This window comes from Motacilla alba, chromosome 3 (genome assembly GCF_015832195.1).
Source record: "Motacilla alba alba isolate MOTALB_02 chromosome 3, Motacilla_alba_V1.0_pri, whole genome shotgun sequence".
Lineage (NCBI taxonomy): Eukaryota > Metazoa > Chordata > Aves > Passeriformes > Motacillidae > Motacilla > Motacilla alba.
In genome coordinates this window covers 78,736,474-79,024,831 of record NC_052018.1, presented here as the reverse complement: position 1 = coordinate 79,024,831, position 288,358 = coordinate 78,736,474, and the positions used below count along the sequence as shown (strand labels likewise).

At 37.9% G+C, this 288,358-nt stretch overlaps 2 protein-coding genes across 5 annotated transcripts; both read left to right on the top strand.

Moving 5' to 3' along the window:
- Window positions 1-78,306: 78,306 nt before the first annotated feature.
- Window positions 78,307-255,187, top strand: CRIM1 (cysteine rich transmembrane BMP regulator 1). 2 transcript variants are annotated; one of them, XM_038132997.1, is made up of 18 exons: window positions 123,999-129,740; window positions 132,050-132,206; window positions 133,417-133,517; window positions 162,348-162,590; window positions 169,164-169,284; window positions 185,296-185,417; window positions 198,079-198,261; window positions 202,441-202,638; window positions 219,041-219,169; window positions 230,910-231,066; window positions 233,695-233,816; window positions 237,810-238,019; window positions 242,381-242,596; window positions 244,303-244,524; window positions 248,898-249,092; window positions 250,099-250,221; window positions 251,635-251,822; window positions 252,237-255,187. In XM_038132997.1, exons 1-18 carry the CDS (start codon window positions 129,731-129,733, stop codon window positions 252,411-252,413), a joined length of 2,874 nt encoding a protein of 957 aa, XP_037988925.1. In that variant the 5' UTR covers window positions 123,999-129,730; the 3' UTR covers window positions 252,414-255,187. The 2 variants fall into 2 exon arrangements, with proteins under 2 accessions (XP_037988924.1, XP_037988925.1); XM_038132996.1 differs by lacking the exons at window positions 123,999-129,740; window positions 132,050-132,206; window positions 133,417-133,517 and adding exons at window positions 78,307-79,011; window positions 92,893-93,066.
- A 1,994-nt stretch (window positions 255,188-257,181) lies between these two features.
- FEZ2 (fasciculation and elongation protein zeta 2) lies at window positions 257,182-283,987 on the top strand. Of its 3 annotated transcripts, XM_038130566.1 has the most exons (10): window positions 257,182-257,474; window positions 259,016-259,124; window positions 262,197-262,313; window positions 263,727-263,871; window positions 266,543-266,811; window positions 269,542-269,622; window positions 273,360-273,435; window positions 275,618-275,683; window positions 281,398-281,426; window positions 281,875-283,987. In XM_038130566.1, the coding sequence occupies exons 1-9, from the start codon at window positions 257,239-257,241 to the stop codon at window positions 281,406-281,408; spliced, it is 1,110 nt and encodes a 369-aa protein (XP_037986494.1). In that variant the 5' UTR covers window positions 257,182-257,238; the 3' UTR covers window positions 281,409-281,426; window positions 281,875-283,987. The 3 variants fall into 3 exon arrangements, with proteins under 3 accessions (XP_037986494.1, XP_037986492.1, XP_037986495.1); XM_038130564.1 differs by lacking the exon at window positions 281,398-281,426 and having other exon boundaries at window positions 257,183-257,474; XM_038130567.1 differs by lacking the exons at window positions 269,542-269,622; window positions 281,398-281,426 and having other exon boundaries at window positions 257,183-257,474.
- The last annotated feature ends 4,371 nt before the right edge of the window (window positions 283,988-288,358 follow it).

Sequence of the window (288,358 nt, the reverse complement as noted above, 5' to 3'; positions counted from 1 at the left end):
AGGTCTCTCACTGTTGCTAGAGGCAAGGGAATTGGGGGAGAGGGGGGAAGAATACAAAAAGGAAAAGTAAATCACATTTTTTTAAAATCCCTCCATATTTCAACCTGGGGAGTTTGATTTAACGTGGTAGGTGTTCTTGGAAGTGAGCATTCCAGATTTCATGTGCTTTTTGAGCTTTAATTAAATAATTTGAAAAAGAATACCATATGTGCACAGACTTCTCAAGGGATAAGCATGTAAATTTCTACGTTGATATTTGCAGACTGTTGAACTCATACCAGCATGGAAGGAGGCTTAGGGATTTTTCGTTTCTTCCAAACAACTGCCTGAGCAGCTAGGAAACTAAGTGGGCATCTAGTAATCTTTGTCACATTCTCCAAGGTTCAAGCTCCCCAACAAAGAAGCTACTGCATTACTGAGAAATTTTGCCAGAAAGAAAATACACCTTTATGAGTGTTTTTGTTCTCCCATAGTAATAATAAAATAAAAAAAAAAACAACCTTAAAGCACACATAATGCAGCAGTCAGTACCTATTCTAGCTGTGCAGTAAAAAGCAAAAGGAGCCCGGAAGAACAAAGGGAAGGCGTGAATAAGTGCTAACACAGGCACCAGGTGGAGCGGCAGGTCCCTACCCTCACTGACTGACTCACTCACCCGGCTTGTTTTCATGTACATCAACCACAGGACAAACTCCACTGTTATGTGCAGCTTTGATAAAACGTAATTAGTTGGTGATTTAGCAACCGTCAAAAAAAATAGGACAGTAATCATGGCAGGGTGAAAGCGTGAAACACCACAAAAAGGAGCTGAATTAGCCCCTGCAGCCAGCAATTTTTTGAGCTCTTTGGGTAGTTTGTCAGACTGTAACAATAGAAGTGATTTTGGAAATAGGAGCAGTTGATAAAGCGGCAATGCTGCTGATTGACATCCCTCTCCCAAACTAAAGAAATGCTTGTGAATCTGCAGTATAGAACTCTCTTAAGAAAATATTTTAAAACTTGAATAACTACTGCAAGTGTTGTTTCTCTGATCAGAAGGATAAGGTGAGCAACACCTACACAAAGGGAGGAAAAAAGGCAGGAGACAACCAGACCTGAGGTTTAATTCTGAGAGAAATTCACAGCTCTCTCGTCAAAAAGAAAGCTCATCTCTATGCCTTCTGCTGAATAAAAATATGAGTATTGAAAGTAACAAAAATCAGCCCCAGACCTCACTGCAACCAGTGTGGAACAAGCCACCAGCATCAACTGATGTAAATATCTGCTGAATCCTGCTATTAAAAAGACAGGAAATATTTTCTGTTAGGAAGAAAGCACTGGAATTAGCCTTTGCATTCATTAGAGACACATATTACAGGGATTCTGCATTTATTAAAATATTAACATAATTGCAGTTTTAGGAAAAGGCTCTGAGGGCTTACAATATGATTCCATTTTTTTAGTTTGTGGTCTCTGGGATCACAGATTGAGAAGAGAGCTTTCAACCACTCACTTTATCATTCATCTCAGCTGCCTCTCTGCCATAGTGGAAATTAATTCCAAAAAAACTAACCTGAAAGCTGCAATTTAACTTGCTGCTCTGTATTTATGCTTAGTATGTTCCCTTATAGAAAACCATTTTTGAACAAGCATTTTATACACTTTATACACAGCATTTAATGCAATTTCCTTTGCAAAATTTTGTGCAGGAGAAATAACAGCATCATGTTTGTAACCTAAAGACTCAATATGGGCACTGTTTTGTATATTGTTTTGGTTTTTTTTTTTTTTTTTTCAGCTAAGCTCTACAAAGCAAGAGACCAATTCAAGTTTTATTAAAATATAAAAATGGTGTTCTGGAGTTGGAGGCAATCCTAAACTTCCAGTTATCTCAGATGTTATTCAGAATCTTGCCCTTTTCCCCTCAAAATAATTCCAGATTGTGGGATCTCTAAGTTGGAGATGGTTTTATATTTAAAATTTCGTAACATTCCAGTGCATTCTAACTTAAATTCAATAGTAAACCCAGGTTAAGAGCTTCAGTGTGGAAGTTAAATTTTGATTAAATTGATCATAATCAAAAGATCTGTCAAGGCAGGTTTCTCTTTTCCTGGCTCACTTTATCTTGAATTTTCACTTAAAGAAATAAAGAAAACCTCACACTTTCCTAACTCTGAAGGAACTTTATTAAAATGAAAATTACTGACCCAAAGTTTATTCTCCTTCAGCTACTCTTGCTTGGGGATAAATTCTCCTTACACTTCTTCAGTCACCCTCCTCTGTGGTGTTTTGCACAGTCTTGAAAAAAAAAATACACACACACACTCACACACACACACATATATACATGGATATATATATATATATATATCCACTGGGAAAAAAAAAAAGAGAAGTTAAAATCTAAACATTTATTTTACTCTTAGTAAAATGGGAAATACATAATGCCTTATATCTCAAATATTAAATCAGTTGTTCTTATGAGATGAATTGTTGTTGTCACCCCAGCTGCACAGACAAGAGCCATGGTTCAGTGGTGTAACAACTTGATCAAAGAGAGAAGCAAGTGTGTGTGGACTCACACTGGCTAGAAGGGGGAGAACTTGGGCTGCACAAATTCTTCCACAATGTTGACAGATTGTTGTCTACTGTACCAAATAAAAATGGAAAAAAAAATCTAAACTTTACATTTGAAAATTGGGCACATGTGATGTCAAATCAGTAGGTTTCAGGAGGAACCTGAAACTGCCCTTTTGGTCATGTGTTGATCCTTTGGCATTTTAACATCTAGCAGTGACTCTGGCAATAAAAATCAAGAGGATCAAGAATGATAACAAATTCAGAAAAGGTACTGTGAAAATATGAGATTAAAATACAGTTTTTTAAAAAAAGCTTACATGCAGATTGCATATAAAATGTAAGATTTTATGGCAAATTTCATGTTGATAAATATTGTTGTATAAAGCATATGAAGACAAAGATTCCTGCTGAGAAGCTGTTTGGTTCATTTCTAAGACATAAAGCAAGAACTTCTAAAATGTAGCTGAGGTGATGAGACACCCATTACATTTTCATTTCTTAATTTTGTTGACAGGCAGTATCAACACCACTTATTGCAAAGTTGTTCTGGAGTTTATTTATCCCAAACAGCTACTTTAAAAAAAACTCTTTTGAATGTTGAGAGCACTCCATAGAATAATGGCATGGTGCAATCTTGAAACCTCTGCCTCACCAAAGATAATGGCAGCTCCCTCAAAAGCAGTCACCTGTGCTCCTGCTATTTAGTGGTATGTGTCCATATGATGCATTTGAGTCTATTAAGGTATCCATTTCTGTGGCTTTCAAAGCACAATATTCTTGTGATTTAAAAAGGTTTTTTTTCAAATGATACTTGATGTGTAAGAGTGCATTTGAGCCCTGTTATACTGAATTGCAAAGCTCGTCCTTGGAAGAACGTACTACAAATGTGATTGAGGGACATCTGAAAATTCAAATATGCTTTGACTTCAGGACAGAAATTTGTATTGCTGGAAAAGGACTGAAATTTAGGATCTTCTAAAAACTCTGGCTCTTTGGCATTATGGCACCAGCCAGCAGCATCAGCATTTCGCAAGTCTTTTCCTAAAGCAAAAGTCTTTTCCCTGATTTCAAATAGGGTTGTGACCTCTTCCATTTCCCTCTTCAACTGTAGTTCTCACCACTGTTCTGAAAGTGTGAAGGAGTAAGAGAGTTCAAGAGGCAGTTACGCTCATTTGTCTTAGTCATCTACTTTTTCTTTATTTATTAGGTAGAAGACACACAGGTCTTTTTATATTCTTCAGTTTCCTAGTGCTAAAATGTTGCTTTATATTTCCAGATGTGCACAAATTTCTCTGAAAAAGAGAAGAGGTGGGAAGGAAAGTTCCTGAAGCTTAAAAGTTATATATAACATTGCATAAAATTGCTCTTTAATGTATTTTCTGGGGCCTCTGTTTGATCCTGAAAGACCTGAAATTGTCATCTGCAATTTCTGGTAAATAACTTTTGACAAACTTCTGCTTGTCAAGAATGTCCTTTTCTGACACTGTGCTACATATGATGGCACTTGGGAGGCAGGGGTAGGATTTACTCATTACTGAGGAGTAGGATCTGAAGAAGGAAGCTAGATAATTGGCTCTGAAATGGTGGTTTCACCATAAAATAACCCAGCTCAGTGCTACATTTGTCTGGCTCTGGGAAAATGGGCTTTTTGAAATTCCTGGCTAAATAGGCACTACTTTCATACGTCATCAGAGTTCATAAACATTGTGCATTTTCATCAAGTTGGCAATTTGGTTTCATTCTGATCCAGTGCCGCAGTCAATTTGTTGACTTGATTTTGATTTGATGTCTGTAATGCTCCACTTTTACTTTCGTAGAATATTAATGCTAGATTGGCTTTGATTTCATGGTTCTATTTTACTTCAAGTTTTTTAACAAAATATATTGAACTGATCCTTCAAATGGGATTTTCAAAAGTGCCTAATCTGCACAATTTTTTCAGTATGCAGCATCACTGCAGAGTCTTTGAAGACACGGGTTAAGTATGAGCTAGCCAACCCAAAGTACCAACTAGCTCTCAGTGCAGCAAGGAGTTTGCTCAGTACAGCTGTAAGCATAACAAAAGCATCATCCAATGCAGAAGGTATTGGGTTGGGGAGTGAGGGGAAAAGCTCTGTTTGTGTAAGACAGAACAGAACTCCCATGCTTGTATACCATGAGCCACCCAAGGATGCTTCCGGACAGAGAAAAAGGGTGTTTGCACACGCAGACGTGGCTGTCTGAAGTGTCCAGCTAGAGCCCACGTGCCACCACACTGCAAGAGGAGACAGAAGGCTGCACTCACATTCACCACTTGCAAGAACTTATTTCTTCCACCTGTCATAGACCAGTCTGCTAAGTTATATGCATAACACTGGGTAGAGCAAGTGGCCCACAGAGCATGCAGAAATGCAAATGCAATTTCTGCATTCAGCTGAGGGGTTTCTGCTAAGAGGCAGGGATGGCTGAATTGTGAGGAAAACCCCTCATGGAATGTTTTGTGCCATTTCTTTGCTCCACAGTCAAGGACATGGAAAGTGATTCAAGTCTGCCTACGTGCAAGTCTGCCTAGAGCACTGGTGAGTGTCCTCACTGTGCCAGCAGTGACTGAGCTGACAGCAGGACTGCAATTCCTGAAATCTTCACCTTTTGCTTGAACTTCAAGGCAGCCTTGTCTACACTTCTGCACTGCATTTGCAAGCACCCCACAGCTAAGGCTAATTCACAGCTCTCAACACCCTTATTCACTCCTGTCTTGGTTTTTTAAAAGATTGTTCATGACCTTAAAACTCTATCCTCTCTTCTGTCCAGTTGCTCTTTGTCTTTCTTCAAGCTCTATAGAGATTGGTTTTTACTGTATTATTATGCTGAAAGACTAAGTTAGGGCTGCCACAGGCACCTTCTTATCAGTTAGTTTTAATCTGGACTTGTCACTCATCATCCTCAGCTCAGACCAAGCACCCACTTCTCTGAGTAACAATTACAGAGCCACAGAAACATGGAATGGGCAAGGATGGAAGGGACCACAGTGGGTCATCTGGACAAACCTCCTTCCTGAAGCAGGGTCGTCCTAGAGCATATGGCATGGGATCGTGTCAAGATGGTTCTTGAATATCTTTAATGTGGGAGATTCCACAACTTCTCTGAGTAGTCTGTCCCTGTGCTCGGTCGCCTGCCCAGTAAAGAAGTTCTTCTCATGTTGAGGTGGAACTTCCTGTGCATCAGTTTCTGCCCGTTGCCTCCTGTGCTATTGCTTGGCACCACCGAGCAGAGCCTGGCTCCATCCTCCTGGCACCTCCCTTCAGATGCTCACAGACATTGATGAGGTCTCCTCTCAGTGCCTCTTCTCCAGCTGAACAGGCCCAGCTCCCTCAGCCTTTCCTCATTAGAGAGATGCTCCAGGGGCTCAATCATCTTTGTTACCCTCCACTGGAGCCACTCCAGGGTCTCCATGTCTCTCCTGTCCAGAGGAACCCAGAACTTCACACAGCACTCCACATGTGCCTCACCAGGGCTGGTCAGAGGGGCAGGATCACCTCCCTTGAGCTGGTGACATTCTTATGCTGGCATATTGTCTCTATAAATCAACCAAATAGTCTCTGTGGGAAAACAAATTCACCTGGTAAACAGAAATCACAGGGGTTGACTGATGGGGTTCATTGTAAGAAACACTTTCCCATCTCCTTTGCAAATTTGAATTTGGTATGTTCAGCTTCACTTTCCTCACGAGCCCATGTCCCCCTGCCTTTCTCTCAACATTTATCCCCATTGAATTCTCAGGCCTTTTTGCTGCGCTCCCTTCCCAGGATGCCTCCCCTCCCTCTCCAAGAGAATACTCCTTCCCAAGTATTTGCCGTATGCATGGCCCCATCAGTCAGTGCTGCACCTCTCATAAGTTTGTATTTTTCAGCTTCCACAGCCAAATGATTAGGTGAGAATCTTGGCTTATGGTTTTAAGTAAGTTTCCTAGACCTCATAGTAGCAAAGAGAAATTTAAAAACATGACTCAAGCGCACCCTTAAGGCTAAGAAACCTGAAGGTAATAAACCACACCCTAAACTTATTTTAAAACCCAAGTTTTAATCTCAGGCCTTTCTCAGCCTCTTCTTGTGATTTGTGAACATCTGGGATTGGCAATGCTGTAATCTGAGCAAGCAGGTTGGAAAACATATTCCAACAATCCAGCTGCTCCGTAGGGTCCACTTCCCACTGGTCCCACCAGGCTGCATCTCCTGAAATGACCTTCCTCTGAGATGGACCAGGGACTCCCCAGGGCCACATAAGGAACCACTGCATTGTTTGAGCTTCTGCTTCCCCATTGCCATCTTTGGAAAAGTTAATGACCACGTTGCTTTTTTGAACTATCCCAGGGATAGTAGCGTTCTTCAGGCAAGCACAGATATCTGGAAGCAGGAAAAAGAGTTGTGATCAAATCCATGTGTTTTCTGTTCCCAGTGGAGTATGTATTCAGCCTTTACCAGCAAAATCCTCCTCCCTTGCTTTTCTTCTGCAAAAGAATGATTCCAGGCACTCCTTCAGCTTGGTAAACATGCATAACCAGAGGCTGGATTTTTCCAAGTAATAAGCTTTTGTTTCTTTTGGTGCAATTTCCAAACATAGCAGGCCTAGAATAAAGGCTTCTATAAGATTTGCCCATCAAAGATTATTGATTTCCTGCCTAACCAACATGGCATTTCACTCCAGCTGCTTACTCTGTTTTTCCTCTGTATCTTATTCTGCTTCCAGATCCCCCTGTCATGCTAGGCAGAAGAGCCTGCCTCCATTATTTAATCTCTAGCCTCAGTAAGTGCTTACATTTTAAAGTTAAATTGATTTTTCCCTCTGTTCTGTGAACACTGTCACTTGGTCTTCTGGCCACACCAGTCCACCCACAACAGCCAACAGAATTTGCAAAGTACAAAGTATACATTTTGTAAGAAGCCTGAAGAATGCTGAATTCTAATGAAACAAGGGCAATGTAATAAAAAGCACTGAAATTCAGTGCCGCTGCTACCAACGTCAGACTTAGCCCTGCTGTGATGAGAACTGCAGGGATTACTAAGTGTGTCTTCCTTTTTCATAGCTCAATTGATGGTTTCAGTGGTGATGCACAAGTTGCTGCCATGTGCTAGATAAAAATAACTAAATACAGTATGTTCACAACACTGCTGATCAATGTGGGTTACGACAAAGAGTCTTTTAAAGAGAAAACTCATTTCCCATCTTTGGTCTACTACAGGTTAGCTGAAAAATGAAAATAACTTTTTTTTTTTTTTCTATTTGTGAGCAGTCTTACTGGTCATGATCCTTTACTGGAGGGCAATAGTAAATAATTGATTTATTATTAATTATTAGTATAAATATACTTGAAAAACCAAATCCCTGATATTTCAAGATAAGGGCTGGAGCCTAAAGTTCCTGAAGTCTGTGGCTTATGTTGTTGTTTGGTGAATAAACAAATTACTGGAACACCTGAGGAGGCTCCATTGACAGAAACCCAGATTGGATGGAGTCACAGAAGATAGAAGATTACTTGGGGCATCTCATCTTAAAATCTAATTTCTTGATGCCCAGGCAGAAAGGCAGTGTTGAACAAAATCAGACACAAAAGCATATCAGAAAACTTGCAGGTCCTCTGCCTACTGAGGAAATATCTAAAGTGTGCCATACACAAAGCACATTAAGTAATTAATGAAAGCCTTGATTATGCTACTGACCTAGAGAAAAATATGCTTTCTGTCACTGAAAAGAAACAAACCCGTGATAGAATGAGCTGTCCCTTCCTTCTTCATATGAGCTACAGTGACCTCCTCCTTAACTCTGTGCTTTGCTAGACATAAGTGGGGATATCAGGAAATTATGGTGGGTGGCTGGCCACTGAGAAGGGCTTTAGAAGTAACTACATGAAGGCATTAAAAGCTCCTTGAAATGGAAGCAGACAGCTGAGGGAGGGATGGGCCGGGAAGAAAAGTAAAGAGAGTAATGAGACTGCAGCCTGCTCTAGTTGCTGCTTGATCTGTGAAAATTGCAGAGCCTTTTCTTAATATATGCTTCTAGGCTAGGATTGAAACACTCAATAAAAATATACCTGGAGCTAACAGACAATTAGCTTTTATTGCTACTGCTTTTTGTATGTCAGAACTTCTTAGATTAACTGCTTTGCTTTTATTTCAGTATTTGAACAAATGGTGCTATTACAAGCTTCTCCTCAGAACCAGTGAGGTGGTTTGTTTTGGTAGGTAAGAGTACATTATACCCCATAGACTATCCTCTAAGCCCTAAAAAGAATAAAATCCTTTGTACTGTACTAGATATAATATTAAGCAGAAACTGAAAATTTTAGAAGCAAAATACCTCTTGCAAAACATGACTTCTGCAAGTGGCATTGTTCAACTTCATGAGAAATTTGGTTTCCTCCACAGTGAGCTTCCAACTAATTGAAATCAGCTCCAAAAAATGCACACTGGGAGTTCTTACAAACTTTACAGGAATGCAAACCAGTGGATGCCACTATGCTGGTGAACTTGCAGCCTGAAGTGCATGTTAAGATAAACAAGCTCCTCTTCTGCTGATCTTCACCCCTTCCCACAGAGCACTGCTCTCACCTGGTGAAGAAGCGGAGCAGCATCATTTTCCTGACTGGCACCAGACGCTGCTGTCCTGTAGGGATGAAAGGGACCAAAGGGAACTGGTTCTCTAGAGGGCACTGCCAGCTTTCCCAAAGTCTGAGAGTGGCAACATATGTTCACATTTTCTCTTTTTAAACTTGTAACTCTTATTCTTGCAACGCCAAGACAAAGAGGAAGATGTGAGCTCTCTCTTGCTTAAGCTGAAATGCAATAGATATTTTTGCACTCTCAAACTCCCTGGTAGCTATGCTCCTTTTTTTTTTTTGTTCAGAAGGCTGCCTTAGAGGAAAGCCAGGTAGTGCCTGCATTTATGTGCCAAGGCTGTGATATTGGCAAGATCAAGGCCAAAACTGTGCCCACATCTTCCCCTGGTAGAAGCTGATTCACTGAGAGCTCTGTTATGTGCTGTCTGCTGTGCCACATATTATGAAGTAAAGCCAACAGCCTGGCAAGGGATCAGTATTGAACAGAGAGATGATACAAATCACTGGGGAACTGAAATGACTCACTGACTTTGCACTCAGCTCCACACCTACAGCTTTGTGGTTATTACATTAAAAATAAATTAAAGCACTTTGTATTATCTGCTTTATAAGGTAATATTAGTGACAGTTACCAGGGTGCTCTGCTTCTGTAAAACTCACACTTTACAAATATTAAATTACACAATTATTTATAAACACAGCACTTTATAAAACAATAGAGATATGGTAAATGCAATTAAACCCATGCATTTAAGTCCAAAAATAGATAAATAGTAAACGAAGATGTCATCCCATAATGAAAAATGAGTGGCAGATTAATACATTTTTCCACACATTTCAATATATTTATCATAAACCTTCCCTACGCATCTCTAATTATGACATGTTTGCATAGGATCCCTTTTTTTTTCCTACTGCCAGAAGAATAATAATGCTGGACCAGACCAGTGGTCCACTGGGTGAAATTCATAACAACCACAGTTCTTATAGAGGTGTGTGATGAACTCGGTCTTCAACTTTAATATCCTTGTGATTAAAAGATAACTATAAATGAAAACAAATTAATTCCTAACATTAAAGTTGTCAGCAGCATATTTTCTTCCACTTGCTTCTCTAGCAGTAAAATATCACTCATAACTGTGACTGGGAGTTGGTTTTAATTTGTTGAATTGGTTTATCCTAGGGTTTTGGGTTTTGGTTTTGTTTGGGTTTTTTCTTTTAAGATTTCTAACATATTTGTTTTTACTTTGACCTCCACTTAAAATAGAAATAACACTTTTTTCTTCCTTTCTCCAGAGTAGCTGAAGCTATTTTCTTTCCAATTATTCTTTTCATGTTCTTTACCTAGCATTACTCAGGGATATTTTTCAGCTCTCACTTTACCATGCTTTAGGTTGCTTTTGTTCCTCCAAGTCCTTCAGTCATCTCTCATCCAAGCTAACCTTGATCATTTTTCCTACTGCATATTTGTCATCTCAGTGTTCACCTACTTTTCAAGAAAAATATACATGTAAACACATGTACCCAGGGAGGGAGCCAGAGGCACTTTAGTATTAACCTTTGCCCTTACCAAGATTTAACCATTTAATCCCACTTATAGTGAGGTTTTCTTGTTTTTCAGTCGGGATGGTGCAGCACTTCAGCTCTTCTTCCATGAAAACCTATTATCCCATCATATCTCTAATGAGGGATGGAGAATTTTCTGAAAGGAAAATCCAACTTAAATGCCATCCTGTTCTTTACTAGATTCCTGTTAACTTATTCAAGGTGTTATTTTTTTAATACAGAAGTTATGATTTATCTCATGAAACACAATATGGATTAAAAATATCTGAATATTATTTCAGTATCTCCATGTGTCAGCACCCCGATCTTATAACATCCTTTACTTTTGTTCCGTATAAAGAATAGGTTTCAGAAAAATATATCTGCTATTAACGCACATGGAAAAGATTGATACAAATCTTCCATCATACTGCAGTACTCATTCTCCTTAGTTACAGCTCAGCAAACTTACAGGTTTTCATGCAGGTTTTCTGATTTCACTTTATTGAAGACTTAACCTTTATTTGGTCTTCTTTATCTCTGGTAATTTGTGTTTCCTAGGTTTCCCACATTTCTGAATTCTCATGCTTTCATCCTTTATTTCATTCTGTTGAGCAAAACTATAATTTTTGAAGAAATCCTGATTGCTTCGGAAAAACCACTTGAGCCTTGCCACTGCCTCTGGGGTTCACTCTTACCATCTTGCTTTTTTTTGTACTTATGTCTGTCAAGAAATGATTTCAGGTGGTCTTCACATTGGTTTCTAATAATTTTCATATTTTAAAGTACTTTTATTTGTTGGAAATTTTTTACCAGATTTCTCAAAATACTTTTCCTTAAAGCTAAATGTTAGGGTGATAATTAATTTCTATTAACTTATTTCTGTGGAACACTCGTCAGAGCTTTTTAATGCGAGTGTTTAAATTTAGGTTGAAAAATACTTTTATTTTTTCAAACTACTGAGCTCTCTGAAACTGAATGAAACTGCTCAGCATTTTTAAATCTTTATATTTGGAATTAAAACTTTACATACCACTTATTTTTAAAGTGCTGAACCACATCATTTTGGAGAAAGAAAACAAATTTTACATGGCTCTCCAGATGTCCAAAACGAGCAAATAGCATCCACAAAACTAGCTCTGCAGCAGCATTTTAGAAATTTTAGAGAAAGCTTGCCTGGTCTGTACATGCTTTAGGGCCAGCTCATAAGCAAAAACTTTATGAGCAGAACTCTGGGGACACTATGTGCTAAAGATAACAGAACAATTTAAATCTCTTCCTCTGGAAATATTACTAATTATCAACATTTTTACAGCACTGCCACCAACAGAACATACCCAAAGCCCACAGAAATGATTTAGTGACCTCAGCCTTTCTTTCCTACATGTCTGTACAGATTGACATACTTTCCACAGAAGCACTTGACTTCAGTTAATGAAGATATCACTCAACAAAAGGGAAATACTTGAACAAAGTTTCTGGTTTTGTCATTTTGCTATTTTTCCAGAATCTCCCATAACCAAGACTGTTGCAAAAAAAGCATTTGCAAAGCAATTGTAAAAGGCATCCTTCTGCCACACCAAGTTAGTCTGGAGCCCTCCCTGGCTTTCTTCTTCAGCTTTATTGCCAGTAGCTATGCCAAAAAATCATAAGGCATATGAAAAAAAAAGGTCAAAGTGGAACACTGTTTTGGGATTTCTTTTTAAAATAACCACAGTCAAAGCAATTTTTAAAAAAAAATAAATTACTCAGTTTAATAGGAATCTCAGAACTGATGTCTGAGTCACTTCAACCTAGCTGTCATTTTTCTACAAGTTTCACAAGCCAGTAGACTTCTTGACACTCAAAAAAACTTGTAGTTGTTCAAGAAATTCTTGGGCATGCCAAAGAAAAGTATCTTAAGAAGCTGCTTCAGTGTTTCACATGACTTATTCCAAGTAATTCTTCTAAAGTCCATTCCCTTAATAAATCACTTGGTTAATTACAGCTCCACCATCAAAGATAAGTGCTGTCATGCATAGGTACTAAAGCTGTAGTTTCCCTCTGTTATTCCCAGTAACAGATTAGATAGCAATCTAATGTGAGCTATTTCAAACATAGGAAAAAGAGTATTCATTTTAATTCAGCAGTAGCACGTTCATGTTCATCATTATTATTACCAGTTTGATGGCCTTCGTCCCCAAGAGGCTCTTATCTTCTTGAGACGACTATCTTCTGCTGCTAAAGAAATTAAATATGTGGTGAGATGTCACGTTTGAAAACTATATCAAAAGCAGTTTATTTGGTTTTTTAATACTTGTTCAAATGCCAGAAAGTGTTTCCTTACAAAACCATAAAAATGTTTCAGGTAGACTTAGGTATTGAATACACAAATGGGAGCAAGTTCTCAGGGAGGGTAAATATTATGTCTTCACCTAGTCATAAGTGATTTATTCCCTCTGATGTAGCCCTGGTAAATAACCATTTCTTGGTTCCTTAGTTACTACCTGAAGTAGCAAATAATGGCTACTGCAGAAGCAGACCTCCCTCACAACAGTGAATAATGTGACAAGTGGAATTACGTGGATTGACTAACTCTGAAGATAATACGAAATGGAAATTCCTACCAGAGAATTGCTTGAAGACGTTGTCAATAATTTCCTCAGTCATTAAAAGAGCAGTGCATTCAGTGCTGGCAAAACTTTTGAGAAGATATATAAAGCTTTTCTCAAAAGATGTCACCCAGGCTCTTCTCTGAAGACCCCCTCTGGGTTCGACAGGCATGTGACTCACTTTCTTGAGCTTCTTGAGCCTATTTATAATCCCATTTCCTGCGAGTCAAACCACAACAGGATCTTCACCTACAGCCCAAGTCTATCTCCACAATAGTCTGAACAGGAAGTAGAATCTTCTTCAAAAGGAAAACCCAAACCCACAGTGAGTGACTTGCTAAGAGCAGATGTGGCATGTTCCACAGGCGGCATGTCACATGGGTTTTTTGCCCTGCAGTCCTTAATAGACTTGCTAGTTTGTCAATAATTTTCCAGCAGCAGACTTAATGCAAAGTAGATAATTTCATCTTAATTCTAATAAGAATTTAGGAGACCTGGATATTGAAAATATGAGATTTGGCATCAAAAGTCACCTGGAAATAACCAGTATTATAAAGCTGCCTCATATTTGTCATTTCAAAAATAAAATTCCCACCAGCTGGGAAGTTAAAATACGAGACAAAAGAGGTGAGGATAGACAAGAACTAAAAATATTTTCCTTCTTTGTTTTTAATCTGATTGCATCACATATAGCAAATCATTTTTCCTTAGGTCAAACAGTCCTGGGTACACAAATTGCTGAGCAGCACAGCATCACCCTTAGAAGGAGCAAGCTTCCCTGTTCACATTTAGTGAATATGCTCTTCAGATTCTAGTGAGTTTAAATAAAACTGTATCCATAAATTAAAACGCTTTGGGTTTATTCATCACCAATATTGCAAGTGTGGGTTGCCCATCACTTTGGGTCTTCCGTATTGAACTGCTTTATAGAAAATTAAGGTAAAATAAGAATGTCCTGTGGCAAAAGTAGGAGTACTTATGGCCAGTCCAGGCTCCTCTCGTACAGGGGTGGGTACCTGACGAACCATTTGGCAAGGCAGACGTGAAGCCGCAGGTGCTGTCCTTCTCCCGTGCCCTTTCCAGCGGGCTCAGGCCATGCCAAGGGGGGGGTGCCATGTTGGGGGGCCGCTCCCGGCGGGGCGGGAGCCGCTCCGTGCTGTCAGCACTAGAGGGCACCCCGGGATCAGGGAGCGCGGCGCCGCTCCGCAATCCCCGGGGTGACGGACAGCCCGGGCGCCCATCACCTGTCTCCCAGCAGGACACCCTTGGCGTGCTGAAAGCAATCTCCCTCTGTTCAGAATAAAGGGGACGGGGGGCGTGTTATGCTGCCAGTGAGGAGCTGAGCAGGTGATACTGCAGCATTGCCAGCAGAGAGAAACAATAGTCACCTCAGGGGTGAAGCATGGAGCTTAGGAAGAAGCAGTGTGGCTCTTCCCAAAGGAATGGTCAGTGTAGCACTTCTCTCTCACTGTGCTGGGTTTCTTTCCTCGTGGGGTAGTAAGTATTGCTTTGGCTTTGTCTTCAAAACTCTGGTCTTAAAGAAGCTCAGACTGTGACTAGTCACCAGTCTTGCAGAAAATGCCATGCCTTTGTGAATGAACATCTCCACCTCCTCCCCAGCAGGGCAGGCACATTTCCAGAGGTCTGCTTTTCCTCAGATGCTGATGAGAAAGCCGTTTAAGAAGTACACAGCTACTGGGCTAAAATATGAAGGAGGAGAGAGGGCTACTCGACCAGACAGTCACTTTCCAGAAGGAAGAAAACCCTCACTGAGGTTCAAAAGACAGCCCATGGCCAGAACATGAGGGGAGCCCATTCCTAGTAAGCTGCACTGTTCCTAGTAAGCTCCCCTTTTTGTGATGGGAGACTTAAACTGACCTTAAACCATCTCCAGCTGTGCTTTAGGAAGTTTAGCCTTAGTCTCAATGATGTTAAATCTAAAAATTCCCTTCATGACTAATTTATATTTTTCCTTTCTATTTAATCTAATTTACTGCAGGCTAATCCCTTGAGTTTTTGGCCTGTTGAAAAATGAAAATTACTAGTCCCTGTACGCCTTCTCTCTGTGAATCTATGGACACTTATTATCTCTTTCAGGTATTTTTTGTTTCTTCAACAGCTCTTAGAACATTAAAACATCTGCTACTCTTCTCTTTCCTAGTTAAGAGAGAAGATTCCAGGTGTTCAGAGATGACTGAAGGAGACACTATCAGCAAGTTTTTGGTAAATGCTACATTCCTCATACATCTATCTGGATGAAATTCTTTTGTGTCTAAGTGCCTTTAATTACCACCTATAGGCTCTTACTGAAAAACTTCTCCCTGGAGTGTTTTCCTCCTTGCTCTTCTGGGTAATATATCAGGGTTACTTCTTCACTGCTTCTGTTGGCTTTAGTTTAACAGCTATTACATACTTCATTAATATTTTAGGTAACACATAATATAAACCTAATGCTTAATATGACCCTTTCAAATGGCAGTAGGTTTGGTGTTGATCCTGGACTATAATATTCCACAGATCCGCTACAGAGAGTTTCTCAGTGATTGATATACAGAAATTTGCTCAACAAAAACTTGCATGCTATAGCCACCAAGTTTCTGTTGCCTAAAAAGACAATATCTCTTTGGCATCCTAAAGCAAGGTTTGTATTCTTTTCTTTTGTTTAGAAAATACTCTGAAAATTCAGATTGCAAAAAAGATGGCTCAGTAGTTTAGATGGCTCAGCAAGTGGGATGACAGTCCAAATTCCAGCCCAAGTTTTCACAGGTAGCCTTGGGGAGCTATTTTACCCAACCTGCATCTCTCAATTTCACTTCTATAAACTGAAGATAATGTTCCTTTCCCACCTGGGAAATGCACTGATACTAGTGAGATATTTGGATGCTATTAAAAAAGACCTAGGCAAAGCCTGTGCACAGTCAAATTATGAAATTCCTAAAAGATAAACAAAATAAATCAGACTTAATATTCTTTGGCTTTTGTTTACCTACCTTCAACACTAGAATTTCCCTGGACTCACTGCTATTCCCTTGTGTTGTCTTCATAACTGAAGCTTTGAGCTGGCCAGATCACTTAAACTCGGGCAAAGCTTTCTCCATGAGCTGCCTCATTGTGGTAGCTGGTTTAGGCATCCCAGCCACAGCAGTGGTTGGAACAAACTAAAGAGTTCCCTGGGACGTGGATTTCTTTTTGGTTCAGAGTAGCACACACTAAGCAACATATAATCAAATGCAACAAAACTTTTAACCTTTTTTGGCTAAATTTTAAAGAAGAAATCATTTGGAGACTAAAATGGAGAATGAGAAGCTTCATCTCAACAGGTTGATTTCTGTAATAAAAACATTCTGCCTCACAGAAGGAGAAAAGGAGAGGATTCCCACCTGCTGCACATGGTGGCTGCCTGTGTCCTCTAAGGCAATGATCCATCCCACAGGCCAAATTCTTTCAACCTTGGTCTTGCAGGCACCCCCTGCATGAAAGTACCCAGTGCTGTATCATATCTTTTTTTAATGAAAAATTGTTAATTGAAGCACGCTACTGGGAAATGCGCGAAGCCGTCAGAGAAAAAGGAAATCATACAACCTGAGCTTAATCTCTAAGACCTTTTTGCACAGAATTACTTAAACACATGACTCCAAGGTTTTTCAGATAACTGTGAAGCATTCAAGTAATATAAGGCAAGTTCAGAAAGTATTGGACACACTGCTCATGCCCTGCACAGTCCCAGTGAGTGCGCACAGTGAATGTGAGGGCCTTCCTGCAAATATCTGTACACTGTGAATGTACAGGTCTGACAACTGGAATATCTGGCACTTGCAACATTTTGTTCATGTATGCCAAAGGGCGGTATCACAGGGCTGAAAACCCCAGGTAAAATAAGCAGTTCCTCAGAGTCTTCCCAAATTTTTCATGGGAGAAGAAATAATTTCCAGAAGAAAAGGTGTATATATCAACCCCAGTTATCAAATATTTTATTTTGATTTCTTCAACCCCCTGGGAAGCAACCATCTCTAAGTTACTACACTGAACTGGATGGAATTACTCACATATTGGCATGTAAATAGGTCTCTGCAGAATTCTGAGCCTGCTTTATGATTAAACTTTACTGCCAATGGCAATAAAGATGTAATTAGCATTATTGTAATAATGGCATCATCTTTTGTCTTGTTCTTTCCCAGTCAGGAATTAGAAAAAGGAAATAAAATGGTGTCAGTCTGCATGAGAAGAGTGCTGGACCTGCAGAGTTATACAGAGCACTGCGAGCATCTTGCTAGTGCAAACAAGAGGAACTCACCATAAAATTAAGGGAACAAACACTATCCACTCAACAGCATAGAACACAATGTTGTTCTTTATTATATTATTTAAAAGGGGCAGATTTACTCGGTCATAAATTAATAATTCAGAAGGTGTAAGAAGGCACAGCCAATTAGCTGCAGTAATTTGCATTTTTATGCTCCTTCATTAGTTTCCTAAGGTTCTTCTCTCCTATTATAGCAATGCAAATGCCATCTTCCAAAAGGTGAATAGCCAACCTGTTTTTTGTTTGCATGGTAATGAAGCCTTTTCAATTATTGAAAGACCAAACAATTTAATAATTTTTAAGACAATTTTTTGTTGCTATAATATCTCTTCCTTGTAGTTTTTTCAAGAAACACGCTTTTTAAATGTAATTTATTTTAACCTGAAGCAGGGATTTTATCAAGTGGCTGATCTTCTGAGGTCCTAAAATCACGCCTAACTTTAATCACTTAAGTAAATCTCTCAAAGCAAGGTATTAAAATCCTTTCTTAATTTAGAGGCTGACAAATAACTCAGTGTATGATGTCTTTATTTGCAGCAGAGCGTCTCTTTATCCTCTATGCAGGAATGAATTGAGAAGGGTTTAATACATGAATTTGACTGTTAGGCGAACTTCCCCTTCCTATACGCATGCCTCAAATATCTGCTGGCACAAGTACCTTCAAAAGCTTCCTGCAGCTTGCCCCAGGGATTTCCCTTTTGGTCATTACTATCTATGGGCACAGTCTTGCTAAAGTTGACGTCCTTAGCTTCTGAGAAATACTCCTGAGGCCAGCAAGGTTAAAGTCTTCCTGCAGTCATAACTGAAGTCCTGGTCACCGAGTGTGCTTGCTTGGTCTCTGCCTTCCCATGCAGGGCACCAGCAAATCCCACTGGCTTCCCAGAGAGCTACTCCTAACCTGCAGCTGGCCTGACACGTACTTATTTTTCCATTTTTACTCCGGTATTTTCCTTTCCAAATGCTTTCCATGTGAGGCCATTTCATTTTATTTTTATAATTATTTTATTTTTAATACAGCCCTTCATTCCAGATGTAGATAGTACATATACACACTCAAACTCACGTAAAAGCAAAGTAATGCTGAGGCTGCACCTTTATAGAAATGTATCTGAGGCAGAGGGTAACCCAGGAGAACTGTACAGATATTTCAGAGCACCAGTGGGTACTAATCTCAAAAAAAAAAAAAAGTAGGGGGGAAATTAAAACCTGGAGAATGAAACAAAGATATGATATGTTTTCTGAGGCAGCCTCTGAAGGGACTTGGGTGTTCAGGCTACCATGAATGCTATCAATTGGCTGAAGACAGGAGACGTGCCCTTCCCCATTTACATCAGCAGAATTCTTGTCTTTTGGGATGTTGGTCTTTCTAGGAGCAACCTGCAGAAGTGCTTTCTCCCAAGGAACACGGCACCACTCCCAAGCCCACTGAAATCCACTCCATCCTGTTCTCTAGCCACTTCAGCCTTTCTTTCTTTTAGCAGAGGCATTGTTCACAAACTGTACAGATCATCTTGGAAATTTTACCCAGCAAAGATCATACAAGACGGAACAGTTTTTGTCGTTTCACTGATAATGCAGACAACATGCCTGTAACACAGACCAAATGACCGACCATGCAAGAAGCAGGGTGTGTGGATGTGTTTTAAAAAGCTTTTTTCCTTTTTTTTGTTAATTTCTTGGTGAAGGCCACATGTAAAGGCCAGGCTCTGAATCCCTTCAAGTAGGAAGGGCAGGGTGGCTCCAATTCTCAAAGGCCAGTGACATTATGCTAGTGAGTATAATGAGGTGAAACTGGTGCCAGCAGGTGCAACGAGAAAGAAGAAACAAAATGGCTTGAGGTAATATGTAATTAAAGTAGAACTGGCCAAAAAAAAAAAAAATAGCAAAACTTTGCAAACTATACAAATAAAGAAATCTGAAAGTATAGAGACGATTTTCTAGCATCATAGTAGTGGCAGCAGTCTCTATCTATGCCCTTACTCCAGCCCCTCTGTTACCTCCCCCCTTGTCCCCAAGCCCAGCTCTAGCACATGTCCTGCATGACCCCATGCAAGGGCACAAAGGTGGCCCACGGGCTGTGGGCTGTATTCCCACAGCAGGACAGAGCCTCCTGACTTGCAGAATTAACCTCTAGAGCTGCAGTGCTTTGTGCTTTCCTCTTCCTACGTGGACAGAAATGGGGGTCTCTGAATATGGTTATTTGGAGAAAAAAGACTAGATTTCGTGACCTAGCTGTATTTCTGTTCTTTACATCAATCAGAAAAATCAGTCCTTTATTACTTAGTGGAGAACTTCAAGATTTCATATCTTATATGTCTGATATTTAGCTCATAAATAAAAATTATTTGCAAAGTACATTTAAAAAAAATCACTGAGACATTACTGCAGATCATATCAACAGAATAACATGATAATTTTATTTTTTTACTGAAATATATTAATATCAGAAGGGTTCTGTTGATTGTTTAATGTGACTTATTATATCACACATCTACAGGACTCCCCTAAATAAATTTCTGTATCAAGACCAATAGTGCAGCTAAGCCAGAATATAACTGATCATGGTTTCAAATTTTCTCTTCAGACAAAATCCACTGCAGGCTACAGTAAGTTTTTCCAGTGATCAGTTCACTTCTCTAAGGTAAATTACTTCAAGGCTAAATTTTTCTAATTCCAGGCAATGGATTTGCTAGTCTTTTCCAGAGAAATTATAGATGCCTTTGTACCATTTTTCTATTCTTTAGTAAGTCAAGACTTTGAACTGTAATCCCTCATTTTCAGCATATTTTCCAGTCCTTTAAGCTCAATCAGAGTTACTATCAAACCCTTCTTTCTAAAGAAAACCAAATAAATAATAATGATAAAAAAATGGAAATTAGAAAGGACACCAAAATCCTTTTCCACAGGGCAGGACGAGCAGTGACGCAGCACGGTGGCAGGCTGCTGGACCCCAGCTGTGGCACTTGGGAGCAGCTGTGCAGCACCTCCCTTTCTCCTCTAGCAGAGGCACAAAGTTCCAGACTTCCCTTGCCAAGGGAAGCACTTTCCTTTTCCCCTCACAGTAAATCTTCACCTGAATAATGCAAGCTCTCTGCTTTTATTCATATTCTCCTCATTATAGTCCAATGATCATTTTAGCACTTTGGCCGTGGCGCACCGCAGGAGCTCCACGTGTATCTGATTATCCATTATAAAATCAAATCCCTTTCAGTCCCTACTTCCCAGCATGGAGTCTTTTCCATCCTACAAGTATGGCTCACACTGTTCCTCACTGAACAGGCTTCCAAAAAAATAACTTGTTCCATTTTTTAAAGAAAGTCAGATTGCTCTGTCATTCACCAGCCTTATTTATCATTTAATCCTCCACTAGTTTTAGTGGTTTAAGAAAACCTCATGAAGAAAATGTCATGTTTTCTTGTCTCATTAAGAAAGATAAGGTGTGAGGGAAATGAACTTCATGAGGACCAAATCCTCACTATGATGGCTCCTTATTTGCAGTTATAGTTAAATATACTTATATTATATTTTTAATAAAATTCATAGCTGTTAGGTTGATTTTCTATTCCTTTATTTTCTTAACAAAATGTCTTCTGGCATGAATGAGAGCATGTCCTTTAAAAACTTTATTACATCAACAATACTATCCTGATTGAAAAGAACTTGTAATCTTGTCAAAAGATGGGATCAAATTAGTCTGACAAAAATTATTTTTGTGAAACTAATGTTGATGGACATTAATTGTGTTTAAGCAATCTCATCTTGATAGGCCCTTAATTTCCTGAGTTAGTCCTGTATAATTGTAATTGTAATATTGGTACACTTTAAATTTTTCCCAATTTGAAAATTCCCATGTTTCAACCCTATAATCCCCAAAATAAAATGCCAATGAGGGTCTTTTGCTAGTTCTTTTAAAACTATCAGATGAAAGATAATTAGACATGCAGATTTCAAAATGTCTAACTAAAACAAACTGCTGTGTAACTGGTTAGAATTAAAAGGACTGCACACCATGTTGTATGACTCTACCATCTGGCTTTCCCCAAATGCAGACTCCAAGTGACTGAGATTCTGTTTTTCATGGATCCTTGTCAGTTCTGCAATCATCATACAGTCATGGAGCAGTAATATTACTGGGATTCCTGGTACAACTGGGAATTCCTTTCTCTGCCTTTCCATTCTTAGATCTGATAACCAGAGATATTTGTCTTTAACATTTTGCTTCCACTATTTACTTCCTAAAATCCAAGAGACTTGTTACAATGATTGTTACAGCTTTTTTTTTTTCCATGTTTCACTATGATTTAGAGATGTTTTTCATTTTACTTTGACCCATACTGTTCTTTCCTTAAGTCACTGCAACAACATCATTCTGAAATGTGCAATTTGGGCATCTAGTAAAATGTTATTCAACAATGGACAATTATCTTTTTCATGTTTCAGTTTACATTTTCTCCAGTTGATTGTCTCAATATTACTTTCAGCTTTATGAAATTGTCCTTTTCAACCCCCTGAGACTATGAATTCTTGGCAGAACTCACAATAAAAATGTAATCAAGATAAAATCAGTTTCATCCATTTTTTCAGTTCTTGATTAACTCTTCACTTCATAAGGTCTTGAATAGAGTTCTGCCCCATTAGAAACAATTTTTGTTTATACAGGAAATTGTTATATATAAAATTTTAAAATTTCAAAGTCTGTCTTAAAATCAGCAACTTATATCACATCTTTCGAACTGATGCCAACCCATAAAAATATTTGTTCTTGCTACATATTATAGCTTAATGGTTTGCACAGCCAATTTTCTTATTCTCTAGTGCGTTTTTGCATTTCTAGCAGACCAAAGCCAGCAAACTCTCTTGTGCTTTGATCCTACAAAATCCTTCTCGTTTTTTATCCATGGCCTGTAATTTGAACTTGAGTGAGGCCATTTTAAAACAGAATCTCTCTCACACTGCTGCATTTTTTTCATTCAATTTTCCCAACATTTTTACAGCCAATAATTCTAACACTATCAACATGGGAATCTTCCTATTTGTTTTCAGAACATCCAGCTTTATGCTAATTATTGAGAAATTTCCATTGTGTATATGGCACATAATAAATGAAATACTGTATATATTAGAATCAAATGAGCAAAAATCAAATTAATCTATGTCATTAAATATTTTTAAATGTCACTGTTATGGTTATATTTGCCATAGACAATGTCAGGTAACTTAAATGAAGCCAGTGTGAAATTCCAGGAAAAGCAGATATTCCCTATTTTTTCCTCTACATTTCATTTTCTTACAATCCTTCTACAGGTTATAATGAGTATGAAGTATGACTGAGTCTAGACAAATGTGTTAAGGCCTTCTATTAGCAAATTTCTTGGTACAGCTGTCATTATTTTTTTAAGTTGCTATGGAGACTTACAAGTTTGAGGCATCACTGTTTCAATGATTTTCCATAGCAATACTGCTTTGGCTCCAGTACATACCCCAAAACAACCATGAATGTCCTCCAAGATAATTTATGTCCTGTTGAACATATTGAAATATCTCCACAATTGCCTAGAATATGGCAGTAGCAATAGCATGTGAAAAAAGACTGACCTACTTGCTAAACCTATTGTTAGGTAGAATGAATTTCATAATTAAGATTTCAGTAAAATAAAAGTTAAAAATACATAGCTGGGAGAAAATATGAAAGGCAGAGTATTTTTTCAAAATAATATTTTTATTTTTTTCCCAGTATTTTAGACTTTAAACCTGATCACCCCTGGTAAACTTCTGAGAAGAAGTTAAGATATTAAACTTTTTCAGGTATATTTTTTCATCTTTATGCTTGAACAGAAATATCTATTTTCCTTTTCCTTTTTAGCTAATTGCTACTCTATGGAATTGTGGAAGTAATAAATTTTAAGAATTGTGTAGCTCAATGGCAGTAGTGTCAAATGACAAAAATCCTAAACTACCTTTAGATGGACAAAGCATGTAGCTATTATATGGATGAATGAAGACCTCTCACTGCACACATGTAAAATACTCAGAACCTGATGTGTATTTCACCAGCTGTGCAGAGCTATTAGCAGCCAGAAGTAACTAGTTTTACACCAGTAGAAGTCACAGGAAATACAGGAAGCCACTCCAGCCTGGAAGTGAGGAAGACCTCACCTCTCAGAAGTGCTGGGCAGGGCCAAAATACACTGAAAAGTTTACTTCCCACCATTTATTTTCATTAATGCTTCTCAGCCTTTTGTTGCAGCCTCCACCCCTTTGCATGATTAATCCACTACAACCTTCTAGAGACAAAAATGGAGAGTAGCTCAAGTGAGAACCAAAAGCAAAGTCAATCAAAGCAATTTTTGCCATTGCAGTAATACTTCACACCACTGTTGAGTAATTCAAGTAACTGATTTATTAAACAAAAAGGCCACAGAAAAGTTACTTCTGTTGAGAAAGAGATCAAGGCTCTCCCTCAACCATTCAGCTTCATGATTTCCACACTCTTGGTGAGCAGCTGCAGAGGAGATCCCTCACACAGACATGCAGCCCTTGAGTGGGGTTCTAAAGGAGCAAGAGCAGCCCTGTTCCCTCTTATTTCTCATCATCACAAACATCCACACACCTACCGCCCTTCCTGCAGCTCTAACATAACTCAAGGCTACAGCTGTATTTTCTTTTTTAGTAGCTTTTCTTTTTTAATCAGTTTACTGAAGTCTATTAATAAAAAAAAAAGCAATAATAACAACAAAGAAAAAGTAATACTAAAAACAAAAGCCCCTTCTGTGTTTCTCTTAATAATTTTATTTTACTGTTTGGAAGGAGAACCAGGAGACACCTTCAGTTTTTTAAATGTGTTCTGTTTTTCTGTTTTCCTAGCATTTCACATTGAGAGGTAATTTTGTTTGCAGCTATTTTCCCTGCATTGCTAATATATTTTCCATTAACATACTCCTTTGTAGGCACATGCAGACCATGAGATGCTCATCTAAGAACTTCTTTACAATAAAACTGCTGTATGGTGTGTGTAACTTTGAGTTTTCACCTCAGTAACATATCTTTTTGTTGGGAAAAAAAAAAAAGAGCATTTTTCTTCAAACAGCTTGGACTCTCTGCATGCTACATTTACTGGCTTAAGGCAAGCCTGCACTGGGTTGCAAGCCTCTGAGTGGGTTTTGAACTAGTGACTAACCAAGTGGCCAAACTGGTTCTGTGGACACAAATGTGTAAGTTAATTAAATTCTGTGACAAAGAAGCAGAACAGCACTTCCATTTATAACCACGTGGAAAAGTCTTATCAGTGTATGACATATGGCTTAATCTTTTCTGCAAACAAGCTTACATGGAATACCTCTATTGCAGTGCAAGACAGCAAAGATGCAAGATTGCAGCACCTGGTGTAAATGGGCACCTTACAGAGTGTGTACAGGACCAGTACACATTGTCATTTCCTTTCCAGAGAGTATGTTGACAACACAGAGCAGAACATGCAGCAAGTAAGACAGCGTGCTTTGATATCATAGATCTGGCACTTTTTGGTGCGGAGAATGAAAACAGCCTGTATTTTAAGGTTGAGGGTGGATTTGCTCCCCCAGTCATCTTAGTTGTTTATACATTGACATCAAAATGACCAAACTATTAATCTATTAGACCACATATTAATCTATTCTAGTAGCCTAAAATGGTCCCTTTAAATTCATCAAATCACCCTCTAAAGCTGTGATAGTATGGCAAAATTTAGTAATATTTAATTTTTAATAAAAATAGTCTGTGATACATGATAATAATAATACAGTTTAAGTCTGAAGTATCTATCCATTCAAACACTATTAAGAAGTGAAGAGCAAGCTTTTGCTATTTTTTCAGCATCTCAAAAGAAAAGAAAAATCAATATAGTTACAATATGTAAAGTGGTAATTATAAGAATGGAAAATAATTCTAGATTTCTGATTAATTTCTTCCTAGCCCAGGATTATAAAAGCCTTGTACTTAAGAAGTGGATTGCATTTGCAGCTGAGAAAAAGTGCTCTTGTCACCATGAAAATCTCTTAGGAGAAATATCCTAGAAATGGACATACGAACACTTATTTCTGTCCAGCAGCTAAAAATTGTACTTTGTAAGGAAATTTTTAATAACTCGTATGACTCTGAATTCATACAAGCAAGTCAGAGGCAGCTGTGAAAAACACTCTCATAAAGAACTGATCTGAGGCTGTGAACCGTCATAGACTAATTGCACCCATGTGATTGATCCCTATAGGCACAGATGGACTCTCCCCTCCCAGACACTGATATGTGTCCCCAAAGGAAACAGGCATAAATTGAATGAGATTAATCAGCCTGTGTCACTGAAAGCTCAATGAGACTTCCATGCGAAGGGAAATGTGCCTTTAATCCATCTGAGCCAAGTATGATTAAGAAGCATGAAGAAACGGCTAAAGCTCTGGGGTAATGGTATTTGAGTGAAGGTATCGCTCTACTTTCACACCCTGATTTTTGACAATTTAACTGTGTAATTTTCTGTTTGCATAGCACATTGCAGGAGAACATGTACTGACATTGGCTATCAGCAAGGAATATAGCTAGGACCAGCGAACAAAAAAATTATAACTAGCTGCTGTGGTTCATTTTGAGTCCACCTACTGAATATGTGGGACCAGATTTCATTACAGTTATCTCAGGAGACACCCGAGAGCCCCTGGGCTGGGAAATGATGGCCGAGCTCTGCCCAGGATGAGGGTGTACCTGTGGGCATTCTGCCTTCTCACAGCTGACCTCCACCAGGGACAAAGCCCACTGCTAACTGACAGCCAAAATGAGATATCAATCACAACAAATTGTGCAGATCCTCAATCCTACCCTTTCTTAAAGGGAAAATAAAAAAGAAAGAACAAAATTAACATGAAATTACTAAAACTCCACTGAGCTGAACAGAATAGTTTCAAGCTCAATAAAATTGTTCAGAAAGTGGCTTGGGATTTTTGCCATCTGACATCTTCATATTAAAAGCATGACATCTTCATTTATGCCAATCTTTTGTTCCATTTTGATTTTTCATACAGAAAATCACTTACAGAAAAATCAGTATAAACGGAAAAAAATAAAAGGGTTGCCAAAACCCACCTAGGCTTCTTTTTAAAAACAGGTTTGATATTATTTTTAACTAAGCCAGGATAATCTTTTACAATATCTGTCAAAAGAAACTGTAACCAAATTCTCCTCTATTTCAGAATCTGTATGGAAGAACTAAATTCGTTCTGTAATGGTTAGACTTCTAACCATTAGATTCTAGATTCTAGATTCTAGATTGTCTTCACAAGCAAAAAAGATGTTGAAATACAGACTTCTATAAATTAAAAGGTGCTGGAAAATGCAGATAGGCATCTAATGACATGCACAATGACATCCAGATACATAATTCTAAGGACAGGGATTTTACTCTGTATTTCGGGTCCAGATAGCACTTCATACTGGACCTGACACAGGAGGTTCTGAATTGTGTGAGTATTTCAGCTCCCTGTGGTGATGCCACGCACTTTGCAGCATTTATTACTGAGGAGCAAATGGGGAGCCAGAGGCTGCATCTTTTGCAGAACGAGAGGCGAAACCAATCTGTCCATTTGTCTCTTGAACCAAGCAGCCACAGCACCTCGGGACAGGCTCTGTCAAACGTAGCCATGAAGCAATTCCTGAAGCTGTAACTCAGTGTTAGTTCTTTTTCTCAAGTAGATGATTCTTAGACCATAAAACCCTATGGTTTCTGCCAGCTAACGAAGGAAATCCTTTCCTTTAAGTCAGTGGTGTCTGTGCAGTGAAATTGAAAGTCTGGATCCAAACACAGCTGATGACTCACTTGGGAAGCAGCTACAGCCACACATAGCAGCACTTGTAATACCGGCCACCTTCTTTCTTTTTGGAAAAAAAAAAAAAGCAGATTCTCCTTAATTTATGTTACTGAGTTCAATATTCACTGTTGTCTTTTTCCTGCATAGTGAACTTTATTACTTTAAACTCTGAAGGTGAAAGAGTAAGAAGTCATCCCCACACTTGTGCTATGAATACATATTAGATTAAGTGCAAATATAATTCTTACAGTGGATGTGCATTTGGCTCTCTACATCTGCCACCCAGTTAGCTCCCAATATAGCCACGCAGCTCCAGCAGCTATACACAAGTGAAAGGAGAAAATAAATCATCACTCTAATGAGAGTTCAAACCTCCATTAAAGAATTTGCTGGGGAAAAAAATGAAAATAATTAAATCTGGAACAACTCTGGAATAAAAGAGAATATTTCAGTATGTATTGAAACATGACCTAAAAATGCCAGTAAAGCACTCTTCTTTTTTCTATTATTTGAACTGTGAGAAGTCTCTGTACTCTCCAGAGTAAAAGTAAGTTTTCACTCCTGGTAAAATCACAGCATGGGAATTTTTCATTGCGCTATATTTTATGTTACTGAATCTCAGATTTTTAAATTGTCAGTTTCATTTATAAAACATCATAATCTACTAAAAAATGTTCAAGATATCAACAGTTTTCCTTTAAGTATGTGACCTCAAGAGCACTAATTAATCAATTTCAATCTCTCTGACCAAGATCTTATCATTTGAGAGAGTGTGTGTGTTCTAAGATATTAGTACAGGCTGTTTCTAATCAGCTTGGCTTGAGGATAATACAGAGATGGAGGAAAAGGGAGGGATTTTCTGTGTAAAAAAGACAAAAACTGATAATATGCATCATAAATCCACATTTTTGCTGTATTTGTGAGCTATTGGCTTGTTCTGAGATTCTGAGTTTACACTAACCAATTGCAAATAAGCACAAGACTGCAGAAGCTCCAGTTTTCTAACTGCTATTGTGAGGAAGTCAATTGTCCATATGTAGGGCAGCCCTGGATGGGAGTGAGATATTTGCATCTCCACTTGTGACTTTCTGAACATTGCATGATGAATGACAGTTCAGGGAATCACTCACAGCTGTTTGCTTGCTTGCTTTTGAAAAGAGAAGGCGTGTTTGACACTGTTATGTTATCTCTGCAGCATAGCTGCAAAGCAATTCCAAGAAGCAAGATAAATTAACTTTTAGGAGATAGTACATTCTTCTGCGTAATACACAGAAGACAAGTCACATTTCAGCTTTAAATTAGCTTACGAAACCCATCTTTTAGTTATAATAAGTAAGATTTTTAACTGCAGAAACACAAAAAATTAGGAGGAGGCTACAATCACTTCTTAAGGGTTTATAAAATTGCAAGTATGAGTTTGGCTTTTGGTTGCTTTGTCATATGTGTCACATATGAGATGTGTCATTTCTGGTCATGCAAAGTAGGTATGAAATACTGCAACCTAACCCTGAACTCAAGGAAAGAAACCATTAGACAAAGTATAATGTGGCTGTACAGTAAACCAAATAATCACATCAAAAATTATCACAGGGTTCATTCTTGCTAAAATAAGTGCTATTGGCTCAGCAGTAATTTCAAATTACTGATATGCCATAAACTTGATAACACTGAAAAAATCCCCGGTGTTCTGTACAGGATATCCAATTGATTTTATGTTTTCCGTGATTTGTTTAAACAGAATGGCTTACTTTTGCACAGATAAGCAGCAGTTTCAGGTGTACAAACAGCAACACAACTGAAAGGAGCCTTATTTGCAAAGGGGTAGCAGCCAGTAGGCATTGGACTAGGTCAATATATCCTTTCCAAGTTACCTTCTTATTCAAAAGAGTTTTGGTTACATCCTGAGGTTATCACAAAGGAAAGAGGGATAGATTCCAAAGTCTTTCAAAACCTGAGTTTAAGGAACACAATCAACACATACATTGTTTGATGTTCATACAACGAAAACAACACAGTTACAAAAACTTGGAGTGCATGACAGAAACTCACTCTCCAAAAAATCAACAAGAGATCTCCAACTATAATGCCAAGAATGTGAAATTCATGCTTTGCTTATGTGTAGTTACAGCGAGTGTTTTAGCGAACAAAAGCAACTGCCCATAAGCCAGCTGTGTGCATGTTTTCATCCCTAAAACAGCTGCTGCATTTGACTTTACCACTAAGAAAGAGTCTCCTCCTCTCCCACTGGCCACTATATTAAGTAGTTCACTGTAATTGCTGCACAGCACTTGGCAGTGGCAGGCATGGTAACAGCATTAATAAAAGTAGGAACTGTTTTCACAGTTGCACGTCTCACAGTCTCTCTCATGTGTGAAACCACATTCGGTGTAGACAAACAGGATATCCACAGCACGGACAACTGCGGGTTGTGACAGAACAAACGTGCTCAGCAAAGAGGGTGTCCATGTGAGCACAGGCAGTATAGAAGTTAAGTAATTAGGCAGTAAGAAAATATGCAAGTATAAGGATTACTGAAATCACTACTTATGTATTTCATGTTTCAGAGCTCAGTGTTGCACTAATAAAATTAATAACTTTGAGGGACTGTTTTAATTTAAACACGCATGCCTTAGAGCATGACAAATAATGTGTCTGTATGCATGTTTAGATAGATTTTTTCCATATACCTTCATCTGTAGGGAAGGAATGAGTCAGAGTAGCCAGCATATAGCTCTATCTGTACCTGTCTATTCCCAAAATATCACAACAAATATTTCAGGATCTTTTCAACTGACAGAAGTAAAGGTCAGGGTCATAGCAAAGGGCAGTTTGTGGAGGAGGAGATTAGCATTTCTCTAAGTGATTTCTTCTTCCATCTACTTTTTTATATCCTCTATAAACAGTCCTCTAATTTCAAACACATTTTTTGAATTCTGCAGAGAAGTCAGTTCTAAAAAGGTATCATCCAAAAAACCCCATTTTTCTTGGCTCATTCATCAGCTATCCTGTCTTTTCTAATATAGATATGGGTGGGAGAAAGCATATGTGTGTGTGCATATATTCTGTATATAAACAAATATCGGTGTAGCCTCAATTTAGCATTCTGTACTCACACATTACTTATGCAAAGGTATTGGGGGAGAGCTTTGTTAATAGGACTTTTTTAGCTTCTATTTCATCAAAAAATAATTATTTAATAGATTGATTAGATTAGCATTTTTCTGTTTTATCTGACTAGTAGTCCGGTGCCAAAAGAAAGTTCCAGGTGCTCATCTCCTTTACAAAACAGATCTTTATTTTGCATATCCAAACACAGGGCAGCTCTCCAGCATCCCACACACACAATGAATTCTCTTCTTTTAAGCATCTTTAAACTGTGTGCTAGGTCATCTCTGAATTCACACAGACTGCATCCCCTTTTCATTTATTTTTAAAGATTGCCTTTAGATCAGAGGTTGGTAAACGACTCTGTGGAAGGGTGACCCCTCCACTGCCATTCTCTGCCTTATCGCCATCCAGCAATAATCAGCTGCTTCTAAAATAAAATTAAATGCAGTGTTTCCTAAAGACTGTGATGTGGAGTGCTCATTTAATTTGTCTTTTGGCAAGCAGTTTTCCAGGTTTCAGATTAAATTCCTCAGTAAATAGTTTTCTTTCTCTCTCTCAATGTGTGGCAAAAAAGCATTAAAGAACTCGATTCTTAATAACCTTTCAGTTCAGGTCTTCACCTACCATTTTGCAAAATGAAGAGAGACAAGGAAAATAGAACCAGTGATCTGACAGCAACTCATAGGCTCCTCAGACAGGTATAATTTATTCCCATTCAAGCTGCTGCCACCAGCTGCATTCAGCCCCATCCTTGCCTGGCTTCGTGCATGTAGGCACAGCTGCTGAGAGATGCTGCATAAGAGACTGGAGGAGTCAAGGATGCTGAAGAAGAGAAGAATCCAGAAGCACCAGCCCTGGCCCAGCACTGGCCATCAGCACTCTTGAAGCAGTCATAATCCATCCACCCTGCTGGCACACCTAATGGTGAGACTGCTCCCCAAACTCCTCACTGACAGCACCTCTGCCTTTTCCTTGCCCCAGGAATGTGGACTATGCCCTGCCTGCTCATGTTTCTGAGGGCTCTTGGGGAATATTTCGTTCAGGCCTCCCCCAGTTCTTAGCCCTGTACTGTCTTCAACAACTGATCAGTGCTAAGCCCATGGAAAGCTCCAAACAGAACGGTTAAGGCACAGCCCAAGGGTGTAAGAAGATTTTTCTCCGCACCTTGGACTGCACATGTGACAAAGTGTATAAAAATGCTGAAACAGCACCTAGGCTAGAGAAAAAAAGAACAGACTATATCAGCTTAAAATTAAGACATGCAGAATAGTTTGGAAATTTTCTCCTAATTTCAGGCAAAAAGGTAAGAATTCAGGACTTTCTCTCCCCACGTGGTTTTTGGAGAGAACAAGGAGGGCAACTATAAAGCGGTAGAAGTCGGTTCTGGAAATGAGTTTCTGTGTTGTTTGGCTGACTTTCAAAGGATCTGATCATTTTAATACTGTATGTATTAAACTGTTCTGTTAATGATGTGTTAAGGCAGTCATGGATTTACTAGAGGTTCTAGGCAGATCAAGGTTACATCTTCCCCACTGGGCATACAAAATCTTGGACAGACATCATTTAGCTATCATTTCAATCAAGGAAAACATAGTAAGTCCTTTCTAAAGCTGAATGAATTATTAACATCAACTGTCCTTTTGTTGCACATAATTTCTGCTAGAAGGATGACTCCAGGAATGTTTCATTGCAAATTTTTCATAGCTTTTTCATCTCTGGTTGCCTTGGTTCATGGCCCTATACTTATAGTATTCTCTACGGCCTGGAGAAACAGCCAAAGGCATTTTGAATCATTTCACATTCAGAAGGAGTGGCCTTTGTGGATGTGGTTTTAGCCCATTGGAAAAATAAAGGCTGAAACCTACTTGTTAGCCACAAATTTTGTTCTTCCATTGAAAGAGGATGGGTTTGAGCTTTTGAGCCTGTAACATCATCATTAATAATTTACTGAAGACAACAATCCTCTATCACCCATCAAACAATTTAGGCAAAAAAACCAAACCAGTAAATTTTCTGCAAAGGTGAAAGGACAGATCACAGGCTATCAGTGGTCTCCTACAGATGTTGCTAGAGAGTCACATGGACACACTGAATGAAAATGCAAAATGGATTCTGCTTTTTGGTCAAGTTCTTAAGAACTAAGATAGTTTAATTCTATGCTCAACCATGAAATCTGCCTAAGCTAGTTATTAGATTGGCAGGATTTTTTACTATTTACCTTAAAATATTAAGAACCATATTCCTAGTACCAAGAAAATCCTTTATAGAGAGCAGGACACCAGAGCGTATAGAAAGGCAGGTTTCTCATGTGCATAGTTGCACACTGGCATTTGGGAGAACTGTGCCCTTGTCCCAGCTATATCACTGCTTTGCTGGGTAACCATTAAGTCATTCCCTTGTCTTCTACCACAGCTTCCCCCTCAGAAAAGTATGAATAATAATTTCAGGCTTCTTTGGAAAGAACTTTGTAATCTCTGGGTGGAGAGCATTGTGTAAGAGCAGGGTATTACAGGTAATTTATTTATGTCTTGTTCAGCTGTGTAGATACTAGTCTAAGCTCCCCTACAGCAGTGATCACAATAAACACTACACTCTTGGCAGTTAAAGTACTTCTCTTGTGTTCACTGCCCAAACTCTTGTTCCAATTCCCCAGTCTCCAGGAGCTGAAAGGCAGAAGATCCATCCCAAGTTCTGGTTCATTCTAGAGCTGGGCCTGTCTTCATAAGTCCTGTGTACCCCAGTGCCCAACCTCCAGTGGTTTGGGTGCTTCCTTTCTCATTCCCACACTCCATTATGTGACATAATGTCTCACAAGATCCATCCCTTGTTGTGTGACCTGGGCAGTGACACACTGGACTACCTGCACTGCGCCAGCCAAAGTAAAAACCTCTTCCTCCCTCTTCCTCCCTCTTCCTCACTCTCTCTGTTGAGGGCTTGTGCAGTTTAGTAAAAAAAGAGGAAAAAGGAAAATAAATAGCAAAGCATCAACGTATTTTCCTTCTGGAAGCACAGCATCTGATAAGGATGTGCATGACTATAAACTGCTGACAGCAAATTGGATGAATGCTGGTTTGCACAGATCTCCAAGCAAGCATTCACTCTGTCAAACCTGGTTCCCCACCCTATGAAAAAAGGTTTTCAAAATAAGGAGCACTCCCCAATCCAGTGAAGTTCACAAGCATCACTGAATTAAAGGGGATGACAGGATGGTTTGTATATCTGACCATTTTAATGTGAATTTGAATGGAGGGGAGGGGACTAGCCACCCCAAAGACAATGGCTTCATTAACAATGTGAGAAGTTTGCAATGTTAGGATGAAGCCAATCTGGTTTACCTGAAAAATAATTTAAATAATGCACAGGATAAAGTCTTGAAGTTGCCATAGAAAATACTCTGGGGGGGCTCAAAACCTATGTAATAATTAGTGACAGTTTCATTAGGTTTTTCCCTAAAATTTGATCTCCCTTTTAAACTACTATCATTCATATGACACAGCTAAGTCACTACCAATTGAAAATTAATTATAGGTCTGATCTAAAAAATGAAATCTTCCCTCCTGTCTTTATTAACTCAAGGCAATTTCTTTCACTTCTTTTCTCCTTAATCTGTTTTCAGCCCTACATCACCACTGCCTTCAGAACTGTCATTTTACTAACACAGCATTTACATTATTTTGATTCATAACACAACATCACAACAGAGTCATTCTTGGTGGTAGGTCTGTGCTGCCCTCCTCCCTATTTTTTTAAATCAAAACAATCTTTTACCATAGCAACTTTTCTTGGCTAACTCCTCATTCCAATAACTTGTGAGCAGCAAAGACTTGACAACACTGATCAGACCACACTGTCTCTGTGCCAAGTTGAAAGGCCACTCCTCTTTGGAACAGTGAATGCAATCCCAAAGTTACAGGATGAAGCTGTTGCAGCTCTCTCAGAAAGCTTGTATTCTTTAGAAAGTTTCTGAACATTAAAAGTGGGCTGTGCCAAAACTTTCAGAACTTAGAAGTAACTCAAGGGAGCAACTCCTCCCTAAGCCTTTTAATTTATGATAGGAAAGGAAGAGCTATGAAAGTTAACAAACTTTTCATAAAACCAGTAAAGGAAAAAAAAGTGTTCAACTCAAGAAAGTATCAGACAAGGAACAAAGGGTGCCAGAAGTCGTGCTGAACCAACTTCTTCCAACAATACTTTAGTTACTGTCAGTTTGACATTAGATTTTTAAGTACATGTGAAAGCAAGAGCCCACTCATTTAATAACAGTTGTTATTTCACCTATCTAATCATAACTTTCACAATTACACTTTATGTAAAAATATCACAATATTGTATTTTCCTTCAAAAGTTTTCTACATAAATTTTCTCATGACTTAAAGCTATATATACAAAAATATATATAAATTAATTTCAATATTTGTACATATGTTTTCATACTGTAAACTTTATCAAAGCTAAAATGCAAGAAAAGGTGCTTTGATTGTTATTGAGAGACTTGAAAATGACTGAGAAATATTAATTATATTTATAGTATCATATAATAAATAGCCCTGAGAGTCTCAGTAAGCCATCCCATACCTCCAAATCAGTACATTTAAAATAGTTTTAATTTTTTTTTCTGAAAAAAATCCAATTTATATTTGTTCAGAAATGTCATCCTTAGTCTCTGATTGCAAACCAACAATTTGAAAAAGATTTTACCTGCCATTAGTAAAGAAATATTCAAGAATACAACATTTCAATGTAGCCAAAAATTTGTAAAGATTATTAAAAGTGAGTGATTTTGAAGAGGAAGTAGCTACTACATAAGCACAATAAACAATACCACCACATAAATATAGAACCAATCCCATAAATTGTATGGCTGTAAAAAGTGTTAGGGGTTTTTTATTGGTATAATCTTAGTGATGCCACTCCCTATTTTTCCTGAAAATTACCAAGGTTTTGCAATTCTTACAAGGTTCAGCTTCTAGTCTTGTTGCCAGACATTTGCATGCACAAGACAAGTGCTGCAGCAATGGCACAGATATAGTCCCAGGATATGGAGCAGTCATGCTCCTTTTTAGAGCAACCTAGCTCTTACTGCTCAGGTCTACACATGGAGTATTTGTTCTCTCCAAAGCCATGAAAAACAACAGCTGATTCACCTCCACTTCTGAAATGAGCCTTTCTGTCTATGCTCTTTTTTGTAACTTACCATGTCTCCTTAGTCCTTTCCCTTACTAAGTCCCAGACTTTGCTCTTTCTGCCTCTTCGTTACCTCAGCTGGAAACCTCAGTTGTTCCATGAACAACTGTCAGGCTCATCATGATGTATCTTCCCAATGCCTTCAAATGCAGCTAATACTGACTGTTCCCCTGGTCCAGAATAGTTTCTGTTTTCACCTTTACTTCCACTACTCAGACCCTCACCATCATGTGTGAGAAAGTGCTTCTGCTTGTCCAAAAATTCTCCAGGTCTCACTCTCCAACTTAATTTTCCTACCATAAACATGATCTATATTAGTTTGATTTTTTCTGCTGTGTAGCCCATGAATTCACCTCTGCCACCCCATTTGTATTGCTAATGTAGGGCTGCTTATCCACTCTTCTTGGGCAATCTGCATTCCCTGCTATTCCTGAAATGGAAGAGATTTCTCCTGTCTTTTCCTGTCCCAGGGAAAACTGCTCATTGCACATAGCTTAACCAAACCAAAATCAAAGTGTTTTGTTAATGACATCATTAACTGGTAATCATGACCAATATCAATAACAAAACAAATAAACCATAATATTATTTACCATGAAATGCTCATAAATACCCACAAGTTTCTAAATCGCCTTCTACAAGTAATCCCAAGAAGGACTATTTGCCCGTACACACAACTAAGTACACATTCATGAACACACACATACAGTGGAGTGTGGATCACAAGCTCTCCTCTCCTGGGAGTTCAGATACTTGCAGACACCTCCAGAGGGAGGTGTGCATGCTGTCATTTCATGAGGAACCATGCTACACCCTACAATCCACAATGCACCACCTGCACCTGGTGAAAAAGTATCCCAGAATGGTGAACATGCACATCCTGAGTTGCTGCACCCCAAACTATCAGGCCCTCAACTGGATGCAGGCTAAAAAGCAAGTTAATGCAAGCTCTATTTAAACTTTCACAACAGCATGGATCTTGCTTTGACTATTTTTTATTCAGCAATGATAATGCATGAATTATTACAACAGACTGATACTTAGGCTGTCCAGGTCATGGATGCCTCCTCTGCAGCCTACAGAAGTCACCTTGTCTGATTTTTCCTCAATTCAGTTTTGCATTTTGTACCCTTCTTCCTGTAAAATGTGACAGCTGCAGGGACAAGAGCAACAGCCAATTTGGATAGCTGCAAAAAGAGAAACAGGCTTCAATCTAAAACCCCAAAACTCTGTGTAAAGACCCAAATCCATCAAATCTGAAACTTGTTAGAAGAATATAGTGCTTGTCACCATTTTTGTGAACTGTTCCAAAATGTGAATGCTAACTGATTCATTTCAAACTGTTTTAGACATTCCAAGGTTGTTTGGAGTTGTTTTTCTTAGAATGACAATAGAGTATTTTGGAAGGAAGCCTGATATATTTTTCATAGGCTGAGAAATTAATAAACTAATTCAGTGAGAGCTTGCTTTTTTGTTTTTGCAAAGCTTATTGTGTTTACATTCTCTATCCCTTTCTTAGCTTGTGTATATTTCTTGTTTCAAACAACTAGTAACATAATGTCATTTGAACTCTGCGTCATGGAAGTGGTTACATTTATCAGTGCCCTTCAATCAATTCCCAATTTTATCTTAGTTCCAGCCTCTTCTCTGACCTGAGATATTCTGCATACTCGCACATGAGTATCTTTCATAAAAATCAAAGGCTTTTACTTCAGAAACAAAAAAAAAGCATCTATATTTTCCCTTTCCTTGTCTGACATTTTTGTCAGAGAAAAAAAAAAATCACCTTAAATCCTAACTAAGACAGAATTTTAGAAATAAATGAGATATGCCTTTTCGTAACCAAAACTTGCTTGGTAAGCAGCAATTGATTCCCAACTTTAATAACAGAAGAATCTTTAAACCACTAACACTGTTACCAGAAGATTATTTGTGAATCTATTAAAAAGACCTAAAATTAGGTTGATACAGAAAACACAAAAGTAATTAGCTATATAATATTCACGGAGACTTAGTTGCAGCATCTCCTGTCTGAAATATTTGCATTATATTTCTGTACCTTGCTGATTCACAGTTTAATTTCAAGCTCCAGGAGAAAGCTTATCTTCTGTCCTGTATCTTATTTCCTCTATGTAATGTCCTAAATTGCACTTGAAGCCTTGCTTCAGAATTTTTCTAAAGAAAGTTACTTCATTTGTTTTGGCACTTTCTCTTTGCAATTTTTCCAGTTGTCTTCTTGCTTTCATTAGTATTTTTTAAAACATGATTCAAAAGGATTCCTTCATGCATTGCAGATGACAAATAGAGATCATATCCTATCAGATGAACATTTCTGCTGAGTGAAAGTATGAATGATCCTGATGTCTTTGAAAATTTGGCTGCATCAGATCTAAAAAAAATCAAAATTCATTAGCTCTCCCCAGGACAAATGCATGTGAAAAATGCATGTTGAATTAACTATGTTTCTTTCTCTGGCCTATTGTGTGTTATATTTTCCAGCACATCTACTTAGAGCTCAGTAGTTCAGATTTAAATCAGTGCCAGTGTTCCTTTGTTGTATTGCATGGCATTGCTACATGGAAAGGATGAGATTTTTTTCCTGCTATTATTCTCATGGTCACAATTATAACTTCCTTTATATTGAAATTACCATTTCCCCAGATGTCTTTGAGCCATTCTTCAGTCAGGGTACCCCACTGCAGTAGGGCAGACAGGCCAGTCACTGCCCCAGCAAGAGTTCACAGACCTGCAGTATTCGTGCACACACAGAAGACCCCTGCACTGCCAGATTCTGGCTGCTGAAAAGGGATATCCTGGGAACCCTCAACTTTCTGAGAAGTAGCATTGTTTACCTGAACATGATCGCTAGGAGTCAAAGAAAGGGTGAAAAATAACAAGCTGCAAACCTGATCAGAATGTGTGAACCTAAGATTCAAGAGAAGTCCTTTCTTCAGAGTTTTAGTCTTTATTTTCTCACAGTACAGTTCCTAGGACCCTTCTCCCTCCTTAGTTTCAGCCCATACAAGACACATGCAAACATTACATTTCTCAGCAGCAGACCCTGGCTCATTCTTCTATTGACTCCTATCAATGCCCACCACTACCTCTTACATATTCACAGGAAATCCTCTGTTTTCCTCTATTTATGCTCCCTGTTGTCCCACTGAGCCATGACAATTACACTTAGACCAAGAAAGGCTTCTAAGATAATCTCCCAGACATGATGTCTGATCTAGTATCTGATCTCCTAGTCTCATTGAATAGGAAGATTTTACTCACCATCTATTCAGTGACATGTTCACTATTCCAACTGGTACAAACATTTGAAAGGCAGAAAATCTGGCAAAGATCTTTCAAAATTCCTCTCATAATACAACATCCTTTCATTTGATAGATTGAGAAGAGATGCTTTACACAGTCAATATTATAAGTATGTTTGTGGACTCTGTTTATAGTCTTATTTCAGTGCAAAGCAAAACAGATGAGAACACAATTAAATAGAGAGTTGAAAAGCACCACAGATTACTATAAAATGATAACAACTAAACAATTCAGCTTCTGTAATAGTAAATATGTCTATCCCATTAAAGTTCACAGAAAGAATTAACACAATGATAGATACAAATAATTTGTTCTTTGCAAAGACTTTTGAAAACCAAATCTCCTACAAGTGGCTCTTATAAGAATATATGGGAATCATTTGAGAGCGCATCTACAGCAGAGTTTTAATTCAAATCTTCCCCACTTTCTGTGGTTTGAGATACAGTGTGGAGCTGCCTCAGAATGCATAAGAAGGTTTTCTTCCAGAAAGATCTAAATCAGAAGATGCGGGCATAAACCAGACCTGTGACACTTCAAATGCTACTGTGTACTTACACTCCAGACTGTATCAGAAGAAATCTAGCTGAGTACAAACTCCCCAAATGCATGAGGCATGTACACGAGGGACTCCCAATTGCTTTGGTCTACAGAATTGTACACCCTGCAATGTTCTGCTGGCTGATGCAGACCTAGTCTGGGACTCGCATTCATCCTGTGAAAGTTACTATATCAACTTGTCCATCCTAAGACAGGATGTCCCTTTGAGGCAGTAAAAAAATCAACCTCATGTGACTAATCATCTGCCTTTTGGGTGGTAAGACTAAATCCCTCAAAGCAACTTACTATACAGGGAGAACTGACTTGTCTCAGGGAATGTACTATATGGAAGCTGGTTGTGGGAAAAGACTAAGGTGGCTCAGCACACCAGTGGAGTGAAAGGACTTAAAAGGCAGCTAATGGGCACCAGGGCAGATGGTGGGGCTGGAAGAATTTGGAGAGACCCTGGGGTCTGAGGGTAAAACTGAGATGGAGCAATGGACTTTTTTTGAGGTGTCTGTAAAACAGGAATTTAGTAATGCTTGTCTTATGGCAAACTCTCACCCCTTTCTCAGCCACAGAACAGAGGAGGAGGAGGAGGAGGAAGAGCAGGAGGGGAAGGACGTAGGAATTTGCCATTTATGCAGCAAGCTCTCCTCTTACAAACAGCCCTTGCGCCCTTTGACACAGGCAAAGTTGTTGGTTCTTACCAACAGCTTTCAAAGCTGGCTACTTACTACTCTGCCTGAGCATCAAGTTGGCCCTGTCTGTATTGAATGAGACACCCAAAGAACAAGGGTCTTCTCTGGTGCACCAGCTTAGAAGTGCCTTGCCAGCCCTGCCAGCCAGCCTGACTAAAACAGGCTCCAAGGTGCCTGCTATGACTCCCCTCTGCCTGTAGCCATATCCTCAACAGCCTATACTGCTAACATTTTGATGAGGCTAATTGCAAGCATCAGAGGTGACAAGTGTCCTGAGATAGTTCACTGCAATTAGATTATATCTAGCAGCTACTCTAAATGAGAGAGACTGAGAAAAATGTATGCAAGGTCAACAAGCACACCAAGTGCCCCTGATACCAAGAATTTCCAAAAGTTCTCTAATCGTTATCCTTACATTTCTTAAAATAAATTTCTCTTCAGTCATTCTCAGAAAAAAAAAAAAAAAGTTCTCAGGACTGTAGTCTTATCTTGCACATTTCCCTGGTATTTTGCTGCTCTTTGGGTGTCACCTGGCAATGCACCCTGGCCAGTAATCTAAAAAGAGAATTCCAGGTAGTGTTTACACTGGCCCTTTCCTGCAGCTCTCTCTGTCCCCTCTGGTACAGCTTCTCTGCGTGCAGCATCAAATTACCATGTTGTTTTTCTACTGCCATATTGTATTGCAGCCATATGAACTATCTACATTTAGGCCTGTTTCAATATTCCCTTGGAAGTCAATATTAATAATAATAATCATCACACTTTTCAATATTAGCTCTCTATAAAAGATTTCACTAACTGCCTACATGTGCTGTGGATCTCAGCCTCGTGACTCTGTGATTATTCATAGAAATTGTTTTACATAAACTCAGTATACTGTCTCACTGGTTAGAGAGAAAGACAGCAGTTGAAACAGGTCTGTGAAAAACAAGAGAATAATTTGTTTTTATTAGACTAACCAAGAAGCTTGGCTGAATGTCCTACATCAGAATCTTTGGCACTCTACTCCACTTTGAGGTACTGTGACATCAGTTATTTTTTGTTTACTGAATATCTTGATAAACCAAGGTTTATTTCCTGCAGTAGTTATTTCAGTAGGGTTGCTTCAGTGAAAAATAAGGTAGAACTTGTACCTAGTGTGCTGTGTTAGGTTCCCACATGCTCTTTCCCTCTCTTGCTTCCTCTCTATTTTTAATGTCTCCTCTTGCTGCCTTTTCACTGAAGAGGCACAGCCAATTGCAAGGTAGGTTGCTTGCTTGCATTTGAAAAAGCAAACCTGGCTGCTCTCCAAGATTTCTCATTTTCACTTACCTGGAACATTGCTTTAAACAGGAACCACATGTATTTACTGGTAGGCAACCCAATAATTTCATTCTCCACAGGAATTTTGGGATGCATACATTAATGGTATAAGCATGGGGAAAAAAGTTATTCTGAATGAGAAACCTAGTGTTTACAAAAGTAGTGTTTGATACTTCAGGGTGGAATTTGGTTTCATTCCCCAGCATGTTAAATCATAACTAGGCAAGTGTGATTTAATATAGCAGAGAGATTTCCTGATTTGTTTTTAATTGCCAGTATACACAGCCTGCATTTTCAGCATGAGTTATTTTTATTTGAGATGAAAGAAAATGGGAATAATAACAAAGTCTTCATGAGAAAATACTTTTCTGCAGCATATCATATTGACTCTGCCTTGCAAAATGTGAGTTTCACCATATCATGATGCCCAGAAAAGGAAAGTATCTGTCTAAGGTCCCAGATCAAGAAAGGATTCAAGTGCAGCTCTAAATTCAATGGGACTTAAATAGAGGCTTTCTTTAAACACATAACTCAAAGTCGTATAAATCAGGATTTTTTTTTATATATACATACATATATAGTACATATATTTATTAATTACTGTTTATTGTAATGGATTCACTAATAACAGAGCCATGTGTAACATATACCCAACATGTTCCCATGACATGTTTAAAGCTGTTCTATTCTGTATATTCCCTATGACTAAAGGTAGCTTGTTGGGAAGGGAATTTGCACTTGTTCATTCTCAGCCCTTCATCTGTATTAAAAGACTCACATCCTACTGTAACATTTTCATTTGCAACCCCTTCAGGCCAATAAAAAGCATAATCATTTTCCTCCCCAGTAACTGCATGGACATCAGCTTTAATTTCAGCACACTCTTCTCTTCCTAAACCTTTTTGTCTCGTAACAGCTGGTCAATATATTTCTTCATTATGCCCCTTTTTCCAAAAACAGCCATGCCATGGTCCCAGTAATATACCTTCTTGACAACACCTTCATCCTAATTGTTTCATCCTTTATAATTTTATGCACATCCTACTGATGGATGCAGGATGTCTGGGAGGTATACATTATAGATTCTATTTCCTCCACCATATTTATCCAGTTCCTGTGCAAAATACATGCTATCTGTAACAAATTATAAAGTCTAGAAAGCCTTTGATTAAAGTTGCCGGTATGGTGGACTTTGATACAGAATTTGCATTTGCAAATAAAATTCTCCCTAATGTTCCCCAGAGCTTTTTCAAATGTATGTACAAAAGCCGTGTTTATCCATTTGATCCTGGGAGATAAGCAGCAGTTCTAACATGCTTTAGTGAATGTGTCTGATATTGTTTCAAAACAATTGTGGACTGTTATCAGACAATTTCTTCAGATAATCCAGAAACAATCAATAAACTCCAATGAAGTTGGAGTTTGAAATAAACAAAATGAATTTTTGATATTCTGGCCAGTCAACACAAAGCAATGTGCTGGGATGAGCACCAGCTATAGCTACCTATATGACTGATTATTAATAAATCTCTGTGAAATCTAGGTAATTTATATCTCATTTATGTGTCCTGTGACAAAGTGAAGGATTAATACACAGCAGTTATTAAAGTTACAAACTGCATTCTCAGGAAGCAGCTTATTTTCTGAGGCTGCTCTTTCAAAAGCCTACTTATTCAAAGTAATTCTGCATACTAACCCATGGCACTCTTTCAGTGCCTTCTCTTTCTTGCTTTAGGAGTACTTGAACTCTTCCAGTTTTGGACATAAGAACTCTGGCATATTTGTTAAAAGAAATATTATGCTGCTAACAGGTTGGGCATGTTAACACTGGATAGAACCTACTAGCTATTGTCATCCTTCTCAATGACCTTGTGAAGGATGACATGAGCAATGTCATCCTTGCTCATGACAAATCAGAGATAATGTTTAAATTAAGGCAAACAAGAAAAATAAAATTTCCATAGAAGTGCTAAAAGACTGTCCCTTTTGACTAATGGGTCAAGTACTCCCACTGCTAAAATTCCTAGCAGAGAAAGAAGTGATCTTATTCAATTAAGAAAAAGGTAACAAATTAATATAGGCCAAAATTACACTACAAGTAGCACTAGTAATTTTGGGTCCAATTTTGCATAGCTCTTTAAGACATAATTAATCTGTCTGTTTTTCTGAACCAGAGTCATAATTAAGATGTTCTTAATCACCTCTTTTAGTTAGTGAAGGAAAATTATTTGAAGACCAAATCAACTGGAGATTACATCTAAAAAACTAATAAAAATTATGAAACTGAGTGATTGGTGAAAAACATGCATCTAAACTTTAAACTATTTTAGAAACATATTAATAGATAATAATTATTTAAATATTACAGTACCTAAAACCCCCCACCCTCTTCCTACCCTCCCATCAGGCTAGCCACCATTAGTGTAATTGGCTGATTTTCTAAAGGCATCCTCCTTAGGAGGAATTTTAAGGCAGATGATCTGAAGGAGTGGAGCATGAATGGCTCGCCAAATAATTTCAAGGGAGGATCTCCATAAACACAGAGCAGCACAGAGCAGCAGAAGTCAGTGACTTCTGTACCAGAGACTGACAAATGCAAACTCTGTGGGGAGAGAAGGTGGCTGCTGCAGGGAACTCTCAAGGACCAACGAAAGTAAGGAAAAAAATCATGGGGAGCCAGAGGAAGTACTTAGTTCAGGCAGGAAGCTGAGGTGGTCCTTTGAACCTTGATTGTTACGGAACCATCAGACTTCAGGCTGAAAGAGTTCTGTGCAGCCTTTGAAGGCCTGATGAGAGTGTTATGCTTTCTTCCTCTTCTGTGACAAGGACAAGTTACAGCTCCTCCTCTTTGTTGTGTATAAAGAAAATATTGAGGAATGGTGTAAAAATCTCAGAGCAGTTATTTTGATTCTCGTGTGCATGATAGCTGACATCTGACAGGGCCCTGAATGCTCTCATGGGTTCTGCAACCTCTGGAGTCTGGCTGCCTGTACCTAAGGACAGCTACATTTTGGTGCAGTGGTGTCTCTTTGGTCAGACTATTGGGAAAGAGCTGTGAGAGGCTGTCGGAGCCCAGAACATCCCTCTGGGTGCCCTGGATGGCCAGAGCCGCTGGCAGGGGGCTCTGAGACCCTGGCATGCAGCCAAAGACACACGTGGGGTTTTGATCTTAGCCCATAGAGCAAATCAACTCTGTATGAAGAATTACAAGCCACACACACAAAAGTTTAGGTAGTATAGTAGAGATAATCATGAAGTGAAAGGAAGGATTTTTGAGTGCTGTACAAGGGGGTTTTAAGCCTTGTACGAAGGGGTCCAAGTTTTGTACATGGGGGTCAGGAGTTCTATGATGGAGGGACTTGGGTGTGCCCTGTCCTCCTTCTTTCTCCTTCCTAACCTCCATGTCTTTGGTGATGTTGGCACTCACAGATTGGTTTAGAGTAGAAAGTCACTATTCAATATAGATGATAGGCATTGGGGAAAAAGTATAAACATGTAGTACGTAATATATGATATAAAAGATGGCACCAGCCCCCTGGGAGGGCAGTGTGCCTTTGTCTGACCTGCTGAACGGGCCACAGCAGTTCAGGAAAATAATCTTTTAGATAACCAACAATAAACAACCTTGAGACCAGACAACAGAGAACTACTGAGTCTTTCTTTGAAGGCACGGGTTGGAGGAGAGACTTTTCCATCTTTTGGGGTCACCCCAATCCGGGGCACGAGACCCCACAAGAGGCCTCCATGGGGCTTCCATTCCTTGCCTTGTGAGATGCCTTCAGGCTTAGGCCCTTGCTTCTAGCTGTTGCTTTAGAAGTATCTGTTTTATGAATATTTGTGCCTAGATCCCAAAATCCTCTTCTCAAAACTGAAGACAACTAAAATACCCAATAGCTCCTTCTACCTGCTTTTAAGACAAACCTTGAGGTGCAGAAGCTAGATTAAAGAGAGTGTTCAGACTGAGGGCTCATCTCCACTTAAACAGAAAATTTCTTTACCTCTACCTAGTGGTTAACCCAAATCCCTCCAAATGAAACTCAAAGCACTTCTGTCAGTAGAGAAAGGTGTGGCAAGACATGAGGCCAGACACCACACCTCTTGGAGTCATGAGGGAGAAAAGAGGCCATAAAAACAAGAACTTCTCAGGTCTGCTTTCTGGATTAGTTTTATTCAAATGATCCAAAACATAAGTCGATATACATTTTTGTTCGTTGGCAGGGTGTTAGATGTGTAGTAGACAAAAACATAGACATAATACTTGTTTGTGTAATAACCCACTCAGAGCTGAGTAGGTACCTCTCAACATGCACACTCACCTCATCCCCATCTTCCACTGCTTTGATCCCTGAAAATATTTACTTTACACTGAAAGCCAAAACCTCCTTCTACCCAACTAAACTAACAGCTGCACAAACTTCTAAGAAACAGCATTGAAGTCTTTTTCTACCAAAAAATAAATTAAAAAAAAAGCCCAACTTGATCTGTTTGGTAAGAATTATTCTCCATAAACTTCTTGTCTCTGTTTATGGATCTGTTCCCTTCTGGAAATATAGTTTGCATCTCCTTGTTTGGTTGTAAAGGGCTTCTGTGTGATGAATCATTTCCATATACGAGATGTATCAAAAATTGGCTTAACATTTTGGATCAGCAACTACAAGTTTAGGTCTGACTCGGAGCTTCTCAATGCTTTATACTTTGGCCTGTGTAGCATATGTTTTGAACTACCACAGAGAAAAAGAAGATAAAAATAAAAAAAGCAATCACTACAGTGATCACTACAATGGCACATTTAAGTTAGCAAACTGGTTCCAAATAACTAAGAGTAAAATGAGGTTGTTCAGTGCATTCTGAGCATAAATGACCATGTCCACTGAAGTCTCTCAGGCCCATGTGCCTGAAAAGACTGTGCTAGCTCAATTAGCAGAAAAAAAAAAAAAATCCCTGAAATGGCTGAGAGACTGACTTAAAACTTCTATCTTCTGCAGCAGACAAAAAGGAAAAGAAGACCAAGATGTATCTGGAAACATGGAGAACTGGCACAAGGGATGGTTATTTTTGGCGGTTACAACAGAATTCCCACTACCAATTTACACTTCAAATTTAATAACATAAATATAAAGCATTCATGCAGTTTCATCTGCCATGTACACCATGTGGCTGCGCTGTCAATTTTGTCTACAGAAGGGATTAGACTGGGACGCCTCCACAAACAGCAGTGATCTCTCACTCACAAAAAGCAGCATGCAGCTTACTATCAATAGTCAAGCAAACCATGTTTTACCCTTATTTATCACAGCATGGTTCAGCCAGGAATTGGAGGTTTCAACAAAAATGAATAATTTTACCAGTAAGCAATACAAACTTGAGATGCCCTTCACCAGTCCCAAAATATCTTGTTTTCCTGGATCACATCCATAGCCTGTATGTCAATGGTAGCTGTAGTCTAGCTGAAGTGACTCAGAATCAAAGCATGAAGTGGGGGGTTTAACACAGGAATGTATACTGAACCTACGATTACTTCATTTTCACATAAACTTGCGGCATTATGGGCGTAGCTCGGGGCAAGCTCTGATGGCGTTCGCGGCACCGCGCTCCCTTAACGCACCCCGGGGAACACCAATTTTAAAACCAGGGCACACTTTGCTACGAGGAGCCCAGTAAAACCCAGCGGGGCTGGTGGAAAAACCCCGAAGTTACTGGCGGGCCGGGCAGGCGGGGCTCGGCTTCCCAACCCAGCTAAACAAACGGCTGATAAGGCGGCGCGGGCGGCAGCGCGGAGCTCAGAGCGGGGCCGCGTCTCTCCCAAGGTCAGCTATTTAGGGACAATAACAGGAACACGCGGCGGCGGCGACAGCGGCAGCGCTGCCCCGCCCAGCGCTGCCCGCCGGGCCCGCTTCGCCACCTGGCGGCACCGGCCCGGGCCCCAAGCCGAACCCGAGCCCGAAGCCGGGAGCCGCGGCGGGCCGGGAGCGGAGGCTCCCATCTAGCAGTCGGGCCTGCCCAGCGCCTGCCTGCCGCCTGAGGGTCGGGCCCGCGGAGGCCGCCCTGCCCTCAGGCTCCCCTCAGCCCGGCGTCTGCACGGCTTTCCTGACGGTCGCATGTCTTGTTTCTTGTGAATAAACGGTGGGTTTAGATGAATTTTCACAGGCACAGGAGCTGGCTTCAAAGAAGATGGACAGCCCAGTTAAAATACCTTGATGCTGTGTCCTCTTTGTGTTGTACTAAATGTTGGGGGTTGGCGACTCTCCCCCCCTGCAGCCCATGCACAGTGTGCCCTTACTCCCGTGTGGGGTGTTCCTGGACTTCCTGCTAGTCCAATGTCCCATGAGTTATATGTGCTTCCCTGTGACTTCAATTTACAGGGGCTTGCCATATTACACCAACTGTTTGTCTGTGTGGGAGGGGAAGCCCCTCCATGGTACTGGGTGAACATGTGCTCAAACTCAAATGTGAGTAATTCTTCATTTCAAGAAAAACTTTGCATATCCTGGTGAACAGGATAAACAGAGTGTTTAAATATGCTTGTTTCAAAGAACTCTGCTTAATCTTCTGAATAAATCGTTTCAGAGAATAACAGCAGTAACAATCTATTCATTTTAGTATTAAAATAGCAAGAATGTATTTCAAACTAACTATTTTTTTTCTGTCCCAGGAAACAGCCTGCCTACCTCCTTTTTTAAATACTATTTTTATTCTTCTGGTGTCCTGGATTCAGGATGGAGTTAATATTTTTCTCCATGACGCAGTAGGCAGAACATGCTGAAACTTTATGAACCCAGAAGCATATTCTCTATGATAAACAAAAACAAACTAAAAAAAACTTATTTCAAGAACTCTGCAACTCATATGGCTTTTACCATCTGGCACACAGTCCTGGCACACTGTAAATCCATGCAAGTGGTATCTCCTTTGTAGACCCTAATACATAAAACCCATATGCCAGTGGCTTGTAGAGGCCACCCCCTCAAGTTGCAGTCTTCATATTGTAGTGGCGTGAGATCTTCTGTGAAGCCAAAGCTTTTATGGTATTTCAGAAGGTTAAAAAAAATCCATCACCTCCAAACTGTAACAGTATGGACACTGACAGCGAGGCAACTTTCAGTCATGATGCCTTTCTATGGAAATGTCACCCATCACACTCAACACAGAGAGCTGCGAGTTAAGCAAAGGCAAAACCGGAGAGGGGGATTGAATGTTGAGTGCTCTAAAGATAATTCCAGGGTTATCTCTGGAAAAAATTAAAACAACTTGCATTGAGACATTTAGTAATACAAGATACCGAGGTTACATTTGATGAATACCAACCCTAATGACAAATATACTCTGTGTAAATCTGAGCTCCATGACTTTTGGCAAGGATATTTGCCAGCAGCTCAAAAGTCCTGGCACAGAACATCCACATGCCCATAAATTTCTGCAGGCACAAATACATCTGTTAAATCATTCCTTCAAGCTTCCCTTCAATATATAAAGTCCTAAGTGTTGAGCACTTCATCACCAAGCTGTCATAGGCCATCCCTGACCTCCCCAGCACAAAGGGACTGGAGGCCTGAGGGAGCTCAGGGTGGTTTCCCTGGAGCAGTATGTCTTCATCCACAGCAACTGAAAGGACACTGAAAAGCAGAATGCCCTTAAAAGGTTAGATTACTTTGAGTGAGGGCTGTCCTCATGGATTACTTCTAGATTTTTATACCAGAAGACATAAGCAGGTCTAACCCTATGAATAATACACTTGTGGTAATGGATCCAGCTCATCTCCTCTCTATACTCAGGATCTTTTTGATCTTCCAAAATGAGGCTAATGAAAATAAGGAATGTCTATGTCTAACTGAGACCTTGTTTGCTTTTTGTGAAGAGCTGTCATCATTTCTTACCTGAACTGGCAAGCACTAGAAATGTAGTAGGCTAAACATGAATTATTTAATCATTTACTTATACATAGAGACATTTTTCTCAAATGTTGGGGTCATACAGCACTCTTTCTGATGGCATCATTGATGAAGGAACATCCTGTTAGATTGCTGCTGCTGCTTCTGGATTATCGTAGGAGGTGGGTGTTGAACAACAGGGCTTCTGTGCAAAACATCAGTCTGTATGCACACAGAGGGATACACAACTTAAGGAATATGTTTAGGGTGAGGTAGAATAAGAAAACAAGAACCCAGTCTGGAAAAACACTGTTTCTTCTCTTTTCATACATACACATAAAATCTGCAATTAGTTACTTTTTTGTTCTTAGATAATTAGAAAATTTGATCTCTCCTTTGTATAAATATAAAACATTAATAGAATTCCTACCATAATAATACCAGCATTAACTTCCATAGCCATTCATGGCCCTTTTCTTTGACTAAGAGCCATACCAAGAGAAGTGAAAGAAAGCCACTTCTTTGCATGCCATCCAGTGACTTTTATCCCAAAGTGCATTCCCCATCATTTGCAATTTTCGAGTACAGAAACTCTATCAGTGTGTTGTTATAATATTTTAATGGAAAGAGTGAGGAGATTTTTGAATAGATAAAACAATTTTTTTTTGATAAAACACTAACATTTGTCTGGTCGCAAATGTAATACTGGAGTAGTAACAAAAGACTTAGGGTTTGGTTATGGTATGTTATTTTTATATGCTCGAATTTATAATTGTTAATCCATTATAATAACTGATTTTTTTTACTGTAGCAGCCACCTCTGTCATAGCTGAGATTTCTCTGCAGTACCATAGAAAAAGCAGTAAAAAAATAGCCCATTCCCCAAAGCCTTTAAATTTAAGGGTCTCTTATAGTGCAGGGGTTAAAACAGGGAAGTTCAAGAAACAATAAAGCCAGTTTGATCAATATGATGGATTGACAGCCTTTGACAGAATCTGGCTGCTTTCAAGAGATTTGCAGAAAATGTCGCCCAGGAGACTGTTAAGGAAACGTTTACAGGCAGATGACATGCTAACTTTGCACAGGTTCACAGGGACAACCCGTGGCCTTCTCACTATGTGAAAAGCAAACTCGAAAAGGCGTATCCAAAATGTTAACAGGTGGATGATAGATGCTAGAATCTTAATGTGACAGGAAGCGGAGGCAAGATTTTAAACCTGATCTAAAGAGATGAGTGGGAGAAATGATACAAGAGGAAGCCTGAGTGGGAAGAGCAGGACGCTGCTCTGTATGGTTGAAGATCAGGGAGGCCACATGTTGATGCACAGGAGCAGATGAGTCTGTCAAAGACAAGAAAGAGAAAACCAGCCTTTGCAGCAGACTTGTCAATGAATCTCCTTCCTTTTGTCAACCTTAGAGGGGGAAAAAGAAGAAGTAAATATTAGCAAATGTTAAAAACAAGAATAGTTTTGAGATGTAGCAGGTGTCTCATAGGGTAAAAATGAATGGCATATTCAGAGATGCTGTAATGGAAACATTTGTGGGTTTCACAGACACTATAGCATAGAGAAGCCTGAGTGGTATCAGAGGCATGTGTGATGTTGAAGAAAGTGGGGTTACTTATTGTCTAGGAAAGACATTCTGGGTAAGGATGGAGAATTACCTCTGAGCCTGAATATGAGAAGCTTTTAAGAGGTCTTGCTGGGAGCATCTTTTGCTGTTAAGCATTGAACTATGAGTTCTGATATGAATAGGAATACATATGTATAAATATAGGTCTTGACAGTAATATCTATCACTGATGTAAAGAGCAGCACCATGGTAAAGTGAGTGGTTGAAAACAGGGACTATAGCTGAGGAAGTAAGAGAAGGTAAATACGATTCTGGAACCTGTGTTCAACAGATGTAGCAGAAACTACAGTCAAAAATGTTCTCTATGTCCCCTGTCATTAAGCAAGCAAGAAAAGCAAATAAAAGCCTGAGTCAGAGTTGGCTGAGAAATTTCATATCAGGAGCATTTTTTATTGAAGTGAGGAGACCAAAACCAGTTCATATCATATTTTTTAGATATCTTGTTGAAGATCAGTTTCATGATGAATTTAAGCTGACCTAAAAACAGCCTGATGCTGAGGTGCATGGTCCAGCTTTCACCACATTTCTACTGCTTCTTTTCTATTACCAAGGTAAATCAATTTATAGTTAACCCTGGAAGAATATCATGAGTTTTAAGCAACATTAGTGTATTGACATGATCTCTCTGAGACTGAACAAGTCACTGTAACTACTGCAAGGGAGTGGGCAGAAATGATCAGTTCTGGATAGAATGGAGAGGGAAAAGACAGGGCTGCTTTTTTCCAGGGCAACAGTATTAGATCAACTTCAAAACAGCGATACCAAAGTCAAAGCTGGTGTCAAATTTAGATACTCTGAATGATGATTAGGAGTACCTAGGCTTTGTACATTTCTCTCTTCAACAGCTTTACAGTAAAGGAAAACAAATATGCTATATAAAAGACCAATGAAAAAAGATATATTCCATAAATGAAAATTTTTCATGGAAGTTTTATTTGCCATCAATGTTCTTCCACATTTTTCTTCCACGTTTTTCAATAATTTCAGTTCTTACATTCCACAGAAATGCATACTTATATTACAATAATGACATAAGTTTGATTGTTGGGGATTCAAAGGCTGTAGCAAATTTTCACTTTTGACTAATTTGTCTATCCTTATTGTATTTGCAGATTTAGCAAAATTCAGTCTGAACGATTGAATTTGCTTTCTATTTTTTCAAAGTATCATAAAATATTTAAGAAGTTGTTCGTGTCTTCTGTATTCTGGTTTTTGTTTCATCCTTGGTGTTTTTACCCATAAATAGCTTTGAGCTTGTGCCTAGTACAGTGATCAGACAAAAAACAAGAGAGAAAAACAAATGAACAACAACAAAAAAAAGTGTATCAGGATATTGTTGCAAAAACTCAACAATTATTCAATCACCTATGTTTTAAAAAAAACTAAATAAATACAGCCCCAGCACATATTTTCTGGGAATACTTAGCAATTAAATTTGGGACATTCATGTTTGCTGAACTTAAAAACTGCAGGCTTGAGCTCATAGAAGTACACTGTAGACCATTTATTATTTTAGTAATACCTGCTTGCATGCTCATTCTATCAAGTAACATGAATAATGTGTGACTTACCATGATTACTCAATTAAGCATACCAGTTCATAGTTTAAATGTCTAATAATTATACTTGAGCAAAATGTAATTGAATTAAAAAATGCATTGAATACATTCTCATTGTGGATAATTTGGGGAGGGCACACTTACTTGTTTTGGATAACTCTCAAGAAAAAAAAATACATTTGCCATTTGAATTAAATGTTTATGTTGATCAAAATGACACAGAGATGATTTTAGTTATATCAATAGATGCCAGTGAGGAACAGAATTTTCCTTTTAAACATATTTTATCAGCTTTGATTTGCTGTCTAATCTTAATTCCTTTCCCTCTTCTTTTTCCCTCTCATTTACTGCTACATTTCTATTTTTAACTATTGGGATCTGAGTTATGCTGCCCAGAGTTTGATTTTATATCAACATGTTATTTTTTATATCTTTCATATCAATAAGTCTTAACCCTATGGAGGTTTTGTGAGAACCATGACATCATAAAAATTTATCAAAATTTAATAATAGGAAACCAAGTGGGGAGAAAACTTAAGAAAAGTAAATAAAGGCTTCTATTGTAGTAATTGCCATGAGAAGTTTGCAACATATCCATTCTTAATGAAATCATATGCTGAACAAAGTTCTAACGACAAAGGCCTACACAGTATCTTCCCTATTTTAGGAATCCATGCAACATCTAAAAAAAGATGTTCGGAAATCAAACAAATAGATTATGTAACTCTAAAGTATGCACTTAGAAGATAAAAAGTGCTGAAACAATTCAAACTTACAACAAAATTTATTAAAACAATTTATATACTCAGATGGTACAAGCAACTTTGTTGTGAATTCTGAGCAGAATGAGAATTAATAAAGAGCAAAACCAGAAAGGCAGGATTGTTCTTGTCATGTGCTGAAGCCAGGCATAGATGCATCTGTGGCTTTGTGCTTGCTGTTGTGATTCTTTTAGTGGTTCTGGTGGTACAAGAGACACTGTTAGACATCAGCTTGTAGCTTCTGCCCTGCTCTACTTGGGAGCCCAGTACATTTCAGAATATCCTGTATCCCATTTTCAGAGGCCCATATTAATTCTTAAAGGCCTCCAGTTCAGGAAAGTTAACTTTAAGCATGTGCTCAATCACTTACCTGAATCAAAACCTAGAAAAATCTTTTTAGTGCAATTTTTAATTTGATTTTTTTTCGCAGAGCGTTTTTTTTTTTTTTTTTATCATATTAGTAGAACCAATCCACCTCGATGCCCTTATCCTTTTTAATAAGTGACATTCTCATTTGGCATTTTCACAATCCTACATTAAGCACGAAGATTTCCTATTGGAGGTGTAAAATAGCCCTTCTGAAAGACATGGGAAGGGAAGCACCCCAACACTATGTTTGCTGAAGCTATGCTGATTCTGCTTTGACATTCACCAAAGACAATGAGATACAGTTACCTACTGATTTCTTATCACTTTTGTTCTTTCTGAGATTGAAGCACTTTTTCCTCCTATAAATCTTCATGTGCATATTTACATGAAATCAATAGCTTAAAAAAAACCCAAACCCAAACCTAAGGCTTTTTCTTTTTAAAGGACATTAATTTTTATGTACTGCTCATTATGTGATTCCAGGGGCTTTCCTGTGCAGGGCCAGCAGCTGGACTTCGATGATCCTTGTGTGTCCCTTCCAGAATATTCCATAATTCAGAATCTTTTGTAATTCTGTACTACTTGACCCACTCTATTAGACTAAGATGTTCTATCTATTGATAGAATTAGCTTTATTGCTTGGAAATTATGATAAATGCTAGGATATAGAACAGCTATCCCATGATACAGGATGTTGTTTAATCAGTGTCTGTATTACTTGAAAATAATAGAAGTTCACCTAAATATAAAGTATTCTGATAAAATCATCCCACTGGTCTCTTAGATTCTGATCACTTTATTATTCTCAATCCTTCAAAATGTAAGAAAAATTGCATCCTTTGAACAATACATAAGGAGTATGCTTTTCTTTTTGCAGAAATTCTTGCCTGTCAAACTTTGTAAAAAGCAACAAATCATCAGGCACCATCCAGAGCATCTGTTGCTAAATTTGGCTCTTTTCTATTTACTCAAATGTGAGGAATATTTCTAGAGGCCTACATTTTATAGAATTGACATGCCAAAAGTTCACTGACCACACTGTCTTCATAAAAGCTTTGTTTGCTAGTTAGTTGTTTCTGAGTGCACTTATTCAAAAGGATTTTGAAGCTGCTGATGTGTTGTATTTGGTTCTTTTGAAATGCTGAAAACAGTGTCTTATTATGTTTAGATTTTAGCTTACCTTTGTAACCAGTTCTAATTGTTTAATTTACTGGTGCTCTTTTAAGGTGGACAGCAGAAAAAAACCTTATCTTTTCAAATTACTTGAATTACTTGAAATTCCCCCTTCAATCAAATGTCATTACATCGAATTAGTAAATAAATAGCTTTTCTATTGAAACTAAAATTTCAGCTGTCAGGTAAATGCACACAGATGAAACTTTGGAGTTCCAGGCTTGGCCAAGATTTCCTTGCCCAGCCTGGACAGGACTCTCCATCTTCTTGCACCTAAGTTTACCCACTGTGAAATGGAAAAAAAAAGTAGCTCATTTCTTAGTCCTCATCTTTGTGCATTACTGCAATTTTATACAATGAGAATCAAGAGCTTGCACTAACTATACAATAAGAACCATAATTTGTGAACAAATTTAACACATGTGGTTTTAAGAATGAGAGTAGTCCCACTGAGGTGCTCTCTACGTGGCCTGTCTTTACAGGGTCATTAGGATTAGTCACAAAGTATGAAGACTATTGTGGTATATTTGCAGTTAGATGCCATTACTGTGGTATATTTGCAGTTGGATGCCATTAAATTGCCTTCTTGATCCCATTTTTAAGAAAGACTTAGAGACAGCTCCTGACTTAGCCCGTATGATAATGACCAAGATAGAGGGCAAGCTGCATTTCCCTTTGTATCATGACATTCTGAATCCAGGCTGAAGGTCAGATCTAGCCTCCCTTTTTTTTTGACAATGAAAATTATACATGTTTATATCTTAAATATCAGGTGTGCTTTTCTTCAGCTGTCAGTTAGATTTAATTCTGTTGTTAAAGGATTTGGCAGTTTGGGACTGTTAAAAACAGTTTGCAATGGATATTGTTGCCCTTGGCTGAGTTTTGCATTTTAGCTGTCTCCCTATTTAAAACCTCTGTATTTTCCATGTCGCATGAATTGTCAAGTGTCATCTTTCAGAAGAATGGACGGCAGCCTTCACTACAAGCATACAGAGTATACCTGTGTTCCTAGCACGCTGTTTATGTATTTCATACATTGGCTTAATATTTACTTAAATGCACATTAAAAAAGATAATATCTGTATGCTTCAACAGTGAAAAATAAACTATAAAATCATCACAAAAATGAAAGTTAAAATGACAGAATATTCTTTGTATGTGCACATCAGCAACAAAATGTAGAAATAATCTAAATTGAATCTTCCCAGATCTAAAACTTCCAAGTACACACCAACTCGGGATATTCAGCGTTTCTCATTTTAAAGTAACATGCCTTCTAGGAGAACAAATAAATTTAAGCTATTTTAGTTTGGATAGAAAATTAATTTGCAGATATTTTCTCAGAGAAACCTCTAACAGTAATGTCTATTCTTAGCAACAGAGGAAATTCTGAGTACCTCTGTGACTTATGTTATCTGATACCTAATGTTTCTGAGCAGTTTTGTGGGGGGGTGGGTGGCGCAGGGTGAAGTCCCGCATGAAGACACCGCAATCATGTAAGTATTTGCTCCACCTGTGATAGAGTAAGTTCCTTTTAGAAGAGAAGTGTCTAAAGTAAAAAGTGTGTCTTTCTTTAATTGAGATAAACTAGCCCTAACAATTAATTTGAAATAATGAATTTCAGCTTGAAAAATGTGCACTATCTGCATTTGTATCTTGTTTAAATAAGAACTGACATTCTTAGTCATTGATTGTGAAGCCTTTAAGATGAAAAAGAATCATAGATTCATATCTTATTCTGATAAAATACATGTGTTTACATGAGTATATTTTATATATATATATATATATATATATATATATATATACATGTGTGTGCATGTATATATTTCCATTACTCCTTCCAAGAAAGGAGTAGTTAATAATTGGCTCAAAATATTTCTCCAATCTCTTACTTTCTAATATGTCATACTCTTAGTGAAGGGGGAGGCTTCCCAATATTTGCCTATTTTAACATTTATCTGTCAGCATTGAGTATGACATTAACACCAGTTATGAATACAACCTCCCTGCTGGGCAGCCATTAGAAAGTTGTTCTTTCCGATTCCTGTGTAAATATCTAGGTTAGATTCCTAATAAAAATTCTGTGAACTTTAGCTGAAACAAAAATAACAGAACTATTTGAGGTTTGTTACAGTCACTTCTATATCCAGCTGACCTTGTCCCAATTTTAGCTTTGTTTCCCTTTTCTGTGTGGCTTCTGGGAAACCGCCTTAAAAATAAAACCTACTCAGAGGATGAAATACTGAACTTCTTACTCTGATAAAACTTCTATCTAGCTCTGCCTTGCCAACAGTTGCCTTTGCACTCCTCATTTTGTTCAGAATCAGTGCTAAAGTTCCACTGCAAAGGCAATGATAAGCTAGAACAAATTAGGATATATTGAACACACTCAATTTGTGCCAAATGAAGATTCATAATACTGGAAAAAAATTACCACTAGTTCAAGCATACAGGAATCTTAATAGTAAATAATGGCTGTACATTGAACATTAAGAATTTGTTTACTTTTTTTTTAAGGTGTAGAAAAAGTAGTAAAGTAACTTTACCTGAGAAACTAATATTAAGTTCAGCAAAGTATTTTCATTTTATATCATATACTACGAACTAGACTATGCCTTTAAGAAGTGAGTACGAAGCACTTTTCCCAGGTTTTCATCCTGAAATAGAAGGGGAAGAAAGAGCTAGAATGTGTTGCTCCCCTCCTCCAAAGAAGAAGCTAAGATTGTCCAGTTTTTAGCTTTGCACTGGTACATGCCTTTTTGTCCCTTCATGTCCCATAGCAGGAGCATGGACTACTTGGGTTACCTACCTGGCAACACTGAGAAAAATATTGGGAAGTTATATTCTTCTTTTCCTTTGCTTCTTGCTCTTCCTCAGGTTCTCTATTATTATTATCTTGACCTCTTCTGTAAAATACTTTAAAATATTTAATAAAAAAACTACAATCCTTACATTTATTTTTAATTGAAACAATAGGAGACAAATGCAGGGTCACTGGTAATTGTTAGAGCAATTTTCCTTTAAATAGTAAAGACAGTCAGTCTGTTCATTGATGATCAAGTATGTACCAGCAAAGTTTAAATTCCTGTCCCTGTTTCTCAAATATGCTAAAAATTTATATTCTGTTCTGGTAAGCTAAAAGAATCTTAAAACTTAAACCTCAAAGGTCTCATAAATCAGAGTTTTCCCAGGGATGTAATAGACACTTATTGTGAAATACTGTAATAAAAAAATCAGGAAGCCTAATTTGTAGCCACCATTGCACTTGTGGGCATTTTATAAGCAGAAGATAAGACTTCTAACAAAGAATTTACACATAAACTCTTCTGACCTCGTAAGCTGTCACAATAGACAACACAAACACTCGTGTGCAGTCCTGGCTCCTGTAAGTTGCAGTGCTCCATTAAAATGCTTGCTTGCTAAGCCTCAAATGCTGCAGCTCAGAATACTGTCAGTGGCTAAGGATAGATCCTTCACAGCCTCACAAGGCCAAAGCAAATTAAGCACTCCCCAGTGCAGACCTGAGCTGCTCTGACCTCCACAGTGGCAGAGGTAGACTGTACAGGCTCACTGGCTGCCCTTGCCCTTTCCCAAGTCAGATGCATGATATGGTACAAAAAAAGAAAAAAAAAATGCTGAGGATTGCATGAGGCATCTTTGAAAGGTATACTGTGCAAATCCTTTCTCCGTATCCTGTTGTTTTTACCTGAATCACACAGGGAAGTATAGCTTTTGCATCCTCCCCACTTTACCCAGAGTAGTAAATTCTGAAGTCTAATAGAAATAGCCAAAGGATTAAGACAAGAAGGACCTGTTGGCCAGTATGTCATCCTCATCTGATGTTTTTTTTCTTCTAGTAATACAGCTGTTGCTGTTATGTGGAACTACCAACAAAAACTGGACCAGATGTTTTATCTACTGGAGTAAATGCTAATACTCACCCATAAGGGGAGCAGGCGCCCAGAACTTTTGAAACAGGTGCTACAAAACACATAGCTATATTTGGAAGAGATTTTTGGATACCACCTACGTGGCAAAGCATGAGGTATTGATTTCAAATTTTTCAAACATTCATCTTGTGGAAAACCCCCCACAAAAAATATTTTGGGACGAAGTCTGCAACGGGATGGATATACAGTCACAAAAATACGGCAACAATTCCATGAGATGATATACTACTAAATGAACAATAAACCACCTATTCAGGATATAACATTCTCCATGTTACATTTTATGACCAGAAAAACATTTGCAAGAAAAATACTGACACACTTAGAGTTTTGAAAAATGACCCTCTTGAGCATCCAGTAGGATACAAATTATTCCCCAGAGCACCATGAGTGCTAACATCTTTTAAAGAACAACAATGGATTACCCTTTAATGTATGTCTCCGGTAAATTAGGGTCTGTTAACTGAAGTAGCATATTTTAAAGCAATCAGATGCACTTGATTTCAAATTAAAATTGTCCTAAAAGTACACTAAAGTAGGAAAAATTATAAAATGTAATGAATTAAAGAACTTTGATTTGACCTACTTGAACATATGCACTGTAACAGTCTTATTCTGCAGTGCATAAAAGTTCCTGGCAAAGTAAAGCTTTTGCAGATCTCACTTTGGTAAAACTAAGTAAAAGAGAAAATTTCTTTCTTCTTTCTGTCTCTTTTGCTTCATTCATCATCTATCTCAAACTCTAAACAGCAGAGAGGAATATGGTGTAAATAAGGCACATAAATTACCCAGATGAAGGTTACACAACACGTTATGTGCGCACAATTAATGACACCCACTTGAAGTGTTTAGTCAGGAATTGCAAATGTGAAGTTTTAAGACCTTTATCAGTACATCTTTAAAAGCTCTACTGAGGATATAGAAATTATATCCTCAAAGGTTTATAATTTAGACAATTCTGTCTGGATGTTCCTTAGATTGGCACATTCATCTGTCTTATTTCAGGACTGTTTTTCTGTCTCTAAAAGTAATCTTGATGGTAATGGTAGAGTTCTAGTAAATAATGATTTGTGAGAAGAGGAGATGACTGAACATTTGCAGAGACACTTCTTTACCTTTCATTCATTATTTTTCTTTTGAATTTAAGTTAAAATAAAAAACCTGCTTGAAACAAAGAATAAATGTGAATCCTCTGTTCCATCCACCTGGACAGCCCATTTCAATGCCCAGTCACTCCTTCTGTGAAGAACTTCTCCCTAATACCCAACCTAAACCTCCTCTGGCACAGGTTAAGTTTGTGTCCTCTTGTCCTGTTGCTGGTTGCCTGGAAGAAGAGACCAACCCCCACCTGGTTACACCTTCCTTTCAGGGAGTTGTAGAGAGTGACAAGATCTCCCCTGACCCTCCTGATTAAACCTCCCCAGCTCCCTTGGCTGCTCTTTATAGAACTTGTGTTCCAGACCGTTCCCCAGTTCCACTGCCCTTTTCTGGACATACTTCAGCATGTCAACATCCTTCCTAAACTGAGGGGCCAGAACTGGACACAGGACTCCAGTTATGGCCTAACCAGTGCTGAGTGCAGGGGAAGAACTGCTTCCCTGGTCCTGCTGGCTATGCTATTGCTGATACTGGCCAGGATGCCATTGGCCTTCCTGGCCACCTGAGCATACTGCTGGCTCATGCTCATCCTGCTGACAGTCAGTACCCTTAGGTCCCTTTCTGCCTGGCTGCTGTCCAGCCCCTCTGCCCCAATCAATTGTGTTGTGGGGAAAAACTGCAAGACCTGGCACACAGTATTGTTAAACCTCATATTGTTGGATTCAGCCCATCTATCCAGTCTGTCCAGGTCCCTCTGAAGAGCCCTCCTACCCTCCAGCAGATCAACACTTGCACCTAACTTTGTGTCATCTGCAAATTTGCTAATGGTGAACTCAATCCCCTCATCCGGATCATCAATAAAGATATTAAACAGGACTGGGCCCAGTCCTTGGGGTACACCACTAGTGACCAGACACCAACTGGCTGCAGCACCAATCCCCACCACTCTCTGGGCCCAGCCATCAGCCAGTTCTGAACCCAGCAAAGAGTACATCTGTCCAAGCCATGGGCTGCCAGTTGTCCAGGTAGACAATATCCACAGCCTTTCCTGCATTGACCATGTGGGTCACCTGATCATAAAAGGAGATCAGGATGGTCAAGCATGACCTGCCCCTCCTAAACTCGTGCTGGTCTGATCCTCCAGCCATCCTGTAGGTGCTGTGTGGTGACACTCAGGATGATCTGTTCCATAACCTTGCCAGGCATCAAGGTCAGGCTGACAGGCCTGTAGTTTCCCAGATCCTCCTTTAACCCCTTCTTATGGATGGGCATCACACTGGGCAGCTTCCAGTCATCTGGGGCCTCCACAGTGAGTGAGAACCGATGATAAATGATGGAGAGCATCTTGGCGAGCTCATCTGCCAGCTCTCTCATCACCCTGGGATGGATCCCATCTGGTCCCATAGACTTGTGAGCATCCAAGTGGCTCAGAAGATCACTAGTTGCTTCCTCCTGGATTACAGGGGTCTATTCTGCTCCCAAAATTGTGCTGATGGGCACCAGCCCTTTAGACATTTACTGATAACATAGGTTTTCCTGTTCCTGTGATCATCCATCCTTACTACTTAAGCAGAATGCCACCTGCGCTCCTGTCGCATCAACCAATCGACGCAAAGCCATGAAGTCCGTTTTAATTATCCTGGTACTTTTCTTATCAACCTCATCACTGCCAATGTGGACAACCAATCAGAGGGCTGAATTAGTTCAGGGAGTTCCTGGTAACTGCCATATCTGGGCCCCAGGGAGGCAGCATAAAAGTATCTACTCTATGATGAGGAGATGTGTTCAAATTAAGGCTTTTACATTTATGCAACATTATAATATATTCTCAATTTTTGATTATTAATAAATTCATTTAAAGAATGTAAGGATCAACTTCCTCCAAAAATAACTAAAGCAAGGTCAATTCCAGTGGTCAGTAAACATCCTATTACTTCTGCAGCAGTCTTTTTGAAAATGAAGACTAGAAGGATGGAAAGAATGAAGAAGAATAAAAAAAGGACTATAAGGTCTGACACTGTGAATTCTTCATTTCCCTCTTCTAGCTGGTTTAAGGACTCTTTCCTCATTCTTAAGAGTGCATTCCCCAGAAATTAAGTAAAATCATTCCCTATTTTGCTTACCAAGGGCAGAGGGAACCAAGCCAAGGTCTGTTCCCATCCTGTTCTGGCTTATAAAGAAAGTCTTCATTCTTGGTGGAGTCAACTGCTCCCAAAGGCATGTAGCAGTACCATAAATATTTCAAATACCAACTGTATGCTGGGAAGCTCCGGGAGGCATTGGGGTCTCAGTGGAACAAGATGCCTCCCCTGGGAAGTTATGAGGTTGTGTAATGCTGAGCTGTGCTTACGGGGATAACCAGGCTTCCTGTGTTGCTTATTAAAACTTAGATTACTTCTTATTCCTTTTAAGTCTACATTTGTGGTTTCTTATTAACCACTCCTTTAGCATATTATCAAAGTCTGACGATACAAAGTCCAGGGTGTGCATTCCTTTACTTTTAGTCCAGTTTCCCCAGGAATATGGCTTGCAGCTATAGCATTTGTAAGCTTTCGTGTTGCCTATCTGCCAGACCCTGGAAAATCTGTTAGCTACTTCTACCCAAATTCAACAGGGAGCTGAAAGACTCTTCTGTATACATTTCCTACAAGTCTCATGAAAATAACTGGCCGCAAAGGTCGAGGGATACAGACATTGCTGTCCTGGCAGCAAAGGCTGCAGTGTAAGTGCAATCATGGTTAGGCATAGGAGAATCCACATGGAAATTCACCCTCAGAAAAAAATAATACAAAAATAAGGCTTCATTAATTCCACTGTTTATGGAACTACTTGATTTAGATAATATATCTACCTTGGAAAATCAGATGCCAGGAATAGCTTTGTTGATTATGGATCATTAACAATTTTGTATACTAATGTATTTGCCTGATCCTGTTCCCATTAACATCAAAGGGATCTTTCCACCAAGTTAAGAGGTATTTGGACTAGGCCCATGCATAAACACGTATAATACTAACATTAAAACATAATTATTTTGTAAAAGACTCAAAAGCAGAAACAAAAGAAACATTTTAATCCAGTTTTAAATGCTGTGGTAGATTTCATTTATACAATACAACAGCATAAAAGAAAACCACAAATTCATATTCATAAAGTCATAAGTGAGTGTATCATAAGTGCAAGTAATGTTCACTTCCTTCACTATTCCTGCAATTTTATTATATTTTGGAAAAGAATCTTTCCATTATTCAGTAACACTCAACTTACAGATGAGGTTTTCATTGAAGTGCAAGATGGCCAAAGTTATTCGGCTGGATGGAAAATTAATGTATATGAGGTATGGGATTCCATGACTCCTTTTTTAAAACATCTATATAAATTAACATGAGAATATTCAGAAGGCTTGGCTTTCACGGATTCATGGAAGTCCTACAGAGGCTTTGGTAAATGCCTCCATTGAGGAAATATTTCATATCCTTCAGTAGCCTGCTATTCCACCCAAGAGAGCATTCCTATTCTTTTGAACCTAAGTTAAAGCTCAGCTAAGAAGCCATTAACTGTCCACATTAATCCTGTATTGGAAAATCCTTCAGAGGGGATGGAAATTCCATGGCAAAGTCTTAGCAGATTTTCCGCTGCATTGTTCTTGTAGGGAGAAAAAGGGGTTGTGTTCTCACAGACTGATCAGTGGGCCAAGTCCAAGGGGCTCTCACAGGATTCATCAGGCTCTAGGAGCAGCAATCACACATAAAATGTCTTCTGATGGCATTTTTTATCTACTTCTCCCAAAAATTGTATTATTAAGTTCTCCCTCACTTGTTGCTAAATGACATATATAAAATTATATATTAAAAAAAAAAAAAAGAAAATTAGGTGATTTTGCTCAGAGTGTGAGCATTTGAAGTGTCTATTAGAGAAAGTCCTCAACTGGTTGCTGATTCTACCTGAGACCAAATTAGATGGGAGAAAAGGCTTCAGGTGGGAAGGTGTGAAAAGTTATGGCAGCACTATTTAATTTAAAATATTTATAAGCAGACTCCTATTTTACTCTTCTTTAATTCTGGGTAAAGTTCTTTCTGTAAGATCACCATGACCTTCAAAGAGCAAAAGAGGACAGCATGACACTCAGAGCTTAGGAAACTGCATTACAGCTTGGTTTACCCAAAATATGTGAGGAAAAGAGAAGACTGCTGTAAAGAAGACCACTGGCACAAGAGAATACAGTATAAAAACGGAATCAAATTATTGCCAAGACAGTAAGAAATCAGACTTCATTAAATGAATTATCATGTCTATGAATAACTTGAAACAACTATATCAAGCAAGATTATCTGAATGATCATTTTTTCTTAAGAAGGCAGAAATAGAAATTGTTATGAATTCCTGATTTTTTCTGTGTGGCAATAATTCTGTAAATATTCCAATGGAAATGTCTTTCCCTGGATAGTAGGAGTGTAATGCCGTACAGTTTTTTCCTTGTAGAGTTCCCTCTTCTATTTTTATATTTCTGTAATATTTTGTTAAAGTTTGTTTACTACCATTCAGAGTGTATTTAGACTTCTTGTAGTGGCTTTGCTGCAAAGGAACTGACATTATATGTTAATAACATTTTGGGAGAGTGTCACCAGAGCATACAGAAAATGGTCACTGGTTTGGTTGGAATTCGCCAAGCAATATTAGCAGAATAATTTTTAAAATATCAAAAAGTAGTAATTGACATATCTACGTAATGGATTGTTTCAACATAATATTGTTCATGTATGTGACAGAAAAGGCAAAGAAAAGAAAGGAAGAAGCATGCTGGTCTCCAGCTTCTTGAGAAGTTTTAAGCTAGTGTTACTCAAGCATGGCACTATCCCCCCCCTGTTTCCTAATATGCTGTGACTGAGGCTTTCTCCATGTTGTAACTGTGTCCGTCATGAGAGGCCTATTAGAAAAAGAGACATATAGAGACAATATAGTGGTTGGTGACTGGAAAAGACATGAAACATCAGGGCCCAATGTTGTGCTTTCATACAAAGTGGAAGCATCCCCACCTAAAGAGACTGAGGATCTGCCCAGAGTCCTCTGTGATGAGCTGTAGCCATACTGTTCAAGAATGAGGATAATACAGATTCTAGTCCTCTCAGGTAGAGAAAAGATCTCCTTAGCACTTCCCCCCTTCCTGGGCTGTCTGATATGAGGAAAAGCCCTGACACTAATACCACTAAGAATCTAATTTTCCATCTCCCTGACTTTCATCAGTGTGTACCTAAAAACCAAAATACTTTAGTGTCCTAAATGGCAAACTAATGACTAAAAGCTACCGAAATATTTCAGCATTGGACAATCAAAAATCAGATCTCCCCAATGTGGATGAATTGGGTTCTATTCAATTTTACAGATTTTCATGTTGACAATGAGAAATAAACATATTCAAATGGCTTTATTGTCTGTGTAATTGGTTTGACAGCTGAATAAAAAATGGCCACAAACCAAAACACAAAAATAAACAGAAAAAAACACCAAAAAAACCACTTCAGAGTCTTTGCCCCCCCAAGCAAGGTTTTTTGTGTAATGCAGCAGAAATGAGTGTCACCCTTCAAAGACAAACTCTTTCAGATTGTGTTGAATAATTCATTTTCTGTTTTCTGACTGAATTTCATAATGGTTGGCTTGTCAAGAATCCATGTGATCATATAGAGCAACTTGGATACATGTAAAGATGTTCAGCTTTCTCATCTGCCTTGCTGGGATATAAAAGTTGTCACATTATCCCTTAGATTTCCAGCTAATTTTTGCTGATGGGGGTGAATGGTCACTGAGACATAGTATTATCATTGTTGCCATACCTCCTGTACTGGAAAAGATGTTATTACTACATTTGCTGTTGTTTGCTTTTGCATAAAAATAAGATACTTGAGCTAAAAAACGTCATCTGTTGAGCACATATGCTTCTATTTCCAAGAATCTGGATAATTTAATTATATTATCTGTTACAAAATGTTCTTCATACAAAAAGTGGTATTTGAACAAATTATTTTAATTAATACTGAATTTTAATGCATGTCATAAAATGCCATTTTTTCCCAGACAGAATATGCTCTTGTTGACTGATGTGATATGGATAAACTAATGTAGAATTGTAATTTAGTCTATTAACTACCACTTCTGCCAAATGCCAACATTCTCTCTCTACCTATTTTTTGTGGTATGTATTCTGGTGCCAGAGGATGCTGTATAATAGGAACTTATCTTCAGCCTCTCTTGTGAGCTACTGTTTTTCCCTCGTTTACTACTACTTCCTTTGCGTATTGCCTCAAACTTTTTATTAAGGTTACACTTTTAGACAGTACTTTAAATAATTCCAGAAATCTTTGGGTGAACGTATACATAACATAATAGAGTTAATTCAAATAAGAAATTAGCTCTGTTAAATACCCAAAATACAGAACTCTTTCTCTGAGTTCTTTATAAATTCCATTTCAATTTCACAGGACTGTGTGAATAGAGATAGCTGGCATTCTGTGAAATCTGTAGAAAATGTGTGCTTTTAAACTTGCCTATCACAAATCTCTTCATAACAGTTCACATTTATGACAAAAAATAAGAGAAAGAAAAAGAGGAAAAGAGAAGAGAAGAGAAGAGAAGAGAAGAGAAGAGAAGAGAAGAGAAGAGAAGAGAAGAGAAGAGAAGAGAAGAGAAGAGAAGAGAAGAGAAGAGAAGAGAAGAGAAGAGAAGAGAAGAGATGAACAATTGAAGCCAGGATGCTAAAGAAGACCAAGGCTGAATATTCAGAGATGAGAAGTGTCCTGCAGTTATAAAGGCAGCTTACAGATAGTTCCCCTAAATGTCCAAATTTCATTGCTTTACCCATGCATATGTTCCTGCACCTCAGAGAAATGTTGTTTGTATTTAGTAAGGCTTTCCTTAGGCCTTAGGAATTCCTTAGCAGGATTCCAGTTAAAGATGGATTTGGAGGTGTTGTCTCCAAAGGTCCCAGTACCTGACAGATGAGATTAGGGACCAGTGGTACCACAAAGTGTGAAGGTAGCTGTACCACGCAAACAGGAAAAAATTGCCAGGTACCAACTTCCCTGTCACATCTTGCTCAATTAATGCAAATGTCCAGCCCTCCTCTTTCACTATCACCACTCCCTTCCTTCACCAGCCCTGGCTCTAATTGCATTTAAAGCAACACAGAGGTTAAACTAACATGCAATTCTGACAGAAAATCACCCTTCTAGAAGTTCAGCAATAGTTAGTGGCCTATAGAAATTACCTTTTTCTTACATTTGGTTGAGATTATATTTATTTGTAATTGCTGATTTTTCAGTTTTTGTATTTGGAATATTTAAATAGGACAGTTTCAACCCTCATATACCCTGAAGAAAGACCTACAAATATATGTAGACGTAAAAACAGCCCTTTGACTAACATTAACATTGGCCACTTCAATGTTATTTTTAAAGATTTTGTCCCTGTTCTAACAATAGTAATAAAGAGAAAGGAAGTGTTCTGCACACATTGTAGCAGTGAAATAAGCAGAAAAATACACCTAAGTGGAGGCCTAGGACTACCAAAGAACCATTTATCTGCTCCTCTTCACTAAACATATTGACAGTTTCTGATTTCTTTTAGGTATTATCCAGCAGTAAAGATCATCAATAACCTGTCACACCTGACAGAAACTGCTGGCAGATGGTAGAACATGAGCTTTCATCTCACGTCACATGTCACAATAGGTGACAGGCGTTGTCTGCACTGTCCCCAAATTGTTGAAAAAGCTCATTTTATAGCCCTAGTGCACCTTGGTATTGATTCCAATGAATGAAAGCTTTGAACAATAAAACAGGAAAGTAGCAGAAAACAGGCACAAATAAAATAGTATTTTGGAATGAATGGGAAATTTTGCAAAAGACAGAGCACCTGATTGCTCTGATTTGAACTCCAAACAGTAATTTCAGATACTATGGCTGCAATGTAATCTAATATTTCCATATTGAATAGTGAACAGTATTCCTCAATTAATATTTTCTCCAGCAGAAGGTTTAAATAGAAAGACACACTTTGGCATTTAAAGCAATATAATCTAAAGGACAACTGTCAAGTTTAACCTTTTACATGTCACGACTGTGAAATGGTTGAGACTATTGATAGACAAATGTATAACAGAAAAAAACAACTAAAAAAATTAACCTGTAATACCTTATAATATAAGAAACATTATGAATAACTAATGGCTTGTTCGCATCTGAGAATTTCAAATGTCCTGATAATATTCTATGTGTTGATGTTTCCTGGGTAAGTAGTCTTGTTTCCTATTTATTCTACATATGCTATCAATATTGTCATGGTTACAGTCCGGCTAAATTATTAATACATATGTACAACAATTCTGAGAGTAGTTGGATTTAGAATGAAAGTAAGCATTCCAGATTTGTACATTTGTTCTCTGCCTACCAAAAAAAAAAAAAAAAAAAAAAAAAAAAAAAAAAAAAAAAGAGAAATCAGAATCATAGTTAAATGAAGTTACATATATTTCACATAAGTAATTTTTAGGTAGAACTTTATGAAGTTAATTAGAGCATTTTTACCAGCTTCACTAGCTGTTCTGTCCGTTAGTTAGGTACATGCAGTTCTTGTTAGAATGTTAGTCTCAATGGGATTTAGGAGTGAGACAAATTAGGATTTTTCTATTAAAACTGTGTTCATCAGTTATAGTTAAACCAAACTCTTTTTGTCACTCTTAGGCTTTAAATCTCACTTACTAAAAACTGCATTTTAGTAGCAAAAAGACAAAGAATTGAATATAAACTGTCTGTCTGAATTATTCAGGGTGATCTGAAAAAATTAATTGATACATAGAGAATAATGAAGGAGTATTCCTTGTGATAATTTTCACTTTTCTTTGCCTATTCCATATTTTTTTAAAAATCCTTTTCTTATAACAAATGTAAAATATCAACAGTATTATGGAATAATTCATAATATGAATACCCAGGTGGACTTGAAATACTGCATAATGCATAATTACAGTTTTTAAGCTTCAACTAAAGAATTTAAAATACCTTATCTTTTTCATATTTTTAAAGTTGTGTCTTAGAATTGCTATATTGAGAATGAATACCCACAGAACTCTAAGAATTAGAAGAGCCCATTTGCATAGTTTGTTTGCGTTCATTCCAAAAAGTTCTCTATAAAACATGATCTAAACCTAATTGCATCACTTAAGCTGAATCAAGGACCACACTTTCTTGTATAAATGAAAACAAAACAAACAAACAAACAAAACAACAAAAAAAAAAAAAAAAACACCAAAGCAAAGAAAGAAAAACCTCACCAAAGTCTCTCTGTAATTTGAGAGATAAGAAAAAGTTATTAAAAAAAGAATGTGTTGGCACCTTGATCTTCTGAAAGCAATATTGGATGACTAAGGAAAGGAAGGTGGTTCAAGATGCTTTTGCCCTGCCTTGATGCTGGATATAAACACAGAATTGTGTAGAGAGGACATGGAATTTTTTACATCCCACTGCCAGCTGTTCTGAGTCTCTGTCGTGTAAGGGAACTGCAGATTGCTGTCCTCTTCCTGATTGCCTGCTCAAGTTCTTGAGACAGTATCAATGGTTTTATCCTCATAAAATCTACTACAAAGACTAGTATGTCAACAGGACTGGAACACCACTCTAGTTTCGGCCTAACCACAAGATCCAGCTGATGCCTGAGAAAACATTTCCAAAATGCACATCAGTACAGTGACAGTGCTACACTTCCCCAAGATGGACTGTAGCTGAGGACAGAGAGTGAAAAAGCTGTATACAGCCTGTACAATAGTCACAAGTGTGATCTGCTTGCTGCTTGCAAATCTAATAATGAAAAAATCACCCACAGAAGCAAATCAACAGGGCAGTAAAGAATACCTTTATATTCCTACTCTTCATGGCTGTTAAGAGTTAAGCAGACACAGCATTACAGCAAATCTTTCTCCTTACTACTAAGTATGAAAACTCTAACAGCTTCACTGCCATAAGGTAACAGGAGCCCGGTAGCAGTGTTTGTTTCTTTGAATTCTGGTAGAATTCAAAGATGAGCTTGTGAGAGTTAATTACCTTTTTTTAAAAACTTCTAACCTAAACTCTTTGTATCTTCTTTTCCACAGATTTCTTTTTTAATAATAAAAAAGTGAAGAGGAAGAAAAAAAACCAGACAGGCACTCAAGAGAATTCATTAATTATATTAAACCTTATGAAGTCTTCATAATTAAACTCACTATCATGAGTTAAAGCACACTAAAATCTACCTACATGCTCTAGAACCTAGTTGCTGTGGGGGCAGGTTTTAAAAGGCTGTAATCAGCTGTGGGGGCTAGACCAACTAACTAGGAAAGGAGATGGGAATAGTTGCTTTAACATAATCCCAAAAATAAGGCATTTCCTAGAAAGGGGGTCTGCTTCAGCTCAAAAGCAATGGTAACCTGAACATTGAGAGAAGAGCCCTACTGATTTAAAAGAGATGGCATTGACACGGCCGTTGTCATTAATCCCATATATATTAAGAGGGAAGCACTGGGAGAATTATACTGATAATGTCTTATGGTTTTATTTTTCTATTGTTAGGAAATGATAGAATTTGAAATGTGTAGGAAACTGCTAATATATTGCAAGTTCCTACCAATGGTAGGATGCTATTCCTCATAACAATACCCAACCCATCTATCCCCCTGGTTTGAGAAAACTTTTCTTGTCTGCCTGTTGTCTATGAGTCTGAAATAATCAAACCATCCTCCTTCCCATCTTTCTCATTGCTGAGACTTCTCCTCAGGGCTTGTTTCTTCTCACCATCATTTTTCATGTGAGATGGTAATTTGTGAGGCAGAAATGTTTTGAGAAGCAGGAGATGCTGTGTTCTCTTCCTGATTGCATCACTGCCCCTGTTCCCAGCAAGTCATCTTACCTTCCTGCTTGTTTCCTTAACTCCTATCCAAGTGTCTAAAGTTGATATTCCAAGGTCACACTTCAACGTGCTGTTCAAAGCACTGGGTATATAGCTACTTGCATTTGCTTTTTGCAGCCAAGCCTGACCAGGAAATCTACTAAATGTGTCTTCCTGCAGACTGAATGAAAAGGTATATGGACTTGCATGATGTTGAGTATCTCCTAATGTTGGATGGGTGTATTAACATTTGTTGAAGCCTACAAAAAATGCAGACTTGCAACATCTCTCAGGGTACTTAGCAGTTTACAATATGAATCACTATATTTCTAATTATGTACAGGAAAAAAAAACACTCTAGGGATTAGCAAATAGATATTGCTAATATACTGAAATCAGCCATGGAAGGCCAATTTGTATCATGACATGAATAAGAAAATATTAACAGAAAAAAAATCCCAGTTATGAATAAGTAAGGCCTAAATATCCTTGGAAAAAAAAAGTTATCTGTGGGTGTTTGCCCTAAGATGTTAGAAAAACTAACACGGACTAAACAACTGTTATGAATGCTGACCTATACTACCTTGTTCTCTCGCTGTAAGTATACCCCAGTAACTTTAGACATATGGAAATGGTATCTAAGCTGTATGTGGTTCCATCCTAGATATTAAAAAGCTGAGCAGATAGACTGTCTGCTGCCTATCCATCAAGAGAAATAAAGAAGCTCAAACAATTTATAGAAATACACCTTTACTCAGGGAAAATATCTCTGGTTTACTATCATAAGCAACATTACCTTCCTAAGATTAATGGATGAACTAGCAAAATCTGATTCCCTCTACATACTTGGTAGATACCAAAAGACAAACTTCTTAATTTGGCATACATGAAGCTGCTGTAATCAGAACAGCTTTTCACATTGTCCTAAACCTTTTTACTAACCCATATCACAGAAACTGAGGTGATTATAGACATGAAGGGAATCGAGTCAGTAGGGATATGTGGCTTTTGTGGCCAGTTATATTTATCAGAATTAAAGTCTAGAAAGAGCTAGAAAAAATACTGGAAATTTGGTGTGATTTCTTGGAATAAAAGCTTCTATGCAGCATCAAAAATAGGTTAATTTGATGAGTAGGTAATAGGGCAGGTTGAGATTGTTGTAACAACCTCTGGCATTTGTGAGTTCCAGCCAGAATACACAATGGTGTAAAAGTTATAGAAACATTGTCAGGAAACTCACAGGGAGTTATACAGCCCTCTTGCCATAAAGCAGGATCAGCTATAATTGCCTCTCAATCAACTGCTGATGGCTTGTCTGAGTTATGGACTGCTTGTATTGTAAGTCCAGAGACTCCTGAAAGGCTCCACATGAGCCAGCTCATATCCATGAAAGGGAGAGTTGTGTTGCGGGACACCGACATGCTGGTGTGCTCCGCACCCAACTTAGTCACCACCCTCTGCAGTCACCACTGTCACCATATCTCTCTTTTCCCCATTTCATTCTCATGGAGTGATCCCATAGACCATCTTGCATATCCTATATTTCCTGGGGCTTGAGGTAGGGTTGGGTTTCAGGTGTTTTGTTTCTTTCCCTTTTCAGCATTTGATTGAGCTGAAAACCAGAGGACAAACAATTTTGCCCCTTTTTGAATCAGTCATTTGAAGAGTTTCAAGCTCAGACAAGTTTTGATGAGTTTGAACTGAAGTAGAAAGTATTACAGCTGGGCCCTGGCTTACCAAGGTAACAGCTACCCATCAGCTTTGTCTGTACCCACCAGCTTCAGCCCTCCTGCTTTTCCTTCAAGAGCTCAAAACTGTGTTCAGAATAGGAAGTACCTTGACTAGAATGCTATGAACTTTCTATGGACCTACTAAGCTAGGGGATTAGTTTTGAGAAACCCCAGTTCACATCCAGTGTATCCCTGATCCTATTTGATTTCCTCTATTTTATACTGCAGTTATTGAAACACGGCAGATTGCAGTGAAATAAACACAGTATTTTCAGATTTATATTCTAACATTTTAAATCTTATCAGTATGCAGCACTATGAAGAGGATTGTGGATGCTGATCTAATCCACCTACTTTTCTGGTGGCCAGATTTTCTGTAATAAAAATGCAAATAATCCCTAGAATGACATACCAGTTTAAAATACTTCTACTTTTCTTCTGTAAACTGACAGCAAATTGTCTTTCCTTGCTAAGTATGCTTATTTGTTAAGAATATTTTCTTCATGCTAAAGAAGCTAAATCCAACATGACCTTGAGTGTGATCAATTTAAATACAACACTGCATATCTAGATATAGAAGTTATTTCTTCCAATATGTTTCTGGTACATATCCTTAAATAGATATTGACTCCCTAGTTCCTTAACTTTGCAATTTTAAAGTTATATATTCTAGCTCATTAAAGTCTGAAAAAATCCTTGGGTTGAATTCACAGTTTCAGTGACCTAAGTGCAATGTGAAGAACTACACATGTAAATGTCCAATCCCATCCATTTATAGCTTATTTATTTACAATTTGTATTAATTTATAGCTTCTAAATTTGAGAAAAAATATTCACAAGTAAATTAATCATGCAATTGTATTTTAAAATTGTTCATGCAGTTGCTCTGAGGCCATTTAAAAAAGTGGATACTTTTACTTCTATGTTCCACATGAGGAATCAAAGATGTATTAAGAAAAAGCTGCATACCTGCTTGTTTGGTATTCCAGACTTAAATTTTGAACTACTGAGCTGTCCCAAGCTAAGGATTCAACTGAGAGGAAAAACTTGCAGGGCTAAAAAACACCCCAGAGACTTCCTGATGGGATATTTATTCATTATGAAATCATTCAAAACAATTCATACACAAAATGTTTGTATTAAAATGAACTCTTCTATTCACTTTCTCAATTTCCCACCATTTTTCATTTAAAAATTTTGAAACACCTTGCAGCTACTAATGTAATAAGCCCATGATTTTTCTATGAAGATAAGAGAAATTATTCTCATGAGGTTTAGACTGATTCAGCACTGCTTTTATTAGTGGCAGGTTTCATCTTGATCTTTTTCTTTTCTGGTAGTAGTGATTGCTCATGTGTATAACCTGTTTACGAAAGAGTTTATGTCAAGAGACTGCTACAAAGGAGACATAAATGATCTTAACAAACTAAAGATTGAAAAAAGAAGTTTAATGTGCAACAAAGACATAATGAGGTACAGAACAGAAACAAAACATTTGTGTAGGAAAGAAATACAATTTTGGTATTAAAAATACCAATGTTCCCAAATTCAGAAATATATAGGGAGTTACCAGCACATATCAGCACAATGGAAACAGCCTTTTGAATTGAAATGAGGACATTTTGATATTTTATTTAGTTTTTGGGGGGTGGAGAATTTTTATTTTTGGTAGTATAAATGTCATCAACCATGTAATGAAATAGTTTCAGTTATCACTATTGCAAATTTCAGACTTACAGGGAATTTACACTAAATGTGTATTTTTCACATGGAGTATTTTTCACCAGAAGGAAGAGTAGTGAGTACAGAACTGAGGAATCAGTGAAGGGGATGGTAGTTTTCTCATATCACTGTGTGGATTCACAAAAGCTCCATATTCCATGATGACCAAGAAAGCCATATAGCTCCACTCAATTACTGCTGCAGCTTCATCCAACCTAAATGTGGCTTCAATACAAGCCTAGGAAATTTCAGCTGCTACAGCCTGTATATCAGAATGCTTTTCTTCCTCCCACAGTTGAATTCAGCAGTATTTACTAACCTGTTTCTAGAGGAAATAAGGAGCTGGGTATCACTTCAGTAGCTGAATCCACTTACTCCTAAGCTATTTGGATCAGTAGAACCCTTAATAAATCAAGAAGCAGGTAGGAGCAGGGATAAGTGAATTTCCCATCTTCCAGATGGATCCACTGCTTCTTGCTGGGAAAAACAGGGATATTCACTTTCCCTGTAAAGTCATCAAATATCAGATTTGCTGATTTCCAAGGAGTACCTTATTGTCCCTATGGACTCTTCTCAGGTTTGGGACAAGAGAATTCTCTACCTTTCCTGTTGAATCTGTGCCATTGTGCAATGAAGTATTTTGGTTCCTGGGGCCAGAAGAGGGAAACACAAGCATAAGCATGAATAATTTGTGACTTGGATCTAAAGGGCACGACCTAAGGAGACAAGAAGCCTGAATTTTGGTCCTTGTTCCATACATATTTCTGTATTTTCCTCTCTTATATGCAGCTATCACAGGATAAACAGTGGATGAGTCAGGGTATTAATCCTGTTCACAGCTGAAGCCTCTCTCACTTGGCAGTCAGCTCAAAAGTTTGCTCTCTTTTTCTCAGGGCCCTACAACATTCTTATCTAAGCTGTCCATAGCTTTCCTCTTCATCTGTTTTTGTACTGCTTCTAGAGCTTCTTTGTTCATTCCCATACAAGCAAACAGGCACAGTAGGTCCAGTGAATTCTTTGTGTGTTGAATATACTGTACATCAGTACAGTACATGACGGGTAGGTCTGGCATGTCTGGGAAATATTGAACTGCCTGAGCATGCAATCCAACATGTCTGGGATTTCCATGCTGGCTATGAACATAAGTCCTGGAAAAATACCTACATATTTTTCATAGACCAGTTCATTTTTTCACATGAGGGGATTAATATATTGTAATCAGTTCACTTTTCATCTTTTGATAAACTAAGCCTATTAAATTCAAGCCTCTGACCACGTATTGTATGGTGTAGCATCCTCCCTAGCACTAAAATCACTGTTGGGATTCCTTTCTGCACAATCTCAGGTTTGTGAACAGTGTTTTAAAAATACAGTCGCAGGAACTGTATGCTTCATTCAAAAAGCAATCTCAGCAATGCTATACATGGAAGGTAAAACCCCTTCATGTGCCTCGTCAGTAAAATACATGACCAAAAGGCAGTGTTTCCTGGCTGTAGGAAACAGTAGGTTTTTTACAAACTACTCTTATCCAAATCACAGCGGCTTTTTTGGTGGAATTTTCTGGTGAATCAAAAGTACTCTGACCCCTGCAGGTTCTTTGGCAAACTGACACGAGAGGGCTGAGGACGAGGGGAGGAAGAATCTGTATTTTTGAGGAAACGGCACAAAACTTCTTACTCGGTGTGTCGCTTCACCAGGGAGTATCGTTCATTTGCATAACATTCAGAGTTCGAGGCCTTGTCTAATATGACCTTCAGGGTGCTTTCCTGACCTACTGCTTTCCAGAATGCAGAAACATACAACGTTTTTGGTTGTCCTCAAACATATACTCTGGCTTTGTTTATACCAAAACACACTGCATTTAGCAAGACCAGCCTGCAATTTACTTTCTAAATCTCTTAAAAAACATATCACAGTATTTCTTCAGATACTCTTGTCCAGTAAATCGCTGTTTGTCCATTCGTTGTTGAGATATGTCAGCTGAATGGCCCTAATCCATTTAATGTATGCTGTATCAAGTGCTTTATTTGTTTGGGGTTTCACTGAGAAATAGACCAATGTCTTGCAAACTATTGAGACTAATAAAAACATTGTAGCTCTTGAAAAATATCTCCTACAATTTATTTTAAGTTCTGAATGGACCACAATACAACCTGATATTCTGCTACAACAAAACCATCAGTGTTTTTATAAATAGACAAATCTGGAAAACACTTCCTTTTAGACAAATATGGAAATGCTTTATTTTTCGACATCATGTTACATGGTTGCACTGTTTCCATTACCAATGGGCCTGTTTTAGCAATAGGGAATCTTTGCTATAGCAGGTATTTAGGCGGGAGTCAACAACAGTGAATTACAGTGCTTTTAAAACTCACCTAAAAGGTATGCTAGTGTTGACAAAGCTTTACACTACAGTGTCGTCCCTTCCTAGTGGCAACTCTGCATTGCCAGTTGGAGCTTTGCTCTTCCATAGCAACTCCTCGGCTGACATGAGAACTGGCTGTGCCAAAGTGAACATGTGTGTGGGACTAGAGAAACTGTAGGAGCCATGTCTTGACTTCGCTCTAATAATCTCTATTAACGTTCCAGACCCTCCTTCCCAAACTGCTGGCACCGGTACACGCAACCCAAGCCTTCCCAGGCTCAGCACCCTGCAGCTGACAAAATCCACTTGCGGAGCCAACGGCTTCATACTCTAAATGACCCCAGTTGCGGGCATTCCTTACCGCGGGATCCATCGTTCCCAAAGCTGCCATCGCACCTTGGGCTGTGCAGGACACTGCAGCGGCAGGTCCCGCTATGAAATTGTACCGAGGGGCTGCCCTGGGCGGCCAACTACCTCCTGCTTCCCGCCGTCTCCTCCGCCCGGTCGCTGCCGCCCGCAGACAAGGCAGCATTTTGACCTCCGACAACACCTTGGTTTCCCTCCCGCCGCCCCCTCGCCCCGGCTCGGGGCAGGCACCCTCCGCCGGAGCGAGCGCCGCGCCGAGCGCTGCCGCCTGCCGGCCTTGCAGGGCCAGCGCCACCGCCACCGCCACGGCGCCGCCGCACCTCCCGCCGCCGCTCCGGGCCGACCTTGGCCCGCGCAGCCCCAGCGGACCGGGCAGCGGCAGGGCCGCGGCTGCCCGGCCGGCTCTGGGCGGTGACGGCAGCCGTTCGGAAGGGAAAACCGGCCGGTAGCCGCGGGCGCCTTTTGCCAGGCGGCCCGGGGTCGGCTTTTGGTGCCGAAGTCGGCGGGCGAGCGGCGGCACCGCCGCTTGTTTATGAGCGGGCAGAGGGGCGGCCCGGGATAGCGCTGCGCCGCCGCTGGAGCCGGACAGCCCCTCCCGCCCCCGCGGAGCGTGTCCGCCACGGCTCCCCGCACCCGCGGGGCACCTGGGCGCGCCCGGGAGCCCGGCTGCGGGAACGGAACGGGGCGGGGCGGGGAGCGACCGGCTCTCCTCTCCCGTGGCGCTGGGGCTGAGAGGGCGCGGAGCCGCTCCCCGTCCCGGATCCCCGCGCCCCTCGAGGGAGCAGGCAGAGGAAGAGGAGGAGGCTCTCGCCGCCACGGCCAGGGACGGCGAGGCCCCATTTACGGCTCCCCGCAGCATCGCCCTGCTGGGGCTGCGCTCTTTGCGGGGCCCTCTCCCTCCCCGCCCCCGGTGTCCCCCGGGCCGCCGCCAGCCCGTCCCCGCGGTCTGGCGCCGCCGCCCCGCTCCGCTCCGCGCCCAGAGCCCCGGGAGGGGGAGGGGAGGTGCAGGGGGAGGCGGAGGCGGCGGCCGCTGTGGGGCCCAGGCTGCTCCTCGCCTCCGCTGCGCCTCTTCCAGCCCCAGGATCTGGGGCTGGGGGGGGCGCGGGAGGAAAGGGGGCGGGCCAGCCCCGGCGGTGCCCAATGAGAGAGGCGCGGACGGGCACTTGGGGCGGTGCGGAGGCGATCGTCGCCCAATGGGGGCAGGGCAGAGGGCGCACTTGGAGCGGGGCGAGAGTGAGGCAGGAGGCGAGTCGGGGCTCGGGACGCGAGGGGGACAGAGCCAGCAGCAGCCGCCGCCGCGCGCTCAGCCGCTCGCACGCACGGCGCCGCGGAACCGGGAGCCGGCGGGCGCGGGACGAGCGGGCTGAGGGACGCCGCTTCCCGGAGGGGGCAGCGGGCGGAGCCGCCACCCGGAGGAGAAGTTTGGCTGAAGCCGCAGCCGCCGAGAGAGGAAACTTTCCTCGGGGGGCCGGAGGCGGGGGCGGCGGGAAGGAGCCGCGGCACGCTCGGGTCCGCCGCCCGGCGAGGGGGCTTCCGAGAGGCTCCCCCCGGCCCAGGCCGGGCTGCGGCGGCTGGGATGTACCTGGCAGCGGTCTCGGCGGGGAGGAGACGCCCGGGCGGAGACGGCGGCTGGCACCTGGCGGCCGCGGGGTGGCTGTTCCTGCTGGCCCTGCTGCTGGGCGAGTCGGGGACGCGTGCTCTCGTCTGCTTACCCTGCGACGAATCCAAATGCGAAGAACCGAAGAGCTGCCCCGGTAGCATCGTGCTGGGGATCTGCGGTTGCTGTTTCATGTGCGCTCGGCAGCGGAACGAGAGCTGCGGGGGAGTCTATGGGCTGCACGGAGCTTGCGACCGGGGCTTGCGCTGTGTCATCCGACCGCCGCTCAACGGAGACTCCATCACCGAGTACGAAGTGGGCGTCTGCGAAGGTGAGAGGCGGCGGGACACCCTCCATTCCTCCATCCGTCCCCCCGGGTGTGGGCACCCGATGGGCGGCGGGAAGAGAAGGAGGGCGCACCTAAGACGTCTTAGGCGCCGGTGCGCCTTCCTTCCCTTCCAGCCCGCCCGCCTGTCCCATCTGCGAGCGTGTCTTAAAACCTTCCCTACTTAAAAAAACCCCCACAGACTCCTACTTAGAAGTTTTGCCCTTAATTTTCTTACCCTAAACTTTAGGGTTCTACTAATTCTCCATAGCGTGTCACTGGGTTGCTGATAGCTCGTGTCAGCTGCTGATGCCCAGCTAAAATTCCATGATAAAGGACTCGGGAAGAGTTTGGCAGATGGAGATCGGCGGAGGTCAGTCGTGCACACATGATGCCTATTCCGGATTCCCTCCTGTGTAAAGAAACAAGGAAGACTGATCATATGTTATAAAGTTTTGTTTCCTGTTCCTGTCACTTAATATCTCTCTGCCTGTCCTGCTCGGCATATAATGATAAGGGGTGTCTTTTTCCCTGCTGGAGCATCAAGGGGGGTAAATACCCACGGTAGAACTCCTCTCGAAGTCTCTTCATCTTCCTACCGTCTGAATTGGTATGAAATGCAAAAGGACTTCACCCCCCTTCAATTTTTTATTTATCAGAATTCCTAAGATTTATTTTTTATCTGTTACAAGTTAATGAAAGGCCAGAGACAAATTTTTAGTCTCTCTTTCTTTTGTACCTCCAATTGCCTTTTCCCCCGAGTTGAGGAAAAACATGGCGCTGTAAAGAGATTACAAATAAGCAGTAGTTTGGGATATATATAAATGTATATGTGATTCGGAGCGGGAGCTTCGACAATTCTGGAAAAGGAGACGGAGGCGGTCTCCTCTCGGCGGGTAGAGGGCAGTAGAAAGTCCAGAGAGCTGGTGAGGCAGCATCTGTCCAAAAAACTTGCATTTAAAATGATGCACTATTTTAAGAAAGCTAAACCCGGTCATTTTTAGTGGGCAGCTGACCTTTGTCCTGGCGCTCATTATTAGTTTAAAACTCCATTTGCCTCCATAACAAATTGCAAACCGCAACAGAGCAGGGCAGTGTGTCCCGCCTGTGCTACAACCAATGCTGTCAGCCTCAGGAGCTGATGCTTGGGTAGGATGAGCTCTAGATTAAAAGCTTGATTGTTAAACATTTTTAAATGGCCCTGAACTATTTTGGAGACCTTGGTTGAGACTATGTTGCTGAATATGTACATTGCTATAGTGTCTTACTTTTAATATGTATGGGAAAAGTTTTTGTAAATAGAAAAGTACAAGCAAAGGTACTTGGGAAACTTACCTGGTTTTGCAGGAGTTTTTCTTATAGTGTGTTTTTGTGTAAAAGCTGGGCTAAAATAGCTTCCCCCCTTCTCAATGGCTAAAGGAACTAAGAGCCTACAGTCATTAAAAGACTTAATGCTCCAATTTCCTTACTGTATCACAGTATGGACATCTCTGGCAGTTTAGGAGTATTTCATTCCTTTGAAGTGATGCAATCTGTACGTTGCTGTAGTTCAACTCATAACACGTCCCATCTACTGTTGAAAATAGTATGAAGCATTTGTTGGCAAGATTGTGTTTCAATTAGTGTTGTGGTTAGAAACTAGTTCCAGCTGTCCCTATAGGAATAGTCCTAGGGGAGGGAGATAACAATCTATTAACTGTAACTAAGGGAGATAACTTTCCTATGTAATTTTCATTCTCATAAATGAAAAGGAACCAAGCTGAACTGTCAGCCTACTAAATAATCCTGGAATGCCTGTTAGTGAATTGTCAGGAAGCTACCTCATTCTGAGGAGCAGAGGTAATATGTTGTTCTTCATGGTGCATGTTTTGCAGATGAGGTGGCAGTAAGGATAAAAGGGTACTGATTGTACTGCCTCCGATCGCTAATATGAGGTTGAATAGCTCTGTTTTTTTGATTGTGATGACCTTAACAGTTGTTCAGTTTACAGGCACACATGCAACAGGCTAGGCTGGTGATGCCTGGTGTGAATGGTATTAAGCCATGCCTTTATCCATTAAGGCTGCGCTTTTTCTGTTGTCGTGCACATTGGGAGTGCAAACCTTTTCCTTCCCCAGTCCAGGGAGGAGGAAATGGAAGTGTCTTGCAGAACTGTGTGAATAGAAATTCGTGTTTTTACTCTCCTTCCTGTCTCTAGTATTTTCTTTCATTGCAATTTTTTACACTGAAATGACCCCTACTGGCTACAGTTATAAGCATGTTTTTTTGTATCATTTTTGAAGCTTCAACCCTGTCTTATTTCAGACTATTAGCATATGCTGGGCTGCACAAGACTTTAAGAGCTGGAATAGCAACAGGTAGAAATACTTGTCTGCTAACTTACTTTTAGCATTTAACGCACTTGACATAAATGAAATCTGTAACACCTGACACAGAGCTCTCTGTGGCATCTGTTGCTGGTAGCTTCTCTTTCTGAAATTACAAACAGACTATTCTTTGTTAAAACACTGATTATAAATTAAATCTGTTGCTGATCCTGAGGGTTTTTTGGGGTTTTTTTTGCCTTTATCATTCTAAAAGCTGGAGGAAGTTGTCATTCATCTCACCATGTCAACAATTCACATCTCTAAGCAGTTCTAACTCTCCGTTTGTGTTGTTATCCTGAAGTGGGTAAATGCCTTTCCTGAATGCAGTTGTATTCTTAGTAAGTAATAATTCTGAGGTCCTAGTGCTGGTAGCTACACCTCCTAAATGGCATTCTTGAGAGACTTTGCACAACTCCAGCCTGTTTACTTTACAACATCCTTTACAGGGATTTTCTGGATTGGTTCTATGAGGTGTTGAGAGCCTACACCCCCTTCCAAAGACACTTAAAGTTGAGAAATTTTAAATGCCAGGCAGGAACTGTCCTTACTCTCTACCTTTAAAGATAGTCCTGGGGCCACAACTGAATTAGACTGAAGTTCTCCCAAAATACCTTAGCCTTGGCTTCTGCAGCTGGGCAGGGCTCTGGCTTTCCAGGGGATCGGAAAGCCTTGAAAAAGCTCTGCCAAAGAAGTTAGGTTACTCTGTGAAGGCATTTCTTGGGATGACTCTCTTTTGTCTGTTTCCCTGATTCCCCAGTTTCTGGTGCTGTTAGATGAAGAGGCCTAGATTGCTTTGCTGAACTCCTCAAAGTCATGACAGTAGCAAATAATGTAACCCTGAAAATGACTGGAAATTATTTTTAACTGTGTAACAGAAACATAAGGTTTATTTGATACATTTGAAATGCATACTTTAAAAACCTCCTAGTCTGAAGGTGTTCTTAGTTTCTCTTTGGAATATACTTCTGTATGAATTAGCCTCTAGGTAGACATTGAAAGAACGTATCACTGTCCCACTAACTAGCTTGCCAGTACTATCTGTTACATTGTTTAGTTTTGGTTTGTTGGTTTGGTTTTAGTGGGGTTTGGGTGTGTCTTCTGTTTTAGTTGTTAATTGGTTCTCTTTTTGGTGAGGGGGTAGAGTTATTGCTGTGTTCTTTTTTGCTTACTGCCTAGTACATAACTTCTGAAGTTCCCTTGGGATCAGGAGAAGGTTGCTGTGGCAAATTTTAGGCAAGTATTGGCAAGTATGCGTGTTAATCTCCTAGGATGATGGCAGAAGCTTTCCTTACTGTGGCTAGTCCTAGTTTCATTTACTGAACTGCATCTTTTTGGGAGTTTGGAGTATTACAGTCTGTCTGACTCCTTGCTGGGGCAAGTTGGGAGACCTTGGATGTGTCCATTGTCTTCTCCCCACCCATAAGTCTGCCTAGTTTTCCTCCCCAAGAAAAATATAAGGTCACAGTGTATGGTATGCAACTGAAGCTTAGTGAAACTGGAGCTGGTGAGAAGAGTTTTAGCCTTGAAAGCCTAGCTTTTTTATTTTCAAAATTTGGAAGAGGAAAGCTGAGCTTGGTTTTTTTTTGTTGTTTTGTTCAGGCATTGGTTTACATGTGTGCTAATGCAATTCTTCCCTGCTTTACCGAAGTAAGAACAACTTGCCTGCAGACTTGATAGTGTGTGTTATCATTAGTAACTTTGGTAGCTAGTACCCTTTGGAGAGCCTTGTTTTCAGTTGTTTTCAGTCCTGTGCTCTATAATGGGTCAGTGGACACAAAGCCCTCCCCTTGGTGCTCTGTCTCCATGACTGCTATAGTACATGCTTGGCTTCTTGCTTGTGATGCAGTCCAGACCCCTAAAGATCAGGCAATATTTTGCTTTCTGTACAAGTTACTGAAGTTCAAGTAATCTGGACGTTGCATGTGGGTAACTCATTTGTTTACATCTGTTTGGACCAGAACAGTGCTGCCAGAATAACTTAACTTTTTGTTTGGTTGGGTTTTTTCTTTGTTATGTAGTGAATGGCTGGGGAAATGTCCAAGTGGTTTTGATGTCCATGTGTGTGCAGAGAACTTCTTTCAGTAACATTAAGTGTTAGAGCTGATGATCTAGTTGGGGACTTCATCAACTGTAAGTGGTGTACCAATGGCTGTTGGTGTGAAGACAATCGAAGCACTTTGTTCAAAGCAAACAGTAATCCAGACTATCAGGGAGACAAACAGAAAAATATTTATGTTGTCAAAAAAGGAAACTATTAGAAAAATTACTTAAGTTGTGAAACTGGAATGAAAAGTAGTTCTTTGATGAATATTCTTCTCATATGCTAGTCTTGATCAAATTTAACACTCCCCCTACTCCTCCTCCCTGACCCCCCCCCCCCCAAAAAAAAAAAAAAAAACACTTACTAGGAGGATGCTGACTTCTTACTCACAGACTGGATAATTTATAAGCTATCTCTGCTCTGTATTCCATCAATGCTGAAATCTCAACATCAGTAAGAACATGTAACTCTGAGTGTGGCATGGAATTTGAATTGGATCAGGTGCTTATTTGACTTGGAAATGGTTTCCTCTCTGTTTCTGGGCATCGTGTTTCAATTTTAGAAATGGCTTGGTTCCAGTATTTCAGCAAAAATTAAATGGAAATGTCTAACAGATATAATGCAGGAATTAGTAGGATTTTGCTGTTGTGGATCAGCACAGTAAGTTTAAAACTAGAAGTCTCACTGTGGGTAGGCTGGATTACTAAGTTTTTTAACTTTAGTAAGAGGAATATTCTCTTTTTATTTATTTTTAGTTTTTAAATCTTTGTATAAGCATCCTTTGCTGTGTGACTTTTTCTACACAGAAAGTGATTATTTTACCAGGTTCCCCAAAATCATGGGGGTTTATAAAGATATTTACAAAGTTTATAAAGATTTTTTTTTTTTATTTTATTTTTTAAACTACCTTTGAACTTGCCCCTAGGCATCTTTGCTGGTTTAAGCACCCTCTAGCTAATTCAAGGATTCTTGCATAATTTAACTTCTTGCCTGGTACTTAGTCAACCAAAATGTCATTTCACTGACAGGCATATTATGCAATAATTAACCCATTAATATGGTTCAAAAATGCTGTCCTCTTCCCCTCCTTACTTTGTGCCCCCCCCCCCCCCCTTAAGGATTCTTCATCTCAATAAGTTTATAGGATCTTGCAGGCAGAACCAAATGTTTCTCTGTTTTAATGGATTAAATACTTTGTAGAGGTGACCTATTAAGTATCTCTTGTGACTTATAAACTGCTTTTCATTTGAGAATGCATTTAATCCACAGGGAATGTAAACTTGGAAATCATGAACTCAAGGTTTTGCCTGAGACTTTGGGCGACACCGGTTGTGTCTGACTATACTGAAATTTGGAAAATGACTGATACTGATACAGGAAGCTTATGTATATGGAGAAACTTACCAACATGGAGAAACTTACCAACGTAAACTAAGATGGGAAAATACCTCTGCATAGATTAAATTCCACATAAGTGTAGGGATTAAAAATAGTCCCTGGGGAAACTCTTGCCTAAACAGACTAGTTTGGCCTTGTTTTGGGGAAATAAGCCCTTCCTAATGTTTTGAGAAGAATGGAAGCAGTTCACACCTTTACCAGAGGCAATATTCAGTCCCTAGCAGCTTTCACTGGGTATACTGAGTACTAACTGGAGAATCTGCAAATCATGCTAACACCTCCTTGTGGGTCATGATTGTGCAAGTCTTTATTAAGACTGAATAAGAAAACGAACTGGGCATCAAAGGGTTGTGGGCAGGAGGAAAAGCACTGACTGGCTCATAGGCATGCAGCAATTCCCATGTTCTTACTCATTTCCTAAACTTTAAGCCTTATATAGCCACTGTTAAGCTTCAGTTGTTGGTTGGTGTTTGTTTGTTTGGATGGGCTTGGGGTTTTTTTTTTTGTTTGGTTGGTTTTTTTGGTTTTTTTATTGGTGAAAAATCTAGCAAGTGTAATGTTTCTGAAGCCAAGAGAGCCCATTCTGTTGGGTCATTTATCCTTGAAATTAATTAAATTTCATTGTTTTACCACAGACTGTGTTTTATTCTCCTCAAGATTTTTTTCAGAAAGGCTGGATGTGTGTGGGGGGGTATTTCTTCCCCTCACTGATGGGTTGTTGATAAAAAGCTGGGGTCATACTGATAATGGTGTTACATGCACTGATGTAACCTGTGCTGCTTTCACAAGAGAAATGCCGAACTTGATGTCTATCTCTAAGTTAGGTTTTAGGAAATGAAAAGAAACCCTGAGGGTAATTCTAAATCCAGGCTTGAGTTTTTCCTGTAGTCTTCTGTGACTAAGAGATGGGGTGCAATTCCTCTGAAATATGTCATAATGACGGTGTTCAGTGGTGCTGCATTAATGACTGGGGGGGGAAAGTGGCAAAATATTTAGCATATCAGACTTCTTAAATAGTGTGGACTGTTCTTGGTATAGGTTGCTTTACTCATGGCCCTGTTCCAGAATTTGTCTTTGACAAAACTTTTCCTACTCCTGTCAGCTTTCCTCTGCCTAGCAGCTTCAGCAAGCTGCCAGCCAACTACTTGTTTGCAGTGAAGCTGATGCATTCGGCTGTACATGCAGGCTTCTGAAGCATAGGGGTGCAGAGTGCAGCTTGGGAAAAAAAAATTGGAATTTTAGACTGCTTTGGAAAATGGTTATGAAGCTTTGGCCCTTTTCTGAGGCTTTAGCAATTATTTTTGCAATGAGTTTTCTAGAGCTAGAGGAAAAATCTGCCATGACAGCTGAAACACCGCTGTCCATGCTCATTCTAATCAGGAGAGTACTGGCAGAGGCTTTTTCTGACCAATTAAATCCTGGGACACAGTGCAGTATTTTCAGTTAGCTATTTACAAACAAGACATGTTTCTGGTCATCGGTTTAAGATAATTTGCTTGTAAGTTTTTTTCAGGTGTGTAAATATAAAACTCATGATTTATTATTTCAGTCCATCTTTTGGGAAGAAGGCTTTTGGAAGTACCATTTACTTTTGCTATGCGGAACCCTGAGAATGAAAGTCATAAAAAAAGGCAAAACACATTCCTCCCCATCCCTCCTTTCTTCCAGTCCCCCTGCCCCCCCCCCCCCCCCCCCCCAAAAAAAAAAAAGGTGGAGGTTACTCCAGACAGTGTGGGGAAAACTTCAAAACTTGCAGTAGTTGTCCATTTCACATGCTTCACTTAGCATTTCCATTTATCTCCTTGCCTTCCTCAAGACTTCCATAGAGTTTCTGATAATTCACTAGAAAGTGTGTCTGTTTAAATACTTTCTGCATTCCTTAGTATGAAATAACTGTCTTCAGACACAAGAAGCGCTGCTGCAATGAAAATCTTTCTCACTACATTGGGGATTTGATCACCTGAGATACATGCTAAGATAAAGCAGGCGGTCAAGTTGAAGACAAGCATTACATGCATGTGTTCCTGAGGTATCTAAATGTTATGGTACAGTTCTGCTCTCTAGCTTTGATTAGAAATTTTCTCAGGAAGCTGCAAAACTCTTTTGTATTGCTGTGCATTCCACATGAAGATTTGATCTTGGAAAATGATCCATTCCAAGATGTAGAAAAAAAATGCTTTCTCACAAAACTCTCAGCTGTGTATCTTACCATAAAAGTTTCTGACGGCTCTAGTCCTTGATTCATTACTTCAGTGGAGGAATAAGCTGCAAGAGGGGAAAGGATTGAAGCCAGTGTATGAGCTCAAACTCACTTCAAGGCTAGTCTTTCCTTCTGCTGCTTTTCAAGGTCCAGGGCTGGATTTCAAGCATTCTTTAGCAGTAATTAGTCATTTCTATTGTTCAGCTCCTCCAAAACATGAATTTCCTTTCCATCATTCTTTTTTCCTGTTCAAAGAGAAGCGAGAGTCTACTGGCAAGAAACATTTCCTTTTTTTTTATTTTAGCAAGTTAGAATCCTCTCAGAGTCTCATACCGTCTTAATGAATACCACTGACTTGAAAATGCTGTTGTGTGTACCAGTGGTGGGGCTCAGACCTTGGGTCTAGTTTCATGGAGTTTCTGAAAGGTTCCCCCCTCTGCCTCCCAGTTCCCAGAGGGCAGTATTAATAAGGATTGCTTCTCTCTTGTCTTCAAATGCAGATTTAAAAGGATGCTAGAGTATGTAAGATGTGACTCGGACAGTTTCACTTCCCGGTCATCAATGTATTTTATGGTGCCTTTGCTCTTTTCAGCATCCTAAGAACTACCTGGGATGCTTAAAAAAAGGCGGAAGTAGCAGAGTAACATGCTGCAGTTAAATGTAAATTATGGGAGTTGACTCAATCTACTCCAGTTAAATTACAGTTCAAAGGGTAGGGTGGTAAACATAAGATTATTATGGGCCAAATGCTTGTGTATCTGTTTTCAACAGTGGTACTTTAGTGGTCTTTTAAGTGTTTTTCTTGCTATTTTGAGGTGATGCATAATCTAAACTGACGGTGACTACTATAGCATTCTCCAAACAATAGCTGATATTCATTAAATGTCCAGAAAGCAAGAGAGGGATTGGGGCACAAAACAGAAGTTTCTGCTGCAGGCAGAAGGAATTGAGAACTTGAAGGAAGGGAAAGCAAAACTTTAAGCAATGGAGAAGCAGTCCCTAAAAAGGTCTTTCTTGTACTTTCAGCTTGCACCTGTTTTGAGATGATCTTTTGCCAATGGGCAGTAATAAATAAAAAATGTAACCATAGTGAGGTACTGTGTGCCTTGAAAGTAAGGCTTAAAGTCAGTTTCTCAGCAGCATGCTTTTCTGAAAACACAGGCAGCTCTTCAGGCAAATAAGATGAATGCTTCAATCGTGACCACCATGCCTTGCATGGTGCAGTGTTGTGAGTGCTGGTATGTAGGATTTAGTATGGAAGAACTGATGGAATGCTGCTTACCAGAGACATATTTCTCAGACTATTTCCCAGACTAGACCTGTTTAAGGATCTCTTGTTAAACTTGTTAATGCTATAATCCTCTTCCCTACTTTAGGTGTGTGCTATGACAGGACTTAGGAGTTCAGCAACCCAGAGCAGTATGTGAATTTTTAGCAAGCTGAAACATTTGCTTTGCAGAAAGCAAGTGATTATATGAATGATAGATGAGAAAAGGCAAAAAGTCTGGGATTAATGTGAAGTCTCCCTTCCTGTGGCTTCCTTTTGGTATGAAAGCACAGTTGGAAGAATTAAAAAGGTACTATGTCCAAGACTTAACTTTGATCTGAGTAAATGCAGAACTACTTTATTATCTGAAACTTTATTATCTGGAACTTGCCTGAATGAGATAGAAGGAGTGGGGAATTGCATGTAGATAGAAATTATTTGAAAGAGAAATGACTTTGAAGCTGTAGTTATGAGCCTGCTGGGAGCATTTGAACTCTTTGAGGCTTGTGTGCAAAAGGTACTTGAGTGACTGTATAACAAGACTCCAGTGACGACTCAGAATGGCTAAAAAGTGCAGCCTTTTGATTTTTTGCCCTTACGTGATCATGCCAGCACAATGAAGTGTTGAAAATCACAGCTAAACAAAGATCAGTTTGGATGAAAACTAGTAGTTTATTTGGGCTTTTTTTTCAGCTGCATTGCTTCTAAAAACTCTGGAGTGTTAAGTACACACTTGATTTTTGTGTTTCTAAGTGTCCTAGAAGTAGCTAAGGGGGTAGGATGTGCATACCAAGGTTTGAGGCATAGATTCTTATATTTGGGGTTTTTTGACCCTGCTTGCAGAGAAATAAAGCTTTCACAAATTAGTACATTTCAGTTTTTGTTCACATCATCCAGATTTGAGAGGTAGGCATAAAAAACCAGCCTTCTGAAAAGGAAGCTATAGAGGTCAAGCAGAGCATGCAGGAAAAGGTATACAGCCTGGAACAGTTTGTGAACTGTCCCAGGTCCCAAATTACTGATGTGTACAAATTTATTTTTAGAATAGTCCCCAGGACATGATGATCTTTTTGAATAATAGAGGCTAGGTTATATGTTTTGTGTAAGATATCATTCCCTTATCAGTTAAAATATTGCTGACCTCTAAAGGTGTGAGCATGCTGTACTGCACCACTGTTTATTTGCATCAAGGAGAGCACTAGATGTCTTTGCATCAAGTATCCAAAGTTTGGAATTGAAGTGATAGGCTGGGTTCATCCCTTTAGCTCATGTGAATATTTTCATGTGGTTGTACCTTCTATTCCAAAGAATTTTGTTCTGTCTATATTGATGTGACTTCTGAGAGTTTATTCTAAGTGGTAAACAATTATTCATCTAAAAGGACTTTGAAATTCTGTTTATAGAAGGACTAAATCAGCTAGGAAAAGGAGTCAGTCTTTAGTCTGTGTGAAAAATTATGGTAGACTCAGCACTGATTTACTAAACTAAAATAGGCTCTTGCTACATGTTTGCTACTTCATTGATGGAAATCTTGTTTCTAAATAAACTTGTGTGAAAAGCAGGCTGGTAGAAGATGTGGGCTAAGACTGAATTTGCATTCTTGCTGTCTGAATGTTACTTTTTTCTATTATCACCGAGTAATGAAAAATCAATACCTTGTTTGAAGATTCAACAGGTTAGAAGTATAGTCTGAACAAGTATTACTGAGGGTTTTCTCATTAAGACTTTAATGGCTACTGAGCTGATTTTTGAGGTGTGTGGCAGTGAAGACTTCAGGTGCACCTACTATTGGGCCATGTACTTCCTGTGTACCCCATTTTCTGGAAACTTGTGAGGGCTGGCAGATGTGGTACTGACCACTAACCTGTCCTGGAAATCAGTGTGTGTAGTGCCACCCTGTGCAGTGCATGTTCATCGAGGCCTTCTGCCATGGGCAAGGGATGAGTCTGCTTTCCACGCCAGCTGGGTCCCACCTTACATGGGGTGGGCAGCTCTCGTGTGACAGGATCCTGCTGATCTGTCTGCCTGGAGAAGATCTAGTGCTGGAATACCACAAGGCAAAGCAGAACAAATGCTCTAAAATGGTTAGCTGGAAAAGCAGCAGAGCATCGCCATCTGTGTGTCCTTCCAGTCTGCACTGCACTGGGAGGGCAGGGCTGAGAGCCCACACACTGCCTCTGGGCTGCTGTCCTGCACCCAAGAGTACAGAAGGAATGCTCTTGTCACAAACAGGGAGCAACACAAACACTTAAAGGCTGTTGGGCTGGTGTGGGTGAAGCTGTGGTCCTTGCTGCTATAGAGTTTCAAACAGCAAGTCTTGGACCATAGGTGTACCTTTTGTCCTTGTTGTTACATGGATTAATGCTGTGACTTCTAAAATACAAATTGTCCAGGCTGTATTCCGGCTTCTCAAAAACAGGATGTATTATTGTTCTCCAAATTCTCAGGGTTTGCTTTTCTTTTTTTTTTTTTTTTTCTTCTGTAAGCATGGCCTCATCACAATGAGTGTCCCAGGCATTACAGGAGAGGCATCTTCCTTTGAAAGAATTTTTATAGTTTCTCTTCAGGAACTTCTGCACTTCCTTTGACTTTCATTGATACAGCTGCTGTATTGGATGATTAAGCTAAGGTTAAGCTAAGAAAAAAAATTACTTCCTGGGGTTACCGACTACTCTTCCTTTGCTATTTTTATGGAGAAGAGCCATGAGGTTCCCATGGAAATTCCCATCCTCACATCTAAAATGGACTTTGTTTTTTATCAGTGCTTTTTTTGTCAGCAGGCTACTTTGCCAGCTCATAATAGATGGCAAAGAGTTTGTTGTACTGGGAGAAATATACCGGTGAGAATCTGCTGTGGCACTTCCTGCAGCTCATGTGCAGTACTGAATTGGTAAACAGCTCTTTCTAAATACTTTTTTTTTCCCCCCTAAAACAGGAAAAACTTCAGGTTAGTGGATATTCTGTATATTTCTGTGAGTGGAAAGAATTTATTTGCCAGCCTCAGAATGTGTGTGTATATACTGTTATTTGCTGTTAGCTTTTAGGCTTCTGTTGAGCATCAGATTACTGAATGGCAGTTTTGTTTGGCTGTGGCCTGTCATACTGGAGAACAGCCTCAGATAACCCCAACAACAAGAAGAAGCCCACCATGCATAACTGGAAGATATTTTAACTTTTTTGAAGTGTTTTTTGGCTGGATATATATTGGAAAGTTGCTTGTTGATAGTAAATAAAATTGAAGTGAAGTACTTAGAATGCGCAGCGTGAGTGCTGCTGTTGAATATAAGGATATAAAGATTAAAAATATCTATCTTTTTCTTTTTGTCATTAATAGAAGTGGACTCTATGCAACAATTTTGTAGCACTTAATTTTCCAAGCTTGTCTGTCTATAAAACATCTGGTGTTCTGTAGCAAAGAACACCTAATGCCTAGTTTAGTTTCTTCAGTCTTGCTTAAACAAGTATGTGATAGGACAAAGGGGAATGGTTTAAAACGGAAAGAAAATAGGCTTAGATTTGGTTTTAGGAAGAAATTCTTTACTGTGAGGGTGGTGAGGCACTGGAACAGGTTGCCCAGAGAAGTTGTGGATGCCCTGGAAGTGTTCAAGGCCAGACTGGATGGAGCTTTGAGCACCTTGGTCTAGTGGAAGGTGTCCCTATCCAAGCAGGGGGATTGGAACTGGATGGTCTTGAAGGTCTCTTCAAATCCAGGATGTTCTATTTCTCTGTCTTGATTAATCTTTTGACTTGGTGGGATGTTGCTGTATGTGCCCCTGACCTAAGAAAACTGAGATATTTTAGAACTGGTAATCTCTTGGAATTCTGGATTGACTTGATTTGTATTTCTTTCTGGAGGAAAAAAAAAAAAAAAATCTTGTTGCATGTGGCCTTCTGAAAGGAAGATGGACAGTTACAACTGGAACTGGAACACCATTACACACATTTGACAGGACTGATTCCAAAGGAATGGAATTATTTAAGCAGAGAGACTCCTCCTGGTCCCTCTGTCCATAGACCCTTGCCAGCAAGGAGTGCAATGTGCTTGATCAATTCTCCAAGAATATGTATGATAATTGAAGACTGCTGGAAAACTCATTTTTGGTCATATAATGGAATCAGAGGTCTGGCATCTTGCTCCTTTTCTGTAATAAAAAGTTATCTCTGTGGAGTGAATTCTATGTGATGCATTTTTTAATCATCTTTTAAAATGCTCTCTTTCTGACTCAATTTTGACTTCTGTAACAGCTGCAAATTCTGTACAATGCTCTCACTTCCATTATAAATATAACTTAACTATCTGCAAAAGTTATTTCTATTCTGTTAGAATAGCACTCATTTGTACTACAGCTATGTGTTTTCCTGAGATAACATAGTTTTTCATACAGATGGAAGTAAACAATGCCAGTTGCTTTAGCAAAATGGGCAGTAGAGCAGCTGTGAGACATGGTATTTGGCAAATCCCACTGTTTGGATTAGTCTGTTATTTTTTTAATCTGTTATCTTCTGTTTAGCACTGTATTGAACTTGAAGTGAATCCCACCCAACTCCAAAGCAGCTGAAAATTACCTACTGCAGTTGAAATCCAATAGTGAGCGAGTTTGTTTGTTTATTTTAGATGAAAACTGGGATGATGATCAACTTCTTGGATTTGAACCATGCAATGAAAACCTCATAACAGGTTGTAACATAATCAACGGGAAGTGTGAATGTGACACCATTCGGACCTGTAATAATCCGTTTGAGTTTCCAAGCCGGGATACTTGTCTGTCAGCCTTAAAAAGGATTGAAGGTAAGCCCTTGTCTTCATTATTTCAGAGTTAGTAATTTTTTCCATGCAGTTGATGAAAAACTAGAATGTAGTGTATGTTTAAGGATGACTTGTGTAGTTTCAGATACCTCTGTCTTCTACATGTCAGAAAACAGGTGTATGACTTAGAGGAAGATAGTACCTCATAAGCTTATTATTCCAAATGCTTAAGTTTAAGATGGGGAAAAAACATGCTTTGTGTGCTATGATGTTTGCAGATTTTAAGGCTAAACAGTTCTGTTTGTAGTTTGTGGTAGCTACATTTGCTTATCTTCTGCTGCAAAGCAGTGTGGAATACCCTTTAGATGTGTTGATGTGACTGAATCATGAATAAACACATTAAACACAAACATGGATCGTAAGAGTAAAGGAGTAGTTACTGATTATACTTATATCTTTTATTATATGAATGCATGAATTACTATTTTCTTCAAGTTTACATAATGTTACATTACCTTACTGCGTGTATTTTAAAGTTCCTTGTTCCTTTGATTAGATTTGTATTAGGCCCCATATGTTTATGCTTATGCATACATCCATATTTGTTTTGCTTTTTTTTTCTTTTTGCTGTTTATGGCTAAACTGGAAATGAGTTGGCTCAAATATATCCAGCTGGAATTAAATTTACATTTCTGTATTTCTGGATTGTTCTGAACAGCAATTAAGGGAGTGATCTTGGACCATTTTTTATGATGCTGTGATCCAAAGTGTTCAAGAACATGCAGAAGTTGATTAGTGGTGTGGACCTGCCTAATTAGACTACTTTAAACCAATGTTTAAAGTCGTAAGGAAAAAGTTAATGTATTTATAAGGCTACTGACCGTATTTTAAGTTAGAGGGATCTTGTACTTAAGGAAGTGTGATGTAATGTCATCTGTTGTACTTCTTTTGTGTTAAGAAAATTGGTTTTGTGCTACAGACTTTAGATAAGGAGTTGTTACGAGAAACTGAAGAAATATAATTGTTGGTCGCAGTGTTGCTCACTAAAGGCATACAAGTTCTTATTCTGGCATTTTTGTGGGGTTTTTTCTTCATGTAAGTCTAGGAAGAGCAGAGACAGAACGTTTGATCTGTTGGTGATGTGATAGTGGGCAATGGCATGTATGGATTCTTCAGTCTTACCACTTCTCTTTTCAATTGTGAATATGTAACTAAGTCTGTAGTATTTCAGCAGGATTCTACTGGCATGGCAGTTCATTGTGTATTCACTGTGAAAAATCTGTTGTGGATTGTCTTTTTGTACTTTGCAGCCTTGGAATAAATGGACTTAGCTTGTGGAATAGCATAGCTGAAGCAGGTTGATTCTGAGTCACTTTCAGCAATCTTTTTTTTCAGCTGAATTTTCATTTAAAAAAAACAGCATTTCATAATTATCTTTGAGGTAACAATATTCTGCATGTAAACTGACTAGTATAAGAGCTGTGGTGCAGTTATTTTTTCAGAGGTGTAATTTTCTTTTTTTCCCCCTCTGTTATATTTCTTTGTGGAGTGGGGATGGTGTTCTTCCAAAGCCTCAGACTGTGGGGCACCAGTGGAAGTGTTTAGGGCCTGTTGACTTTTTAATTTTTTGCAGTTGGAAAGGATGGCTGATGCAAGTGTTGAAGCAACAGCGGTACCTTTAAATAACAGAAGTCTGGCAGTTACAACTTGAATGTTATAACAGTCCAGCTTTTACTCCTAAGAATGTGAATTTGCATTTGCATCCTCAGACTATCAAACTGTACCACTGAGGGATGCTGGAAGGTAAATCCCTTTGTATTTCCTAACAGACAGGCAGAAGTCATAATGTAATTTTGATTTCTGCATTTTACAGATATTGTCTGCTGGGTTTTCCCCTGTAAATGTTTATTCCCTCTTTCTCTGACTAGGATTGGTAATTGAACGCTAACTGCTAATGGAGGTTGTTTCTTTAAATGCATTAGTTCTTGTTTTGGTAATTAAACCCAAAGTAATGCTTCATCCTGTACCTAAGCTAACGGAAAAGAAGAATAACTTTTTTCCACTGGTGCTTGCCACGTCCCTGTTTGCTAAGCAAGCCAAGTCTCTTAGGTAAAATGGAATAGACACTTTGGTGTGTCTGAGCCAGTATTTGCTGCTTGAATATTTCAGGTTTTTGGGTTTTAATAGTCTGAAAATGGAATTCAACCACTTGGAAAGTCCACCTGAAACATGGCTTAGGTAGCACACAAACCAGAGGGCTCTATGAGCATGTTAAAATAGAGAAATCTTTCAAATTATTTAAGGCAAGCTAAATCTTAAAGTGTAGTGTCAGGTAAAAAGGGATGATTCATGAGATCTGTTAAATATGTCAAATTAAGATTTTCCTGAAATCCAAAGTACTGATGTATACTTCACTCTTTTGGCTTGTCTGTTAAAGATAATAGCTGGAAGATTTGAAACTAGTAATTTAAACCTTTAAATACTCAAATAGAATCTGTTGCCATGGAAAGTGGGACCAAGGGAGGGTAGTCTAACTTCTATCTCCTCACCACACTTTACATGGATAATTAAATACACAGTGTGATTAACAAGATATAAGTTGAATACCTGAATGATGGATACACCATAATAAGAGTTTATGAAGAAAACTGCCCAGCTTGCTGAAAGCCTGCAGATAAGGAATCTGTTGCATAGTTACAACCTTACAAGTAACACAGTAAGCTGAAATCTGGAATCCCATTTCCCTATGGGAATGTGCTAAGGGATTGAGGCTTTTGTGTGTACTTCATTTTCTTGTTCCTTTTTCTGCTAGTCCCTTCCCTTTCAAGAGCCTTTCCAGTCATCTTCTTTCTTTATCTTCCTTCTTTATCTTTAGTTTGTCTTATACTTAAGCTTTTCAGCTTGTGTGTGGTCTTCCCCTCTGGGCTTGATGTCAGTTCAAGCCTTCTTACTCTACTAACCCAAAGTTTTCTCATGTTAGCTTTATGTAGGATCTTTCTTTTCCTATTGGCTTGTGTTCTGCCTGCCTTCCTGGGCTCCTTGTATTTCATTCCAGCTTTACCTCTCTCTCTATCCCCTTCTTTGCCTACCTATTTAATTCTGTGTGTATCCCAGTTCACTTAAAACAACTTCTATCCCTCCTTCCCAAAATTAGGTCACCTGGGTTCTAATGTCACATTTAGATTCCATTGGCAGGGCCTGAAGCCATGTTCTTTATTTTGTCTCCCTGAGACTTGCTCTAGCCTGTACTGGAAAAGCCTCTAATGAGAAGAAATTAGTCTCTACTCAAATGTATCAATTGTTCTTCCCAATGTCAATTGGGAAGAGAGTATGGCAAGGCCAAAGTGCAATCTCAAGTAATGCAAGTACTCGAGGCAGTCTTCTCCATCCCTTGCCCTTGTTTTCCTGGAAAACAGTAGGATTAGATACATTTGAAAGGATTGGTTTGGTCATAGAACTTGGTAGCCAAATTCTGTCTAATTCTATCTAGTTTTCATGTAGACATGCTGGAAATGTTTAAAGAGTTGTTACTTCCATAGAGTATATAGCATAAAACACATTTATGCTTAGAGGCATTCCAGCTCCATCACCAGGCTTGAAGTGCCTGCTTCTCCACATGGACCGTCAGTGACTTTTTATACAGAAGGTTTGTATAGAGGTCATGAACCATCCTACTATGAGGAAATGCACACATTTGGGCCTAAAAAGAAACTGTCTGGAAAAGCTATTGCATACCTAGTAATAATAATACTAACAATAATAGATTCCTGTGTTGGGGTGTTTGGATTTGGTTTCATTTTTGTTATTGTTGTTTAAAATGCTTTTGGTTATTGTGCTGATGAGTGCCTGTTCTGATATGGTTCAGGAAATCCTGTGTTCTTGAGCTTGGAAAGCTTGTTTCTATTCAGGAGCCTGCTAATGATGACAGTTTAGTTGAACTTGGACTGCTGGACTGGACTGTGAAAAATATGGTCAGGAATGGAAAGTCACAAGATGCCTTCTGTCTAAAGACCACAGTTAATGGACAGGAGTCTTAATAAACTGCATCTATGCATTCTTGCAGTCACAATTTGCAAACAATTAGCTGCAGCCAGCACAAAAGAGTCAGTTCTTCAGACTTGGTGTGAGAGGCTGGGGATTGGGGATGAGGAATTAAGAGAGGAAGTAATTTTTTTTCATCAACATGAATTTGTAGAGCAGTGAGAGGAAGTAGCATGGAAAACTTCATAATGTAGTGCCTGTTCAGTTAGCTGAAAATCTAGTTTCAATGACTGTGTTCCAGTTCTGGGGTCTTCTGCTTTCTCTCCCTCTATGCCTGACTGGAACCAGTTCAGATGGCCCTACAGAGCTTTAAAGAACAGGAGCCTAAGGATGTTCTTGAGCCTGCTCCTCCTCTACTAGAGCGAGCCTGGATCTGCTCTCTTATGAGCTGCTGCTTCAGAGGCATCATCAGGCTCACTTTTTAACAAAAGTTTCCTGCTAGAATAGTTATCTCCTCTTCCCTCTGGGAAGTAAAGGGAAAGTTGGGGGTCAGTGGATCCAGTCTTTCACTAGGTAGGCTGTACATCAGGCTGGGTTCTCTTCAACTGATTTAATAAGAACATCAATCTACAGATTCTTTCAAAGAGTTTGCTTTGATAATGCCAGGTTATGATGTAACACAGACGAACATGTTTTCCAGGGAGAGCATGAGTGTTATCAGTCATAGCAATGATAGTAGTTTTGCCTCATAGCTTCAGTGTACACTTGAGCTGTAAGAGGAGAAGCCAGTCAACTTCATCAGTTCTACTCTATCAAACCATAAGCATTTTCCATGTTGACATTAAATTCAGGCTTTATTCAGAACAAATGTGAAGGATAAAAATTGTGCCTTTTTAGTGAAAGAGTAATGGTTTAGGTCAATGAACTTCTTTCACTTGTATCTCTGTCCCATGTAAAATGTGCTGCTGATACTAAATTATTGAAGCTGTTGTTGTAAGAATTGCTTTTTGGTTACCTGGCTTGCACCTTCCCAAGCTATTCACTGCTGTCCTTCAGTGAAAGGAAAGTGCCTTTAAAGTTGCTGGTATCTATTAAGCTGGCTTATTGCAACACACTCCTTGCATTCCATTATTTTTTACATGTAACTGAATAACTTTATGGTGACAAATGTTGCAATACCTGTTAGACCAGTCCTGGAATAACAAATATGAGAAGGTAATTTTATTCTGAATGCTTGTTTGGTTGTTGTTAAGTTTGATTTTGTGTAAAACTTCACCTGTGTGGTCTTAATGGCTTTATTGAAAAACTAGAAGAGAATAGATCCAGCTTTATGCTGATTTATTAAGCAAAGAGTGGAGTGAAATACTTTCAGATGTGCTTAATCTGATATACTTTCCACTCCCCTTGCACAACAATTAATGTATGTTTTTACTCAAATAACTGAACTTTGAAGGTTGGCATGTATTTGCAATGAGGAATGCAGTTGTGGCAAAGATCCAGGTTTTACCCTTGAACATGCTTGTGAGAGCCAAGTAAATGCATTTGAAGGCAAAATTTCACATGAACACAGAGAAAACAGCAGTGTAGCTTTTGGGCTTTTTTTTCTGAATTCATAGAGACAGAAGGGAAAAAACACATTTGATATGGAAATAATACAGATTATAAATAGTCATACAAACTTCAATATGCAAAGCAATTTTCCAAAACAAACAAACAAAAAAAAGAGATCTTGATTATTAACTCAATAAGAGGGTTCTGTGACAGTGGTATATCTGGCAGTGCAGTTGCTTTCCCACCATGACAGTGCAGCCTCACATTTGCAGGACTTGTCTCTTTTTCCTGACTCTAGTTCCTCAGAGAACTGTTCCCTTATCAAGGAAGTATGATCTTTTTAGCCAATATATTGGCCATTTTGGCATGTCCTGTATTTAAGGCAAGATATCACACAGACCAAATCTATGCCATGAGATTTAAAGTTAACCAGTGGAAAATCTTGTAGAAGTTTCGGAAAGATATCAAAAGGGAAACCTGACTTTCATATTACTGTATTGATGTGGCTGGATACCTAATTTTAGGCTTAGATTATGAATAATGCAGTTTGTATTAACAGGGAAAAAGCTGCATTGCAGGAACTGTTAGGAGGGAAGATTGAACATAGAACACAAAACTGAGCAGCTGGTTAAAAAACCCTAAAGTGTTACTATCGCAAAAATTGTTTACAATTCTGTATCTTTACTCTTTGTCCTTGCCATTTCATGTAACTGTGTGGTGGTTTTGCAGTGTAGTAACTGAGATTACTGCCTTGCTGTGCTGCACTTGCTCATGTGAGCTGCTGTACAGATGCCATGCCTGCTTTTCTACATCTGTATCCTCAGGCATGTAGTGCGTATGGATAGCATACTGGATCTTCCATTTGTGACACTTCAGTTTCCTTCAAACTTGGCAAGTTTTGAGATTGCTGTGAACAGAAGTGTAACCTTGTACTGTACTGGCCCTGGGATAGGACTGAGTGACAAATGCCTCCTACAAAGCCAGCAGTCAGATGCAATGGTCAAAGCAGGGTTTTTCCTAGAGACAAAGGAGCATTCTTCTTGCCTTTTTCTGTTTCAAATGCTTACCTGCATTCACCTGAAACTGAATACAAGATAACTGATTGTACCTGGAGCTTCTATGAGACTAAGAAAAAACAGGGCATGGATCTTGCAGCTGGTCGGATCTCGCGCTGGATAAATTCTGTGCCTCCTGAAAGCTCTTTTCCATGTTGGCAGCTAGGCTGTGCTTGAAGTATGTCCACTTTAATTGTAGTGGCAAGCTACAGGTTTAAATGAATGCTTGACCTTACTTCTGTTCAAGTTGAGGAAGAGTGAAAATGAAGCAGGTGACTTTCAGCAGGACGCTTCCAGATGCAGTGTTGATTTTAAGGATCAAAAGTTAGCTACAAGTGACAGAAGAGACCTGAGCAAAGATGTCAAATTGAATGGTGTGTAAACATTAGGTTAATGTTGTGTTGTAGCAGGAAGCTATATTCCTGTGGCTGGGTCACAGGTCTTGTTTTGACAGGGCAAGTCTTGTTTGGATATATGTGGCATTGATGCTGACAGAGATAACTGAGCGTTGAATGAATGCATGCAGTGATAGTGGTATCAATGACATACTGGTCAATATGACAATTTTAGTGCAGTGGCTATGTCTCTATTAATAATAAGAAACAGTTTATTGTAAAATCAACCTTTTTTTGCTGTTGGATCACTTCCAGTAACTTCACGGTTGTCTCTTTAAATGAATGATATACCAGTATTTTGTGATTCTGAACAGTTTTACAGTATGGGACAAACTATTTTAGCACTTTGTCTCCAAATTTAGACCTTGAAGTTGTTGTGGTGCTGTTTTCTAAATAAAACAAACACTATGCCACTTCCAGATCATCAGATTGATTTTTTTTTTTTCTTTTTAGTAGAATGAAGCATTACCAGCAAAATGTTTGTGTCCGAGATGTATGTATCTATGTATGGAGACTTGAATTGAAGCAATATCCTATGAAGCAGTTAGCTTTTAGAGAAACTTTGGTTTTAAATGTGAAGCCTGACCTTGAGATTGTTTGGATTTTCTTTTGAGAAAGCCATTCAAAGACTTTCTTAGCTTTAATGACGCTAAAAAGAGCTCTACCCATTCCTGAATTCCTGCATGTGTTCTCTTCCTTGTTGTTTTAGATTACCTCAAGTGTTCTATGTTCAAAGTATTTTTTAAATTATAGCTGTTCAAGTTCATGAAAACTTCCTTCTTCATTCAACAAGTAACTTACATAGTTTGTCTGGAATCTCATGTTGTGTGAGTGTACCTTTCTGTCCAGAAGAGGTAAAGCTTTCAATAACTCTTGGCTTCAGTAACAACCAGAAAAAATGGTACTTTTGTATGTTTTAGACATGTAAAAATTGTTGTCATAGTGACAAACCAATCTACATAATTTAAGGTGCTAGAATTTAAATGACTTGTCAGATATATATGCCAAAATTGCAGCTTCTATAAATGACTGCACTAATAATGTTAAATGTTGAACATTTTTGGCACTAGCATATAACTTCAGAAGGACAAAGAAAACACTCTTTGATTTAAAACAAATATAAAAAGACCCCCGAGCCCCAAACTGAAGACTCAAATCTGCTTTTGACCCCTGGTTAGGAGGTGCAGTCCTATACAGCAGCAGAGGAAATGCTTGACATTCTCATCATGTGAGCTGGGGCTTCCAACCCTTTTGGCACACTTATGTGAGTATGTCTGAGGTCTTTCTTTGCAGTTGTCCTGTCAGGCTTCTTGTAGACATAAATAGGGAACTGAGTAATGCCAAAAGCAACATGTTTCATCTTTTTGCTTTGGATCTTTCTGTAATTTGTATTTATTGCTTTATGGGAGTTTAGAACAAAAGTTCCTAAACTCTTGTTCATGTTTAGAAGTCAGGAGAGAATACTAGTATCAAGGTTTTACAACTTGAGTAAAAATATATATTTCTAAAAAGCTGATCTGAAGGCTTCTGAAGAAAACCACTTCAAACATCCAAACTGGTTTAATAAACTTATGACTGATCTATCCATCATTGTAGTATGGTATAAAACAAGATGTAAAGTGTTAAACAAAATGTGTTAATTACTGTGCTGCAATAGTTTGTGGGTGGTGTGGGTATTCTTTACCTGGGTAGATCACATGTGACAGAAAACTAAAATAGCAATCTTGATGATGTTGCTTTTCAGTAGTCTTGCACTTCATACTGCCATATCAGTTGAAGAGTTAAGGTGTATACTTCAGTCTGTGACATCATGCTGAGCATCTGGTCCTTACCATGGTGCATGCCGCTGCTCTTAGCTGCCAGCTTGCAGTAACTGGATACCTTCTGCTGGGGCTTTGGATGTCCTGCAACATAGAAGTAGAAGAACAAACACCTTGAGCCTGGAACTCATCTGCTAGAGCTGAAGAGCTATTGGGAGTTAAATGCTGTCAGTCTCCTTGAACTGGATCTGTCCCTGAACAAGATGCTGGCAGCTGCCAAGTCATGAGTAAAAAGAACAGAGTAAGGCAGGACTCCTCATCCCAGCTTTACTAGAAACTGGAAACTCCAAGTGAACCAAGCAAGATCAAAGTGCAGTGTGTGTGTTTGGAGGTGAGGATGAGGGGAAAATTAAAAGAGAAAGAAATACTCATCTCTTTTTCCCTGACATCTCCTCCTAGTATTGGAGAGTTAAAATGCTTGATGGATCAGCACACTAATACTGTTTGTTGTGTGACCTTAAGTGTGTTAAGCAAGAAACTGGGTATTCCAGGACACTGGATAATTGGGAGAGCATACAGGTAACCAAGGGTGGAGGGGACTCGGATCCTGGCTCAAGGGCTGTACCTGTGTAGCAGGGCCCTTACAAACATGTGATCTGACTGGTTCAGTGATAGGTCTGAATCTCTTACAAAACATGATATACATACCACCTAATGAATGAGTCTGAGGCATGGTAGAAAATGGGGAGAAGAGGAAAAGGTTGCCATTTTCAGCATGTAAAGTCTGCTGTTTTAGAACTTTTCATTACTGCATATTCTGTTATTCTAACTTTAAAGAGATTTTTTTTTTCTAGGTGTGTGTTTGCTTAATCTTTTCCAAATCTCTGTGGAGTGTTACTGAGATTCCTAAACCAGGTCTGTAGGAGCTAGCATCATATAAAGGGATGGTATGCATTGGTACTGCCTAAAAATGGTTTACTCTCTCCTTTGCCATTGTCTGATCAGGAAAATGCTCAGATATTCATACTCAGACATGCTTCATTCTTTTACAAAGACTCTGGCTAACCTAGTTAACAATCCCTTATGTAGATTATCCTGTATAGGGAAATGTGCTTTACCACTGTGTTCTGCAGGTTCCTTACGCTGCAGAAGAGTTTCAACAGATCTGTTTAGTATTAATGTGAAGTGAGATTAAGTGAAACTTGAAATGGAGATAAAGCTGTAACTTCACAATAATCCATCCTTAACTTCTTTTGAATAACACTGTAACATTCCATTAATGCGAGTAGCTATCCCACATGCAAACCAGAGCATGAGTGCTCATTGTAAAAAAGTCCCACATTTTCTGTAAGCCACCACTAGTTAGGTTCAGGGAGCTGCAGACAGAAGTGTTTGTGTCTGACATTGAGTTTACTGAGTCCTGCATTTGTGAAACATTGATTGCCAGTGCACTCATCCAATAATCTTTCTTCTCAATCCTAGGGACTAGTACTGTAAAAACAATTAGCTTATTGAGAAGGGAAAGAGTGCTTTCCTTTCTAGCAGAAATCTAGTCTGTCTTTACAACTGCGGTCCAAAAAACTCATCACTGTGTGATCAAACATAGTTTCACCTCAGTTCACTCGTGCGCCTCTTTCCATCACTGCGGTAGTTCTTACTTGCATGATAGTTCACATAACTGAAATTTAAATCTGTGGAATATGGAGTAAAAAATAAAACTTACTAATAACTTATTTTCTCATAAAAGTCCAGTGGAAATCTGTGAATCGTTTCTAGGTCTTCAGGACTAGCTCACGTGTGAACCCCTTGTGGAAGATCTTCCCTTTTTTGTTTTTTTTTTCTCCTCCCTCTTCTTCTTCCCCACCTCTTAAGAGCAAAATTTTCATAGGCTACATACAGTTAAGGAGCTTACTGAGGAATACAAGGATTGCTATGGAGTTGGAGGAAAAACTTGAGAAGGCAAAGGAAACTTGTCAAAAGGATGAGACAACTGTATCATGTTTGTGATTTTGCTTATATTTTAGGGTTTGGGTTTTTGTCCTTTTTGTTTTGTAGCTTGGTGGCTTGTTTTCTTTTGCTTAGTGAGGGTTTTTGTTGTTCTTTGGGGTTTGTTTGTTTGTTTGTTTTTCTGGACTGAAGCTAAAATACCTCAAGCTATCTGTAATTTTCTAAGGTATGTGTTGTGGATACAGACCAGAAGACCTCATGGTGTTCCAGGGTTACAAAAGTTGGCAAATGGGAGCTGAAACCTGAAGTATAACTGTAAGGTATAGCCTAATAAGAATATGACATCACTTTAAATTTCTATGTCAGTTTTCCCTCAGAAGAAGCATAACTGTCTTAAATTACAAGAATTGTTTGTTACCTGGGTACATCTGTGTGAAGTGTGTTCTCTGAAAGTGTCTTTGATAAGGTTTCTTTTCTTTAAAAATAAATAAACTGGCAAGCTACTCTGTGCCTTGTGGCTCGGTGGTTTTGACCCATCCTGACTAAGTTGAATGAATTGATACTTCCTTTCTCATCCGTGTTTTGTGTAAACAAAGACTGACCTAGTTTAGGCATTAAAATGCTTCTGGCTTTGAATCCCAAGTGGAAAAGGGGGCTTTTGAGTTTATGGCCTGGTGAAAAGGGGGATTTCTGCTGCCTCTTGCCTTAAGGAGTTCATGTCTCTATGCTCCTTTGTGTCCCTTCTCCCTGTTGCCTTGGCATGACATGCTGTATGTCCATGCTGTGACCCGGGGAGAGGAATCCCTTAAGCTCTTGGGGCCAACAAAGATTCTTTATTGAAAAATTGCAATTCAGATGGTGCTTTGAAGAAATGAAGTTATTATCATTCTGCTGCTTTTGTCTCTCAGTTTCTGCTTTTCCCTGTTTCCTGCTCATGATTACTTTTGAGATTTATTAGATTTGAACAATTTCAACAAATGGGTAAGGACTTCAAAGATGTTACCATTCTGCAAGTACTGAATATGGGCAGGTGACTATGAGACTATACAGCAGGAAATCCACTTCAGTATGAGGCAGCAGAGAATCTGTGGCTGCTGGAGGACTGATGAGGAGAAGTATACTATTACTATTTGAACAACTTGAAAAGCTTCAATTGAAACTCTCATCATCCTGTGTGCTACAGAATGCAGTTCTGAAACGAAGCCGCAGGGAACCAGGCTTAGTAATTTCAGTGCTAGTGAAGCTATGTTCTCTCTATTATGTTCTCTGCTGTCAAATGCTTCAAGAAAAAAAAAAAAGTAATCATAATATGGTAGATACAGTAATTTGAGGCTCTAGATGCCACTAGATGGCAGAACCCCTGCATCTATTATGTGGATTTCTTTCTGTGCCTTGATTCTTCATCTGAGTATATTGAAAATACTTTTCAGCTATTGTGTAATGAGACTAGACATCAGTAGGGATGTTTACATGCTATCCTAACTGGGTTTATATTGGCTGCTGTTGTGGGAAACATGGAGGGCTTGCAACACACTCCTATCCTTACTTGTTTAGACTGCCTACCCCTTCTGAAGAGCCTGCTACTCAAAAGCAGTTGCATTTAGTTGCACTTAGATGTCAACACAAGTCTTTCCGTTTTTCTTGATTCTGTTGTTAATAGATGAGATATGAGGAGATGACAGTGACATTTAAGAGGAATGCTTTGTAAAGAGTACTGTGGCAGGACCATGGAGATGGTGAATGGCTTAACCTGTGGTAGGAGGTGTGATTTTTGAGTGTTGGAAGCTCAGTGTTTTGGAGTGACTCATTTCTGTTGGTGAGACTCTTGTAGCTGAGTAGTTATCAGTTGGGAAACAAATGTATCTTGAAGAATACCCGTTAATGGTTCTTTTCAAATAGGTTCTTCTCTTAGTGCTAGTCTTTGATTGCAATGTGCTTGTCATCCATTCGTTGTGGGAGATAATTTTAGCTCTGTTTTACTGCTGTTTTGACTTATAGAGCAGCTGGGATTGTGGCTGAAAACAGTCCAAGAATAGGGCCATTGCCTGCCTCTATTTATTAGTAGAGGGCTAGGTAGTTGTTGGTAGGTGTTGGGGACAGGATAAATTCTGCAATTATGTATGTTTACATGTTTTATTAACTGGGATACAGCCCTCATCTTGCATTAGGGGATACGGTGTTACTAAGGCAGGAGATCTCCATGTCCTCATGACCTACTCATAAGTAAGCCGTCTCTTTTAATGAAGGTATCTGTGAGTGCGTGCTTCATAATGAATCTGATTGATGAATCTAAAAGCAGTATGGGTCTGTTTCTTTTGGTGCTGGATTTTAAGGAACATCATGTAGATATTTCAATTTGGAGTATTAAAACTGAAGTGTCAGGTTTCAAAGCAACTTGATTAGGGTTTTCAAAAGGTATTAGAATCAACCTTTAATCTCTAATCAATCTGTTAATTAGAATTAACACAATGTGATATCTACTCGGCGTTTTGCATGCAGTTGATCCTGTGTTACATGAGGGAAGATTTATTCAGATGTTTCTGACCACCTATAAAGAAATATGAAGGGATAACAGCTTACTCCATTTGTTGGGTAAATATTGGCTAGTTTATAACTTTATTTTGCTCTTCTGGAATAATCACATGAACAAGAATCACCTTTTGAATGTAGTGTCTTGGAGGAATTGTACAAGTCTCTTATTTCTCAGTGAGTTCAAATAGAAGTTTGCATGCAAATGGCTTTTTCCCACCTCAGTTTTCTTTGTCTCCAGTCAGCTCTGCACAGTCTGCTTCATCTTTTTAGTACATCCTGCTTCTAACTATATTCTCCAGCTACCCTGCATCAAATAATTCCTAGCTTCTGGTGATCTTCATGGGCATGCCCACACCTCTTGAATACCTCATTCCTTCCTTCATTCTCTGTGGATCTGCTCTGAACAGCTGAATAAGAAATGCAAGTACTGTTGCAGCCGCTGTCCAGCTCTGCAGTACCACTTTGGGAATGTGGCGGGCCTGTTTGTGAACTTGTGCTCTTGGTGGTGTTAGAGGTAACTCTCAATCTAGACAAGGTGGGTTTGGGTGGGGTTTTTTTGTTTAAAGAGGAGATTTTGGGCTGTCAGATTGCAGGCAGCATGGCCTTTTTTGAAAAGCTCTTTTTTGGCACGCATTTCTGAAGCTCATTTGTCTTTACAGTTCCTTTTAAAATTACTAGTGTTTGTTTCTTCTTGAAACATGTATGGAACTGTTGAAGGACGTACTGTGAGGGAAAGAAATGCAGCCAAAAAAAAAGAAGTGTTCAGAAAGGTGCTACTTTGACTCTCAGTCTCTTTATCATAGAAAGGTAAATTGAAATAACCACCCCAAATACCAAAAAGTCATCTGTTTTTAATTTAAATATATTTTAAAAAATACACTATGCTGACAGAAATGCCTGAAGCATCTTGGTGTTCGAGAATTGTGTATAGTTTCTTTTGTATCCTGTTCATGTCATCAGCTCTGTGTAATTTCTACCTACAAACCAATACCATGGAGATCATTCAACGGGCTTTATTTGAGGTGTAACAGCCAGGGGTATTTATGCATAATATGCCTTTAGTTCCAAGTTACGCTCAAGTTATTGTTTTCCTACATCATACAGTAGGAAAGATGATATTTCTTCTGAGGTTGGTTGTTATAAATTACATTATGTTTTGTTTTTCCTACTTTTAAGTAGAACTTTAAAAGTTGTGCATAGGAAGCAATCTTCCTTTCAGAAAGGAAATTTGTTGACTCTGTGTTTTCCTGTGACATGTTGCAAATGGCTGATCATTGCAACTTGAGAGCTCCAACACACAAGATCTGTGTAATGCCTGGTGGATCTTGCTACTGTCATTTGAGACAGTGTAAACGTAGCATACTAAACTGATAATGACGGCAAGTCTGTACTGAGCAGATGAGCAGTGATGTCTGAATGTAACATCCCAATTTTGTTGACTGTTTGTAAGTGGTGGTGATTCCTGGTGAAGCTATTGCAATGAGGTAGAGAGAAAATAAACTCCTTAAGCAGCTTTGGCAGACCCGAGATGCTGAAGAGTTCAGTGTTGATGAAGGGGGTGACTGAAAGGAAATGTAGTGGGCATCTGGAGACACTGAAAATACCACAATTCCAAAGACAGCTGTGGAGTATGCTTTAAGAACAGCACTATTAGACGTAATGGTGTATATCTGTCCTGTTGATGAGACAGTGGACATTCTTGTCTGAAGATACTGAAGAGATGTTCCCCTTTGTGATAGAGGTCCTGCATGGGGTCTTGCAGAGATTTTGTTAAGAGAGAGAAGAACTGGAAAATATGTTGTGTAGCTCATCAGCCTTGGGTTATGTTAGACCTTGTTTTGAAATATGTGAAACACTGTGTGATATCTACCTATGAGATTGGGTGAAACTCTTGAAAAAAGGCTTGGCTTTAAAACACAGTTTTGTCCTGATGTATAGGGTCATAATGAGGCTGTATGAGTGCAGTGAGCTTTATTTAGAAATTCCTGAAATTATAATGATGATCCTTTTAGTCTTCCTGAAACAGGATGCAGAGACGACTGACAATGCTTGTTTGAATGTCCAGATTGTGGCTGTGGTTTGAATGAATTTTCTGCTGACTTCTGTGTGAAGAAATTTAATTTCATCCTTGCAGTTCATTTTTCATTTAATGGTAGATATAATTGCTAGCTGAGATTGCAAATGTTTTAATTCTCCAGTGTAGCTTGATGTGTGATATTGTTTTTCTGCTGATTTACGAGAGTGTGTCTGGGGAGTGATGCATTGCTCTGGTGTGTCTTGTGCCCCTTAGGGACCTCAGCGACCTTGGGCTGTTGGTTTCAGAGAGCTTCTGTGACTCTGCCTGGCCAAGAAGCTAGGCAGTAAGGTTCTCTAGAGATGTCACACTGTGTTTAGTGAATTAGATTTGGACTGTGCAGCCAGTGGTTCTTACCAGCTCCAGCATGATCCTTTTTAGCAGGTGGATTAAGTCTATCAGCTCTGCAGTCCCTGGCTTCCATCAGTCTTGAGCCTGTGGATTCATTGGCACTGGAAAAGGTAAGTCCCTTAAAAGGGAATTTTCTTTGGAATAAAACCACCCCATCAAACCCAGAATCACTTTCTGGTAGTTTTTGAAGAGGCAATTGTAAGAGTTAGTGCTGTGTATTTAGCCCTTTATTACTAATATTGCACATGCCAAATTACCATAACTTGGAGCGTAGCTCTCGTGTTTCTCAGTGTAACTTTTTGAGTCTGACAAAGTTCTGCTGGATCCAAGGGGAATCACAGAGTGCTCAAGAGCAGTTCTGTGGCTCTTTCTTATGTGGTCCTGTTTGGACAGGGTGGGAGGCAAATTACAGACTGCAGTTGCTGGCACTGAGCATCTGCGGAAGCTACTGAAGGATGTTCTCGCTCATCTCACTCTGCAGTAGTAGGGCTGCTGCTGATCCAAAGAACTATGCAAGAACTAATTAGCTGAGCAGGAGCCATGCCTTCCAAATGTTTTGAGGCACTCTTCTTGTGTGTGTGAAGGTGTTGACCTCTTTTCCAGAAGATTATGGTAGAACTACCTTCTTTCAAGTGCAATGGGTGGTTATTGCCTTCACTGCCCTGTTAAGACTTAGCAAAAGGAATGTTAAGCATACAGATGTTTGATCTGTGGAAAACATTATCTCTCAGGTACAGAGCAGTTCATCAATAATTTGTCCACAAATAATGACGTGATTGAGACTTCCACTGTCTGTAGTGTAAGAGGATATCTAAATATTTACAATTCTTACTGTTCCACAGTGAAGGTTGTGCAGCAGTGGAAGGAGCGATGACCATTGTCTGAGTCAACTCACCTGCTCCCACCACATGTCTTAACCACATAGGAATTCAAATGCATTTCAGTTTTTTGATTCTTAATCTATAGAACTTAAAATAGCAGTTAAACAGAGGGAAAAGCAACATTAAGAATATAGTAGTGGAACAAGAATTTAAAAACTGGGGAGGTGGGATAAATGTTAAAAACTTTCCTGACTTGTTTTTTAGACAATAATGAGAAATTTTCAATTTCTGATCCATTTGAAGCATCTCTGCAGAGGATACTGAATTTGTCTTGCTGTATTTCCATCCTTTTTGCTTGGAAAACAGGTGCTGAATCATAAGTGAGCGTTCACTGAAATTATAGTCTGGTGCAGTGTAGTTTTCACTACTGGAGCTTGTGATGTAGTAAATACGAGTTGTTGTAATTCATGGTACGTTGTAGGTAGCTTGACCTGGAAACTTCCTCTTGTTAAATAAACAAACATGATGGTAACTGACTCTCTCTTACTTTTCTCGCTCCTTTTGCACTACAGTTTTCTAACTGTAGTCACTTTCCTTTTTACATGCTAACATTTGTATTGACTTTTTCTCAGCTAGTTGAGGGAGCTTTATATTCCTACATTTCACTTAATTTACCTCTAGGATTAACATTTTAGGGAGAAGCTCATTGTTTCTGATAATAAAATCCTTTCTCTTCTAGTCAAGACATCAGCATTGTTCTGTGCTGTATTCCCCAGAAACTATGAAATGTTGCCACTTCAATATTGTGCTAAAATTGCTCCTTGCTAATTGCATGTGGAAGTACAGGATAAGTTTTTATCACTGTTTATAATACTTTCATTTCTATACTTTCATGGTCAAGGGAAAAAAATCTGAAGTTTGTTTTTAGATGTTAGTTATGAAATTTTTTTATATTATATGTGACTAAAAAAAAACCCAAAACAATAAAAAAATCCTGAAACATCCCGAAATGAAAAAAGCCCAATATTTAGACAAGGTAGGAGAAGTGACAAGCACTGTCTTTTTCTTTCAATGTCTTCCCCATAAAGAAGAGATAGAATCTAAACTGCATTAATTTTCAGTATTTTGCTCTTGCATAGTTGTGTTTAGATTCTCTAGAATTGTGCAGCCTGCCTATGTGCCAGTTAGACTTGGAAAAAAAAAAAACCCAAACAAAACTCAACTCCTTTATTTTCCCAAAGTTCCAGGTTATATAAGAGGCACGTTACTTTTCTTTGTTCAGCAGACATATAACAAATACCATGAAAGCCAAGTGCTTGGAGAGCTTCCTAACATTTAAGTGTGGTGGAAATTTCCTTAGTTGCAGTCTTTAGCTCAGACCTCATTTTCATGCTTTCATAGCATGCTTGTCCTTTTAGGATGGAGATGAGTAACATAAATGGCAGTACTCAATATTGACCCCTTGCTAGTTCTTTTTAATTCTCGTGTGAAGCATTTCTTCCATAAGATTTATTTTTGGATGTTGGAAATAACTTTATTCATAATTGTGACAGACCGCAGAGTCCTTTAGCTTTTCTAGTCACTTTTGGAATATAAAATATTTGATGTGAATATTAAATCTCAATTGTTCTCTCTTTGGTAGTTCCCCTCTTTCTTTCTTCCCCACTTTGTGAACAAACCTTTACCAGTTGTAGTCTTCACCTCTAGTATTTCCACCACTGTTAGAATTCTTTTTACTCTGATATGTTTATACAGCTGTAATTATTTTTTGTAATTCCACATTCATAACATTCCTATTACAATGTGCTCCCATTAGTAATTAGTTCCCACTATTAATGCTGTTTTATTTAATATTGGGAGTTTTCTAATTGTTTTCTGTTATAACACGCCAATGATTTTATTTGCTGAAAAGAATCCTATTTGCTTTATGTATTTGTGTATATAATGTATATGATTTCAGATTATCTGTTCTTATATTCTTGTCAACTGATATATTGCTGACTGAATTCTCAAATGTTAATTTTAAGAAGTATATTTTAAATAGTATCTGAAGTCTCAGTTAAAAAAAATAGAAGGACTGTCTGTCCCTGTAAGTTTTAAAAAGCAACACCAAAATATTTTTGGAGTAACATACTATTGTACTCAGCCTCATTCCTGTCTCTGCATTGCCTGCCTGTTGCCTTTTACTTTCAAAGCTGGTGGTACAGGTAAACACTTCAAAGATTGAGGAAGAGGATGCACTTGAGCTCCCCTCAAAGCACTTTAGAGAGGAAGTACAACTGACTCATCAATGAAATTGTCTATACAGCAAATGCTGGTAAGTGTACTAAATGAGCTGGAAAAATATTGTCTATGGTCTTTTAATTTTAGCAGTCCTGTAATAGGACTACTGTTTGGATGAAAATGTATGTTTGCTTTTCAAGTTGAATGATGCTAAGTTAATAAGTCTGTCTTTAATACATCTCTTCTCTCATCTTGGATCTAGAGTTGTCCATTTCTTTCAGACAATACAAGTTGCTTTCCCTATGCTGCTACCTGTCTTGACTGGCTTTCTTCCTTAGGCTATATTCTCCTGTTCCTTTCACAGAAAGAGTATCCATGGAAGCATGTAGGACAATGGCTTAGATCTGCGCTTAAATCTTGCTGGTTATTTGCTAACTATGTTGTGTTTTTGTTACACTCAAACCATTTTGAATCCTTCTGTAATCATATTTACTTTGTCTCTCTAAGATGTGGGGGATACCTGATCTGATAATAGCTAGGTGAATGTCATCTGATTAAATTGTAACTGCTCTTGTCCACATGCTTAGCTTACTGCAAATGCAAACTCAAATTTGTAGACTTAGTTGGAATTTGCATTTGGAACAGAGTGAGCACCCTGTCATTTCTTGTAACCAATTAGCTGATAAGTGCTATCATTTTAAGATAAGGTAATATTGACATGTTTTATATAGCATAATTTGTGTTCTTGATATCACCGGAAGTGGAAATTTAAAATTTGACCATTATTATCCATCCTTAATTTTTATTCTCATTGTGTTTGCTTTATGCACTACTATGCTGCTCTACATTAAACTTTTGTTTTGTAAGCCCAAGAGAGCCCTTCAGTAACAAAATAGATTTTTGTAACTTATTTTAGAGAAATTTTCATTGTGGTAATTTTCTGGAAAAATTTACACAGGCATTTTCAGATGCTTTGGGTTTTGTTTGCTCTGAATTGATCCTCCCTACTCTCCTTACCCATACCCCACCAAAGTTCCAGATAGACTTTTAATTAGTTAATTCTGTCAACTCCAGACACCTTCAGATGCATAGTTCAGAGTAGCTTCATGTGTTAGATGTTTATGTCATTGACCGAAAAAATTTGTGGAAGTTATGCTTAGACCACAATTGATTTTATTCCAGTGAGACCTAGAACTTTTGTGCACTTTTATTTTTTCTTTCCTTTTTTGGGGGGAGGTGCATGTAGTAGGCTTTCCATCAGTATAGTCCGGGATCCTTGTTTCCCTTCATTGTTTTTAAACATGGTTCTTAATGGCTTGAGAGACTGTATTTTAAGCAAATCTCTGCTTGCTTACCTTACAAATTTCGCTTGCATTAACAAAAGCAAAAATACTTTCTGAAACACTAGTTGCCCCCTCTGCTGCACAGCTGTTGAAAATTCTAAATAGCATTTTGCTTTTCTGGTGCTGTCATTCCTGGTAAAGCTTGTCCATGTTAGAATTACTGATGTAGTTAGTAGTGAACCTTGAGAAGCAAACAGGCTTTCTGTGACAATTTTTTTTATTAAACATTCATAGAAACATCTGTTAACCCCAATAAGGACTGAAGTAAATGCCATGCTGTCTGAAGGTAGTATGTTGGAGCTTAAGGTTCTGAGGGGCTTCCATGACTCTAAGTTAATTTTAGCTATGAGACAGAAAAATTCAAGGGACAGAAAAGTTAAGGCCATCTATATGAATAGTGAGACAGATGCTGGTTCACAAATGTTCACTTATGAACTGCTTTTGTCCTGAAAGGCCCATCTTCAAGATATGAAGTGATACCAGGCAAGCATCACTGTGTGTATGTGGGTTTTGTTAACTCACAAAGGGACTGAAAGCTCAAATGGGATTGAGTAAGAAAGGCAATGATGCCTGTTGATGCGAACTTTGACTGAAGAAAAACAGGCCAAAAATTGTGATGATTCAAATATAAAAACAGAAGGGAGAAACTAAGTAGATTATAAAGTTGACAGCTTAAGACTTGTGAGTATCAAAGAAGAAGGTCTGAGATGTGGTGGTAGCTCGTGTGGTGCACAGGTCTAGGAATGGAAGTAACAAAAGAAGTGTTAGTAATGTAACTGAAGAAGATAACTGAGTGTGTGTAGGTTACCTGCAGTTTTGAGAAGAGGAAAAGGGAGAAGATGAAGAAGGCAGTAACTAAATAAAAGCCTAGCTCTGTAGCTAGGTGAGGGTAAGACAGTCTTGAGAAGGCTGCACGATACTTGAGCTGCTTGAGAGTGGTTGAGCAGAACGCCTGTCACTGAGAGTGGAAGAGTGTCACTCGTAAGCAAAATTGTCTCAGTGGATGATGAACTGCTGACAGGGAAAAGTACAGAAGGTACAATTGAGCTAAGTGAAGAGTATTAATTCTCTGGGGCAGAAAGGTCAGCTGTGGATTTGGAATTTAAAGACTCCTTGCTTTTGATTTTGACAGAAACATGACGTCTAACAGAAGTGATACTGCCAACCTAGAAAGTCATTGTAGTGTTAAATACCTGTTGGAGGGCTTTTGGCAGCCTGGTGGTTTACAAATGTGTTCAGAGAGCATTTGATAAGATAGATACTGAATAGTGGCAAGGTACAGTCTGTCAGGGTAAAGAACTGCAGTGTTGCCCACTTAAAAGCTTGTTTTTCTAGGTCAGTGGATCTATGTGAAGAAATGTTCCTTCTGTTATTGTAATTAATTTTATATTGATGGGCAGTGTGTGAGTGGGAGTAGCACTTAAAGCAATGTTAGAAGCACTGGTTAGGTGTTTGAAGGTGTTTTGAGCACTTCTTTTTAGAGTATGTACTGGGTCAAGATTTTTGATCACATAGTGTGGGTTAAGTCTTCAGTTCCCTGGGGTATATTTTGTTTTGGTTTTTGTTGGGTTTTTTCGGTTGTGGTTTGTTTGTTTTTTTGTTTGTTTGTTTGGTTGGTTTTTTGTTGGTTGGTTGGTTGGGGTTTTTTTTGTTTTTTTTTAACCAGCTGGTCTTCATGCTTAAAGAGACATGTTTTATTAAGCTTTAAAGTTTTGGAGGTATTCAGCTTCTGACTTCAAACTTAGCTTCTCTTCTGTTACCCTAGCTAACTCCATGCGCAAAGGTTCTTCATTTTCATAAGAGTGTTGTGTGTGTAGGAATGGCAGGAAGGTTGGGTACACTTCTGTGTTCCTTCTGTTCTTACGCAAGCTTAATGCTTGTGTTGTTCCCCATTTAATATAACTCCCAACTTTCCTGGTTTTTCTGCTTGTATGTTGCTGGTAAATGTTTTACCATAATTTTGATTGAGTGGTTTTTTAAGTGCTGTCTGAAGAATAGAGAGGCCCAAATGTAAACGTCCATTTTTCTGGAGAAATGAAACTATGACCTTTTCATAGAATCAGAGATTCACCAAATGGTTTGGGTTGTAAAGGACCTTAAAGATCACCTAATTCCAACCCCCTGCTCTGAGCAGGAACACCTTCCACCATCCAACCTGGGCACTGAACACTTCCAGGGATGGTACATCGACAACTTCCCTGGGCAACCCCATTCAAATGCCTCACCACTCTCATTGTAAAGAGTTTCTTATATCTAATCTAAACCTACTCTGAATTTAAAGCCATTCCCCCTTATCCTGTCACTACATTCCCTTCTAATTTGTCCCTCTCCATGTCTCTTGCAGACACCCTTCAGGTAGGCTGCACTTAGGTCACCCTAAAGCCTTGTCTTTTCCAGACTGAACAAATCAAATTCTCACAGCCTTTCCTTAGTAGTTCCATCCCTTTTGTGTCCTTCCTCTGGACTCAATCCAACAGGTCCAAGTCCTTTCTGTGCTGGCACCCCAGAGCTGGATGCAGGTGGGGTCTCACCAGAGCAGAGCAGAGGGGCAGAACCTTCTCCCTCCCCTGCTGCCCACGCCGCTTTGGATGCAGCCCAGAATATGTTTGCCTTTTTGGGCTGTGAGTGTCCATAGCTGGGTCATGTCCAGTCTCTCACCCACCAGAAGCTTCAAGTCTTTCTCCCCAGGGCTGCTCTCCATCTGTTCATCCCCAGCCTGTGTTAATACCAGGGATGCCCCAACCCAGGTGCAGCACCTTGCACTTGCTCTTGTTGAACCACATGAAGTTCCTGTGGGCCTGCTTTTCCAGCTAACACTTTGAGCTATCCCTGTGAGTATCCCTCCAGGAATACTCCTTGATAGTCTGTGAAGAAGAGACTCCATTCCTTCAACACCTTGGTGTTGGGGTGTTGTTTGAGCCATGCTTACCTTGAGTGAAGTAAGCTTGTCATGTATCTCAGGCCAATAATTCTAACAGATGTAACTTCATTGATGTGTTGTCTTTATTTCCCGCACAGGATGTTTTCTGTGGTTTAATTTATTTTATCAGATAATCACAATTTTTCTCATTAGCTATTGTTTCTCATTTCACCCCTCCTTCCTAGGTAGCTGTAGTTCCTGGATGCTTATGACTTCATGTAGTATGATGGACAGAGCTAAAATAGAGAAAGCTATTTTTTGAGGCTTTTGAGTTAGAGAGTGTTTTCTGTAAAAGATAGTAAAATGTGGCCGTCCTTGAAAACTTTAAATCACTTGTGGAATCAGTGGGTTATTTTTGATTCTCAGCTCCTAAAAGATGGAATTTAAAAAACTTCATTTAGAGAAACTTTCTTGCAAAGAAAGTTAACATCAGGGGAAGGTGAACCTCAAATAGAAAGATGATCTCATTCTTGTTTTCTCTCATCATCTTATGTATCATCACATCAACCTCTTGTCTGTAGTGAAGCTTTTTATACCTCTAAGTTCCACAAAGATTGAGTTTCAAATGTGATAATGCCAGTAACTTTGGCAACTGAGATGCCTGTCACTTACTTTAAAATAAAAGCCACCTTTTTTGATAAAACAGTTGTAATAGTTGTGAAAAGCATGTTAGCAGCATGAAATTATATGACAACTTTGTCATGTGTCCTTGTTTTAGACAGGTAAATTGTCTTAAATTAGCTCACATAGTTCCTAAAAACAGTGTTTTGCACTAGTCAATACATTTTGTATTCCTCCTCTTCAAAGACTTCTGAGAATTGCTAATTCTTCCCCCTCTGTACAAAGATTAGATCAATTTTCCAGATACTTTCCTAAATTCCAATGAAAGGAATAGGTAAGTATAACATGCTTGTCCAGGCCATTTTTAAAAAGCTGTGTGTAAACAGTGCAGTCAAAGAACTTACTGATACACATGTACAGACAGAATAGTTTAATATAGGAGTGATGCATATAATCTTTGTGTGATCATTTTCTGGAGATTGCATTAGTAGAGAAGCATAAGTCCTTTCATATCCTTTGTGTTCAAAGGGCAGTAGCCAATGCAGCTAAATACTGCAGACAGTTGAAGTTTTGTTGCCTAATAGCACACGTTCTTGCCATAGCAAAACCAGTGTCTGTAATAGCAGTAAATTCTATTCCTGTGTAACTTGCTACACCCCATTAAGCTTCAACAGTTCCCCTAGTGTTTAGATTGCCCAGGTTCGGATGCATGCCTCAAGTGTGCATTTGGCCTTTGGTAACTGTTTATAGCAATGTTTCTTTTCTCTCTGATTTCTTCAGCAGAGATTTCTACATAAGAAATACGTGGCAGGTGAGAAAGAGATATCAACAAGCCAGTGCTTCTCTCTATCCTCCTGTTGCATCAAGCAGTTACTTTCCTTTTTTCTTCTTCATTATGGGTTGGTGAGGAGGTTTTTCTGGATTTTCACATGCCGTTTAGGTACCTGTGATATGGAGGTGTGGCTGAGATAGAAGTGCACAGGCTGGAACTTCCCTGATGACCTTGATTGACAATTCTTTTGCTTCCTGGTAGGTGGGAGCCGTAACTCTTAGTATAAGGACTCTGTTGTAGGCTGGAGGAAGAGGAAGACTGCAATAAAGAGGATAACTGGTAAGTAACACTTATCCCCCTCCCATAAAAATCCTCCCAGTGTATGGCAATCGTTCTGGAAAAAAAAGTTTGATTCTGGATGAAAAAAGCCCGAGGCTTCCCAGAAAATGTTCTGTGTTACTTAGTGACATATCTTGAACACTCAGAACATCAGAGTAGCTAAGAATAGTTGTTTCAAGCTTTGAGCGTGCAAAGGGCAGTCTCAATATTAAAAGCTTCAGAGTAGCAGGTATTTCCAGTGTATTTCTGGATTAAAAGTGTTCAAATACAATGTTAGGAAGTGTATTGATTTTTGCTGCGGGTGAAGAGCATGGTTTCTATGCAAAAGGAATATAGGCATTTAAAAGCTATGTCTGATGTTTATCTGTACAGCATTTTAATGTTGTAGGCAAACGTATGTTCGTTAATTGAATTGCCTCTGATGTGTTTGGAATTATGTGTTTCATTCTAATCCTCTTAAAATCTTTAATATTTCTGGGGGATGATAAAATAGGCTTGAGGATGGACTACTTGGTATTTGGATATTGGTATCAGTAAATCCCTAGAAAATAGCGCATGTATTTGTAACCAGAGAAAGAGAAGGGTGAAAAAATGGCAGCTACCTGTCTTGTCCATCTGTACTTGAGCAAAATGAGAAGTGTCACTTAAAATCAGTATGTGTTGCCATTAGTGTAGCCTTGAAAAGCAGGTGACTTCCCAGTGCATTGAAAATGATTGTGTTGAAAATTATTCTCAACTTCTTGATGCTGTGTGATGAAAATTACTAGTTTTATGTACAGCATCAACATTGAAGTTTTTTTGGTGTTGATTTTTTTTGGTTTTTTGGTGTAAAGTGCATGAGCATGATTACTGTGCCAGAGCCAGCACCAAAAATTACTGGAGAGGATTCAAGAATTGTCTTGATTGCCCTTGGCTACCTGATAAGTTTCATAAGGCATTAGAAGGCACTGATAGCACATGGTGAAAAGTCTGGTCACATTGAATAGGGAATGTTACAGTGCTTTACAGGTAAATTTTTCAGTGTTTTTGCAGGTGTAATCACAGAAACAGGTTGTGGAATGCTCATTCATTGAGCAATGGTTGCCATTCTTCTGAGTGGGCAATGAGTTGGGGTAAATTTGTGTTTTCAGTACATAAGTCTCCAGAAGGCCTCGAGAAGAGTTGGTAGGATAGTTATGCTGACAAAGAAATCTGCTTAGCCAAGTAATTTTTTTACATTATTTGCTGGAATTTGCATGGTGATAAAAAACAAACTATGGGCAAAGCAGGAGGGACAGATGGATTACAAATGAGTATCACATGAGTTTGCCTTAGGATCTTGAGTATGCAAGGATAAATGGTTCCTTTCTACAGAATAGAATAAAGCATTGTTATGAATTAAAAGTGCTGGTCCTTGCATCTTTCAACAGTACTTTAGTAAGAATGGGAAACATTGGAGGATAAGATGTACTTGGTTTGTTACTGGGCTTTTTGTTAAATATGTAAATATAAACTAATCTTGTAATCTTTGCAAATGTCAAACTTTTACTTGACCTTCAATTACGTGGAAGCATTGCCTTCGAAGAATTTTTCTTAAAAATCAGTTGATGATTCACAATTTAATACTTCCCTTGGTTTTATTGTCATCAGCTTTGCAAGAGAGTTATTTTTGGCAACATTACCATACTGTCATAGATTTTTTACCCTTCATGCCTTGAAAGCATATTAGTGCCTTAAAGCCATATTAATGCCTGATCTGACTTTCTTAAGTTCAGCTCTTTATGTATGTAGTCTGGTAGCTCAGCAAGTATAGAAAGACAGAGTTCATTAAGTTTTCTGTAAGTGTGGCAGGGTTCCTCCTAAGCCCTTTGAAACAGAGATATTCTTTCTGCTTCAATTTCTTAATCTGAGAAACTGCTATGTATCTTTGTGAACTTAATAAAAATTAGAGGATGCTCATGTATTTAAGTGTCTCTAATAACCAAGGCAGTTGAGGCTAAAGGGCCAGGCTTACTGGGCTCTGAAGATAAATGGAGTTATCCCACAGTTGATTTTAGTGGACAGTTACATTCTAGTGAGGTTATTGGAGCTGAGAAGAAAATAATGAATTAGTACTGAGAACTTACTGGCATCTTCTTGGAGCTATTAAAAGTCATATGTATTTAACTTGGATCCACTTTCAGATGTCTTGAAGGAGAAAGAACCACTTTGGCTACACATGTCAAATAAAGGGTGTGTTAAAGGCTGGCACGTATGTCTTTAGTCCTTAGTTTGCTGTAAGTTACACAGTGACCCTTTCATGAACAGTTTGTTTTGTGCACTGATGCTACTGGGAGAAGGTCCATTAGTAGTTCTAGCTGTAAACAGCATTGATTTCAGCTTTGGTATGTCTAGTTGGTGCCCATGCCATCTTACTCCTTCTGATTGGAAGCAAAGGGCATGATAGTCAGCTGCAAGAAGAAGCAAACAGATTCAATGCAAGACAGGTCCTTTTTTTATTTTCTCACTTTTCTTAGAAAACATGAGAAGTCCACTTAATTGCTTTTTTCCCTCTTCCTACTCCTCTGAGTTTTTCAGAAAATTGTAGTGGTAATGTTCTTGCAGGTTTCTGTGCAGCTTTTATTTCCCATTCCACCTTTTCCCTTATGATTTGAAAAAGTGGCATTTCCCCACTCTGGCAACAGCTGATTTTGCTCCTCAAAGGAATTATATGAATATAGTGAATAACTTCTACCTATGTGTGAAATTTCCCATATGGAGATGATCAAAAGACATTAACTACAAAATAGTGTATGATGTGATGCAGCAGTGCCATAGTTAGTGGTATGCCATTGCATGCACAGGGAACCATTAGCAATCTGACTAATATTTGATAGCTTTTAGATGATTATAGATAATGGTGGTTGTTATAAATTATGCATGGACCTTAAAGTAAAAAAAAAATACTCTAAGACCAGAAATTGTCAGATGTATATTCTACTTAGAGTAAGGGAGAAAAGACAACTGGTTAGGTAGGAAAAATTTGAAGTTTTGCAGAAAGCAGTAGAAAATAGTTGGTGATTGATGTGGAATGAGAAGTACTGCAAAGTGATTTAAAAATGAAAAAAAAAAACCCCACAACAAAAGCCAACCCTGAAGTCTTAAGTGATGACGCATGCAGCCAACTTCCTAAGAAACAAGAAATGCCCACTGTAACCTAGCACATTGGGCTGAAATTATGTTTGTTCAAGAAAAATCTCGCACATAACACAGATGATTGTTTAGTGCTGAGAAGTAAATGTAGCTGAAGTAACATTTTGAAAGTGTGATGTTTGCAGGCTGCTTTCCAGGCAGACAAATTTGGTGTTTGGCCACGCTCCTGTGAAGCACGTTTTCCATGCGTTGAACTGCAGTGGCACTTGCTGCAAGTTGGGACTCTGTTGCACCCACTCTCCCACTGGGCAACTCTCTGAAGAGTTGTGTGCTGCTTTCTTTGTAGCTCCAGTCAGGCACTTGGAGCCAGCCGTTAGAGCAGCACTGCCAGTAAGGGATCACCTGCTGTCATCAGGGCTGTAGCCACCATGCTTTGAGGCTGGTAGTCTACCATGTTATTCTTTGGGTAGCTTGTCTTGCTTTCCTTAATCTTCTTTTTTGCTGTCATTGTAGCCTTCAGAAGTCCCTGTGGTTTTTACCCCCACTACCAATTTCAAATACAGCTTCGGTTTTCTTGATGTCATCCTAGTGTGTCTGAGCAATTGTCTCTGAGTAGCCCAACTCCACATACACTTTATTTTGAGTTTATATAAATTATTTAGGAAGTGCCTGGGAAAGGTTGGGTTTGCTTTGGCTGTTGGTTATTGTATACCGAATATGTGAACTGGTCTACACTGTAGACTGAGAAAAACTTTAGCCTTTTTTACAGGGACAGCAAATTTTAATAAATATTTGCAACAGTGGACTTAGCTATCTTTCAGGGACACAGGAAGAGGGAAAGAGGCTTTTCTAAAACTCAGCATTAAAATTTCAGTGAAAATCATTATTGTAGTCTGTCTTTGTTCCCAAGAATTTATGATATGTTGTCTTCCTTAATGACATTGTAAGGAGAAAAATATTCATGATTGGAGTACACTCAAGAGCTTTAGGAAAGCAGCATTTGATAAATTTTATCAGTAAAGTAAACAAAAGGCCAGATGATGAGCATTTGGGAGTTACTTGCTTAGTACCAGTCCTAATTGAATTGGTTTTGGCAGTGACAAGAAATTGGTCTTATTCCAGCATATGTGAAAATCTATGAAAGAAAATGACAACTGTTGTCTAGAAGTTTAAGTATCTTTTCATGCTTTCCTAGTAAATTCAAGCTTTCAGAAAGTTCTAACTGTTTTGAGCAGAGAATGTGCTGTACATGATGAAGGCAAGCAAGAGAGCGATGTTGTGTCTGAGTGTGTGACTAATAAACACTGCAGGGCAGAGCAGTACTTCCCACAGTCAGTTGCTCAGCAAAAGGTTCAGATTGAATCATTTTTTGAGGCTTCTCTCGTGGAGATTTACCACCTTGTGTGTACACTTGAGGGAAGAACTCTCTGCTTTGTAGCTCTTCTTCCATTTGATTTTTTGCACTGACTTGATAATCTGTAGTCTCCTCATTGTTTTCATTGGTTATAATTTACTGCAACAATTCTTCATACTTGATTTATTAAGTAGGTGGTAGGAGCTGTATAGGTGGTTCATGAGTCATATACTGTTAAGGAAGATAGGAAAGAAGAATGGCAAAAAGTGAGTTTGTTTTTATAATGTTGACAGTTATTCATTTTACTCTTCAGGAATACTGAGTAATTAACACTTGCTTGACACAGATTTATTAATATAGTAAAGCAGGACTTCAAGTGCACTAGAAGCTGAAATAGAGGTATTGGGCAGCAGCATAAGTATAATGAAGGGCAATGCTAAATGCTGGAATATTGGGTGCTGCAGTACCAGTATACTGGGATACTGTGCCGTGAAAAGAGTAGATTTTTGTGTTGCAATCAATTCTGGAAGTGGTAGGATGCATATTAATGCTTCCACATGATTATGAGTTATGCAAGAAGTATCTTATATATGTCCAGAGAAACCAGGAGTTTCTGACCCTGCTGCTTATATTTTGGAGGGAGGCAAAAGAGAAAGAAATCATTAAGGGAAGAGGAGGGGAGACTAAAAACTGATTATTTAGTGAACAATGTAATGACTGAAAGTCCATTGGGATACAGTTGAAAGGACATACTGTAATTAGATAGTTTGATGACCTGGAATAAAAGATCTTCCCTGAAGCTCTGCTGAGAGTCAAGGTTTTCATCTTCCTTCCTTCACTAGTTTTTCCTCTTTCCAATTATATATACATGGCATCTATTCATATTGAGATTTCATAAATGGGCATTTTAGCTCTGGTAAATCATAATCATTACTTCACCTATCTTCTACTTTTTATAATCGGTCTCATGTGGCAATCTCTGCACAGAGAAGTAAATGCAGATTTTTGCAGTTTCAGAGCTCCCTGCTTTTAAAGCAAGCATGTTTCAATGTGTGTATCAGTCATATTTTTAGAATGTGAAAGAACAGTTTATGCCATTTAAAACTTTCTGACTTGGACTGTGTTACAGTCCGATCTAGCAGCAGCTTACAGGAAAATAGTGCTCTGGAAACTGCATCATTCAAGGTCTATTGGCACTTTATTTTTACTATGTCCTTAACATTTAGTTTTTCATGCAGTCGCATTGCTTATCAATTATAAATTCTTACTTCTGTGGTTTCTTAAGAAGAGGTCTTAAGATTTTAATTGATATTTCATCATCTTATAATCATACTCCAATTCTTTGTTTCTAAATTTTTGGAAGAATGTTATGAATGGAAGGAGAAATATTTTCAGCACCAAATGGAACATTTTTCAGAGGACAAGCCAAGAAACAATGGAGAAAATGTTTAGTACTCATTTTAAGGATTCTCCTGTTACGTTGCTAATTATGTCAGGCTTCACCTTGTGCTGCAGTACAAATGTGAAGAGCATAGTGCTGCCTATCACAGGTTCAACTCTGAAATAGTAGAAATTAGTGAAACCCAGGCAACCTGTTTCTTGGATATTACTCTAAAAGAAGGGGAGATCTTATATTTGGAGTAGTAGTTCCAGTAAGGTTATTAATTATGCCTCATCTCCTACATAATTTTAGTTGATAGAATTTAACGTACTTTCAGGTTACTGCATTTTTCAACACCAGATTCTTATATCTTAAGCCAGAAAATACCATCCAATCTGACCTCCAGCTTAGAATGACAACTATAATTTTAGCCAGTGAAACTTAATTGAAGAGACTAATAGCAAGATTATTGCATATAAGTAACCAGTGAAAGTACTCAGCTGCAGTACACACCATAAACCATAGAACTCTTTCTTATTCTTTCCCAAAAAACCTTTAAATTGAAATTCAGGCCTTCCTTACTCGGAGTCAAAAATGGACATTCAGACTAGTTGTTTTCAGATTATATAATAAAAGCAAGGATGCTGGATAAAAAATTGAGCGTTTGTAACATCAGAACTTAAGCTCTTAATAATTTTAACATTTTAGAAAGAGAAGTATAGATCCTTTTTCTCTTGTTGTAATGGATTTTCTGGTTTGGATGCTTTGAGGTAAAACTGTCCTATACCATGCTTACAGTAAGTTACCCAAAATGCTAAGTTTTCAGTTTAAAAATAGATTATGTAAGAGTACAAAATATGAAGTCAAACTGCCTACCAGAAGAATTCATGTCTGCTCGGTGATATGTTAACATCAATGGTTTAGAATCAGATCTATTCTGTCTTGCAGAGTTTTGCATTCCAACCAGTCAGTTTTCACAGGCTTTCTGATTCATGGTAAGCCTTTCCAAATCCCTGCCAAGACCTTGAGAAGATCCTGCTGTCTTTTCCACATATGTGGCTGGTTTGTTCACCTGTTGTGTGCCTTCTCAGGGATCCCCTGTGCCCTGGGATCTTGGGCTTGCTATGTCTTTTCCTGTCTGCTCTCTCATCCTGAGACTGTGGCAGCTTCCCCTGGCTGAATATGGTTAGCTGCCTCCAGGGAAAGGGACACTTTCTGTCTTTCATAAGATCTCACCTGAAAGAGTTCAACACACTGAACACAGCAAACATGCAATCTTCTTCATGGGTCTTCACCAAATGCTGAGTGTTTAATTGATGAATAACTCACTCAGCACTGAGTACTACATGTGTTGGGAACTCTGAGTGAGCAGAGCTGCCCTGGGGATACCCCTGCACATTCTGGGATTCCTGACTTCCATACAGGAAGACCATAGCTGTCTTAATGAGCACCTGGCAGGTTAATCTGTTGTCTCTCCTTTCTGATGTGACTGTATGGGAACCTGGCAGAATTCCCCAGCAACTGCAGTCTGCCTTGGGTTGCTGCAGTGGCCCCACAGCACTGCAGCTTATGGTTCACTACAGGGTAGCTGCTTTGTGGTGAACCATAGGAAGCCTGGCTTGAGACTGTTGCCAGCTGCTCTTTCCAATGCTGGTACAGCTCCAGAGGCAGGAGAAAGGCAGGATTCTACAAATGTTAAGGCCAAGGAAATCACATAAATCTAAAAATCAGTTATCTAAAATAAACCGCATCTTTTTCCATTGCAATTTTTCACCAAAGCTAATAACCCCATCCCAAGTGTTCTATTTCTGAAGGACATTTTACTTCCACAAGGAATTAGCATCTTCAGCCAAAGCTTGAACTTTCCCTGTGATTATTAAATATGAGATGAATTCCCTACCGGTCTCTCCTATGCTGAGGACTTCAGTTCTTTTTTGAGGCATAGTCAACCGTTCTGTTGTCCTGCCTGGTCATCTATCATACCGTTTCAAAGCGCATACTTACTGGCTGGTTTGCATTGAAAGCTTAATTTTATTGAAATTTGGCTGATGTGACTAGACAGGAATCTTGAATTACAGAGGATAACAATTTTAATATTACACCATCAGCATAGTCTTGTGCTGTAGTTATGTGCCCATGAATAGTTCTTTCTCTTTATTATACCTACGGTATGTATTAAAAACCAATATTTATTTGTTGTTTTCAGTTGTTGTTATCAAATATAGCAGTTAAATAGCTTGATCAATGTGGCTAGCAATAAAGACAGCCTGCATTTGATCGTGTGTTTTGAGGTGGTGCTGCTTTTTTGATTTTTAAAAGGGCATTGTCATAATGTAAGCCTGGATGAACATCTCAAATTATGTTAAGGGTTATAAAGATTAAAAACAAACATCTTTTTCTGTTCAACTTATATAGAAAGTAAACACAGGATACCGACAAATGTGTAACTGCAAAGAATCAGTGGAAATCTGGTTAGCATGAAGGCTACCATTGGAAATGTAGCAGTGACATGATTTGTATTTGGTATCTTAGCAAGAGCTTAATAAGAATCTAGGGATAATGACACTGTGGGACAGTCTAGCAATCTGAGAGTTGCAGCTGCACTTTTTGTGAGAGTGACCATTTGTCCTTCAGCCTCTCTATTTAATTGTTTTCTTTTTCTGTTTTTTCTTAGGTTATGGTTACAGTGAGACAGAAGTAATATATCTGAATAATAATGCTACTTGAATATTTATTACTTGACTGTTAAGCAGGTCATTTTAAATACAGGTCATTTTAAATTATAAATTGCTTTTGTATGGCTGTAAGCCAAACCTTTCCTTAGGTATTCTTGTTACATGTGCATTCTGTTTGGTTTTGTTTTGACTTGCTCTTAGTGCATAGCTCTTGTTTTTTTAATCAGTTCAAGAACCTTAGTAATGGTAACTAGCTTGTGCTCTTAGGAGAAGGTTACTAAATGTGTTTGCAACTTTTTTAGAACTGGAAAAGTTCATTCTACCTTCTTCAGTGTGTCCAGTGTATAAAGAGAAATGTTACTGTTATTTTTATTATAATTCTGTGACAGGAGAAAAGATCTCATTGAATGGGGTACATATATGAATTTTAAAGATGAAGGTACAAAAGATTTAGAACCTGCAAGCTAAAACTAAAGAAAAAAATCAATAATATTAAAGCTGGTTAAGCTTTAAAATAGTATTTTTCCTATCACTTGCAGTTTTAAAGTCAAGCTCTGGGTAACTTTCTAGAGAGATTCATTGGCTTAATTGGAGACAATAGCTGCTTGCTTGTTTGTTTTGGTGGGGTGATATGTGAAAGTTATAGAAGTCAATTTATATAATGCCTATTCTTCCACTTGGTATTGAAATAGTTTGGGGATCCATATGTATGAATGATTACAAAATTTATCTGAATGGAGTGTAAAGCAAGGGAGTAATGGTCTGCACTAGTAAAGACAAAGTCATCTGGACTAGTCAGCATGGATTCACTGTGGTGAAGTCATGCTTGACCCACTCAATAACCTTCCAGAATGATATGACTGTCTTGGTAGATGAGAGGAGAGCAGTGGACACTTGCCTAGCTTGGCTTCAGCAAGGCTTTTGGCACTGCTTCCAATAAGATCCTCATAGAGAAGCTGATGAAATACAGGCTGGCTGAGCGGACAGTGAGGTAAAAACTGGCTGAATGGCCAGGTCCACAGAATGGTGGTCATTAATTCAAAGCCTAGTTGAAGTCTGGAAGCTAGTGGTATACCTGGGAGTGAGTACTGGAACCAGTCCTGTTGAATATCTTCATTAATGATTTGGATGATGGGGCACATTTGTTGATGATACAGAACTGGGTGGACTGGCTAGTACACCAGAGGGTCATGCTGCTGTCCATAAAGACCCTAACAGCCTGGAGAAATGGGCTGGCAGGATAACAAGGTGGAGTGCCAAGTCCTGCATCTGAAGAGCAAAAACCCCAGACAGCACCAGCATATGCTTGGGGCTGCCCAGCTGGAAAACAGCTTGGCAGAAAAGGCTCTGGCTGTCTGGGTGAGCATGGGCCAGCTCTGAGCCCTTGCAGCAAAGACTGATGGTATCTTGGGGCTACATTAGAGTGTTGCCATCAGGTGAAGTGAGGAGAGCCTTTCTCATTACTCAAGCCTAATGAGGCTATACCTGGAGTACTGTGTCCAGCTCTAGGCTTTGCAAGTGAGCTGTGGCCATAGCAGAGTGCCAATCAAAGAGGTCAAAGATGATTAGTGACTAGAGTGTGTCTCTCATGATGAAAGGCTTGAGAAAGCTGTGACTGTTCTGCTTGTGGAAGAGGAGGCTCGGGAGTGGTCTCCACAATTACGGAGGCAATGGTCACACACAAGAGATTCCCTCCGAACGTCAGGAAACACTTTTTCGTTTTGAGAGTGACCAAGTGCTGGCAAAGGTTAAACCAAAGCCTTTATCCTTAGAGATACACAGAAGCCATCTAGATGTGATCCTGGGCTTTTATGCTCAGGATGGCCCTGTTTGAGTAGATTTGGACCTTGTGTATTTCTGTCTTCCTGATTTAAATAAAATAATACAATTGACTTTGTTCTATGGAAGAAAAAAAAAGAGTTTATTAAAAATAAAAAGGCTGCTTACAAGGGCTTTTATGCTCTCGTCCACACAACTGTTAGCTTCAGTATAGGTCTTCAAGGAAGAGAATGAGTGATATACCTATTGCTTGGCTGAAGAAAAATGCAGTGTTAACTGCAGGGAAAATTTTCTAGGGTAGGCATGTAAGACAGGAAGGCACTGGCTGTATCATACCGTTCTTTACTTTGAACAAAAAGACTAATCATTGTTGTCAGTCCAACTTTTAAAATAAAGCCTTAAGAATTTTTCTTCTGTCAAACAACTGTAGAGCAGTAGAAATAACATCCAATTCAGAAATTGTTATAATAGTGAGCTAAATATTTGAGTATATTCTTCTGTATTCTTAGCATACTTCCATGTTAGTATCTTCAAACTGCAAGGGTTCTATTATGTAACAATATTAAAGCTGTATTCTGCAATAAATTATCGCTTTAATAGTTGTATTACAGTGCCAAAATATTGCAAGAAAATGACCATTTTCCAAATAGCTTTCATGTATTTTTGGAAAGGTTATTGCAATCCCTTGCCCTAAAACCTTGGATGAGAAACATGTAATTGTTATTCTTTAGAGTGTGACTTGATTTTCGTACTATTACCATTCAGCTTTGGAGGAAAATTGACTCTTGGTAGTGTGTCTCACCTTGCATACAACATCCAGATTTTCATTTCATAGTTCAATTGAGACATTCTTATCATGTTTCAGAACTGTAGAAGAAGTAACCATGAGGCCATGAGAAATCCAGCCTTTAAATCAAGATGTTTGAAAGTATAGATGAACATTTTCTCTGCATGTGTCTTTTAGGGGAGGAAAAAGTTCAACAAATGTTGGTATCCAAAATGAATTTTTCCAAGAAAATTTGTTGCAAGTAAATATGGAGTAACAGCAAGAGCTTTTTTGTTGTTCTGGTTTTGGGGTTTTGTACCTCCCTCCCTGCTGTTTTTCATGAGCGTCCTACTTTGCCTCAGCAATCTTTTGGTGTTTTTCTGGTTCACCGAAAGTGCTACGGAGTTTTGCATTTTAACAGGGTCAAAATTCTGCCTTGCACAGTAGACTAAACCTTAATTTTGTGTTATTATAGTGATAGCTGTTTTAAATTCAAAAAGATGAAAGATACTGTAGTTTTTTAGACTGCACTCTACTTCCCCATTAAGTGCTTAATCATTTAATTCATGGAGCTAATTTAAAGTTAAGAAACTACTGTAAAACTACAGTATGTCTTTTTTTTCAAAATGCTTTTCCTGTCATGCTGACTTGTTCCAGTAAGAGAACTTCAACAGGACAAAAATAATGTTTTATTGTGTGAGAAGTACCTTAGACACCTTGTTTCTGAACTTTCATCCCTAAAGTTTTATTGAGGAAGGTGTGAAAATAAAGTTGTACTCACTTGCTTTTTTCATTTGCTTCTTGCAGTATAACCTTAAAAGATGTTCTGAAATGATCATCTGCCACTAGTCTGTATTACAGTATTTGGAGGTTGACAAAACTTCACTTAGTGAGGGCACTTCAACTTGCTTCTATTCCTGAAGTAAAAGGCCTTCAAAAAGCAGCCCTGCACAAGAGCCATAAAGAGTTTAAAGCTGTCCCTTCAACTAGTAGTTGCAGCAGTTTAAATTACCAGATGACTAATGGTGAGCCTTCCAGCATGGAGTTTCTCTCCTCTGCTGGCTGAACAGCTCCTCTCAGCCCTCTTCTAGTTGTCTGTCCAGATCAGCCCTTTCTGACCCCTCCTGCAATGTCTCTTTCTTCTACACTGCAGCTCTTACCTTCTCCCATACTCTTCTGTACATGGCACAAGCAAAGTTCATAAATAAAAAATACAATTTTATCTTTTCTCACTACTTCTAGATTTCTTAAAACAGTCTCTTTCATAGCAGACTATGCTGTTTAGCAGCATCTCTTTTAGTTTTGGTATGGTTATTAACATATAAACGTAAGTTTAGTGCACAGATTACTCATAATACTAAAAATATGAGCAGCTGATTAAACTGTTCCTTTCTAGAGTGCTTTGTCTCTATTTGAAGAAAAGCCCAGAAAACCTATACATTCATAGTGGTACATCTGTTCTTTGAAAGAATTGAAGATTTTACTGGGCTGTTTGGATTAGGATAGTTTCTGGTAGGTACAATTGTGATAAATTCTGCACTTTTTTAGTGTGTCAAAAGTATGGATATGTTGCATTGTGGTTAACGGGGAAAGTGGGGAAGATGATCCAGGTCACCAAAGCTCTGAAATGCCTTTGCAGACATCCAGACTTGTCCATAGCGTTATGTCAGGATGGGGAAATTGGGTTCATAGGTCAGATACTTCAGCTGAGCTGGATGACTCAAGTTGAGCATGTGTAGGTGACACAACCTCCTTGTCATTGGTAGAAAATCTTGTGCTGTGTTTTCCGTTTTTCTGCCTTTTTGCATCTTCCATGGCACCTGCACTAGGCAAAGAAAGATGCATGATATGTAATTAACAACTAAATATATGCTGACTGCCAACCATTCTAAAAGGCAAAAGAGTGTTGAACTAAAACAAACCAAAAAAAACAAAACTGACAACAAACAAACAAAAAAAAAAATCCTTCAAACCCCCACTCCCCCCATCCCTCCAAAAAATCAACCCAAACCCAACAACAAAGAAACTACCTTTTCTACTTTTCTGTCTCTCAGGTTACTAGATAATGGCAATAATCAGATACTTTATTCTTCCTTATCCTTACCTTTTAAGAGTGTATTTTCCTGTATTTCAAACTCTGTCCTTATTTGACTGGAATTGGCAACCAGTTTAAAACCTCTCAGGTAGAGGTGCTAGCAGATTGCGTAAGCTTGAGAAATTCAAATTAAAAAGGATTAACTCGCTTTTAGCACTGGCAAGAAATGCCAGTATTGCTTCTCTTCTCACATTTCCTTGAAGAAATCCAAGTTGACATTGCTGAAATGTGATGTTTTTTCTCCTTAATAGAAAATACTGGTGCTGAAATACAATGAGTTCTGGGTTAAAGGGGTGAGTTTGCCAGTTAGAAGCAACCGAAATACAATTTCAATGGGAAATGATTAAAAAAAAATGTTAGTTACAATTTCTAATGATGAAATGTAATCTAAACCAGAGACTTTTAATGCTACCTCATTTTGTTGTTTTGTGGGGTTTTTTCCCCCCCTCTATATAGTCTTTCAACATAATGTGCTTTTTATTTTAAAAATTTGGGCAATACCTATGGCACTTGTGGTTTAGTTCCAAAGAAAACCAGACATGTATGTCTGAAATGTGTTTGAAATCAAGAGTTGAAGAGCAGTGTGTTGAATGGGCTTGCAGACCTAATGGGTGGGTGGCAAGCAATATAAACAGGCAATTTTAAGACTTTTTAAAAATTGAATAGGCCAATGCTGCTTTTAAAAAAACCTAATTATATTAAAAATATTTTCTCTTGACATTTCCAAAAAGTGAACAGTTTTCATTTGCAAAAGAAAGTAATTGCTGTGGACTATCCAGACCTGAAGAAAAGGTTGAGAGTCTGTAATAGGCAAGTTTGTAAAGTACTGCATTGGTCTCTTGAGAACATGAAGCACATATTTACCACCATTCCCAGTGTTATACTTTGGCAAACCTCTGCAGATGAAAGTGTAGGATTAATGCAGGAAGTAGGCAAAATAACAGGAAATTAGCAAAAAATCAAGTAAATTGGGGAAAAAATATTTCTTAACAGGGGTCAGTGCTAAATCAAAACAAACTTGATAAATTGCAGTGAAGAAAACCTAAATTTTGCTCAGAAGTAATATATATTTATATATCTATAAAGTCAAATTACTCAGACTATTGCTCATGCTACTTCAGGGTAGGAGAGACAGATGAACTTTCGACTCTGGAAAGGTTGACATGAGCCTTTTGGAGTGAAGGCTGAATCCAAGGTGCTTGTTGCACTTGACAATCTGTTTCATATTCACCTTTCCAGGTGACAATATGAGCAGATCTCAAATGGAGTATACCCAGGCACTTGAGAAACACTCCAGCCAGAGTGCTGTGAGCCCAGCTGCTTGCAGATGTACCAGGGCTCCTGCCTGGCAGGGGAAATTGCTGCTTCCAGAGGGCAGTTGTTTTTTCTGGACTAGGTGAGACATTGTACAGTTACAAATGCCTTCATTCTGCCTCCTGTTTCTCTCATATTTTACAATTGCCTGTTTGTTGGATATGAGAGATAATTAAGTAATTTAAAAGATTAATTGGTTTCATAACTGAATTTGCATTCCAGGGATTCTAGAATTGCAGGAAGCTATTCATGCAAAAAAATGCCTTTGTGTTAGTTCTAAATAGCTCTATAAATGTGAGACTTCATTGGTTTTATGACTGTAGCCTTTAAACAAATAACTCATGTCTTCAACATGATTAATTATTTTAAACTTTTAGGGTGAGATTGATTGTCAAAGGTGATTAAGATGTTTTTATCTAATATTTTTTCAATACAAGATTTGGAATTTAATTAAGAGGTTACTAGCCAGCTGTCTTTTAAATGGAAGAAAATATTTTCTTTGTACACTTGTTTAATTAACAGTAGTTACAGGTAATAGATCCATTGAAGTCTTACGTTGTAGCACAGATAAAAAAGATTAGTAGTTGAGTTCATGATTTTTTGTGTTTAAGCAAAATGTTATAAACAAACTCATAAGTTCCTTGTCATAGAGCTTATATGGGCAATTTAATCAGTTTTTTATTAATATTGATAGATCTCAAGGCCAAGACTGGGATACTATGCTGTAATGGGTGTCACTTTTTGGTACAGTGTAATCCTGAATAATTTTCTTCGGATGTAATGAGAATTTTGAAATTGGGGGGAGGAAATATGTATATAAACAGATACTACTTGCATTACCCCTAAGTCCCAGCTTTTTTCAGACAGAGCATGTGTGCTTTTATTTTGGTTTTGCCCTAGATGACAATAAGTAATTACAAATACATCATTGTTTTTCTGTAGATTGACGTGTGTGGAAATGTTACTACATGGAATACTGATGTAATTTACTGGATGCAGATTTTCATAGTTGCTTCTAACTAGTTTGTGTCTCTTGTTCCTAAAGTTAATTTGTATGTTAGCTGCATTTCTCATATAGCTGTTTATAGTCAGGATGTTTCCAGGAATTTCTTTGGGATAAAATCTTCCATTTTATTAAAAACACACTAGACAACAGTTGCTAAGCTTGGGATATGTGATTTGATTTCCTTTCAAGTTTCAAATATATTTCCATAGAATTTAGAATCCAGTGAGCCTTACCTATCTCATCTTCCTTAAATTCACTTTCACATTCTGTTCCATTTTGTTTGTAGGTGCTTTCCCCACTTTCCTGGTTGCACGGTGGGACTTTTCCCACTGCTGCTGGTGCCCAGATGGTCTCCTTGCGGGAGGAGCAGCCTGAGCCATTCTGTGGGTGAGTAGAGGCCATTGGGATGGAGGCCTGGACAGTAGTGCCTCTCCTCCTACTTGCCCCTATTCTCTTCTTGCCAGGCAGCCTGAGAATTCCTATCAAACTCTATCTATTTGGCATGCAGCATTTGCATTTCCCTCCAGTTAACAGGCATGGTGGAGGAAGTCTTTTGACAAAAGTTTTCATCTGGAGAAAAACTCTTAATAGCCTCCCAGTGATGTGGCAGCTCCTGGTTAGTCTGTTAACTGCAGTGAGAAAGAAGCATCCGTTCCCATGGGCCTCTCAGTGTCTGTGATTCCTGCCATCACAAATCTTGGTCGCAAAGCTAAAAGACCGCCAAGTGTTACAGGTCATGGGTTGAATGTATTCTGGTGCTTCCTCTGTTTCTTCTTCATCGATCTGTCACTGATGAAATCTGGAGTCCTGCTTTGTTAGTAGGAATTGGTGTGCAGGATTGCTAGTTAGCAATGGGTGTGGGAAGAACCAACGAAACTTCCCATTTTTTCTCGTTTGGTTTGGGTTTTTTTACAGTGGGGCTCCTGTAACCTGTATGTTTTTGTAGGTGCCTGCTAAAAGAAAATCATAAGTTGAAAACAATATATTCAGTTCTGCTTCTTCTTAAAGACCAATTTCTTATCTTTTGTCTGAAGTAGCTCAACAAGATACTTGATCACTGATCATGAAGTTTTTCATGTTGGCTGGAAGTGGTGCTTTGAAATGGTGCTTGATTCAACAAGTTAGACAAGCTTTTTCAAACTATCAAGGTTTTGCTTTCCTAAAGGGGTGGGATTAAGTCACCTTCATGCTGAGCATCACTTTTTTAGCTAGTAGTTTCATTTAGGATTTGCATAATGCTGTCTTTAAAATAAACCTGTGTAGTTCAAAAGCTATATAGTAGCTGTTAGTACTAAATGAGCATCTGAAAGGTTCATATAGTCAAGATTTACTGACAATAATCTGTTAAAGCATTTAGTAAATGGGTGCTTAAGTTTGTGGACCAGTGCTAGATAATAATTTGTGGTGACTGCAAAGCTACCTAAATGAGACTAAAGAAGGCGGTGGTAAAAGGACAATTGCCATTCCTTAGCATCTTCCATTACTTAAAATAAGCACCTCACACCTACAAAAAATGTGTAAGCAAGCAAAGTAGCATAAGAGGAGACTTCCGAAGTAAATGTACTTCGAGATGGAGAAGGCTTTCATGGCATCTGCATAAGTATTTTTGTACTTTAGACAAAGATTATTTCATCTTTTTTAAGACCAGATCATTTATTAGAATCTCTGTTCATTTGCCTAATTAGTACTCAAATTTAGGCACTCAACATTTGTGTTGACTACTCTTTTATAGATATCCATGTTATATACAAGGGTGTGGTCAATTAAAGTAGACTCAGTGAATTCTTATTCAGTAAGAAATGTTAAATTCAGATTAAAAACTAATGTATTGTTTAGAAAATGTGATTAACTTTACTCATGTTCATTTGGAGCTTTTCTGATTTCAAGTTGTAGTTGATATGAAAACTTTGAAGAAATTTTGTCTTCAGTTTCTTGGAACTTTTATGGCTGATGTTTCTTTAATGCTGTCTTGATCTTGATTGTATATTACTTCTTGTTATCCTTTACTTTTTCTCTGTACTTAATTTTGTTAGGAAAAATCCTTCTAGAAAAAAAATATCAGTTAACATGTACTGTTTGAACTTTGTCCAGTCCAGTGTTAAGTAGTGTACTGCTGCTGTTGTATTAGTGTTAGAAAATACAGTAGGTTAAAAAAAACCAATTACTGATAGCATCTAGGGTGGTAAATCATAACAGATAGTATTTGGTGATGCTTGTGTCTTGTTGTTTTAATGAGTTCTGCAGACAGCTGTAGTACTGTTTTATGTGTTCAATGATGAGTGGTGGTGGTGTTACAATAGGAGTGGCTAAGTGGTGACTTGCATTTTTGTGCTTGTTTTTTACATGTGTTGATCAAAAAAATCACTTAATACTAGTTCGGGACTAAGTGTTATCAGTACTCAAATTACTATTATATCATCGATTTTATCAGTTTTTTTGGTTGATATTACTACTGATTCTGGCTAAGTGAATTATATTCTAGATATATGTAAGACTTGGGGAGGGGTAGAATACTCTCACGTATTAAAGCTGACGTGAATGGTGAATGCACGAATACCACATGCGCATACTGAATGTAGCTATTTGGTGTCTGTGAAAGGAATCATCTCTGTGTTAAGTGTCTGATGTGAAGATTTTTAGAATTCCATTGCACAATTATGTCCCTTTGCTCTGAGCGGAAAGATCTTTGCAGTATGAAGCTACATACTACACATTTGTCAGAAATGTATCTTGAAAACACTTTTCACTATTGGAATGAACGCTGAAGGTGGTACGAAATTTGCCTTTGCATATATATTCAACCCCACCATAAAAAACTGATCAGAGAGAGAAATGGTCGGTGTGCGCTTGTGTTTATCTGCAGTGTTTGACTTCTTAGCGAGCAACAGGAGTGTTTTCTGTTGCAGAGAAACTGATAGTGGGCAGGTGGCCAAAGCTGCTTTGGCTTGCTGAGACACTACTGAGGAGTAGGATGCTGAGTAAGTCCAGCTCGGGACTGTTTTGGGATAGAAGTGAGCAAGCAGCTGTGCCAGCTTTCCCTCTGCTCCAGGCGAAGCCATGGTGCCAGCTGCCTGCAGCAGAGGTGTGGGCGGACGGATGCCTTCCCTGGCACTGCCTTCAGGTAGAGATCTGAGCCGTGGCATTAATCCTCCTCTGTTTACTCTGCCTTGCGCCGAGGGAGAATTTTCGCATTTACTGCGTCACTGAATAAAAGCCATTTACACAGTATGGTACTCCTCCTCAACTTTATCACCTCATCCACTCTTTTAAACTTCTCCCAAACTAGGCTTTTGCACATCTGATGGTAAATGTTCTTGGTAGTACAAGACCTTTTTTTGATATTGATTTGACTTTGAGGCAGAATTGTGTCAGTCTCTTCAGCTGCCCAGTTAAACTGTCTGATATTCTAGTCAGCTCTGCGTATTTCGTATCACTATCATCATTAAAAATTGCAGTAGAAGTTAATTTGAATGTTTCTTCTCGTACCTGTGCTTTTATGGACAAGCTGGATGAGTTTATTGCTTGTTTGGTTCTGGCAGTAACATTTAATGCAGAAAGCATATTCTTGGAGCAAGCATGTGAAATGCAGCTGAGGGTTGCTTGTGAGGCGAAGGCTGCTGTGACCTGCATGCAGGTTTGTTTGGATGTGTTCTTGATTCACATCTTCCAGCACGTTTCTCAGCACCACACTCTGTGCCAGGCTGATCAAAACATTGGCTTTTTCTCCATTAGCTGCATCTTTTATTTCTTAGCTTCCTGTGGCTTCTGTGGTGCTGTTGGTCCCATCAGGAGGCCAAGCCAGGGAAGTTTGCACAAGGAATGCCTACTGTCAATGCCAATGATTCTCTCTATGCAGCTTTGCCTGGTTGAAGAACAGGATTATTCTGTCTTCTCTGTGTTCTGCATTTGTGCTGTTCCTCATGATCTATCAACCATAATTAACTCTTCCCAAATTTGTGGTACTCCTGAGTAACCCTTCTGTCTTCAGACAAAACCAGTGTTTGTTGTTCGATTACTTTTACCCACTTCAGTGATGCTGCCCGAGGGAGGTGTTCTTGATGCTCTCTGTAGGTCCAGTGCAATAGCAAACACTTTTGAATACAGTAGAGTTCTTTTAATTGATCTTGATCTGTGTTTCTTTCTCATCTGCATCTGTGGTAATGCAGAGAAATTAGAATATGACTAAAGAGATTTGAATACTCAAGAAATATTGTTTTTCAAAGAGACAGTAGCATGTTTTTTCTGAAGGTACAGGTCTGGTAGCTCTTTATTTTTCCCAGACATCTTTATGCTTCTGATTTACAGTTAACAATAATAGGACAAAAATCCACTAGTACATTTTCTAGCTGTTATCAGTAGCAGAAGATATATGAATAATGTAGCAAATTCAATGATTATTTTAATGAGTGGGTTTTCCATAATGTCATGATGTTCTTGGTTATTTTTTGTTCATATGCACACGTGTGTGTGTTCATATATATAAACATAAACTAAACCTACAGACCCATCTGACTAAATTTCATAATGTGATGCAGCACTGTTACATAACCTTTCTAAAGTAGCCTATTGCTTCTGTATCATTTCAAAGAACAACTGCATGTACTTCCAATGTTGTGCATAGTTCAGCATGGTCAGAAATACCTAGGGTAAACCAGTATGCTGGTGAGAAAAATACACTGGTAATGGTAATGGAATAGAGATGATGTCTTTTTTACAGATATACCCCAAAGTTTAACAACCTTAAATTAGTAATGCAGCAATTGCTTTTTTGTTGTTGTTATTGTAATCAATAATATTTAGTTTCATTTATTCTACAGTAATATTAGGGCAGGTTTCTTTATATGTAATGACGTTGCTATATGGTGATGCTGAAGGGATTATGTATCCAGGATTAAATACATTTATGTTATAAGCCACAGGCATTTCTCTGAACCTCTGTTTGTATAAACACAGTGACAGTTTTATTGATTAACATTTGTCTCTGTACAAGGTTTAATAATTTCTTCGCTTTCTTCCATCCTTGTACTATAGAGTAGAATATTAAACATTGTTTGTATGTAACATTTGTTTACAATTTGAATTAGTAAAAAAATTTTCCAGGTGACTGTTTGTATGTTGCATTTACATTTGTACATGTATTTTCTTTTGCTGTTTATGTATGAAAAGATGTTACTGGCCATGCATATGAATAATTTTGAAGCTTTGATTTTTATCATTAATCAGAAAATTATTGGCAAAAATGTTTAAAGAGTAAGATAACTTTACAACACAGAAAAAATAATTGTAGGACAAAATTAAATTCTAAAGTAAAACTAAAAAAAAAATTAATCTGCATAAGCTTCAAATGCAGCATCTTTTTTCTTTGTACTGTTCTAATTTGCTGTTCCTAAAGAGTGGAGAAAAATAAAGACTGCCGTGTTTGAAATTTTTGTTACAAAAATTTTGATTTCACTTGATATTAAGATGGTGACTTCTGGTATGAGCTTGGAAACTTAGTTCTAGTAGGTTGATTTGATTGTTCCCATATCCATAGAAACTCTAGCACTGTGTGCATGGGATGTTTATAGCCTCTGTTGCTGGATGCAACAAAGAAATAGCATACACATGGTGAAACATCCAGCCAATTATTTTAGGTCTGTGTACTCTTTCTGCTGTTTGCTTGTATAGTATTCCAGAAGGTATTTCTTCTCTAATAAAAAACCTTAGTTTTTACCATCTGATTTTAGGGAATAGCCCTTCTTAGTTATCTTTCTTGTCTATGGCATTTTTCCTTTTTCAAAGAAATTGCTGTGCTTTATACTTCATTGGATTAGGGATTTTGCTTCTGCATTCACACATGTGCGTAGTTGCTTCCATTATATCATGCCTGGTACAGTAACTAAACCCATAATGTAATGGGGAGGGTGCATTTAGCCTTAAAGTAGTTTCTACTTTTCAGAGTTACAAATTAATTTTCTTGAAATCTGATGAAATTATGTCAAAAGCTTCCTTTTTAATTTCTGCTTCTAAGGATCTTGTTCATGACCACTGCTTCTCTAGATATTCTCTTCTTACTACATTTTTTCTTGTATTAGCAATAATGAGTCTTTTACTCTGGCAGATTTGGGCTGGAACCAACAAGAAACTACTTCAAAAAAAAAAAGGTAAAAAGGAGTCCCAGCAGACAGCAAATGACACAATTCTTAGTGTTTGTTGCCAGCTGGGAGTGTAAACTTACAATGTTTTACTTGTTAGGGTGTGACTGCATGTGTTTACTCCTCTGCCATATGATCTCCAGGGACTAGCTTGTGATGTAATGTTCTTACAATTAACTTACTTCTACTTTTTAAGAGCACAGTGTTTATTCCACAGCTAATGGAATACCTCAGGTGCAGTACGTAACCTTAACAACCCAGTTTTGTTTGTAATAATTATGGTTTTTTTTCTGTCAATAAAAAGTTCATCAGGATTTAATTTCACATCATTTTGTGCTGTTTTGTGAAAATGTCTTTGTATGAAAACTGAGTTAACTTTCAGTGTTATATTACTGATGTTCTGTGAGTAAATGTACAGTTGTGGGCTTGCCTGGTTTTTCTTGAAGTTTGTTGCTGAACCACCATGGCAATTATAAAGTACTTACTAAAAGTGTAACATTTTGGCACACTTATCTCACAAAGCATGGTCCATATGTGTAAGCACAATGGATAACTTTGCTAGCCTGATACCAATGAAGTCAACAGAACCAGCAGCAATTGAAGTTGCCTGAATTGTGGTGGGTTAGGCCATTAGGGCACTGTTGTGGTTATTTTTGGTGCAGCTGTGTTGGTTGTAACAAACACACAGGTACACTGGGTGTTTAGTTCTCTGTATATTAGTGACTAAATCAGGACCCTGTTTGTGAAACATGCACCTGCATATTTCAGGTGCAAATTTAGCATTACTAGCCTCTCAGTTATATTATTGTCTCCAAAAGTGTCGTGGTTTGAGAGGAAGTGAGTTTTTGGGAGGTGGTGGTGGTCAAACCAATAGGTGCTCAGATGTGAATATTGGCACCTGGTTTGACCATTGAGGATATGGATACGCCTCTGAGAACACAGGGGTTAAAAGCGAGGAGCTCCCAGGGGATCGTTCTCTTGGTTCCGGTGGATGGAGAGGTCAGACCTCCCCTGCCCAGCTGCGGGCTGGGCGGGGGAGGGGAGGCCATGAGGCCGGAGGGAGGTAGGCCGGAGCCTTGGGCAGAGACGGGAGGTGAAGGCCCCTGTAGGATAAGAGTGAGTTCCCCACGGAGGTGGAAGGGTGGAAGAACTCGGAGAGGCAGCGGGCAGCCCCCCTTCCTCAGGAGGGAGAGAGAGAGAGAGAGGTGCCAGTGCTACCTTGAAACTTGATAGCACTGGCCTGGCCGAGAAGGAGAAGAGGGGGGGCGGCGAGAAGAGTGCCCGGCAGAGCCAGCGTGGGAGTTCGGGATGAGTAGAGACTGATTTTAACCCTTCTGTGGGATGATGGAAACCTTGCAAATGCTGATCCTCCGGGAGTTGAAGGAGAAGAGAGACGGGGATAAAGTAGGAGGAAATGTGCAAGTGTGGTGCAAGTTGTGAAGGTGAAGAAGGACTGAGAGAAGTTGAGAAGAATTTTAGGTGGGAGGAGATGATGGAGTGGCTTTTGGCTGGACTTTTCTTGTATGGCCATGGACAGAACCTTTCCTGTAATACAGAGACTGCATTTTAGGGGGAGGCGATGGCTTGGTGCCAAAGGAGTGATGTGAGCGGAGACGACAGGTGAGGAGGTGATGGTGCTCTCGAGACCCCTCGGCCCCAGGGGGTGAAATATTGGGGGGGACTGGTGTCCCAAAAAGGTGAGAGACTGTCGTTTTCTCCTGGAACTGGGCGAAGCATCCTTGAAAAGGGAACCCTAAAAGCAGCTCTGGTCCATGTGCAGTGGTGAGAGCACTGAACATGGAAGGAAGAAGTCACGAAGGTGGTTGCTGACTGACGGGGAAACACAACTGGACTCAGCTGTGTTTCCAGGGGAAATTGCCTGTGGTGCAAGAGGGACTCCTCTCTCCTTGATGAAATGAGAGGTGGTTATCGGAAGGGTGGAGATGGACTGAGTTGATTATTTGAAGGGTGATGGACTGGTAAAAATCTAAGGTTTTGTGTTATTCTGTGGGAAATTGAGTGGGGGGAGGAGAAATGTTTGAAAGGTTTCCATTTTTTGCTCTGTGTGTTCATTTTATTATAATTGTAAGACAATAAAGTTTTTTTTTCCCTCTTTGTTCACAAGTGGAGGCCTGCTTTGCTCTGTCTCTGATCGCATCTCACAGCAGACACCAGGGAGGATGTTTTCATGGGGGCACTGGCATTGGGCCAGCGCCAAACCATGACAAAAAGTTATTTCAACAATTATTGGGTCTGTCTGTCTGATCTGTATCAAATCTTCTTTCAAGCTAGGGGTGAGTTCTAGTTTTTGTGCTTCAGTATGTATACCTTTAAACATAGGTATGTATACCTTTAAAAATGGTAAATGTACCATTTAAAAGTCTTAAGAGGGTGGATGAGGTGTGTTTCCTTCTACTGTTTTGTTTCTTTGTGTGCATGGTATGTTGTAGGACAAAAAGGCTATCGCACCTGCCCTGATCATTGCTGTACTCTTCTCCTGCATTCTTGGTGGCATTTCATACGTGACAGAGGTAGAGAGGGAGCACATTACAACTAGTGTTGAGATAATTCAGCAATTCAAATATTTTTTGCTGCTGAACTTTAAACATATAAATTGGAGTGCTTTCTACTACATCTGCTTCTGGACAATTTAAAACCAAAGTAAAAACAACAAAGTGCAAATAATCAGTTTAGGTTGTTTGGGTTTTTTTGGTTTTTTTTTTTTTTAAAGAGTGTTGTATTTAGTACATTTTAATGTTCATGATTTAAAAAAAAAAAAACAAAAAACAAAAAAAACTCTGAAGAACTCTGTACCTCAGATTTAACTTTGTCATTGATGATTTTTGTACTTGGAGATAACCAGTAGGGAATCTGTATTCATTATATGCTTTCTTTTACCAGCTGTTTCTTTAGTTTCTGATATGACATTATCTGTCAAAATACACTTTGTTTATAGTTGGCCATGATATAAGCCATTCAAAAAATGTTTGCAAGAGTTCAGTAGAGATTTAAGAAAAAACTTTTCCATCAGTGGGCTTTTGGTCATGAGAAGGCAAGGGAAGATTTCATGCAGTCTTGTAACTCTGTGTTGTCAGGTGTAAGGATTGAAAGCAAGGATAGACTTTTGGGCTCTTTCTTCTCCCATCAGACTTGGACAGTGTATTGGAAGGAGATTGTTTGAATTAAAGGGAATAGGGATGGGATCTGAAGAAGGGGAGGGAGGAATATGGAAAAGGGAGAGGGCTAGGCAATTAAACATGAGCTTGAATGAATGATAAGGGAGACAGGGTGGAATTTAGAAAGGGAGAACTAGAACAGTTGGGGGAGTGATAAGAGCTGATATTTGGAGAGGAGGTGGGGAGGGAAGATATGCAAAAGCTTGTGGTTTTGTACTTTCACTCTCTGCAATTCAAGCTTGGAATAATTGACAGATTTAATGTATTTGCCATTTACTTACCAAATTAGTTAGATCTTGAGTCACTGTAATGTTGGTCCAGATAGAAATTCATGACTTTCCCTGCCTTACAAACTATTACCAGTGGAAAATATTTGCAAACATTGTAAATCTGTGGTGAATCTAGTAAAAATCTTTCTTATTCATGAATTAATACAACTCCAAATGATACATATTTGTATTCTATTCTAAAAATAAATGCAACTTCCTAGAAGAAGTGTTGTCTCACAAATCCTTGAATTCGTGTGGTACATGTGGAGTTACATTCAAAAGGATCTGTAAATGCATCTTGTATTTTATATGTTTTTAATTGTCTTCCAGTTGCTGTCATGTAGTAAAATGTTTCTGCATTTAATTATTTACTAGGCAACAGTAGTGGGGCTTGGAAATGCATAAACTAATGTGGATAGAGTTAGTCTGGAAACTGAGTTGTTAGGTAAAACATTCTGCTAACTAAATTTAATATTTAGTTAAATACTAAATTCTAATTCTCCTCGAATATGTCAGAATAATCAGAAAGGGTTAATCTCTTCAACAGGCATACTTAAGGGTGGGTAAAGCTGTGTGCCTTCTTGTGTGCAAGATGGGATACTCTCTTGCAAGTTGACTTCTGTTGTTACCTTGTGCTAGTTCAGAATGGGAAAGAATTGCTTTTCTCCATAGGAGTTTGTATGGGACGATGTTTTGGATTTGTGATGGAATAGTTTTGATAGCATACTGGTGTTTTAGGAATTCCTAAGCAGCAGTTTGGAGTTGGGGACTTTTCTGCTTCTCATGGTGCCCCAGCAGCCAGTTGTCTGGGAGTGCACAGGGAGATGGAAGGGGACACAGCTGGGACAGCTGACCCCAACTGTGCAGAGAAATATTCCACGCCATACCACATCATGCTCAGCAACAAAGCATGGGGAGAAGGAGAGATGTTTGCCAGCACTGCCTCTTCTCTGGGACTGGCTGGAGTTCAATAGGTTGGCTGTTGATGGGCAGTTGTGTGATTTTTGCATCATTTGTGGTGGTTTGGGTTTGTTATTCTTTGGGGAGTTTTGTTTTTCTTTTTATACTACTCCTTTTTCCTTATTAAGCTGTCTTTATCTCAACCCATGAGTTTTTGCACTTCTGCCCTTCCAATTCTCTCCCCATCCCATGGGTGGCTGGCAGTGAGCCAGCAGCTATGTGGTACTTGAGCTGCCTACTGGGATTAAACCATGACATAAACCTTCACCAATGAACTGAAGTTATCAAAATGAAGTCTTGAAAAGTTTGGCTGGTTGTTTGCTGAATGTTTTGAGTTAATATGAAGTAGTAATCTAGACGCTCACATGCTTTCAAGATCTGCCAGTGGCATGTTGTATAGATTCCTCTATACATGCTTTAAGGGTTTGCTTGCTTATTTGGAGACTTCACCATGTTTATGTTAGGTTTGACTTTTTGCTTCTCTATTTCACTTTGACTTCTTATGCTGGAATCTAAAGTATTACAGAAACTATTTGTTTGATACTACTGCTCATGAAGTGGAATTGCTGTAGTGAAGTTGAGACTGCAGTGAGCCTGCTACTGTTGAAATTTTTCTACTCCACACATACATATTGAAAGATGATGTTTGGGTGTTCTTTAATATGCATGTTGTTTGGTTTTTAATATGCAAGATTCTAGAGTCCTACCACTATGTCTTCAGTATGTTTTCTTTTGAAGTCCAAGCAGTATTTATTTTGAGTTTAAAAATAAAATTAAAAAAATATTTTAACTTTAAAGGAGAGAAAAAAGGTTCCAGTATTCTTGTTCCTCAGTGGTGCATTCATCATTTAGTCTTGTTTAATCTGTGTATAAAAATACAAATATATTAATTAATACACTAGTTATGATGTATTAAATATTCTAATAATGTTTAAATATATTTAAAGAAAATCAGTACTTGAAATCTCAGATACAGAGGTATTAAAAATTCACCAAAATAAATTTGCATTTTGCACCACTGTAAAATAGATCATTATTTTTACCTAACTGTAACAGGATAGTGTTATTGAAGCACAGAAGTTATGTAGCTATAGCATCTGAGCCTTGTTAGCATAACAAATGTCACCCACTTACTGTTGGCCACTGTACAACTTTATTTTCAGATGATTACTACAGTGCTATGTTTTGTAATAATAGCTGCATCCACAATTGGAGCATCTGTATGGCTGGTATTACAGGGCAAACACAGAGCTGTGGCTACGGGCACGAATGCAAGTGCATTTGTTTTATTCCAGTGTTTGTCTCAACCAAGTCTTTTTTGGAGGCAAAGGCTTTGTAGTGGAAATGAAAATTATTTATTTTTGAAAATCTCGCACTCTTAATGTTGAGTTCTTAGAAGAAGAGAAAATGTTACTGCAGGCTGGTCAATTGTGTCATTAAACAGAGTGTAGGTGTAAATAATACGTATCTGTCTAGTTATTCTGTGTGGTCATTTTGGTTTACCATAACATGTGTGGTAAACCTCAAATGCAATCAAAAGTTTGTGATAGCTGAACTGTGGTTGTTAGTGAAGGTGGGTGTGTTTAGATGGAAGAATGTAGCCTGTTGTATGGAAGTTTGGCATGCTGGGACTGGCCTCCTATTTGAGCTGCGTAAACATGGCTGTGGTCTTTTCAGACCTGTGTGGACCCGAGTGGGCGTTGAAGAGGGGCAGCAGTGAGTGAAGGTGCAGGACATGGTAACTCCTAGATTGTGCCACCCTCCAGGGTGTCAGGCTTTTTGCTTGGAAACAAATGAGCTTCTAGGATAGCTTATGTTTATATTAACTAGTACGGGACAAATTAGTCTTTGAGTTGAGGGGAGGAGTGCTATTGTTTCTCCTCAGCTGTTACTCAGTCCAGCACACACCCTGCACACCATCCTCAAGTACTAGAAATAGCAATTCTGAGATGAGAGAAAAGGTTGTCATATCTCACACTAATGCTTCTGGCACTATTGCCTAATCCCAAATCAAGTCAGTAAATTATTGAAGAACATATGTTAACTCTGGGGGGAAGCTTATTGGCACATTAGTATCTATATGGCTCTCTCAACTGATGAATTAAGCTGAGTTCAGAGTTAATATTTAGATCAAGGGCAGAAAAGAGTATCTGATCTGACTCTGTGGAGATTATACTGCATACCAAAACTGTGAAGGGTGGACGACAAAATGCTAGGCAGGATGTTTCCTTCATAGCCCAAACAAGCTGAAGTTCCTAATAAAAATAATAAATACTTCTCTACAAACAGAGCAGTAAATGTAGTGAAGTACTCTGAAAATTTCCTCTTCTTTATTCAGGATTTGTCTACTACAGGTAAAGTTGAATTCAGGTCACAATTTCAGAGATGAGGAGTGCCTAAACTCCCCAGTGCAGTAGCAATTTATGGACAATGTTAATTTCTATTTTTTGCAGTGTATAAGCCTCTGCTACTCCTGAATGTTTGAACAGCTTCAGGAGACATAACTGAGATAGATGGAGGATAAAATCTGAATGCAAGGTTAAAAATACATGTCTTTGAACTTTCTTTTATCACATTTGTTGGCCATAAACTTCTAGCTCCAAAGTAAATAATTAAAGATTTTGAAGTTTCTGTTTGGCTGTTGCCAATGATGGGATGGAAAACCTACCCTAAAAACGCTTTACTATGCTAAATAGTATAGTATTTTACTATGCTAAAATGCCCCACTGGGGCAATATATTACTGATGGTAGAGGTTGTTTTGTCCCCGTGAGAAGCTGATCGGGACACAGAAGCGTGCCTGTGGCGGGCAGGAGCGGCGGTGTGCGGCGCCAGGGGCTGGCCGTGCGGGGCGGCTGGCGAGGCGGCAGTGTGCCCTGGCCGTGCGGGGTGGCTGGCGAGGCGGCAGTGTGCCCTGGCCGTGCGGGGGCTGGCGAGGCGGCAGTGTGCCCTGGCCGTGCGGGCGGCTGGCGAGCCGGCAGTGTGCCCTGGCGGCGGCGGCGGCCAACTGCAGCCCGGGCTGCCGGAGCAGCGCTTCCAGCCCGCGCACCTTCCCCGCGGCGCTGCTGCACAGCCTCGGCATCCCTCCTGCCACAGCCGTGCCTCGTTTTGTTCTGTCTAAATATAAGGAAGAGCAAGAAGGGACTTTGATGCTGTCTTCAGCTGCCTCGTGTTTGGCTGCAGAGGAGATGTAGGTAGGTGCTGCACCAAGGTGCGTAGTGGAAGGATGGGAAGTGTCAGATGTCAACTGCAGCAAAAAGATGATGAATACCTGGTGGGAACTTCTCATACTGTGATCCACCCGAAGAGGAAGTGGAATTGCCATCCTTAGGGTTGTCTGAACTCGCCTGGATCTGAGCAGTTGACTAGCATAAGCTTTGCTCAGAGTAGGGGGGGACACCAGATGACCTTATGATGTCCGACTGGAATTACTCTGCAGTTAGCAGACTTGAAAATGATAGATCCTCACCAAAAGTGGTGGAAGGTCTCAGACTTGCCTTGAAAGTTCTGAAAGTACTTGCCATGGGGAAACTGCTCAGAATATTGACTTAGTGGCACCATTCTTGGGAGCAGTTCTGGACTACTGATTACCTGAAAGGGTTTGTTTTTCTCTTTCTCTCTATGATGTCAGTTGGAACAGATAATTTCCATGAGGCATGAATACATCACAAGGTGATACCTGTGAGACATCAATATATTACATAACCTGCTTGGTTTAGCTACTGTCTAGATCTCCTATATCTTTATTCCTAGGATGAATTTGAGATGGCTTGCAATTTTACTCCATAGAGCTCACCCTGCTGACAGTGGTTGGCTCTTCTTCTACCTTTTCTTAGAAGCAACTCCCTTTCAAGAAATATGTTTGGAAGTGATTAACCAAAATGTGTTTTCTTCCTTTCTTGTTTTGTTCTGATCAGAATATCATGATTCTAGCAAACTCTCTAAATGCATATGGGTCTATAGCTTAGGGCATAATGGTTAATTTAAAGAAGAGAAATGGATATATCATGCTTTGGTTTAAACTGAGTTTTGCCTACCGAGAACTGAGAGAACTGAAGTTTCTTTGCAAAACATCAATTCACAACTATGACTGAATAGTGAATATGCATCTGTATGACCTTCTCTTCAACTGCATCTAATCAAGGATGACTACTTCAATGCAATCTTTCTTTGGAAGAAAAACTTGTCCATTTTTTCTTGAATACTCGGAATTTTTAGCAGCTGTAAAGCATTTTCAGATACATACTAAAAAGCTGGGATTTTATTTGGTTTGAGTGCAGTAGGTTTTTTTGTAGCACCTTAGAATCCGGACTGAAAAAAGGATAGTGTGTTACACAAAGCATGATACCACCTGCAGAACAAGTTCCCTTGTGCTTGTGAAGAAACTGTGTTGCAAAAAGGATGGTAAATTGGGGAGTGAAACAATCAAAATAGCTTGTGTGAATTTACTGAAACCAGGAGTAGAAACTCAATCCAGTTAAATGTGGTCCTGAAATTTGGTCCTAAGGTCCTAATTCTTCTGAACTTCCTGTCTATTGCAATATCCTTTCTGTATATCTTATGTGTCTCTTGGATTTGATACTTTGTTGCTATATAAACATCTCTATTCCTTTGGTCATATTTTTGTTGATTTTCTTCTCTTTTTATGATGCATTTTTTAAAATTTGGTTTTGGGTGATATTTTTGTTTGTTTTTTGTTTGTTTGTTTGGTTGGTTGGTTTTTTTCGTTGTAGGGAATGGCTTTGTGGGGGTTTGTTGTCTGGGGTTTGTTTGTTTTTAAATCTGCTCTTAGTTACCACACTGTAATACACAGAACAAGAGACCGTATGAATCCACACAAATACTTTTAAGTCCTTTCTAAGTCAAGCAGCTAAGGCAATTTATACTAACTGAATATTTGTTCTCAAATCTTGCCGCATCAATAATTAATTTTGTAAGACAGTCTTTCTGTGTTTCTTAAATGGTGCATTTACAGGTTATTTAAGCTGGAACTATTCACTCTTATGTGATCTAACTGTTGCTTCTTTTTGTGAAATAATAGAAGTTGTAGCTGAACTTGACATCTACTCAGCTTAATTTTTATTTTTAAATTCTTTTTCTGAAATAGTTGGTGCTTAAATATATTTTAAATGTCTTAAAATCTACAGCATAATTAAAGAAAATTTTGTGAAAAGGGAGAAGACCAGTTTATTAAAGGTGATAATTAAAATCCTGCTTTATAGAACATTAGTAGTGTGAAGTTAAGTGCAAGAGATTTATTCAACTCAACTTTGTTTCCTTTTAAGCATTCATAGATCACAGTGCATGGGGAGGGTGTGCATGTAGTAAGAAATTTGCAATAAAATTTGTAACTTTCTTCTTTTGTATTTCAATTATTCTTTCTTTTTATGCTGGTGAGATTCTGAAGGCATGTTTCACAAGGCATGCAGGTGACAGAACTGAATTTTTGCATCCTGTTTTGCTATTATTGATGTATCAGTATTACTTAATCTTGTCTTTCCTGCTTGGTTATATCACAGAGACTTCATATAAATGTTAGTAAGTCTTGATCCAGATTTCCATGAAAGCAAGTACTTACTCTGTGTTGAGAAAATGCATTCATTACATAGATTGGATGAAAGATTAGAGCAGAATTGTTTGATTGGCAGCAGTAATACTCAGTGGCATGTTTTGAACCTTATTCTTTTTATTGTGTGGAAACCCAGAGCACTGGGAATATTTCTCTGTCTGCTCTGGGGTGCCCTGACCCCCAGGGGAGCACTGACTTTGACCCTCATTCATGGAGAAAGTTTCCTAGACTTCAAGATGGACTAGAATCCACAAAAGTGTGTGGTAGATCATGGAGAGTAATGTAGGTGTGTCACTTGGTGAGAAACTTAGGTTTTGGGATTTTTAGTATGTTGTGGATGGAAGCAAGATGGAGGACACAGGGTTTTGTGTTTCTCCTTTATGCTTCTTCTTCCTTCTTCTTCATGGGTTTGGGTGGCACTCTGTAATTGGGCAGGAAAGTCCGCATTGTTGGCTCTTTGGGATCAGTTATTGGGTTAAAAGGGAAAATAATCTAGGTGTCAGTTCTTAATTGGATAGTTCAGCTTTAAAAGACCTTGTAACAAGGGATTGTTAGCCATTTTGTGCCTTCTAATGAAAAGCTGCCAAACTCACAGTAATGAGACTGTTTTACTGATAAGAAATAATAAACACTTGAGTCCAAACATAAATTACTGTCTCAAGTGCCTTCAGTCCAGACCCAGAAAAACCAACGACTGGTACCGCCACATGTTGAAAAAGAGTTAATTTTGAGTTGTGCTAATGAAAAGTCTCCTTTAAAACTCACCTCGTTAATATTGCTTTTGTTAGCCATTAGCACCTACAAGTGCTTTAACTAAAGTCCTGATTTTTTCATTTTTTTCTCATTTACTTCTGTTGCTGCTGCTTTACTTGTGAGGACTTGTGCTGTTCACTGAAGTGTACTGTGGAGGAGATATCTTAAGTGACATGTGAGATACTTCATCATGTAATATTAGATTTTATTCTCTCTGCTGTCTTTTTCCAGCCAAGTAGGAGAAAACAGTGAAATCTCTGCTTTGAGATGTGTAATCATCAGTGGTTGAGGTATTTGATAAGGCTTTTTGGTGGCTTTTGCTTTCTGCTGTTATCTTGTTCAATATCAACAGGATTTCCCAGTTAGCACTGCTCAGGCTTTGCTTACTTCTGCAGTGCTTGGCCTATATGCAGGAATAAATTCTCAGCCTTGGGATTTCTTGAATGTATTATGTGAGTTTATAGGATCAGTGCAGTATATCTTGGCTATAAGGATCATTGCATCTTTTGAGGAAAAAAATTTCTTAGTGTTTGCTAGTAACCTCAACTCCTTTCTTCTAGTTTTATTAGTCTGTTTCAAGCACACCAAACTTTCATTTTGTTCACAATAGCTCTCAAGTAAAATTCTGGTCTTGCTGCTCACATTGCTTTACCAGGGTGTGTTTGTGAGGTAGAATCCACTGTCATAGCATGAGAGTGTACAGAGCCAGTCGCTTCCTTGGGGCACTCAGTAGATATTGTTTAAAATTCCATTTGCTGTCTTCCCACTCCTAGAGTTTTTCCAGGCTTGACAAGGAGTCTGTCCTCACCAAATACAACATTGGTGTCTCTTGACTGTTTTAAAGATGCTTATAACTTTTGTGGATAATGTGCCCTCTTCATACTTGACCAATTTATTAATAAGCCGATTTATTAATGCCTTATTTCTGGTCTTGGAACCACATACTCTGTAACATGTGCTGCAAACCTTTATACATGGAATCAATGTACGCTGATGTCTCCTGTGCCGTGCACTGCACTGAGTTTGGTCTAAAAATTGAATGGCTATGGAGGTGACTGAATCCCAAACTTCTGCAGGGGGTGCCATTATGGGAATCTTGCTGGAAATAATGCTAATTTGCTTCACTTGGGAAGTGCAACTGTATCTGCAGTTTCGTGGCAGTAGCTTCTTTCATATTGCGTAATGTTCCACAGTGGTATGTAACCTGCATTTTAGTGCTTGTAATTTTAATCTGCATTGAAGGCTTAGCCAAACTGCCCCAAGAGATTATGCCAATCTAAAGCTTCTACATCTGAATTTCCTAGTTTGTTCTTTTATCAGTTGTGTCATGGAAGTTGCTGTGCAAAATGCCACAAATAGGCTTTTCCTTACTGTTTGAGAGAAAGTAATATTTTTTATTAAGGTAGATTTTTACAGAAAACAAGTGCATTGCTGTGTATTGTACTGATGGAGATGTGTAATAGGAAAGACAGGTTGGAAAAGATGTGAAATAAGTAGCATTAGAGGTTTGCTTTAAAGAGGACATAAACAATAAGTGGATACCTTAAGAGGAAAGGCCAATGAAGAAGAAAGAGTAAGAAAAGTGGAGGGTGAAGAATCAGAAAAAATGTCCAAGCCAGGATGATTTGTGATACTTTTTGGTAGTTATGATTAAAAAAAATTAAACAATACTTGGAAAAAAGCAGATTATCATGCTTGCAAACCTCAAGATCATTCCCCTTTAAGCTGCTCCTGGAAACAAACTTTCCAGGTGGTTAATACACAACTATAAGCTTCAAATGAGATCAGAAACTGAATCTAATTAAAGAACATTGCAGCCAACAGCATTCTGAAACTGAGAGATTATTTTTATATATTTGGCATAGGATTGCTGGTCTTTTTCCAGACTTGCTTGCTGTCTTTTGTTTGTAGTACAAGGTGTTGGCTTTCATCCAGTTTGAAACAGAGGGGTCCAAGTTTAATGGCTACTGAAGTCAGCAAAATACTTGTACTAGTGTTAACAGAAGCCCAGTACTGTGTAAACGCTGACTTTCTGCTTTTTTGTAGTTTTGATATTTAATTCCCTCTGCGGGATATTGCTGCGTTAAGGCAGAATAAGGGATGCTTCAAGAAGGTGGTGATACCTAGTAGCATTTAATGGTGGACTTGAAGCTGTATTTAATTGGTATTGTCAAATATTTTATTTATGTACCTGCATAGTCCTGTGCAGGCACCTGTTTAGTGACAATCTGAGGAATAAAGACTGTGGATATTGCATGACTCTCTCAGTTTTTCTTAAAAGTTATCTGGCTTCCTACATTTTGTGCAGCAGTACAGCAGGGCAGAACAAACTTCTCACACTGTTATTCCTTGTGGTCTCACTGCATGTGAGGGCTGGTTATGAATCCATGTGCATATGTATTGTACATGTACCACCCCCCACCATCCCTGAGATGTGTAGGTACTTCTGGTTAGTTCTGTGTAGTTTGAAAGCAGGACGAGTAACATGATTCTCAAATTTCCAGGTGTCTGTTTATTTTTCCAATCAGTTCTCAAAAACATTTGGTCAAGCAGTTGGGTAGCTGTCTTCTCAAGCTTAAGCTGTCTGGATCTTAGCATAAAATTGAAATTTCTGGTGCTTCCTTTGTCTTGTTGCTTTTTTTCCCAACAGATGCTTGGGTTTTACTTTTTTTATTTGTGTGAATGACAGTGGTAAAAATGAAGAAGCACATTCAAACTAGCACTGAAAACAGGTATTGCAAGCAGGAGCTTGGAATTCAGTGGAATTCCTTGCGTGATTTTTAGGTGCTTTATTTAATTTTATTTTGCCTAGTTCAAATGTTCTCTGGAGTCAAGAAAGCACAGCTTCTGTTATAATTATTTATTCCATATTTTTACATGGAATATGAGAAGTTGCCTTTAGTGTATGAAACCGAGAACAGAGTGCTTTAGCTTATTTTACATTGGAGTCTTCTGATAAGCTGCTTATTTCTGCATTTTGCATTTTAATTATCAAATATGGCAGTTTTTTAGAAGACTTTGCCTTTAGAGAAAAGGTAATGTTTTATGTGGAATATCCACCATTTCTGTGATCAGTGAAATGCTCCTAATCAGGGTTTTGTTATGTGTCATTTCTCAGAAAAAACAGATCTGGTAAGGACCAATATCTACTTTTTCTGGAGGACTGAGCTGTTTAAATTCCTTCAGGTTGACAATTTCTCTTCTCATTGGAAATGTTGTAAAAAGTTTTATAATATTTTCACTGCAAGGCACCAAGAATTTCTACATCAGAATTCTCTTTGTCAGTGTAGATTTCCTCCAAAATTATAATGGCACCTTTTTGCTTTGCTGTCATATTTCTTGTTATAGGTAGAGTTGTTTTCTGTTGTCCTAAGTAATGCATGGAAATGTTATTCAATAATGATGCAGGTTTGGTAGCTGATGAGTGACAAAGGAACAGTTAGTTGGCTTTAAAACTCATTCTGGGGAGACAAACTTAACAGAAATGTTAATGTTAAAAAAGAAATAAAGGGACAAAGCAAGAATTTTGGAAGATCTCTTGTTTTATGGAAAATCTTGTACAATCAAAATGTGTTTGAAATTTAAATTAGAGAGGTTATTTTGAAGGGCTTAGGAAGAAGCCAGCCCAGAGAAGTCAAGAGAAATGGACCATAGCAGCTGGAGTGTGAAAAGACCTCTGCCTCTTCTCAGCTTAACCTCTGTACGTTTATTAGAGGCTTAACCACGTGTTTCTAAAATTCTTTCACAAGAACACTCAAGATGCATGATGTTAGGAGAATCAACCCTGTGCAACATTTTGGTCTTCTCTTTACTAACCTAAGATACCGCAGTAGTCAGAAACTACAAAGAGAAGCACAGTTTCCTTCTTTTAGACAAACAGAAAGTGAATGCTTTCAATGGAGAAGGCCAACATCGTGTTTCTGTTTCTTAGGTTAGTAAAGAGAAGAACCAAATGTTGAACAGGGTTGATTTTCCTAACATCATGCATCTTGAGTGTTCTTGTGAAAGAATTTTAGAAACACGTGGTTAAGCCTCCAATACATGTACAGAGGTTAAGCTGAGAGGAGGCAGAGGTTCTTTGAACGTAATAACTGGGAAAACTAGTTTGCATACTGGAGTTTACTTGCCAGATGTGTCTTAAAGCATTTAGGTCCTTCTTTTACTGTGCGTGGGCTTGGCGTTGTGGGTTTTGGTGGGGCTTTTTAACATTAGCAATTATCAGAGAGAACTAAAAGAAATCACATACCTTAAATTTATTTGTATTAACAAAGCAAAGCACTAAGGGCAGACAGGAGTTGATTCAATTTTGCTAACAACAAAAATTGCATTTCTTTGAATATCAAACCCCTCATTTCGAAGTTAATGTTTACAAGTCTGTTGCTTTTGTTAATCAGCTCTAGAAAACTGATTGCCCTTCCTGCTGTTCAGTCTCAGTTGCTAGCTTCATACATATGTGAACTCTTATAACTTGTAAACTCATGTATGTATTTTCATTATAATTTGCACTTATTGCAAAAGCAAGTGCTTTCTAAGTCAAGTGCTTGTTCTGCTTATGTTTTTAGACTTTGAGTAAGAAGCATAGAGTAATTTGATACTTTAGTCTGTGTGTGATTGTGTGGTAGAATAAGTTGTTTGGTGCTCCTTACATCCTGAGCTGCCTCCAGAGGTTTGTCTGTTGGGAGGTATACAGTGTCCTCAAATTCACATCCCTTTCTCCTTATCACATCAAACTGTGCCTTACAGTGCTTCTCCTTCAGTGAATATTTGTAATTATTTCTCCAGATATCAGCTAGGCTCGTATTGTTTTCTTAATCTGCGTTAAGTAGAATTGTTCCAGATAGTTGTGCTTTATCATTACTTTGGTACTCATTCAACATTACCTTTGGTTTTGCAGCTGAATATACTGTTGCAACAAGTAACGCTTTCTGCTTTACTTATATCTACTACTGGTGTACATTTTTGTAAGTCATCAAATTATATGCCGTTTATAATGATTATAAATCTAGTATTTCCATTTTTGGTTTATTCCCAGATTGATTTGGCATTCTTCAAAGTCCTAACTCCCTAAGTGAGACCATCTCCTTACTGTTTGCATACTCTTTCTTTGAAAATTCCAGTTGATTTGCCAATATAAAGATTGAGTACTAGTAGGAATAGTACCATTCATCTGGCATTATAGGCTTTCTTATATAAAGAAATTACAATGTACAATGTTATTCCAGCTGTGACAATATTGAATACATTTTTAAATGTTATTTTTCAATAGAGGCAACACAACTGTAAATCTGACTATAGCTGTCTGCTCATTTCTCCGACTAACTTCTGAAGGATTTTCACTGCTGAAGTTTAAAGGTGCTATATTTCTATTGAAAGCAGTGTAGTTAGCAGTAGAAATGGATCCTGTCCCAGGCATGCCACAGCTTCCCGCGTTCTGTGCAGTGGGCTGGGCTCAGTCCTTCATTTACGGTTCTGTCAGGTAATGTTACCCATTAATGATTTGGATTGACTTGCTGGTGTCTAGCTAATACGTATGTGTTGAAAGCAAGTTTTGAGTGAAATGGAGAAAAAGTGAAATTACTTTTGAGTTTTCAAGACCTGGTTTTTTTTCTAAGCATAACAGAAGAATGCTGTGATCTGTGCGGTCTGAACGGAAGTATAACTACTGTCACAAACACTATTGCTTTCATAGAACTGGCATTTCCATTAAAATGCAGGTGTTTGACAGATCCTCATTGAGTCTGTCAGCTCTTTCTTTGGAAGACATCAGTTTGGGATCAGGATTGTTTGTGATTCTGGTGTGGTGTTTTTTGGGGTCTGTTTGTTTTGAATTACCACCTTTCTTTTTAATATTTCCAGTACAGGAAAAGAAACTAGTTCAGGAAATGGAATTACAAAATTGAAATAGCTTTGCTATCTACCCAAAGGGGATTATTGTCTTCCTTGACTGTAGCTGTCTCAAATGATATAACACTTTTTCTGGTTACTTGGTCCTCAAAATGGAAAATCTTTGGCAAATCTGTAGTGAATACTGTGTTGCAAAGATGTGTATCAATGAATGGATGTTTCTTAAAACTGGTATCTGTGACTGTCTTTTTGTGTGTGACTTTTTTAACTCAGGTTAGTTCCAGGCTGTTATATTATGAGATTAGGCTATCATGATGTGGGTGAGACAGGTTGCCACTATGTAGTACATATAGTAGTACATTGTAGTACAAAATTTGGGGCACCGGAATGATGGGAAGTGTAGCAAGACTCATTTAGAAAATAGAACAGATTTTAAATAAAGTTCAGTTTTAGGTAAAAGGTCAGGCTCTTGTTTGCTTTTTTATTTGTAGCAGTTAATCCGTATACAGTTCTGTGCATATTGTATAAGTTAATCTCATTTTTTAATCTACTGCCCTTTTTATTCTTGGAAATCCTTTTGGGTATTTTGCATTCCAATATCGATCCCTGTCTGTCTGACTGCTTCAGCTGGGTAATCATTTTTCTTGTTTATCCCTAATCCTTTTAATATTTCCTTCCTGCCACTGTATAACAGTACAGTGTGCCTATTGTTTAGAATGTATCTCAATGATGACTGTAAAACTACAATAAAAGTGACCCTGTTTTAGCCTAGATTTCACAAAAATAGTTTACAGTGAAACAAAACTGCAAGGCTGAACACATGCCTTCAAAGTATGTGTGCCAACTGTAGTGCATTGCTTTGTTTAGACATGCAAAATGTTCATCTGTATAAACCACATCCTATTCTGAACTGCTCAGAAAAATGAAATATGAAGCTTGCTATTTCAAAGTGCTTCTTATTCTGTGTTCTTTGTATGGACCTAACAGAAAAAAAACAAACTTATTCCCTCCATCTCTGTATATATCTATATGCGTATGTATTAAAAATTTGACTTAAAAGTATCAACTGTAGAACCATTTAAATATCTCAATGGAAACATATGGACCTGAGAAATACCAGTTTCTCTTCAGCCATCTCCTTCAATAAAACATTCTGCCCTTGTTTCTATGGTGACTGAGTAACAGCATCACATGAAGTTCTGACAAAATGATAAAAATTCCTTCCTGAAATGGTTTCCTGAGAAGCATGGATCTGTTCCATTCCACCTGAAGAATGAGAAAACCCTCCCATCCCTGTCAGGGCTTTTCTTCTCTGTTTCTCCCACACCAGATGATACCCTAACATCCTTTCACTGTTCTAACCAATGTTTTAACTGCTCTGCTTTTCTCATTAAATAAACTTGGCATGTACTCTCTCTGCGTGTCAAAGCAGAGCATGCAAACATAATGAAGGAATAGAATTCAATACAGAGGTGAAAGCAAAGTGTTTAATTTTTCTTAAGGAACTATTTTTATTTCCATGCTGCTTTGGTATTAACAAAGATGAGGAGGGTTGGGGGGTTGTTTGGCTTGTTTGGTTTTTGTTGCAACTGATCTACTTTAACAAAATAAATAGAAAATGCCTGAGATCTAGACTTCCTATATTCAGTGACTGTCTTAATAAAAACATATCTAACAAGTACCCAGTTTGAGTACTGCATAAACCTTTCAGGAAGGTAAAGAAGCTGCCTTCTCTCAAAGAAAACATTGGTTGCAGCATAAGTGCTTCAGTAGCTTGCTATTTTACCTCCACTTCCTCCTAATAACTTTTTACTTTTATGGGAAGTATAATTTTAAAAATATATTGTAGTTTTTGATATGGAGAAACTTTGTGACAAAGTTCTGGGTTTATGACTGGTGCTTTATGATAGACACTTTCTAGAGTTAATGGAAAGAAAAAAACCCCAAACCCATATCTTGATTTCTTATTATTATATCCTTTGAAAGTTGTTCTCCTCCTCCTCACTGTATAACTGAATAACAAGTCTGTTATACACTGTATAACAAGTATGCTGTGGTTGCAATGAAAAGTCAGTTTGAATGTTGTTATGCCTCAGCTTCTGAGATGCTCAACTTCCCTGCGCACTTCTGTGATGAAAGTGAGAATTTTTTTTGAGACATCCTTACTTTTAAAGTGAATGATCCCTGTTTTAATAATAAAGCACACTGTGCATTGTATCTTATTTAACTATTATTTTTCAATTATGCATTGTAACTGAGGTTATTCTTAATAATTATAGAGTGTACTCTCTCATATGCTCAATAACAGCAAGTTCTTCTTGCAGGCTCTTAACAAAGTAAAAGTAAGCCTGAACCTTCACATCTACATAAAGTAAGGTTTGCCTTGAAACTAAAACTTCTGCCAGTAGTAATTTACATCTGGAAATAACCCTGTCACTGATAAACTGAAGAACTTAATTTGAAATGATCTCTAGAGCTGCCTTTTAGAGTAGGTATTAAGTTCATTTCCAAGGCTAGAAGTCTTATCTGGAATTCATAAAAATGTTAGTTTTCCTGTCTGGATTGTCTTCAGTTTATTGAGAATGTTGTATTTCTAGTTACATTTCTGAATTTCTTAAGAAAATTGTCTGTCTCAGAATAGGTGGTTTGCAGAAGCCTGATTGATCCAGACTCTTCCTTTATCTCTGTAGAGATTCTTTGTTGGCTCAGGCTGCTGAGATGTCAGGGATACCAGAACACTTCCAGCTTTGGTGGTGTTTGATGAAAGGCTATAAAGAGAATGTGTCCCACAGAGAAACCTCATCAGAAAACCAACCAATATTTTCTGTTCTTTGTATTGCTGCTTTTTTGAACATAAAGGCAGCACTTGCAGCCAACTGTGTTTTTCTTAGGGAGTTGTAGGTTATCAGTTCAAACTTTTATCAGAATGCATCCCTGAAAAGTGGTTGTTCTTATTAACAGTTGGTGTATTTTTTAAAGAACATACTGAAATGAGATTGAGTTTTATGCTACAGCAATTTTACTGTCTCTACAGGCAGTTAGGGTTGTATGAAATTCTTCTTGCGAAGGAATTTGCACTATGGGTGAGAACAATGTGACATATGTATCTTGTGTAATCTGTTTGTTAAGTTGCCCTATTATTCAGTATATATCTGCTGTACTAATTTGTTTCATAGTAAGTCATATGTATAGTCCCATGTATAGTTCTCCCTTTCTTCAGAAGCCTAATTAATTCTTTAGGTTCACCACAATGCTTTGAAAAATGAAGTTCGACTGTTTCTGGACACACATTATATTTATTTGTTTATATTCTATTTATTATTGAAATGGAGTTTAAGTCCCGATGCATTGACTGTGAAGATGTTGGTCAGGATGAACCTGATTTCTGTAATAAGCAGTAGCTTAAAACATCCAGGGGACAGGTTGGTGCTTTGTAGTGTATGTGTGTATTTGACAGAGAGTCAGTAGGCTCTTGTGAATCTACTTTGGTCTCCTGAGAAGCTGCTTTGAAACTGTCTATCTGGTGTGCAAAAGGGGCAAAGTAGCAGAAATAGCACTGGTGAGTGATTTCACAGGGTTGTGGTTTTTTTGTGGAATACAGCTTGGCATTACCCTGCTATCTGTATTTTGAGACTGTTGGTGTATTTTTAATTATTTTGCTCTTACATGGGGTTTTTTATGTTTGTTTTTTAAGGAGTAGAAGTGTTGGTTAATAAAGTAAAAAAGAGCTATTAAACAGTTCTTGTTTGATGTAACCTTAAATAGATGTATATATTGGAATTAAATCATTAATTCTGCTAAAGCAGTGACATTTATGGTTGTATTAATGTTAATAATTTATTTTGAGAACAGATTAAATTTCGATGCCTTTCTCGATGAAGTAATGAAAAGGTAGAACTAGTTTAGTATAATGGATCTCTGTGGATAGAGAAGATTTTGTCATTTGCTGAGATAACAAGAAGAAAAACCTTGAAACTTTTCTGAATGGTTGCTTAGATGTAATGTCTTTTATCCAAACTTGGTGTCAAAATGAGGAGACCACATCAGCTTTTACTGAAATGCAGTAAAACTGAACTCCCATTTTCTTCCATGGCAGTGAATTCTGGACTTGGAGAGCAGTTACACTAGCATGATGCTAGCTGATTAAAGCTTTAACTAACAAGCAGTAATGCTACACCTGGAGCTGCTGGCTTTTCATGTTTTAGATAAAGATGATGTTCAAGGAAACACTTTATATACTGCTAACCATACATCATTTTAGTCAGTAGCTGCTTTCCATAAAGAAAAACGACATCTAAATCAAGAAAAAAAATTGTGGCATAGTCTGCAAAAATTTTCTTAACATGCTTTTGACTCTGCTGGGGGGCTAGAGTTTGGGAAGTTGAAAGATAACTGTCTGTAGGTTATTCCAGCTTGGATGAATATATTTGACTTTTCTGTTGCTCAGTTGCATTTGTGTATTGGGAGAGGAATGTTTCAACATGTACATAGTTTGAGATGTAATTTGGAAGCACAATATTTACATGAGTATTAATAGGAAGTTATTAGTAGGGTTTTGTCCATTTATTTTTTGGGACTCTGAAGTACAAAAGTAATAGTGACACTGGATTAGGAAGAAAACCTTTGGTTTATAAATACCTACTGGTATTATATTACCTGGTATTAAAACATAAATATGTCTTTTATGAGGTGGTGGTTATGTTTAAATCATTTTCTCTGAAAATGGTGCCGGCTTTATGTAAGAGTCCTGTCACAGTCTGTAATGTTTAACTCCATTAAGCACAATACTCTAACATGGAACAAACTATCAAAAATAACTGCAAAACACTGAGTGAATATTTCATACAAAAATACTTGTCATTGTTCTCTATTTTAAATTTCTCTCTATTGCCTGTGATGCTTCTTACGTGTTGATAGTGATATGTCTTTGTTTTCATATCATTGCTAGATGATCTTACCAACTCCAGCAGCAGGCTTTGCATTGATCTTCAAAAATAATGCATCTAGAGTCCTGAATAGTCTGAATTCAAACAGTATGATGTGCATTTCTGACAAACCTTGCCTCTTGGAAAGTTACCCAAATTGGTCAAAAATAGTTTTTATTGTATTTGACCAAATGTGTTGCTCAAATTTTATTTATATTGAATTATCTAAGCAGTCCTTAAGGAAATTCTTGTCTTCCTATAGATACATGTATGTATGTAAATGCAGTCAAGTGAAAAGAGCAGGTCAGCTTTTTAAAATACTTATAATCCAAAGTCTTTTCATGAGAGAGATTGCATGAGGATGGGATTATCTGTTAGTCATGGAAATTGGAAGATCACTGAATGCATAATGCTAGGGTATATAAAGTAATGAACAGTGGGAATTTAAGGGTCATCATGAGTACAAGTGGTCTATCAAGAGCCTATCATGAGTATGTACTTTAAGGGCTGCTGCTGCAACAGTTCTATCACTTCTCTGTGCATGTTGAGCAAACATGCAGTAGAAAATGAAAATAATTTTAAAAGCTAGAGTGTCAAGCCTTTTATTACATGCATAAACTAAAGGCTATCAGTACAATACTGAAACTAGTATGTTATGTATTATTTATGCACCTCTCTGCAGTGAGCCTGTGTAACCAGTAATGTTCTGTCTGAACAATGTGTTTAATAAAGCAGATATGAACCTAAACATAAGGGTAGGTTTGAAAAAAAAAACATTGGTCTTAAAAATGTTATTTAAAGTTCTAGGCAAAATACATATCTAGTCAAGGCTGTTTTAAAGATAGATGGAAATAGTAGGATTTTTAACTGTAAGAGCTATAATACTATCTCTTTAGGTTAGTAGTCTTTGGTTTTAAGAAAAAATATAAAGTACTTGTACATGAAGGAATCATAGAATATCCTGAGTTAGAAGGGATGCATAAGGACCATCAACAAACCTCACCATCACCATAGTCAAACTTCTCATCTCTTAGTATTCAAGCTGCTGAAATATGTAGGAACACCACTTGTAATGTGAACATTGGGAGTGTGCACAGGAAAAATCCTCTTCTGCCAAAGTATTCAAATATGTTAGCTGTTGAACTTTTAACTTGTTTTTTCAATATGTGAGAGCTCAGTTCAGGTTAATAAATCAAGCAATTTAAATTAGTCTATAATGGAAAGCCTTAGTAAATTGAAGGAATAGGCGTGAACATCAGGGCTAACATGATATGACAAGTTGTTTCTTAACATCCTGGCCAAATGTAAGTTCACAGCTCTACTTGAGACTGAGTGGGTTCAGCCATCACTCACATCTCACAAATTAGAAATTCTGTAAAATATTTCATAAGACACCTAGCATCTTGCAAATAACTATAGTTTTTCAAGGATATTTGGTAATTGTTGCTAATCACTTCAGCAGCAGCTGTTTCCTTTTTTATTGTTTTGGTGGCAGGGAGAAGAGAGGGAGCTTTTGTCTGAGTTTATCTTCCCAGCTTCAGTGTTTTACTGACAACTATTGAATGATGATTTTTCCTCTCCCTTTCAGAAGAGAAACCTGATTGCTCCAAGGCTCGCTGTGAAGTCCAGTTTTCTCCTCGATGTCCAGAAGATTCCATCTTGATTGAAGGCTATGCACCTCCTGGTGAATGCTGTCCACTCCCAAGCCGCTGTGTGTGTAATCCTGCAGGCTGCTTGAGGAAGGTTTGCCAGCCTGGCTATTTGAATATATTGGTTTCTAAGGCATCAGGAAAGCCAGGGGAATGCTGTGATCTCTATGAATGCAAGCCAGGTAAAAGTAGATACAATTTCTTTTCCCATTTTTCATTTTTTTCTGTCTGACAAGCAAAATAATCTATATAATTGCATCCAGTAAAGCCTGTAGAGCTTCTAAATTCTTCTGATTATTCTTGAAAGTTAATTATTATATGTAGGCAATACCCATTAAAAAGCAGCAAGATAAAAATATTATTGTAAGTTTTACTTTCTTTTTTTTCTTTAGACATTAATTTAAACTGAGTACCAAGGGAAAAGTAACCTAGTGAGAACATTGCATTTCTGTGAATGCTATTAGTGCAAGTGACATGCTTTATATATTGATTAGATTATACATAGGTTTTTCATAGTAGGAATACATTGTGCATGAACAGGGAATTAGGACTGCTGTTTTAAGATCACTAGATTATCAAGTGTTAGCCCTTAAAAACTGCAGAGCAAAAGGATTATGGAGGGTCCTAATAAAAAAAACTGTGCAACATTTTCAGTATTTACTCATCTTCCATTTCATGAGAACACAAATCACCCTTGCTTATGATTTATTATTCCAAGTGAAGTGGAAGATGTAATTCACTCTTTGATCCGGGCTTTGGTAAGATAAATAGTCAAAACAGAGGACTGAAAGCAAGCCTATAAAATGGTATAATCCAAAACATTATATGCAAACAGTGCTATATTTCAAGTGTGCTTAAACAGTGCCTTTCCTATGCTTGTTTAACATTTTCTTAAATCTTCCACAGAAGAAGATTGTACAGTCTTTGTATTGTCTAGTGCTTCTCTTTGTGTTTTTTCCCTAATATTCAGTGCAAATCTGTGTGGAAATTTAAAGAAACTTTTTTGTACCCTGTCCTGAGTAGTTGGTGAACAAATTTTTACTATAATTTTTTGTTCTGGAACGTTTTGTCAACCATGGGCTTCTTTCATCTAGAATTAGCTGTAATTTCTTGTGACATGGTCTTTTTTGACTCCTCCATGATTATGCTTCCTTTCTATAAGTTTTTTTTCAGTTAATCCACACTTTAATATGTGGTATCCAAAAGCAGATCTTATCTCCAAAAGATTTTGGGAGAGTCTTCATCATCACTGAATATGTTAGAATAATTGTCTTCTGTTTCTCAGGCAAAACTTTAAATAAGATTGTAACTGTTTTACAAGAGATATTTCTAGTTGGTGAACTGCTGTGATACCAGGATCTTTCTGTAGTATGACTGCTATTGAACTGTTATATTTGTACATTTTAATTCCTCCTATGAGGAATTATGTCTTCTTCCTGCTTCAATTATGCTTTTACTGAATTTTGTCTTGCTGGCTTTGGATTATTTATCATTTTCAAAAGAAATTTTAGCTCTGATCATGTCCTCCCAAATACTATTTGAATTCCCATCTTGTAGTTGGCAAATAAATCTGTCCAGACTTGCCTATGGAAATTACTTCTTGAAAGCTGTTTTCAACTTGCTAGTTTTACAGAATCTTCAAATTGAATACGATTCTCTAGCACATTAGTGAATTTATGTAACTCTGTCTGTATTATTTTCTGAAGAGGTTTGTATTTTTTGCTGTAGGGAGTTGTAAGAGGTGAAGGTACATGGGACTGGAAAAATGAAGAGGTGTGTATGTTAGAAGGGTAGAAGAGCAGAGGCTTTTAAGAGATTGGAGAAGGAAAGAAACTAACAGGATTTAAGAGAAACATAGAGCTTTGAAAATAGGGCTTAGAAACTGAGAGACCTGGTAATAAACCCTGCATCTTTGGAGTCTGACTTGGTATCCTGAAGAATTGTAGGCAAGAAGAGTCAGAGAGGAACTAAACTATATGAATTGTTACTGAAATGCCATATTGCTAGAAAAATATGGGTAATGAACAGAGTAAGTCCTGGGAGGTTGGTGTTCATGCAGAGACTTTTGTGGGGCTGCTGTCATCAGTTTTACTGAATGTGTCAGCAGGTCTCTGGAGTTAACATGTTGAACAAATATGTTTCCATTATTTGCCCTAGACCTAAAGACTTTAGTTCTGTGAGTAATGCTTCCAGAACACTCTTGCTGCACCTCCATGTCTGTATAACCAGCCTTAATAGGGGTTTTGCACCAGCAAGGGCTTTCTGGTGGAAATAAAGCCAGGAGGACTACTTCCTATGACAGCAGTGCTGCTGTATGCCAAGATAAAGGTCTTGTGCAATTAAAGCATAAGTTGTGTTTATTTCTGTTCCTTAAAAAAAGATATCACTGCTCTCTAGTTAACTCTGGCATTTGAGTTGGGAACCTTCTGCTGAGAACTGCGTATGTTCAAGTCCTGTGATTGGCAACGGAGTTAGTAAAAGGAAAATAAAACATTTCCTCAATACTAAATACTAGAATAAAAATAAAATATTTCATTTTGAGATTCACTTCCTCTTCTGCCCCTTTTACTTTAGGAATACAATTGAAGGAATTGGTGTTCAGTAAAATAAATACGGAAGAAACTTTGTAGCTTAGTCATACAAGTCTATTAACCTCCAGCTTTAAATGTTCTTACTTGTTGCTTCACCAAGTATCTCATCACAGTTGTGGCACCTACTGAGAATAAGTGGGTCATGGTCATTCTTTTACTGTGGTTGCAAAGATGAGAGATGAGGTAACCCTGGTTTGGTTCCATAAGACACCTCTTTTATTCCTACATGATGTGTGTAACTGTCCATTCACAAGTAGGGAATTTTGTCTATGTGCATTGAATTTAGTTTTAAGCTGGGGATTACATTTCTTAAAATGTATTTTCATTTTTTTCTTAAAGATAGGTTGAATAGGCAGTCTCAAATGGAACTGCATAATGTGTTAACAGCAAAAATAAAAATAACCCAATACAAGATTTGTGGGAGTGTATGTGCTATGAACATGAACTATGAACAAGGATGTTTTTAAAGTCATGTTTCTTTATATAAACATGATTGAGTTAAAATCTAAATTAAAACATATTTTGCTTAAGTGTTGATAGGAACTCTAGCTGTCACTTCTGAATAAAACAAGCTAAATTGTTTGGCAGCTCTCCAGCAGATGTTTGTTGTACCTTTTTTGATAACTTTTGTTGTTGCATATGGCGCAATGCAATGTCATCTTTTAGTTTCTGACATCTTTGGGAAAGCATTGGGAAATGTCTGTCATGATAGATACAACGTGTGTTGAAAAGACTACTCATTTGTCATTTTTTCAGAAGTCTTTTTGGCAGAGCTTTCATTCACTCATCTCCAGAATGGCCTGAAAATTACTCTTTTTTTCCTCTACCAAATACTGGTTTAAACACAATTGTAAAGAAAATGTTATTGTTTGACCTTCTTTGGGGAATTCTTTGCAGTCAGGGTTGATGGAAATTCCAAGACAAGCAGCATAATTTAGTAGGTAGTGTGTAATGACACACAGGGAAAGAGCTGTTGCTCCACCCTGATCCAGCTTCAGCATTGAAAATCAGATCTGGAGCTTATACAATCTTGCACTAAGGACAAGGGTCAGCAAAATCAAGTTTTTATACAGAGCTTAGAGAAATAGAATTCTATAATGTTTTTCTTTTGTACTCTGTTACTTACAGAATGGTACTTACATTGTTTTATTGCATGATTTGTTAAAAGCTTATATTGACAGAACTTGAGATAGGAGTGGGAAAGGATTGGACAAAAAGAATGAGGAAGAATTATAGATCCATTTCTAATGAAGCTGGAGAAATGGCTTTTAAGTTGGCAATGAAGGTAAGGGAGGAGGAAAAATCAGCAAATGTGGAGATCCATGTTGGAAAATACCTGGGATAGGGCAGGTAAGAAAGTGGTTCAGGCAGTGATATAGCTGCATTGAAAGTCCAGGAATGCTGTGGTCGTACATAATGTGTTCTGAGTTTGAAGGAATGCGAAAAGGATAAAGCTTTGTCATGGGGAGAAACTGCACTGTTCATGAGGAACCAGTTGAAATGCATCTGAACTGAAAGCAGAGGACGTTATGTGATGCTTCCATGCTGCAAAAACAGACTCTGTATCCTTGTACTGAACCCTCAGAAATTTGCAACTTTTTTGAAGCCTTGGCCTGTGCTAAGCCACTGTTTCATCAGAAATGCAAATACTGTCTTGCTCCTTCACCATTAGATGCATAGGTATTTATTTAGATCTTGCCCTAAACTGTGTATTGTATTAGTTGAAGAGCCAGCCATTTTATTAGTTGAAATATGTTAGGGTGAAACTTGACACACTTAGAATACTTTGATAACTTACTCTACTACTCTACTTTAAACTCTACTGGTTTTATTCACCTGGTTTCATTAGCAGTTTCAAAACCTTTGGGTTTGTAGTCTACAAAGGAGGTAGCACATAACTGCAGATATGTCAGGGTCTGCAACCATGGCAGAGTTTCTGCTACATTCTTGTAGAAAAGTGGTAACTCTCAGATGCTTCTATATACAAATTCATTTTATGTGAAAATTGTTGAAGACTTGTAAGGAAAGGTTGATTGGGTGAATCTTCACTGATAGGAAATTGGAACTCATATTTATGAGTTCTTGAAGACACAGATTTGTCAAACTGTATTTAAAGCTTAAAGTTTCTATGAGAGACAAAAAAAGAGTTTAGAATAAGATATATATAACAGCTGTTATTATGTATAACAATAAACTGTTAATGAAATGTACACCTATTAATTATTGAAGTCACGGTAGGATGTGAAAAAAGAGCTAAACAGTCAGTAGCAAATGTTTGCAGTCTTATTTTTCATGACAGTAGTGCAGCTAATCTGGGAGATACCTTTTAAAGAAATGAAGAAGCCAATTACAGGCTGTTCTGTAACCTCAGAATATTTTCAGCTTATCTATAAGTTTCTGTCAATACTTTTTCCAGTTTGAGAAACCTGTTTAAATCTGAAAGAAAGTAGTAACTTTTTTTCCTTTTTCAACTATTTTCATTTCTTATCTGTCTTCATCTCTCTGCTGTGAGGCAACTGTAAGAGAGTTGTGACTGTTACACCTGGAGAAGAGAAGGCTCAGGGAAGATCTTGTCAATACACCTGAAGGGGGTGTAAAAGCAGAGCCAGGTTCTTTTCAGTGGTGCCCAGTCATAGAACCAGAGAGGCAAGAGGCACAAATAGAAACACAGGAGGTTCCCTTTGCACATCAGGAAGCACTTTTTCACAATGAGGGTGGCTGGGCACTGAGACAGTTTTCCCAGAGAGGTAGTGAATTCTCCATAGATAGTGAAAAGCCGCCTGGGCATAATCCCGGGCAGCCAGATCTACAGGGCCTGGCTTGGGAGCCTCTAAGAGGTCCTGTCCTACCCTGGCTGTTTTATGATTAAACTAATAATGTAATGATAAAGAGAAAAAAATTTATTTGAGTAGTTTTAACTTGAGGTTTGTTTGTAATGTTTCTGAAGTTTTTACTCGATTAAAAAAGACAGTCTGGGCTGCTTTTCAGTATTAGTGAGCCATGTACTGTAACCATTGCAGTGGAGATGCGAAGAGCAGATGTAATTCTGAGACTGATGTCTCATGATGACAGAATCAGTTATTGCTATGTACCACTGAGGATCAAGCTTGGAAAATGCAGGACCAGAAGAGGAAAAATGGGCCTTTGAAGGTTATGAGCTCTTGCAATAAATGTGGGTAGCATTGTCAAGCTGCTTTAGTAGTTCAGTAAGCCGCCGTGATAGTGTCAATATTGCAGTGATGTTTAATCAGTAATCAGGGATATTGTGCTGCATAATTTGCAGTCTGATAATATTCTGTTCATCCTTCTTGCTCAGTCAGAAAGTAGCTCATTTCTTAAAGAGGGAACCATGTTTTATTCTGCACTTTCTAAGTATTATTATAAGAAGGCAGAACAGATGAACAGATACACATTACCTGAGCTGGTAGTGTTTGTTACATGGAAAACTTAGGACCAAATAAGAGCAAGATGTGTTTTAGCTTTCCTGAGTATAACTTAGAACATGAAATATATATCTAGCCTGGTTTGGATTTTTTTTTCCTTTTGCAATTCTGGACATTTGTTGCTTTCTAAAAACTGTTGGTCAGTCTTTCTTGTTAAGTAGAATTCTTCATCTCACTAATGCAGAAAGATTTTTCAACTTGCATTTCATTTTTGCCATATATAAATATACAAATAAGACAACCTAATAAAATAGTCCTTAAAAGTGTACATTGAACATGCACACATATATCTGTAGTGTATCTCATTTTTTTTCCTATAACGCAAGTATTTTGCTGTTTAAACAGACTGCAATTAGTTAAAAATTAAACAATTAATTGTTTACTGTTTTAAAAGCTGTAGGGAATATATATTCTTGCATAACTAGGGTACTTCTATTAACTAACATTCACAGTTTTAACGATTGTGTAAGGTTGCCTGTCTAACTACTGTAAATTCTTTTTTATTAACTATTATCAGTTTAGTTGCTTCCTTATAATTTTAAAAAGTGAATCTAAAAGAGAAAAGGAGGCTTTTTGTAATGTTACCTAGCAAGCACACATTCATTGGATAATTTTTGTGACTTAGAAGGCTGATGCATAAGTGGTTGCTTATGAGGAAGTAATTTGCAGAAAGCTTCTAAAGCATGAGTAAAAGAAATGTTCTTCTTCCCTTCCTCCATAGTGTTCAGTGTGGATTGCAGCACAGTCGAATGTCCTCCTGTTCAGCAAGTTGTTTGCCCCCTGGATAGCTATGAAACCCAAGTCAGGCTGACGGCCGATGGCTGCTGCACCCTGCCCACAAGGTTGGTGTCTCAATGGCTCAGTAATTTTTAACTTGTTCTCAAAAATTCAAGTACTGTAAATGCAGGATAATAATGCGTACTTCTGTGACAATAAATGCTGATACTGAATAAAAGCTACGTGAAGTAGGTTATATGAGTCTGGTGGAAATACAGAATTTTGTATTTTCAAAGCAGAAAAAAGGTCTTCACGGGACAGATGCATGCAGTTGGTTTTTGCTAAAATTATTTGAGGAGTTCATGTCTCTAGATTGACTTTCAGTTAATTCAATTAATTTTGCAAAAGTTAACTTTTGAAGGTGTTTGATGGTAAGGAGTTAAGTGATGGAGATGACAGAAGACATGCTAGAAAAAAATCTCATCTTGTTAAAGAAGATAAAAAGTCTAATTTTTTGCATGACCATTTTAAAAAGTGAAAGATGGAACTCTATGGAACTGTAGGGGAGGAGAAATTTCAAGTACTTGGTTGCATTTTAACTTCTGTTGTTGTTCAAGTAGGTATAACTTATTCTGATTAAGAAAAATAAGACAGTTTTAGAGTTGGTGTTATTCCACAATTATGCACCACTATTTTAGTTTGTGTTTTTGCAGCAAATTTCACAAAACCTGATTCATGAATACACTAAATAAATACATATTCAAGCAAAAATTCACATGAATGAAAAATTTTACACCAAAAAGAAAATTTTTCTTCTAGATGTAGCTAGTCAGCTTACTTCGTGGAAGGTCATTGCAGCCATAGAATGTTGTCATATTCTCAGCCCCTTGTGTAAAGTAGTAAAAAACTTGCAAAGAATTCAGAAAGTAGAAGATGGCAAAGATTGTATAATCAAGGTTGTTCTCTTTTGGGTATCCTTTGGGTGCACATTTACTCTGACATCTTTTCAGTATCCTCCCTTTATTCTCTGACGTATTTTCTGTAAATTTCCTAGGAACTGCAATGGTGTATTAGTTCACAGCTGACCTGGCTACCTGGGACTGTGCAGGAGTCTGCAGATTTTATACAGTCATCATACTGCCATTGTTTCAAATATAGCTCTGCGTGTTCAAGACAACTAGAATAAAATGCTGCTAAGGACTGTATTCAGAAAGATAGATTATCAAGTCAAAGAAACAGTCACAGATTAATATTTCATAAATTTAGAGTTTAGATTAACACTTAGAAACATTGATACATTAGAAAGATTAATGGTACATTTTTACTTCCAAATTTGTTTCAGCTTGTTGGATTAAAAAGTGATATATAAGCCAAATTATTTTTGTTTCACAAAAGTAAAATTATGTTCTATTTTTATGCAGTCTAATATAACTTGTGGTTTGCAAGTGCTTGGGTGAAGACAATGAAAAATATCCTCTTTATTTTTTTTGTCAGTGATAATTTCAATGATCCTTCTATCAGGAAATACAGAGTACCAAGAAAATAATCTTCATTTACTTCAGAAAAATCACCAGTTTGAAATATCTTCTATTTCTAGTACACATGTGTGAACTGATCTTAAATAGAACACCTAGAGCAAGCACATTCTAGAAAGAATCTTTTTATTTGGTTGAGAATGTTTAAAAATAAAGTCGGTTTGCTGAGCACCGGCTGATGACTGGTGTCCTTGTCAGCGTGTGTGGCAAGTCAGTGATTAAAGCAGTGTTCCCTTCTCCTGTGCACAAAGGTCCCAACTGTACAAGCAGGCTTACAGCGTGTGAATTGCTAGATAATTGTGGATTCCTGAAAGCTCTTTGAAATCAGTCGTTGTGCATTCCTGGGATCAGAGTTTAACAAGAGGTCAGAGCTAGGATAGAGGAGTACGTAGCTCCTGGAGCCTTAGGATCTGAAGGGGGTTTTGTGCTAATACCTCTGCCCTCCTTGATGTAGAAAACTGCAAAATACCTCCACAATTAGCATAACCTGTTATGTCTGCAGGCAGGTAGAAACAATTGTAGGTGTCTTGTACTCCTCCATTATTTTTTAATTTCATGGCTCATTCTACGTTGCTGTATTGTTATTAAGTGGGTTGCTATTTGGATTGCCTTAAATCAGCCAAAGCAATAATACAAAAGCATTTTTTAATGGAGTAGGTGAGAAAGAAAGAAGGAAAAGCTGAATCTGGCAGCAATATGATCTTACAAGTGTTTTACAGGTTCTATGCCTGCTAGAAATATATTTAGTTATTTTGATTTTCATATACTGTTGTGCTTCTTAAGGAAGACAGCGCCATAGTCTTCATTTATGTGCTGTTAGTAAAGATTTTATTTGAAGCGGGGAGTAAAGGAACATAGACATATGGGGATAATAGGAAAGAAAGCTTTAAAGAAGATTAGAGGAAAGAGAAGTTCTTGTATGAAAAGAGGAAACGGAAAGGAAAACAAAATGTAGTTACATGGAACATGAAAATTGAGCCAGTTGACTTCAGGTACAGTGTTTCCTCAGATTTGGGGAGACACTCTTTATATTTGGAGGATCTCTGTGAGACTTGCATCTTAAATTTACAGAAAAAAAGTGCAGATTTATGGATGAATGAGTCTACAGTAGGAAAATGGGATGGTTTTCCTTAATTTCAAAATTTCCTAATAAAATACTAAGAATTATGAAATATCAACATTGCCTTTTCTGAGATTCAATTTAGAATGACCTAATTGCATATCACATCTCTTTTTCATTGTTAGAATTAAGTTCAAAAGAAGTGGCACTGTATTTTTTTAGTGTACATTTGAGAATAATTTATTAAAAGCAGAGACATTGTTTTCTAAGGTCATGGACTTTAGACAGTCATTTAGACTTCATTAAATTGTGTTTTTAAGACTGTGAACTCTTTGAAGAAATTATGGTTGTCTATTTCATTTACTGCCACTGAAATAAAAGTGTAATACAAAGAGAACCAGAAAGCAGTTATAGGAGAGTTCCATGGTTAGGGACAGATGACATGTCACTGAGCTGCTTAACAAGTAGTTGATAATTTCACATACACTAGGAGAAGATTGACTTCTGCTGCACATCTTGTTCTTGGCCTGTTCTTTGTATATAATATGCCAAGAAAATGGAGATCCTTAGATCTGATGATAAATTGGCATTTCTTTTGTGAGCAAACTCTTGAATGCGTATTCATGACAGTGAAAACTCCTTGAGCAATGCCAGGGGAAAAGTGGGGATAATAAACATCTGATACCATAAGTTCTTGTTCAGAGGTTACATTTAGTGCCACACTGATTTCTAATGCAGTGGTTCAAACAGAACAAAACATACTGATTTGGCATCAACATCAAAATACCAGTTGCTTCAGCTTTCATCAGGCTGTTATGAGACACTTATCTTAAATTTCCAGCAATTATGTTAGGAAAGCTAAATGTTTGGAAAACAGGAAAACAGCTATTATGTTAGGAAAGCTTAGAACAGTCTGTCTCTGGTCTTGGTAAAGATGCTCGCTTCTCCAAGGTAGTTGTTGAACAAAAAATGTATTAGAGCTCTTACAGAAAACATTACTGTAGTTTTTTTTAATGTAGGTTTGTGGTCTTCTATTAGAAAGTTGAATGTGTCAATATTAGCTTTACAGAATCTGTTCTCTTGGAATGTTCCTGGGTTTTCCTGTTGTAAATGAAGTTTCTTCAAATTTGCAGATTCCTTTGGGAATTTATTTTTAAGTGTAAAAATCTTTATCAAAATCTGTTTTATTTTTTCATCTGTGAAAAATTAAACAAGACAATGATTATAAACCATTTATATTTTTGTTGCTTACATAGTTTCATGCATGTTTCATAAGATTTTTACAATACATTATATGGACTGCTTGGATAGCTTTGCACCTAATATTTTTGGGTTATCTTTTTTTTCTTTGTGGCTGTGTCAGAATAATTTGGAAGTTTAGTCTTTATTAGGTCTCTGCTTCTTGCTCCTGTTTCATACCCCTGCTTCTGTGCTATCATCTGTTACAGATTTGGTAATTTCAAGATTCATTCAGTGCTCTGTTCTCAGAGATATTTCAGGCACACACTCCTCCCCCCGCCCTCAGCTATTCTTGGTCAGCCTTTTAATAAAACCAGATAACCAAGAAAACTCCATAGAGAACAACAAGATGTTAGCCCTGTGACAATATTAAAAAGAACAAAACCTAAGTAATTAAATCTGGTTGTCTTGTTATCAGTTCTGAGAAAAATAGTGGGAAAGCTGATAGACGGTTGAATTAAGGATTAAAGGATGTAATTATAGCTAGAAGCAACCAATGTTGCTGGAATCTTGATCTTCTGAAGATACTAAGCTTGCCTTAAAAACCTGACCATCAGAGTGCCTTCCTGTTCAATTTCTGTCTTCCATCATCACTAGTACTCTTTTCTTAAATTGGACTCTAGCTTTAAACAAAACAAACAAACAAATGTAAAACAACTAGGACTTTTTAATTAATATTGTCTTACAGGGTTTACTTTATAGAATGGAAATGTATCCCCTTCCCCAAACTGCTTACCATTGAAGGACATTTCCCACGCTTCCTCAGATGTTGGGAGTGACTCAGTCTCAATGAGTCAACATCATTGTGCTTTAGCTCCTGAGAGGAACTCTTGCAGCATATGCATGCTGGCTTGAATATCTTGCTGATAGTACAGGATATAATAGTATTCTTCTGAGAGGAGAGAAGCATCCAGGATTAGTATGTTCACTAAATCCCAGTAGTAAGTTTGCTTCACATGCTTCTTAAAAAAGTTCACACCATAATCCCTAATATATTGTAGATTTGGAAAAGTTCAGAAATAATTGATATATGTTTATCTATCAAAATTTCAAGTACTTTCTTTTCTGCCTGAGTCCTAGCTTCAAAAAAAAGCAGTTTCAAGAATGATGTGGTGGGATGAGGAGAAGATAAAGCAATTGTAAGTTAGGCATAGCAGGAGCAGGTAAATTTCATATGCCAAAAAAGTGATTAAAAGCTTTTTACAGATGCAGTCTTGCAAGATTGGCACCCAAAAGGCTTGGGCTTGATGGATGAGCAAATGAAGACACTTTGAATTGGCCCATTTCACTATCACTTAGTTACAGATAGCTGAATGGCATTACAAATGCAAGCCTCTCAGTTGGCTCAAGTAGCATGAAGGAGTAGGATTATATTTGTATTGTTTAGAAGAAAACCTCTGAAAAAATTCTTAAATGAATTAGTCATAGAATTCCTTTTTCCTTGTTTAATAGTTTTTGCCCTGTCATTTCTCCCTTGTATGTGGCTAGAATGTCTCAATCTGGGGCTGCTGTGAATGGCAGTGCCACCGTCTGGCCTGCAGTATGGTAAAGAAGTAAAGTGTGCTTGGTCAGCAAACCCAAGTGTTAAGTCTCTGGATGATCAAATCTTGTTTTATATTTTCATCATCTATTCAGCCCCATTGGAGGGTTAGAGGGGCATATGTGCATTTAATATGTGCATTAAAGATTTACTTAGAAAACAGCCCAGTTCTTCCCCCCACCCCAAATTTTAAAATATTTTCTTTTTTATACAGCTCATAAAAATGAGTAATACCTTGATTAGGTATTAGTAGGAAATAGTTTTTAGATAGGATTTAATTTAAGCTATATCTGGATAGAAATAGAATATAACTTGGAACAGAACTAGACTAGAATTTTCTATCATTTAATTGCCTTTCAATTTATGGCATAGTAGGAAGGAGGGTAAATCTACAAAAATGTACTTCACTTTGAGCATCTTCTTAAGAGAATGCTCTTTTATCTGTCCTGTACCAAAATATTTTTCATGTGAGTGGGTATTATTTATCAGTTCTAAAAGCGTTAAGGCTAAATAGCAATCTAGATTAGCAATCTAGCGTTAAAATTTGTGTATACCATTGCTGAATTGGTTTTGATTCCAAAGGAAGAAACTACCTATTTTAGTACTTTTAATCTTTTGTTTCTAATAAAAACTTATGTTGTCTTGGGCACAATAGAGATATCACTTGAGAAATTCACCATTAGCAGTTTCACTTGTACTTTTCAGAAAACCTATAGATGTGTTAGAAGACATGCTGTCTTTTCATGTAAATGAATTGAAACAAGGGTCCTGTGGCAGATGATTATGCAAAAAAAATCACATCTCTTTAGAGAGCATTTATATTTATGTAGAATTATTGTAGTGATAGGGCAAGGGATAATGGTTTTAAATTGAAAGAGGGTAGATTCTAATTAGATATTAGGACGAAATTTTCCACCATCAGGGTGGTAAAACACTGGAACGAATTTCACAGAGAACAAGTAGATGCCCCATCCCTGGAAGTGTTCAAGGCCATCTTGGGTGGGGCTTTGATCAGCCTGGTCTAATAAAAGATGTCCCTATACACGGCAGCTGTTCTATGATTCCATGATCTTTTATCCTCCTAGATGACTTTGTCCCATAAGAAATGGCTTTTACTGTACTTTATGGCAATTGGACATGTTGTTATTGTATCATATATTGTGTCCACAAGCTGTCACAGCATTAGCCAGTGTGTATTTCATGTTACACCAGTGTCTAGGCAATCTAGTGCCAGCAGCACAAAAATCAGCACAGTTCTTCTCATTCTGTGGCAGCCACCAGAATCGTAACTGGGAAGCCTACTGTTGCAAGTTCCCTTTTAAGCTATTATCAAATATATTTGCATTGTATTTGAGAGCACCCATACACAGGTAGTTGGATAATGTTTTTATTCTGACAGCATCTGTAGAGGTGGCCTCTTGAGTCCCTGATTAACTTGGCAGCTATCCCATTTAGTATGAAGGATACTGTGCACCCGTTCTGTTCATTCTTCTTAGCTTTTTGGTTGTTTCAGATCTTCTCTATGTCATTGCTTGTGATTCTCCCATCTCTAGATTTTCTTGGATCTTCCTGTCTTTGGAAGACCTTCATTTCATGAAAATGTTTTGGTGTTCCATACGGCATTCACCACTTGGATCCCTTCAACTTTCTTCGGAGGACAGTCATGATTTTCCAGCACGTGTAACTTTTTCCTCATTTTCCCCTTTACCAGTCACCTGTCTTAAGCAACTTTTGCTGATACAGAGGTCTCCCTTGTATTTGATCTAGAATTTTAAATCCTTCTCCTCCACCCATCTCATTCTCCAGAACTGGTATCCAAGAGAAAGTGGTTGTGGATCCCAGTTTTTGCTAGAGGAAGGTTCAGCTGGGACTGGACCAATCATGGATCCAAGACCTGTATCTTCCTGAGACTTCTATTCAGGGGTTGGCTCCTGAATAACCTGGGTACCTGGATCAAAGGTCTGTCTTAAGGACTCTGCAGAAGCTTTTTATGCCTTCAGTTCTGTCATCAGCTTCTTAGAAACTCTGGTTTCTAATCCTGGCCAACTTGGTCAGGTTGTTTCTCCCACACTTTAGCTCTAGCAGACCACTTTGCCATCTCAAGTGCATCAGTACTGTGGCAGTGTAACACTTGGTGTTGAATTGGAGACTGCTCCTTATCAAAGAGGCAGGTTTATATTGGAAGAAAGCTCTACATTGATGACAGCTGAACCCCTCCCATGTTCCATTCAGGCAGTAGGCTTTTTTTTAATGGTTGATAAATAGAACACTGCAATCTTTTGGAAGTTTCATAATATCTGGAAAGAAGTGTTTAGGCATTTTCATTCTAGTCTTTAAAATCCTCAGAACTTAGGAAATGGTGAATATTTTTTCCCAGGAAAACTATTTTGCTTCATTCAGCTCTGCTGAGATACTCAGTCCTGCTTACAGACTGCACTGTACTGAATATCCACAAAATGCAAGGATAACAGGGATGGTGTGTAACCTTTCTAGGTGACTCATGTTTCATGTCTGTCTTCTCCTGATTTCTTCCAGAAGAGGTAATGAATTGCTGTACTCAGAGTTCAAGCATTCCCCTTCTTCCCGACTACAGCTGCCTCAGGAGTTCCCATATGTTCTCAGTGTGATGGTAGTTATTGCTGCCTTGGCATTGAGCCTCACCATGTGGGTTGTTTTGGCCAGCAACTGTATTTTCCTGAAGTACACAAATGAGGAAAAGATGATATATTGGTTGGTTGGTTGTTTCTTTAAAGCCATCTCAGTATAAAACTTGAACAGAAGCTCTTGAAACACGAGGCATTTCTGGAGCCCGATGGCTGACTCTTGAGTGTCAGAGACCTCAGACAAGGAGAGGAAACATGAGAATGTTTGCAGAAGAAATAGCTGGTAAATCTTTTGCAGAAGAAGCTATAAGACATTGTTAATACAGAGGTCCCTGCTTGCATCTTTTACAAGATCAGCGTTTCGTGCCTGTATTATCTGTTAAAAATACACATCTGTGTATTTTACAGCATCTGTGGTCTTCCACCAGCTTCTAGGAAATATTGAATTGGAAAACCTAAAAGACAATGCTATCAAAGCAAAACAAAACAAAACCATTTGTACTGGGGAAGTATCAGTGATAGCTATGCAAGCCGTTTCCTTTTTGTGGAAAAATATCTGTAGTACTCTAATCTGACCATGTGCTGAGTTAATGGTATATTTACTCCTCCACTGTGAAAACTTGGAAAGAAATTTTAAGCCAGATAAATTGAAGTGACTCCTAACTGTATCTACTTTTAGGTGGTGTTTTATGCTTGAAATTAGAATGAAGTTGTAGTGTCTATAGAATTTGGTTTGTTTCCATTCTTTATAAGCAAGCTGGTGTTTGAACTCTTTCAGCTTATAATAGGCTGGTAGATACATCTTTTTGTTTCAATTTTTGTTTTCACTTGTTGGTCTAACAATTAGTGTTTACCTTGATCACACTGAGTATTGTTTTTCCTCTTTCTCCTGAGACTTTCCGCTGTGTTTTCTGTCATTTATTCTACTTAATCAGCCATAAGCTTGTTTGGAAATTGAATAAGTGATTTAGTTGAGAATAATTTCTGACTTGAACAGGCAAATTTCTGTTTGTATCACAGAGATCAATAATGTCTGACTGTTGGCTTCAGACTCGCAAGTGCACGGATGTCTAGGGAGACCCATGTACACAATAATGCGGTAGAATTATAATTTGGATGCTTGCATTTTAAAAGCGAAGTAGATATGAGAATTCCCTAGCAGTTTCCAATGGTACTTGGAGCAGATGATAATATCAACATTACAGAGGTTGTACGAAGAGTGTGAAGTTGTGTTTCCTCTAGAAAATAGCGGGAAATGTCATGTCAGAATTCAGCAGCCACAAATTCTGCTTCTTTCTTCTTTCTCAAATTATTGGATAATTAAGAAGTGGAACTGAAGGTTGTGGACCATTTTAAAATGAAAAGTGGTTCCTCACTGCTGTTTTTTGAAATGTCATTAATGAATTTCAGTCTGGTTTCTACAAAAGCATTACAGTTCTTGCATGTATGATTTCTACTACACGGGAAGGGTCTCATTAGTTTAGTAGAGTTGTTTGGTCTCAAAACCACTTAGATTTTAGATTTTAGAGCAAATTTTGGTCTTCATTTTTATTCAAGATCAGGTTGAATGGGACTCTGAGCAACGTGATGTAGTTGAAGATGTCCCTGATCATTGCCAGGGTGGGACTGGGCTTTAAAGGTTCCTTTCCAACACAAGCCATTTTTTTTTCACCTTCCCTAAACTTGTACAGAATTGCTTTCAGGGATTTGAGAAAGGTATTTAATAGCATGAATGGCATGCAAAAACTAAACATGAAATAATTATTAGGGTTTGGGGGTTTTTCCTTGCAAAGAGGAGAAAATGGTCATGAAATTAAATAGTCAAATAAATTAAACAGTAATGAATTTTGGGGGGTTTCTGGGGTTTTTTTTCCTTTTTTGTTGGTTTTCAGGTGTTTTTTTGTTTGCTTATGGCAAAGCCATCTCTGATGGTTTAGTTGTAAAGAAATACGTCATTCAGGAGTAAAAAAGTGTTTGGAGTTACAGGAATATGGAAGTTTATTACTTACTTATAAAACTATCATCTGTAAGTGATTTTTGACCAGAAGTCCTCAGGAATTGTGTTTTATTTTAAGAGGATCAGATATTTATAATTCCTCATTAAACAGTAGTTGAATAAGAAAAGAAATAACTTTTCATAATATCAGAAAACTGACATTTGTATATGTCCTAACTAGTACCTTATTTTTAGATTTGAAATGTTTGTCAAATTATGAAGGGTGAAGCTGATAAACCTAAAAAAAGAGTAGCTGAGGTGTACACAGTGGTAAAAACCACAGTGACCATCAACAGAAAAAAAGCACCTGCTGGTATGGCAAAATGTGAGAAAAATACAGGGTTGGCCTAGTTTATGTTGTATTTTATTTCCTATACTGATGAATTCAATACACATATTTGTGTACTTGAAAAAAATCGACACACTTGAAAAGTCAGTGTGTTTGGTCACTGGTTGCATGCCTGCTGCATCTCTGGCATCACTCTTTTGTGTCTATCCTCTTCTTCTGTCTCAGCCCTCAGGGAAACAGAGGAGTTGATTTATAGTAGTCAAAGGATGAAATGAAGTTTTTTAGTCAGATGAACTCTTTAGATCCTAATCAGCTTGGAACCTACTTGATGTGAATGCCGATTTTTATGACAACTTCCCTTGCTTAGCATCTGTTAGTTATTTCATAATGCTAATAATATGCAAAAGATGCACAAAAAATGTTCCCTTTCATGGTATCTTTAATTAAAATCTAGATAGTTGACTTTTGTAATATTTAAAAGCCTCCTGTGTATAGCACTTACTATACTTGTGGGAAAATTCACTGTTATGTTGGGTGTCTCTAACAATATCTGGATCTTAAAAAGGAATTCTTGCTTGGGAGCACACTAACTTTGATTTCTCAATAAGTAAACTCCCTGAAAAATTAAAATAGGAAGAACTTCCATATGAGTCAGTTTACATAGCAGTGATGTAAAACTTATTAGCAAACAGTCTCATAGTAAGTGTTATATGCAGCTTCCACAGTTTTTCTGTCATCTCTCTTTAGAGGTTTATTATTGATCTTTGAAATAAAATACTGAAATATTTCCATGAAAAAAAAATTTCATTACTGATTTTCTGAATACTATCTTTAAAACCAAAAATGCATGAAATAGTGATACTGAATTTGTGAGCAAAAACTCTCCAGTCTGTCTGACTGAAGATTTAGGAAAATTCTAGTTGAAATTCATGTATGGTCATGTCCCAATGGCTTTGGCTTTGCCTGCAGTGCAGGCAGTGGCTTTGTCCTGTCTGCTTAACTCACATTGTGGATTCAGGTGTGAATAACATGGAAATAATTCTCCAATCATTTCATTATATTGCCATGTCAATATTTAATTTTGCTGTATCTTCATTGCTTATATCATGTGCTTGATGGTAGCCAGGGTCTTACAGTTAAACTTTTCTTTGCCACTGTCAAGTTTTGACAATGCTCTTCTGAAAATTCCTGGTTTTACTGTATCCTTAAGTGCTTATATTATTAACACATCTGTGCAAGTTTTATCTATTAATATAAGTGTTAATAATGTTAATGCAAATTGTACTAGATTGCTGCGAGGGGTAAAAAAAAGGACTGTGATAAAATCTCCACAGGAATGTGATGTATGTTTCAGGAATGCTTTTCTCTAGTCTCAATGCTTTAGACTTTAATTTTGTTTTGATCCTCAAAATAAATATTCCTCTTGTCAACACACCCCTGCTTCAACCCTACCATTCACTGATACTAAATCTTTTTTTCCAGGGTGCCTGTTCTTATTTTTATAGCTATTATGCCTTGTGCCTGGAGAACTCTTTTGATCCTACCATCAAAACAGCTTTTCTGAGGCTAAGCAAGCCCTTCTTTCTTTAAATCTGTTTAATAACAGAAGTAAATGGACCAAGATAAATGGATTTGAAGTAAAAGTTGTCATTTACAAGTATTCAATTTGAATTTTTTTTTATCTTCTTCCTTTTCCTTTTTGCACTTTTGGGGACATAAAGAAAAAAGCTAAACAATTATATTAAAAAAAAAACCCCAAACAATAAAAGTCAAATCAAAACAACCCCACCACCAACACACCTCAAACATAAACTAAACTAATCTTCTGAAGAACTTTAAAAACTGATTTTAAAAATCAGGCCATTTATATTACTGAAGGAGTCACCTTCCTCAGTCTATAAAGCCTTGGTTGATGGTACATCATCTCATTTCTCATTTCTGCTTCTAGATATACTGAAGTTTGCCTTGCTCAGTTTTTGAAATTTATAGGATTACTGTTGTTGGGTGGGTTTTTCTTGAGGTGGTGATTTTTTGGTGTTGGGTTTTTTGGGCTTTTTGTTTGTTTTTTGAGCCTGAAGAACTGGAGATAATTCCATTTATCAGTCAGGTTGATTTTATATTTGCAAAATTTTAGTGCAGCAAACCTCTTCCTTGGTATTCCTGGTTCCTTTCAGGCCATGCCGCCGCCCTTTCAGGTGCCATGAAGGCTCTTACATTGCTGCTTGATTCTTCTTATGTCTTTCTGGGCCCTCTTGTAAAGTAATGTTGTACCCTGGTACAGGACTGTTCTTCCTTGTTAGAAGGACATGTTCTTGGCTTGACTTGAGTGCTGTTATGGTAATAACATGCCAAGAGGCTTGTTTCTTTGCAGCCTTTGCTAATAATGTGTGTCAAGGGCAGATACTGGGTGCCAACTTCCTGGTACCTCAAGTATTGCCCTCCTTTTAAAGCTAGAACTTTTGGATGCCACAATGCCATTTTAAGTTGCAGTGGTGTCACTGCAGGCCATGTGCAGGGTGAAGGTGCCCTACAGGGCAGTCTTGTCTTGGGGCAGATTTCCTTGTAGCAACTACTGCTGGGACTGGTTTCCTTAGGCAAGCTGTAGTTATGGGGGCAGCAGCTCAGGACCAGCCTGGTGCCTTACTGAGCAGCAGTCTGAACAGCTGAATTTTAGAGAAATTAGCCTGAGAAGGGACCATGGCCACTGTCAACAGGCTGAACTCAAAACTGACCTGCTGAACTTCCTCAAACCTAATGTTCCATTACCAAGGGTAAGATATACACAGGTGAATAGCTGCTTGTGGCAGAGCACAGACCTGGGCTGCTCCATCCATCCCTCTGCTCCACAAGGCACTTCAGAAAAATTTAGTTCTATAAAGCTCATCTTGCTCTCTTGCTGAGAATGGGATCACTTATTCCAGATTTCCAGATGTTGTTTTGGCAGCGTGACAGCCATGCTCAGCTACCAGAGTTCCTTGGATTTCTTTCTGAAAGACTTCTGTCTCCAAAACAATGTTTTCCATGCTAATAGCCTGGACAATGGTCAAAGCAGAGCTGGCTGAAAAGAATGAAGACTATTTAAAAGTCCATCTGAGATAATTTTCTACTTTGACATTCTCCTATGCATGGATTATGTTTTAACCAAATGGGAGGTCAATTTATAAAATTTTGGAATGTTTAGGTTTTGCTTGTTTGCACTGTGAGTATGTGAAACTTTCATTACTCTGAATAGGAGGAAGTCTTTTCTGGAGAAAAAAAAATGTTGGCTCCCACCAATCTTTTAAATATCTCTTTCATCCCTTTCTATGGAAGATTGTCCTATCTTAAGTTATTTAAAGTGGTGATTCATAGTTTCTTGTGGTTTAGTTTTCTATTTTGGTTTTTGTATGGGTTTTTTTTTGAGCTGTTGACTGGGAAAAAATGAGAGCGGGAAAGTACAACTTATTAATTTAATAATTTAATATTGCAGTTCTGTGAGTTACAAGGAATATGAGACAAAAACAAAGAAGATACTTCTGAGAAAGCTTGTTGTGAAGGCAGTAGAACTAAGAGTGGTAATTTCAGCTCATGAAACTTGGAAAATCAAGGTCCGCAACTATTTTCCTAATGTGTGCTAGTTTCTCTGAATTTTCAGGAAGTTTGATTTACCTATTTTCCCAGAGGAAAATGAGAATCATCATCAGGATGTTTAATACAGGGTTATTGAAGGGAAACTTCAATTTTTATTTAGGCTTTTAATATCACTTACAGATTGTGTCTGCACTTTTTTTCTGTCATATATGTTTTAAAAGATTTTTTTTTTTCTTTTTCATTAGTAACATGTAGGTAGCTCTTTCTGGGTTTCATTCCTCTCAGAAAGCAGAAACATCTTTCAAAACAGTCTGCTATGTGGAATGTCCTGGTTTTGCATGGGAGGTACCCACGACCCATGCAAAACCAGGACATTGGGTTAAGGTACAAATTCCTTGAATCTGACAGTGCTAATTTTTTCTTTTTCATTGATTACTAGAGGTCATTTTTTTTCTTCCCCCACCATCTTCCTGTACTATTGGGACAGCAAAACTGAGAGATATTGGTAATACTGTAAAATTATTTATAGTCATCTTAAAGGGAAACTGCTGTCACAAATCCTTTGGATTTTTTTGATTATATGTAGTGGAAGCCAGAATGCCTTTTCTTCCTTCTACATCTCTGATGGCAAAGAACACATGGTAAAGAAAATAATTATGTTCCCTCTGTCTTTGTATTTACAAATAAGTTGAGAAGAAAATGTCACAAGCAAAGATGTGATAAACTAAACTTTGATTTTTGTACTCTTTTTTGTTTAGTCCATTGTCCTTTACTCTTATGAGAAGCATAGTATTATTAAAAAACAAACAAACAAAAAACCGACCAAAAAAAAAAACCAAAAAAAAAACTTGAAACCAACAAAAAGAAAGCCACCAAACCTTCAAATGCCTGCTGTAAAGCTGTTGCTACTGTAGCATATATGTGCACATAAAGTTATGTTGATGTATTTAGCATTATTTGTGAAACTGGCTTTATCTCTTTATAGTAACATGCTTCTGTAATGCAGTATTTTAAGAATCCTTTTCAAATAGTTTAATAAAGGTTTTGTGAGATTCCTTGACTTAACTTGTATTTCTTGCAAATTTCATTTTGAGTAGTACCTTAGAGTGGAGAATATAACAATTTTATCTAACACTGATGAGGTTAAAGGGAGAGCTATTAAAAGCCTCTCTGTTGAGAAGGGGTTCTTCCTCATTCATTGGATGCTGAGATGAAATGGCTGTTGGGCAGTTAAGGAGACATGCATGGCAGAGAAGAACCAAACTTCTTGCTTTTTGAGCATAAAGAATAAGCAAATGCAGTAAGGGCTGATGCTGCTTCTTGTTGTTTAGTGTGGGGATTATCTTGGGATACCTAAAATATTTGAAATGTTTATTAACAAGTAGAGTTCTTATTTCTTTAACTCATAATTACAGGATCTTCTGTTTCTTAAGCAGGAATCTTAAGCAGAATTACATAAGCAGGAATCATAGCTGCTTATCCCTAAAATGTGCCAAGAACTCTGTTAAATGTAAACTTATCAAAAGTCTTAAGTGTTTGACTTTTAAACTGTTACATTAATCATAAAGCAAAGAATCTGGAAGCAAACATGACTATTGCTTCTCCACATTTTATATCTCCCAGTTCGTTAGGCTGTTTTCTTAAATAAGCAAATAAATACTACTTATATGGAGAAAGTAGTCCTTTTAGAATGATCCAAAACTAACCACAGTATTTAATATACCTGGCTTCCCACATTATTTGGCGTCACATGTAATTGGTTTCACCCTCTGCAAACTGCAGCACCATCAACACCAAAAGAGAGCTCCAATTATTTTTCTTCAGCTTAGATTTAATGATTGCAGTCTTCCTTTGTCTTTAATTTTCCCCAAGATTACACTGGATATAATGTGGCTTTCTAATGAGAGAACACCCTTCTGATGAGTGAATGCAATTTCTGTTATTAGTGTTTCATCAATTTTGATTATTCAAGACAGAATTGGAGGAGAAGCCTAATTTTGCAAGTCTGGAGAACACAGTTATTACAGTTTTCAAATTTTTACACAGAGCAGAGGAGCACCATTGGTGTTGCACACTGCCACCTTTTTGTTTGCTTGACAGCCAACAGAGTGTGGGTGGTTAAAAAGAACCCTTCAGGTTGATAAAATTTCTTGGTTGTTGAGTTAATAAAAGATGATTCTAAGACATGAACATGCCAAAGCCGTAACGTGTGCTCTGACTTTCTGGTTTTCTCTTGCTTATTCTTTCACCTTGTACGTGGCATCCTTTATTTACAGGGTTTTCCTTGCTGTTCTTTGGTTTCAGATGCGAGTGTCTCACTGGTCTCTGTGGTTTCCCCATGTGCGAGGCAGGCTCCGTGCCCCAGATAGTCTCACGTGGAGATGGGACGCCTGGCAAGTGCTGTGATGTCTTTGAATGTGTCAACGGTATGTGAAACTTTCTCTAGCACCTGAACAGGAGGGATTTTTGTCTCTCTGGGGCATGCTGGGCATTTGGTTATTTCTTATTATGTTGTCAAGATCTAAGAGAATTAATTTTCTTGAATTTCATTCAGTAAGAAGGAAGTGGCAGTTTGGGTGAAGAGAGTGATGTGGGAAGCTGTCATTTTGAAGTTGTCATGCTGCTTTAGTTTCTGAAGCACTTTTCTCTATGACTCAGGGAATTATAGTTTTAGCAAGACTCACTGCATGTCTTTCATATAGTCTTTTGCCAGTAGCAAACACTAGAGGCCTTCTAGAAGTGAAATTTTTGTTAACCCTCACAGCTGCTTGTGGCAGCACTCTAAGTGAAAGCATGCTGTTTAGACTATGGGGTTTGCTTTAAGAATCAAATGCAAAGTAATTTTTAACGCACCTGTACAATCTTTAGAAATTATAAGACAGTGTAGGAATATATTTATTATCATTCTTTGCTTCCCAATCTAAATATTAAGAAAATACTTAAAAACCTTAAATTTTTCATGCTAGTGACTCTTATGTGAATACTGTTCTATATACAGAGCTGTATAAATATGCTGTGTATATGGTGAATTGTGAAGAAATTATATTTGACTATTGGTAAGGGGGAAAATACTCTTGAAGGATTGCATAATAATTTCTGACCATTAAAAATTACAAGCTGTTGCAATATTTAATAATTAATATTTATCCAGTAATATTTGATCTTGTTTAGTGGTATGTGTGTCAAATGTTTGAAACAGCCTTTATTTTACAATTGTCATTGCAAACAGAGAGAGAGATAGAGAGATTTCTCCAGGAGAAGGTTTGTGTTATTTACACATAGCAATATTTTAAATACGCAAATGCTGATTGAAAAATAATAGGGCATATAATGGGATATTATATATAAAAATTGAATTTTTCTATATGAATAAAAGAATTTCTGCCATGAAGAGTCACAGATTCCTTAGCTTTTAGAGTAATTCTTCCACTATTTGGATAGGATTATATAAATGCAACTTATCTACTTTTTATGTGCACTAAGGTAATACACATCTTTCTTTGCTCCATATTTGTTTCATTCTGCTGAATTATCACTTCTGAATCTGATTTACCTGTGTGAGACACCTGAATGCAATTTTTAATTCAGGATTTACTTCAGTAGTTTGAGCAAGAAATAGAGAGCCAATTTCTGACAGGATGTCTCAAAGGTACAAACCACCATGCTAATTACTTCTCTTCAGCTGGCATGTTGTTATTTGTGGATACTGCTGACAAAACTGTTGCAGTCTATGTAGCATAGCAGTCATGAGATAGAGCTGTTTTAGTTGCTCACTTTTTTTTTGTGGTATCTTCATGTCTTACTTCCAAGTAGAAGTTAGATTCATTTTTCATTGGTAACAGTGAATTTGGACTGTCTTTAGCACTGTTGCCCTGGGCATCACTGCCTTATTGTGCACTGTAGCTCACTCCAAAGATCCAAGCTGCTTTTGGATCAAAATTCCTTTTTACCTCTCAGGCTTTCTATACTTTAGTAGCCTATGAATACAGAGTAAGTTGGAAGAAGAAATAGGAGTTTTTGAAGGGAAGGTGGTGCTACAGCGGGAAGCAGAAAAGGCAAATTGGAAAAAAAATTAAGATTTTTAGGTTTGCCTTATATATGTCCTTAAAAATTCTTTTAATATATTCCAGGCCAGTATCAAAATTATCTTTAATAAGTTCCTCTTTAATAAAAGAAAATAATCCTGAGAAAATTGGTCAGAAAAATTAAATACTTTTTTAGAAAAATCACATTTGTCATTCTGTTACTTAGTGCTACAATCAAATTTTATAAACTAATGCTGTATGTTGTGATTTTAAAGTGCTTCAAGCAAACTTCCAGGTGCAGTTATTAACGATGTTCCATTTTGGAAAGAAGAAATAGTTATAAACCTGAAAATGATCAATATTTTTAATAACAACCTGTAAGCAATTGTGAAACTACTCATGAGTGTGTGACATTTGTATTGTGTGGCATATCATTGGTAGAGAAGCCAGAATAATCATAGAACATGATCTGCATTGCTTTATAATTTGGGTTTTTTTCAAATGCATTTTAGCATGTTTAGGTGATTTGTTTTTCAGGGGCAACTACTACAAATAAGCCTGCTACAACCTCTAAATTCCTAGAAAACTAATTCTGACAAGAACTTCTAGATGCATGTTTAATGCAATGACAAACTGGTACATGTATGTAATAAACCCCTACCATTACTTTTGTCAGTTTAAAATGAAGGGGGGGGGGGGAAGGTTCTCAGTGAAATGAATAGTTGAATTCAATATTCAGTTCTGGTTTTTTACAGTATTTTGAAATACTAACAAGTGCAGAGGAGATACAATTGATATCAGTAACAGATGGAGAAAATATCTTACAGTGATAGACTTAGATCAATTTCTTTAAATTTCTTTCAATTTCTTTAAATAAAAAAAAAATGCCTTCAAAGCAAGAAGATTCAAATCTGTAAGATCTGGGACAAGCTGTTCTCAGCAGTGAGGGCGGCTCGCTGTTGGCACAAACTCCTGTGAGGATGCTGAATTACTTATCTTCATCCTTTGCAATTAGGATTACATGCCTTTTTAAAGCATGTGTTTTAATCAAATGCAATTTAATGAGTTTATAGATGGTAAGTGGGGAAGTTGTATAAGCAGCATTACCAACAAGTTTCATTAGTTACTTCTGTGTTTGAAAACCTCTGAAAAGAAGCAAAAGGATGGAATAAAAAAGAAATGTGCATACTCACATTAGTATAGTTTTCCTGCTATTGTAACATCTAATGAATTAAATAATTTAAAAAATTAAATAAGTCCTTTTGGGGGGGGTGGGAGCAGTCAGGAAGAATACAGATCATCATTATTTTAAAATAAGGGTCTCCATTACAAATTACTGTAGACTGCAAAAAATCCAATTTTTATATTTAGGTAACCCTAATGATGGTCAGAGTGTTAAAGCAGGCCAGACTTCTGTGATATTTATTGCAATTTTGTTCCAGTGTGATAGATGCAGAATTACACATTCACAGTATGGGTAGGTTGGCTTTACTGTGTGGGAAGGAGATCTGTTGTAACTGTAGAATAACAGGGGCCAATGTTGAGGGGATAGTTAATAATGGCTGGAAAATGCATGTCATGGAGAGATTCTACAGTATGTTCTCTTTGTTGTTTGTCAACACTTTGGGGACAGATCATTTTTTCTTTTGCACGTTTTTCCTGGATTTAATATAAAACTGATGTAGAAGGTCTATGCTATATGTGTAAATTTTGTGTGCTTATCTTTGTTACTGATATACACTGTCTCAAACTAGCTTTTGGTTAGGCTGTCTAAGTATATTAATCTGTGGCAAAATAAGCTTCTGCAGTAATTAGTTCTTTTGCAGATTGTAATGGTGGTGCTATTTGATCATAAATACAGCATTAAGTCATTACACTAATCTTTATTTTCCTGCTTCAGATTTATATTGGGTGTGTCCATATGTTTTACATCATATGCAATCTGCTGCTTCTCATAGTTTATTCTATAATTACATAGACATTATAAATCACCAAAATAACATTTATTCCTGCTTGGAAAATGATCCTTTCATTTAATTGGAGCTTTTTGTTAAGTAGCTATTGTCTGTAACTGTCCAATATTTGCATAGGTTAAAAATTTTTGGGGATATTTTTTATACGAAAAAATATAAAGTCCTGACAACAATTTTCTTATTGGTGAGAAGAAAAAAAAACTACATTGCAGATAGATTACAATAGTTCTGTGTGGTATTTCGAACATCATGAATGTATGCAGATATCAGTGTATTTCACATAAAACTGTTACACAACTAGAAAAAAAATTGTGTTTTTTAAAGCACTGCTATATTTAAAAGTTTTCACTATTACAGTTAATGCTTACTGTCATTAGAATGTGATTCTTGTTCCAAAGGTCAGTCAATTGAAAAGGTCAATTTTAAGGCGTGCATTGATTCCTTCATTTTGAAGGGAAGCATCTTTGTAAGGAAAATCATTCTGTGTTGTTAAATGGTTGTAGGAAGGAATCCAAAGTTCTCTTTTGACATGATCAAGTTCCTTTGTCATGATTTATCTAGGGTGAATATTTGAGCCATCCCTGAGCATACCCTGCCTGCTCCTTGGATGTCAAAATGAGAGCTCAGACAACAATGATGGCTGCAACATTTTTCTTTCTTTTCGCTCCTTTTTCCTTGTCAAGAGAAAGGTCTTTACTGGTTAATTTTTTACTTAAACCTTGCAACTCTATGGAGCTGTTGGCAGTGATTTAAAATGCAATAGTGATATGATTTTGTCAGTCATCTGTGCTTAGCTGGCTGGCTGTTTCTCCTAAACTTATATTCTTGATGACCATCAGTGCAAGCCTTAGTTTGTGCGTGTAACACAATTATAGCCTGAAGGAGACAGAAGTATGAATTTCTAAATTTAAATCTCTGGCTGCCATAAAATAGTATCACTAGAGGTATAACTGATGAAACTGAATCCATCACTGCTTATTGCATATGGGAATCAGAGGTTTGCACAGTGCTGTTCAGTAGTAAAGTTTTCAGGGAAGAGAAGACTACATCCATAGTCAAATGTACTCATTTCTGAGAAGTGTGAAGTTGATATAAAGGAAATAAGGCAACATAGGAAATCTATAGCAAATAATTTCATCTTACTATATGAAAGTGAACAAAGAGGTTTTGTCTGTTGTGTGGTTCTACTGCCCTGTTTCAGGGAAAGTGAGAGTCAGTATTACTTTGTTTAAAGGCAAACTACACCGTGAAGTTTCCCCACTTGCACTTACCTGAAAACTGCTTTTCATCTAGAGAATACTATATAGTATGTGATACTTATTTGGGGAGAATTGAGTGAGAGATTCCCAAGACATGCAGTCTTCCAAAAAATCCTGTATTTTACAGAAGCTAGTTTCTTCTGATCCGTACAAAATATATTATTTACCAGGACTTCTGTCTTCTAATCCTGGTGTTCTGCTTCTACTCATGGGGGAGCTTGTAAGGAAAGAAAATTGATTCAGCATTAAATTGCAAGCATCAACAAGTGAGTCTAAAGAGATTAAAAGCTGCATGTGCAGCAAGAGTTCAAGTACTTGGAAACAAGAGTGAGTATCCAAACTTGCCTGTTCTCTAATTAGGTATTGATGCATAGATCTCTTGAATGTAAGTTGCACTTAAAGCACATACTGACTGTGAGCTGTGCCTTAGAAATCTGAGAGAGCAATTACCAGGCAACCTGCAGCTGCTGCCTTCTGTCAGTCAGAGCTTTCACCTCTCAGTAAGTTTCCTTGAAAACAACTGCTACTTCAAAAAATATTATTGATTGGTTTGTGAAATATGATACATATGTGTGTGAGTGATCCTCATCAACGTGTCAGCATGGTTCAAGGTCAAGAGGACCATGTTGCTTTCTGCCATGGCCATGTGTGAGCTGTGGTTTTAGAGTCCAACTCTGCCAAGGATAGCTGTGGAGTCCCAATCCATTTTTCCTGGGGGTTGAGTTGTGGACTTTTGTTGCCCTATCCATTGAAAGTGGGACTACCTGATGGATGCATGAAAATAACTGGCATTGATCCTGGGAAGATCAAATCTTACCTTCCCCAGGACTTAAGACTTTGACCCTTTCTATTCTGCTGGTTTAGGCTGTACTGATAATTCCATGGTGGTACAGAAGTGATCTCCTACATAAGTAAGACTGATAATCAGTGAGTGATTATGTGACTTGATATGATGCATAATCAGTATTTTATAACTGTTTCTGTGAATTTTTTTTCCTCATTTGAGAAGATAAACTGACATAAAGGAGGCATTTCTCTTTACTCTCTGCCTTCTGGCTATTTTCACACTTGCATCTCTGTACAGTGATACTGCATTAGGGGAGAGATCAAAAATCCTCTTTAATCACACTTCTTGTCACCTGTTGGTGCACTTGCTCCTCACAGCAATTTCAGATCCATTATTAATCTCATGGTGCAGAAAAGGATAAAGGTCATTTCACTATTTCTAAAAGGAAATAAGAATGGCCTGTTCCAAAAGGGAGCATCAATGAGTACTGAAAGGATTTGATGGGGAATATAGGGTCAGCAAGGAAAATATTCACATTAGAAGGAGGAATGAAGTCCAAGTGAAGTACCTCACAGACACCATCTACCATGGAGTTCCCATTATTTATTGCATTAGTTTTGGCGGTCTTTATCGCACTTTCATTAAACTTACTTTGTGTGTGCTCTAAAGAAATAAGGATTTGAGCAAGGTAACAGTCTGTCTCGGAGCAGAGAACTAAACAGTCCTAATACTAATTGAACAGTACTGCATATTTCTCTTTGGCCATCCAAAACCACAGATTTTTGTGGTGGACTTCAAATAGACAGCTGCTTAAAAAAATTAAATGCAAAATGCATCTTGTGAGATGAAAAAGATAACAAATTGTTTGGTACGTAATAAGGTTAACATTAAAGGAAGATAATCTGATACCAAAAAGGTAGAGGGATTTAGTTGTTGTGGGCTGAGGTTTGGTTTTGGGGTTTATTTGTTTTAGTTCAGTCAGAACATCTGAAAGGTATTTGAAAATCATGGCTAATCACCAGTCACAGATGGATGAGAATTTGGTCTAGTATAATGAAAAAGTTGGTGAGTCTGCCAAACCAAGTCAAATGTTTTAGATCCTCTGAACCTGTATTATACTTGCCCTAGCCAAATTGGGAAAAGTGTGTGAAATAGTGAAGTCATTACCAGTTACATTTAAAACAAGAGGGAAAAGGAAAACACAGAAAACCAGAAAACTGAAGGCCTGGCAACCCAAAATTCCTGGTAAAAAATAGTCTGTAGGTAAATAGATAAAAAAGATGGGGTAGGGATTGTCAGGACCACAGCTGGAAACCAGACTCAAAACTCTAGAGTGGTTCACTAAGAGCAGGAGGGTTTTTCAATGGGAATTAGAGACTGAGTTTTAAAAAAAACCATATTTTTTAAAGAAAAAGGACAAAATGTGTTTCATTTACTTAATGTTGGTTAATGAAACAAAAGATGCTTTATAGATTCTGTGAAATGATATGGCATATACAAAAAATATTAGATGTCATATGATGCAGTTCTGCCTGGGTTTAAAAGATTTTTTTTTAAAAAGTATATACTTCTAGTGTTTACTTTGGTGAAATAGTAATGGGTTTTTTGCCAAAGTGAATTGTCTTGGTAGACTAGTATCTTCAGTAATGTTCTGGCTCAAATACCGCTGGATTTTTAAACTTGGATGAAGTTGTCAATACTTTGGGGGACAAGATTAGAATTCAGGATTTTTCTCAAAGCATGGAACACATGGCTAGACCTGTTAGAACGCCAGACCACAGCCTTGTGTTACAGTTTGGAGTGGAGATTTTTTTTTTCCCCCCCTGCAATTTTTAACTTATCTCATGCTCTAGAGGCTTCTCACAAATGTCCTGGCAATGCATGATGGGCTGTGCCAGTACCTATTAGTGGTACTGTTTCAGATGTCTGTGCCCTATTAACATGCCTATGGCTAACCTGATCACAACATGTATTTTCTCCTGTGATGGACTGACAGAGACCACTGGGATTTAAGCTCATTCCTCAGTTATGAAGAACATATCTTGCTTCCAAGGATTGTTTGGCAATTTCATCAAGAAAATCTGTCACTTGTTTAGAGCATAGCCACCACCCTCTGTGGCCCCAGCTCCTCCTTTGTTCTCCTGGTATTTTCCAGTAGTAGGACTGCAGGATGTTAAAAAGCAGCACTGCTTAATTTGTAGAAGGAGTTAAGAGAAAGAAGGGGGATAGCCTTGTAGAAAATCACAGAAACAATTAAACACTAAAACACATGACCCAATGGAGAAAAATTAAAAATGAAAGAAAGGCATATATTTTCTTTATAAGAGAGGATGTAGGCGGGGACACCCTGAGGTGTCCTGAGGATGACTCCTCTTAGCAAGAAATTTGTATACTGGAGGATAGAAAAAACTGTAGAACATGAGACCTCAAAGATGAGAAATGTGATGAAGCTTAGGGGAAACTTCCTTTCCATTTATTTGCTGTTTCTTTCTAACCTGAATTATGCCTTCCATGATTTTAGCTATGTTACAGTAGATGAAACCGTGGAATTGTTTAATAGGTAGGTTGCATTTCCTCCATTACTGGTGGTTTTAAAGAAAATATTAAGACAGGAATGCATCAGGTAGAGCTGAATTTGGGTTTTTTCAGCATCCCAAGTATCTTTTAATTTCTTTTACAGACTGCAGTTGCCACAAAATAGTATTTCATTCCTTTAAGCTGTGAAAATATTTTAAAGTAATTGTATAAATAAATGCATTCCTTTACAAATAATAGTTTCAGTTTTATTTTAATTCTGTTTCTCTGTTTCTGGATGACCTTTTTAGAATATGCACAACCAAAGGACTTTGAGAACAGTTCTGTAATCGTGTTAATAGGAATATGCTGCAATATAATATACTACAGTAATAAGGAATATGCTGCTTAGAGAATCTAAGGAGCGCAACCTGAAGAGTCAGAATCCCAAAAGTTTTTTCTACCTACCTTGTTTTTATTTGCTTGCCAGGAAGCAACAGCCTACAGTTGCCTTATAACATTGTTATGGGCCAATTCCAATGACATGTAACCTTCTCTTTTTTAAACTCTATCAGCTTAGCTTTTTCAGAATGGAAAGCTTTTCTGTATTTTGTTTATACAGACACAGGATTCAAATTTATCTGTTTCCTTCCCTTTCATTTAATAGAAAGTTCACAGCACTTCCAGAGTTCCTTCCAAGGCTCTGGTACAAATACTTCTTTATATTGAAGGGACATTTGAAGTCCTGGAATCATGAACCTTGTAATCCTTGGAACAACAGAAAATTGTTTTGAATCCTGCTTCCGGTTTGGGAGAGCTGGAATTTCTAATACTACAAAAGGAAATGCCCAAACTTGTCTACAGAGGCTGATGCCCTGAGGCATCTCATGTGCTTGGTGTGACTGTGTGCAGAGCTGCTGCCTTGCAAGGGATGGTTTGCCTGACTTGCATGTGTTTCTGAGCTGTTCTGGGACTCAAAGACAACCATAAGTATTAGGAAACTACAGAAATCTCAATAACAGAAGTTTTACTTTGGAGTAGTTCAGCCCATAGAACTAATATGTATTTCATTAGATTTACATGTATGAGGTAAAATACCATTGAAAAATAATTTGATAAAACAGATTGTGTCCCTTTGCAGTTCAGATTGGTGATAAATGTTTAAGAAATGATCACTCTTTGTGTAGTGTGAGGCTGTGGGGTTTGGTGCCACCTTTTTGGGCTCTCATCCCCAGAACAAAAAGGCTGTGGCCATGTAGAGCTAAATTTGTGTCAGAACTATTTTTCTTTTAACTCTGTGGCAGGAACCTTAATGCCAAATCAAGTCAATTGTAGTCATGCTTGACTTTATATAGAAGCAAAGATGTCATTTGTTCTTCCACTGCCAGAAAAAAACCCTACATCTTTCTGGGGACCATCCCCTCTGTCCTGGCTTTTTTCACAGATGGGCAGTTATGTGTCAGTGCTTGTGCTGGATCAATCTTGTATCACTGGGTTATCTGAGAGCGAGCAGACATTGAATTTATGTTCACAAAGCCATGGCCTGTGTCTCATGCCCATTGCTTTGTTGTGGTAGTCTGCATCACAAACAGGATTTGGAATCTCAGATATGTTTGACTGCTTTGTGCTATGAGGTTGTGGCAGTTTGAATTCATTTGTGACACGCTTAAGCTTGACGAATCTTACCTGCAGTTTTCTCTTTTTTGACAGAACAATGAATTCATGAATTTAGGAAAAGATTCATTTATTTAGTGTTAGCTTTATGTTCTTTAATCCTTTGTTGACTGTCATACTTACATCAATGAGGCAATGAAATTGGCACTTAAGAATAACAGGGGGGAAAAAAGGGGAACCGAAAGATCTTTCAGCATGTTGTGCTGGAAGAAATGCATTATTATAATTTCACTGTGTGTTGCTCACTCAGGCTCCCACCTGGAGTATCTAAAGCTAGAGTTCTTCATTTTAGTGCTTGTTTTGCCTTGACTCAGTCTCAAGACTGGAGTCTTACAGATGGTTCTAACAAAAGTAATCCTTGTCTTGTTGCTGGATGCATAGGCTTAGGGCTATAGTTTAATCTGGATATATACACTTACCATAAGGGCGGATGTTAAAAATACACACGTAGTAAAATTCTACAGTGGTTTTCACTGTAGGAGTAAAACATGCTGTTTCCCTACGGGATTTGCAGTTACTTGCATTGTCTTGTTTATTTAAAAATAACAATAAGTAATGGGAGATGTTGTTTCTACTTCTAATAAGGCAGGAATTCATCTCTACTCTTTGAATATGGGGGAATCAGTAAAAATCTGGAAAGCTGCAGTCAAAACAGTGGAGCCAGAAGCAAATGGATTAAAGGCCTTTTGAGTTGTGTTGGCACTTTTCCTTTTTGAGGAGGTTTTTAAACTAACAGCTTGAGCTGCATAAACTTGAAATATTTCTCAAGTGTTTGTTTATGTGAATTGCTTTCTAATGAGGTCATAGCTGTTTTCCCGGACACAGTGGTATTTCCTCCTCTTGCTCTTATTTTTTATGCTGCTTTCTACATTATGCCTTGAAGACAGAACAGTCATGTAAAAATCAAACATTGCTCTGGATACTTCCAAGTTTCAACTCCAATGTTTTACAATAATTTCAAATCACTCAAGGCTGGAGCACAGTATATGTTGAAAGAAGTGATTGAAATGCTTTAGAGTTTTGAAGAAAACCTGTGTCATTGTCAAGAGAAACTCAGATGTAAAATTTTTAGCTCCCTAAAGTTAAGGGAATTGAGGTGGATTGAAAGGAATCTGCAAATGCTGATTTTTCATTTAAATATATTTCATCTCTCATGTGAGACTGATCACTAAGCACAAGAAAAATCACCTAACCATAAAGTGGGTACAGTTTTCAAATCTATGTGGCTAGACATTACATACACAAGTAAATAGTCTTTACCATCTGTTCTATAGAAATCAGAAACATGGACAATTGTCCCTTCTTTTCTTTGCTGTTTGCTTCAAATGCAATGAAACATGCTGGGTTTACCTACAGCATTTGATAATGTTGTCACTGAAATAAATAGCTTCCTGTTTGCAGAGCCTTAGTTTTTTCAGGCTGCTAGAGTTAGAGCTTCTGAAAAAACCAGACTGGTGGACGAGATACTGCTGTATTTCAGGTGGCTGCTTTCACAAATTTTGGGCTAGTGTCATAGGAGGCCAAAATTTTATTTTGAAGTGGTGAGGAGGGAGGGGGCTTAAGTCATTGAGTAATATAAGGATGATACTGTGAAGTCATGATTTCCTAATGACTAATGTGGAGTACTGTAGTTGAACATAAATTTGGAGTGTGTTTCCTACAGTGTCTTGAGTCACAATGATTCAGCCCTAAGCCATGGAGCTGCACAGTGTTGTGGAAGGGGGGGATCAGTTGGCTGGTTGAACTGAGTGTGCTTTGAAAATTAAATGAAATGGGCTAAATGAAAGAAAAATCAACTGTCTCTTTTATATCTGTTTTTGTCAGTAGCAACATAAACTATTTCCGGTTTAACAGTATCTGTAAAATAGGTGATGGAGGTCTGTTCATAAATGTGGAGTAACTGCAATATCAAAACCTCTATGAAGACGTTGTGATATATACATGATGGTAGATCTTCATAATCTGGAACCAAATCTCTTTGGTATAAAATAATAATGCTGAGAAAAAGTTGATTAAATCTGCAGACTGTTTCATTGGTATCTTTTTTTCATTTTTTTACGTTAACAAAGTAAACAAGCAATGTTCTTCCCAAAACACTTCAAAATTTTGAGAGGCTCTTAGTTTCCCACAAAGTTTGGCTTTAATTATATGTCAAGGCTCTGCTGTAGGAGGCATACAAGAACTACCCATCTTATGTTTCTGAAACACTAAAGTGATCATGTAACTATTATTACAATTGAGTTTTTTTGGGTTTTTTTATGGGGAGTATGGTTGTGAGCTGGCTATTACTGCTCCAGGTTGCTTGAAAAAAGAAGTGTTCAGTTCTGCATAACAGATCATGCAGTCACAAAATGTTTGGGGTTGGTTGGTTGGTTTTTTAACCTATGAATTGGACAGCTTTAGTACAATTTATCCACCTGAGTACAAAGTCCTACAGAGAGGAAGATTATACTTAAGAAACACCAGAAACTGACTTCTTAAAACAGAAAAACATATTGTTTAATGTGCTAAAATTTGAAGTAGCTTCAGGTTCATTGAGAAGGAAAAATATTTAGCACCTACAAAGAAATACCACGTTGCAGCCTTTTTCCAGGATTTTAATTTTTCTTAATTGAGACTTATAATTGTAGACAGTTGCTCTGAAGGTTATTTTGAACAGCATTTTATTTTCTTCCACTGTGGAACAGAAAATAAAATATACCATGATCTTAAAATGAAATTGTATTTGAGTTTACAAAATGAAAGAAAAATCAACTGTCTCTTTTATATCTGTTTTTGTCAGTAGCAACATAAACTGAACTATTTCCTGTTTAACAATATCTGTAAAACACTTTTTTTTCTTTTTCTTCTTTCAGAAGTGAAGCCAACTTGCATATTTAACAGCATGGAATATTATGATGGAGACATGTTTCGGATGGATGCTTGTCGATTTTGTCGGTGCCAAGGGGGAGTCTCTATTTGTTTCTCTGCCCAGTGTGGTGAGCTACACTGCGACAGGTACTATGTGCCAGAAGGAGAGTGCTGCCCAGTCTGTGAAGGTACAGTCTCTTGTTAATCCTGTCTGCTTTTAATTCTGCTGCTTTTTTTTTTTTTATTTGCCTGTTCAATGGAAATGAGCAAACAAGAGCTTTTGTTCTTCTGAAGTTTGCAGATTCCTCCATAATTCAGTTTATTTCTACATTTTTGCTGTGCCTGAAGGCGCTGTCATGTTCTTTGCAGTGCTTTTCTGACCTTGACACTACTTCTTAGACATGGTCAAGTGTGCAGTGCTTTTTGGGGGGCCTTCTTGACAAACGACATAAAAAGCTGTTTTTAATTTCAGCACAGACATTTAGACAGATATCTCCAGAGCTGCAGTTGTGACCCTGAGACAAATTTTGATAGCTTTGCAACCTCCTCCTTATTCTGTTCAGTGAGAGTAATGCACACAACTTCTTTTCTCTACAATTACAGCAAAGCAATGAGGCAGCAATCCAATGTCAATGTTTTTTCTCTTCCTCCTTTGCTCTGCTGAGAGCTTTGCTAGGCCTATAGTCCTCATAAAACAGGCTCTGTGGGAAATATTACATTGACCCTCTTGCTTATACTAGAAAATATTGGAGTAATCTTCTGCTAGAATACAACCAGAATTCCAGCAGAGGAAGATAGGGGTGGTGCTGGGCACTTGGATCTCGCCTCAGTGGGGATCAGGTTATGGCCACCAGGTAGTCAAAAGGCCTATGAAACACTTTTAGTCCCTTTGTTTAAATTTGGACATAGGAATATCTTCTCAATAAGTGAAATCACCTGGAAATCTGAAATCTCCTCAGAGGAGAGGAGCCTAGTAATTAATGTGAATTTCAAACTTTGCAATCTCCTTAATATCATTATTCCTGTAGTTCTTTGCAGGAGCAAATAAGCCAGAAGATCTGTTATTGCTGTGTTTTATTCCAAGCAGAGAATTAGAAAGTAACGTAAAATATATCATATAAATACATAAAAATACATCTAATAAATATTAGATAAAATACATAAAATTTTATGTAAAAAATACACATATGTTATGTTTAAAATTACAAAAATTTTATGTAAAAATACAAATACTCATAAAAATACATCTAATAGAGGCTGCTGTAAGAGCTGGACCTTCTCATTCAGCACAGGATCTGGTGAAAAATGGCTTGTTTTGTTACAATCTACTGAAAGCTTCAGAAACTTAAACCCAAAATCTGGATAATAAAATATCAGGTGGAGAAGTTAGGAAGTAATTTTTTTAGGAGTATTTGTAATTTTTTAATGCTTTGATATTTATTTTATGTATTTTTGTGTCAGTTTGTATCAGTTTGACACATGGTGTTCACATATAGAGAAACTGAAATGCAAATGTTATAGATTTAAGTGTTCCAGAGAGATACCAATCCATGTTTGCCCTGAGTTTAAGACCTGGCCTAGACATTAATTGCTGACTATACTTGAAGGCAGGATTCCGGTTGTTTGGTCTTTCCTGGTGCAGTTACACCTACGCTTACAAGAGCCTTCATGCTCTAAGAAAAAAAAAAAAAATATCTATGCTATATTGTCATTTAATGACAGACTGAAAAAGTCTAGAGAAGGCATGTCTGGTGTGGTGACCACCCCACCCCCCCCCCCCCCCCGTAAGTGCAGATCCACTGCTGAAGAAACTGCTGTATGAGCTGTTGACTTCATAGAATATATGCAATCTCTTGGATTCATTTCCTATAATTACTATTTTTTCACATATGTCAATATTCCAAGATTTGGCATTATGAAGTCATTGTGTCAATATATACAGATATATAATTGTATAAATATATATCTATATATCTGCTCTATCTGTCCTCTCTGTCATATTCAGATATAGGCGCTGATTTTCCACATTGGTCTTGCAGATCTAGATACGTTCTTTATCGTCTTTGATGATTTAAATATTCAGCTACCTTAGTATTTATCAATAAACTCTTCTCTCATATCTTCATACCACAATAAAATTTGATTTCTCCATTTTTGTACCGTTTCAATCAGACTAGCAAGAAAACCTGATAACATTTTATTTTAGGTTGATGAGTTGGTGTCTATTAGTCTGCAGTGGAAATTTCTTCTTTAAGACAGGTCCTTAGTAAGAATGAAACGGATAACATTATGTAATTATTGAGTAATCTTTTATTTTTCTACTAATGACTGTGGCTTAATACCAAGTTACAGGGTCCTTCATCAAACCACCTGCTATATGTCTTGCTTCTTTCTATTGTGTATTCTTCTGATAGGGGTTACAGCACTAAATTTAGGAAGTCTGACTTCTGAATTCGGAACAATTGGATAGTAAGATACATGGTGGTTTTTACTAGAAATCCCTCTTGATTTAGTGGCATTCTTTTAAGTGAGCCTAGTCAGCTGGCTCCATTAAGATATTATAATTTGTCCTGGTTCCTTTAAACACTTTAAAAATAAAAAGATGGTTCTGGTCCCTTTTTAAATAACTTAGGTAAAGCTGACACTTCAATTTACAAGGTCATGTATTATAAATGGGCAGAACATATCAGCCTACGCATTCCTGCTTTTCTAGTTGTTGAAGAAGTGGCATTTTTTCTACCTGCTCTTCTTCTGTTGAGTATTTCATGGCTTATTGTCAAGGTGATTAGTTGCTTCCTACAAATACTTACTTGATTATAGAAATATCAAAAAAAAAAAACCAAAGCTTTTTCCCCCCCCAAGAATTCTGAAATGGCAAGTACTAAATTTGGTGTGAGTTGTGTAGTACAGGCAAAAGCCCTTCTTGGCTTAACTCCAGGAGAAGGAGAAGTTCTTTTTTGAAGCTCTATAGGCTATATCAGCATTAGGAGATGTAATTTATAGCTTTAAATGACCAGGAACTTTGTGCTTTGAGTTGCATAGAGGACTATTGCAAGTAGCACAAGTCTTATATGCCTTTTCTGTGCTTTTTCTGTATTCTTCTGTCAATCAGAATCCTCTACCTAGTTAGAATGATAAAATTCACTTCATTTCTTTGTGAATGATTTGATTTTTGGCTAGGTCAAACCAGTTTTTTACAGATGCAAGATCATCCTAAAACGTCAAAGGTGCAAAGTTAAGAATTTAGGTACCATTGTAATTTTTAAATGCCTTATTTTCACAACCATCTGGTTTTGGGCTTAATCAGAATTTTACTAAATTCTGAATATCAGTACAGCTCAGGATGGGGATGACATTGTGTGCCATTTACACTCCAAGTATTTGGAGTGTCATAAAGTGACTTTGAATAAGACAACAGCTACTGGCACTGCTACAGGTTTTATCTACATGCAAAATGCATTGCCTTCCTTCCAAAGGGGGCTGATGAAACTCCAAATAAATAATCCAAGGTTCATTCAAGCCTTTTTTTCCTTCAGATAGGACATCTTATTTCTCCCAAGTCCTTCCATCTTAACACTCCTGGAAAATTAACTTATAACAAATCACTTGTGCTTATTTGATATCTGCTAAAAATGAGGTTTTCAGGTATATTTATTGTTTTTAATATCTTAAATTTGCTTTACTATGCAATTTGTAGTGTTGCTTGCTTTTCAAACCTGACTTACTTACTGTACATTCTCAGATACTTCATTTCTGAGCATGCCAGTTACCTTTTCTTAGCTGCCATGATAAGCTGTATACATTCACATAATGTATATATCTTTTTAATGATTAGTATCAGTGCACCTTACCACATCTCTGGAGTACTATTATTTCTGAAGAGTAGAAGCTGCTTTTGTTTCCAGAAGAGGGGGTAGCATATACAGACTTTCATGGAACTTAAGGAGAAATCTTACATGAAGTATGCTTCCTAAAATTCTGTTATTTAAATACCCAGCTGTTAATTTGACTGCTAGCACAGGTAAGTGGGACTTGTGGCTTTCAAGGGGCAAAAACTTCAACTGAAATGAAATTGAAAACTGACTCTGTTCAAAAAAGGTAGTATATCTCAAACACTAGGATGAGGTGCAGCTTAAAGGCACTCTTCCTCTTCCACAACAAATGTGCCAGAAGCCTCATCTTTGCTCATAGTGTAAAAGAATGTTGCAGTGCTGACAGAAGTCATTCCAGTGGGTCATTTAGAAATGTTGGTACAAAAAAATAAAAGAATCAACAGATCCAAGAACCATTTTGTCCTGAAGAACAAAACCAAAAAATTTAAAACATTAATTAAAACACACACTCTCTTGCAATTGCTCTCATTTCAGACCCACTTTATCCAGTCAATAACCCTGCTGGCTGCTATGCCAATGGGCAGATCCAAGCTCACGGGGACCGCTGGCGAGAGGACGACTGCACATTCTGCCAGTGCATCAACGGGGACCCGCACTGCGTGGCCACGGCCTGCGGGCAGAGCTGCCTGAACCCTGTCAAGGTCCCTGGAGAGTGCTGCCCCGTCTGTGAAGGTAGGAGTGGTATTCCCCTTCCTTTGGATTTGATCTGGCATGGCTCCTGCTTACCTGGCAATTCTTGGTTTTTTGTAAAATTTTGGAGGATTGAAGAAGTGGTTGTGGTATTGGCTGGTTAATGAATAATTACAGAGCGCAGAAAACATCAGCGTGGTTTAACTACGCCTGTATGTTGGCAATAATTGTTGGCAATAATTGTTGGCAATACCTTTTGGCATAAAGAGTATAGTAAGAGGTAGTTAAGATCAGCATTATTTACTATTTTTTCTCTTAGCTTTGCTTAAACCTCATAAATAAATATAGAAGAAGTTAGAATGTCAAAATGTTTGTCACTATAGGTATAGCTGTTAATTGGATTATTCATGTTTTCTTCTTCATCACTGTCAATTAGTTGCAACTAAAAATCTCTTTGTACAACATAGTTTGATATTGGACATAATTATGTCAGTGACATTTGTAAAAAGGCATATTGCCTGGGAGATAAACTCTTCAAATTTACAATTATTTTTTCATTTGTTTGTGGAAATACATGTATATGGTATAACTGACTGAGATTTAACCTAACTATAAGGTAACTGCTTGCCCAGCCTGACGATGGAAATGTGAAGACTTGCAAACTGAGACATTAAAAAATATTTTGAATTGCATATGTAAATGTGCATTTAGAGCTGCATTTTATGGAGTAGCTGTTCAGGAAAAACACCAGATAAATTTAGAAACAGTTCTTCTAGACTTAGAGCCATCTTCACAGTACACAAACACTTGTGGGTGCTTCAGTGAGTTGGCACTTACAAGTTTTTCTCATTCCATCTCTGATTAAAAAAAAAAAGAATTTTGTATATCTACATGTGTCTCAGGGCCTTTCTTGGTTTGCAGTATCCATCCAAGTAAGCTCACTGGGATACTTAGTTTTTAGGATAAATCTGGGGAGCATAAGGATATCTTACAGGTGCTCTTTAACTCCAGAATTCACATCTCTAGGTATGAAGATGATGTTTGATACAATGTGTAAAAGCTGTCAGTGAATTGTGCAGAATTGCACTATTTGCACTGAATTAATCACTGTGAGGAAGCAGGTTAACTGCTGTTAATCCCCAGTGATCACCTCAGGATGGGTATCACGGAGCCTCTGCTGTCCCCCCTCATTAGCTAGGTGTCTGAGCCAGCTTGGGAGGGCATACAGAGATAAAGACAGGCTGATGGAAGTATTCTCAACATGTTAATACACTGAGAGGATTCTTTTCCTCTAATGAGGGAGGGATAAGCAAATGTGTCTATTTTCCTATTTTCCTCTTCCAGACTGGGTCAAGCGTTGGCTACCATCCTTCATTGCTAAAGGCTGCAACATAACAAGCTGGTGTTTCATTAACACACCACAGTAATGCCTCTGCAGTGCTCTCAGGACACAAGTGAGGTCCTCTGGACTAGGCTGCATAATTCTATGCAATAACATGTTTGTTCTTTTAGAAGACAATGTAGCTACAACTGTTTAAGTCCATAAAAGTTGTTTTGGTGCTTGGGTGAGTGACATATGGAGTACAATCATACTTATGGTACAAATGGATGAAAACTGACACAGTGGAATTGTGGAATCAATATTTAAATGAGGTCCTTGTGTCATCTAAATTATGTCTTATCAAAAAGTAATCTGACTTCCTATTTGTTTGTCATGTTAGCCTTCGTATGATGTATGCTTAGTTGTAGTCATCTAGTTTTGAGAGTATCATCTGGAAGGCAGTGATAATGGTATTTTGAGGAACTTCCTAAGTTTTAGGCTTAAAAGCATCACATTTGCCTTGGTGGTTTTTGGGTTGTTTTTTTTTTCAAAAGCTAATGATATTATCTAAGTGGTGGAACCAACAATTAGTAGAAGTGCTTCTAGTTCGTGCTAGATCGAAGTTTCAGAATAATTATGTACCAGTGGTCAGAGAACATCTGAAAACACATGAATCCTCTCTTATTTTTTCTCTTCCCTCTCCCACAGCAAACAAATATAACCAAAACAAATTATTGTGATCGATTATTCAAATTATTTAATTCCAGGAATCAAGATACAGGATTATTTCAAGGATCAAAAAATACTGGACTGTTAAAACACAGTAGTGAGTTCAGATGCTAGAACACAAGATTTAAAAAACTGAGTTTGCAAGAAGCACCTCTGGATGATTTGGTGAGAAGTTATTTAGCATTTGAGACTTAATAACTTATTTTGCAATAATGACAAATGAAAAATCTCTGAGAAATGAACCATCAAGGATACCAGCAAATCTCTTGGAGTCATGTTTTGGGGCATCAAACACATTCAAGGCTGTTACACCTTGTGATTAGCAGCCTGAATAAAAGTATTTAGATATACAAGAGCAAGGTGTTACCTGATTTGAGGTATGAGCCCTGTGTGTCTTTCTGAATCTGTTAACATTTTTCTTTGAAAGCACACGTTAAGAAAATCCCAGAACATTAGGAAAAAATAACAGTGTTAGATGTTGACTGTCTGCATTTAACATTAAGAATGTGTATCTTAAAATTACTTTAAAAAAAAAAAAAGTATTGTTTGAGCTGATGGCAGCAGAGGCTTGTGTGTTAGCTGTAGACTTCTGGCCCACCTCCAAGGTCAGATAGCTTCATGTTTCTTAAGCCTTAAATCTGAGATTAGTAGTGTTTCTACTTGGAGTTTAATGCGTGGGGTAGGAAACAAGTACTGTCTGCTTTCATTACGATACAGCTGTAGCTTGCTAACCCAGTAGGCAAGAAGCTCCTTTAGATTTCTGTTCTCTGATTTTCTCCTTATTCTAAGGCTGAACTGGAGAAGTATGCTTGCCCTGGGAAGACAGTTAAAAACTTTTACTTCCTTCGCACAACTGATTTTTCCCACATTTTAGTTTTATCATTTTAATGACAACCTAGTCCCATCTAAAATGCTATTTTGTTTCTGCCATCATCCAGCCACCTGACTCTATTCTCTTCAACAGGTAAGCTGCATGGATCAGTGCTCCTTCCCATTTTAAATCAGCTTCTCACTCTTTTTCCTGAGCATTGTTTCTGTTGATGAAGTTCTGCTATTGATGCTCACTGTGCTGTCCATGACCTGCAGAGGTGGTGGGAAAAGGGGAGAATAAGGTCCACGCTGGGAAGCTGGCTGGCAAATCAATCCCTTGATTTTAATGATTCTAATGAAAAAGATTTACTTTTTAATGGAGCTACAAGCAATTAAGTAAATTCCAGGCTCATTTTTTCCTAAAGAGGAATTCAAATGCATCATCAGCCATTTGATGCTTTTCTGCATACCACCTCATTGCACTTGCATATCCACAGCTTAACCTGATTTTTGCAATGCACTGTATGAGCAGAAGCGTTGGCTGTCTGTGCTCTTCACTTTGGTTTCTCCATCTTTCTGCTTCTCTAATTTCCTACTGTTCAGGAAAGAGAAGCAGAATTCTTATCTAGTGCAGGCAAAGGTCTGGCATTGGTAGTATTATATAAGTGTCATATTTTCAACTATGTAAGTTAGTAAAGCAGAAAAAGCAGTGTACTTTAGTGATATGTTCAATAAATGGGCAAAAATAATGTAAACTTTGCAGCTCATTTTGAAATAGTAGTTTACTAGGGATTGTAAAGATAAAAATACCTCATTTTGCACTCCTCATTTGAATGACTTCCAGTTCTCACTCACATCTTAACATATCAACACTCTCAACAAGAGTATATACCCTAGAGAAATAACATCATTTTTGCAGATTAGTTTAAAATTCTTTTCAAAAGTTGTATTATGTAATTGCATCATGAATATACTTTGCTTTTTCACTCTTGCTTGTATACTACATTTCTTGATTCATTCTTGATTCTGCACTAATTTTTTCACTTTTTTTGTGGAGACTAATGCAGAATGTAGGAAATAATTGTATTCATTTTAGAATCTTAACTGTGCATCAGATCTAAAGCAGGAAGAAGAATGGGACCTGCTGAAAACTTCCTACTATCTTAGTCAGTTTAGTGGCTGATGGACCAGTTCAGGCCCATATTTCTATTTAGAAATAACTATTAGATAAAGAATAATAAGGAAGACATTTTATATGCTTATCGCTATTTTTAAGCATGCATATTTATTTCTCATTGAACTTCTATTTACATTTGAAAGAGAACCCACTTCCAGCAGCCAGCTTCAATTGTGTGAGCTTACTTTAAGCATGTCAGATATAAGCTCTTTAATATGCAAACCAAAGCATTTAGTCAAAGATATTTCTATCATATATTTTGGTTTGAGTGTTGAGGGTTACAGGGATTTGTGAGACAAATTTAGGACTTGATGAGAAAATTCTAATCAAAACTGCTTGTGGATCTGGCCTGGCTGTGGCTCATCCAGAGTAAAAGGTTATTAGTATCAGTCACTTCTGACTCTTCCTCTTTGTCTTTGATCTAAATGCTGCTGTACCTGCAGTTCTGCCAATTCAGTTATTTCTTGGCTGGTTTATAATCAGTTTCAATGAAAGACATATTTGTTCCCCTAGATAAGTTTACGTTCCAGCAGCTTCATAAGGATAAATTTTTTCTTGGATTAACTTACAAAAAAATTTTGCTGCCAGAGATCACATATAACATACCAGAAATTCTGTGTACAAAGATTCTTGAAATATGAGCACAGTATGTCAGCACACAAATGTATTCAGCTTTTGAATACAGTAAATTCAGAACAAACTAGAACATTCCCTCATGGAGAAAATCCTGATGTTCTTCCTACCACAGTGAGAAAACCAGGCTATGAGGACTGTAGAGACTAAAGTTACATAAAATCAGCTGTTGACACTTTTCTAAACTAGAGACAAAGATGGAGCAATTGTGATATTTCTGTTACTATACAGAGCTGATTTGTATCTGTTCTCTGCAGTAAACCTTTTTTAATTCTTCCTAACATGCTGCTGTATATGTATCCATGGTGTATATCCTGTATGTGTGCTATGCAATGCACGTTCCCATGGTGATTGGATGCCCAGAGTGGTTTGCAGTGTATAATTTTCTGAATGCTTGCCTTGGGTTTGCTGGACCTGGGGAAGATGGTAACAGTCGCTCCCCTCACTTCCATCTTGCCTGCTGCTGCTGGAAGGGGAGGCTGAGTGAGGCGCTTGAAATACTTCACACTGGAACTCCCTGGGGAGATTGATGAGGGGAAAGAGACAGGCGTATGGGGGAATAGGTGCATGAAGAAGAGGGGTATTTATGGATGTGGTGTGCCAATACAATGGGTTTGTATATGGATTTAATTTTCAAATCTGTGGGCAGCCTCTCTTTGAGTTGCACTGTAGCTGGTATCCACTAGTATCTTTACCAGCTCTGTTTGATGTTTTTACTAGCTCAGATCAAAGCTAAATTTATTTTATCTAGAGACAACATAGCTAAAAAGAACAGCCAGTGTCTTAGAAGACAGAGTATGAATTCATATGTTTTAAAGCAGAGAACTGACAGAAAGATGCTCACCAAATTCAACAAGAGAAAATACAGCAGGCTATGCTGTGAGGAACCAGATTAATTTTGATTTTTGTCTCAACATTGTTTGACCAGAGGTATATGGGGGAAGGACTGCACATGTGCCACTTGCAGGAGGCAGCTAGGAGAAGATGGAGGAAAGCCCTTCTCTAGGGAGACTTTGCCTGACAGCCATTCCATGTCTCACATGGAGTAGGCAGTCAGTAGGAGACCACCAAGGACACTGTGTCCTCCAGAGAGGTTCTCCAATCGGGTGGCAAAAGGTCCCCACCAATGGACTGCAGTCAAACATTCAACTGGGCCAGTGGTCTCCTGCCAGCGAGCAGACCTTGGGAAGAGCTGGGGCTATAAAAGTAACTGAGTCACAAGCTGCTGGCCTCTTTTTTGCCCTCGCTTTTTGCCCTTGTTCTTTTTGCTTGCTCTTGCTCGCTCGCTTTCCCTGGCTTGTCACTTGCTGACCACCTCCTGTGTCCCGTCCTACCACTTTTATCTTCCTCACCTGCTCCAGCCATTGCCTGTCCTGCCCCTCTGTGTTCCTGCCTGGGTTCCTGCCTGAGCCGCCTGCTTCCAACCCTGTGTCGCCGATCCAGGCCATCACCACAATCCCTGCTGCAACCCTGTCCAGGCTTCTGAGCCACCTCCTGATCCTCACACACCTCGTGTCTGGTGCCACGGCTGCGGGAACTGTGCCTGTGGAGCTGCACAGGCTCCCCGGCCGGCAGCGTGCACACACCCCCGCCACGCGGACACCGATGGCGCACTCCCAGGTTCTGCTGGTAACACCCGCTTCTTCTCTCTGTCTCCCCTCTCTCTTCTCCCCCCGCCTTTCTTTTTCCTTCTCCTTCTTCCTTTTCTGTCTTTCCTACTCTTGTTTAGTTGCTCAGTGCCCTTTTCATTACCAATAAATGGTTCTCAGATATAATATTTGCCTCATTTGGCTTAATTCTGTCCTAGATCATCTGTTTTAAAAGAACCCCCCACAGTTTTCCCTTAGTGGAACGTGACATGCTTGGAGGAGATTCTTCATGAGTCCTGAACCAGAGTGATTTTTAAATAGCAGCTTTCCATGAGAGGTTTTGTGATTAAGGGGAACATGTTGAATGTGGATTAACAGGGCCTTAAGAAGGCAAATACCATACTGAAATTAAGATCAAGAGGAGAATTCCCAAGACCTGAAGTAATTTTTTTTGCTCTCTTTCCTGTGGGTGGGTATGCCCCTGGATGACATAGTAGGTACTTGGTTCTTTTCCGTACATTGCTTCTCTGATAAGGGTGGAAGCTGGAAAGCATTGGAGAGCTATGAGCACAGTCCAAAATTTGTAGAAGACAGACTGAATAAATTGGATTGGTTCAGCTTAAAATAAAACTATGAAGTCAGAATGTGAGCATAGCAGTCCTCAAGTGACTAAAAGATTGTTGCAAAGAAAAAGATAAGACAGAAAAAGAATGCAATTGGATTACAGAAGAGAAAGATGGGATTTAGAGGAAGACAGAAAGTTGTTGAGGAAAAAAAATTCCCTGTGGCATGTTGTGACTAAGATTGTCTTTTTGATGTGTTCAGGGCATGGCAGTTGTATTTTCAGCCTTAGTGAAAAGAGATTTGCTCAGGAAATTGCTTGCATAACTGAAAGTGGTAATGGTATTTCACGTGTAGTTTTCAGTGTTCGTGCAAGTGGTGGCTGTAGTTTACCAATACAAAGCCTGATACATAGCTGGGGGCTTGGAGGGGGGAGGGTGTTTGGGGTCTTTTTAACTAAGCATCAAAGTGATCAAAACCCTTTTGACAAGACATCTTGATACAAAGTGTCCACTTAAATCACTTCTTTCCGGTTATCTGACACATTAAAGCCCATGGGCTGATTAATAAAAACCTAATGTGTGAGGCAGGGGACTGGGTACTTTGAGGTGGCTGTTTCCATAGGGAGAGAGGCACAAAGCCGTTCCACAGAAAAGGCATAAAATCGGAGACAGAGGCATATTGAGACATGATAGTGTGGAGGGGAAGAGCTTCCTTTATCCTTGGCCTGTCCCCAAATTCAAACTCTTCAGTTGACACAGCTTTTCAGGGCATGCACCTCCTTTTTCTGGTGACAGCTGGGAAAAGAAGGCCCATTCCCTTCTGTGGATCCAGCACAAACAGTTAGTTAGTTTTCAGCTTCTGATAGATGCTTCTATATAGCGTCTATAGTTCCTGTAATGGTATTGGCCCTCTGGGATTTGACTTTGTTTATTGAATCTATTATCTATTTATCTGTTTAGTTTGTTTTCTGTTTTGACTTCTCTTCTTCATTAAGAGCCAAGGTTTAGGCAATCATACTGGCCTTCTGTGCTTTCCCCATGGTTTTAGAGCCAATGGCTTATTTTTGCAGTACAAGGAAGGGATCACATTCCTTCAGATTAAAACAGACAGCTAGGTAGAGGGGAGAAAGGGCTTTTTCAAGTGCCATAAGGGACTGCAAAATTTTTATATGTGCTCACACTTCTTTTGGCTCAGACCAGCTCTTCATGGGGACTGGTGAGGGTTCCTGTTCCATTTCAGCTAACCAGATCCATTGGCAATCAGCTAAATTGGCAGGTAGTACTGCTGCTTACTGCTTACTTCTTGCTGGGCTAACAACTTTGCTTTCTAAGTAACATTAGAGTGGTTTAAATAACAATTCCATTTTTAACAAATTTTACCAAAAAAGAGGGAATATACCATATGAATATATAATAGCATGGGAATAATACTAAAGAAGCTACAGTGATAGAAAAAACTGTTTCCCTTGGGCCATCTGCATCTGTGCACAGCCATCTGCAAATTGGAATAATAGCTGTTTTCACAGAAAGTAAGTATTGGTTAGGATAGTATGATTTCTTTTTTTTTAACAAGATAATAAATACAAGTGTTCAGCACTAGCATTGATGCCAAAAATGTCCTTTAGGAAGGTCTGTGGTTGCTTCTATTCCCTTGCATTTCTCAGAGGCTCAGGCTATTCATAGAGAAAGCTGATACACAGTAATTGGTTATCTCACAGCATGTCCTTCTGCAAGAGAGCCCTCAGGTACAAGTGGCTGGGTGCCAGCATAAGCTGTGAATGAGAAATTAAGTGTTAAACAAAATCCCCTCAGAGGATTTTCATGAATAAGACCCACAGTACTTTGCTGTCATTATGGCTGACACTTTATCTTCACAAAAAGAAATTAACATTTTCATCAATAAAGGAATCCAAACTCTAGCTGAGATGTAATTCAGTTCAGTTCCTTTAGCGTGTCTAGCACTTCATTAAGTAAAAACAGGCAGCAGAGTCCAGTGAAAAGAAATTTGATTCATTCAGGATGAAGTCAGTGGTAGTGAGTAGTGTTCACTGACACGGGGTGTGGGCCCAGAGTCCTCCTTAGAGCATGAAATGTAAGTTATTGTTCGGCAGCAGCACTGGAGCTCCCAACCAGCCCTTTCATCAAAGTCAATCAAGGGATGCAAACGCCATGCTGCAGAGAATTGGGCTTCTGTTTGCCAGATCATGATTTAGTATAGTGGTTCTAGAGAAGGCAGCTGAACCTGTGGGACCACTGTATGATGTAACCAAACTGGCCAGGGCACGCCAGTGAAATTCAGGAAGACTTTACGAGTATGGAATAACGTTTTCATGGTTTTCAGTGATTCATTGTTGAATTCAGTGGAAGACTGCTGAAAAGATAAATAACCAGAGAATCCTAATGAATATGTGTCAGAGGATGTCTCACTTATGAAGAACTTCATGGATCCTCCTATTTAATTCAGCACCAATAGTTTTCATAAATTTGCCTCAGATGTACACCAATTTAGTCTTTATCTTCAACTAATAAAAATAAGTGAATGGCTTTCTTAATGTATTTTAACAATTCTTGATAGACTTAATTGATTCTGCTTCAACAAGGTGGTTGTTTCTTAGTGTCATTCCACCTAAAATTGTCCAAAAAATTTCTTATCAGCATTTAAATTCATTTGACATGCCTGTTAAACCAAAAAGCGCTAGAATTTATTATTACAGACAAAAGGTTTTAACTTCACATTTTGGCAGTGGAAAGTATGTATTTTGATTGCATCACTGCAGAAAAGACGTGTATGTATACGCCCAGCTTCTTTACTCTGCAGTAATAAATAGTCTTTGATTGTAATAGTTACTTTCAAAGAAAAACATACATATTTTAATAGTTTCAGGTTGGCATCATGAATAAAATTTGAGACAAAAGGCTGCCAAATTGAACTATGTGTTTGGAGGCATTAATGAATGTATTTTCAAAGTTACTTGTGACATTAAAAAATTGTATCACCAAAGTCCTTGCATATATTTATAAATTGTTATGTGATGCTGAATTGTTGAACCCTGATAGCCACCACAGATATCTAAATTCTGGGAAAAAATTTCCTGTGAGGCATTAGGTATTTCAAACCCAGGAAGGAAATTCTTTAGCCCAGGACTGAGGACTGATATTTTTCATGTAATGAATTGGAGGGGCGGGGAGGGCTGGAATGCGAACTATGAGGATGGAAAACATTTAGTCACTCTTGGAATGATATGAATGTTTTTACAGGAAGCTTAAGTAAACACACATGCTGCTGCTTAGTAGGCTGCAGTTAACTTTTTTGGACAGTAGACAAAATTTAAACAAGTATGCAGACTCGAATGAAAGGCTGTTGAGCAGCACACCCTTCAGGCCCAGTTTTGAGCCAGTTGTCACTTAAAACATTAGGTAAAAAGTTAGACTACAGTTTGGGTTTTTTTTCTTTATGTTGTTTTTTTTTTTTTTTAATGGTAAGTGCTTGAATGCACTGATTTTTAATTTCTTTAAGTTATTTGATACTGCTTTCATAGGATCAAAACATCTTACCTATTTTAAAGGTGTAGTCTGTGTTATGAATTACTACAGAAGAGGGAGCTATTTCACTTTCCCCAAACATGGGCATGTTCTTCATTATTCATGCTGAAGATCTTTCTCCTTATTTAGAACATTTTTGTTCTTTTTTTTCCCAGAAGAGGTTTTCATTTTATGAAAATAAAAGAGATATTGGACATCCTAGAATCCTATTCTGTTGAGCTTACTCAGAAGAAATGTTGTACAGAGGAAGAAGCTTAGAATGCAATAGTTACTGCCCTACTTACAACCAATTTTGTAAAACCATGGAGTAGCTATTTCCCTCACATGATATTACTGAATGTATGAAACAAAACCTTTTTGGAGTTAAAATATTGCATTCCAAATGAAACAAAGGAAAGATATTGTTTTTAATCTAATATTAATAATAAAAATACCTTGCCGAGAGGTAAAGCCTGCATAATGTATTAACTTAAAGGAGAACAAAAAAAATGAGACTGATTAAAGCTGGTTGTGGCTGTTACTAAATAATTCTTAACAGAGAATTGCTCTTACAAACACCTGGAAGAAATTTTGCTTCCTGAATAAAAAAAAATTAGTTTTTAAGTCATGAAGTAGATTCAGAGAGATAGTGTTAGGCAAACATGTACTTATTTTGCAAAAGGAAGGTAATCAGTGCTTGTCAAAAGCATACAGAAATCATCAGAAATTGAAATATTTGTCTTCTGATTTCAGTTCCTTGATTAGGATTCATCAAGGATATTGCTGCTTTCACTGGAAATGTCCTGAGCTTATATGAAAGTGAAATTCATGTAGTCATGCACGTTGGAAAGGACCACCAGAGATTTTTCTAGTCCTATCTCCTTCTTAAAGCAGGTTCTGTGACAGAAGGATGTCAAGGCCTTGTCCCAGTTAAATTTTTAATATTTTGAAGGATGGAGATGGCACAAGTCTCTGTGACCAGGTCATGATGACCCATGTGGTTCAAAAGAAAGATCAAAACAGCTTTTATCAAGTTGTCTTTTCCCATTTTGTGTTTGTGTTTGTTGCCCCTCGTCCTAGCCTGGAGCCCCCTCCAAGATTAGCCAGGCCTTGTCATCTTTGCACCCTCAGGTTAAGGAGTGGTAGACAGCAGTAGAATGCCCTCTGACCCTCCTTCCCCCGGCTGAGCAAGCCCTGCTTTGTCTCTCAGCCTGTCCTTATGTGCCACCTCTCCAGCTCTGGCCAGCTCAGTGGCCGTGTCACGTACTTGCTCAAGTGTGTCCATGTTTCTCTTCTACTGAGGAGCCCAAAGCAGGACACTACTCTAGCTGTAGGCTTCCAAGTGCTAAATGGGGGGGAAACCATCACTTCCTTGTACCTGCAGGCTCTGCTTCTGCTGATGCAGGTCCCTCTTGTCCTTCACACAACACACAAACCAAAACTGAACTCTTGGTTCTCTCATAAAATATTTAGTTTTGCAGAAGAGTAGTTAAGTGTAATTTGTCTTTGCTTTCTGATACAAACTCTATGGCTAGAGTTCAGATTTTTAACAACTAAGCATATGATAGGAAGGTGGGTATAATTTTTCATTCTGGTTCCACACTTAAGAAGGATGCTATTTAGTTGTCTTTTGTATAATTTATATAATTAAATCTTTTTTTAACAGTAGAAGTTAACAAGATTGCAATAAAGTGTAAATTGTCCCTGTTTTTTTTCTTTATTTTTATTTGTTTTCCAAAGCTTTAGCAGTCAATGGTATCTTTCAGTTTTAATTCTCTTCCTTTTTTAAAAAATAGTTTATTAAATTGTGTATATAATAAAATTGTAATCCTGAGAAACAAATTTTCCCTGCTCTCACTGAAACATGGGTGCACCAATTTCTCTCCATATCTGAATACTTGAGCAGTATCTTAGTACATCAATACCTCAGTATAACAAAATTTAGGGCTCAGTACTAGACCAAATTTACCATCCTTTGTTCTTGTGCATGTATTTATAGTAGTTCACATTGTTAACAGAAGAAAATATTTGCTCTTAGTACTACAAGCTGTGTCACATCACTCAGGAGAAGTGGGAGGCTTTAGAAATCAAAGAAAGAGCAATGTAGGGATTGGTTTTTCTCATATTACAGAAGTATTCTAGATGGAAAAAAATCAGTGAAAATACTATTCTACCTTGATACCTTCTTTTTTTTTTTTTTTTGGCAACCAGTTTTTCTGTTGGTGTGGTTAATATAGGTCCTTAAGGACAAAGCTAGCTCCAGACATTACTTGAATGCCACCCTTCTTTCACCAAAAATGCAGTTTTATTTCAAGCTGGAATTATGAGATTCAGAGTTTGATCACATATTGTAGTATTTTTCAGTGGACTAGTCAGACTGAAGGTCCACCAGCGGCTGAAATATCTGCTGCAGATTTTAAAATCGTTGAAGCTGGTTTTAAGTAAATGGCATTGTAAAGACTTAATTCTAATATTTTTATCAACCTCACAGCAAGCAAAATAATAATGTGCACCAAAATTCAGCAGAGAAAGTATCAGAGAGGATATATGGAAGCATGGTGTTCTAATAGATATCTGCCTTTATATATAAACACTTGGCATCAGCAAAAACTGTGCTCCATTAAATAATCCATTGTTTTCATCCAGACTCTCTTCAATCCTCTTCTCTTTATTTCCTTCTCTTTCTACGGTATAGTTGTATTGTTGGTAAAGCACACAGGCAGAAACAGCACCCATTTTTCCCACCCATTGTCTGTGCATTTGTGCACTGGATCTTTCTCCAGCCATTTCTAGCCAGAGCAGCAGTGTAAGCCCAGTTCAGCTTGTGTGGTGGTACATGCTTTTTCAAGCTTAGCTACTGCTTGCCTATTCAAATAGCCAGAAGTCTGGCAGAGCAGATCTGGCTTTATTTGTTGAGTCTTGTCTAGTGAAGTGAAAAGGCCTGAATTTTTTTTTTTCCTGGCTGCATTTTTGTACATGTGGGGGTAGGGAATGAAATTATTTCTTTTGTCCTCTGTTTGCAGCTCATTGAGAAGCAGGCATGCATATAAAATTGCTGTATCTCGGGGCTTACCTTTAGGGAGAGGAGGGAAAAAGAACAGATTTGTAAGCTTGACTGGAAACACTGAGGATGCTGAAAGCAGGCCCAAAAGTGGAAGGTAACAGAATAATAAAATACGATGAATAGAGGACGAACAAAAACTTTTCAAATTAATATAACAGTTTAATTTCATCCTTTATAAGAAATACCATATTACTGCATGCATCAAAGGCACAAAAAAATGTGTCCGTGTGTCCAAGGCAAAGGAGCATCAAAATACAGATGTGTTTTGGAAAGTCACCAAAACTTATACAACAAAAATAGATAGATAGATAGATAGATAGATAGATAGATAGATAGATAGATAGAATGAATTATGGATGGTTTACCTAGATGTGACGTTACACCTGCAATTACAGGGAAGTTATCTTGAGGGGTAGACTTTAATGATAGGGAGTAAAACACAGCCCTCTTTCTCTCTAGCTTTAGTTTACACCCAAGTGGATCAATGAATACTAACTAACCTGCAGCTCAACTTTCAGTAAGGTTTTTTTGCTTTTTTTTATGAACATGTTTTACCTCACATCTGCAGTCAGATGGTAAAGCTGCAGTCTCCTTCAACCCTCTGGCTTGTGTTACTGTCAGTGAACTTTGCTCTGGGCAGCAGTAAGGATTCATATGATTTGTACTGGTTTTAGCTACCTATGAGTACAAGATTCCTGTGGCCTTTTTGTCATTTGAAGTGTAAGGTTTGTGGGGGCTGACCAGTAACCTGACTGTAGCCTCAGGGTAGCTCTTGCTTTCTGGCCTTTTGCATGTTTAGGATATTTCATTTAGAGAATGGAGTGATGCTAAAAAGCAGTTTGGTTGCAGACATAGTTTATATACTCAGAAGCCTAAGCAACCAGGATTAATTAATAGAATTTATCATGTTATTGGTGTATATTGATATATAGGAATATGTTCATGATTCCTAAACCAATGGTATGGTGAAGTTGCAAATGTTAAGTATTAGACATGAATGTAATTTAGTCAGATACTTTATTAAATGAATTTGAAAACAACTACAAAGAGTTCATTTAGACTAAAAGAACTGTAGTTTGAAAATCCATGGATTTTGAAATACTTTGCTCATTATGGCTATTCTTCTACACTACACATGCAAACTCAGAGCTGTGAAATGAAGAATTGATGGGAACCAATCCTTTGACCTCCAGACTTGTAATTTATATTAAATCCCTACCAGAAAAAAACAAATAATTTAAATAAGAAGATAATTGAGGGATCTAGAGAGACATAATGCCATTATGCAGACTTCCAGTTTGTGCATGAACAAAGCTGTTGCCACTGCTACAATTATTTTAAAATGTACTGCTACTTTTCTGCTAGAAATTATACAAGAAACAGAATTAGAGTGTTACTCAGCAAGTGCATAACCTGAACCATGACCTCTGAGATAAGTTTGAAATTATCTAACTTAATTGTAGTGTCTTCAATGCAGTTTTTTCATTCCAAACTCTAGTTAGCTGACCTAATTTTAAAAGGACTAAAAACGTTCATCGGCTGCATAAACTGTTGTGCTGGGAAGAGCGAGGCTGGAGAGAAGCTATGAAAGCTGAAAATTGTGAAAGACAATGAAAGCAGAAAAGTTCATTCTTGTAATAGGATAATTTTCAGTTGACTGGAAGGCATGGGTGCAAAAGCTGCCTGCTGGAATGTAGCCAATAGGCACAGAAATCAGTATTTTGTTTAACAGTGTATACTTCTAACAACTTAATCTACAGTGAGTAATATTTTGCCCTTACTCTGAAAGTAAAGACTAGCTGCCTATAGGTAAAAATGGCAAAATCTGTGGTCTGAGGATGAAAGATGGCAATATGTGGTCACCTCCGCTCCATATAATTTCTCCATATTTTCACAATTTATCACTTTAGGTATGGAAGGCTTTTTAAATTTAATTTTGAATAAAGTCTTCATTTTTTGAGATGGAGAAGCAGAGTACACTTGAACAGTTGAAGCACTGAAATGAAAGCGCACAGTTCTTTAAATCATGCAATTTTTGTTTCCTGAATGTTTTGTATAATGTTAATAATGCTTGTAACTATGAACTCATTGGTTCTTCAGTGCCTGAGTTCTATGAAAAACACAAGATAGATCAAAATTAGTCTCAGAGAGCAAAAAGTTGTTCAAGAAAAGATAGGTATTGCTTTCCTCCTGAATCCTATTTTATGATGCTCATTTTGAAGTTTCTTGTTACCTCCATAAGTCTCTGGATTTTGTTTATTCTAACAACTTTCTATACTAGAGTATGCTAATATTTCTGTCTACCCTATGTATCAAAACAAATTTCATACTCCAGCATATTTAAATGGTGTCAAAAAGTAAGTATTATACTGTCAATAAATAACTTACAGTTGACAATAATCTCCTCAACCTCAGAAAGCATAATCTGGGACTGCAAAGAAGTGATGTTTTCAATAAATAACCGTAATAAATGCCCTCCAGAGATCTTTCCCATGCAGTGCATCCTACATTCCCTTTTGGTATTCCAATGCTCTTCTGCTGTAAATTTCAGCAAAGGTGATGTTATTCACATAGAGAAAGATTTGACTTCTAAGTTACAGGTTTGATGTGCAGCTTAGTAGTATCAATCAATTCAGCTTTAGAGAAACTCTTTTCAGTTTCTAAAGCAAAAAAATCTGCATGAAATTTTCATTAAGCGCTACTGGAGAATTGTTGGCAAAATGAGTATTTTGCATTTAGTTTGAAACTGCATGAGTAGGAAAGCTGATTTCATAATGAACAAAAAATAAAAGTGGTAATCTTTTTCTGTTTACATACTTCAAAAATTTTCTGCAGCTTCATGCTGTTTTTGTTGACTGTACATTTGAAAGAAAGTCTGTTTATCGAATTTTTTATAAAGTACCCAGCATATTCATCAGAAACAAAAGTAGTTAAAATTACTCTCTTTACTGTTACATTGTGTATGGATTTTTGTGAATTTAATTGAAATATTCAAGAATCTCAAATTTATGTGGTTTTTTTTTTTCTTACCCTCAGAACCAACGTATATCACAATAGGTCCGCCCACCTGTGAGGCTTTGGTGAACTGCACTTTGACTGAAAAAGACTGTATCTATAGCTTCAAACTGGACCAAAATGGTTGTCGCATTTGTCAGTGCAAAACTAGTGAGTATGCAGAAATACGGTGGCTTCTACCTTTTATACCAAATTATATGGGAAAATGGTAGTATGCTGGTTTTTCCATTCATGATGTTGATTATATGTTATGTTAGTACGTGTGTGCTTTAAAGTTGTTCATCTTTAACGAATTGGTTCCTGATTTCTGACATTGCTTGCTTGCTTAAAATGTGTTTTGAGGAAAATTTACTGTGCTTGACTTTTGAGCTGTTAAAAAATTAACAGCTGGCTAGAAAAGGTAATAATTTCGGACCTAATATTCATATAGACTTTGAGAAGTGTTAGGAGAATTCCATATTTCATTTGCCTCTGTTTACAGAATTTTAAGAACATCTAGGTTTCTGCAATTCAAAAACTCCTATTGTAAAACAGCCTATTTTCAACTTAGCTTTTTTCATCAAAATTTGGATTTTGAGGATAAGTGTTCAAAAATTATATGCTTGGGAGTGGGTGTTTGTATATATGCAAGTGTATCCATATTTATATTTATTTCTATATCATATCCTTATATTTATTTTATATACATATATAATATTTTAGTTAGCATTTTTGCAGGCTTTAACATCTATTTCTTCCCAAAGGAAAAACACTGTGCCTTGTGAGAACTTTGTGTGTATCAAGAAAAATGTTTTTTCTATATGTGTTTCCTTAAGACTTCAGTGTTTACAGGTGAAATACAAAGCAGTATCAGGTTGGTTTTTGGAACTGGCCAACAAAGGAGTCCTGTGGAGTGCTAGTCTCAGCTGCAGGATGCATCTCTGTGGCTGCCAACCCAACCTAAGAGCGGGTTTAAACTCTCTTTGTAATGTTATTGTAGTTTTTCAGCTTTCTTGCAGCCTCTAAGGCTTCCACAACCAAGGAGTTACTCTGTTCCTCTTCTTTTCGTTTCAGTCCACTCATTCTCAGCCACTTTCTAAACCAATATGACTATTGTAGGGGTCCCCAAGTAGAAATGGTGAAAATAAAATTCTTTAGTAGTACAAACGAAAAAGCTTTAGGAATGGATTGTTGTTGGAGATGACATCTTAACAAAAGTAAATATATGGCAAGCCATAACACTATCATGGCAAATAAGAAATAATACCTTTGATTGATTTCAAGTTGTATTCATGGAAGGATGACTTTCCTTGGGTTACATCCAAGCTATCGCGTACTTGCCTTACTTCATTCTTCCTAAGGAAAACATCAGAAATGTTAAGGTCTGCTTTTAACGTTGTAATTTGATTTTCCTTCTCCTTCTGTTATCATTAAATTAATTGGGGAGTTTGACACAAACAAGAAGATGGACATTCATGACAAGTTTCATCATCTATGCTTGTGTGTGCAGTCCTTCCCTCCTGTTTGGCGCCCTGGAGACACACCACTCCAAAGGATGATTTCTTTTGTCCTAGGTTACCAGACTGCCTATGGACACAAACCATGTCTCAGAATGCTCTTGGTTAGAGTATTTCTGATTAAATAGTGCATAAGAACCTATTCAGGGGAATTTTTCTCTTACCAGATTTGCTTGAAATTTTCTTCATTTTACCATAGCACACTGTCTGAAGCAAAGTTAATAGTATCATTTATCATCTCTTTTTTCAGTTAAATAATGTGACGAATAGATTGCTTAAAAATCTCAGTCATTTAGAAAGAGGAGACCTTTATTTTCTAAGGAAATGAAGAAAAATAACAGCTTGGAAATCTTCATCATTTGGTGGCTATCAATCAAAATGACAGAAATTGAATTTTTCTGTCAAGTAATGTCTGTCACTTGCAAGGCTCTCCTCTGGACAAAACAGTGTGTGAGAAATGAGAAGAGAGAAGTCTTAGGTCAGATATGCTGAAAATGTACTGTGCTAGCTCTCTGTGTTTTGAGATCCTGTGTACTTTATTGTCCAAACCCACTCAGTTGCATCTTGGTTCTCTTAAGAACATCAGAACATGTATTATCTTTAGCTCATGTAGACTCATGTGGACTTCTGGGAACATCATTATTTTATACTGCATCCACTTGCTTTTTACTGGTCTAAGCTGCTCAACAGAGTCAAATTTAACTGCCTCAGTAAGGAAGCCCCCATGCCCACGCTAACATTTGAAGTCATCATATCCTAACTCTATTAATCTATTTCCAATAAAGTTTTGTTTTTTGTTAATTTATCTTTAGATAGCTCTGCTGAAGGTTGGTTATACTTCAGTTATTTCATCCAAAATAAAAGCAAAATGATAAAGTGGAAGAACATAGTGAACATCTAATTTGTTCTTCTTTATTACCTGCATTTACATTCATGTTGCCAGAAATAAGTACAACAGGTTTATTTGGAATGATTATGTAAGTACAGTATAATGAAACTTGTTTGGTGCTTCATTGTAATTTCGTTTTAAGTCTATCCCACCTCATTCAAGCCAACTGCAGAATGAGAAGGAAGAGAGAAGCAAATCAAAACATTTCTATATTATTATTTTAATAGAAGTAGTTTACTTTGTCTTCTATCCTTCTTTTCTTTCTGCAGTCAATGCAAAAACACGCTGTAGCAACATGCAGTGAAAACATACATACTGTAAAGTAAAATAAAACATTTTTTAAAAGTAGCATAGCCAGACCATAGTTATAAGAGAAGGGAGGGAAAAAAACAATCACTGAGCAGAGCATAGACTTTTATGAGAAGAAAGTTCAGTAAGTATGCATGAAACCACAAATGATGAGGGAGAAAGAATGATCATACTGACCAGAAGCATCTAGAAGCCAAAACAGCACTACATGGCAATAAAAGGTAAAAAGTACAATCCAGAATCTAAGAAGAACTGCTGTAGAATACCAAGAATAAAACTAAAACAAGTAGGAAAAACAGGAAAGGCATTCAAAAAAAAAAGAAAAAAGAAAAGAAAAGACGATATAAGATGATACAAGAGGAAAACACAAATAGGAAAAAGTAAATAAGAAAAAAATTGTGGAGTGCAGCAATTGCTCTTGCGTTTGGAGTGTCTTGGCCCTTACTTTCATTGGGAGAACTGGAGTGGAATGAAGTCTTTAGGAAGACAAATCCATTTGGAGGAGTCCTTGTGGAAGACCAGTGGTCTCTTGTTTGTGAGGCATGACTCCTCTTGCCCCAGTGAAGATTAATGGCAGGATTAATAATGCCTGCTGATTGAAGCAACATAGGATTTAAAATCTCATTGGTAGTTGCTACTGCACACAAAGTCATTCTTCAGCAACCATCTGCAGTGCAGACCTTGTCTTTTCCCTGGATTAGTTTCATGGAAAAAAAAACCTTTAAAATCTCTCCTGTGACTGAGACTAGTATTTTACCCCAAATGAATTGAACATGTAGTATGTCTTCAGGATATGATTGTGAGCATGTATGAGTTCTACTTTTTTTTTTTTAACATTTCAAATCTTACTAAAATTGAATTAAATTAGAGTGTTGCTGTTAATTTAAAAAATTGTTTGCATCTTTTAGAAGGCTTACCTTTGTGGTTCCAAGATGCAACTGTCATCCAGTTTCATTAATTTCAGACTCCTTATGGAGAGATGCAACTGGAGAAAGCTGAGATGAGTCATGTTCCCTGCATCACCTTCCACTTTGTGTCCTGGTCTCTTTTGTCTGTCAAAGCAAGTCATGCAATCACTATTGAAAAATAAGAAATCTTGGTATACTATGTGTTTGCACAGTCCTCTCAACATGAAATCACCTTCTCCCCAAAACACATCCCATGGATACACACAGAAATAACTTTGGAAGTGTTGCTACCTTTTCCTTTAGTGAGAGCAACACGTTTTCTACCATGGAGTTAAAAGGAGACATTATCACTCAGTCACACACCAGTGGTTCTCAGTATTCTGGCAAGTCATACCATCCCCCTTTATAGCTGAGGAAGCAGAGTGAAATTCCAGCATGGACTTTGGGTTTGACAATGTGGGTCTTTATTTAGTTGCATAGGCATTCAAAGGCAGGATTGGTAGGTTTGAGAAAACTTAGGTAGGTGCATCTACAGGCTGTCTGTAAATAGCAAGAGTTAAGGCTCTGGAAAAACATAGGGACTGATGATGGGAAAAAGCCTAAGAAAACTTTGCAGGGAGTGCAGTGAGAGAACACATCTCAATTCCTCATTTTTGTGAGTTAATTCTTCAATAATTAGAGTCCTAGCCTTTCAATCTTATAGCCAAAATTTGAATATTTCGTTCCGGTATTTCTGTATGTAGTCCATACTGAGATGTATGTTCTCAAGGCTTAAATTCTCTTAGTGTGAATTTTTGCCTATTTAAATAAACTTATTTCGTGTTCATTACTATGTCAAACTGAGGTCAGACAGTAATTGCATACTAATCACACAAAATGTACTTCAGGCAATGCAAAATTCCTGGAAATAGTAGAGTAAAATAGGAATTAGGTAACACTTTTCTGTTTTAGTAGCAGTTGTCTTCCAGTGTTATTTTCATTTCACAAGAAATTCCATGGAAAATAAAAGTTATAAAATAAATATCCAGGTAATCTTTCTTAGTGCTAAGGAGAGCACATTAAATTTTTGAGTAATCCTATAAGAGAGAAAAAGGATGTCTTATTATCCTTCTGCAGTGATATAAAAGTGAATAGCTATTACAGACAAGACTTCAGTTCAGGAAATACAACCTAAGAAAAATTAGGATGAAGCATGTTTCCTAAAAATTTAAGGCTCAGATCAGGAAAAAAAAAAAGTACATGTTCTTGTAGAACAAAAGTAGTAACTCTAAGCACACGTGCAAGATAGTGGAAGTGCTCCCTGAAGAGGATGGAAATATGATGAACAACTCATGCCAAATAAATATTATCTGTATTGTCACTAGAATGAGTCTTTGGCAGGATCGCTGAAGATTACAATGTATTGGAGTTAGTGCTTACAATATATGTAGTGGAACAGAAGCAGATAAGAATTTCACTTGTCTTGCCCTGTGAGAAAAAAAAAAAAATCAGCATGCTTGAAGCTTGATCATTATACAGTAATTCCACCTTTGAGATATCACTGCTACAATTTCATTTTCATGAATTCATGTGTTGTATCTGAATCCTAGATTTGTTTAGAGCACATATCCAAGTGGTTAATTTGCCTCAATGGACTCACAAGATGATTTATTTAAACAGGGTTTTCTAGCATCACAGCGCCCAGTCCCTTCATTTTTTTTCCAGCTTTTGTGAATCATGATTTAAGCCTAACAAAAGGAGGGAGGGTTAGTGTGGATCTGTGGAGGCAATATATTCAGAGAATTCCAGTTACTGTTAAGTAACCTAGTTTTCTCCTTCATAAATTTGCCTCCCCAGATCCCCACCCCCGAAGATTAAGCAGCAGTAGCAATCCACACCGAGAGGACGGCTGAGGAGTGCTTAATTGTAAAGGTACTGTGAAACAGTTCTCCTGATATGATCTGTCCTCAGCATCAAGGAAATAATACTGGTGAAGGTATGTAGCTAGCTTTGTGTAGCCATGCTACAAATTTGTAAAAATGGACACCAGCCTAAGCCAAGTTGAAACACTGACATAATTCTTGTCATGTATTTTTTAATATTCTCTGGCAGTTGTTTTTTTTCATCTGTGAATTACAGGACTGAAAACTAAAAGTATTTCAACATAGAATGCATTTTCAAAACTTTATAGAGTAAGATGATTTTCAGTCCTTATAATACAAATATCAGTGTGTCCATATATAAAATAATATTTTGGAAAAACATAAACATCCCTGTTTAAGAGCCTAGAGCTTTTTAAATACCATATATATGCTAGGAAAAAAAGAATGTTTTGGTTTTTTGTTTTGTTTTTTTTTTTTTTTAAAGAGCTGGAATTACAATCAAGCTATTAGAAATTCAAGCAGAAGACCCTTTTTAAAGTGAACATGCAATTCCTGGAATTGAATTTTGTTTGCTTTTTAGAGGCTTTTTTGGGCCATATTTTATAACACTTCAGATATTCATAGGTTCATGTGAGGTAGGGATGTGAGCACTCTGAAATCAGGAATAAATCATGCATACAGTGGTTTGAGTTTAGGACGAAAACCTGTGATTCCTGTTGAGATGCATTGCCCCTGAGATGCCATACCTGAGAAGGAGAGGTTGCATTGTATCCCAAATATTCCACTGCTAAGTTAATTCTACCAAATGCAGACATTGCTAACATATCATGGGACAGAATGTTTTTGCTGTTCTGTTTGCAAGGTGGGGCCTCAACTGTAGTGGGTCACATCAGTGTGTCAGCTGCTCTTAGATGCTGACTTTTGAACATGTGTTTCTTTCCTTCAGCAGCCAGTCACTCAGTTTTACAGATATCAGACAACCTTTTAAAACTAGAGTTGATGTTAGGGTTCAGAATGAGATAGTGGAAAGAGTTTTAAAACACCAGATAGTTTGTGTGTAGAATGCTCACCATATCTTGGTAATCATCAGTTCTCAAGACTTTTTTTCTACAGTGTTGTCCCATCCTCCATATCCCAAAGAGACTCCTGTTAAGCTGTGTAATGCTCTTCTGAAACTCTCAGTATCTGTTTTATTATAGTCTGCATGTATGAAAGGATTTGTAAATGTGTGGAGAAAGTGGGGAAAGAAATCACTGTATTTAGAAGGAGCTTATGGACTAATGGTGACTAGGCTTAAATACCTCACCAATATCTGTTTGTTTGTTAATAATTCACAAATGGGTTTTTTTGGAATACTAATTCATCTTCAGCTGTTCTTTCTGCTTGTATTTGTCCAACAGCATCACATTAAATTGATCCAAATGAATCCAAGAATTTGAAATTCCCATATGCAAGTCAGCACATAATGTGTTTAATTATATCAAACTACAGAACAAAGTATTTGCTAGTACTGCAGTCTTTAGAGGACTCAAAGTCTGTAAGCAATAGCTTTTGCTGGTGTGGTGAGGACTAGTGAAGACTGCGACTAGACTGTGAGCTACCATCTGGACCTGGTGGTAACTGGCTTTGCTGCTGCTTTTGCAGTCATGGTTGCATGTGGCAGAGAAAACTGCATGGTCTTGTTGTGTGGGTGGGATTCACTGCTATAAGCACTCAGTGCTTGTTAGTCCTCAAGTATTAGTTCTAAGCAGGAGGACTATTTAATAACATCATTGGTTCAGGACAAACAACCTTTCCATGTTTAGTGCCCTAGCCTTCTACTGTACTTGATTCTCTCAGCATTTTATGTTATGTTTCAGCTAGTGTCATATTAAAAAGCTAAGTATTTGTTGTAAAAATACAGTTCTATGAGCCTGAGACATTGAGGAACACATTTATCTTTTCTTAAAGTCATAGCTCATCAGTATCATTCTGGACTCATCCAATATTCTGCATCTGAACTCTGAGCTTGTCGTGCAAATTGTTTTCTGGTTCATGTTTTATAAGAAAAATGAATGAACGTGTTCTACTCACCATGTAGAACTCTACTCTCAATCCAGATATTTCCCTACACAACACAAAGAGAGATGTTTTCCCTTTAATAATTTTCTGTTCATCATTTTGTTTCTGTTTTAGTCTTCTACCTCCTATCTAACCATCAATTTAGTTCCCTATGTGATGTCACTATAACTAATCAGTCACAAAACCCAAAAGAACAGCTTATACTTTGTGATCAGAAGCTTAATCCCATTCTGTTAGAGTTGCAGTGACGTGCAAGTACATAATGCAGTTCTGTCAAACTCTGAATGGTAGTTTTCTTCTGCATTAGCTTTTAAAATGTTTGCTATATCCTCATTGCAGCCTGTCTGGTTGCTCTGATACACTTCTGAAGCAGTTATTAGACCAGGTAGGGCTGGATCTCTTCTCTGCAAATACATTCATGATTTGGGATTCAGTTTCCTCATGAAATTTCTCTAAGCAGAGGGAGTAAACACCCTTAAACAAATAGTCTCCTAACATTTTGTCATAATAGATTTCCTCAGTTCATTGCAGTTGACTTTCATAAACTAGTGAACTAGTTCTCCTTGTTCCTTAGTATGTGTCACTTGAAATGCAAAACCTTAGCAAAAAATCTGGTTTTACTTATCTTTTCATAATGAATTAGTCATTATTTTAGTAGTGATAAATTTAAAGCAATAGCTAAGGCTATAGAAAAATTGTCAGGATTACAATTGTATACTCTGAATTTGATGCACATATGAATATTTAGGTTTGCAATCTTTTCAATCTTTTTCTCTTCTTTCTTTCTCTGATAGCTATGCTTTGCTTTATGACATTGGTGATTCACTTAATTTTCTGAAAAAATACCTGGCTTAAAATGCTGGACTGTGCTTTTCATCAGGCCTGTGCAGAAGACATAAACTCTGTGTACCAGATGGTACTTCATTTAGAGACTGCCTGCTGTTGTCATGTTTTTAATAATGTTTTAATAGGAGACATTCAGATGATTAGATGTAAATTCAGAAAGCAGACCAGAATTCACATCCTAGTTTCATGACACTACATTTCTTCAAAGAGATTTTTTTTTCAAAAACTATTTAAAATCTATTTCCACAGTTTGTACTGTCATACTAGCAAAAATTTAAGTGCAATAACATTAATTTCAGTTAATTTCAGTAAAGAGCATCTTGGCAGAATTTAATTTTCAGCATCTTATTAGAAAGACTACAAGCAGAGGTCTGTGGAGATTATTCTGATCATGTCACACTTAACGTTGACATAACACTAGAAAGTCTATACATTAACAGTTGTCTGTACTGACTTCAGCAAACTTTCCCTTTATGTTTGACATAGCCAGACTTCTGATGATTTCTCATATGCTTTTTACTGTCTGTTCCTGGGAGGCAATGATGATTATTAGTCACCCACCTCATGGCTCTGAAGAGCTTTTCTTTCTCAGCCACTTTCAAAGTGAAAATTCTTTTGAGGATAACTCACTATGTAAAGGATTAAGCAAGGAGGATATTGCTTTGAGTCTGGATCCCCTGGTTAGTATGTCAGCTGACTATTTGAGTTTTAAGTATATTTAACATCATAAGCTACTTGGGATGAGACACTCGGGATGTCTTCCTGCTTTGTAGCACTGCTCTTAAACACCTTGAGCCTTTTAATAAAGTATATTAACTTTGCATGTAACAAACTTCTTTTTTGTCTCTGAAAAGCAGTTTCACTAGCCAAATCAGAGCAGAATAGAAGACTGAAAACAAAGTATTTGGCTGTGGGACTCTGAGTCATTATTTTGCCATCTTCTATAACTTTGTGGTCAAACTTGGATATTGTATTTTGATAGCTCTCCTTAACAGATAATCTGGAGACAAATAACATAAAGAAATATGCCAAGTAAAAAAAAAAATTCTTATTTTTTCTAGTTTTTTAGGTTTTTTTAAATTGTTATTTCCAGCTCTTCCTTTTACTTTTTTAAAATACCTATTTATTTCTCCCATGCCTTTGCATAGGTACCTTCTTTTTTCCTCACCTGTCTTCACGATCCTACTGTTTATAGACAGCCATGTAAACATTTCATTTCCCTGACGAAGTATGCTTCAGAAAAGGAATGGTTCCACTCAATTCAACCTGTGGATTTCCAGGTTATTTGCTACTCAGATCAGTTCCGAGCATCTGGAGGAGATGACCATAACTTACATTATATCAAAGGTCATAGCTTCACTTAACTCTTTTTAAAGACATCTTTCCGTACATCCTATCCTATCCTTCTCTGTACATTCTTTATAAAGTTCAAGCCTAGCTTTAAAAATTATGACTACCCTATAAAGTCTTGCATAATGAAAAATTTAGTTAATTTTATTATCACTGTGTGTTGTTAGGGAATAATTCTGTACAAACATCCTAGTATAAAAGCTCATAAATGAAAGACAAATTCTCATTATTTTAACTTGCTTCAAGAAAAGTCTTTGTATTACACATAACTCACTCTTTACCAGAGAAAAATATCAAAGTTTCCTCTGCATTATAATGTTGTTAAATCGTCACTAGTGGCTACATATTAAAAAGATTAGTATTCTTTGTAGATTGGCCTGACTTAATCCTCCAAAAATGTGTAAAACTTCATGAAGATCTTTGTGTATGTGTTTCTCTCTAAAGCAAGAACCTAAAACAAGGGCTACTGTTGCTGTGCGAAGGTTAGATCTGACCGAGAGTAAATGCTTAAATCTTGTGATATTGATTCTCTGCTTCCAGACACAGTCTCTAGAGGTTATGAAAGGATCTGGCATTTCTTTTTCTCTATTCTGAATGGCAAAAACAACCCCAAACTTGCCACCCTTTTTGCTTCAGACACCAAATTTGCATAAAAGTGGAGAGGTGAGAGCCATGACCCTGATTATTTATCATCCTGTTTAAGTTGAGCACTGTTGTTTGGAATAAGGAGACTCTTATGTTGTATTGCACTTGCATACCCAAATTCCACCTTGGAATTCGGCAGTGAATTTGCTGGTTTTCTCTGAGGTTTTGGTCTCATTCTGGCACAGTAAGGAACATGCCTTCTTTACCAAATGAACATTAACTTGGTAAAATAGATAAGGAAACACTTGGTTTTGCCACACCTGGTTAAGTCAATATTTTGGAATCTTAAATGCAATGTTACAAAACTAGAAGGGCAAGTATTTAAGTAAAGCAAGATTCCTTCTGTAGTTTTCCTTCAGTAAATTGCCATTTTAGACAATAAGTCAGTATTAATAATTGATCTCCTCTTTGGAAAAACCATGTCCCTAAATGTTAAATCCCCTAAAGGAAAGTGGTCTTCAGGTCTCAAATGAGGAGCACATCTGGAAGAATAATCTTCAGCTGACCTGTGTCCAGCTAATACTTCATAGTGGTGTGGATGTTCCAGCTAGAGATCAGCCATCCTTTAAATATCACTCTTGAAGGGAGGCCTTTGGATATCACCCATCATATTCTTCTATTGAAGAATCTTAATTATATTTCCCTCTTTTTCTACTTTGATCTCACTTTGGCTGTTGTAATAATGGTCATTTCTTAAACTTGTGTTTTGCATCCTTAGTGTAAAAAACCCCATAATTTTCTGTTTCCTCTCACTTCTGCAACCAGGAAAAGAACATTGTGTCCCACAATAAAGAGTAGTCTTTCTGGCATTTCTTTTTTAAAGAAAAGCAAAAAGAAATGGATCAATCTCAAAATAGTAAATTGCAATGAGAGGGGATATAATGACCATCTCTGTACCAGAAAAATTGAGATGCCAACAGTTCAACATCTTCCTTATGCCACAAGAGGCGGATAAAACTTGGTGCTGGACTTCAAGAAACAGATATTTTAGTCTAGCATCTCGAAGCTTCAGTCACTTCTTAGGGTATTGCAGGTCAAATCTTAATCAAATTGACACCAAACAGCATTAAAAAAGTAAAAGATTTTTAATATATCCCACCCTTTCAGTACTTATTTTAAATAAGTAGAAGAGAAATAAAGATGATCTATATTGAACAAAAGCCTACTAAACCCATAATGTGTGGCAATTATGTGTTATTTTAGATGTGTTATTAAAAGCCAATGGAGAGATGGATATTGGAGTCCATTGGCTGTGCATCTGTTCATAAAATCATGTTAGTTTGTGGTACCAGGTGGTACTCCCCAAGTTGCTGACAGGAACTGAAGAATCCTGTAGTGTCTGCTCATACAGTTTGGGTTCTTACTGGAGAATTCTGTCAAATATTTTAAAAACAGTACAATCCAAAGGTAAGGCCTAGCAGTATTAAGAAAGTTAAAAAGTGAGAGAGCAGAAGGTTTTTGTGCTGAGGATGTGTTTGGGTAAGCAGTTTTCATGTTGTGATAAGCTGCGTGTGTCCTTTGCAGGGGAGGAGCTGTGCACCGGCCTCATTTCGGGCTGTTCCTTGGAGTGTTCCTTCGGCTTCCAGACTGACGCCCACAACTGTGAGATCTGTCAGTGCCGGCCGCGGCCCAAGAAGTGCAAACCCATTGTATGTGACAAGTACTGTCCCTTTGGATACTTGTACGTATTCTCATCCTGAAAGCACGCTTAATGCAATCCCTGTGTATGGAAAATACGCAAAAAGCCAGGCGTGTCTAATTGTGTTTGCTTGTGGCACAGCGGGGGGAGGTAGGAAAATAGAAACGGCATTACGGATATGAGAGTGCAGTATTCTTCAAAATGGATTTTGATCAACAGATTTAGAAACAGAAGCTCAAAAACCAGCAGATTCTAAAAGGAAAGCAGTGCTTAAATTTTGTTGAAGAATTTGACAAACAAGATGAGAAAGCTACTTACAAGTAATATCTCTTACATGTAACTTTTTAAAATTCTTTTGGCATGCTTTGAAGAACTTCTATTTTATAGCCCATTTATTTTATTCAAATTATTATCTAATATTTCAAGTTTCTTTTAATCTTGATATGACAGCAGACTAGTTTTAGTAAGACATTTTTGGTAATTACAGGATTTGTGAAGAATAGTACCATATCTTATCTACATTTTTGTAAATGCATTCAAAATCTGTGTTTGTGGTAGACTTCTTTTTCCATAAAAGTAAATATTTGTGGTTTTGAAACAGGTGATGAAAACTGAGTGGGTCTTTTGTCACAGAAGTTTCTTAGTAATTAGTTCTGGTTGTATCTCTATATATTTTACCAGTAAATTGTATTTTGTATGGGTTTATTCCATGTTACTGCCTGCTTTTCACAATAGTTTAATTTCTACCTCATGACAGCAGATCTTCAGAAAACATTCCAATTTTTCTGGGGGTTTTTTTGGGGTTTTTTTTAGGAGTTTCAATGAAGTTTACTACATTTGCAACTCCTAGTTTTTGATAGTAATACTCCTTAAATTTCTGGTTCATTTTAGAGTTCTCTTTGGCCCTTGTTCATAAATGTTGCAGGCTTGTTAATAGCCATCTTTACTGCAGTGTGTCCTCTTAGTGCACTGAGTAGTAAATGAGAGAGGAAAACAAGGGATTTTAACATAAGGAGTTAGTAAAATTATCCTCAGGCATACTGACTTCAGGACTGGGTGAGACTTACTGTCAGTTTTGCGAGTGAGAGGAAGTAGAACCTGAGGGAAGTTACAGAAAAGGCATCCTGTAAAGAGCAGTCATTTTATTCCTTATGTATCATGAGTTTAATACATTGACCTACGGAGCATAATTACAATTCATATATGTGATTTTTCTACTTAGATAGAAGTAGAAACTTCTTGGTTTTTTGGGTTTTTTTGCTCAAGTGTGTGCTAAATAGTTTTATTAGAAAACCTATGTGAACTATATAGCAAAAGCATTTTTAAAATGACATCACATTTTAATGGGCCTTGTACGGTAGTTGTAAGATTAAGATTTTTTAAAAACAAGTTGATTTCAAGCTGATGCCAGTGTTGTCAGGAACCCTGTTTTTGGGCTGATTTTTGCCCGATGTTTTTGTGCACCTGAAAAATATGTGAACTTTAAACCTTTTTAAGCTATTTGGAAAATAGTTTTCAATTTAAATTCTGGATTTACATGTGGAATATAATTTTATTATGCACAATGGCTGGTATTTTTAAATGGTTAATGTTTAATAAAGTCTTCAGATGATTTTTTAGCAACTGGAAATGAGCACTCTAATCTTGTAATTCTCTACAAAATACATGAAAAATTACACTGAATGAAATTAATAAAATTTCAAGATATCTTCATATGGAACTATTTGTAATATAAAGGGCCAACGTGGCAAGAACTACTTTAGGATCATTTCAGTTTGAGTTTTACCTTGGTGTGAAAATTATTTAGATTTGTGGTTGTATAGCATATTTGTTCAGTTTACTGCTACTGTGCCAAATTCTTTTTTAAAATAGTATGTATTTGACTTCCAGGTGTGTTGTAATCATTAAAAACATGGGGTGTAATGGAGGACAAATCTCTATTTTAATGTAAATGTTAATCACAAATTGGATACAAAAGACAGAAATATTAAAAGAAAAGTATATTAGAGATTGAACAATTAAGGAGTAATCATCATATTCGTGACTTTCTTTTTAAGACTGTTAAAAGTTAGTAATTGGAAATATTGAGTTGGTGCATCTTTAAAGAAACCAAAACCTTTTCATAATTGTCTGAAAAAATCTGCTAGATAAAGCTCACTATTTGAAAGCTCTACACAGTAATGGAAAGAAGCATTCCTTTTGATGGGATAGGAATACAGAAAGTCTTCATACTCCACTCTACTGTATTGCAATTCGTTATTCTCAGCCTTTTAACTAAAAATTAAATAAAGTTTTCTACAGCTTGTAGCCAGGCTTTCTAAAGATTTACATCATTTATTTCTCCTCTATCCTGCTAGATCATGCTCTATAACTTCCCATGTCTGTTCTTTGCTTCGTACATCTGTGCCAAAAGTTTGAATAGTAGTATCTGCCTTTGTGAAAAAAGACAAGGAAACATTCAGCATAGGATCCAGTGAATGGAGAGAGCATATGCCAGGGATGGAGCCCATAAAGCCTGTACAGCCCATAAAACCACTTAATCTAAGGGCGACGGTTAACAATAATTTCCTTTGCTCATCCGTCACTTCCTTAGGGGGGATGCTCTTGCTTTAGAGGTGTAGATATTGAAAGTAACTTGCTGATCTTTTACACCCTATTTTGCTCATCTAGGAAGAACAAGCATGGCTGTGAAATCTGTCGGTGTAAGAAGTGCCCCAACCTGCCTTGTGGTAAAATCTGTCCATTGGGCTTCCAGCAGAACAGTCATGGCTGTGTTATCTGCAAGTGCAGAGGTATGTGCTGGTGCATTACCACCACTAACTACAACTTGTTTTCAAAGCAGGTGGAAACCAGGGTGAAAGAAAAGCAATACTGCACAGAATATTTACAAATTGAAATACAGTAACTGGGGGGAGCCAGTTCAACATTGCCCAAAGAAATGTATTGTTTTGCTGGTGTTTGTTATTATCTATTCATCTGGGCTTCACCACAAAGCTTCAGCTCTGCTTTCATCTCCCACTACAAAGTCACAAAAAGTTTGTTATCATTAGTAAAAAATTGGATCAGGCTCTTAATAAGCAACTACTAATAATAAGCTAATTGAGGGCATTGTTTTCAGTAGTGATGTTCGTCTTGCCTCCTTTACCATTGCCTTTTCTTTACAAACAAGTGTTGGATTTGATAAATATCCAGTGTATCACCTAAAATTAGAGTGCTGTTTCTTGGATGCTTTTCAGCCAATCTTAATGAACAATGAGTGTAGAGAGAACAGCTGCCCAGGAGAAAGGACTTGGTATTCTTAAGCTAAAAATTTCACACATGCCACATCCCCAGCCTGTAACCACCAAGTTCAAGATGGATCTTGAGATCAGATGTTCATTTGCTGTCTGCCATATACTTGGGCTGCTTTCAGCATGTCTTTTCCTTACAATATTTTCAGGTTATGTTCTGTATTAGTCTGGGTATCAGACTTCCTTCATTGCTCATCTCCATGTTTGCATTCAATAACTTTTTGGTTTTGCTCAGTTTCTCTCTGATCCTAACTGCTTTTTCATGCTTATTCTCTCACTTGTGTGTTTTGATTTCTAGCTGTAGTCAAGTAAGTTTTATTACTTTCCCATTGCTTTGTGTAATGACCCTATTTTCAACTTTTCACTATTTCTCCTGCATTTAAAAAAATATAAAATGTAAAAGAACAAGCTATGGAAACATAGCACTGGAAGAAAATGTATGAGTTCCTGAAGTCATTCTCCTGTAGTTGAAGGCAAACATGCAATCATTTGAATCAAAAATATCCAACATTATCTTTTTTCTAGAAAATATTATACAAGGCAGACAGTTTAAGAAACTTTCAGACTTCTAGCAAAATAAAAGTTGTAATGTTATAAACATGTTTTGCAGATGTGAGAAGCAGACATGTCACTGACATAAGCTACAATATATGACTTTTACTAGAAATTAAAATTTTAAAAATTAAATAAGAAAGGGTAACTGCTGAATGGTGTCCCATTGAGATAATTCTTATTGCTCAGCTTGTCATTTGTCTCACAATCAGAACACTTTTCCTGATTGTCATAAGGCTGTGACTAAATACACAAAAAGTGTTCCCCTAGATGTACCATAATTGCCTCCCAGACTACAAACTTTGGTCACTAATTATGTGTATGCACACTTTTAAGTGTTCTCCTTAATAAGTAGGGATTTTAAAATGTGCACAATTATTTAGTGAAATTAACTTGATCCATCTCTAAGTAGTATTTACTGTTGTCATGATCATAAAGATACCAAGCCATGAGCATATCACTTCATCATCACTTCATTTGCAGTTTTGTCAAAGAATGATTAGAACAACCAGCAGTATGTTCTGGGGAAAATGTGAGTCCTTGTTAAAATTTTGACCCAGAATCCTTAAGTAAGAGGAAGGGTTGGGTAAATCCCCTGCCTGTGAATTAGCTCCACTTTCTAAATTGCTTCTGCCAGAAATAGCTTGTGCTAGGATTAATAGAACCATAGAAGTACAGGCTGGAGTAGTACTCTGACAAACTGAGAGTTCACTTCTTTACCCTTGCATAAAATAGGGTATATCTGGATAATCCTTGACAGATGTTTATCTAAGATTTAATTTATTAAGAATCTCCACTTTCAAAAGACACAAAAAAACAGAACAAAAAAGAAAGAGAAAAAAAACAAACCTTTCTAAAATAGTGTTTTCCTGTGGTTAGAAACATATGACATTTTAAAATTAATTTTCTACAATTACTGTCTCATTTTATAGACATTGACCTGGTTACTTCTTCTCCTGAGCTTAGCAGACATGTGGAGCAGCTAAGCACTATTTCCTTTAAAATTCTTGCAATATTTAAGGGCTTACAACTGGAGACTTGTAAACATTTTTTTGGGTGGGAAATGGGTTTCTAAGTCAAACAAACCCAGTTACTGCAGTTTCTCATCACTGTTCAAAACTTTGATACTGTGCTTTAGCCATAGTAAAATCTTCAGACTAGTAGAAGTAGTAGTACTGTATTTAAATTTACAGTGTTCCTGTACTTGTGTCTTATATTGAACTTGCCTCTTCTGCAGTGGTATCACATTACACACTTCCTTCCCTTGAGAACTGCTGTATCTCAGATCATTTCAACCATACCTCTAGTTAGCTAGTTACTCCCATTTTGTATTTACACATTAGATTTATTCAAATATTAGCTTTTGTACTAGTTGTTTTCACTTTTCAATTTTTAATTACAATCTCAGTTTGTGAACTTAATTTTGAGTATCTGCTTTTGAATGTTTCTCCAAATTATAGAGTGTACTTTAGAATATTTCAGGAAAAAAGTCTGATTGCTTCAGATACCCTTTTCCCTTGCTAAATAAGCAAAGTCTTACTATCTTGGACTTCTGAGTGTCAATAATCATTTTAATATAGAGCACTATTCCAGCTATATTAATTCAAATCATAATTTAAATACTTTGATACTAAATTATGAAAGTATAGTAACTGAATTTAAGTTTTTTCATAGCGTTTCTGTTCATGCAACACGATGAAGTCTGTTCTAAGAAGTATTTTATCCTTATGCAGCATTTTTGTTTACTTCACAAAATGGTACACTAATGTAGCTTCTGTGCATTGGCTTTCTATTCTGATAATGTGCCTCAAACTAACTTTGTACCATCTGCTTGTGAAATCATCTTTGATAGATCTGCCACAGCTGAAGAAGTGCTGACCTACATACTAGCATGCAAAAAAACAAAAAAAAAAAAAACAAAAACACCCCAACCAACCAAAAAAAACAACAAGAAAAAAAGCTGAACACTTCCTAAAATTACATGTAAACATTACTACTTCTCATACATTATCTTTTTTAAAAGAAAATTAAATTAAGAACTTAGTACAAATAACGTTATATATATGTCAGCAGAACATGGTTGACATACCATTGAAAACAAGTCAATTCACTGACAAACTGATCCTGCATCCTTCATCATAATAGTGATGTGGATGAGGGAGTGTTTGGCTCTAAATTCACTCTGCTGATTAACAAAGAATATATTGAGGCCGAATCCTGTAGCACTTAAATACCCCTTAAGATACAAATGAAATTTTATCTCCCTAGACCAACTGCTTGTGTGTTCTGACAGTATGCAAGTAATGCCACAGTCTAGGCTACTGTATTCTCATCTCAGTAAAAGCTAAAAGAAATGAGGGATGAAATTCTCATCATTCTCTTCCAAATATCTAATTTATTGTAGCAATATAAACAAATAATTTCTCACAGGAAATACTTTATGGAATATTTCCAGTATCTACCATTACCCTGTTAGCACCTGATTGCAATTTTTTATCATTTGCAAGACCATCCATAGCTCATTTAAATGTTTTTATATTCTACTTGCTCTCAGATACATTATAGATAATCTAATGTGCTAAGGTATTTAAATATTTAATTTTAAATATTCTTCATGCTATCTGCTAGTTCCCTCCATTGCATTTCTCCTTTTTCTTACATTATTTAGATGCTACTACATTTCTGGTTGATTAAAAAAAGTAAAGGTTCAACAGAAGGAAATTATTATATTTTCCAAGGAAATACTAGTACAAATTCTATTGCCCCCTTCAGTGTACTTTTAGCTGTCTCCTGTGTGTTAATTTAAGTGTAAATGATAGAACTATTATTTACTTGGTCTTATATGTGCTTTAAAAATAAATGCAATCCAGTCACGAGGTTGGTGTTTCTTCCTAAGCAACAGATGCTTATCAGGACATCTAATTTCCTCTTTGGTTTTTGCAGAGGCAACAGCTTCTCTTATGCCTCCTGTTAAATCAGGCTCCTGCCTGTCCATGGATGGGCGCCGGCATGAGAATGAGGAGAGCTGGCACGATGGCTGCAGGGAATGTTACTGTCATAACGGACGGGAAATGTGTGCCTTGATCACCTGCCCCGTTCCCAGCTGTGGCAACCCTACCATACATCCAGGGCAGTGTTGTCCATCATGTCCAGGTAACACATGATTTCTTCCACATGCTTTGTAATCAAGTTTCATTTCACTTCTGTTCTGTTTCTTAATACATTAAAATAATCTCGTGCGTACTTCAGTAGTAGGTAGAGATGAAGGTTTCTATGCCCTAATGTAACATGATGAGTTGCTGTCATTAAGTTCTCAGCTGCGGAAAATGGGAACTTACATATTTAAAGCATATGCAGGTTGTGGGTCCTAACGTGTTAATCTTTGATGCATCAGAATCTTTAAACTAGTAAAAGTTTTTAGTCTGTTACCTATAATAGCAAGTATTGTAATAAGCCATTACATTTTCATTTTTGATTTTGAAGTGGAGTTTTATTAAAATGTATCTCCTGATGTATGTTTTACAACCCCTCAAAGATGTACACAAACACATGTCTTAAGTAATTTACCATGATGATTCTGTGTTCTGAGGGAAGGCTCCGCTCCTGTGCCACCAGCAGTAGATTATTTCAATACTTTCAGTGGAAAGGCCAAGTACAGTTTATGTTGCAGTCCAATATCATTTTAGTAATACAAGAAACATCTATGAAAAAGTATGGGTAGAATGTAAGATGAATGCCCTCTGTTTTCAGAATTATTCCTACAGTATTTTATGTGCTAAGTAGATTAATTTGTAATACAGTGATATTGTCTATGACTTCATTGGAACTCATGGTAGGAGTAAGAACAATGAGGCTCATGAAGCTTCTATAAATAAAATGTAGTAAGACAGTATTGGCAGCATATAAGCAATTATGAACTTCTTCTAATACTTCGTAAAAAACAGGAAATCCTAGGAGCAAAATAAGCAGATCCTCTTTCTGAAAATGACAGAGAACAGTGCATCCTCCCAGTGACCTAAGATAACTGATCTCTTTAAATTGCTTAGACAAATGGTGATCTCCAATCCAGTTCACACCTTGTGGTAACTGGAAGAATCAGTAAGTCCCCAGAAGGATGGAAGATTCCAAAGGGTCTGTCTCTCTTTCAGCCTTTTCACAATGATTTGTGTAGTATTGTAGGGGATGATATACTTCATATGGGGGGATGGGGGCAGGTTAACATCAGTCTTGCCATATATAAACAAACAAGATTCAAAATTTAAAATGTATGGTGTTTCTTCCAATTCCAGCAATTCTCTTGTTAGGTCCCCAAGAGTCATCCTTGACTTCATTCTAATGTCAGCATACTTGTGCATCTTGATTTACTGAACATGTACAAAATACCTCAGGGCATTCAAATAAGAGTAATGGTAATTTTGGTCTTTCAGCTGGCCAGCAGCTAGTTACTGTGTGTTTGGAGAGTAAGTTTGAGTAAATTCATTCACAAGCCTAATGTTCAGTTTGTGGAAGAAAGGTCAATATGAAGTTAGTGGAACCTACTATCTCACACTACATATTTCTTGTGGATGATATCAGTGTTTGATTCTGAGCACCAGCAATGTTGGTCTCTTTTATAAAACAGCAGTTACTTAGCCAGCAGTGTCCATTCCTTCAAGAGAGAGGGTCTGCATAGGTTTCTCTGTCTGACATCAATCCTGCTTTCAAGGCACTGGTCACCTAGCTTCTATTTAAGCAAAGTCATACTTGCTGTAAACTCTTACAATGCTAGGGCAGAAACAGCATTTTAAAGGCAGCATATATAAGTAAAGGAATCACTATGGCCAAATTAGTCTCAATGTGGCACTGAGGTCTTTTCCCCACTGAGGTCTTGTATTTGTTAGAAATGTAATTCTGATTTTATTTTGCAACATATTGATTCCCCAAGGATGATGTTAAATATATATCATTGCCTTAAGTGGATTGGAATGCAGTTTGAAATTGTGAGACTGAGAGCATGTCACTCAAATATATCTGCCATAAGGATATTGAAGTAATTAGCAGTCCTGATGTACTGGATTTGGAATTACACTCTTAACCCATCCACAGGGAAGTGGCAGCTCTCAGGGATCATTTTGCAAACTGAAAAAAAAAAAAGTGTGGTTACATTCAATTCCACATTTAGTTAGTTTTCAGCAGAGCAAGATACACATTGAATGCTAAAACATCCCTTATAGTCATTGTTTCTACATGTTAAGAGGTTTATATGGATCATCACAATGCTTGTAAAAATCTTAAGGTTTCCTGTAGGGTTTAAAATTAATTGCTACTGTTCCACAAAACCATGCCATGTAGAAAGTGTGTATTTGACCAATTGTTTCTTGGGGTAATGTAGTCATACATTTGTGGCACATAGTTGCAGTGATACATCACTATCAATGCTGCTAAGGGAGCAGTAGGCAACATATACAGCAGTGCTATCTGGTTGTGCTTTTTGATCAGGAACAGTAATGAGCTGTAACAAAACAGGCTTGTGACTCTGTAGAAAACTAAATGCAAAGGAGATGACTCAGAAAATTTCCAGAAAATCTTAGTATTGCCTTTGCCATGGTGAGTTAAGATGCCTTTGCGTAACTTGTAATATATTGTTCCAGCTGAAATAAAAATCTAACAGTGACAAGGCAGCAGACTAGCAATCTTATTTCAGGTAAATGCTGCTGAGTATGTGGTTCATAAATGTAAGCAATTGGAAAAGCATGGCATAAGCAAATTGGTGAAAGACAAAATAATTCCCTGAAAAAAAGGCACAGGTACTCAGTGAATAGAGTAAGATCAGTCAGAGTCAGATGCCTTGAGTTCTACCGATCATTCTCCAGAAATGAAAACAAGCAATTGCGTGGCATTTCCTCTCCGTGGCAGCGTCATAGAGCAAAGGGCACAAACGCCATTCTCCAGACAGGAACAGCCATGCTAGAAACATGGAGAGAAGCCACAAGCACTTTGTGAGCCTTGGCCTGCCTAAATGACTAGAGGAGCTGCTGTACACTTAATTTTTCTCTCCTTAACCAAGATATTTGGGTTAGGATGATCACATTAGGCATCATTATAATGAAATAGAAGAGAGGCACCTTCAGAAAGTGGTTTAGAGATGTAGCACAACTAGCAAGAAGTCACTTTTTTCTTCTCCTCCATTCATAGCATAGGAAATCTGAGGACATTCAGTTCTTAACAGAGGCACCTAACTTAGATGTCTAATGTTAAATGGGTTGAATTCAGGCTGAAGGACATCACTTCTAAGCCTGAAGCTTCACTTTCAAAGCCTGTAGCTTTCAAACTCATGGGGCTTCCACAGCTGAAAAAAACATGGTGTGTGAGGCATCTTGGTATCTATGTGTAATGCATGGAAAAAGCTGGTGGACTCACTCCAGATCCAAAACAACCAGCATGGTAGGCAGGCAACTATTACTGCCCTTATTGCCCGTAGTGTGGGATAGGCTTCAAAGGATTTTAAGCAGGCTGAGGATGGTGGCGAAACCTTTTCTTGGTGGTAAGTGCTTAAGCACTGAATGTACCAGATAAGTTTCTTTATTTATCTTTCAAAACACCAAGAGGTGAAGAGTTCCTCTATTTTTTTTTAATACCCCAGAGGCTGGAGGACACTCATGCTGAAAAAGGGAAACAGTTTTAGTTCCTTCCTTAAATTAAAAGAGGTTGAATTTGTTCTCTAAATGGCCAGGGTGAATCTTTTAGCCAGAGCTGCAGAGGTGATGTAAATAATTATTTGAAAAGAAAGTAAGGTTCATTTGTTGAGATACAATTACTGGAAGGATGAGGTTACACACTGTGGCATTTCCTTATATCCAGGGTTTTTTTTCAAATATGGCAGGTACTTTTTTTTTTTTTTTTTTTTTTTTTTTAATGGAACAGTGATGAAGCACTTCCACTGATGTTAAGTGCTTATACATTTTTAGGGGGCTGGGGGGGTGGATTCTGTGTTTTGCTTTTTCTTTGTGGTGGGTTGGGGTTTTGAGGGGGGTTGTTTGGTTGTTTTTTTAATGTAGCATCTAATGATACAGATGATATAGACACATATCTGTTGGGAAACTTAACCTTTACCTGGACTTCCTAAATCCCAGAGGAGAGGCTTACTTATCCATCCTTTCAGGAACTGTATCTGAAGTTTATATTTAGCAGTTAAGAAACTGTCTGGTCATTAGAATTTTTCAGAAAACTACAATTGTCTCTTGGAATTCCCAAATCGTATGTTAGTTTGTTTTTTTTCTGAAATGCCAAGAATGCTTGAAGTTATCTCTGATTTATATTAACTAGTCTGTATTCCAACTGATTCTCAAATTTTTTCCTGTTTATATATTTCCCATTTTTCATGAGATGCAGGTGCCATAAAGTCAAAAGAGCTTCATTAAGAATAATTTTTATATGTATTTTCAATAATAACAGAAATTCTTCACCTTGTGTACAGTTGTTAATTATAAGATTCACAGTTGATTTTGCCTTTCTTCCAATTCTGTTTTTCCCAGATGAAATAATAGTGCAAAAGCCAGAGCTCACCAGTCCATCAATCTGTCATGCTCCTGGTGGGGAATACTTTGTAGAAGGAGAGACATGGAACATTGATTCTTGCACACAGTGCACATGCCACAGTGGACGTGTCCTGTGTGAGACTGAAGTCTGTCCACCCCTTCTTTGTCAAAACCCCACCCGCACACAGGACTCCTGCTGTCCACAGTGCCCAGGTATGTGCTGACATCCAGCTTTCATCAGAGCCTTTCCTTGATCTGAGGATGTCTGATGTTTCAGTATGAGAATGCTTCAGTGTGTGCTCAGGTGGTTGTTGTGGTGCCTTTGTTCTTCAGCAGTTTGGAGTGACAGCCTGCGATTCTCTGATTCAAGTGCAAAACTTGACTGTATGCAAGAGAGATCTTATGTGTAAAGGGGAGTTGTGGCCCTGAACCTGGAAAATCTTGAAGGCAATCTAATAATGTAGGAGTTGTGTAAAGAACCACAATCCTTGGAAGGTCTGTGAAATATGCACTCCTTTATGGAGACATGCGGGATTGGAGAAATTTTGAAAGCAATCAAACGTAGATACAGGCTTGCTTCTTTTTCTTTCTGCACACCTTGGTTTCTATGGACCTTTTTATTACTAACTTGCCTATTTGGGATTTGGTCTCAAAAATTGGTATCTGTTTGCTTTTACTTTCACGTGGTGTCATTCTGATAGTGATTTGAAGGCAGCTGAGTAATATCAAAGCATTCCAGCCTGGCAGGCATGCCAGACTCCTCCTAGACTGCTTCACAGTGTCAAGAAGATAACAGGATTTGCTTTCCCCCAAGGAAAGATATTCAATTATAAATGAACATAAATTCCTATTTTACATAGCAAATGGGGAAGTTTATTGCAGTGGAAATTTAGTAGAAACCTGTGAATTGTATGTAAATTCTCTAAAAAAATATGCCTTTATTCAAATCAAAATTTTAAAATTTACTTTAGGAAAAAATAGAAGTGAGGTTTTGCCATTTAGGTTTTGCTACAAAGTATTTGTTTGGGTGTGGGGCTTTTTTCCTGACAAAATATTTTGTACTATTTTGTCATATTTACTTTTGTAAACAAGATAGTTCTCCTGACTTATATTTTTTCATTATTAATAATGAACATTTGCTTACTTCAAAATACTGTTTCAGAGGAACTGATCTTTCTTCACTGGCTATATAATAAGCTTAGTCTCATAGCTTAATGCAGGTAGATTGAGAACCTGATCTCAGTGGTCTTATGAATCCTTTCTTTTCTTCTCTTTTTCTTAGTCCTGTTTCTTGACCTGTAATGTGTGTTAAGGTACAGCTTCATTGCAGGAATATGTCTCCCCCATGGATGGGCAGGAGAATTAAAGCAAACCATTGGCATTAGGCTGAAGCACTATCAAGTTCCATTTGTTTCTCAACAGCTTATAATTAGCTCATCTAAGGCCACTAGTGAAGGTGATAGTAGCAGAATAGCTTTTCACTTTGCATCATTCAAAGACTTGGACTGACATGGTAGAAGATGGGATTCAGATTTTAGATTTAAAAATTAATCTCTCTTGCTTGAGATTAATTCCTATACACTATGCAATTTAGAGCATAGGTTCTTTCTGATGGTGATCGTTTTTCTCTTTGCTCTCCTTTTTCCAAGTTTTATTTTCTTGCTTTATTTTCTTTTTTTTTTCGTTTTTGAGTAAACCCAATAAAGGTCCCAATAAGCATTATGCTAGAGCATATAATGAGGTCTTCATCCCATATAAGAACTGAAAAGGCATGAGACTCTGTCCTTCTAGTTCTTCTGAAGTAGTGAGGCAATGTGTAACAATTCCATTGTGTTCTTCAAGAGTGAACCCTCTGTTAAAGAGCTCTGAGAGAAGTTACCTGCTGTAAGTTAAATAACCTGATCTCTTTATATTTACAGATGAGACGCTTCAGCCCTCTCCATCAAGCAACGAGAGCATGCCCAGTTACTGCAAAAACGATGACGGAGATATTTTTCTGACAGCTGAGTCCTGGAAGCCCAATGTCTGCACTAGCTGCATTTGCATGGATGGTGTGATTAGATGCTACTCCGAGTCTTGCCCACCAGTATCCTGTGAGAGACCTGTTTTGAGAAAGGGACAGTGTTGTCCTTACTGTATTGGTGAGTGAATAAAATGAGTTGTGAACTTGCTGTTCCCTTCTTGGGAATAAGACAGAAGTTCTATTTCCAAACTGAAATGTTTTTTCCTGAGATGTGCTATATGCAACCAGTCAAACTGAATAGTGAAGTCTGCATAGGGAGCTTTGAGGATCATGATTTGTGGTTTTTAGGTAGAAGAGCATAGGGATATACATCTAATTTGCCTACAAACTCCAGAGGCCATCCTCCTGGAATCTTGGTAAGACACCTTGTTCGATAAAGACATTACAAAAAATTTCTTTTATTTAAAGGAAGATCTGCCAGGTAACACATATGTTATGTCAAGATTTATGTGATGATAATAATAATAATATGAGGAAAACGTTAATTATGACTGCAGAAGATAAGCTGAAGCATTCTGAAATTTCACAGAATGGAGAACTCTTAATAAGGCATCTAAATTAAAATACAGGAAAAAATGAAATTTCATTAATGATAATATCTTTGAGATAAAAATAGGGAAAATATTTTTTTTTAAAGTACTGAAAATGCATTGAGACTTAGGGCCATGCACTGGTGTTGAATTTGGAGCTGAAGTAAATGGTGGTTGCTGTAGACAACGAAAATTTCCAGGCATTTTTAAAGTAGCAAAATTAGAGATTACTGATCACTATTTCATTGTACCTTGAATAGGAGTATTTATGTACAGATGACTTCTTTTGTGAGTTTACACTAAGTACAAAGGTTGTATAATGGAAGCTGCCGATAGAGAAAAATCATATATTGTACTTACTGAATTTAATCTTTGTAGCATTGTTGGAAGGCATTCAAAGGTTACTTCCCTTCATTTGCAAAAGTAGTAGGAAGAGATACAGTAGAAAAGAAGAGTAAGTAAAAATATAAGAAAATTGATGGGCTTTAAATATTTAATTGAACATGTGAGTCAACTTGCCCATCTATAAACAAAACAGTCCTTCATCAGAAAGATGGTAGAAAGATTGTGAAGTATGTTCAGACATTGATACAACTCTTGAAATCTTTATATCCTTGCAGATAGAATAGTTTTAGCAGAAGGTGATAAAGTTTTATATGATGTACAAGGATTTGGATGGAAGAATGCCTGGGGAAGTTACAAATTATCCAAGCTTCAGTTGCCTTTGGAACCCTACTTAGATTTCTGATGAGGACATTTTGAGGCGAAAGTGCAATGTTAATCCTATTGCTATTTCTTCTCATGGTTTGCATACAAAATGGGGAGAATTTAAAGTTTCTTTGACAACTGTCTTTATGCAGGCTTTTCTTCCAGTGAGTTTGAAGCATAAGATAATTTTAACCCAGAAAACATTTTAACATTAAAAAAAATAAACCAGAGTGTTTGAAAGTTGGGCAATCAAACCAGTAGAGTCAGAACATGAGCCTTAATACTGCACTGGAAAATTCTGTGGATGAGGAGGGGATGCACCAGGGGAACTTGTGCAATATGAGCTACAAAAACAAAACCTACATCTTGCAGGTTTGTCAGGTTTGCAAAGATATACACAGAGCATGTAGACATAGCTTTAATTAATTTGACTCCTGTGTAGTTGTATAATATTGCAAATACTTAAATATGTGAGCTATGAAAACTTTACGATTTTTTTTTAGTAGAAACTATTCAGCAAAGCAAAACGCAGTAGCCAGATTTTAATTAATACTCAGATATAAAGATTTTCAGTTATGCTACATTTTATTAAACTATGTTGTCCTATGTAGTCAGAATGTTTTGTGGTTTAAATAATTGAAATTCATGGAAACTTAACTTTTTTTTATGGCTTCCATGAATTATATATACTCTTGCATGCAAGATGGATCAGGTCATGCACTTAATTTTCATCTTTCTGGTTTTTACTGGTTTACTCTTCATTTTTGAGAGCTGTGAAGCACTTCTTTGTATAGATTCTTTCTAATTATTTTTATGCAATACTTGATGAAATTTTTAGAATCATAGAATTATTTATGTTGGAAGAGACCTCTAAGATCAACAAGTCCAGCTGTTAACCCTGCATTGCCAAGTCCACCACTAGATCATGTCCTCAGATGCTGTGTCTGTACATCTTTTAAATACCCGTAGGGATGGTGATTCAGTCACTTCCTTGGGCATAGGCAAACTCTGTGGAAACAGGCCTTCTTCATTTTTTGGAATTTCAAAAATTATGCAGGATTTTAGCACTGTATTATTTATTCTGCTTCTTTCTGGATACAGTTTGTATAGACTCAACTTCAAAATTTTACAGTCATGGATGCTTTGTTGTTTGAATCTTCATCCTGTGTGTTCAACATTCATCTTTCTCATGCAAAGAAAGATTAATTTGGAAAGATAACCTTCTAGTTTAGAGAGGATAAAGGGATATGTATTTGATTAGAGATAAGATTAGTCTTCTGCAGAAAACAGAGCAATGACTGTCCAGTCATTTACCAGATTAAACTAATTTTCTGGTGCAGCTAGAAGAAATTTGAGAGAAGTGGGTAGAGCTAGACACTGAACTGTGTTTTTGTATGTGAGTTTCTTACTGCAAGCCTGTCTTGTTTCCACTGTCCTTGAGCACCTGTTGGTGTTGTGGCCTTCATCTTCATCCTTGTTTATACTTTCATAGAGATGGACACCAGAACAGGAGGCACTCACAGGATAGTCCTTTAAAATTTCCTCTTGAGGTTCAAAGGTACAACAGCATAATTGTGATTTTATTTTTGCTCATTCTTCTAAAAAATATTTGCTGAATAAAATTGTGATGTGTTCTTCACAAATTTGGAAAAGCCTGAGCAACTTAAAAGCCTTTTCCAGACAAACCCACTGCAGAATTGAAGAAGGTGTCCTAAGTGAAGCAAGGTAACATTTTGAGAGCTAATCTGAACGGGCCAAAAGTGCTAAGGTTTAGGTGTGCATAGGTAACAAGCAGCAGAGGGGCACTCAGGCGGTGTGCCTCAGCCTGTCCTCAGACACATCTTCCTGACACAGGGTTCTGCTGGGTCTATATGCCAAAATGCACAGCAGCTAGCGAAGAACCTAATGTCCTTCCTGCAGCTGGCTGCCATCTTTTCCTCCCACTCTTCTTTTCCCATGCCACACCACCTTCACTTACAAAATCTACTTGGAAAAGTTGGGACCAAGACTAAAAGCCATGCGAGCCATGAGATACCAAGGACCTCGAGAACCATTTGTGCTTTTCAGATAATTCCACTAATGTTTTCACAATAGTACTTCTTGCTGGTCTTCTTTTGTATTTGAATTTACTCTCTCAGATCTGTTGGACTGGTCTGCTGACTGCACGCCTTGTTATTCCAGATTATGTCTCTATTATGTTGTCACTAATTAAAACCTTTACTCATGGCCAAAATATATAATAAGGCTTACACAGGGTAAATATGTCTAACTGACATACTTAGAGATGTAATCTGTGAGAATGTTAAACCAGTGTTTATCTGAAAGTTTAGGTTTATAATTTCATTCTGTTATCTCATTCATATATTTAATGTGCAAGCTCATGTCATCAGCAGGTTTCATAGCAATGTTTGCCTCTAAGAAACAAAGGTAGGAGGAAGCTAAGATGAAAATAAAGCACTACTTGGCTTTTGGAGTTTCTGCTGTGTTTTTTCACTATCCTTAAAGTGCTCCAGCACCAAAAAACATCCTAGGCTAAGCAACTCATTACTTCCTTCTCAGTGAAGCAGGTTTACTGCAGACCACCTAAAAGGCTTGCATAGGATGCAACATTAAAAACTGGTGTATTGAATGGCTAGGCACAAAGATCACATCAGTTTCCAATTTATATAATATTAACCATTAAAAATGTATTGAGTTTAGTTATTGCTCTTTTCTGGGGATTTTTCATTGATGCAGTTGTAGGATTTATCAGATACCCTTCAAATATATTTTATCATTGCAGTGAAAGCACTTCCAGTTATTTCACCTGAGAGTTGCTCCAATCCTTCTTGGCATCTAGACAGAGTTCATCATTCTTGAGCTTTGGTAGTTAGAAATTTAGGTAGTTACGGGTTTGGGGTTATTTTAGCTTAATAGGATTGACTGTTGGTAGCCTCAAACAGTCAAAGAGAATGAATTTTTCTAAATTTTCACACTTTTGATGTATTCTTTTCATGTCCCAATCATCCATCCCCTAGCCTCTTGCATTAAGAAAATGAGGAGAAGCAGCCCAGGCTAATTATGTAGTTCATAAAGAAGCAGAAATTACCTCTTTTTCACAAAGATTTTCTGGAAGATGAAGAGAGGATCTATCTTTTCATTACAGCTGGGATTTCTTTGTGGCAATTGCTTCACTTTTGTGTCTAGGAAAGAATTACAATTTGCGTGTAATTGGCTGTTACTGCAGGATCACAGCCCTGTTTTCCTTCCACAGAAGATACAGTTCCAAAGAAGGTGGTCTGCCACTTCAGCGGCGAAACCTACGCAGATGAGGAGCGCTGGGACATCGACAGCTGCACACACTGCTACTGCCTGCAGGGTCAGACTCTCTGCTCCACTGTCAGCTGCCCACCTCTGCCTTGTGCTGAACCCATCAATGTGGAGGGAAGCTGCTGTCCCATGTGTCCAGGTAATGTGATGTGACAACCCAGTTTATTATCATGCTGGCTTCCAAGGGCCAATAATAGGGTTTTTTTAATTGGGTTTTGAATGTCAGTCCATGTTTGAACAGCATCACAAAGGCAACAGACTTTTAGACTTAAGGAAAATTAATATTCTTAACAGATAGGCACATTGTGCTAAAATATAGTTTCAATTTCACTTATTCTGAGGACTGTGAACTGAAAAATTACTTGCTTGCCCCTGTTTTGTCCTTTCGCAAGGATATGGAAATATGTTAATGAAGTGGGGAAAATTAATATCCTTACATCTCTGCAGATTTTGTCACAGTGATTAACATTTCTGTCCTTTCTGAGTGTGTTGGTTACTTTTCAAATATCACATTGCTTTATTTTTCACTTTAACTTGGCTTAAAGCAATGTGACATTTTCTTAGCTATGGGCACAAGGGGCATAAGAATTGCAAGTGGTTTTTAATGTGAGTCCTAATATACTTCTGCAGAAGATTGCTCACTTCATTCAGTCAGCTGATAACTCCTTCTGACAGGACAACTGGGGAAATTCAGCAGTACCCCTTCTTGCAATTCCCCTTCTTTGAGGATTACAAAAAAAAGCAAGGCTCAAAAAAAAGAGAAATCAGTAGGGACTGTTTACATATCAGCTGGGAAGATGTAGCCTTCCCTTCATTTTTGGTGGAGGGGGTTTTGTTGGGTATCACAGAGGAGCAAGCCTGTAGCAAAGCATGTATTCTGAGATGGAACTTTCAAAAGCAAGTTTGTCCAAACCAGTCCTTTGTCACATTCACATTATGATAATAGCAACAGGCATCTATCTCATATACAATATGGAATAAATTTTCAAAAAAAAATCCCAGGCTAATGATGAAAATTCTGAAACAAATAAAAGAATTTAAAGGACAAAGCACTGCAAATGGGCAAGTGTATTTCCTCAATTAAGAGCAGCAGTGAGAAGTTAAGCAGCCTGCAACTTGTGAAAAACATTTTTCTCATTTCACAGAGATGTATGTACCTGAACCCACTAACATCCCCATTGAGAAGACAAATCATCGAGGAGATGTTGAACTAGAAGTACCAAACTGGCCGACACCGAGTGAAAATGATATAATCCACATTCACAGAGGTCAGATCTGATATAAATCAGGATAACTTAGGACTTTGTTTATTCCCCATGTTTTAATACATCTACTTTTTCTATTCAGGTAGCAGTTGTATCTGAGAATATTCTTCAGTGCATAATTCAGTGCAGTACATGCATTTTGCTTTGAGTAGAGATGAGTCAGTCGATTAAATTATATTTGTACATTTTGGCCTCATTATAACTCCATGTTCTACATAAAAGAAACATATGTGTTGGTATTATGGAGTTCTATAAAATTAAGAATACAACAAAATGATGAATTGGAAGTGATTCTTGCGTGTCTTTTCTGATTTGAAAACTAGAAAGCAGGCCATTGGAGTTGATAGATATTCATTTGATCCATTTGGCATTCTCAGGAATACATAAACAAAGGTGGAAAAACATGTACCACAGCCCAATATATATCATAGCCATGATGTTAGACCTTAGACAAAAAATCCACCTCGGGTATAGTGACACATAGCCAATAAAGTTGTCTAAGGATGTAAATTCATCTTCTGTATAAAACTGCACTGTAATATTATTCCAGTGTAGAGGAAACACTGTGCCACAGTTTTTGTTAACCTTTTCTAATTTTTTCTAATTGAAGGACAACTTAAACTATGCATTTTTTAACCTGAGGATTTCTTTTTTTTTTTTTTTTTTTAAATCTGAGGATGATCTCATGGCATTCTATTGTTTGGAGAAAGGATGCATGAAATGTAACTGCTTTACAAAGTTATAAGCTTATGCTTTTATAACTCCAGCATTTTTATTTCTCAGGCATTAGTAGCTGGCTTGCAACTATCCTGCCTGGGGATTATAAACACCCACTACAAACTGTGAGGGAATTTTGTATATGTCATTGAAAGTTACCATTCTTTGCAGTTACATACCAAACTTGCTACAGTCTAGTAGACTGCCAGCAGTCTGTTTTCACAGGCTGAGTGCTGCAGGTATTGTAAAATGGTCTCAACAAATGAGAGAGTGAACACGTCATACTTGTCCTACCAGTTTTTGAAAGTAAGAAAAAGAAAAAATTACTTTCATCCTAAGATTTCCAAGTTCTCCTCAGCCTGGAAACACAGTCTGATTTTTTACAAGTGGGAATTTGGTTGTTTTCAGATAAGATCATGCAAACACAACTGAGTTAAGAGGTTATTGTCATTCTTGGTCGTTACTGCACTTTAGGATTTCCTTCTATCTCCTCTCTCTTGATGGCCTTTTCCTGACTAATATAGTCCCTCTACAAGATACTAGCTGTTCTAATTTATGTAAATAAGGTGACATTGCTGGAGAGAAGGTCCAAATTCTTATGAGCGACAAGATGTACAACTGAGACTTTTATAATTACATTCTTCCTTGCAGCCAAGGCCTGTTTATAATTACTAACAAATTCTCTCAATTGCCCTGCAGACATGAACCATCTCCAGGGAGAATACCGGAGTGGCAGTGGGCCACACCCCAGTGAAGATGCATCCGTCAGCTCTGTTGCCTTGGTGACGATCCCAATCACGATAGCGCTGTTACTGATCATCGTGCTCCTGCTTATCAACCAGAAAAAGCAGTGGATTCCAGTGTCCTGCTACAAAGCTCCAACAAAGGTGCCATGTCTATTTCTAGGCTATCGCATTTTTAAAAAAACAGGAACAAAACATTGTGGAAAATGTTAAGCAATAAAGAGGCTGTTAAAAGTCTGGGAAAAAAGCTGCTGCACATCTGGGGCAACCAGCTTAAGCCTTTGTGTGGTGCTGAATTGACAGAGAACAGTTACACCAGCCCAGCTGGGATATGAGAATACCAGAACTCCATTCAGAAGATGAAAAATGGTGACTCTGAGGAGAGCATTGGTCTGTTCTCATGTCTTATGTTCCATAAGCCAACAGAAGTCCAAACTCTTTCATTGCCAGTTTGATTTTGTTTTGTGCTTATGGACTTGAACCAAATAGACTTTTAAAATTATGTGTGGAATACAAAAACTGTATGATTCACTCAATTCTTCCTTTCTGTTTTAACAGCCTTCTTGCCTAAACAATCAACTGGTATATGTGGACTGCGAGAAAGGTACCAGGGTCCAGGTGGACAGTTCTCAGAGGATGCTAAGAATTGCAGACCCAGATTCAAGATACAGTGGATTTTACAGCATGCAGAAACAGAACAACCTACAGGCAGATAATTTCTATCAAACAGTTTGAAGAATTGCACCCTTGCCAAGGATTTAAGAAAGAGAGCGAGAGAGAGAGAGACAGTCTGCTATTAAAATAAAACTAGAATTGTGCAGTTGCTTAGTGGATTGTATTGGATTTGTGACTACATGTACAGCTCTAAGACCTTTCTGGGATGAGCTCTGACTCCTGCAATGTGCCAGAAAAAGCATTCCCACTTTTCCTTGAGATAACTGACCAAGTGTTTTCTTAGAACCAAAGTTTTGAAACTTGTTAAGATGTATTTGCTTGTAACATAGCTATAGAGGTTTTTTGGGAGGGGGAATCAGGGGCTAGGGTTAGGCAATGAAGTAAAAGGAAGCTTCAGAGAAGAAAAGCTGGTCATGCTTGGCTGGAGACAAAAATATACTGCTGAGCAGCAGGATAGTGGTTTATCTTGTTGCTCTGAAATTACATCTGTTGCAGCAAAAGCCTAACCCCCGGTGAAAAAAAAAATGAAAAGGTCTGATTATTTTTTTTCCAGCTGTTGCTACAGTAATATACTCCTAGAACAGAATTTGTCACATCACAGGTGTGGTGTAGCTGCAAATATTTTTCTATATGATGAGAAGCTGCAGTAGTTAACGAAATAGCAAGGAAAAGATTATAGCAGAAAATAAAGGGTGGGTTTATTAAGGATGTATAAAATTATACCTTGTGCTGCTTTTTGTTTTTATTTTTGTTTTTATTTTTGTTTTCTTCAAAGCTGATTGGCTAGATTAGCCAGACTTCAGCAGAGTTAGCAAATGACTGAGGCCTAAGTAATTCCTGATATGAGCACTGGATCTTTTGACAGCAGTATTGAAGGGAGGAAGGATGGAAGGAAAAGTCAAGAACACCATGCAGTTCCAGGGGCTTTTGTTTGTTTGTTTTGTCTGTTGTGGTTTTGTTTTGTTATTTTATATCAATCTCTGGTTGTTCATACAGGAGAAGGAAAAATATTTTTGTTGGACAAAGCTCTTGCGTACAAGAGAGTAAAAAAGAGACTGTTTTAAGGTTGTTGTTTTTTTTCCTGTTGATGTTCTTATTTACTGGTATGCAGATTTAGAAACTACTTCCATGCTAGGAAGCTGCTTAATTTTAATTGTATATTACTCAAGCACCTTTTTTGAAGCTCAGAAAAAAAAAAGGAGATCATGCTTCTTTAAACTTTAGCATTATAGGAATATTTATGTAAATATAATTATGCTAAAAACAACAAAAAGTATTTGTATGTTTGTGTATATATATGTATATACAAATGCATGTAAGTATACCTATGTATATATACGTGCATGTGTATATACACTATACATATATATACTGTATATATAAAATACTATGTATACAGTATATATTTTTTCTATTTTTTTTCTTGTTGAATGTATTTTTATCTGAGAGAGATTTTACCCAGAGCAGAAACAGATAACAGGCATTCCATATCAATGCTTAATTGCTTGTGAGTTTAGGAAAGACAAGAAAAGAGCATCTCATTCTACCTACAGTTTGATTTTATTTGATTTTTTGATTTGATTTGAACGTGTTTGTGTGTGTGTGTGCGTGTGTGCGTGTGCACTCTTGTGTTGGCGTGTGTTCAGTTCGTGCACGATTATAGCAGTAAGCGTTGCTCTTGCTACTTGCTACATTTCAGGGTGTTTCTTATTTTTCTTTTCCTGCTTAGCCTTAAAAAGGCTTTTTATTGAATGCATTGGCTAGAGACACTGATGACAATATACATGCAGCACTAATCAACTCCATAAAATAACACAATCAGCTCCTGGATTTCGGTTGTTTTTTTTTGTTGTTTCTTTTTTTTTCTTTTTTTTTTCTTTTTGCAAACAATTGTTTGAAACAACTACTGGAATATTGTCTGCATTAAGCTGGAAGTTTGTTGTAGCTTGCCTCATTTATAACTCTGACTGTATAATACAATGTTAACTTTCCAAACAGGTCTTGGCACTTTTATACTAATTACCCATTTGTGCATTGCCTTTTTTCTTTTACAAATGCTTGTCATAAGAGACACAGATACCCAGTATGCTTAATGTGAAAAGAAAATGTATTTTTTGTAAAGGAACTCTCAAGTATTGTTGTAAATACTTGGTCAGAGATTGCTGAACTTTAAAACTGAAAAAAAAAAAAACCTAATTTATTATTATAATGACCTAATTTATTAATCTGAAGATTAACAATTTTTTTTGTTTTAGAATATCAAAAAGGTGTTCTAGCTGTTTGCATCAAAGAAAAAAATAGGTGTATCATTAAGGGTCAACATTTTTTCTGCTTCATTTTCTTCAGTTTCCAACCACCAATAAGAAAAAATGTAGTCTCCCCAGTGTTTTGTACTCAACCTGATAATGAAACAGAGATGTTTCTGTCCAGTAACTACAGAGATTTTGTCAAGACAAAACATCCATTCCTTGCATAAGAGTAAGCAGTCTTTATCCAGAAATTGTAAATGCTTGCTTTTGTTTTACAATCAAGGCCATATTCTGAAAATATTAGCAGGATATAGGACATGGTGTAAAATGTTTTTATTATTATTATTTTATTATTATTATTTTAAAGATATGATTTATCCTATGTGCTGTATCCATTACACTCTTTTACTTTGGTTCCTGTTGTGCTCTTGTAAGAGAAATGCAGATATAATTTTCTGAAAAATAGATGCATATGTGGCACTCGGAGTGCACTGCGGTTCAGCAGATTGCTTGTTTACTTTTTTAACTGTAAGGCGGTTTCTTGTAATTTGGCTCTTGGCAGCACAATAAAAAATTTTAAACCTATGGATGCGTGTCTTCTTAAATGCTTGTATTTATCACTTCTGGGCACTGGTCCTTGAGACATTGGTAGTTTGATATTATGGTGAGTAGGAGTTCATATTATTGTCATGCTGACCTGAGATCAGAACAGTTCAGAAAGTACTGTGGGTAAAGAAGAGTTTCCATGCACAGAAGGTTCTGCATATTACACTGAAGAATTTTCCCATTAGAAGCTTTGTGAAATTCCAAGTAGTTCCAGCGTACAGTAAAGATGAATCAAATGCAAAGTAAGGCCTGTGCCCTGCCATGGAGTTCATGTGGCCTAATCTTACCTGACAGAAAGCCATTAATCATAAAGGATTCTAATGTGAGGTCCTACAAAATGTGTATGGAATCAGAATTTGCACTTCATGGGCTTGCTGAGCTGCAGATCAACTACTCATCTCTTAGGTTATAATGGGTTTTTTTCTTCTACTAATTTGTAAGTTAATTAACTTGATGTCCAAGTTCTGGTATGTAAGATCCTGAGGCAAAGTGGTTTTCAGCTTAACTACTTGCTCTGTGAAAAACTGCCTCCTTTCTTTGAACCTACTCTCCTAATGGTTTCATTTAATATCCCTGACACTGCATTCAAAGCAGCAGTAGATCAGTACTTGTATGTCACACAGAAACCTATATCTTGTTTCCATTTTTTCTTAAGAATCCCGAGATACAATTCTTCAGGAGTAGTTCCGTGCCTTAGGGCCGACCTTGTACTTCCATATACATCCTTTGAGGTGAAGGGAAGGGCTGAAAATGTCCACATTGTTCACATGTGGTACTCCCTGGATGTAGCACGGTGTTAACTGTTTAGATTGCTACTGACTGCTGAGTCAGTGTTCTTGCAGAGCTAGCTGCAATAATACAAAAATGCCCGGTAGTTATTGCAAAGCCCATAATTGACTTTAACTAGAATAGATCTGTACTTATGTGCGTGCCTTTATATTTCCATACAATGAATTTCTTCTCCCTTGCTAGTTACGTGATCCAGCACTATTGCTCCTTCCCAAGACTAAGGCTATGGAAGACTTATGACTTCTAGAAGAGCATCTTCAAACTCTGAAAGTATTTTGGGTTTTCATCAGAATGAAACAGAGAACATCATGTATAAAACAATGATGCATCCACATTTTAACACTCATAAGTAGTTCTGGCCTCCTCTGCCTTACAATGTCTGAAAGGATCATATTTGGAATACCTATTTACACTAGGGTTTATCAGTCTGTCATAATCCTGAGTAGGATAGGATGCAAATCCCTTCAATGACCTCAGTGGCACTCAGTGCTTAACTAGGAATGCATTTTCCACTTGCAGTGTTGCCATACATCAAGTACTAAGTACAGAAATAAAATTAAAAGAAATTCAAACTAAATCAGGAAATTAAGCTGAGAAAAAAATCACGGCTTCTTAAAAAAAAAAATATACAATCTGAAAAAAGCCCATCCTAAGCTATTGCGCTTAAGGCCACAATACAAAGCTAGCAAAGGATGGGCATGGGAGTCACTGGTAAGAACATGGGAGTGCAGGTAAGAAAAAGTATCTCCAAAGCTTAGATTCTTGCGTGCTGGTGACTGAACGGAGGCTTCAATGACAGTATAAAAACAAGTTACAACAAAACTACTGAAAATACTCCTACTACGGCAGAGGCACTGGAACTGGGTGATCTTTAAAAAGGTCTCTTCGAACTCGAACCATTCTACGCCTGCCCCTCCTGCCCGATGAGCCGCCCCTACTCGTTGCGGAGCTGTGAGTCAGTCCGGACACCGCTGCGAGCGGCTCTGCGATCCCTGCCTCAGCCCAGCCTAGCCCAGCCCTGCCCGGCCCGGCTCTGCGATCCCTGCCTCAGCCCAGCCCAGCCCGGCCCGGCCCGGCTCTGCGATCACCGCCTCAGCCCAGCCCGGCCCAGCCCGGCCCAGCCCTGCCCGGCCCAGCCCTGCCCGGCCCGGTTCTGCGATCGCCGCCTCAGCCGGGCCCCGCCCGCCGCGCGCCGCCGGGAGCGCGCGCCGCCGGGAGCGCGCAGCGCCGCGTCCCCAGCTATGGCGGCGGCGGCGACCTCGCAGCGAGACCCGGGCGATTGGCAGGACTTCTCGGGATTCCAGCCCTCCGCGGGGAGCGGCCCCGAGCCTGCCTGCGACAAGGGCGGCTGGGGCGGCGGGGATCTCGGGGCGAAGCTGTCCCTCTGCTTCGAGCCCCCGCAGGCCCGGGCTGGCGGCGGCGAGAGCCGCGTTCCGCTGCGGCCGCTCACGGAGCAGAGCGCGCTGCAGGACGACGAGTGAGTGCGGGCCGGGGGGCGCGGACTGGGAGCGGAGGGGAGGCCCGGCCCGGCCCGGCCCGGCCTGAGGGCACAGCGCGGGCCGCCAGCCCTGCCCTGCGAGAGCGCTGCCCCTGGGCCTTGCGGAGCCGGGCAGGGCTTGCGGGCTGCGGGAGCGGAGCCTTTCCCCGCCCCCGGGGCTGCAGCTGGAGCCGCCGGGCCTCGGCGAGGGGGCACGTTCGGCCGCCGCGGTGCGGGTTTGACGTGGAGCCCTCTGGCTTTATCCCCCTGACTGCCAGGGAAGCGTGTGGGCATCCCAGAGCTTCTTACCCTGCCGAGCTAGCGAAAAGTACTTGTTCTGAAGTGCAGTGACCGTGGTCAGTATTTGTTTCGCTTCTTGCTAAGTGGCCGCTGTCTCGCTGCTTGAATTTAAACATGGAAAGTGCAGAAAGCAGGTGAAGAACAAAATTGCAGCTGCAACTGCGATAATCGTTCAGAGTTTTTTCCCCTGAGGAATAGAGCCTTTCTGGGCCATGCTGCTGTACAGTTTTTATTATTATTTTACGAATACTTCTGTTTCTTACTTTATAGTGAATTTAGTCGGTTTGTCTTCATTAAAAATACTGCTGTCTTACTTTAAGTTAACTAAACTGTCTCTCTGTTCTTCTAAGAGAAGAATAAAAAAAGCCTGTTAGCACAATACTAGATCAGTGGTGTAAACAGTGAGGTAGGTTCAGTGAGCCATGAATCACGCTGGGCAGTGATGAGGCTCTGTCTGCCCTTCTGTGTCTGCCTCGGCCTTTCCTCTGACCTCCTGTGAGCCTTAGCTAGGCAACCATTCCAAACATCCACCCGCAGCATAGCGCCTGGAGGCAGGGCTCGGCTGGGGACTTGAGGAAGCGGCCTGCTCACGGGGCTGCTGTGGTTAAAGACTAAGCTGCTTCACCAGCTTAGATCTGCGTGTGCGAGCCTCAGGTCTGCATAGGCCAGCCTCCAGTACAGCCAGAGAGGATACACACTCTACAGTGAAGACTGACCGAGGACAAGAGTGGTGGGCTGAGCTCTGCAAGAGTACTCCTAGAAAAAAAATTATTTCTTCCAAAATTTTAGTCTGATCTGTGCGTTTTCATTAGTGTGCAATAAATGGAAAGGAAAAAAAGAAAAGATTTGGCTCAGAATTTGCTATTCAGCCTCTCCTAAACCACATTAGGAATGTAATTTATAGCTCAGCTCAAATTTCATTGACGGAAAGGCTCATCCATCCCCAGAAAAGATTTTGAGTGTAGTTACATAATTAGTATAGAAGCTGTGTCTTCATTTATTGGTTTGTTTCACTGCTGGGCATACATTGTTGGTTAAAAAGGGAAGTAACTTACATTTATCAAAAATCATTTTCTCATAGCTTTAAAACACTAAAAATATTTTCAATAACTTGCAGATTAATATTTAGGGAGGAAAATACAGTTACTGAGAGAGATATGTGATCATTAGGAATATAGTTGCTGATTCAGTTGCTGCTTGTTTTGAGGTCTGCATTTTTGTTCCTTTATTCTTTCCTTCAGGATTTGGAATGCCTTGACTGATAATTATGGTAATGTGATGCCAGTTGACTGGAAATCTTCCCACACCAGAGCTTTGCACTTGCCAACACTGAATCTTTCAGAAAAAGGGGTAAGTTCTGATCAGCAGAAGTACCCTCTGTGGATCTTTGGTACTCAACAGGGAAGTAAAACTGTTTGCATTTGTATAAAAGAATGTTGTTTTAAAGTGGCTGAAAATATTTGTAGTACTTGCCCTTATACAACAGAGCTTTTTAAAAATCAAAGAACCATTGATGTATGTTTGTATCACCCTGGGCTGGAATGGTTAATTCAGGGTTAGTTCTAGATGACTCTTCATTAGAGCCAGAGCATGATAGAAAAAAAATGTAAAGTGAGAAAGTGTTTCATATAAAATCTTTCTGCTGTATGATTCATGTTGAACACTGGTCTGCGTAAGGGAGGAAAAGAGGCAGGAGTACTCTGATTTAGTAAATCCAGTGAGGACTTTGCAAAGTTCATCTAATTCCACTCTCAGATGGCTTTTTTAACAAGAAAGGTGGCCCAGGAGATTCTGAAGTGCAAGAGCTTGTTTTGTTTTCCTTATTTAAGAGTTAGAATAGTTCTCTGGGGCGGGAACAGAGAATTAAGAGCTTCAGAGAGGTTAATAGAAAGGGTTGTCCTCTGATGATCTTAAAAGTGGATTAAAACACTTCAGGATGAAAAGCTGTGAGGAATTCCCATCTCACAGGTTTTCTGAGGAAACTAGTGGCTTATCTTTTAAATATAGTGAAGTTCGGGTACGTTGTAAAAATATCTTGAGTGTGTAACTTGAGAATTGGGTAATGCTTTGACTTCTGCCATCCATTAGATAATCAACAGATGCTTTTTAGTGTGACAGGAGCAAAGATTGTTCTTCTGAAGAGGATACTTTGGGGTTCAGTAGAGGAAGGCGCAAATTTAGAACTCATTTTCTTTATTTGAGTCTCATGGTTATCCCTTGAATTTGACTTGTGTTTCTTCTAATTTTTATTGAGTCCTTTTTCAGATTTATTAATGGTGTTGGAGTAATTAAATTCTTACATTTTAACTAAAAATAATTGACCTCTATGCTGTGACCTTGTGTCAGGGAAAAATGGACTGGAAGACTAATGGATTTCTTGATAAGGAACTAAGTGTAGTACATAAAAAAATGTTTTGTATAGTTTTTTATAAGTTACTGCAGGAAGTGATGAAGAAAGTACATAAAAAAGTGTGGTGTTGCTGGATTAGAAAGAATCTTAGGTATGCTGCCAGTAGAGAGAAAACCAGTTCATGGAGTAAATGTATCTGAAGTTTTTTCAGTCTTCACTCCACATGGAATGCCTTCTGATGTGTAAAGGCTGTGGGGAGTGTTTGACATACTTTTCTTCTGCTGCTTTGTGTTCAGCAGAATTGCAGGATATGTGACAGCACATATGGGCCAGCTAGTGTCTTGTTTTATCTTCCTTACAATGGAAACTAACAGCTAAGCAACACTTCCCTGATGCATTTGAAAGTAATAATATGCTACCAAAATTGTGCGGAAAGCATTTCTCCTCCTGTTTCAGTAGGGAAAGATAGGAGGTCAATTAGGCTGATTCACCTGATCTTGATTCCTTCACATGGCAGTCTGTGCACACTTTTATACATTTTTGACAATGAAAGAAGTAGCTGGGTGGAAGTTTTGTGCACAGTGGTATGAGGAATGGGATTGTGCAATTCCTTGTTTGTTTTGTTTTCAATAGATTGCTTTTAAATGGCTCATTTAAAATGGCTCATTTTAAATGGCTCCTCCTCCTGGTAGCAGGAGGACAGGAGACATGGAGTGTGGCTGGGTGGAAAGACAGGTGTTCCTTTTAGTCCAGGTTACAGCTGATGCCATTTTTGGTGGTTTCTTAGCCTGTATTATCAAAATGTTTTCGAAGGTCTCTCAAAGTGTTTCTGGATATGTCAGGAGTGAAAGCAGATCTCCTTCTAGATAAACTGCCATGCTTGATTACTATCCCATCATTTTTGTCATATCCTGTGTGCATGTCTACTTGAGGACAGCAGACATTTAAAAAATGCCAAATTGGAGTGTGTCTGTGTAGTAGGTGAAGAGAGAGTCCTAGTGGAGCCACAGTTACTGGAATTCAGATTGTGGAAAAAAGTTAATATTTGACTTCATTCTGAGGGCTGAAGAGGTGCAAATTGTGTGTTTATCCCTACAGGTGAGCTATCTGGGGATATTGGTTGCAGGTTCAAAATGAATCTGAGAACTAAACTAAGGTTTCTGAAGAAACTGAGAAAATTGGAGGAATTACAAGAAAATTTGAAAACTGATACTGTGAGACCAAGTACTTTGTACAGCCCATCATGATGCTTGTAAATTAGCCCAAAGACCAGTTAATGCGGTTGAACTCAAATGGCAAATGTTGGGTGTTGCAGCTTTGAGGGGCTTTTCTAGACTGGAATCTAGTAAGAGACAAAGTACAGAAACAATTTTATAAATAAACCAGGATATATCACTGTGTGAGAGTAAAATATGCCTGACTCATTAAGGCATATTTTGTCTCTTAGTGTATGTATATTTTTTGTTTGAAAGGATGAATATCATTTGGTGGTGTATCTATAGGAACAGTGTTACTTCTCTTTCTGAGAAGACCCTGAGATATTCAATGACACTTTTTTTTTTTTTAAATAATCTGGGGTGATACCAGTATTCTGATATCACCATTCAGTATCAACTCTTCTCAGCTTTTTCCATGTCTTTTATTATGTGATGAAATGGAACCATAAAAGCATTTAAAGTAAGTGGTTTGTGTCACATGAGACATTATAGGCATGTTTTTCACCCCACACAGACATTTATCAGTCTTTAGTTCTGATTTAAGTATTTACTTGACAGCTTCCCATGTAGATATCTGCATGTCAGTGTATATGGTCCTCATACCTGGACATTATTTGACAACATTAAAGATAGACAGCTATTTTAACTTTGTCCAGTTGCAGTTTTGATTTCATTTTCCAGGCTATTTGACAGAAAGAACTATTGTTTCCATTATTATGGGCCAAGATTCAGTTTCATTGTTAAAATTCAGTGATAGTTCCCCGTTTGTTTTTGTACTTGTTACACGCATTTTATACCCTCACATTAGGGGTGTGTATATATATTTATTTAAATGCACCTTTTCATGCTTTTTAGGTAAATGACAACTTGAACCTTGACTTGTCAGATGATGAAGAGCTGAGAGAACAGTTGGATATGCATTCTATCATTGTTTCCTGCATCAATGAAGAGCCACTCTTCACAGCAGAGCAGGTAAAGCGTACAGCAAAGACAATGTTGTTGGTGTGGAATGTTTTTTAGTCTGTTATTACTTTTTGTTGTTATTCTTGCTCTTCACTGTAGCTAAGCTTCTTGGTCATTCTTTGTTTAGGGTTTTAATAATGTGGGAGATAGCATTACATCATTCAGATATGAAAAGTGTTTCAGTACTTCATGTGAGGTTGATAGTCCAGGGTCTTTGAAATATTTGTGTATTTCTTACCATGAATTAGTCAGGAATGCTACTAAATTAAATATATGTGTAAAAAGCAAAAATATTTTCAGAATCTTAGAGTTGTGGAGTTTGTAGTTATTCAGCATAACTGTGTGGCAGTTCATAGTTTCACAGGGCTTTGCTGTTTGCAAGAATTCTTTGAAGTTTTTTGCCTAACATGAGGGCACATCAGTGTTTCTGCTATTAAGATTTCAAATTACTTGGTATCTAAAGTGTTCAAATCCATGGATTTACTTCAATTATCTTGAAAATTGCTCTTCTGAGTAAGGTTAATGAGAGTATGGTCTATTAAGATCCTTCTTTAGTAAGCAAACAAATAATCTATTTTGTGGTTGTTTAAATGGTTAAGCAATGGTTAAGCTGTGAACTCTGGTGAACACGGTTATTAATAGTACAGGAGACAGGACTGCTTGAACTGCCTGGGCTCTTTTTTACTGTGGGTTGGATCTCAGCACTGACTACAGCCTTTAAACTTCTAAAAGTTGCTGTGTTATTTATTCAGAGATCTATTTAATGATTTAGCCTGGAGAAGTGTAATCATTTATGTGATGTAAAGTAAGCTATCTATGCACAGAATTTCTGTTGTCATACTTTTTGTCTGGCTCAAGTCTTATGCCCAGGGATGCAAATCAGCTGTAGGTTATAGTGGATCATTTCAAAACACTTCTCACCAGCACAGTAGATTTTCAGGCTGTTTAGAGGGGCTTTTTGGTTTTTCAGAGAGCTTTTTGTGACTTTTTCTTTGTTGTTTTTGTTTGTTTTCATTTTGTTGGTTTTTGGTTGGAGGAAGGAAGGGTGTTTTATTTTACATAGAGAAGTGTGGTGAAATAGGGAGTGAGGGAGGTAGTTGATTTTTGTTGTTGTGTCTTCCTTCAACTGAATATTCAGGAAAGATACTCCAGCTTACTCTTCAATTTAGTTCTCTTAAGCAAAACCATGGGTATCCTCATATAGAAATAACCCCATTGTTTCAGCACACTTCTTGTTATGCCATCACCAGTTTACTCTTACAAGATGTGATTATTCTCAGAGAGCAAGGATGGGGAGGAAATGTCAGTACGATCTTATTGATCCTCTTCCATCTAGTCATGGTGGTAGTTTCATCCAGCTTTGCTTCAGATTGCAAGCTCTTCGTGTATGAGGGTTTTCATAAGAGTTTTCATTTTTCAAAGGTGATTGAAGAAATAGAGGAAATGATGCAGGAATCCCCTGATCCAGAAGATGATGAAACACCCACCCAATCAGATCGGCTCTCTATACTTTCCCAGGAAATTCAGACCCTCAAGAGATCCAGTACAAACAACAGCTATGAAGAGAGTAAGTGGTATTTATTTAGCATTTTTGCTCTTATGCTTAATGAAAATAGTTTAAAGGGTAAGTTTGCCATGTGTTTGATTCTTTGCAAGTCCTTCTTATGAAATACCTGCATTCAAAAAATATTTTCAAAATGTTCTGAAATAAGAGCCTACATTTAGTGCATAGAGGACTTATCTTTGTCAGCTTTCTTACGACTAAGAACAAAAATAAGACTTTATAGAATTTAAATTTACAGCAAATATAAATTTGCTTCTGAAGGTTGATACATTGTAATGAGATTCCTTCATGGGTAAAGTAGTAACTTTGTCATTTTTTATTAAAGTTCATTATTTTCTGTAAAGTGGGACAGTTTCTTGATGCCAGTACACTGTTTAAGATCAGCTGAAGCTCTTGAAAGCTGTTCAGTAAATAAAGCTTACCATACCTTTGGTACAGTTTCAGTCCCTGCAACATATCTTGATAGACAGTAACACAAAAATAAGGCGACCGTTTCTTTTTTGCCCCTAAGGACCATGCATGTTTTTTGGTCCTCCCTTTCCATTCCTCTTCAGAAAGCTTAAAAGTGAAAACTGTCCTTTGTATCTTCTACTCAAATGAAATCATCTGTGCTTCCCTATACAAAAGCAAAGGAGAAATTATATTAATAATTAAATTATAGTAGGTTGAATTGCATGTAAAAAAACCTGTGACTAATCAGTTTTATGAGGAAAATTTTGTTTAATCTTTACATTTGTCAACATGAATTCTATAAGGTAGTAGGGACACAAAGAATATTTGATAGATGATCTTTCTGCTTTGGTCTTTCTTTAAAAGTTTGGTGCTCTCTTTCCTATAGTCTGGTTAAATAATGCAAACTCTCTAGAAGATTCAGAAAACTGGCCGACTTCTTGTGGCATGACTTAGGGTTTCTGCTACATTTCAGATTTATGGAAGAGATTCCAACCATGAAAATGGTCTCTTAACTGTCTCAACACATAAATTTCAGGAATGTGAAAGCAAAATGTATTGTGTTCAGCAGGGCTTCTTGGTTTTCTGACAGTTCCGTATGTCTTAAGGTTTGGAGCTAATCAAGCTTGCTCAGTATTTCATATCATGTCAATTTTGCTTTGCCTCAGGAGTCCATCTTGTCTGTTGCATCTTTACAGTTTAAAGGTCAGTCTCCACCAAATAATGCCTTGAGTTACATTGGCAGATAATTTAACTTCGCTTCAGCAGTTTCTCAGAATCTGCTTTCATGTCTTTCAGGTCACTGTTTTATTAAAAACTCTTGCTACCTATTTTTACTGTGTGAAGGTGCTTCAGAATTGATCTGAATCTCTGAAAGTTTTACAGGTTTTTCCTAGGAACTCTGGTTTTTTTTTAGGATAGATCAGAGATTTTCATTCATTTAGGATTCAGAGCAGGAAATCAGTTTTATTTACTTTTTTTTCTTGAGTAAGAAAAGACATACATTAAGGCAGTGTAAAAATAAGGCTCTGGTTACACAAATGAGTTCCTCAGTGTACTAAGTTTCAGTCCATGAAGTCTTCTGCATTTGAATTCCTCTGTCTCCACTCAGGTACATTAGCTGAGGATTTCCTATGTAGCCCTTTCAGGACTTTGATAATGACAACTGATCTGTCATCAGTCAGGACTGCAGTTGGCTAACCTACACCTGTGGTCTTAGAACAATGGGTTTTTAGGCTTTGAAGCTGCTTCTTAAGTGTTGGGACTCACAGGTGCCCTCTCTCAGTACTGTTACAGTGTTTGAACAGAGTTTAAGGCCTAATCTACCTGGAAAAACTGTGGCTCCTTGACATAGAATTGTCTTAACAGGTTTTATTGCCTTCTCTTCAGTTAATTAAGCAACAAGGAGCTTTCTCCAATCAATTTTCCCTGCTGTAATTTAAGAGAAAAAAAATCACATTTCACTTACTACCTTTGATGCTTCTAAGAGCTACAGGTTTTTGTAGTTTGTGGCCTTATTTGTATTTTTCAACACTTGTCTGTAGGTGCTTTCCCTTACAAGTATTCTTGTAGACAGGATATTTACTAGACTAATTCGATGAAATTAAATAATTGCAAATATCTATGCAGTGTCCTTAAACAGATTGTACCTGTCAGTGTGATCAGCACTAGCTGTTTCTCAAGTGCCAAATAAGATTATGTTCTTTGACACAGCAACTGCTGGGACTTGCCAGCTTCCTAGGTGTGTCAGATCTAAGCTGGAACAGAAAGCAGTCCTCAAAGATCTGCTTTTTTTTAACCAAGCAAGCCTCAGAACATTTTTTTGGTCATAATTGCACTATATGTAACGCATCACCCAGTAGTTCAGAAAATATGGAGGCCTTTTCCTTTGAACAGTGAGTGCAGAGGAAACTAATAATTAACAGTTGTATCAGAAGTTTAGCACTTACTTCAGCTTCCAGCATAAACTACCAACACATTCTTCATATTTGCAGATTATCCCAGATTTCTCAGAAGTAAGAAGAAAATTTAATCATCTTACTGTTGCTAATCTTGTCACCTCTGGGATGTGTTTATTCCTTTAGGAATATGGTTTTGTTTTGTGTGGTTTTAAAACTGATTTTTTTGTTTTGAGAAATTTCAGAGTACATTTTTCTTGTAACTCCCACAAGTTTACTCATGCTTAAAATCTTGACATATTACTTTTTATGTGAACTATTTGTAGGAGTCAAAAGATTGTCTGTTGCTGAATTAAATGAACTGCTAGAAGAAATTGAGACTGCTATTAAGGATTATTCTGAGGAACTGGTACAGCAGCTGGCTCTACGAGATGAGCTGGAGTTTGAGAAGGAAGTGAAAAACAGCTTCATTTCTGTCCTCATTGAAGTACAAAACAAACAGCGAGAACACAAAGAAACAGCAAAGAAGAAAAAGAAGCTGAAAAATGGTAGCCCTCAGAATGGCAAACAAGAAAGAGGTCATATGCCAGGAACAGTAAGAAAATTTTTATAAGTCTTCATACATTTAAAAATTTTTGTTGTTTTTTTTTTTTTCCTCTAGGGGAAGTAGTAGTCCTAGATTATATTAAGATACCTGGTACTCCTCCTTCCATGCCTTCATTCACAAACAAGGCTTGAGCTTTTCCTGTTGAGAATTTTTTTTTTCATAGTCATATATTTTTCTCTTCTCATATGCAGAAAATATTTTTTAACTGTTTGCAAATCAGCCTGGAACTAGCATACCTTTCTTGCAGAAAGTACTGTCTTTGGATGTACTGCTCTGGGTTCTATTGTCAGTAGGCAAATTCATTTATGTGTTTGGTTTCACTGTGTGAATTTTAGTATGTGTTAGTCTTGCAGGAAATTCAGTACTATTCTTGCTGTAGTTGCACAGATATTTATTGATCATGCTGGTTTTAGGTAGGAAAAGAGTGCACGGCTTTCCCTGGATCTCCTAACCTGTGGCAGAGTTACTACATTCAACAGGAGACAGGAAGGAGGCCAAAGTGTATTGCATGTGTACAGGGAGAAGATAATTTGTTTTATTCTTTACAGAACATAGCAACAAAAGGAAAAACGTCTTTCAAGTAGAGTTGGATAAGAGGAGTCAAAGAACAAAAGAAATCAGTTTATTAGCTTGTCAATGCAATTTTTTCTTATCTGTCTAGTATAATTTAAAATTACTTAAGTGAGATATTAATGTTTGAATTTCTTAGTGATTCTTATGGGATGCAAAAAATGTGGTTTTGTAAATCTTGACTAAGTCCCAGAAAGAATGCTTCTGTTCAACATGAGAAGGTTTCGGGGTTTGCTTTTCAAATATAGGGAATAAACATTTATAATGAAATATTAATACTTCAGAATTTATTTCTAAACTTACAAGTATAAGATACCTGTGATATTCCCCAAATAGGGTTCTGATCTCATCTGTCAAATCAGAGATGTTTGTGCATGTAGCTAAGTTTTAGTGGAACTTAAGGAAGTATATGCCTGGAAGACCATACAAAATTATCATCCCTTTACAAGAGCACAGGGAATAGCTCCTTTTTCCTTCCCAGTCATGGAAAACCAAAAAGGGATATTCTACCTAGAAAGAAAAATAATTACTTTGTTTTGGAACTTGAGTCAGGTGATTGACAAACTGTTCTAGTTCGTTTAAAGATTAGGAACTTGAATGATGCTTTCAGGTATAACTTACATGGTCCCAGGATAAGACATTTTGGTATTTGGTTGCTTCAAGATCCAGATGTGTCAGATTGGTTTCTAAGAGGGATTGAACAGACTAGCTCACAGGTGAGACTGTAGCTGCATGTGTGTGATTCCTTTGAAAGTAGATTTCACTGTCATCAAGGACAGATTTGAGAGCCCTCTCCCAGAAAGAGGTGCAAGGTTCCAGGTTCCTTTCTTCAACAGTCTTTTATTTCCTTTTTTTTTTCCTTTGGAAGTGCTGGGAATGTGTATACAGATAGTATGTTCTCATAGCTTTGTGAAGACTGAGTTTCTGTTAATAAATAATGTATTAATTGGTTATTTTGTTAACTGTAATGAAATCTCATTCAAATAGAAAGATTGGAAGTACAGTTAAATTGTCATGCTCTTAAGAAAATGAGTTTTTCTGTAGCTACTATAACTGAATATTAAAAAAAAAAAAAGGTATTTTGATTTTTTTTTTGTCCTCGATACCATCTTTGGGTAAATCAGTTTCTTAGACTTCTAAACTTCTACCTCTTTCACAAGGGGAAACTGGGGAGCAGTTAAAAATAGTCAGGGCTGGAAGATACCAGTTCCTTCAACTACGATATCTTAAAAGAGTTAGTATGGCTTTGGCAAAATTTATGTGTTTACTGACCTTGTGTGCTTTAGAAGGTAAAATAATACTGTATTCCAGCACATTTTATTCCCTTCACATAAATAAATACTTTCAGATAAACATGCTGATGTGTGCTCATCATATTGCCCTGTGTCAGCAGCTTGGCTGTTTCTTCTTTTTATGTTCATGTCATTTGCTGATTTTATATCACATGCCAAGCATCAATGCTGTTTTGACTTTGGTTTTTTTTAACTTCTCCAGTAAAAAAAGCTAAAAGGATTACAAAGGTCAAGGAAAAATGTGTAGTTGGATTATAGACTGCTTTTTCTTTACTTGGATTCCATGATTCCATGCAATGGAGCTTGAAAATCAATATGGGTTTCTTATTATCTAATTGTGTATATTTTATGATATTACAGAAAATAGGGAATACTAATTGTTGCTTCTATTGTGGAAAAGGAAGCATGAAAGCATAAAAAGTTCTAAAGAGGTGGAGCTGAAAATGACTACCTCTGAACAGTGTTTCTAATTCAGGCTTAAAATCTGAAAAATTGGTGTCAATAGTGTCTCTAAACATACACTGTTCAAACACAAATGTTAGAGGGGATTTTACAGTGAGCTGAACTTCGAAAAATGCTATTTTTTTACGTTTCAAAATATTGGGTCTGCAGTGTGAAGGTTTTGCTTGAATAAATTTTGGTGTAGAAATGCTGCTTAACTGCCATTATAAGGTTTGCTTTTTAATTAAAAAAATTAAGTAGGTGAGTGAAGAAGCAGAAGTGTGCTGAAATACACCTTGGAGCTTGTCTTTGCCATTTGTCTTTCACAGTCTTGATAAATGGTGATTAATAGTCTTCTGAACTTTTCTCTGTCCCTTTTTTTTTTGTCTTTCTGCTATGTTTTCACTACTTTTAGCGCTTCAGCATGGAAGGGATCTCAAATGTCATACAGAATGGCTTCCGCCACACGTTTGGAAACTCAAGTGGAGAGAAACAGGTGCTGGGCTATCTTCTCCCTTTTTTCTCATTCTTTGCCTGCACTTTTGGTAGGAGCTGAGATCTTGAAAATTGACAGTAGCTGAAGATAAATGCTGAGAGAGGAAAAAACAGGATAAAATGCTGGAATCTCTGCTTCCCTACCTCAGGTTTCTGATCAGCCTACAGTCTCTTTCTCTCCTCAGCAGATCAAGAGATTCAAGACTTGATACCCTGATGCACTGAGCTAATAACCTGTATTTCTTACCCCAGACTAAAAGTCTGTTTTAGGATAATGCATGCTTTAGATATGTTGCATGTCTGTAAAAACCTAATAGCTAGTCAAAGAATGTGTATCAGGTTAGATGTAGTGTTTCAGCCTTCAGCATTAGCAGCTTGCATAATGAAAAAAGGTTTTGTTTTCTTTTTTCTTCAAATGGTCAGAGCTGATACGTCTAAAAACAGAGTAGCACCTAGAAAATTTATAGACTGTACTCTTTGCCTTTGAAAATTGCATGATTTTAAAAGCAGCAAAATATGTGCAATGGAGATTACTGATATAAAATACAGGCACTATGGGCAAGTTTGTGTCTTTTTGTTCATTATTTAAATACTGAATGAAGAGCAGAGACAGCTTCAGTGGGTATTATATAGATGTTGTGTGTACCTTGGAAGCAAGATTCTTATGCCTTATTTCAAAGTAATAACTTGCCTGCTGTTTCAGATCTGTAGTATATATTTTATTAACTGCATTCTAATTTTAGTGAACTGCTAATGCTTTTGCTGTTTAGTCTTTTGGCACACTACAAAATATTGGCATTTCACATTATTTAATGTGTGCCCACTATTTTAGTTTATGCAGTTTTGTCAGAGGAGTCCATTAGAGTTATTTTTTTCCCTGGTGAGGAGTCCATTGAGGCAATAAATTGACTGGTACTTTAGAAGTCAAGGCTGATTAGGCTTTTGTCTGGAAGATGAGTGTTGCATCCTGCAGAGGAGTTTAGAAGGTAAAACAACTCCTCTCAAGTCATTCTGCAATCACGAGGCTAGAAATCAAAGGCTTGCCTGCTTTCTCAGGCAAAGTGTATGTATGAGATTTTACGGATACATTGATCCAATTATTTGTTTGTCCTCAGCTTTGGGGTTCTTGAACACAGGCACAGAGCTTACCTAACAAGACTTTTTATCACTCTCTGTTATCACACTACTAGTAAAGCTGTACCTCTATGCTGTTTTGTTTTTTGGGTTTTTTTTCCCTTGGCTATCTTAACCATAAATTACAGCTGTTTATACCTGTATCTTTAAATATGTTAAATATCATATATTTTCATGAAATGAGTTTATCTAGCTATGCCACCCCATCATACTTTTGGTTAAAAGACTTTCACTGCTTCCTATATAGATGTAAGTAGCATAATAATTTGTTAAAATGATTGAATAACTCTTCCAGTCATTTTTGAGTTAATTGACTAATTTTATTCTTCATGTTGATCATACTTTTCTCTTGATTTATCTTTTTCTATATCCTTACAGACATAGAAAACCCCTTATGGGGTTTTATATTTCCCTTCCTGTATCTTCAAGCAAGTCATGGAAGTAATATGAATTTAAAATTAAATGTAGGGTAAAAAGTAGAAGAGATAGCAGCTCTGTTATGATTTATGCCTGGAAATCCATTTTTCTGTGGCATTTGTTTTCTGTTTAGGAGATTTTTGTTTGATTAGGATTTTTGTCTCATAGTGGGTACTTCCCTTTTTAAAATCTTAGTGCCATTTTCTGTGCATGTGTTTGAGACATAAGTAAAAATTACTTAAGAGATTTTCACCATATAAAGAGAAACTTCCAGTGGGAACTCCCTGTTCCTATCTGGTAATGTAATGTAGTCAAAAAAAAGACATTGAAATGTTGGTAGCTCTTTCTGGGATCATATTTCCAGAAGAAAATTCAAGACAGTCATCTTCATTTTGATTTTCAGGCATATCAAACACTTTTCTTAGGTGATGAAAAGTTGCAGTGGGAATTGCTGCTTTATCATGTCATCAAATCTGCTTCAAAAATTTAGAGGTCACAGCAGATTTAACACTTGGTCTTGTCAGTAAGCTACACTTCAGTCACTCCTTCATTCTTTTCATAATACGTTACCTTCACACAGCAGTTCAGGAAATTAGTTTTTTAGTGCTGTTATAGAGACTGATTGTTACAGCTGCTAAGTTGATGAGTAGAAGGAAAGTGTTTCTGGAAGCTAAGAAATTCCTTTGTTTGTTTTTAATTGCTACTGTTAGAGAGGAAAAATGGAAGGTGGAGTTTACAGGAGAAGTGAAACAGGGTTAGTTGATACTTGGTACAGTGAAACAGGGTTAGTTTATATTTGGTACAGTGAAATATCCTGGTGTTTTATTGTCCAGGTAAAGAGTAGAATGCCACACAGTTCTGAAGGCTGGAAAAGACAGCCAGAAATCTGATTTCTGTGTTAGTGGATTCACTTTCATCTCTGCCATTGGCAGATTCAGCAGCCTTATATTTAGCTATAGATTCTGATAATTTTATTAAGAGCACAGTTCTCTGGTGATACTTGGTTACATCTCCTGGAAAAGAAATTGAAAATTGATTGTTTCGTGAGGAGCATTGCATACTTTTCTCTGCTGTGCTGAGTGAACATGAAAAAATGCCAAAAGAAAAGGGAGGGAGAAAAGCACCCTGTGTTTGCAGAAGGTCTTGGGGAGGTGTCAGCACCACCTGTACAATTGGTTCAGTGCCACTGAGCTGAGTCTGTTTGGCTTTTAGGCAGATGTTGTGGTTGGGTGTGAGGTGTGTGATCCTGCTGCAGACATGGCAGTGGTTATAGCTGAGTTACACCTGGCTCTCACTGAAGGGCTGGTACCAAGGAGAGGAGGAGACCTTGTAACTTGCTTGTAACCTGTTTTCTGCTCCTTGCCTGGAGAACTAGGTAGATGTCAAGCTGAACGAGACATTGAGGGTTGCTTTGCCTACTGCCTTGTAGCTGTAAAACCAGAATAAAGTTCCTCTTTAATTCTTAAAAATTGACTTGAGGGAACTTTCAGGAAGCTTTTCCACTGGGGAAAATTCCAGCTATTTTAGTACTTTTGAAATTCTGACCTCTTTAAGGAGAATATGCATTCATATAGGCTGCAAAGTAAGGTGTTGCCTAAAATGCATGTAATATAAGAGACCCAGCTGGGTTACATGAAGAATTTGAAAATTAATGCTAGCTGCACTACAGGTATGAAGATCTTTTAAGATCTATTAAGAAATTTTGTTGTTTTTTTTTTTTTAAGCAGACAAAAATTAAAGATTTCAGTAAATAAAATTTAAAAGGAGTTGGTGTGAAATTATCTGTTAGCACACTCAGCTATGAAAACTGATAATTTAAATCTAATTCCGTATTCTGGGGTGTTATGTTTCATTAGGCTTGCCTTGTTCTTTTTGGTTGGAAGTGTGTAACAGTAGAAGGTGAAAGCTATTTGTTTCCATTTTCACCTAACTGTGGGACAGCATCATTTTCTTTGCAGGGAAGACAGTTAGCTGCATGATTTCTAGTAGCCACATAATTTGGAAAAAACAAACAAACAAACTTGATTTCTGTGATAAAAGCTCTGAGATGGAAAGGTAGAATCTTAATCTTTTCTGAAATATGATTATTTGTAGCTAGCAATTTTAATTGCTACAATCTTTACAAAATATGCAAACAACAAAGTTGCATGAAATGCCTGTCAAGTAACTCTGTTTTTCATTTGACAGTACTTGACAACCGTCATTCCTTATGAGAAGAAAAATGGACCCCCATCTGTTGAAGACCTTCAAACATTAACCAAAAGTGAGCATATGAAATTCCCCTGATCCTTTCCTCGTGGTATATCCAGTTGTGGCTGCTCAAAGCCAGTGAATCCATCCAATTCTCTCTTCCCCCTTACCCTAGGGCATGTATGTAAAGATGCATGATTTTAACCATAGATTTTGGCCAGCTTGTTTCCTGAGCCTTCACGTTAGGTTTGTTTCCTAGATGCTGTCTGAAGTCCTGAAGGCCAGAAACCTGCATGTATCAGGATGGAAATGTTCCCACGTTTTGATGTTGGCCACATATAATGAAATCTGGTGTTACGGTGCCTGATACATCCCTGTTTGTTTACATTTGCTGTGCTTTACTGAGGTTATTGTAATGACTTAGACAAAATGGAGTGGATGTCAAGATACTTAGGACTAGTTCCATAATGATTGCACCTGATTGCCTTTAAAATAGCCTGTTTCTCTCTGTGGTTTTGCTGGGGGGGGGGGGGTGTTAATAAATTGTGATAATTAGGACTTCCAAACCAAACACAGTTTTGACAATGCTTTGAATTCCCTGTTCTTCACATCTTTTTTTAGGCCAGATCCTCAAAATTATTGCAAGTTCTAAGTCCTCTAGTTGTTTGATTTTATTTGGCTTTTCTTAAAAATTCTAATTTGCAAGAAATCAAGATTGTATTTTAAAAAAATACTTATTAAGGTGGTTTAATACAACAAAGCATTTCTCAGAGTCAATAGCATCTCCTTCGTTGGGTGTTTATAGGAAGATTTTAAAAATAGGTGGTAGAGTGCATCAATGCATTTGATCAGCTTCAGTGGAGAATCTCACTATGTCTTAAAGGTGATTTTCAGCAGCAGTTCTATGATTCCACAGGTGGCTGAGGGGTGGTAAAAGGCTCATTGGTTGTTTTCTGGAAAGAGAAAATTAATATTATATAAATTCCAGAGTAAATGAAATGTTTAAGTAGGAATTAAAGTTCCCTTTATTTTTCTACAGTAGGCAGCCTTATGTGTTAATTCATACTTACTTTGTGACAAAGGATTTCTCATTTTATGTTTATTCTTGCCATGAAATTTTATCCTCTTGCCATATTTAAGTTTCACTTGACACTATTAAGCATGTGTTAAAGCCTCTTGAAAACATTTTGTGTTGTTTGATGGTTTATTAAAAAAATGTCTTGCACAAATGCATTGTAAAGAGTGTTAACAATATTGATTTCTGTGGGCTGGTTGGAACTTGATCCTGTGAGTCAGTTGCAGGTTTGTGACTCACTGTCTCTGCTGTTGTTAAGGCAGGCATTAAAGCACGAATTTAGGGTTGTTCAGTTGGTTTTTCTGTCAAAGCTCTGTATTATTCCATAGTTATGAACACTAATGTCTTACTTCAGTGTAAAAATGGAAATAAAATACTTGTTATAATTTGACTTTAGAGTCTCATATGAGGAATTTGGAGTTTATTAAATACTGCTTTTCAGTAGAATTTTTTTATTTTTGCTTCTTTCAGTCATGTCCTGAGCACTTTATAATGAATAGTCACTGTTTTTCTCTATGTAGTCACAGACAAGTTTATGTGTCCAGTCAAGCTTGTCCATTCCTTCTTCAGAAATAGGCAAGATGGTCAAGATCATTCATGTATGTCACAAAATGGCATTTCTTGCAATATTGTAAGTTAATGCTGAATTAAGTCATGTAGTGAAGATTTTTCGAACCTACAGCAGAGAATATTCACCATTTCAGGGAGGGAAAAAAAGCACCACTAATATTTCCATAGAATCATTCACAGCATTTTTCCATTATTTGAGGTAATGATCAAAGATATTAAGTAATGGAGCATACTTTTCTGTGCTGAGATTTCCAGCTCATCAATAGTTGTTAGCATACTTTAATTTTTGGATGTCATGACTTCTTTTTGGTGAGAATCTTTTATAGGGAAGAGGTACTTGTTGTTGTTATGACTGATGTCATTTTACTGTAATATTAACCACATGAAATGGGACTCTTGCACTCAGAAACTGTGGAGCTCAGTGAGAATTACACAAGTGAAAGGTGGAGAGGATTTGGTGTCTCATTGTATCTTCTCATCTTTCACTTAAGAGATTTCTTACATCTCGTAGTAGTATCTCTATGAGTAGTTGGAACTGCTTCAAGGTATTTGTTTTATGTGTTGTGTTTCATTTATGACTAAATAGCTGATTTTTTTTTTCATTCTTTAGTTCTGCATGCCATGAAAGAGGATAGCGAGAAAGTGCCAAGCTTGTTAACAGACTATATTTTAAAGGGTGAGTATGCTTCTCAGCAGGGATTTTATTTGGTTCTAAATTAACTTGATTGACTTACAATGTGTATTTGAAAATAGCGATCCTACAGCATTCATGAATTATGTTGTCTTTCAATCAACACAGCTCTCATTTATGTTCTGTTTTGTCCAAGCATTCTGAGGTACTGTTCATACATAAAATACATGTATTTTGTTTGTGTTAGTAAAACATAGCAAACTGCTGAATGACATCAGCAGGAACAAAGGAGTCTGGCTTATGAAGTGAAATGGATATAGTTAAAATCTTCCATTGCACAATTTTTTCAGTAACTGGAACTCAAACCTACCCATGATAGTAAAGCATTTGTTATGTGAAGTGCTTGCAGTTTCATTTCAAGTGTTACCTTCTGATCAATAATAGAAAGCATTTATTTTACTTATTATACCTTCTTCAGATATTGTTTTATAAGTTTTTGTATGAGTCATTTATTTTCCAGTCTTATACAGTGATTGTGTTAAAAGAATGTCAGACATTAAAAAATACCGTTTGCCTTAGTTTTAAAGGAGTTGTTCCTGGTAGTTTCCAGGTTGTTAAATCACTTTTAAATGTTGTTCATCTGACTTCATTTTTGCCTAGATCTTGCTTATGTTCTTACTTAATTCTTGGCATATGATATAATTTTCTTTTGTGTTTAAAGTTTACCAAATGCATCAAACTCCCAAGATCTGAACAAATACCTGTACAGAAAGATGATGGGCACCATTTTTTTTGCCACCAAAATGTTTATAATACTCTGCTTTTCATATGCTGCAAAAGTTTTTCTCTTCTTTTGGTATCATGCATTCCAAATCTCATCTTTTTTTCAAATATGCTGTCTTTTGACTTCACTCACTCCATATGATTTTTAAAGATTTTTGTATTTCTTACACAAACTTACAGTCACTCTCATAATCTCATTTCACAGGTACTTGAAAGTACTTTCAGGTTTGAGTTATTGATGACATATAGTGTGCTGTCACTTCAGAAAATCTGAAAAAAGACTTTTAATATTCTGGAAGCTCCAAGAGACTTCCTGTTGAAAGAGATCCACTTCTAAGTTTTGTGTAAGGTTGAAGAACTGCCACATACAATAAGAATGCAGAGATCCTTTCAACTGATTCCTTTGATTTTTCCATTGCTTCCTTATTCTTTCTAAAAATTGTTTCTAAATTAGACAGATGTGTTTGCGTGTGAGCCATGTAGGATCATGGTTAAGGTTTTTTTAGTGTTGATGGCACTAAACCGTAGTTCTGTGAAGCAGAATCTTTGACCCAAGAAGATGAACTGTTGTCAGTAATTAAAACTTTTTGCTCTTCATAATACATCTGGTAGTAAGTGACTGGATTTAACAGTGCTTTTCACAGTGTTTCCTCCTATTTTTAGATGTAGCTACCCAGAAGAACTTTCAGATTACTGAGATATTGAGGAGAAACTGGCAGCTTAGGGAAATGGAGAAATCTTTTTTAGAAGCAAAGAATGCTTATAAAAGTAGATTACCTGAACATATGAGAGGATGAGCTAGGAAGCTTGAACTGAACTTCCTTCCTGCCTCTTGTATGCTCATTACTTAAAAATCACCAAGGATGTTCTACTAGTGAGATGCAACAATTGCAAAAACATCATGCATTGAGTGTCTTGGATCAAACAGGTCCTCCATTATATGCAAACACTGTTACCTTTAAATTGTGAAAGACAAATTATGGGAACATGAAGAGTAATCACTCACATCATTCATGGTGAAAGGAAAAGGCAATTTCCCTCCAGCTACCACTTCCTTAGTGAACAGAACCAAGCCTTTCTTCATCCTGTGTGGGTTTGTGTGCTCAGTGGCAGATAGTTGTGAGCGCAGAGCTAGTGAGCATAGAATTTTACTCTTCCTTTCAGTATAGCCTTAACTAAGCTTTGTATGCTACGCTGACATTATGTTAAATATTTATAACTCAGCTAACAGTGTTACCTTGTACTGTAGATTTATTCTGTGGCACAAGCAAAGTCTTCCAGTTGTTTCTGAAGTTGTAACCTACTGCTCTTTTTCTGCCACTAAAACTTTGGCCTGAAACTCCCACAAGGCTTTAATACTCCCAGCACAAAATACTCCCAGCCACCAGTCTATTGTCTGGACATTATTTTTAAAGCTTGTTAAGAGGAGATTGGTTGAATTCTTTACAACCACTTAGATCAACTTATAGCTGAGCTTTAATACCTGAAATTCTAACCTATTTTTAAAATTCCAAAATAAAAAGAGTGACCTACTTTTTGAGGATTCTGCTCTTTTCACTGTAAAGATTAAAAAAGTCTTGGCAAGGTAAAAATCTTTAAGAAGATTTAGGGTTTAAATTTGTTTCCTGAAAGAAGTCCTGGACCCCATATGGTGTAGGGGTAATTGTATTAATTTTACAGTGAATGGATTTTATTGCTTTTTCTTAAGCTTTAATAAAGAAACAAAATTTTTGAATGTGTGAATTATATCACCCAATGTACTTGGTTCTGTTAAAATCAGTTAAGTACATGTTCTTTTAAGGATCATTTTTTTCCAGTCTTGTAACAAAAAAGCAGACAGTAAATTACCATTTGACATTAGGATATGTGTAGCTTTACGGGAAATCCAGTTTGGCATATGACTGCACAGAGGTAAAACCTTTTTTCAGACTTCGTATTCTGTTTTACAGAGCAGAAAAAATAAATCTTACGAACATGCTCCTGATTATTTTTTTAAAGCAGCAGTCTTGCTATTCTGTGGTATGTAAAAAATTAGGATATGCAGTCTTGTGTGGGTGTTATAGCTGCCCTTATGTGGATATTATAGCTGTCCACAAAATTATTAACAGACTTGCGCAAATACTAGTGGTCACTGTTGAAAAGTTACTTAAATTGTTCAGAAGCAAAAACTGAAGAAAAAAATGTCTGGAAAAAGATTAGTGCCAAAGTACTGTTAGTACCATGTAAAGAAGCAAATAGAAGAATGCTGTGAACATGGAAAGGTGAATGGAACCATAAGATTGAGCATAATTGTTGATGTAACATGAAATCTTACCACATGATTGGTGTTCTGAGGATAGTGAAATAAGCTTATATTTTCTCTGAATTCCAGTGTGTTTTGTAGAATTCACAAATTCTGTGTGATCTTGAAAAACTTGAACTAAATACCCAATAATTCTGAAATCTGGATTGTGTAGGAAGACACAGACTCCCTCTGTGTGTGCTAATATTCACTATCTTCATTTCATAATGATTGGGTAAGGTTGTTTGGACAACATCTGAAACTTGAAGGACAGTTCTGCAGCCAGGTCTGCTATTGACTTTCTGTGTTACCTGAATCATTCTTGGATTTTTTTTCATAACCAGCTAATCCTTCTGAAGTGCTGGAAGTGGAACTCTTCAAAACGTGGTGTGTGCAAATCCAGTGTAATAAAGAAATTAAAAAGAACAAGTCAGGCCATTTCATGTTAGGGGATAAAACCTCTATATGCTTTTCTCAGTAGGATTATTAGTTTTGAAGTTATTTCTTGCTGTCTTTAAAGCATCTTCTTTCCCCAATTTCTACTGCCCCCTTGTGTCCCCCAAAATGTTAAAAATATCATCATTTTCCTTGTCATGCTTCAGTCCCTCTTTCCAGGGGTCATTTAGCTCTCCCCTGGATCTTTTCTGTAAGGAATATCTCCTCAAAGGTAAGTATCCCAAAGCCAGACTAAGAGTACCCTGTGAAGAGTCTGGTACAGTGTAGCAGCTTATCTTCTCTTGTTCCTGTTGCTCCTATTGCAGCCTAAATTATTTTCAAGAGGATATTTTTCCTTTTGTGAGGTTCTGTTTGATATACTTTTTTATCCTGAACCTAACAATAATGAAAGGGAATTAGTGATTTGCTTTGCAAGTGAACTCTAGTTCTTCTCCCACTAGCATATGATTTATATCATTTTTTATAGATGTAGAATTAAAATAGGTGGTAATATGAAATTGATCAGCATTTGCAACTATGCTTAATTTTTTCTGAATGTATTTTAATATACCAATATTGTTATTATATTTTATCACTAGGAGTCATGAAGGAGAAACTGGGATTTGAAAAAGGGTAGGGGAATGAATTTACTGACAGGGAAAGAAATACTAAACCAAGACTGAAATTCTTTATCTTAGAAATCACACTTCTGGACTGAAGCTGACAGCTTAGTAAGGTCACAGTATTTAAATGCTGTTTGCTCTCATCTTTCTATTGACCTTTTTTAATGGTTGAGCTAATAGAATGTAATTTGAAAACTCTGTGCTTATGTCCATTGAAAGACCTAAATAAGCTAAGTTTTTTGTGCACAATTTAAGCTGTAAAGCAGATGGAGGTATTTGTGTCGTACCTGGTAGCTGCATTGGGTTTAGGTCTTGCAACAGTAGTAAGTACCATATCCTTTGATGAAAGTGTGTTTGTATGGACAGTGTTCATTGAATTTTTGCTTTCTTTTTAAAGCTTTCAGTCTTTCTTCTTGTGTGTATAATGTAATGACTTTCTGCATAATGATTAATTTGCCAGGTGCAATAATGCAAGTAGTATTTTATATATATTATAAAAATTAATATTTATAGTATTATTTATGTGTAGTTGCATCTGTAATCTTTGCAGTATGCAAGTTTAGGTTGCTTTCTGAAGAAAATGCCTGTGTGCATTTGCTTGCCTCTTCAGTCTCACAAGTAGTAATTGCCAATTTCAACCCTACAAGACAGAAGCAGGTGTTGTGGGAGTAACAGAAATACTGTAGGGAACAGCATCCAGGTGGGAGAGGGTCTGGAACTGCTGTTTGCATTGAGCTGGTGGCTGTTGCCTTGAAAAGCCAACATCTCCTCAGGTCTGATGTACTCACTGCTTGAATGCCTGTACACGGGCTCCTGCTTCTTCGGGAGCTTGAGAACATGGAGAGGGCCTGCTGGGATGGACTTCCCAGCAAGTTTTAAGTATAAGCTGAGGACAGCATTGTGGGAAGAGGAATTATCTTGTTTTATTGCTATATGGATAATGAAGAATATCTGACAAAATCTGCTGGAAGCAAGAGTTCCTTAATTTAGCTACTTCCAGAGCAAATCAATGATACATATGAAATGTTAACCAATGTATACACAGAATTAAATATTAAGTATTAGGGTAGGTTGTCAGGTATCACATCTGGACATGTTATTTCAAGATTACTACTTTTTAACTTCCAGTTTTTACAAAATGTGAAGATTTAGCTTTGTTTACAAGGATAATACTTACATAACTATTATCTAAAATATAGAAGTATGTACTTAAAGCTGAAATTATTTCCTTTTAAATCAGATGTGTAAACTTTATAAGATGTATTTACTGCTAAGCTTTGTGTTCTTTTCCAATTGTCCTCAAACAGTAAATGTGACAAAAATAGAGTGCTAAAAATAATACGCTATGCATTAGTAGTTAGTAAAATGCATGAAGTGTCTAGTATTGTTTTCTTCTTTTTTCTGAATGTAGATGTCGTGAAAGCAGAAAAATTGCCCGTCTTTCTCCTTGCTATTTCATACCTGATCTCTCAAGTAAAAACTTATAATTTATTTTGTTTTAATGAAGCAAGAGTTTGCACCTTGTTCTGTTTTTAAATTATGCAAGTATTTCAGATGAGAACATTTATTTTCTTGCCTTTGAAGTTTTTGTTTAATTGTTACACCTGACTTCTTTATTTGCTTTTGTGTTGTGCTAGCATTGGTTTGAAAGCTGGATTGCCCTGAGGTTTGTGTCTTACATTGAAACAGGAATGAGAAACACGTGAAGGACATGTCTTATCTTGCCACTGTGTGATTCTAGTACCCGCACCAGAATTAGAAAGTAGTGATAGAATCTCAAATTGTCAGTGCGTATTTTTAAAATATAACTGCATGCGTCACCTGTTATTTAATGTTCTGTTTTCTGATATAACACTTTAAAAAGCACTATTTAAGACATGACCTTTAGTTAACTCATTTCTGGATAATACTAGTTAAAGATAGTGGGTTGTGTCACTTCATTACCTTTTGAGAGAGGCTGAAAACTTAATTGCCAGTTTCAGTTGATTACTAGATTTTACTGTGCTACTAATAGGGTAGAATCCAACATTTAAATATTTTAGTATATACATTACATTTTTGTGCAGATCAACTTTACTGATATTTATCAATGTGTATTTGTGGTTTTTTTGCAGTTCTGTGTCCTACATGAAGAGAGCTGCCTTTCAAAATTAGCCATGCTCCTTTCTGTCATAAGAAGCTTTCCTTGGATATAACTCATAGTATTTTTCACTTGGCACTATACCTAAAGCAGTATTCATTTACCTCCTCCATGTGTGTGGATTTTCTGATCCTACAGTAAGTCATCTGGGCATGACAACTCATCCAGTGTAACTTAATAGTGCAATGAACTGGAGCAGGGAACAAACATTGTACAGTTTTACTTGCATTGTTCTGACTTTTTAAAGTCTATTTTTTCATTGTATAGCATGTAGTAAATCCTCCTGCACATTTTGTTGTTGGAAGGAAAGGTAAACTTTGAATAATGTAAATAAAATAAACTTCATTTTAGGAATCCATATTTAAAAACATCCTTAATGCCTAAACAAAGATGAAAAAATGATCTTAGTCAGACTTGGAATTTAAGATTCAAGTGAGTTCTCCAGGACACTCCAGAAAGGTGATTGTGAAAGTCAGCAATCAGCACTGCTTTGTATACAACACACTTGTTCATAGATGAACAAATCCAGATTTCTTGGTTTGACATAAGTAATTGTGTGTTACTTGTTCTTGGTATTAACACAAACATCTGACTAATGTAATATTTCGTGTTTGGTTTTATTTCAATTAATAATGTTCATGTTGCTTAGATATTCTCCCATATTGCTGCTATAATTTTACTGGTTTTAAGAGGTGTTTGATCTTAATGAAAATGCTTCAATATATAAACATTTTGAAAGGCAGTATCTTTTTAAAAATACATGTACAGTTTGAAAAACTTGCACTTGGCTTCCAAGTTAGTATTATGTTGAGATGTTTGTTGTTATGTATCTCTGAATTTTACTACAAATATCTCTTGTAAATTGTATGCACTGTCTCCTCTGTGATGATGTACCTGCAAACAGATGAGAATGTATTTTATAAATCCTGTAAAAGAAACATACCCCATATTCTCAACTTTATATACTTGTCACTAGTACTTTTGCCAGCCTAAAAGATGAGATTGAAATGAAAGGAGTACTAATTTAAAAAACAAAAACCAAAAAAGCCGCTTTTTTCTAGGTTGAGTTCCTATTGGTTCTTCATCCAGATGTTTATACTGAATATCTGAAGGCATTGGAATATGAGGTTAAAGAGATAAATGTGTTTTATTCAGGTTTTTTCCATATAAATTCTTCCGGGGTTTTGTTAAAGAGAAATTTTATCCTGAATACCTTGCATCATCTTTAATGTTCAACTTTATCATCTTCACCAAATACTATTTTGATCAGTAAAACAACGTGGTTTGAAGATAGTTCTCATAATTTTTTTGGGGTTTTTTTTTTTTCAAGGCCTCAATATTTTTGTCTTTTGTGCCTTTATCAGCTTAAAATTAATTTTCTCCTCCCTCTCCCCCACTTGACCACCAACGGATACTTGCCCGCCTGCTCAGGAATAAATAGATCCTCTCCATAAGTGTGGCATATGTGAAGAAGTTTTTTTGTTGCTTTATTTTAATTAATTTGTGGTTTCTCTAAAAAGAAGGCAGCCATTTATTTCTGTAGCTGGTGTGTTATAAATTCATTATGGCATGCTTTTTGTGTAGAAGTTCTTGATGTTGACTGTTGATGCCTGGAAATGGGCAAAGGGGATGACCCTGCTTTATTTTAAAAAAGATGCACATGTGAAACCCACCATGTCTCTGTGTGAGATTATTCAGAGGTGCTTCAATCTCCTGATGAGGCTTGAAGTGACAAGATGGAACAAAATAAAACAACAACAATTAAGAGAAGAGTAAAAAATTTTTAAAAGCAAACAACAAAAAAACTTCTGTCAGAGTTTATGTTACTTGTAAAAAATCTTGGATGACTTAAAGTCACAAACTACTAAAAGTAATGAAACTGGAAATAAAGACCAGAAACACCTTTAGTGAGCTAAGCATCTGCTTGGGAATTTCATGCCTCTCATCAGACTAAACAAGGTTTCATTATAAAAAGTAACTGTTTACCTTGTATGCATTAAACAACAACTGCCAAATGTGGCAAGTATTATGTATATGTACATAAACAGATCTCAAAACATTTGAATAAAAAGAACCATGCTAATCTGCTTTTCTGCTGAGTTCTATGTACTTTGTATTTTCTACTCTGCATCCTTTTTTTCCAATCTCCATTATTGAATCTTGCATTCTTTCAGGGAGATGGATTTCGTTCTTCTTTTTAGTTTTAGCATGTGGCATTTGTAAATGCCCACCCAAAACCAGCTGACAGATACTTTAGCAAAGTGTTTGTGAAAATCCACTCCATTTTTGATACAAAGAGTCCTGGAAGTGAAGTTGCCCTCGAGTCATTGAATTTTAAGGTACTTAATTTATTTATATCACTTCCTAAATTTGTTTGTTTGTTTTTATACTTACCCTGTGTTTCAGCTATTTTGTTTGAAGTTTATTCGCTTCATTAATAGAGTTAAAATTTTGAGTCAAGGTCTGTCTGGACAGGATGTCAGAGGTAGTCAAGAGTCCTAAAATGACATGGTTTTGGTTAAGTGAAGAAACTTGAAAACAACATCAGTTCCCTTCTTGTGATAAATAATGATGTAGCTGGACTCTCAGCTGATGTAGGGAACTGGTGATAAAGAGCATCTGCTATTGATTGCCAGGTAATTGTAGCCTTTAACTTTGAGTATTATGGTAGCTGTTCACATCATTGTTGCTTCCAGAGTAGGTTACTTTGGAAGTAACCACTTCTTTTAGTGTGCTTGTCCTTGGAAACTGTAGCCAGACCAGAAATGGCACCCTGCGTGCTTGGCAACAGAGTTGATTATCAAGTGTGTGTCTGCAGAGCACCTTTCACAGCAGCTGCCTCCTTATTTCCACAGGGGCAATTTATGGTCTGGGTGTCAGCTTGTGAAGCTGTAGAAGGTGCAGAGCCCATGCAGCAGGAAGCCTGGTTCTGCCACTCACTGGCAGAGCTGTCCAGTGGAGTGGTCCTGGTTCTGATGGATCCAAATCAGAACCTACTGACTCCTCTCTTTCTTTTGGGCAATGGTGGAGTTTTTATTCGAGTCAGATAATAATCCTGATTTTTAAAATTCATGAACCCCCAAGTTATCCCTGGATATAAAGACGCTCCGAATACCACTTAGACTGTCATACAGTGAAATATGAAATCTCAGAACAAAATGGATCTTGAGTCACATTGTGTGAATTTAGTGTTCTGCTTTTCTTGTGGGCCCAGCAGTATTTATTTTAACCCTGAACAGAAACCCTCTGTGTTACAGGCAATCTACCTGTTGTAATGCAAAGACAATACAATTTATTTTCAAGGTGTCTACAATTTTGCAGGTAGCTGTGTGGTTGGAGCATTTTATAGGTGCCATCTATGGATGGAGAATTGCTAGTTACCTTCCTTACAAAGTTTCTTACACCTGAGGAACCAGAAGGAATGTGTTAAAGTGGTTTGTCCTGGTGAGATGAACTGGTGAAATGAAATGTCTTGTTCCCTTGCTAACATTCTTTTGACCAGGATCTACTTCAGGAATTCTGGCTGTTTTGTTTGAATGTCTGATTAGCAATGGCTCGCTGGATTAGCTGATCACTGTTCAATCCTGACAATAATTCATAAAGAAGCTCTATGAACCAGGAGATCTAGTTACTGAATTTTGTTGCTGCATTTTTCCCTCTTTTTTTCCTGTACGGTGTATAAAACTTGGTTACTGGGGTCATCATGCTAGAGCAGGAGTACACAGGATTGTCGCCAGACAGTTCTGGAATGTCTCCAGTCAGGGAGACTTCACAACTTCTCTGGTCAATCTGTTCCAGTGCTCAGTCACCCACACAGTAAAGAAGTTCTTCTCATGTTCAGGTGGAATTTCCTGTGCATTACTTTCTGCCCGTTGCCTCCTGTGCTATTGCTTGGCACCACCGAGCAGAGCCTGGCTCCATCCTCCTGGCACCTCCCTTCAGATGCTCACAGACATTGATGAGGTCCCCTCTCAGTGCCTCTTCTCCAGCTGAACAGGCCCAGCTCCCTCAGCCTTTCCTCATTACAGAGATGCTCCAGGGGCTCAATCATCTTTGTTACCCTCCACTGGAGCCACTCCAGGGGCTCCATGTCTCTCTTGTCCTGAGGGGCCCAGGACTGGACTCAGCACTGCAGGTGTGCCTCACCAGGGCTGGGCAGAGGGGCAGCATCACCTCCCTTGACCTGCTGGTAATGCCCTTCCTAATGCACCCAGGATTCCATTGGCCTTCTTGACCACAAGGACACACTGCTGGATCATTGTTGTCCACCCAGGACCTCCCAGGTCCTTCTCCACAGAGCTGCTTTCCAGCAGGTCAGCCCCAGCCTGTACAGATGCAGGGGGTTTTCCTCCCCCAGTGCAGGACCTTGCACTTCCCTTGGTTGAATTTCTCCCTGCCCATCTCTCCAGCCTGTCCAGGTCCTTCTCAAGGGCTGCACAGCACTCTGGGATATCAGCCACTCCTCCCAGCTTTGTGTCATTCAGTGAACCTGCTGAGGAGGCATCTGCCCCTTCATTCAGGTCACTGATGAACAAGTTAATACTGGACCCACTATTGTCAATGTGCAAGTTCTCATGTGTTCCCAGATGCCTGGGTCTCAAAGCCATGTTATAAAAAACTTTCTCCCACCAAAGACTAGAACTGGGGACAAGATGTGAGAAACAGAATCTCAGAAAGTTACAATCAGTTCATTTATGCCACACACCTCCCTAAACACACCCCTTAGACCCAGTGTTAGGAATGGTGCTCTTTGTATAGTATTTGGATACAATCTCAGCAGAGGGCTCACCTTATTCAGGCTGTCTGATGGCTTTTCCAATTGAGGACACTGGCACAGTTGCCATCGGGAAGAGGGATATTCTTTTATTTGTGTCCATTCTGGAACTGGCAGTCTGAAATGGTTAGGGTTAGAATTAGGCTAGGATTAACATGCTTTCTGGAGTTAGACTACTGAATGCTGCAATACCTCTCCAAGTAAAAAGGTGACATGAGCCCATTCCCATCTGGTCCTTATTTTCTGCTTCAGAGAGTAATTTGTGGTAGAATCGCTGTATTGGCTCATGACTTTCTAAGATCTGAATATTGCAGGTTACAGACAACTGGCTTTCCTTCTGTGGCATTTAAGAATAATACTGTTTAGTTCTTTCTAAAACGACACCCTTAAAGGACTTTTCTTTCAGGCAAGTGTCAGTCTGAAATGCACGTGCCTGCCACAGGATGGCAGCAATCCATCACCACTGAGGCATCGCTCCGTTCTAGTGTTGCATCTCAAGATGTAGCCCAAAGATAAGCTATTCACACGCCATCGTTTTGTGAAGGTGGTATGACAAGCACAGGAAGGCCTTTGTGTACACTTACTCATTTTTAATTTAAGCCGTGGTTTAAGACATTTGTTACAATGTGATAATTTGCTTAGCTACAAAAGCTGGTCCTAGGGATGGTCTCTGATATGATGAGCTACTCTCTCATACAGCAGTTGGTATGGGAGTTCATTCTATGGAGGGTTAAATACTGAGGGTAAGGTAAGTAATCTCTTTTTAATGCTTGCCAGTGAGTACATATTTCCTACCAATATCTGAGGGGTTTTCACCTTTAGGCCTGTGTTTCCTCTTCCTAAGGCCATCTGAACTATACATCACTACAGTGTGATGCCCATCTGCAATATACCTTCTGTTTCCCTGGAATTCAGGGCCTCTTTGAAGACATTCAGTGCCTGGAGCCAGTAATTACTATTTTCATTGTATGTACAGCTACTTACAGCAGGTTTGCTGTCATCTCTTCTGAAACAATACTTTTTTAAATTTTTTTTATGAATTTTTATATCCATGCATCTGTAAGTCATTTGTAGCAGTCCTTGGTTGGTTCTGTCATCAGTGACTTGGCCCAGCACTGACTGGTAAAAACAAAAGATACTGTGAAAGCTGAGGGGGCTTTATAGCTATTACCATGTAAAGGATCTTGTGAAATTAAATTCTTCTTCAAAGCCCTTACTTCATGAAAGCCAAGCCTTTCTGTTAGAGAATACAGTTTTAAGCATCAAAAAAAGTGCAGGGGCAAAATAGGATTTGTAGCCAGCAAGCTCTCTGCCCTGGCAGACAATAAATCATGCTGCCTCCAGCCAGGAATACACATCTCCCTGTCCAGAACCATGCAGTCTCTCTCACCCCAAGCCCAATAATAACTACAAACATGAGCCATCCTAATGGTGCCTCTGCAGAGGTGTCTCAGCTGCTCACAGAACCAGAGCTACCCCGTGCCTAGGGAGCACAAGAGACTGGAAACTCCTCCAGCAGGGCATAAAGCCAGGGATGAGCCAGTCTGCATGGTGGCTGATGTGAAAGGGGGTGTGAGGAAAGCAAGTGAGAGGGAGAAAGCGCTGGACTTCAGGGGAGGAGACTTGGGCTCCTTCAGGCAGCTTTGAGATGGGGTGCTCAGCTTCACCATGACAGAGGTAGCAA

Coding starts and splice junctions, on each gene's coding strand:
- CRIM1 (XM_038132996.1), top strand. CDS start 78,660: ATGTACCTGGCAGCGGTCTCGGCGGGGAGGAGACGCCCGGGCGGAGAC. Junction 169,285..185,295: donor TGCTGCACCCTGCCCACAAG/GTTGGTGTCTCA, acceptor CTTTGGTTTCAG/ATGCGAGTGTCTCACTGGTC. Junction 233,817..237,809: donor TGTTATCTGCAAGTGCAGAG/GTATGTGCTGGT, acceptor TGGTTTTTGCAG/AGGCAACAGCTTCTCTTATG.
- FEZ2 (XM_038130564.1), top strand. CDS start 257,239: ATGGCGGCGGCGGCGACCTCGCAGCGAGACCCGGGCGATTGGCAGGAC. Junction 259,125..262,196: donor TGAATCTTTCAGAAAAAGGG/GTAAGTTCTGAT, acceptor CATGCTTTTTAG/GTAAATGACAACTTGAACCT. Junction 262,314..263,726: donor CACTCTTCACAGCAGAGCAG/GTAAAGCGTACA, acceptor CATTTTTCAAAG/GTGATTGAAGAAATAGAGGA.